The sequence below is a fragment of the Loxodonta africana genome, chromosome 19, assembly GCF_030014295.1.
Source record: "Loxodonta africana isolate mLoxAfr1 chromosome 19, mLoxAfr1.hap2, whole genome shotgun sequence".
Classification (NCBI taxonomy): Eukaryota; Metazoa; Chordata; class Mammalia; order Proboscidea; family Elephantidae; genus Loxodonta; species Loxodonta africana.
The window spans coordinates 5,941,785-6,224,430 of NC_087360.1; the positions used below are offsets into that span (position 1 = coordinate 5,941,785).

Genomic DNA, 282,646 nt, shown 5'->3' on the forward strand with positions numbered 1-282,646 from the left:
CGTATAGGATTAGAATCACCCTCCTCCAGGGTGACCTCATGTTAACTGATAACATCTGCAAAGACCCTACTTCCAAACAAGGTCATGTTCACAGGTACAGGGGTTAGGACTTCAACATGCCTTTTGCGGGGACACAATTCAGCCCGTAACACCCTTCTGCAGTGGAGGAAATGGAGGCGTAGAGAGACTGAGATCACGGGAGGGGATGCTTTGGGGGCGGGTGAGCCTCCATGCCTGCTGCCCCTGCATTGGACACCCTTCCTCACCCCCATGGCTGTGATGAGCTTGCAGTGCCTGGACAGAAGGGTGGCCTTGCGGCCCAGAGTCTGCCTGTCCACAGTGTGCTTCTGAGGAACCAGAGGGAACACAGTTGGAATTTTTCCTCGGTGCTGCTGCCAAAGCAAACCACCTGACAGGTGCAGACAGGCTCTGCTCTGTCTCCTGGCCCAGACTTATCCCCACGCCCAGCCCTGCAGGCCCCTCTCTGTGCTTAGCTGCAGGGACATCCTTCTGAAACATGACCCAGCCTGACCATAGGCCTCCTAAAACCCCTCAGGTCTTCCCAGGGCTTACAGGGAAAGTCTGGGTCCTTGTGGTAGAATTCAAGGACACTCATGTCTCAGTGGGCTAGTGGAGTTGTCTTTTTGGGTTGGGGACATCAGCCCCACACCCCCCATGGCTGCTCAGTCCCTCACTGGGGTGGCTGCCTTATCCAAGCAGCAACAATGAGAGTCGAGAGCACAGCACGTCTGCATCTCACGGACAGTTCCGGAAAGCTCCGGAGGCAGCCTGGGTTGGATTCACATGTGCTTCACTGCCCCGTGCGGCTTTGGGCTGGCGGTTTATACCTCTGAGCGAGGTTTCTCCGTCTGGAGAGCCGGAACCAAATCCATCGGGAAGCCTAGCTGCAAGGGAGGCTGGAACACACTTGCTGGCTTCTGCCATCCAGGAAGACAAACAGGAGGAGAGAGCAATGGATGTTGGGCAAGTCCAGCCATGGCTTCTCTGACACTGCTCTGTCAGAAACCAGCCCCAGGCAAGTCCTGTTCATGGCCAGGTCCTGGGCCTCACTCACTTCAACGCTCATTGATGTTTGTTGAGTGACTGAGTGAAGTGTCAGAGTTGTGAAGTTGCCAGCTCTGTCTTACTCAAAGCTGTCGATCCTTCCTGCTCTAAATTGCTTCTCCCTTCTAAATTCGTCCTTCCTGGGATTTCAGAGCCCTGTAAACTTCAGGCACAGACTGGCAGGCTTTTGATCATTTCCAAGGGTGCTCGAGACACCTGGAGGGTCCTTCTGAGATAGGTGAACCCATGGCATTGATGTTTTTTAAATGAGAATGATCACTGTCTCCTTCAGCAACCAGAGGGGACCCAGGAGTGATGCACTGCAGGCCTAGCTGCCTGAATGGGGTCTCACCTTGACGGGGGGCCTCAGCACAGGCCCTCATGCCAGGAGGTTCTGGCCAGGGCCATTCTAGTCCTGGGTGGGGTCACGGATGCAATGAGGACTCTCCACCATTTGTGTGTTTGTGCATAGCCGCTACTCCAGGAAGGAGGGCCAGTGCTTTTGTGGGCTTCCAGGCCCAGCTGGGAGGTCAGGCCACCCAGGGGGCTAATTCCTGACATTCTCAGGGAGGCTGAGAAATAGCAAATGTGGTGCAAAGATGCTGGAGAGGAGGCCTCCTTGAAACTCAAGAAAGATTCCAGAAGGCACGCAGGGATATCCAAAACCAGATGTCCGAGCCTAAAAAGAAAAAAAGAGAGAGACAGAGAAAGGACTTTGAACATCTTTAAGCACTCCACTCGGGGTACAGTCAAAGCAAGTCTCCCTCTACCTCAGTCCCCAGTTCTCAGCTCTGCCTGCCATTGGTAACCCTGGTGCCAGTTTCTGGTGTGTCCTGTGGCCGTGCTCCCTCCACCCGCTCCTCCCACATTGGCCTCCTTGATGTTTCCTGAAAATGCCAGGCATGTTTCCACCTCAGGGCCTTTGCACCGGCCGTAGCTCTGCCTCTTCCACGTTTGCCCCGGATTCCTGCATGGCTCCCTCCCTGGCCTCCATGGAGTCATTGCTTAAATGTCACTGTCTTAGTTATCTATGCTGCTGCAACAGAAGAACCACAAATGAGTGGCTGTAACAAACAGAAATTTATTCTTCCACAGTCTAGGAGGCTGCAAGTCCGAATTCAGGGCACCAGCTCCAGGGGAGGGCTTTTGTCAGCTCTGCAGGACGGTCCTTGTCTCTTTTCAGCCCCTGTTTCTCAGTTCCTTGGAGATCTCCTTGTGGCCTGGCATCTATCTTCCCCCATCTCTGCTTGCTTCTCTGCGTCTAATCTGCTTGTTTTATATCTCAAAGGTGATTGGTTTAAGACACATCCCCACACTGACATGGCCTCATTAACATAACAAAGAAAACCCTATTCCCAAATGGGGTTATAGCCACATATTTTGGGGGGACACAGTTCAATCCCTAGCAGTTACCTTCCCTGACCCCCAACCCTGCACTCTGTCTTCCTTTCCTGATAGATTTTTCTCTAAGCATTTCCCACTGTAAAACCTGTTGCTGATTCCGACCCATAGCGCCTCTACAGGACACAGTCAAACTGCCCCATAGGGTTTGCAAGGCAGAAATCCTCATAACTGGAGCAATAAGCAACATCATGATGAACAGAGAAATACTGAAGTTGTCAAGGATCTCGTTTTACTTTGAGGCACAATCAGCACCCATGGAAGCAGCAGTCAAGAATTTTTTTTATTGCATTGGGCAAATCTGCTGCAAAAGACCTCTTTAAAGTGTTAAAAAGCAAAGACGTCACTTTGAGGTACCTGACCCAAGCCATGGTGTTTTCATTCTCTTCATATGCTTGTGAAATATGGACAAGGAAAAAGGAAGACCGAAGAAGAATTGATGCCTGTGAATTACGGTGTTGGCAAAGAATATTGAATACACCGTGGTCTGCCAGAAGAATGAAAAAATCTGTCTTGGAAGAAGTACGGCCAGAATGCTCCTTGGAAACGAGGATGGTGAGACTTCATCTCACGTACCGTGGACATGTTATCAGGAGGAACCTGCCCCTGGAGGAGGACATCATGCCTGGTGAGGTACAGGGTCAGCGAAAAAGAGGAAGGCCCTCAGAGAGATGGATTGATATGGCAGCTGCAACAAAGAGTTCAAACGTAGCAGTGATTGTAAGGGTGGCGCGAGACTGGGCAGGGTCGCTATGAGACAAACGAACTTGATGGCACCTAACAACAACAGCAATTCTTTACAGAAGCAGACTGTTACATCTTTCTCCCACAGGGCTGCTGGGTGGGTTCAAACTGCCAACCTTTCTGTAAGCAGCCAAGTCCTTAACCACTGTGCCACCCAGCCTCCTTCCACCATCTTATACAGTGCATGACACATTTATTTAGTTTAGTTGTGCGTCTCCCCCTCTAGAATGTTGGCTCCGTGAGGGCAGAGACTGTCTTGTTCACTACTGTATCCCCTGTGCCTAGCACAGTGCCTAGCACACAGTAGGCCCTCAGTATCTCCTTGCTGAATTAATGACTGTCCCTCCAGAAGTATCCACACGTAGACTACAGTGCCTGTGCACATTTCTTTCCCTCCCCCTTGCTCTTCCACCAAGGCGCTGCAAGGCTTGCGGGGTTCTGCACCTGCGTTTGCAGGAAACGACGTGTCTCAGCAGTCCTCCCCCACCCGCGTGCACAGCCTGTTCCCAGGCCTGCTCACAGCTGCCGACTGGCCCACAGGAGGGACACCCGGATGGCCCCTCAGGTGGGAGGCCGCTGTGAGCCACCAGGCTGCAGGGACCATCGTCCTCGCTGGAGAGCCCCCAGCCGTGCCTGGGGGCAAAGATGCAAGCAGATGCTTGGGGAAACAATCCAGAAATTCAACTCTGGGAGAAAGTGAGTTGTTAATCTTCAGAGATAATCAGGACATGTGAGAGGGGCTTGGTCTGTTCCCGGCTTTGTTCTTTCTGAAACGCAAGCAGCGCCATAAATAAGGCACAGACTTGGGAGGAAGCCCGGTGACACTCAGTTTCTTACGGCAAGGGGGGCGAGGTGGGGACAGGGGCAGAGGGGGCAGGCCTGTGAGATTGGAAGAGGCCTCTGGGACTTCTCTGTTAGCTGGGGAGGACGAGGGTCAGGGAGAGGGTTTTGCTCTGTCCCCTGCAAATCCTCCTGTGTCCTGAAAGGAACTTCTCTTTGAATGCAGGGTCTGTTTCTTAGCCTTTAAAGGCTCCGGGGCCTGCCTTTTTCAAAGCCAGGAAGAGCCCTTGCTCAGTGTTCAGAGGTGGACAGTAACTGCATATTCTGAATGTCAGTTCCCCATTGTGTCTGCTTATGAGGGCTGGGGCTTGTTCCCTGCTCTGTCCCACAGTGCCGGGTATACAGTAAGAAAAAAAAAATACAGTAGGCGCTTAATAAATATGCACCGATTGAACAAAGCTGTGATCCATTCATTGAAACCAGGCTTCCCCTCCTCCTGCCCTTACTTTTGAGGAAGGCTCCCTTCCACTAAGGAAGTCCCCGACTTCCACTCCCACCCCTCCCCTCCATCTTGGGTGGGAGCTGTGGCCTGTGGGGTGGAAAACTGGCCCAGGGAGCTCCTGTTTTGCCCGAGTCACAAACAGGCCAGCCCTGGTTGAATGTGGCCCACAGACGCATCTGGTGTTTGGATTGGCTGCACTTGTGTTTGAAACAAAGGGTGACTGTGAATGCCTTGTTGGAGGCTTGGGCTGTGCCGCAGGCCCCACCCATCTCTATTACTCACCACTCCTCATGTCACAGAATTGCCATTCCTGCTGGGCCCTCTGGGTTTTTGTGTTTGCACCCCTGGTTTAAAAACATGTCAAATGTATGAAAAACATTATGTATGATTTCTGGTGCTCGCACAATTCTGGGGGTGTTCATCAGGGTGTCTTGAGTTGTCACTGATGAGGTGAGGCCCATCAGCATGTGCTCTTCCAGTGGCCAACCTGAGGCTTAGGGCAGTGGGGTTAAGTGTGGTTCAGGGACCCCCGGCCCCTCGACGTGAGTTCCTACCTCTTGCTCCTGTAGACCTAGTAGAGGGGCTGGAAGTTGGGCCTGACCTCTGGGTTGCCCATGTGACTTCATTAGCCTGAAGGGTTATCTCCTGGTGTCAAGCCCTGGCCTGGTGCTTGGGGGGCCCCCACCTACCTGCAGATTGAGACCAATAGATGTACAAAGGCTTGGCTCTGAGATGTGCCTGGGGGTGCTAGAAAACGGGTATGGGTCAGCCAGGGTGGGCTCCCATCTGACTTGCTTCTGATTTTCCAGGGCTCAGGCTGTATGCAGGAGCCCTGGTAGCACACGGTTAAATACTCGGCTTCTAACGGACAGGCTGGCAGTTTGAACCCACCCAGTGCCTCTGCAGGAGAAAGACCTGGCAATCTGCTCCTGTGAGATTACAGCCTAGAAAACCCCATGGAGCAGTGCTACTCTGTCAGATGGGGTCGCCAGGAGTTGAAATCGACTCGGCATCTAACAACAACAGGCTGCTGGCCAACCAGCAGCCACTCTGCCTGCATTGCATTTGTTTGTTCACTGACAACATGTGTTTATTGAGTCCCTACTACGTGCCAGGGAGTGAGCTAGACAGATGAGGTCTCTGCTGTCATGGGCTTGACATTCTGGTGATGGAAGACAATTCAAAAATGACCCATAAATGCCGAAGATAATTTCAGGTGGTGCTGCAAGGTGAAGAAAATGAAGAGTGACAAGTTAGAGATTGCAGGAGGGTTTATCCTTTAGACAGGACAATGATAGCCTCGCTAAGGAGGTGACCTTTAGCTGAGACTTAAAGATGGACGACTGGGGAAGGGCTCCCAGGCAGCACAAAAGGGCCTGAGGCAGGGATGAGCTTGACCAGTGTGCCAAGTATTTAGGAAGGAATGACTGAATAATTGGAAGGGGGACAGTGAGGACATAGCTTAAGTCCTCAGTGGGACCAGAACCTCCCGGATATGAATGATACTCCCTCACCCAGTTCCAGTGTAGCCCAGGCTACATTACTATGCCAGATGTCCTTGGGTGACTTCCATAACTTAGTCTCTGCACCTGTTAAATGGGTACATTGCAAGTCTTTCTCTCAGGAGGGCTAAATGAGATGTTTGGGAAGCTCTCAGCTGTTATTATTACTAACTGGCAATCCCAGAGTCTTGGGAGCTCCCCAGAGAGGATCTTTGGGGTAGAGCATTCTTCTGCTGGATTTCAAAGGAAGCTGCTATTCCTGTTAGTTCCATGGATCTCTGGTGGCTGTGGCTCTGCCAACAAGCAGGCAGAGTGCAAGGTGGCAGATGGAGTAGCAGACAGAGCACAGGTCTGGAGGGCTGGGTGGTGGGGAGGGGCTCATCCCTCCAAAGCTGCGGTTCAGAGCACTCATCGGGAATCACTCACTAGGTGAGTGAGTCCAACAAATTCCGTTCTTCCTCTCCCTGGTTCTCAGTTTTCCAGTCTGTAATACGAGGACTGCAGAAGTTGGTAAAAATCTTTAATTTCCTCATCTTTGGCATTAGTGGCTGGTACGTAAATTTAAATAATGGCCGTATTAACTGGTCTTCCTTATAGGTGTGTGGATAATTATTTTCTCACTGACAGTGTTGTACTTCAGGATGGACCTTGAAATGTTCTTTTTGACGATAAATGCGACATCATTCCTCTCCATTTTGTCATTCCCAGCATAGTTGACCACATGATGGTCCCATTCAAAATGGCCAACACCAGTCCATTTCAGCTCACTAATGCCTAGGATATCGATGTTTATGCGTTCCATTTCATTTTTGACTACTTCCAATTTTCCTAGATTCATACTTTGTATATTCCACGTTCCAATTATTAACGGATGTTTGCAGCTGTTTCTTCTCATTTGGAGTCATGCCACATCAGCAAACGAAGGTCCCAAAAGCTTGACTCCATCCATACCGTTAACGTTAATTCTACTTTGAGGAGGCAGCTCTTCCCCAGTCATGTTTTGAGTGCCTCCCAACCTGTGGGGGTCATCTTCTGGCACTATATCAGACAATGTTCCGCTGCTATTCATAAGGTTTGCACTGGCCAATTTTTTCAGAAGTAGACCTCCAGGTCCTTCTTCCTAGTCTGTCTTAGTCTGGCAGCGCTGCTGAAACTTGTCTACCATGGGTGACGCTGCTGGCTTGAAATACCAGTGGCTTAGCTTCCAGCATCCTCCTAAGAATGGGAGGAAGACTCATTAACAACCTGCGTTATGCAGATGACACAACCTTGCTTGGTGAAAGTGAAGACGGCTTGAAGCACTTACTGATGGAGATCAGAGACCACAGCCTTCAGTATGGGTTACACCTCAACATAAAGAAAACAAAAATCCTCACAATTGGACCTATAAGCAACATCATGATAAACGGACAAAATATTGAAGTTGTCGAGGATTTCATTTTGCTGGATCCACAATCAACACCCATGGAAGCAGCAATCGAGAAATCAAATGATGTATCGCATTGGGAAAATCTGCTGCAAAAGACTTCTTTGAAGTGTGGAAAAGCAAAGATAACACTTTGAAGGCTAAGGTGCACCTGACCCAAGTCATGGTATTTCAGTCGCCTCACATGCATACGAAATCTGGACAATGAATAAGCAAGACTGAAGAAGAATCGATGCCTTTGAATTACGGTGTTGGCAATGAATATTGAATATGCCATGAACTGCCAGAAGAACGAACAAGTCTGTCTTGGACGAAGTACAGACAGACTGTTCCTTACAAGCGAGGACGGCAAGACTTAGTTTCAAGTACTTCAGACATTTTATCAGGAGCGACCAGTCTGTGGAGAAGGACATTATGCTTGGTAAAGTACAGGGTCAATGAAAAAGAGGAAGACCCTCAACATGATGGATTGACCCAGTGGCTGCAAGAATGGACTCCAGCATAACAATAATTGTGAGGATGGTGCAGTTGGGCAGTGTTTCGTTCTGCTGTACACAGGGTCGTTGAGTTGGAACTCACTTGATGGCACCTAACATCAACAACATGGGGACACTACCAGGCCCCACCTCTGGGCGTTGCTGAGCAGAGGTAGTAACTTGATTTCTTGAGCGTGTGTACTGTGTTCATTAAATGTCCTCGTACTCCTCTGTACAGCCCAGGAGGCTGCATTCCCATGACCATCGGGCCGATTCCAACTCATAGCGGCCCTACAGGACAGAGCAGAACTGCCCCACGGGGTTTGCAAGGAGCCGCTGGTGGATTCAAACTGCAGACCTTTTGGTTAGCAGCCCAGCTCTTAACCACTGCACCACCAGGGCTCTGGAGGCCGCATTAACAACCGCCGTTTACAAGTGGGAAAATAGAGCGGCCAAAAAAAAAAGGGGGCCTATCTGGCCTCAGTGTTCTCATCTGTAAGAGGGTGGGTCCAGAGGACTTTAAGCAGCTTGAGTCTACTGGGCTCCAGGCCACAGAGCAGCCTGGAGGCCTATGAGTGTTTCCACGTGGCCCCTGACTTGAAAAGCTGCCCAACCCCCTCCCCTGCCTGCAGCCTAAGGCAAAGCCTCAAGGTAGCCCTAGGAGGTGGGCAGGAAGCTGGAATAAGGAACCCTAAAGATACCCCACCCTCCCCTCCCCCACCAAATCCCGGAGCTGAATAGCTCCTTATTGAAATGCAAATTCCCGGGAGTGTTCTCAGGTAACACTGGGGGGCAGTTTAGGAGGGCTGCTGGTCGGGTGGGGCTGGCTGAGGCCCCCTTCCCGCCTCCAGGCCCCACGGGAGGGGCAGGCCTTCTTTCTGGCTTTCTGCACAAGGATTCTCACGGTCAGGGTGGGGCTGGGCTGCAGCCCGTGGGGCCAGAATGGGAGGGTGAGGACCAATGACCTCTGACCCCATCATGTTCCAAACTGGAAACAGCCCCTACCCAGTGCCTCATCCACTTCCCCTTTTCCAGGATTTTCTCAGCCCCAGCACCCGCTGCCCCATGCAAACTAACAGCCTGAGGGGGCAGAGAGGGACTGACGCTGCAGGGGCGGGGGGAGGGCAAGCCCTGCATCCCAGCGGGAGGCGGCTGGGCCCTGGAAACCGCGCCGCCTCCCCGGCCGCCCCCCACCGCAGCCATCCCCGCCCCCCGGGGGCTCTCAGATGTTGGCAGATGGCAGAACTGAATCTGCTGAGACGTCGCTCCAAAAAAGGAAAGTTGAAGTGAAAAAAAAAAGAAAACTCTCCAACATATTAGGCGAACGCAGCCGCGGAGGAGGGAGGAAGGGAAGCTCCAGGCCTGGGGCGCCCAGTGCCCTCTGGTGTTTAGAAAGATGGCCCCTGAGTTTGGAGGGCAGGAGGAAGGGTGAGCAAGGACAGGGCTGTCCTCGGGCTGTGTGGCCACATGTGCACACGTGTGCTTGCTGTGACCCTGGGGGCGTGGTGTGTGTGCTCCTGGATGGGTGTGTGTCCATGTGTCTCCGGCCACGAGTTTGCACGTGAAGCCTGTGCATTTGTGTGCCACAATGTCCCCATATGGTACTGCCCTACTGTGATAGGGCAGTGACAGAATAGTCAGAACTCCCCACACTCATGAAACTGACAGGCTCGGGTATGTGCGGGCCTGTGTGTCCTCGTGTGTCCCAGCGTTTGCGTGTGATCTTGTATTTGGGTGCTTGTCCCAGGCTGTGCGTGTCTGTGGGGTTGTGAGTCCTACGTGACGCTCATCCATCCGGGTGAGCTCTCCAGTCCGGGTGAGGCTGTGGCCCAGTGTGTGACTGGTGGCTGGGGTGAGTTCAGGATCCCACTGTGTGCTCACAGCCAGAAGCTCCCCCAGGTGTACCTAAGGCCCTGTGTACAGGTAGCCCTCCCGTGCGCCCACCTCCCCACCCACTGGCCACTGCAGAGTTATAAAAGCTGAAACGCGATTCCAGTAAAGTATCTGGACTGGGGAGACGGGGGGCGCGCGGGCTCCAAGGAGGAGGGAGTAGGATGGGAGGTGCTTTCTCCCTCCTTCCTCTTTTTGAGAGCTGCCAAAAAGAAACTCGGCGCCGCGCTCAAGTGCGTGTGTGTGGCAGCGTGCGCGCGCGCATGGGTGCGCGCAGGGTCGGGGAGGCGGCGCGGGCCCTTTAAGGCGCCCGAGGGGGCCGGGCCGGGGCGCGTCCGTACGGGCGGGGAGCTGGAGCTGGGAGGCCGAGCCACCGCCTCCCGGGCTCGCGCCCCGCCCCCGCCTCCCCCTCCCGCCGCCGCCGCAGCCGCCGCCGGGGAGCGCGGAGCCGCGGAGCCGCGGGCAGGCCGGGCCGCACCGGAGCCCCGCGTCCGCCCGCGCCCCGCCCGAGCCCTGCGCCCGCGCCCTGCGCCCTGCCATGCGCGCCGAGTTGCGGGCCGGTGAGCCCGGGCCGGCGCCCTAGGAGGCGGCGGCGGGAGGATTTCGCCCCGGCCAGAGGCCGGGCCTGCTGCGCGCCCCCAGTCCGCGCGGCGCCGCCACTTGCCTGCGTGCCCGGGCGGCCCGAGCGCGCCCCGAGTCCGGCGCCACCGCCGCGAGGTGAGTTGGGTCGGGGTCCCAGCGGAGGCCGGGGAAGGCGCGGGGAGCGCTTCCGGGGGCGGGGGGGGGGTCGGGCTGCGCACGCGGCGGAGTTGGCGGGGTCCCGGCACTCCCGAGTTGGTGCTCCCGGGGGTGGCTTGTTGGGGAGCGCGGCGCCGCGTCTGCACTGCAGCTCGCGTGCTTGGGGGCGCTGGGGAACTTAGGGGAACTCCAGCTCCCCAGCGAGGGGGCGGGAAGAAGGGAAGTGGCGTGGGGGTAGGCGGGGGGGGGCGCCCTGAAAGCGTGCAAGGCGTCCCCCACCGTGTGTCCCAGTCTTGGGGGCATGGCCGCCATGCGCCTCCCACCCCAGGGAGCAGCCTCGGACTTGGGGGGCGACACTGCGCCTTGTTTTCCAGCGGGCATTGCGTGTTTTGGGAGCCCCTGGAGATGGCACCTCCGGCTCCCCGACCTGGCTGCTGTGGAGGGCATATAGGGGCTTTTCGCCAGCGGGGGTGAGGTAGCCACGGCCCCTCCTGGGCCAGGGGCCAGAGGGCGCTGGGCGGGGGTTCCCCCGGGAGAGGCGCCCAGTGTCCCCCCTCCCCCGCGGGCCGGTGTTCCTGGTGTCTGGGCCTGCCTCCCGCGGCTGGTGACGCCTCATTGGGCCGCCTCCTGGTCCCTCCCCCGGGCTGTGCGGATACTTGGGATGCCACTAGTTTGGGAAGTTGGAATTCGGAGCTGATCCCACTTGGGCTGGACCGGGAGGCCCCAGGCTCTGGTGTGGGGGAGCGTCCCCAGAGACCAGCGGCGAGCGGGTAACCCTTGGGCGCACCTTCCCCACCCTGGACGCTGGCAGAAAAAAGCCCGAGGAAGGGAGGGCCAGGCAGGCAGGAGGGAGAGACACAATGTACCTGTGAGCTGTTGTCGTCCGGGCCCAATTAGCGTGGGGCACCCGGCGTTATTTTTACATTGTAGGTTTATTTTTTGGGACGCTAGTGTCCTATCGCCGCCTGCCGCGCGCTCCGGCTCTCCGAAGGTCTGGTGCAGGCAGCGGGGGCGGGTCTGTTCTGTCGGCTCAGCCTCCTCCCTCCTCCTCCTCCTCCCCCCTGTTGGTGAGAGCTGGTTTTATTATGCTTATTTTTTTTTTCCTCTTTTACAGATTTGGAGGAAGGATGTGTGAGGGAGGGAGCGAGGGAGAGGGGAAGCGGGGAGAGGATCCCAGCGGGCCTGGGCCGGTTCTCCTGGGCACGTCGGGATGTATTATCGGTGGCCTTGACTTTGCCCTTTTTAAACCCGATCTGGGGCCCCGCGACTGCTTTGATAAAAGGGACTCTCGGGGCCCTGCGAGAGCAGGGAGGGCATCCCAGGGGCGCTGCTGTGTACGCTGTGGGTGGTCTTTTTTTTTTTTTTTGGAGGGGGGCCAATCAGAGAAAGGAAATATTGAAATGCTCCCTTGCTGGTGAGATGGGATAGCCAAGCCCTCGGTAGCAGACTCCACAGCTCAACTCCTTGGGTTGGGGTCTTTTATGGCCACCTTGCTAGCTGTGTGAACCTGGACGAATTACTTCACGTCCCTGGTCCTTGGGTCTCTCACCTTCCAAGTGAGGACAGTCCTAGTATCAAATGCAGAGGCTTGTTGGGAGGATTGGGTACAGCCCTACACAGAAGGTACTTGTGTGTGTTGCTGTTACTGCTGTTATTGTTTCTGGGTTCCAGAACTTGGCCTTGGATCCAGTTGCCTGGAAACCTTGCTGTCATGAAGCGGGAGTTTGAGAAGGGGGCGTCTGCCTTTTGCCTGAAGAATGGGAGGACTGGTGTATGGATGGGGTCCTGAGTCACCTGACTTTCCACTCTCTTTGGCTTTTCCCAGTGAGGATGGAGAAGAGCAGGTGCCTTCTGCCCAGCGAACAGATGGAAAGACTGAGTCCCATCCATGGGGAGTGCCTCAGGGGCCTGGAGCTGGTGGTGAGCTGGTGTGCTGGCAGAGGCAGTGAGGGCATTCCAGGTGCTGTCTGGTATCCCAGGTGCTGTCTGGCTTTCCCTCACCAGCTGCCATGTCCCTGCTTGGAAATTTACCACCGCCGCCACCACCACCCGGTGCCCAGGGAGTCTTGTGGTGCCCAGACGTGGGGGCGGGAGCCCAGAGCCCAGTCCTGGCCTCTTCCCCCTGAGCTACTATTTACGCAGGCTCGGGGGATCAATACTATTGATAAATCCATGTAAATGGTAATGTGGCTGTCAGGCCCAGGTGAGGGATGGAGACCCCTCATGGGGCTGTGCGTGCCCCTCCTCCGCTCTGCATGGGTTTGGCTATGTGGGAAGGATTTATTTGGCATAATTTGTTCTTTTCCCCCAGTTAATAACACTCATAGCTGCTGAAGATTCTGGAGAGCTCTGCACATAAGAATTGAGCTGCAGGCGAGCCCCAGCTGGAGCCGGCTGCACTGCTCGCCTGGCTTTTCAAAGGGGCTGGGTGGAGGCGGCCCCAGGAGTCCCGGCCCGCAAGCGCCCTGCCATTCAGGTGGATTGTGGAGGCTGCCTGGCCCTGCCTGCCCCCCACTGTGAGGCAGGTGTTCCTTGTTCTGCCTTCCCAGCCCCCACCTGAGGCCGTGGGTGGAGAAGTTGGTGGCTGACTCTGAGTCTTGGGATGGGGGGATGGCGCACCTCCATGTAACCCAGCTGGGGCTACTTGGGTCTTGGCACTGCTTAGGGGATGTGTCAGGCTGGGGACCTGGGTTGTACCCTTCTGAAGCTCTGAACGAAAATCCCCACATCAAATGGGCCTCTGACGATAGGGGGCTCAGAGCTGTTATTTGTGTGTGTTTTTTTCCCTCCTCTGTTTCCTTTTCAAGTCTCAGGCGACAAACATCAGCCTCCCCAGGTGACACCTCTGAGACTTGGCTCCCTACAAGGGAACTGCTTGCAGGAGCTGGGGATTCCTGCCAGAGGCGCTCGGGGGAGGAGGGGGTGGGCTGAGGCGGGGCTACTGCCTGGGAGGGCCAGGCCTCCCAGCCAGGCCAAGGGTGTCAGGTTAGAAGGCCTGTGTCCCCAAGGTGGTATGGGGGTCCCAGGAACGCCATGCTTAGGGTATCTTTTGGAGATGCTCAGGGCCCTGGTGGGGCAGTGGTTAAGTGATATGGCTGCTAGCCAAAAGGTCAGCAGTTTGAATCCATCAGCCACTCTTTGGAAACCCTGTGGTCCTGTCGGGTCACCAAGAGTTGGAATTCAGTCGATGGCAATGGGTTTGGTTTGGTTTTTTTGATTTTGGAGACAGGAAATGGACTTTACAACCTGTCCAGTGACCTTTGGTCTAGGAGTTGGAAAATATAAAACAGAATAACAAAAACACCCAACACTTACACAAAGCACTTACTCGGTGCCAGGCAGGGTCCCTGGGTGGTGCAACGGTTACCATGCTCGACTGCTAACCTGAAGGTTGGGGGTTCAAGTCCACCAGAGGCGCCTCAGAAGAAAGGCCTGGTGATCTACTTCCGAAAAATCAGCCGTGGAAAACCTTGGGGGCACAGTTGTACCCTGACACACGGGGGGTCACCGCGGATGGGAATGGGCTCCACCGCAGCTGGCTGGGTTTGGTTTGACGTGCCGGCTGCTTTGTTTGCTGTGTAGTCCCGTCATTTTTTCGTCACAACACCCTACGAGGTCAGGGCCATTATTACCCCATTTTTTAGATGGTGACGTCGAGGCACGGAGAGGTAAAATGACTTGCCCAGGGTCCCACAGCTTGCGTGTGGGGTGAAGAATTGAGACCTGGAATTACTCACTTGCATGTCTGTGCAGCAAGACTTCATTCATTGCAGGCCTGGGCTGCCGGCGCTGCCTTAGAGGACACAAACAAGGAAGCTGTGTTTCTGGTTGGGGCCCCACCCACAGACCTTTGCAGGAGGCGCCCCAGGGGGCCAGAGCCAGAGAACTTCTCCCCAGGGCTTGGGAGGGGGTAGTGGTGCCAGGGCAGGCCTGGCATTTCTTTGAAGTCTCAGATTTTATCTTAAACATTCATGCAAATTTGGCATTCCCTTGGTGACACGGCTGTGTTTATTTTGAAGTGAAAACATGGCTTTGAATTATTTAGCATGGCGTCTCCCAGGGCTCCAGGAAGCAGCATCAGATCAGTCCTGTGGCCTGCAAGGTCTGCGAGCTGGCCGGCGCCAGCCCCAGGGTGATTTGTACCTGGAGACTCACTCCCTTGAGCCTTGAGACGTAGTGGGGCAGTTGGCGGCCGTGATCCCATTTTGCAGGTGACTGCCCAGATCAGAAGGGCAAGGCTAGCTCGAGGTCTCACAGTGGTGGCATTGCACTTAAGGCTTTTGTCAGCATGATTAATATCACTGTCCCTATCAGAGCCTATAAGGAGCCCTGGCAGTACAGTGGTTAAGCACCCGACTGCTAACTGAAAGGTCAGTGGTTCAAACTTACCAGCTGCTTCCTGGGAGAAAGATTGACAGCCTTGGAAACCCAGTGGGGGCAGTTCTGTTCAACGGGGTTGCTGTGAGTCTGAATTGACTTGACGGCAACAGGTTATTAGGCCAAGTGAGGCCCCTGAGCCCCGGCATATCCACGCTGCCATGCCGGGCACAGGGCGGAATCAGGATGTTTGGGTTCACGCATCTGTGAAGAGTCATCCTACACAAATAGCGGTGGGCAGCCTGGGAGTGTTTCATCCGCCATCCCCACTTGACCGTTTCCTAGTGGCGTGACCAGGGGTGGACCTGTTCCTTGCAGAGCTTGGACACATTGCCCCTTCCCCCGCCCCACAGTGGATTGGGGAGCGGAGAAGATTAAGGGGCAGAAAGTGTGGGCGTTGGGTTTGACCCCCACATCTGTTGCTCTAAGTTTTTTGGCTCTGGGTGAGTTACTTTTCTGAGCCTCAGTTTGCTCATCTCTAGAATGGGCATGGTGGTGATGATGCTTTTGACTTAATTGTTGTGAGGATTATATGAGCTCGTGTGTCCCAGGAGCTGCTGTTAGCATTTTGCTCACTCGTTGGAGATCAGAGACTTCCCCAGTTGTGTGAACCTGGGTCTTCACCTCCTAGGTGGGCTGGACATGACTTGTTCCTTTCCTTAAAGGGCTGATGGGAAGATCCTCTAGTGGACCAGCCTCCTCACCTGAGCTGTAGGCCTTGGGCTTGTTGCCCTCCAGAGACAGTGGGCTCCTCTCCTGTCGGGCTTCACGTGGCACCTATCTTTGCCCCATTCGTGCTTGCTTGCTTCTGTGATCAGAGAAAGGTGTGACTTTGAGGGCTGCACGGTATGGACCCTAAAACCCCCCCTTCTGGCCTGGGTCACCGTTCTTGCTGAGTTATGCTGATGCTCACAGTTATAATTTTGCTGTTGTAGAACGTAGTAGGAAAGGTGGGCAGTTAAGGCGTCAGGCAGTTGTGCTGACTTTTGGCACAATTTTTGGCCTCTTATCCAATTTTTTTTTTTTTTTTTTATACCCAAGGCTATAATACCTCCTGTACAGTGCTGCATAGTTGCAGTCACACCTGGCGTCCAGTGCTACATAATTTTCACAATTTTCTTAGGGTTACTTCTAACCCATCTTGTTTCCCTCTTTGCTTTGGCTGCCAGGAAGCTCAGAGCCAAATTTGCAGCCTGCTTTCAGTAATCACTGGCCTGTATTTTGATTTTCCCTAATTTCATCCTGATTTCAGATTCATTTATTCCTGCTTTTTCCTTTGCCCTGACCTTGACTTTGATTTTGTTTTATCATCTGTGTTCTAGAATGTTGTCTTAGCTCTGGTAGATTGGTGTTCCACAGGAAAAAACCAAAGCTCACCCCCGTGGAATGTTTTCACCAAGGTCAGACCCTGGGTGAGAACCGGGGGTCTTTGGACACCCACCTTGGGTTGGACTTGTGAAGATGACAGTGAGTGACTTGGGTGAAAGATGTCCCTATTGGAGGCTCCTTGGCTTTCTAGGGTCCTTGTTTGAAGGGAACGCCCTGGCCGTGGGGCAGGCCTGTTGGTCAGTGTCTCTGATGCCCTTATAGTTCCAGGGTGGAGTGTTAAACTTCTGTCTGTCCCTGTATCTGGGAACGCAGGTGCCTGGGGGCCTTGGAGTTGCATTAGCAACACTGCGGCTGTTTCTGCAGTGAGGGACCCCTAGGGCTCCATATTTCAGCCCTGGTGGGTGCCCATGTTTTCAGGTTTTTGTCTGTGCTGGCCTTGGGGTATTTATATACAATGGGAAAGGAAGGCGGGGGGAGCGAGGGGGGAGCATGCTGGTGGGTTGTTGAAGGTGTAAACAGGAGACAGGGTGATCAGTGCCCTTGGTGTGTGGGTATGCACGTGTGCCTGTATGTGTGTGTGACTGCCTGTACGTGTGTGCATGCCTGTGCATATCCGTACGTGTGTGGGTGTGTGGATGCAGGGTGTGTGTTTGTGTGTGTGGGTATACACCTGGGGCAGGCGGCTCCTCGGTGGCCGGTTTACTGGGGGCAGTGTGGCCAAGGCTCCTTGCTGTCTGCTTGCCGTCTCCTGGGATGAGCTTGGGTCTCTGTGACCTGTGTTTGTGAGCAGAACCAGAGGGAGCTGCAGGTTCTGGGTCACAGTGCTGTCTACTTCTCACTGGTTGTATGGCCCTGGACAAGTGACAGGTCCTCTGTGCAATGCCCCTCTCAGTTTACCCACTGGCAGAATGGGGTGATGGACGACGGTGGCAACCTCACAGGATGTGGCGGAGACAAAAGGAGCTAACAGCTGGACCCATGACCCCCCTCGTCCAGACCTACTCCTGTCCCTGCGTTGGGACTCCTCCCTCCTGGCTGGCTGTGAGCTGGGTGGCCTGGGTTTGCAGCCTGCTTCTGCCACACTGGAGCTGTGTGACTGTAGGCAAGTGGCTTAACCTCTCTGAGCCTTGGTTTCCCCTCTGTGTAATGGGGATGATGCCTGTAGGGTTATTGTGAGGCTAAAATGCAATGATGTTTGTGAAGCACTTAGGACGGCATATGTCTCACGTGACCTTTAATACAAATTAATGATCATGAATATTTGTGGGTACTGAGCGCTTGGTGTGTGATTGGTGTGGGGTGGGGATGCTGCGGGCCAGGTAGGTTTGGAGGGGTGCCTGGGTGAGGGAGCCAGCTTTCCTTTGTCACCTAGGGGGCTTTCTGTGGGACATTCTAAGTCAAGTCCCAGAGACCGAGGCTGAGGGTATCTGCAACAGGCTCTGCCGCATGGTTGAGGGTGCCTCAGCATCCTCCGTTTGTCCTTACACCGAACTTGCCCTTGAGGTTCCTGCTACGAACCCTCTGGGAGCCTTGCTGAGGGCCGCAGTGGTGTCTCTGTGGCCATGGCAACCTGCGTGGCACCAGGTCCTGCTTGTTAGGCTAACTAGGCAAGCCTGCAGGCTGGGCCAGGCTTCTCAGCCAGGAGTCTTGGGGGCTCGAGCCAGGCCCAGGGCTGGACTTCCATGGGAATTATGTGTGAGGTGGCTCCTGGGTAACGTCTGCTTCCTGTGAAGTTAGGCACAGGGGCTCCGAGGGGGAATCTGGGGCCACTACCTCACCCGCGCCATACCAGCGCTGCCTTCCACCCTCCTAAGTGTTTTTGGCCATTGTCATTCTCTCCACGTTCACTGCCTGCTAGGCCACTGTCACCGCTTGCCTGGACTACTGTGGCAGCCTCCCTCTCTACCGGTCAACTGATGAGCTCCCCTGGTCAGCCATTGGGGGGGTCACCAGGGACCCCAAGGTGTATCTGCTGTTTGGTGAGTGAGGAGACCCCAACTACCTCATGGAATACCAGAGTGGCGGCCCCCTCTCCCTTCATCAGGCAGAGTCCTTGGTTTCTGCATCTGTGAAATGGGGCAGCTGTACTCCCTGCCTCGTACAGGTAGGGGTGGACTCAGTGCTTAGTGGACAGCTGCGACGGTGACGTTGTGTGGACTGGCTGCAGAGGTTGTACCGGTGTGCACACATGTGTGCCGGGGGCATCGTAGGCCATCTGGTCCATGGCGGAGGCATGGGCAGGACTGTGGTGCTGCCACCTGCTGCGTCCCTGGGCTTTGGGAGGTGTGCAGGTGTGGAAGGGTGGAATTGATCGAGCAGTCCATGGGTGTCCTGGGCATGGGGGCAGGGCGACCCCTCCCCATCCTCGGTGTTTGGTCTCTGGGCAGGTGGGGTGGGGTGAGGAGAGGCCCTGGGCTGGCAGGGGGGATACAGGCGAGGTCCTTGAGCGCTTACACTGCACTGGACAAGGGGCCTCACCTGTGGTAGCTCACTGAAGCCTCATAGTAACCCCACATGGCCAGTGCTATTGTGCCTGCTGGTCCCGTTTACAGATAAGTAAACTGAGGCGTACAGTGGTGACGTCACCTGTTCAGGGTACAGCTTTGTAGCTCCCACCTTGGCAGGGCACTCAAGCTTTCCTCGTGTCTCCCTTTCCCTTGGACGGTGGGCCCTTGGGAGTGGGTGGGAACAGCGCTGGGGCCACTGTGTGTTCGGCCCTGGGGACTGGCCCACACTTGGAGGGGTCCTCCATGTGGGCTTTCAGACCGTGGCCAGCTTTGCCGTGCAGGAAGCTGAGCTGGCCCAGTCTGGCAGCTTCTCCTGGCAGCGGCGTGACTATAAATAGCCACTGCGGTGGTGGGCAGGAAGCTATGTTTGCGGCACCTGGGCTCTGGCTGCCACCTCGAGCTGTGGTGCTTCTGGGACGATGGCGCTTTTCCTGGCGGGAGCTCCAAGACAGCGTCTGTGTGCACCCCAGAGGCTGCGATGCAGGCTTGTTGTGTGACTTTCTGGCTCTCACTACCCTTCCTGTGCTCCCAAAGGCCAAGTTGGATGCTGAGCCTGGAGCCCCCGGCCATGTATCCTGGTCACCATGTGGGAGTTTTCGGTGGCCATAGAAGAGGCACGGTGGGCACAGTGGGTGGCATGGCATTGAAAAGGGGAAGGCAGGGCTGTGGCTTTAGCATTGGAAGGGAAGTTAAGTTGGTGGCGACATGGAGGGAATTGGGGAGGGGGCTTCCCAGGAGAATTGGATCTGGTCCAGATGCCAGGGGGGAGATGGGGGAATATGAAGAGGTGGAGCTGCCCAGAGAATCCTGGATGGAGTGTGGGGAAGTTGCTGGGCACTGAAACCCCAACTTGAGCCTTGGCTCACTGTGTGGCTTCTGCACAGTCTCTCTGGGCCTTGACATCTTCATCAGTGTAATGGGTGACGTTTGTATCACATTGGCAAAGAATAATGATCGATGAGTTGTGAGTTGTTAGCCTGGGGGAGGAAGTCTCTAGTGATGGGCTGTAGGTCTCTGCCTGGATGTACGTGTTTATCCTAGCTGGGCTAAACACCTAGGGGACCTGTACTCACTGTGCAGGTGATGGAGCTGGCACGCCTGCTCACATCCTGTAGGAGAGGAGAGACTGAGTCACGGCGACTCCAAGCATCGGCTGTTGGAGTTCAGGGTCTGTGAGGTGGGCCGTATGAGCAGCTTCCTAGATACCAGAGGTTTTTGAACAGCGACTGACCCAAAGCTGTCCATGCTCTTGTCCCTGGAACCTGTGACTATGTCATGTTTTGTGGTAAAGGGGAATCCAGGCCTCAGGTGGAATTAAGGTTGCTAATCAGCTGATCTTAAAATAGGGAGGTTATCCTGGATTGAGGAGCCCTGGTGGTGCAGTGGTTAGTGATCAGTTGCTAACTGAAGCCTGTAGTTGCAGTATTGAAGGATTCTATGGGCAAAATGGAAACCCTGGTGGTGTAGTGGTTAAGAGCTATGGCTGCTAACCAAAAGGTAGGCAGTTTGAATCTACGAGGTGCTCCATGGAAACTCTGTGGGGCAGTTCTACTCTGTTCTGTGGGGTTGCTGTGAGTCGGAATCGACTTGATGGCAACGGGTTTGGTTTTTGGTTCATGGGCAAAATACTGAAAAATGCAGGGAGCATGAAAAGAAGATGGAAGGAATACACAGAGTCACTGTAGCAAAACCATTTCCAGAGGTAGCATAGGATCAAGAACTGATATTATTGAAGGAAGACGTTCAAGTTGCACTGAAGGTATTGGCAAAAAACAAGACTCTAGGAATTGACGGAGCTGAGATGTTTCAACAAACAGATGCAATGGTGGAAGCGCTCACTTGCTTATGCCAGGAAATACGGAAGACAGCTTCCTGGCCAACCGACTGGAAGAGATCCATATTTGTGCCCATTCCAAAGAAAGGTGATCCAACAGAATGTGGAAATTATCGAACAATATCATTAATATCACACACAAGTAAAACTATGCAAAAGATAATTTAGACATGGCTGTAGCAGTACATAGACAAGGAGCTGCCAGAAATTCACGCTGGATTCGGAAGAGGACATGGAAAGAGGGATATCATTGCTGATGTCAGATGGATCCTGGCTGAAAGCAGAGAATACTAGAAAGATGTTTACCCATGTGTTATTGACTCTGCAAAGGTATTTGACTGTGTGGATCATAACAAATTATGGATAACATTGCAAAGAAATGGGAATTCCAGAACACTTAATTGTGGTCATGAGGAACCTGTACATAGACCAAGAGGCAGTCGTTCCAAGAGAACAAGGGGATACTGTGTGATTTAAAGTCAGGAAAGACATGTGTTATGGTTGAATCCTTTCACCATACCTATTCAATCTATATGCTGGGCAAATAATCCGAGAAGCTGGACTGACTGTATGAAGAAGAACAGGGCATCAGGATTGGAGGAAGACTCATAAACAACCTGCGTTATGCAGATGACACAACCTTGCTTGCTGAAAGTGAAGAGGACTTGAAGCACTTACTGATGAAGATGAAAGACGGCAGTCTTCAGTATGGCTTACACTTCAACATAAAGAAAACAAAAGTCCTCACAACTGGACCAATAAGCAACTTTATGATAAATGGAGAAAATAGTGAAGTTGTCAAGGATTTCATTTTACTTGGATCCACAATCAATGCCCATAGAGGCAGCAGTCAGGAAATCAAATGATGCACGATGGGCAAAATTGCTGCAAAAGACCCCTCTGAAAGTGTTAAAAAGCAAAGATGTCACTTTAAGAGCTAAGGTGCGCCTGACCTAAGCCATGACATTTTTAATTGCCTTATATGCATGCGAAAACTGGACAGTGAATAAAGAAGACTGAAGAAGAATTGACACCTTTGGATTATGGTGTTGGCTAAGAATGTTGAATATACCATGGACTGCCTGAAGAATGAACAAATCTGTCTTGGAAGAAGTACAGCCAAAATGCTCCTTAGAATTGAGGATGACGAGACTTCGTCTTAAAAAAGGAGAAGGACATCATGCTTGATAAAGTAGAGGGTCAGTGAAAAAGAGGAAGACCCTCAACAAAATGGATTGACACAGTGGCTGCAACAGTGGGCTCACTTGTAGCAACGATTACGAGCATGGCACAGGACCAGGCAGTGTTTCATTTGGTTGTACGTAGCTGTGAGTCGGAACTGACTTGACGTCACCTAACAACAACAGTCAGCTGATTTTAAAATAGGGTATCCTGGATTGAGGAGCTCTGGTAGTGTGGTGGTTAAGTGATTGGCTGCTGAGTGAGAGGTTAGCAGCTTGAACCTACCAGTCACCCTACAGGAGAAAGATGTGGCAGGGTACTTCTATAAAACAGCATTAGAAAACCTATGGGGCAGTTCAACTTTGTCCTATAGGGTTGCTGTGGAATTGACGGCAATGGGTTTTTGGTTTGTTTGTCCTGGATTATTTGGGTACACCCTGTGTAATCACAAGGCTGTATAAAGGGGAAGAGAGGCAGGAGGGCAGAGTCAGAGATTTGAGGAGGCTGCGATGCTGGCTTTGACAATGAAAGGTGGCCATGAGCCAAGGAATGCAGGCAGCCTCGAGAACCTGGAAAAGCCAAAGGAAACTGATTCTCCCCTGGACCCGCCAGAAGGAACCAGCCCTGCCAACACCTTGACTTACCCTGGTGAGACCCATATCAGCCTTTGGCCTCAAGTACTGTGAGATAATTTATGCCATTTGAAGCACCATGCACGTGGGGCTCTGTTTCAGCAGCACTGGGAACCCAGGACCAAGCCGTGCCTCCCCCGTGAGTCACCCGCCTAGAGCCACACTGGGTAGATGTGTCATTTAGTTGGTGGTCGTGCCAGGTGACCTCGGGTATCATGTGACCTGCAGCTTCTTTGGCTTGACCTGGGGCTGTGGGCGATGGACCTGCATGTTGAAAACGGGCAGGCTGGTGAAAAACGAAATGCGAACGGTGTCCAGAAGGAGATGGGACCATTTGAAGGGTTTGGAGGAGAGACAGGTGGTGTGAGGTAGGGATGTGTGCATCTTTGTGCTTTCTTCTTTCTGTTTTATTTTTGGAGACCTGGTGGGGTTCTTAACACCAGTGGACAGTCAGAAATAAAGTATGTCCCAGCTTGTGCCCACCACGGCGGTCACCGCTGAGTCTGCCAGGCGGGGTGTCCCACGCCATGGCTCACTTCCAAAGGGGGGGCAGGTGTTGTAGATTCTCAGGGCAGGTGGCAACGCCATCCTCTGCTTCCTTAATGGTTTACTGGAAAGAGAAAGAAAGTGGCTCACACCTCCTGCCCTGAAGGCCTCTGGGCATGTCTCCAGAAACCAAAGACTGCAATTAAGTGAAACAAGAACCTTAGGTGGGGGAGGTTCTCCCGCCTGCCCCCAGGACGCTTTCCAGGTGGGGTGGGTAAGGGCGAGGGGGTCTTGGCAGGTGTGCAGGAGACCAGACTCAGGGCTGCCAGCAGAGGCAGCTGTTGTTCATTAAACAGAAAATGACAGGTGACATCCAGGTCTCCTGTGCCCCCTCCCCGGAGGCCTGCATTTCTCAGTTGGGTGTGTTGTTCTGTCATCCACACTTTCCTGTATCCCTGCACGGCCCCGGGGCCCTGCCTCCTTGAGAAATCCCCCGGGGACTGAGTCTGTCTGTCCACGCTGGCCTGCAGTTTGTTATCAGTTGAGCGTTGCGTCTGCCAAAAGTGGTCGGAATCGACCGTTGATTATATAATTCTACCTAGTAATTTCCTCCCCACGTTTAGAAAGGCTGCGGGGCCAGCACACGTTCTGCGGCCAGCATGGTCCCCCTCCCACTGCTGCCTCGAACCAGCTGTGTGTCGTCGGGCATGTCACTGGGACTCTGTCCTCAGTTTCCCTGGGTGTAAAACGTGCACATGGATAGTACCACCACCTCAGGCTGTTGTGAGGATGAAAAAGGAGCCATGCAAGGCCTTTAGGGGCCTGTCATTAGGTACAGTTGCATCTTTTAATTCTTACTGCAGTTTTGCGATCTGGGTGGGTACTGCCTTACCTTCCGGGTGGTGTTTCGTCATGGGCACATGTCACATGTGCTCAGTGTAGTAACAGCCTTACTGGGGACCTCCTCGCGAGGGTCTTCAGTGCTCACGGGATGTCGTGTCCTTTCTGTGAACACCCGGGAGTGGAATTGTGGGGTTTCAGCTTTTGCAGATGATGCTAGCAGGCACTCCGTTTGGGTGCACCGACTCTGAGTCGGGGACCTGGGTTTGAGTGTCGCTGTGCCCTGCAGTAGCCGTGTGACTTGGGGCGTGAAGCCCTGCCTGTCTGAGCCTTGTGACTTCATCTCCTTACAGGTTGTTGTGTGGCTGTGCACACAGTAGGTGCCCAGTGGATGCTCGAATGAGTGTGTACAGCAGGGTTTTTCAGCCTTGGCAGCATTGACAGTGGGACTGGATGATTCCCTATTGAGAGGCTGTTCTGTGTGTTGTAGGGTGTTGAGCAGCATCCCTGGGCTCTATCCACTTGATGCCAGTAGCCCCTACCTGCTGAGTTGGAACAGCCAGAAACGTCTCTGGGCATGGCCAAGTGTAACCTGGGGGGAGGGGACTCAGTGGCTCCCCGGCCTCCTCAACAGCCCCCACAGCCCCTGCGGTACAGGATGGAGGACGGCTATCTGGAGCGCAGAGAGCCCACGAAGGGGTTTTCCCTGGAGCCTCCTGTTCACATTAGTTATTCAAATGGTTTCATTAAGAACCTACTGTGGAGTTGCTCCATAAGGCTGCAAGAAGGTAGGTGCGAGGCCTCTTGGGCCTGGTGGGATGCCCTGCCCACTGCACCCAGGTTGGCATTGGGAAATGGTGGCGCCTCCCCCAAGGCCCCTTCCAGCCTCAGTTTCTCCCTCTGTGAAACAGGGCAGTGGTGGCCTGAGGGTTGCTGGTAATCCGGTGAGGTGCTTTATAACCTTGGGCCAGCCGTTTCCTCTCTGGGCCTCACTTGCCACGTCTGGAGATTGGGTTTCATAAAAACACCTACTCTTGGGTTGCTGGGGGTTAAATGAGTTGCTTTGCCTGGGCACATGGCACACGGTGAGTTGCAGTGATGGGGTGTGGACAGCCTCTATGAAGGCCAGTGTGGACGCTTCTGTCACTGGTGTCTCCGTAGCTGGCTGTGCTTGGGGTGCGTGGGCAGGTGCCTGGAGTACCCTCTTTACATCGGGTGGTGTGGGTGGAGGTCTCGACTGGCCAGGGCTGAGCTGCCGTCCTCCCCAGGCCTCTGAGGAGCTGGCTCTGTGGATATCCTTAAGGGGATTAAGTGGGTTCATGTGAAGAATATTGACTGTACCGTCAACTGCCAGAAGAAGGAACAAATCTGTCTTGGAAGAAGTACAGCCAGAATGTTCCTTAGAAGCAAGATGGCGAGACTCTGTCTTACGTATTTTGGACGTGTAATCAGTGGGGACCAGTCCCTGGAGAAGGACATCAAGCTTGGTAAAGTAGAAGGTCAGTGAAAAAGAGGAAGACCTTCAACAGATGAATTGACACAGTGGCTGCAACAATGGGCTCAAGCATAGCACTGATTGTGAGGATGGCGCAGGAACGGGCACTGCTTTGTTTTGCTGTGCATAGGGTCGCTGGGAGTCGGAACAGACTTGATGGCATCTAACAACAGCAGCAACATTTGATCCCGAATGTGAACTTGAGGAGCTGGCTTATCTCCTTGGAGATAAAAGCCCGGTGGGTAGTGAGCTACCTGGCCCTAGGTGGGGGGGCAGGATTGTTTCTCTGCCCCACCCCCCCGGCAGGGTCGCTGCTCTGGGGCTTTTCCCTCCTGCTTCCAGCCCCTGTGCTGCACTGGGCAGAGAGGCGGTGCTTGTTGGGGTGAGCGCTTTATGCCTGTCTCACAGTGGCAGTCACCTCCTGTATCCACTCACTCGATCCTGCCGGGAGCCTCATGAACTTGCAGCAGTGCTCACTTCCCAGCACCACACAGCGTCCAGACAGTCCCCGGCCGTCTTTGCAGCATGTGCTGAGAAAACCCGCCCTGAATACGGTCTTGGTCTGCCCAGCATTAACAGCAACAGTCAGACTCTGTGTAATCTGAAGAGAAATGAGAGGAAGGGCTGCTGGCACCCACTCACGGGTACGTTCAGAGTCGGGGGACACAAAGACGGAAGCATGTCCGTACTGGACATACATAAAAGAGGCATTAAGGAAAAGCCAGTGTTCAGATGTTCTGATTGGGACAGTCAGGTTCTTAGTGACCAGCTCGTCCTAGAACTGGGATGGGAGGGTGACGTTTCACCATGGGGACTGTTCCCTCCAGCTAAGTGACCAGTCACAGGACAACCAAAAACATCCCTGCACGTGTCCAAGACGTTCTGGGGGTTGGAACCACCATGGAGACCCAACTACCATGCCCTCGCTGAGTGACTCCCCTGCCTGGTGCTCCAGCCACACGCCTTCCCACCCCAGGGCCTTTGCACATGCTGTCACCTGGAACACTCTTCGCCTAGAGATCAGCAGGGCCATCTCCTTGCTGCTAGGCCTGAGCCCAGATGTCCCAGTGGGAGGCCCTCCCTGACCCCCCAGCCCCCACCATCCCAGTTATTGCTGAGCCGTCATAATGTGAAGTTGCTCCGTGGATTCCTTGACTCATTTCTTGTCTGCCTTCTCCCCGCTGGAATGTCAGTGCAGTGGAAGCAGAAGCCACGTCCGTCCTGGTCACCGTGGGGCCCCTGTGCCTGGAGCAGTGTTACATGTCGTAGGGCTCAGCCAGGGTCTGTTGATGACCCATGGGTTCCCTGCTGCAAGTCCAGCCCGGCCTAGCCCAGGTCTTCACTGCCTGACCTGGGAGAGGGAGAGGAGGCCCATCCTGGAACTGGTCGGACCAGCGAGCTGCCTGGGGGAGGCTTTGTGTTTGGATGGTGCCACTGAGGCTGCTGTTTCCTGTGGGGGTGGGGGGCTGGAGGCCCTTAGGCCGGGGTCGGGGTGGGGATCAGTGGCAACAGGCAGTGGCTCTCAACTGGGGGTGATTTTGCTCCGCAGTTTGGGAAATTTGGCAAGGTCTGGAGACACTTTTGGTTGCACAACTCGGTGGGGGGGCACTACTTCTAAACATCCTCCAAGCACAGGACACCCCCCACTGCCCAAACAGTCATCCAGCCCCAAATATCCCTCATGCTAAGGTGGAGAGAGCCTTAGGGTGGGGCAGGGTAGGACAAACCCAGGCCCTGAGGAGGGCCTCAGCATCCCCAGGCTGCCTGTCCTTGCTGTCACCAGCCCTGGGCGGCGGCCTGTCAGCTCTCCTCCTCGTCTGGTGTTAGGGTTTGAATTGTGTCCCCCCTCAAAATATGTGTTGTAAATCCTAACCCTTCATGATGCAAACGGTTAAGTGCTCAGCCGCTAACCGAAAGGTCGGCAATTTGAACCCACCCAGTGCTCTGCGGGAGAAAGGCCTGGTCATCTCCTCCTATAAAGATTACAGCCTAGGAAACTCTGTGGAGCAGTTCTGTTCTGTCACATGAGTTGGAATAGACTGGAGGGTGCCTAACAACAGTACCTGTGGAGGTGATCCTGTTTGGGAGTAGGATTTTCTTTGTTAGGTCAATGAGGCCATACTGCTGTAGGGTGTGTCTGAAACCCATAGCTTTTGAGATATAAAACTGGCAGATTAGGCACAGAAGCCAGCAAGCAGGAGTGGGGACAAGATAGATGCCACATGGAGATTTCCAAGGAACACTAGAGAAGCCGAGAGAAGGATTTTCCTCGGGTGGACAGAGAGAGCCTTCCCTGGAACCTAGCCTTGTAAAGTGTGAGAAAGTAAATTTCTGTCCTTAAAAACCACCCACTTGTGGAGTTTCTGTTACAGCAGCACTAGGCCACTAAGACACCCGCTCATGTGTCCTGCGCCTTCCGGGCCCCCGGAACCTCACTGCCACAACCTCTGTCCTTCCCCCAGGGCCCAGAGAGGATTAGGGGCTGTGAGAGCTGCAGATGTCGGAGGTAGAATCTCGTCCAGTGTCCTTGTTTACATATGGAGAGGCCAAGGCCCAGAGAGGGTGAGCAATTTGCCCAGGGTCACACAGCATAGTGGGGGAGTGGGAGCAGGCTGAAGCGGCCCAGCTGGACAGGAGGTCAGATGCCGACCTGCCCCAGCTCTGGGGCTCCCATGGTCCCCTTCCCGCCTGTGGGCCCCTCCCACCTACCAGATTCCACAGTGTCCTGATGATGGTGATCATGTATGTGTCGTGTGTGTTTTTTTATATACGATTTATCATGTTGTGTCTTTTCATTATTTATAACATGCTTATTTTAAAAATAAGTGATTGGGGTATACACACAATGGAGTATCATCGGCCATAAAGATGAAGTCGTGATACAGGCTACAGTTTGGGTGAACCTTGAGAACACGACGCACAGTGGAAAAAGCCAGCCACAGAAGGCCGCGTGTTGTGTGATTCCGTTTCTGTGGTGTGTCCAGCTTGGACAAATCCATGGCCAAGGTAGACTGGTGGCTGCCAGAGGCTCTCCAGGGCAGGCGGGGGCCGGCGTCAGCAGCACCGTGTGGCGGTTGCAGCGGATATTGTTTGTGAACCCCACTCAGCCCTGGGGTCTCCTCTCTGCCTCATTGCCCCCATCTTGGAAATGGGGAGGGCAGGAGCAACTCGTGCACAGGGTGGTTGTGAGAATTAAGTGAGCTGATGAGCAAAAGGGGTTTAGGATTATGCCTGGCAGGGCGAAGGTCCTCAGGCAGGTGAGCCCCGGGCCCCGTGGCCTGTCTGTACGGTGGGGGGATGCGGGGGGGCACACAGGTGGTGGGCAGATGGCAGCTCCCTGTACCCGTCTGGCCCCTCCCAGCCTGGCCTGCACTCCCGGCCCCTCTGCGCCTCGGGCCTGGCTGGGAGCCAGACTCGCGGATGCAGACTCCGCTCAGCTGAGCCCCAGTGCCCTCCCTTCCTCCTCCAGAAGCTGGTCAATACCCGCTCCTTCCTGGCCTCTAATTGCTTATGGCGGCTGCTGTCGCCACAGATGGCCCCCCACCCCGGAGCAAGGACAGGGGCCAGGAGGTTTCTGACAAGCATATTCTGGGCCAAATTGGGGGCATAGGAAGTGAAGGACGGCATGGCTGAGGACATCGGGGCCATGTGTGTGGGCACTGGGGCTGGACACCTGGGCTCCAACACCCTGCCTGTGCAGGCTTTGCTGAGCCTGTTTGGGCCTCAGTTTCCCCATCTGTGAAATGGGGCCAGGATGGCGCCTACTTGGCCAAGCTGGGAAGATGGCACAGGACTATTATTGCTGTGATGGAGACTCTTGCTTCGTTGGGTGGGTTTCTGTCTGTCAGCGTTCTTGAATCAGGCGAAGGAGCCCAAAGAGATGGACCTGGGTGCTAGGAGGGGTGCAGGCATGGCAGGGAGGAGCCTGGGGATCCAGTCACCCTTGGAGGGGCCCCAGATGTCCCCTGGCCCCATGTAGCCTAGCCCAGAGCAGGTGAGAAGGTGGGCTTGTTGGAGCCTCAGTGCTGACTGAGACAGCAGGATACGGGTGGGGTGGAGTCTGGCAATGATGCCTGCATGGCCTGACCTCTGCCTGCCTGCCTGCAACCTTGGCCCCCTCGGTGACTTGGCTCATGGGGTCCCAGTGCTTCCAGCTGTCCAAAGGGGCCAGGGGCCCAGGCCCGGACAGGCTCAGCCAAGGTGGGGAGGGGCCTGCAGGGACTTCTGTTGGGCTGCAAGCCGTTAAAACAAGGGTTTTAGAACAAGGTTGGTAAGCATGGGGAAACTGGGGCGGTTTGTATCAACGTGTGCTGTTGGGTCACATGCTCCTTGTTCCTGCTGGCATTGTAGCTGGTCCTGAGTAGGATTGTTTTCCTGGGTGGGCACGTCCCCCCGGATGGGCCCATGCTCCCCTTTGGTGGGCCGTGGGTCCCACTTAGATGGGCCGTGTGCCCCTAAGATGGGCCGCGTCCCTCCAGGTGGGTCAACGTGTGCCCCTGGAGTATGGCATGTCCCCCCCCCGCCATGGGCTACATGTCCCCTGATAGGTCTGGACCCCCTCCGCTGGCCTGCAGCCCCCTCCGTTACTGCCTTACACCGGGCCCTGTGTGCTTCCTCAGAGTCCCATTGGCCTCAACTTGGCCGCTGTGCCGGCTGTGGGGCGGGAGAGGCTCCTTCCCCGCCTCACCTTCCAGCCATGGCTGCGGCTGCCTCCTGGGCAGGGAATTGGAGACCTCATGAACCCTCGGTGATTGCCTCTTCTGCAGCTTCAGGAGAGTGGCTGCGGAGCCCTCTCAGCTGTCACTAGAGAGGAAAACAAAACGTCCCTGCGGCTTCTAAATGGAAGGGCCTGGAGTCTACCCGCCCGCCTCCCGTTCCGGCTGTCTGGGCTGTTAGCTGTCACGGTGAGGGGACCAGAGAGGGGACAGTGACACTTGCCGCAGGGACCAGAGGGGCTCCTGTTCACCCCCTGCCTTCCCCAAGCCTCGGGGCCCTGGGCCTGCCCCGCTCTTGGGCACCTGGATCCAGATGTGCCGGAAGCTCCAAACTCCAGCCTTTGGGGTGGCTCCTGGAGGTCATGCCTCCCGTGGGGCCCTTTAGTTCTGCGGGAAGGAAGAGACTCATTGTCCTGCACAGGAAGAGGCTGAGGCTGGGGAGGAGGCCCTTTCCCTCTGGCTCTGCTTATTGAGGTCTGCTGCCTCCAGGGAGCCCTCAGGGATTAATTGGAAGTTTCCCACTGGCCCTACTTGACACTGTCCTCCTGGTTATTTGTTAGGTCAGCAAGGCACCATGCCTCTCCTGTGGCCTTACCCTGGCAGCATAGCCCAACTGCTTTCTTCCTGAGATCTCTCCGCCCCAGCTCTTTATGCTCCAGCCCTGCTGGCCACCGAGCTGGCCCCCGCCTCTGGGCCTCTGCTCTTGCTGGACCTTCCACCCAGAATGCTCTTCCCCGATGTCTGCATGGCCAGCTGCCTCCTGACCTTTAGCCTTGGCTCCAGTGGGTCTTCCCTAGGGGAGACCCCTGATGCTCTGTGCCCTGACTGTTCTTCTCCTGGTCACGTGTCAGCTGGTTTTGCCTGAGCTGCTTATAGGACATGATGCAGGGGGGCTGGCCTCGGAGACTTCTGGGAGCTGGGCCGGGCAGCCGTGGAGCTGTGCCCGGGCCCTCCCTTTCTGTAGCCCTCCCGCAGGGGCTGTCTCTGGAGCTGCCGCAGATGGTACAACCGAGTGCCAAGCCCAGGGCATCTTAGTGGATAAAAACCAAAAAACCTAAAACAACTTAAAAGGGCAGGAAAGAAGTGACGCATTTGTTCCTAGTGAGCTGCCTGCAGCTGCCCCTCCAGAGGCTCTGTGGGGTCTGCGAATGCCTGCCATGGGGCTGGCGTGTAAGAGGGCAGGGCTCTGGAGCTTAGCTACCAGTCCAGAGAGGATGATAGCAGTGCCCAGGAGTTACTGAGCGCTTGCTGCTCCCGTACACTGGCTCCACAAGCACTTCACGTCCTTAGAATCCCGGTGAGGTTAGTATTGTTACCTTTGTTCCCATTTTAGAGATGTGGAAACTGAGGCTCCGAGAGGTGAAACTGCTATTTGCAGGTTGCACAGCTAGAAAGAGGTGGAGCCTAGATTTGAATCCAGGGAGCCTGGCTTCAGACACTTAGTACTTTCCACACTCCCTGCCCCCCCCACCCCCAGTCTGTGAGAGCAGGTATCCCCCATTCCTCTAGTCTCTGATCCCTGGGGTCTGGCACCAGATGCGGGGACGGGGGGGCTCCTCTAAGGTCTGCTTGAGGCTGAGATGTTAGCAAGTGGCCTGACCTTGGAGACAACTTTGGGGGAGTTGCGCCCATTTTCGAGATAGGAAAACAGCTCAGAGAGGTCTAGAGGTTTGCCCACGATCACAGTGGTCACTGGAGGAACTGGGACCATAGCTGGGACTTTCTATTTTGTCCAGTGCTCTGCCCACTGTACCGTTTTTACTTGTTCTTTGTGATGCCAAAGGTAACACAGTGAAGATGCGTATGTAGATGCATGTGCAGATTAGTGAACAATTGTAAAGGGGCACCATGTGGCCACAAAACTTCTTCCCAGAGGTGATCACCACCCTAGCTTTTGTGGAAGTCATGCTCTTTCTGTTACAGGTTGACCACGTCGTAAACCTCACTACACTTGGAAGTTGTTTTACCTTTTCTGGAATCATATAAATGGATCATAGAGGGTATAGTCTTTTAGTCTGGTTTTTTTTGACTCAGCATAGTGAGTCTGAGATTCTTCCATGTGGTTCCATGCACAGTCGTTTGTTCCTTTTTATTGGGGAGCAGTATTCCATGGTATGAACGCACTGCTGTTTATCTGTTCCCCTGTCCATGGGCATTTTGGTTGTTTCTGCTCTTTGGCTGTCATGGATAGTGCTGCTGTGAACGTTTACACGTACGAGTCTGTGTGGACGTAGGTTCTCATTTCTCTGGGGTATGTATCTGGGAGTGGGGTTCCTGGGTTATATATGTAGTAAATGTAGTTTTGACTTCAGAAGAAATTGCCAAACTGTTTTCCAGTTGCTCCATCATATTCCCGCTGGCAATGTATGAGAGTTCCAGTTGCTCCGTATTCTCGTCAGTACTTGATGTTGTCAGTGTTTTTAATTTTAGCCATTCTCCGGGGCCTGTAGTAGTATCTCATGGTTTTAATTTGCACTTTCCAGATGGCTAATTATGTTGAGCATCTTTTCCTGTGCTTATCGGCCATTTGCATATCCTCTTTTCTGAAGCGTCTATCCAGGTTTTTGCCTGTTTTCTTATTGTTTGATTAGATTTTCTTGTTTGTGGGTGTCCATTATGTGATTTTGAGTCCCTGAGTGGTGCAGATGGTGAATGTGCTCAGCTGGTAACTGAAAGGTTGGACGTTCGAGTTTGCTGAGAGGCACCTTGGAAGAAGAACCTGGCGATCTATTTCTGAAAAGTCATCCATTGAAAATCTTAGAGAGCACAGTTCTGCTCAGCACACGGGGTCACCACGAGTTGGCATTGACTCGGTGGCAACAGGTTTATTTATTTATTTATTAATAATTTTTATTGTGCTTTAAGTGAAAGTTTACAAATAAGTCAGCCTCTCACATAAAAACTTATATATTCCTTGCTACATATTCCCAGTTACTCTCCCCCCCGCCCCCCACCATGAGACAGCCTGGTCCCTCCTTCCACTGTCTTCTTTTTGTGTCCATTTTGCCAACTTCAAAGCCCCTCTACCCTCCCATCTCCCTTCCAGGCAGGAGATGCCAACATAGTCTCAAGAGTCCGCCTGATCCAAGTAGGTCATGCCTCACCAGCATCCCTCTCCAACCCGTTGTCCAGTCCAATCCATGCCTGACGAGTTGCCTTTGGGAATGGTTCCTGTCGTGGGCCAACAGAAGGTCTGAGGGCCGTGACCACCGAGGTCCTTCTAGTCTCAGTCAGACCACCAAGTCTGATCCTTTTATGAGAATTTGGGGTCTGCTTCGCACTGCTCTCCTGTTCCCTCAGGGGTCCTCTGTTGTGTTCCCTGTCAGGGCAGTCATCAGTTGTGGCCGGGCACCATCAAGTTCTTCTGGTCTTGGGATGATGTAGTCTCTGGTTCATGTAGCCCTTTTTGTCTCTTGGGCTCGTTATTACCTTGTGTCCTTGGTGTTCTTCATTCTCCTTTGATCCAGGTGGGTTGAGACTCATTGATGTATCTTAGATGGCCACTTGCTAGCGTTTAAGACCCCAGACACCACTCTTGGATGCAGAATGTTTTCTTAATAGATTTTATTATGCCAATTGACTTAGATGTCCCCTGAAACCATGGTCCCCAAGCCGCTGTGCCTGCTTCGCTGACCTTCGAAGCATTCAGTTTATTCAGGAAACTGCTTTGCTTTTGTTTAGTCCAGTTACGCTGACCTCCACTGTGTTGAGTGTTGTCCTTCCCTTCACATAAAGTAGTTCTTATCTACTATCTGTTTAGTAAATACCCCTCTCACACCCTCCCTCCCTCCCCCCTCTTGTAACCACAAGAGAGTGTGTTCTTCTCAGTTTAACTGTTTTTAAGATCTTGTAATAGTGGTCTTATACAATATTTGTCCTTTTGCAACTGACTAATTTCACTCAGCATAATGCCTTCCAGGTTCCTCCATGTTATGAAATGTTTCATAGATTCAACACTGTTCTTTATCAATGTGTAGTATTCCTTTGTGGAAATATACCATAATTTATTTATCCATTCATCCATTGATGGGCACCTTGCTTGCTTCTGTCTTTTTGCTGCTGTAAACAGTGCTGCAGTAAACATGGGTGTGCGTATATCTGTTTGTCTAAAGGCTCTTATTTCTCTAGGATATATTCCGAGGAGTGGGATTGCTGGGTCCTATGGTAGTTCTATTTCTAGCTTTTTAAAAAAAAACCTGCCAAATCAATTTCCAAAGTGGTTGTACCATTTTACATTCCCACCAGCAGTGTGTAAGTGTTCCAATTTCTCCACAGCCTCTCCAACATTTATTATTTTGTGTTTTTTGGATTAACGCCAGCCTTGTTGGAGTGAGATGGAATCTCATTGTAGTTTTGATTTGCATTTCTCTAATGGGTAATGATCGAGAGCGTTTCCTCACACACATATCTGTTAGCTGCCTGAATGTCTTCTTCAGTGAAGTGCCTGTTCATATCCATTGCCCATTTTTTAATTGGGTTGTTTGTCTTTTTGTGGTTGAGTTTTAGCAGAGTCATGTAGATTTTAGAGATCAGGCGCTGGTCGGCGATGTCATAGCTGAAAATTTTTTCCCAGTCTGTAGGTGGTCTTTTTACTCTTCTGGTGAAGTCTTTAGGTGAGCATAGGTGTTTGATTTTTAGGAGCTCCCAGTTATCTGGTTTCTCTTCGGTATTTTTAGTAATGTTTTATATTCTGTTTGTGCCTTGTATTAGGGAACGAGTTTATTTTTGAAATATGTTTTAGATACTAGTTTTCATTACATGCTTCTTAACCTTGTGCGGTGACAGTTAGACTTTCTAGATTGAGAATAGCAGATCCGCTTCCTCAGGTGTCAGCTCACTTGCTTATTTACAGGGTCCTCTGGGCAGTTATTGGGGGAATTTCATAGTGACCTTGAGATAGGGGACCCAGACCCTTGGCTGGGGTGTGGGCTGCCTTAAAAGGAAATACCCCCTGGTTTGAAATCCCAGCTTTACCACTGTCCCTGTTGGACCTTGGGTTTGAGACTTGGGCTTTCTGAGCCTTGGTTTCCCTCTCTGTCAAGTATCGCAGTGTAATTGTGGGTCATAGTGGAGAATAACTTACCTAACATGTGCAGTGTGCTGGGCGCTGTCACCCAGTCGACCTGGTCAGGCCAGGCCCCTGTGCAGAAGCCGCAGTAGTTCATGACGAGATGCATGTTTTCTCCTGCAGGTCTCCGGGAGTCTCTGAGGACACGACATTGCTGCCCACGGTTTCTGGTAGGTTCACATCTGTCGCCATGTCGCTGGCCCCTGGGGATCACATGCCCAGGCCTTTTCGTGGGAGGGGGACCGGAAGTTTCTGGGGAGCCAGGTCCCGCCTGGCAGATGCTGTGGATGCTCAGGAAGCCTGCAGGGAAGGTTTTGGCACCTCAGAGCTAGGCAGGGCAGGGATCGGCTAGGGTGTTTGAGGGGTCCCCAGGATGGAATATCTCTTGACTGAGAGAGCTTGGTGGTTTTCAGTTGGCGCCTGGAGGCAGGGGTCCCTGAGTGCACTTGCCCGGCTGGCAGTGGTCTGTATCTGGGCTTCACGGGTCTCTGTGTTCCGACGGTGGGCTTGCAGGCCGGCAGGTGACCACAGCGGGCCCAGGTGCTTGGGTAGTGGGCATTGGGGGATGATCCTGGTGCTGGAGGCCTCTGGCCACAATGGTCACCGTCCCTGGGGAGAGGAGGCCACCTGGGGTCTGCGCTGGGCTCTGGGGCAAGTGACTTCACTGCCTGTTTTCCGTATCCCCCTCTGTAATCTGTGGGGCAGTAACATCCACCTCACCTGGGGCCGTTAGGACAAGGAGTTGCTGCAGAGAAAGCACTAGAACAGCACCTGCACCTCGTAGGTGCACCACAAACTATGAGCACATTAGCACATTCCAGGAGGTGCCCCACTTCAGGACCCCCACAGCAAAGATGCCGCTTTAAGGACCAAGGTGCGTCTGACCCCAGCCATGGTGTTTTCAATTGCTTCATATGCATGTGAAAGCTGGACAATAAATAAGGAAGACCAGAGAATCGATGCCTTTGAATTATGGTGTTGGCACAGAAAGTACAGCCAGAGTACTCTCAGAAGCAAGGATGGCAAGACTTTATCTCATGTACTTTGGACATGTCAACAGGAAGGACCAGTCCCTGGAGAAGGACATCATGCTTGGTAAGGGAGAGGGTCAGCGAAAGAGAGGAAGACCCTTGGCGAGATGGACTGACGCAGTGGCTGCAACAGTGGGCTCAAACACAGCAATAGGTGTGAGGGTGGTGCAGAATTGGGCAGTGTTCTGTTCTGTTGTACACAGGGTCGCTATGAGTCGGAAGCAACTCAATGGCACCTATGGACAACAGCAACACGGCAACACTCCACGAGAGACTGCTCTTCTCCTGTCTCACAAGCGGGGAAACTGAGGCAGGGATCAGCCACCTTCCTGAAGTATCTCAGCTGGAAGCAGAGCTAGACTTGAGACCTTTCTTGACTGTCCAAGGAACCCAGCAAACTCCCCCAAAGTGCTTACTTTCTCTGTCCCCTGCCCCTGGTAAACTCGACTGCAGGGACCTCCTCAGAGGGCTCCTGCACTGGGGGGCAGGAGAGGGACCCTGTGGGGCAGCCAGGGCTTGAGATGCCAGAGAAGAGGAAGGCAGTCCCAGTGTGGGTCCTCCCGGCGGCAAAGGCTCAGAGGTGGGGTTCAGGGGCTGGCCTGGCTGGCTGCTGTGTGACATCTTTTATAGAATGTATTAACCCGGAGGGGCAGAGTGCTGCTGAACAGGGCTGCCTGAGTGTGAATGCCTGTGTGACCTCTGGCAAGCTCCCCACCCCGTGCCTCAGTCTCCCCGTCTGTAAAATGGGAACGTGATCACATGCCTCACATCGGGTTGTGTGAGGAAGCGTGGCGCAGAGTGAGTGTGTGTGTGTCGTGATGAATAGGCCATCACTGTGGTTTGGGGGTTTGGCATCTGTACCTTTAAGTAGCTGGGGGACCTTGCAGCGTGAAGTGGATCCGCGGGCCCCTAGCCCCATGACCTACATCTGTTCCTAGAGACGTGGGGACGGCCAGGCTGATTCAGGCCCGTGGCAAGCATTCACATCCCTGGAGACCCTGGTGGTGTGAGGGGGGACTCCCTTCCCCTCTCTGATTCACAGGTTTGGGATTTGGGGGCAGGGCAGCAGTGGGAGGATGCCTCCGGGGCAGGTGTGGCTGGTGGCCCTGGGACATGGGGATGGCAGGAACAGGTGCTGGCTGTGTCTGGCCCGAGGGCACTGCCTTCTGTATGGACGGCTCCTGCCCTCTCCTGTCCCAGGAGGCTCCTGACCCGGAAGAGCCAGCGTGTGGGCTCTGGGCTGTACTGAGTGCTTAGCAGGCAGTAAATGCCCGTTCAGCACCTCCCGGTACCGTTCCTTACCTCTTACTGACTGAGTTGGCCTTTCAGGCATGGGGGTGGTGTTAGCCCAGCCACGGGGGGAGACCAGCAGCTGGCAGAAGCCGTCCCTGAACTCTTGGCCTCCATGCCGGTTGGAGATCCAGCGCCTTCTGCCCCTTGGGCTGACAGATACCTGTGATGCCGCCTGTCGGGGCCACGCCAGGCTTAGCCAGGGCCTCTTGCTGCATGCAGGGATCGCAGGGGTTAACTTGTGTGCCACCCGTTCTTCAGAGGGATAAACTGACGTGGAGAGTCGGGAGTGCGAAGTGGGGCTGAGTTTTGGCCTATGCCCCTGACACTTGGCTCTGGCCCGGCCTTGGCAGCTACATTGTGTCCTGGCAGAGTCACACCTCCTCCAGACCTAGGTGCGAGCCCTTGGAATGCCAAACACTTGTGATTCCCCTTGTTGGGGCCACACCAGGCTTAGACGGGATACCTTTCGGAGCCTCGGTTTCCTTATCTGTCGAGTGGGCGTCCTATGAGGGTTACTGAGAGCAGTGGTGGGTGGGTGCATGTGGCGGGCTGTGCACGTCTGGCTTGCAGTCCTGGCTGTCTAGAGACCTCGCTCTTCTCCCAAATGCATGTGTTTATTGCACAGCAGTTATTTCTAAAAGCGCCTACTGGGGGCCAGGCCCTGCTCTGGATGCGGGAGATAGAGCTGTGAACAGCAGACAAGCATCCTGTCCTCCCTTGGGGGCACAGCCATCCAGCAACCGTAGATAAGTCCGACGGGTGGTGCTTCATTTGTGGGCAAGGAATGAAGAAGAGAAGGGGTTTGGGGAGTGGAGGGGGTTTGCAGTTGAGATAGAGGGCATCAGGCTGGGCCTCCAGAAGGTCGCAGGGGAGCAGAGGCCTGAAGAGGGGAGGGAGCAAGCCAGGCAGGGATCTGGGGAAGTGTGCCCCTGGCAGTGGGAACAGCCCATGCAAAGGCTCTAGGAGGTTCTGGATTCAGGGTGGTTTTCTGGGAGAGGCCTCTTCTCTTTTGTTCTGAGCCTTTGGGGCCCCCTAGGAGGCAGGGAGGGAAGAACAGCTCCCTGAACCTGGAGACAAGAGCGGAGGCAGGGGAGCGGAGGCAGGGGAGCGGAGGCAGGGGAGCGGAGGCAGGGGAGCGGAGGCAGGGGAGCGGAGGCAGGGGAGCGGAGGCAGGGGAGCGGAGGCAGGGGAGCGGAGGCAGGGGAGCGGAGGCAGGGGAGCGGAGGCAGGGGAGCGGAGGCAGGGGAGCGCTGGTCCCCCCCGCCATGCAGGAGATCAGCCCAGCAAGGTTTTCTACTGGCTGCCAGGCCTCCCGGTGCCTTTGAAGTTGGAAGGCAGGCAGCCTGTCTCCTGTGCTTTCCCCTTCCTTCGTTGCCTCTGCCTCTTAGTCCTCCATCAATCCGCATCAGGGCCTAATGGGGAGCCTTGCTCCCTGGCTGAGTTATCTGCTTGTCATGCCAGTGGCCCACCGGAGGACGATAAAAGGGCTTTTTGTCTGCAAGCACTTAGCTTCCTCTGCTGGGGCGATCCATCACGTCTGATGGAGGAGGGAGGCAGACAGGGGAGGGGCGTAGGAGGCATCTCCTCCCCCTCCCCAGCACCCTCAGGGAGCCTAGAGCATGCTCCCAGGAGACACTTGGCAGGACTCAAGTGGTTCCTTGGCCCAAGGACAAGGCCTGGGAGGGGCAGGGATGACCGCGGAGCAGCTGCTGGGGTGCTGAGGCCGGGATCCTGGGCTGAGCACCTCCCACCCCCTGGGAAGACACCCCAGGTCTTGACCTCCAGCCTGGCTGCCAGGCAGCTGGGGGGAGGGGTGCTTTCTGGGATTTTCCACTTGGAGAGGTCTGATGAGTCTGGAGATGGTGGGGGTGTGGGGGGCGGGGTGGGGAGCATGCGTTTCTGAGAACCGTGATAAGGGGTAGACAGGGAGATGTGTGGGGTGGGGTGGGGGGACAAGACGCTGGGTGTAATGCTAGGAAGTAGAGCAGATCCTGCAACCCTCACCTTGCAACCAGATGCTTTACGAGAATTCTTTCATTCTCCAGTGAACCCGTCATTACCCCCATTTTACAGGTGGGGAAATTGAGGCTTAGGGAGGTGATGGGATTCCCCTTGCCTGCGATGGTGCAGTGCGAGTCTGAACCCAGGGAGCCCAGCTCAGAAATCTTCTGTGCTAGTAATGACCCTCTGAAGATACGGGGTTGGGGCTGGCCCCTAGCTGGGTGTTGATTCGACCCTGGTAGTGGGGACAGGGGAGACTCTGGGCATCCCACGTTGGGGCTGTGCATGAGCCCCGAGCCCAGGGGGAAAAGGGGCTCATGCAGGACTTGATTTCTAGACTCTAGAATCTTCACGTGGGCAGTGGGGTGGGGAGGTTTGCCCTCCCAGCGAAGTGTCAAGTGTTGGGTGAGGGGTGGGGTGTAGGAGAGCTGAACTACTTCTCTGGATTCTCTGGAGAGGGAGGGGAGTCACTCCACCGGCATCTGCTGGATGTGTGTGTGTTTGCTTCAAGACTCCAGCGGCCTGGCCCAGCACTGTGGCACCTCTCCAGGTCTCTATTTGCCTCACCTGGGCAATGGCTAGACTGGTTTCGGGCCCTTGTTCTTCTACTGGGAAGACAGCAGCTGGGGTGCTTCCACCCATGGGGGCACCCTCCTCCCTCTGCCTCCCAGCCCAGGATGCTCACCAGGCCAGGCTCTTCTCCTGCTTCCCATCCCGCTCTGCCTGCACCTCCCTCTGTCTGCCTCTTCCTTCTTGCTCCTTGTTTTCTACCCCCCCACTCCTTTCCTTCATTCGCCTCCCCTCCTCTTCTTTCCCCTTCCTTTCCCTTCCCCATCCCCTTCCCCTCCTCCCTCCATCCCCCTCCTCTCCCTCCTTTTCCCCACAGGCCACCCTCAAATGACAGCAATTAATGGTGCCTCTGATGGCAGGCTGGGAGGACGAGGCTGACAGCTGAGCGTGTCTGCCTGCGGCCAGACCACTAATCGCACCCGGAGGACAAGGGGGACCCCCATCGCTGCCTGCTCTCCCCATGCCTCACAGAGTAGCAGGACTGCCTTGGAGGGGCGCTCGTGAGCCGGCCCAGAACCTCTGCATCCTTTCATTATTGTTGTCCTTTGCTTTATTGTCATCTTTTTTGTTTCATCAGTAGGTGGGCTCAGGCGGAAACTCCTTTCTGGACTCTGGTGTGACCCTTGCCCTGAACCAGTTAGTGTATGCTGACAGCTAGAGCCACCAAGACCCCATGCTCCCCCCGGATGTCCTCTCCACGGGTCAGATCCTTCTGGAAATTACCTCCAGGGCTACTTGCAAGGCCTGCCCACCTTCTCACAGGGCCCTTCTGGAAGGGGCAGTTTGGGTGGAGCTGGGAATCCCTGTCCTGTTCTGGACAACAGGCATCAGTTAAATACCTTGGCTGGAGGTCTGGGGGTCTGCCAGACCAGGTCACTTGAGTAGTCTGGTGCATGCAGGGAGACAGGAACCTTGGCCAGAGTCCTGTCCATACTGGGTCTGGCACTTGTCAGTTTACCGCTTTGCAGTAGCAACAGTGAGGCACCTGGTGTATGCCAGGGCCTGTGTGCTTTCACTTCAGCTGGTTTTACTCTCACAGGGACCCTCTGACTTGCTGTTATCAATTTGATCCCGTATGAATAGCCCTTAAAAGACCGTAATGTTCAAGGGCAGACCTTTTTTACTAGTTAAGCTGAACTATTGTTCGCTTTTAAGAATACTTCAGGGGATATTTCTGGTTTTAGGTTTAAAGATTATCTCAGGGCAACAGTTTCAGGGACTCATCTATCCTCCATGGCTCTAGAAAGTCTGGAGTCCATGAGAATTTGAAATTGTGTTCTACCTTTTCCCCGTTTTGATCATGATTTCTTCTGTGGAATCTTTGATCAAAATATTCAAGTAATGGTAGCTGGGCACCATCCAGTTCTTCTGGTCTCATGGCAAAGGAGGCAGTTGTTCACAGAGGCAATTAGCCACACATTCGATATCCTCTTCCTATTTCTGACTCTCCTTCTTCCTCTCTTGTTCCAGAAGACTAGAGACCAATCGTTGTGCCTTGGATGGCTGCTTGCAAGGTTTTAAGGCACTACACGACAAGAGACCAGAAGCACTAAACACGTTATTAGGCCAGTTGACTGGCATGTCCCATAAAACCATGACCCTAAACCTCCAAAACAAGGACCCAAATCCCACGAGGTGTTTGGTTGTACATAAGCAGCCTTAGCAGTTACTTTTATTTTTTGTCATTGTTGTAAATATATTTATCTATCCACACAGCTTTTGCCAACCCAACTTTTTACAGGTGTACAACTTAATGACAGCAGTCACAGTGATCAGCTGTGCAGTCCTGTCCTTAATCAGTGTGATTCTCCATCACCGTTAATGTCCCTTTCCCCCTGCCTCCCACCCCGGTAAACACTAATAAGCTTTGTTCTCTATGCATTTGCTTTTTTTCCGTCTTTTTATATAAGTGAGGTCATAACACTATTTGTCCTTTTGTGATTGGCTTATTCCACTCAGCATAATGTCTTCAAGCTCCATCCATGTTGTAGCATGTACCAAGACCTCATTTCTCCTATTGGCTGGGTAGTATTTCATTGTATGTATGTACCACATTTTATTTTTCCGTTCATCTGTTGGTGGGCATTTAGGTTGTTCCACCTTTTGGCTATGATGAATAGTGCTGCGGTGAAGTTTGGCGCATACGTCTCTTTTTGAGTTTCTGCTTTCAAGTCTTTTGGGTATATATACCTCAGAGTGGAATTGCTGGGTCATGTGGTAGTTCCATTTTTAGTTTTTTAAGGAACTGCCACAGTTTTTCCACAATGACTGTACCATTTTGCATTCCCACCAGCAGTGGGTAAGGGTTCCAGTTTCCCTACATCCTAGCCAGCATTTGTTATTTCCTGTTTTTTTTTTTTAATCTTAGCCATCCTAGTAGAAGTAAAATGGTACCTCATTGTGGTTTTGGTTTGCATCTTTCTGATGGCTGATGGCACCGAGCATCCTTTCATGTGTTCGGTGACCATTCACATGTCCTCTTTGGTGAAATATTTGTTCAAGTTGTTCGCATGTTTTATGATTGGGTTATTTGTCTTTTTGTTAAGTTGTTGAAGTTTTATATATATATAGCTGATTATATTCTTTTTGGATAGTATATGGTTTCCTAAGATACTCTCCCAGTTGGTAGCTTGTCTTTTCCCTTTTTTGTTAAAGTCTTTTGATGAACAAAAGGTTTTAAGATAAAGGCTTTTGATGAACAAAAGGTTTTAATTTTTATGAGGTTCTATTAATTTATTTTTTCTTTTGCTGTTCATGTCTCTGTTATCGTACTACATAATCCATTGGTGAAATCTAGGTCTGTGTGTGGGCATGGACCAGTAACCTGAAATTTGTCTCTGAAATTGGAGGGCGCCAAGAAACTGAAGAGGTGGGCAACTTCAGTGTGGCGGCGAAGGAGTTTTACTAGGGAGATTTACAGATGAGGCAAAGTGCTGGGTGGCAGCAGGACCAGAGCAGATCTCTGCACCCTGCAGTGGGAGGGCAGAGGTTTTATAGTGGTGGTGGACAGTAGTGGCTCCATGCCAGGGGTTTACTTAAGAGTGCAAACTGGTGAACTGGCAGACCACACGAGGGCGCCCACATTCAGCCTTGCAAGCCCTGTTTCCCCTGCAGTCCCCCCCTTGAGGCTGGCTCCTGTAACCTGGCATGCTCCCCCTCTGGTGCCGTAGTACGAGAGACCCCATTCCCTCCGTGCTGGGAACAGATATAGAAGTGGAGTTGGCCAGGTGCCACGTGGTGCCCGTGCTGTGCAAGAGACAGATAAAGTTACTGTGTGCCCAGAGCAGTGGGGAGGCTTCTCTGATAAGGAGAAGGAACTGGGAGAGAGAAGGTGACCCAATTCCCAGCCTCCTTATCAGAGAGTGCTCTGGGCCCAAGGCCTTTACTTAGGCAATCTGGATGGCAGGCGTAGAGGCAGACCATTCCCTTAGCAGTCTGAGAGTGTTGCCTTCTTGTTCTAAGAGTTTTATGGTTTTAATCTGCACTTTTAGGCCCTTAATCCATTTTGAATTTGTTTTGTATATAGTGTGAGGCATGGATCCAAGTTCATTTTTCTGCATGTGGAAATCCAGTTTTCCCAGCGTTCTCCTGGGTTTTCAGTGGCTGGTTTTTCAGAAACAGATTGCCAGGACTTTCTTCTGAGGTGCCTCTGGGCGGACTCGAACCACCAACCTTTCTTTTAGTTAGCAGCCACGCATGTTAACTGTTTTCACCACTAGGGACTGTTGAGGTGTAACTAACCTATTAAGGTCACCCGTTTTAATGGTTCAGTTCCATGAGTTCTGACAAATAATAAACATTTGTTTATTTACCACCGCAATCAAGGTATCGAGTGTTTCCATCACTCCGAAAAGTTCCCTCCAGCCTCTTTGCAGTAAACTCCCACTCCCCACCCCCCACCAGAAGAAACTACTGATCTGCTCTTGTATAAGTTCTAGAATATTCTAGAATTTCATTTGAAATTATCGTTTAGTATTACCGTTTGTGCTTGGCTTCTTTTATTCTGTGTAATGTCTTCTGAGATTTATCTGTGTTGTTGGATGCGTCGGTAGTTTGTTACTTTTTACCGCCGGGTAGTATTCTGCTGTGTGGATGTGCCACGTCTTGTTTATTCATTCATCTCTTGGTGGACATTTGGGTTGTTTCTACCTTTTGGCCGTTGTGGATAGTGCTGCAGTGAACATTGGTGTACAAGTGTCTTTTTGAGTCCCTGCTTTCACATCTTTTGGGAATATACCTAAGAGTGGAATTGCTAGGTCATATGGTAACTCTCTGTTTAACTTTTAGAGGACCTGCCAGACAATTTTCTAAAGTATCTGCAGCGGATGAGGGTTCCAATTTTTCCACATCCTCTCCAACACCTGTTGGTTTCTTTCTTTTTGGATTATGACCATCCTAGTGGGAATGAAGTGTGAGTGTTGTTCTTATCACTCCCATTTTACAGATATGGAAACTGAGGCTCAGAGAGGTCAGGTGACTTACTTAAAGTCCTAGGGTGAGAATTCAAGCTGTGCCTGCAGGCCAAGCACTCCTCCTCCTGCAATCCGGAAAGTACTAGCCCCACTTGTTGGAGCGATGGGTTTGGCGATGGCCACGTTGGAAATTGGTGGCTGGGCAGGGCCAGAGCCATCCCCTGTCCTGAGGGCTTCTCTGCTCTGCTGAGCGCTGTCATTTGACACAGAGCACCGGCAGTAAGTGTCTGCCCAGGGCCTGCCTTTGCCCGATCCTTTTGTCTTGGGCCCAGTCACATAGGCCTTCTGGGAGCTGTTTTGGGGTAAAGCAGGAACATGACAGAGAGAAGCTGAGAAGTGGGGGTGGGGTGGCGGAGGGGCGTCCTGTTTCCCCTCCTCCTTCCTCGCCTGAGGAGTGTCAGCTGAGATGGCTTTCCAGGGAAGGAGGCCCGTAAATTAAATAAGCAATCCCGTAAATAAATAAGTAATGAAGTTAGTGGGGTGCCTAATTACATCAAATTCATAATTATGGATGGATGCCTGCCCGATAATTGCACTTGTTCTTAATCCCCGGCTCCGACATGTGTCTCCTTCCATCCAATAGTAATCCCCTGCCCCCAGCTGCAGGGAGGAGGTGAGCCCCTTTCAGGGTCCTCAGTGAGCCTAGGTGGTCAGGGTCCTGTGGGCCTCATACCTGGCCCCCTGGCCCCGGGAGATCCGGGCTGACGAGTCTTTATACTGCTGTGGGGTTTGTTATCCTACTTGTGTTTCGAGCTCGAGCGGCAGCAAACAACAACACCGACAACAATTATAGCAACAACAGGGTTTGAAATAGCAGTTGTGTCGTACTTTGTTGTAGCTTCCGTTAACTCAGCCCTGGACTCATGGTGACCCGATGCACAAGGGAACAAAATGCTGCCTGGTTCCGAACCATCCCCACGCTCAGTAGCGGATTGAACCACTGTGATCCACAGGGTTGCTGCCTGGTTCCGAACCATCCCCACACTCAGTAGCGGATTGAACCACTGTGATCCACAGCGTTGCTGCCTGGTTCCGAACCATCCCCACGCTCAGTAGCGGATTGAACCACTGTGATCCACAGGGTTTTCATGGGCTGGTTTTCAGAAGCAGATCACCAGGCCTTTCTTCCTAGTCTTAGTCTGGAAGCTCCACTGAAGCCTGTCCAGCATCACAGCAACACGCAAGCCTCCACTGACAGGCGGGTGGTGGCTGCCCGGGTCCTCCTGTGGATGGCAAGAATTCTACCCCTGAGCCCCTGCTGCCCCTCTGTGCTTTACATGTTTTATTTAATCAAAAATCCCTGTGAAGTAGGGGTATAGAGGTCATTATTATCCCCCGTTTTATGGATGCAGAAACTGAGGCACAGAGAGGGTAAGTGACTTGCCCCAGGTCACACAGTCACATATCCAGTGAGATTTGAACCCAGGTCGCCTGTCTTTCCCTGCTGCGTTCTCCTGCGCCCAGCCCCCAGGTTGCCCTGTGTGGAAGAGCTGATGGCCGTTGTGTAAGCGCTGACTCCATTAGGTGCTCTGTTAATGGCTTACACATCTGTCCTCGACTCCTCAGCACTGTCCCTTGTGGAGTTAGCGACGCAAGGTGACTCAGAGCCTCAGGAGGCTGAAACGCTGGAAAGATCCCGTTATCCCCTTTCGTTACTGCCGTAGATGGAAATAGAAACTGTTCTGAATCATAAAATGAAATTGTGTTTCTCTTAATGACAAAGCATGCCCCTTTGCTGAAATGAAAATCGCTTCTTTCTGCTCTTTTAAGAGCTCTCTCTATGGAACCAGATTGACGACAGCAACTCAGAAGATTAGATAGGAACCTTAGGGGGCAGTATGTTAATGGGGAAGGAATAACCCGGAAAAGGAGGGTGAGGATGGTTGCACATCTCGAGGAATGAAATCAGTGACGCTGAAATGTACGTGTAGAAACTGTTGAATTGGTGGGTGTTTTGCTTTGTATATTCTCAGCAACAACAACAACAACAACAACAACAAAACTTCCTGAATCTTCACTTTCTCCTTCTGTGGCCCCGATTAACTAGCTCTTTAGGTACTCTTGTCCTGCCCAAGGTCTTATAATAATTGTCATCAGGCCCATTTTACAGATGAGGAAACTGAGGTTTAGAAAGGTGGAGGGACTGGAGTGAGGGGTTCTGACCTCCTGTTTGGGAAACAGGCCACCTCAGGTCCCAGGTGTGAGAGGGGCTGCCACCCCCTGCCCCCAGGAGAAGTGTAGGGGGGCCATGTCTGCATGGTTGGCTTCACTTGGGTCCTCATCACCCTGGGCGACTACAGCAGGCCTGACTGGTGAGCCTGGCCATCCATCTGTCCAGTGAGCACTGGAGGCCAGCTATGTCCACCCTGGGGGCATTTTGTGGAACTGTAGAATGTTGTGGGCATGGGAAGAATAAAGCTTGGGGACAGAAGGCATGGGGCCTTAGGAGGGGGGACAAACTTGTCCTCATGTGTTGTCCATGCAGATCCCAGACCTCCATCAAAGTCCACACCTGTTCTTCTCTGGGTGACCCCTGTGTCTGTGGACACTCAGACCCTGATCAGGACAGTGGAGCCTGAGCCCTTGTGCTTTCTGGGCCTCCACCAAGGAACTGCCCCTCCAGACAACAGGGAGGGGACACTGCTTGCGTTCCAGGGTGTGATCGTGGGTCCGGACAGTGTCTGCGTGTTTGGAGTTCTGGCAGAGGCTGCAGCCTGGGCTGCTGTGGGTACAACGCTCATCTTGTGCGGCCTCAGGCTTGTGGGGTGGGGGCGTTCTCCCTGCTCTGCACCACAGCCTGGGACAGAGAGGGGAGCTGAGGACGGAGCCCTGTGAAGAGTTGGTGTCTCTGTGGCACTCACTCCAGGGGTTTGGAGCAATCCAGGAAAGCTGCCTGTAAGAGATTGAACAAGCATGGAATTCCTTGTAGCAATTCACACTTCAAACACCACCTGGCATGGAGCAAGTACTGTACTTACTATAGAAGAAAGCAGTTCCTGACTGTTACTTGCCTTGGTGCTGTGTGAGAGTTCGCCATTTCAGCTGCTAGCCAGCCAAAAGGTTGGCGATTCGAACTCACCCAGTGGCTGCGTGGGAGAAAGACCTGGTGATCTGCTTCTATAGAGATTAACCCCAAACCAAGCCTGTTGTCATCGAGTCTATTCTGACTCACAGCGATCCTGGAAGACAGAGTAGGACTGTCCCTGTAGGGTTTCCAAGGATGTGATTTTTACCGGAGTAGGCTGCCACATGTTTCTCCCCAGGAGTGATGGGTGGGTTTGAACCTCCAGTCTTTTGGTTAGCAGCCAAATGCTTAACCACTGGGCCACCAGAGCTCCTCCATAAAGATTCAAAAAAAAAAGAACCTGTTGCTGTCGGGTCTCGATTCTTACGCATAGTGACTGTCTTGGGCTGGGCTCTCCAGAAAAGCAAAACCAGTAAAGCATATAAATAGACTTATATCAAGGAAATGGCTCACGTGGCTGTAGAGGCTGAAACATCCCAAGACTGTGGCCAAGATAGAGGCTTCTCCAGATTCACGTCGCCACAGGGGCTGGCCAACCCAAGATTCGCAGGTTGGACAGCACGGTCCTGGCTCACAGGCTGTGAAGACCAGCGAATCCCAAGATTAGCAGGTGAGACGGCAGGTAAGCTGCTGGCTCACGTCCCAAGAACTGGAGGTCAGACGAACAGGAGCCAGCTGCAGGATCCAGAGTGAGCAAAAGCCCCTGAGCCTTGCCAGAACGTCCACCCACATTCCATGCAGTCCACACACCCAAGGAAACTCCCTTTTCAACTGACTGGCCGCTCACAGCAGATAGCGGTGATCCCATTACATCAGATCTCATGGTGGAAGTGATCACGTCATCAAATGACTGCCAGAGCACTGAGATTCATGGCCCAGCCAAGTTGACAGACTCTTAATAATTGTGCCACCAGGGCTCCCCATAAAGATTACAGTCTAGGAAACCCTGTTGTTGTTGTTAGGTGCCTTTGAGTTGGTTCCAACTCATAGCGACCCTATGCACAACACTGCCCGGTCCTGAGCCGTCCTTACAATCCTTGTTACGCTTGAGCTCGTTGTTGCAGCTACGGTGTCAGTCCACCTCGTTGAGGGTCTTCCTCTTTTCTGCTGAGCCTGTACTTTGCCAAGTGCGATGTCCTTCTCCAGGGACTGAGCCCTCCTGACAACATGTCCAAAGTGTGTAAGACGCAGTCTCGCCATCCTTCTAAGGAGCATTCCGGTTGTACTTCTTCTAAGACAGATTTGTTCGTTCTTTTGGCAGTCCATTGTGTATTCAATATTCTTCACCAACACCGTAATTCAAAGGCGTCACCTCTTCTTCGGTCTTCCTTATTCATTGTCCAGCTTTCGCATGCATATGATGCGATTGGAAATACCATGGCTTGGGTCAGGCGCACCTTAGTCTTCAAGGTAACATCTTTGCTCTTCCACACTTTAAGGAGGTCCTTTGCAGCAGCTGTGTCCTCTAGGGTCATTATGAGTTGGATTTGACTTGGCAGCACACAACAACAGCATTGTCACTGTTAAGGATAGTTTCTAATGATTACTGAGCATTTACTTCACCACCTCATATACGGTCACTTGTGTACTCCTTGCATGAGGTAGCCTCTGTTGTTATCAGCCCTGTTTTCTAGCTGGGGAAGTGGAGGGCACAGAGAGGTTAAGTGATTCGCCCAAGGTCACATAGCGGGCAGCTGGCAGAGCTGGGATTTGAACCTAGGGGGTTGTATGAGATGCCACCTGTAGCCCTCCAGGAGACGCCAGTGTGGCAGTTGCTGTTGGGAGCTGGACCAGACCCCTTGGCAGGGCCACCCAGGCTCCATGTGCCACATATGGCCCCAGGCATGTGGCAGCTGTTCCTGGCTGGGTGGGACTGGACAGGCCATGGGGGGAGGATGTCTGCTTCCTGCCTCCCTACAGCCAGCCTGGCGTCCACATGGCCTGCGGGCTGGGGGGTAGGGATCCAGCACACAGGATGCCAAGGCCTGCCTGGTGAATCCACAGCCGATGGGGAGGACGAGTGATAGAAAACACACAAGATCCTGCAGGATGGGCAGTTGCTGGCTGTGGGATACCATGGGATGCGGTGGGGCGACTCTGATTTTAGAGAACCAATTTTAGGTAGAGGGATCGAGGGGTCTCTGAGGAGGTAGCATTTGAGCTGGGACCTGGACCAGCTAGGAATGTCATGTGGGGCCTGCATGGAGGTTCAAAAGCCCCGGGGCCGTGGCGAGCAGCTGTGTTTCAGGAACATCACGGGGGCCTGCATGGAGGTGCAAAGGCCCTGGGGCCGTGGCGAGCAGCCACAGAGGCCTGTCGGGGGAATGGCAGGGCCAGCACGGTTCCTTGATTCCCAACCTGGCCTCTAGACCTCAGGGGTTGGGCTCCTTTTTAAATTTAAGGCAGAAACCAAGTTTAATGGCTCTTGCTTCCCCCTCTTGTCCTTTTGCCCATCAGTTGTGTTTATTGGGTCACTGGGATCATTGTCCCTGCTTTTGAGGTGTTCAGTGTCCAGAGGGAGAGTGTGAATGAAGTAAGCAAGTGCCCTCAGGGAGGTGGGAAGAGTCCAGGGAGCCCCTGAGTGTGGCAGGATCTGAAACTTGGCTATGGTCAGGACAAAATTCCTGGTGTTCTTGAGGCGAGACCCGAGGGCGATGAGTCAGGACTACTGAGTTGTGACAGAGAAGCAGCTCCAGCTGGGTTAGGCTCCATGGGGGGGATTGATGGGTGTTTAGGACACATTCAGGTATGGCTGGATCCAGCCCCTCAACGCCTTGGACTCTGACAAGAGAAACTGTAACTCTGGATTTTCTAAGAAACGTCCCCATTTTTACAAACAGCGTGAGAGCCAGAAGCTTGCTTCTTGGCTACATCTGGCTGTCACCATTTTGTGTTCCCTGTTCTTAGCTGTGACTTTTATCTCAAAGTATTTTGCCTGTAGTGACCTGGGCGGAACTCTGTCTCATGGAATGTACCAGAAGGCTCTAGGGCTTGGGTGTCTTGGGAGGTCTCCAGAGGGCCTGAAACTCACTTCTCCGGGTCAGAAGGCATAAGTAATCCCCTGGAAATGCCGTTTCTGAAATCGAGACCTGAGACTAGCAGTTTTTTTGAGAACAGCGGTGCATCTCCTGTGAGGCCTGACACCTCCCTGAAGACGTGGTAAAGCCTAGTGGTGAATGATGCAGGCTTGGACACCACACTCCCTGGGTTCACATCCTGGCTCTGCCACTTACTAGCTGTGTACCCTTGGGCCAGTCACACCACCTTACTGTGTTTGAGTCTCCCCGTCTGTAAAGTGGGGATGACAATACCCCATGGGATTGTTGGGTAGAGGGACACATGGGAAGCCCATCACCCAGTTCCTGGTAGGCTGGGAGTGTGTATGACCCTTGGCTGGTGTGACTTGTCTTTCCACAGCTGGGTCCCTGTGGTCCAGCTGGTGGTGCCGGGGGTATTCCTGGATCCCCCTCCTCCTGCTGCCATGGGGTGTGGGCTCCTGGAGCCAGAGCAGAGGCTGCCTGTCCTTGCCACAGCCTCCCTGCCAGTTGCTCTGTACCCATGGTGTGGTGGGAGCCCTTTGCTGACACACGATGCCACTGCCAGAAGGCAGCCTTGGATGAGCAGTTAGTCCTGCTAGCTGCCAGCTCCCAGCTGCTGCGGGTGCAAGTGAACAGATAGCCCTTGGAGGTGGTTTGCTCCTTTAGCCAACATGGCCAAGGCTTTGACTTTGACGTGCACATGGAAGACGTCATGGGGAATAGAATACAGTTTGGCTTATGGGAGTCTCTGAGTCAGGGAAGGCTGTGGCCTGCGTGGCTTCCTTACCCTGGGGGTTCCTATGCTACAAGCTGCCCAGGAAGGGTCAGGGCTGCCTCTCCTAGGACCAGGGATCTTGGTTCCTTGGGGTCTGCTGCTCCCTGGCTCAAGAGGTGCTGCTGCTGCCCCCTGTCCTGTGTCCAGCTCTGAGTGGCTGCAGGACCTCCCAGGTGGATGGGGAAGGGAGCCAGGAGGCCGAGGACGTTCCCGGGCGTTCGATGCTGCCGAGTTGAGTCTCAGTTGCTGCAGTGCCTTCATTGATCAGCGGCCCCCAGAAGGTACGTCCGCCCAGACCTCGTGAGCGTGGTCTTATTTGGAAAAAGGGTCTTTGCAGGTGTAATTAAGAATCTGGCAGTGGTGTCACTAGTGGGGGTTGGGGGCGGGGTGCGGACTGCACCGGGTGACACTGTCAGAGAGGGGTGACATCACAATGACTGTCTCTTAAATTTTTGTGCAGTGTTTCAGCAGAATTTTATTTTTATAAAAATATTCCTGTAGTTAGTTGTAACAACAACACATTTTTCATAAGCGTAGCTTATGTGTATCTGTATACCTATGAGGCTAAAACTATGCCGAACTGACTTTTTGGACCTTCTGAGGCACTTCGTTCAGCCCCGTCATTATTACCCAATCACAGTGACACTTTGAGTCCCTTGGTTTGTTATTTTCATTGCTGCTGATGTTTTCATGGTTGCTGATTTTGTCAGATTTTCTGGTGTTTGACCTACTATACTGTGCTAATTAGCATGAGGTGGGTGACACCATGAGTTACCACACTGGGTGACACCAACCCTTGTTATGCCGCTGGGATCTGGAGGTGAGGTCATCATCCCGGATTTAGGGTGGGCGGGTCCTAAATCCCATGACAAGTGTCGTTAGGACACGCAGTAACACAGAGGGAAGGGGTCCTGTGAAGACGGAGGCAGAGATGGGACTGAGGCAGCCACGAGCCAAGGAGCTCCTGGGGCTACCAGAAGCCAGAAGAGACGAGGAAGGAATCTTCCCCTAGAGACTCCAGAGGGAGCGTGCCCCTGCTGACACCCTGATTTTAGACTTCCAGCCTCCAGAGCTATGGGAGAATACATGTTTGTTGTCTGTTGTATTAAGCCTTCCAGTTGGTAGGACTTCGTTATGGCGGCCCCAGAAAATGAATACACTTGTGAATTTTGTTTAAGTCACACTTAACATTGAAGACCGCTGTGTGACCTTCGAGGCCTGTGCTGTCTGTCCCCCGTGACATATTGGACCTCCAGCCGCTCACCCCCTTGGCTCTTGCGCTCCGGCTGCACCAGCCTCCTGCTGTTTCCCAAACACAAGTCTGCTCCATGTCAGGGCCTTTGCCCTGGCTGTCTCCTCTGCCTGGGACAGCTTCCCTGAGCCGTTTCCACGTCACCTGCCCTCCCTCTGGGCTGCGCGAGCCCCCCCCATCCGACAGAGCCAACCACACTCACCCTGGCTTTGACCCCAGCACAGCGGTCACTTCCTGCATTGGTTCCCGCCTCTCCTGACCTCCACCCCTCTTCCTGGGCCGGCTCCTGAGAGCAGGGGGCTCCATCTTGTTCACAGGGCTGAGTGCACTCGGGAGGGGCCCAGTGCATGTCTGCTGAGGCCTGGGGTCAGGGAGGGTCAGTGGACTGGGCTGGCATGGGACCCTGCTGCTGCTTGTCTGATGAGTGCCTTCTCAGATGGGGAAACCGAGGCTGTCCAGGGAGGGGCTGTCATGGAGCATGGGGTACGGAGGGGCGAGGAGGTAGAAATAGCTCCCCTCCTCCCAGCCTTGGTGCCTGGCAGGAAGTGGCAGCTCTGTGGGGAGGAAGGGAATGGGGATCCCCTCCCACCCAGCCTGGACGCTGAACTGGACCCGTGCCATAGCGTGCAGCTCCAAGCCTCCTGCTTGTGAAGCCTCTGTCGGCCTGAGAGGCAGGCAGGGGGAGCAGATGGATGCCTGGAGAGTTGGACCCAAGGCCACTCAGCCCGAGAGTCCCCTGGGCCATTTCAGAACCCCTTTGCCTCCCCGCCCATGCCCCCCATCAAAGCTTATCCTGTAGCGGCTTCACCCTCTTCCCCATCATCCAAAGCTTTGTTCAGTAGACGTATCCCCGGAAGGGGTATGGTGCTCAGTTTTGTCAGCGGACGGTTTTTCACAATACCAAGGAACTGGCACTGTTACGGATTGAATTGTAGCCCCAAAGTTAGGTTGAAGTCCTAATGCCTGGTACCTGCTAACATGACCTTGTTTTGAAATAGGGTCTTTGAAGATGTTATCAGTTACATTCACATGAGGTCATACCTGAGTGGGATGAACCACTTATAAGTGGTGCCCTTACAGAAGAAAAAAAAAAAAAAAAAGACACAGAGAGGGACGAAGGCCACGGGAAGATGCATCTACAAGCCTCGGGCTACCGGAAACTGGGAGAGACAAGGAAGGCCCTTCTCGTAGAGCCTTCAGAGAGAGCATGCCCTGCCAGCACCCTGAATTCGGACTTCTGGCCTCCAGACTGTGAGAGAATAAATGTCTGTTGTTGTAAGCCGACCGCTTTGTGGTATTGTGCTATGGGCGCCCTAGGAAGCCGGCGCGGTCACTGTCAGAGTCTGGGGTAATAAAGTCTTCTGCCGACTTCTTTTCAACATAAACTCAGTTTTGATGACTGGCCCTGAGTGGAAGGTGCCGCATACGGCTGCTTCTTACTGTCCATGATCTGGTGTCTTCAACAAGCTGCTCAACAACCAGTGTCCCGTGGGAAGGCACTGGAAGCACAGCCGCGTGACCGCAGGATGGCCCGGCCCTCCCGAGCCAGCCCGAGGCACTCTGTCTGTGGTGGGCAACTGGATGAGGCCCTCCTGTCTCCCGGCAGCCGCTGGTGCAGGTCTGGCACAGCTCTGCATTGAGCACGGACAGAAGAGAACAGAAAGCACTGCGAGGCCCGCCTGCGTCCCTCTCAGGCCTGCTTCCCGGCTGGTTCCGATGGGCTGGTGGGCCTGGTTCCTGAGTCCCGTGGTGTCCTGGCGGCTGCACTGAGAGCCGGCGGGCTGGAGAATGGTGCCCAGGTCTTTGGTGACGATATGGTGGTTAACTGACCACATCTTTCTGTGCCTTGCTTTCCCCACCTATAAATGGTAGCTTTTGGAGTAAGAAAATGCCCACTTGGTCAGGGCAGGTCTGTGGAAGCCTTTTTAAATGCTCTGGGGGGATGTTTTCTCGGGAAAGGGTGGAGCGTGAGCTGTAGGAATGACACAGCCTCCAAGGGGACTGCAGCAGCCCCTCAGGTCCCCTGACTCGTCTGGTGGCCACAGACCTGTGTCACATGCAAGTATGATCTGCCTAGAACCCTTTAATAGCTTCTCTGAGGACACTGTATGGCATGGTAGATACAAGGCAGGCTCCCCTGGTTCAAATTCCAGCTCCACAGCTTTCCGGCTCTGTGGCCTCAGGCAAGTCACTCACCCTTTCTGGGCCTGTTCCCTTCAGCTAGGATGGGCCCCAAAGCACATCTACGTGGTAGAGGCGTGAGGGCAGTGGGTCAGCTTGGCACACAGCTCAGGCTGCTGGCTCGGTCACCAGTTGCCATCAGAGCAGAGCTGTGCTCCATAGGGTTTACAGTGGCTGATTTTTCGGAAGCAGATTGCCAGGCCTTTCTTCTGAGGTGTTTCTAGGTGGACTCAAACCTCCAGCCTTTCTGTTCACAGGTGTGTTCACCGTTTTCACTGGCCAGGGACTCCTGGGCGCAGTACGTGCTCCTGTTATTGTTGACGTTGTTCTTGCTGTCCAGAGCGTCCCCAGCCCATGAGGTGAAGTGACTTGCTGGGAGTCCTCATGCCCTCCTTTCCCCTCTGCCTCTGACACCTCCTTCACCTTATCCTCTAACCCCTCACCTAACTGGCATCCACCAAGCCCAGTCACCACCGCCCTCTGCTTAGACGCACACCACACTCAGTCCATTCTCCAGACCGGTGCGTTTGCTGGTCCTTCTTTTGCCTATGGCACCATCCTGCATCTGCACCCACTGGGACCCTGAGTACCCCTCTGACGCCACCTTGGGCCTTTGTGTGTGTCCTTCTTAGCCCAGCCCACCTCCTGGGGACTGGGGGTCGGAGTGTGTCTGAGGCCATTTTAGAGGCCCCTCCACTTGCCCATGAGCCCCAGCAGCTTCCCTGTGCTCTCGCCACGGCTGCTCTGAGCACTGTGCACCGAGCCTGCCCTTCCGCGGTGACATCTGAGAAGCTCAGACTTGCCCCTGAGTCACACAGCAGGTTGTAGCTGAGGTGAAGGCCCCCGTCTGGCCAGCAGGTCACTTATCTTGGCCCGTGTATGCGTGCATGTGTGTGTACGGGCGTGTACCTCTACGTGTGCATGTGTGTGTGTCTGCATGTGTGTGCGCATGTGTGCCTGTACGTGTGTGGCGGGTCTTTTTTCATTCTCTGAGCCTGTAACCCAGGTAACCCTAAGTCAGAATATCAGTGTAAGGGGCTCAAGGTTTCTTTTCCTAAGATTAGAAGAAGGACAGAAATATCTTAAAGGTGGAGCCCACCCCCTAGCCATCTGACCCTGGAGGATTTGAAGGTGGGGAAGGGGCCGCGCAGGGATGTCAAAGCTGCACTCTGGGGAGGAGGCGTGCAGGTGTGGCTGGCTCTGGGCCGGGTCCTGGCTGGGAGGAAATGGTTAAAGGAGGAGGAAAGCAGGGCCTGGAGCATGCTCTCACCCGGGAGCGAGTGAACAGTGGAGAGGTTTTTCTAGCCGAGCTATAAAAAGGCCTCACAGTGTTTGAGCTCCTGAGTGTCGGCTGGAAGCCCGCCAGGGTTACCATGGCGATGAGGAATTATTACTTACTGCCAAGGCTGGGAGAAAAAGCTCCACTTTTGGCTTCCACACAGGAGGAGTGGACTTATGTAATTCTCTGTGTTTATGGGCCTGGAGTGGCAGGAGTTGGGGACAGAGTGCTCGCTGCTCGACGGCTCACTTTTGGCCTGCCGTGGGGCCGGGAGGCCCCGCTGGTGGTGCCTGGAGGCCCACAGCCTTCCCTGCTTTTGGGGTGTGCAGGCAGGAGGCCTGGGGGCCAGGCCTGACTGTAGGCCTGTGGGCACCGGCAGGGCCTCCCCGGCGTGGTGGGAGCTGTAGTCTCGCGGGAAGCGGAGTGGGCGGCTCTGGGGCCGTCCCTCTCCGGGTGTCAGTCCCGGAGGAAGGCTGAGTTTGGTGTTGGCCCCAGTGTGTCTTCTGGAAGCCAGCAGAACAATCTGTGTGTGTGGACTCCTCTGACCCACTGCTGGCGTGGTCCACTTTCTTTCTTTTTTTTGTGTGTGAGAGTTACTTCGAGTTGTGTTTGGAACTGGCATAAGCGAAGGCTGGTCATGTGCTCAGGTAAGACGCGTCACTGGGCCGGGTGGTGGGCAGGGAGACGCGGCAGGAGCCATGTCATCCCCAGCTGAGGGAGGGTGGACACAGGACCTGGGGGCCGCGGGGGACTAGCCTCTGAGAACTTGTGCAGGGGGCTGTTGTCGGGGGCTGATACACTTACGTGGAAGGAACCCCAGTTCTGCTGCCGGACATGGGGGCTGGAGTCCTGTGGGCATTGGTCAGCCGCCCGGAGGCAGCGAGGACACTCTGGGCAGGGCGGTGTGTGTCAGGCCTGGCTGCTGCAGGACATTGGGCTGGGCCGTCTTATCGGGCAGAGTTGCTGAAGTCACGGGAAAGAGCTGGAGGAGGTGTGGTGTGGGCCGGGGGAGAGGACTTCTTGGCACTTGGTGGTGGGAGTGGACCGGTTAGCTGGGATTGTGTTCCTTTTCCGGAGTTGGGACCAGACCCCAGCATCCCTCCGGGAGAGTGCTGGGTGAGCTGTGGGGGGTCGGTGTTCCAGGTGTGTGTTCTTGGTTTTATTGCCGGCTGTGGGGTTGGGGGCCTGGGTGGGCTTCTCCACGGCGTGGGCGGGGAGGGGGGGAGCCAGGTGCAGGCAGTGGAGCGCGCCTCGGCCCCGCGCCCGCTCCCACTGCGGCGGCACTTGGCCCTGTGCCCGAGCCTGGTGAGGGATCAGTGCCACTGGCCCAGGCTTGCCCAGGGACTTGGCAGTGAGGGGCCGGGACCAACACTGGAAAATTGGAAGGTCTTCCTGTGCGCACAAGGAGCCTTCAGTTGTGAGCGGAGCAGCTGGGGGAGGGGTGTGTCCTGAGGTCTGGGTATGCCCCAAGCAACTCCTGGTAACTCTGGCCCCGGTCAGGGTGAGCTGGGTCTCCCGGTGCCACAGACCCAGGTTTGAGGCCTGCTTCTATCCTGTCCTGCGCCTTGTGGCCTCGGGCACGTTGCCGCACCTCTTTCATCCTCAGTTTGCTCATCTGTAAGATGGGGCTATATAGGCCCACACACCATGGGGATGAGGTGAGAGGCTCCTGGTGGTTAAGTCCAGGGCTAGGTGGCCTGGGCTCACATCCTGGCGTCAACACTTCACGTCTCTGAGCTTCAGTATTCCAGTCTGGCTGATGGACACTCTCTCAGTCTCAAAGTTGTCATTGGGCTGCAGAGCACTCATAACGGGCTGCCTGGCTCACAGCCGTGTGGCCAGTATCAGCGGGTGGTGCCGTTGTTGATGTAATAACGGGGGACTGAGTGTGGAAGGGCTCCTGGGATTTGGGGCAGCTCAGAGTGGTGGTGGTTAGGCGCTTAGGAGGCTGCACTGTGATCCGAGTCCTGACCCCCCTCGCACGGACTGTGTGACCTTGGCCTGGCCAAGCAGCCTCACCCAGTCTCAATTTCCTCATCTGTCCAGCACAAGCAGCAGCAAGGCCTTAAGGGAGGGCACAGGGAAAACCAAGGTAAACCCCATGTGGAGCTGGGGACAGGGAGGGTGGGTTCAGGCTGAAGTTGGTCTCGGTCTCCATAACTTTTCCTTCTTTGCAGAAAGCCCCTGGTTTATAGTAGGGAGGGAGAGGGTGGCGTCCCTCCACAGGCCCCAGGTCCTGTCTGCTCCTGCACACATGCCTGTCCTGCGTCTTCTCCCTCTGTTCCTGGGCTGCCCCCTGCCCTGGCCCCCTCCAGCCAGCCCTGGGCCAGGTGGATCTGAGTGCCCGCGTGGTCTGTAGGGCAAGGTGGCCGTCTTGCTGAGTGTGGCAGCAGTCCTGGGTGTGTAAGCGACACCCAGATGCCGGGCCAGTGGCTGGCCTGGAGCCTGCCTCTCTCCGCCAGCAGGAACCAGTGGGGAGTCCCTGAGTGCCCAGACTGCCAGCTGCTTGATTGTTCTTGGGGCCTCTCCTGGGACCTCAGAAAGGCCTCTGCAGGGGGCCCATGTGTATCCCCTCCTGCCTTCAAGGCCTCAATGTCTGCTTGAGCCAGGCACAGAGCTGCCTGGTGGCTGCCCCGACCTGCCCTGGGGGAGGGCTGGGGTCACACTCCCAGTGACTCAGTCCCCCACCCGAGAAGGACGGTGGAGGTGCGGCATAGGTACAGGGGGGCACCTTGTGAGCAGGCTTTTCTGAATTCTGACTGTGGTGGTCACACGGGTCTACGTACACACATACACGCGTACAACACACACGCATACAATGCTCACATGTGTACAACGTGCACACATACACAACACCCATGAACACAACACACGTACAAACGCACACATACACGCACGCAACACATATACATGCATACAAGACACATACATGCACACAACATGAATATAACACACACACGTGTACAGCACACAGCACGCATATACATGCATACAACACACAAAACAATACACACATACATGACACACAAACACACAACACATACATGCAACACGTACAACACACATGCATGCATACAACACATCCCGGATACAACACACACACGTACAACACACATACAGCACACAAACACGCATATGACACACATGTACATGTATACAACACACATACACACGTACAACACAACATACACATACAGCACACACAGGCCTACACATACACAATCTACACCCATACCCACACATAGCACACACACAGTCTGCACACGTGTACACACATAGAACACAGTCTACACACATGTACACACACAACACACATCTACACACATGTGCATGATGCACATGCACACAAGTGGGTCTGCACACATGCACACACATACGCACATGAGTGCCCGTCAAACTGGTGTAATCTGAACAAGGTGTCGGCTTCCCTGGTTGTGGTAGTGACTCTAGCTTTGTAAGATGTTGCCATCGGGGAAGGCTGAGTGAAGGGTACTGGCATCTCACTGTGTCATTTCTTACCTGTTAACCTACAGTGATATCAAAAAGTTGAAAATAAAAAAGGAGCTGAGGTCCCAGGGCCAGGCTGTCCTGGGTCCGACTCTCCTTTTAGAGCTGTGTGAATTTTAGCAAGTGACCTAACCCCTTGCAATCCCAGTGTTCTCTTCTGTGAAACAGGGATACTGTTCACCTTGTAGGGGTCGTGTGATGATTACTCAAGTTAGCACCAGCTACATGCTCAGAAGGGTGCCAGCGCGCACCGAGGCTGTGTGAAGGTTGGCCGTTGTTGTGACCGTCATCGCTGACGTGGTTCTTGGTGCTTGCCCAGCACTGTCTCATTTCATGCTTGCGTTAGCCATAGAGGGGAGAGTGTTGTAGAGGAGTCCTACTTCTCAGATGAGGAAACTGAGGCTCCAGGGGTCAGGCAATCCGCTTAGACTTGAGCCCAGGCTTGTGCTGGGAGGCTTGTTGGCTGGGTGGTCCTGAGGAAACCGCCCCTTCCCTGGGCCTTCGTCCCCTCCCCCTCCTCCTCACACCAGGGGTCGGGCAGGGGCCTGGGTTGGTGACTTTTGGACTTCTCCCTCTCTCCTCCTGGCCCCCCAGAGCCCACCACCCTCAGTCTACCACTTCTGAGGGCTCCCCTAGCACCTGAAGGTGGGACTGAGTGAATTCTGTCCTGGGGCCTCTCCTGTGGGGGCTGAACCACCTCCTTGCTCTGTTCTCTTGGCTGCCTTTTTCCTTTCCTGATGTTTCTGGAGCTCCGGTTTCCCTCAACCCCCTCCCACCCCTGCAGTGGCGAGAAGGCCTTCGGGGTGTAACTAGCTCACACTGAGCGAGCTGGGCTGACCCCTTGCTGGCGCTGAAATGCATTTCGGGTCAGCCAAAGCTAATCCCTGGGTCTGCCCTTCTCCAGGGCTTCCCACAGTAGGGTCTGGGATGGCTGTCCTGTTACAGCTGGCTGGTAGCTGGACTTCGGCCCTCGGGTATCCCAGGAGGCCTGGGCAGGGCTTGCTTTATGCCCAAGGATTCTGGAGGGTTCCAGAGAGTGTCCTTGGCTGGGGGGCAGGCGGGTGCCTGCGGAGCTTGGTGAGCCCCACCACTGAGCTGCTGGATGAGGTCTCCACCACCATGTTAGAGTGAGCGAGGCTTGTGTTGGGGCTCGGTGGGGCATTACTGTATGTAACTTAGGGTCTCAGGGCCTGGAGGGGCAGGAAACGGGGCTGGGGTCTCTTGTCTGTCTCTTGACCACAATCAGGATCCTACCGGCCCCTCCTTCCAGAACACCCTCCTTCCTTTGGAGCTTTGCTCAAATACCACCTCAAGAGAGACCCCTCACCTTGCCAGTGCTGTCACACCTGGGATCTGTGGTGTGTGCAGCACACACAGCAGGGTTTTGTCCACCTCGGTGGTGCTGTGTCCCAATGCTGGGCATATAGTAGGTGCTAGGGAAACGGAGGTGCCTGATCAGTGTCCCCTGTGGGCTGTTCACTTGGTCCTGTCCTCTTCCAGTGCATGGGGCTTCTCATGGTCTCCGGCTGGGACACTCGGACCCCACAAACCGTGAGCTGGACTTGGCGTCAGGCCGGTCTTTCTGCACCCTGGAAATTCTCTGACTGGGGGTGGGGAGTCTGTTCTGGGGTGTTCCAGGGAAACTGCCCTTCCAGGCTCTGCCCCCAAAGCCCAGAACCTGAGGCCCTAATCCGAGACCCATGCCCCACTGAGCCTCCCAATACAGCCACCATCGCCGAGGTGGTGGTGGAGACCCCTTCCAGCTGCTCAGCAGGGGGACCTACCAGGCTCTGCTAGTATCTAGTTGTCCCCCAGCCCGGGATACTCTGAGACCCTCTGGAACCCTCCAGAATCCTGGGGTATAAAGCAACCTTTGAAAATATCTCTTTGAAAAATGATTCTTATGCTTTTTCTCAGAGTGTGCCACAGGGACAACTGGTGCTCCTTCTAAATGAAGTTGGAGGGGAGGGACTCAGGAGCAAGAAGAGAGTGGGGGCTGTGGGCTCCAGGGCTTGGGGCAGCATCAGCTTTGTGTTTTGAGAGCTGTGGGGCTGGACAAGCTTTCTGCACAGGTGGACACTCAGTCACTGTCTCCAGATGAGCAAGGGACTGGAGGCCCAGAGAGGGTGAGCCACGTGCCCGGAGACACACAGCAGCAGACACAGTATTAATAAGTGAGTGGCATCTGTTCTGGGGTTTTCCTGTGCCTGAATGATGCTTATGGGGATTCTCCTGTTTCATTCTCAGGAGGCCTGTTATTATCCCTCTTTGTCCTCGTACCCAGCTGCAGCAGAGGCAGGATTTGAATCCAGGTCCTGGGGAGGCCCTCCCAGGGGGCAGGTACTGTTTGGTGGGGCTCATTTCCCAGGCTGAGAGAGTAAGCCCCTTCTCTCCAGATCTGAAGCCCAGAGATGCCCAAATCCTTCTGGAAGGCTGGAGGTAGATTTCTCTGCGGCCCAGATCCAGGGGGTGGGAGGAGCACCCTGAGTCCAGGCCACCCACTTGCCCCCAGGCATTCATTTGTGTGACAGTGAGCTCTTTGTCCCCGGCTCAGCCCCCCTCCAGGCCTGTAACACATTTGGGGCCTGTGACGTCATGATGGACCCTTTCTGCTGCACTGCGTGTGCTGGGCCATGCTCGTCATAAAGGTAGTGGGGTGGTTACTAGGGCTGTGCCTGAGCGCCATCCTTCCTCCCTCTGTGTCATTCCCCAAGGGGGCTTCCTGCCGGTGAGACCTGTTCCTGAGGGGCGGTTCTGACCTGCCGTGTGTCAGCCAGTGCTGAGCCCCTGAGCCTCCTCTGGGCCTGTGAAGGAGGTGTGTCATCGCCCCCCACTCAGCCCTTTCCTTGCTTTGTGTAAACTGGAGGTACTGCAAGGTTCAAAGCGAGTTCAAACCCTGGCTCTACTGTGTTACCCTAGATGTGTGCCTCAGTCTCCTCACCTGTAAAATGGGGGTGCTGCAGGGGCGGGGCCTCAGGGTCGAGCCCTGAGTAGGTGGGAGGTGTTGCAGAAAAGTCTGGGGCTGGTGTAGTGGCCTGAATGGTGGCCCCACAGGTGTGTCTTGTCGCTGGACACTGCAAACAGGACCTTATTCACAAAAACAGCATTTGCGGATATAAATAAGGGTCTTGAGCTCATCCTGGATTACTTAGGAGGGCTCTTAAACTCCATGACAAGTGTCCTCACGAGGGACAGAAGAGGGCAGAGAGACAGACACACACAGAAGAGAAGGCCGTGTGAAGACGGAGGCAGACTGCAGGGATGCAGCCACAAGCCAAGGAACCTGGGGCCACCAGGAGCTGGGAGGGGCACGGCAGGATTTTTCTCTGGGTCATTCATAGTTAGCGCAGCCCTGCCAACACCTCGATTTTGGACTTCTGGCCCCCAAACTGTGACAGAATAAATGTCTGCATGTTAAGCCCCCCCAGTTAGCGGGACTTTGTTAAGGCAGCTCCAGGATACTCATACAGCTGGTGATATCCAGTCTCCAGGGTTGGGGGCCAGTACTGGGGAGGGGTTTCGGGTGATGCTGCCCCCCGCCCGTGGATCCAGGACGAAGTGCAGACAGTTGGGTAGCTGAGGGTACCATCTGTGCTGAGTGGTCTGCAAGCCCCTTTGAGGGGTCTGGACCCTCCAGGAGGGAGGTGGGTGTGTGAACTCAATTCCCTTGCTCAGACCCCACAGGGGCAGCTGCTGAGCCTGGACACCACCCGCCCTCCTGCCTTGGGTGGCCGTACCGAGGCAGCTGTGACCTGGGAGGCAAGAAGCCCCCTAGAGTCCACCTTGGACCCATCCGCAGGCCCCACATGTCTGGCTGGTCACCCTACACCTGGGCTGCAGCCATGTCCCAGCTGCCACCTCATTTCCCAAGCACCTTTGATGGATGGGGAAACCGAGGCACAGAGCGAGCAGTCTGCCTGGTGAAGGCCAGCAGCCCCAGTGCAGTGCTGGACTGGCCTCTGGCCATGGCTGGTGGGCTGGCTGAGCCTGTGGCTCCCAGGAGAGAGGGATGAGCCCTCAGCTACCCTGGTCACTGTGATGAAGCGGGCAGTGTAGATGGGGAGCCAGTCGTTTGGTATTTTAGGGCACACAGCTGCCTGCAGTCAACTGGGCCCTGTGTCGCTGCGCCCCGAAGCCTGGCTGTCAGCAGGCCCTGGCTGATTCCTGGCCTCAGTTCCTCTGTCTGTAAAGTGATCTTTGAGCTGCGACTCAGAGTCTGCGGTTCTGCTGTCAGCGTTCATGGATTCCACATCCATTTATTGAACACCTGCTGTGTGCCATGTGCTGTGACTCGGTGGACACAGACATGGTACTGTTCTTGCAGACCTTACGTTTGGGAAGATGGGGAGCAAGTATGCTGGGAGGGAGGATTCTGGAAGCTGAAGAGGGAAGTAATAGCCGAGGCTATAAGGTAGGCAGGGGTGACCATTCCTCCTTCGGGAGGGTGGGGCGGGGGGGGGCCTTGGTAGTAAACCCTAGGGAGCAAGGCTGCTGGTGCATATGGGGGTGACCACTGCCTATCTGTGGTGGCCTGGGGGTGCTGCCTCATGGTAGCAGGACTTGGCCTGGAGACCCTAGTGGTGACATTGGGTAAGAGGCCTGCAAGACCCTGACTCTAGCCTGGTGGGGGAGGTAAGGGTCTCCTCCCAGCCCAAGGAGAGAGAAAAGGCTGTGCTGGTGACTGGGTCCGATGGCATAATGGTTAAGGTGGACTCTGGAAAGGGCTTCTTGGATTTGCATTCAGGCTTGGCCACTTGCCTGCTGTGTGAACTTGGGCAAGTTACTTAATCTCTGTGCATGGGTCTCTCTACCTGTAAAATGGAGCCAGTGATAGAACCCCCCTCACAGGGCTGTTGTGGTGACTAAACGGAGTGATTCTAGCATTGGCTATGAAGTGCTTACCTTGGCCTGTAAACACAGCGACTGCTCAGGACCCAGGAGCTGGAAGTAGTGTTTGCTAATACGGGTGAAAAAAAAATATGGGTAGTCCCTGACTTATGATGTATTCGTGTGACTACAAACCACACTTATGACTGACTTTTTTTTTTGTATGTCTTATCGTTAGTAACATGTACTCCATACAGTGTTGCAGCATGTAATTTGCTGATGTCATCATATCTGTAAGTTTATATGTAATGTTTCCAACCCCCAAAGACAAAGATTGGATTTATAAAGATACTGATAATAAAAGGCAATAAAAATGAAAACTTAAAAAAGAAGTGTTCAACTTAACATCAGAACCGACTTACAACAGTTGTCACAGAACGCCGTTGTAAGTCGGGGAGTACCTGAGCAGCAAAACCTGTGAAAGCTGGAACCGGTGCAAGGGAGAAACCTGTCAGAGAAGGAAAACTCAAATCTTCCACTATAGCTAGCGATAGAAAAATGGTTAAGATTGCGTTCTGTCCAAGTGGAAAACTTAGCCGACCTGGAAAAACTAGACATTCCAGCTGAGTTCACTTTATTTCCTCGGCCCCATTCCTGCCTGTGGGATTTTGGGCAGGCTTCTTTGGCCCTCCCCTCAGAGCCTCAGTTTCTCCATATATGAGACAGGAGCTGCAGCAAGCATACCTGTGTGAAGGTAGGAGGTAAATGTCTGTGGGCGGGGCATGCAAGGTTTCCACCTGCTCTGGGTTGAAGCTTAGCCACCCCCAGGCTGGAGCAGCTGCCCGTTTTATAGGCCGGCAAACCAAGACCGGGCAGGGAGTCTGTCCAGGGCATGCCCCTGGGTGCAGCCAGCACTCCGCAGGTGCAGACAATGTCCCTTTCTTCTGGCCTGGCCAGGGCTTCCAGGACCTGCTCAAACCAGCCTACACTTATCAGAGCGTTCAGTCCTGGGTACTGGGCAGCAGATGTTCCTTTTGCGAGAGATCAAGACGTTCCAGAACGCTGGCCAGAGGCTCTGGTTACAGGCGGGTGGGAGGGGTGTGCCTGCTGCTGAGGGCTGACCCAGATCCGAGTTGTGCCCTGTGAGGCAGCTTCATCTGCAAAGTGGCTGCTTGCTGTGTCCCCTTGAGCACGCCTCGCGCTCAGGACCGGGGCCTCATGTTGCCCGCTTGTCTCCCGGCGTGAGAGAATGGATGGGCCTGTCCTGGAGCCTCCTTGGCCCCCTCCTTCCAGGTTGAGTCCATCTGAGCAGCTCCTGTCCCATTTCTCTGGTCTCTTCCTTCCTAGCTTTGGGCTCACCCACCTGCACAGGTGAGGGAAGTGGAGGGTGGTGGAGATCGGGCTGGGGGTGGGGAGTGGAGTTGGTGCCTTAGGGGTGGGGATGGCTCTCTTAGGTCTCTTGGTTGCAATTGGCAAGACTCCCAGCTCCTCCATGCATTTAGCACAAAAGGCATGAGTACCTGCAGATACCTGCAGACCTCAGGGGAAGCTTCAGGCACACTTGGATCTAGCGGTTTGAGTGATGAGGCCCCTCCGCATTTCTGGTCCCTGGTAGCCCCAGACTGTTCATCACAGCTCAGCACCCCCAGCGGATGGAGAGCTCTTTGTTCCTGTTGGTAATCCGCACAAGTAGGGAGTCAGATTTATTGGCTCAGCTTGAGGGTTAAGCCCCTCCCTCTCTAACCAATCACTGCAGCCAGTGACATCGCAACTGACGCTGATTGGCCAGGCCTGGGGCCGGGGCCATCTGGGGAAGTGTTCCCCTTGGGAAATTGGGGTGTGGTTTCCAAGGAATGGGTGTTCACCACAGCAGCTCTTCGGCACAGCTAGGACTGCAGGCTGTGTGAGGGGTTCGTGTCCCAGCCCCATCTTGCACAGAATGAGTGCCCTCTTGGGGTGGAGGGAGGGCTGCCACCCGTGTGACTCAGTGGGTAAGCGGGCGATGCCTCCTCTTGGGTCCCTGTAGTGAAACCTCCACTCCTTGTTGGAATCGAGGCCTCTCGGGGCCTACTTCCAAGCCTTTGCCCTCCTGTGAGAACATTGCTGCCTGCTCTCAGCCATCATCCCCTCCCTCTCCTCCAGCCTTTGCCAGTCCCTTCATGTGGCTCCCAGCTGACCACAGGTCACAGCCACAGGTCACTTCCTGACAGCCCATGGCCATGTTTGGGTGTCAGACTGATTTATTATTGAGTTTGTGTTCAGTGTTTTTTTTTTTTTTTTTTAGAGAAATTGTTAATCAAGAGATGTCTCAAAATTGAGCTTTCTGGCTTTCTCGGAAAGAATCAAATGTGGACACCCTGGCCAGGTTCCTGCAGCCGCCCCTTTTCTGTGGGGCCTGTGCCCTTTCACACAGCAGACCCTATCTGCCCCTTCCTCATGGCAGTCCCTGCGTGGCCTGGGTACTCCAGAAGTATATAACAGACCCGTCGCTGTCAAGTGAGTTCAGACTCATGGTGACCCCACGTGTCAGAGTAGAACTGCTCCATAGGATTTTCAATGACTAATTTTTTGGAATTAGATTGCCAGGCCTTTCTTCCTAGGTGCACCTGTGTGGACTTGAACCTCCAGCCTTTCAGTTACCGGCCCTGTGCGTTAATTGTTTGCACCACCTGGGGACTCCCCTTGGGAATATCCCGCTCTCCTTTCTCTTTTCTCCCCTTCCCACTCCCAGCTGGGTATCCTCTCCTGGAGCCTTATCCACCTTGTCCTACCACAGACTAAGAATCAATCCCCCGTGGACGCTTCACTTCAGCAGGGGCCCCCTCCTGGGCTTGAAGGATTTGTCTGGAACTCCTGGCTGCAGGAGCGCCAGGACCTTGGGTGGTTCTTGGTCACCTCCCCATCCTCAAACACTTACTGACCTACGCCCCGGGGTAATTGAACGATCCCATTGAGGTTGCGTTTGAGCATTTGGATGGAGCTGGTTAACAAGTGGATTCTTTTCACACCCACCTGGCATTGGGGTGGTGAATCAGGTCTCCCAGCCAGGCCTCTGGGTCTAGGGCTGTCGGGTGGTAGTGCCCCTTTGGTGGTTTTGGGGAGGGGATGCCAGTGAAGGACGTTGTGGGGTGGGTGTGCTCCCGCCCTTGGCTGCTGCCACGGGTGCAACTATTCTTAGCAACAGGAACATTTGTCCTTGTTCAGTGTGACGGGCGTCCCCAGAGAGCTGCCCTGGAATCTGAGGGACGGCCCCGCTATTTCCCAGCCCCGGTAAATTCCTCAGAAGGCCTGCCTCGAGGGCCTGCGTGCACCGAGGGGCGGGGGAGGCCTTTCCGGAGCTGTACAGCTGCAGGCGTGCTTGCCAGATGTTGGAGGTGCAGGGGAGCTGGTGGGAACCCAGGGGCCGCTGCCTTCGCACGCGGGGTGCCGCTTTGCATGTGGGACTGGGCTCTAGGCGAGTGGGGGGCAGAGAAGGGCTTGTGCCGACCTGTGTCTGCCTGGGGCTGTGGGGTCCCGGAACCCATTCGAAGGAGCAGAAGGCTTGGCTCAGCCTCCCCCTAGTGCTGGAGCCCTCCAACTGTGTCTCGGGGCTGCCTGGGTTGGAGGCTGCTGTCCTGCGGAGAGCTTGGACCATCAGGCATTTCTGTGGAGTGGGGATGTGAGGCTCGGCCTTGTCTGGGGTCCTGAGATGATGAGGTAGGGTACAGACAAGGCCTGCCTGGGTTCTCTCCAGTGCTGGCCACAGCGGTCTGCTCAGTGCGTGGGCCAGAGGATGCTCCTGGGAACCACAGTATGGCATTTGGAGCCACCACAGAGCAACCCAAGCCCAGCTGAGTGCCCTTGGCTTGCAGTCAGGGAGGACTGCCTGGAGGAGGTGTATTTGTGGCCTGCTTGCTCTTCTGTTTTTGGTTTTTTCACATCCAAGCAGGAAGTGGACACAGACCCAGGAACCTGAGCCCCTCACCTTCTAGAAGCCCAAGATCCTGATGCAGAAAGTGTCCCACCGGCCCCTGAATGCTCTTTGGGTGCTAGGCGCTCGAGCCCTCAGTAGAGCTAGTTACAACAGAGCTAGTCACCTCTGGATCCTGTAACCTGCCCGTGGGGGCCCCTTCCAGCTGCTCTTAGCCCCAGGGGCAGAGGAATTAAGCGGTCTGCCTGGGGTCACACAGCTGGTGCCAATGGCCTACTCCCCACCCCTGCTGCCGCCCCAGAAATCAGCCTCTTCTCCTGCCTCCCTCCTTCCCTCTGCAGAGAAAATTGCTGTTTGGAAGGCCAGATGGAGGAGTTGGATCTAATGGAAAACATGTCCCTCCCGGGGTGCCCAGGACTTAATGAGGAAGAGCCGGGGAAAATCAGGCGTAATGTTTGTAAAATGCCCAGGAGGGAGGGCCGCCCTGTCAGGCTCTCCAGCGGAGCCGCGAACCTGGCCTGCAGGAGGATTTGTCATGCCTGCGGTTTATTTTTCTCCCTTCTTTTTAAAATTAAAAGGAAAAAAAAAGACAGGCGAAGAGGAAGCAATGCTGAGCAGCCCTTGCTGTGGTGGGGAGGGGGGCTGGGCTGGCCACAGCCCAGTGAGCACAAATGCGCCAATTAAATTGGAAACAGGCGGCCTCCCAGGCCTGGCCAGCGCCACTTCCCTTCTGCTTGCTGGGGGAGGGGATGGGACGGACCTGAGCAGCAGGGTGCTGGGCAGGAGCCGGGTTCTGGGCCTGGGTTCTAGGCCTGGCCACTTCCTGACTGTGTGATCTTGGGCAACCTGAGCCTTGATTTATTGACCTGTTGAATGGGCATAATTGTAGCAGTTGTGAGTGTCTGGTGAGGGCAATTGAAGCCTTCCCTTGCGTCAGGATCAATAAATGTTGCCAATACTGAGGGGATGTAAGAAGCCTGAGGGGCCTGAAGAAGGATCTGGGTGTGGGAGGGTTGGTGGGGTGGTGGTGGAGGTTCTTTCTCCCTGTGGCTGGGGACTCTTCTTAGGGGAGGTGAGAGATGGAGTGAGGCGGGGCCTGTTTTGCCCTGCCTCATCTTATTCCCTGGAAGGTTGATACAGGATGTTTGGGGTCTCACCCACACTCCTCCCACCAGACTGCAGAGCAGCAGTTCTGTCACTGCCGTGGAATCTGACCACCTTTTCCCCAGTGCCCCTGGGTGTTTGTTTCCTAAGAGGTCTGAGGCCGTCTCAGGCTACTGCCACCTCCCCACATGCTTGGACCATGGGTTCGGAGTTTGTGGTCTCAAGATTCAGGGCATCAGCAATGCGTGCTTGGGAACAAACTTCTGAGAATCGTGGGCTCGGGAACTGTGTGCTCAGGAAATGTCCTCTGCCCAGGAAACATACCCTTGGGACTCGGGACTTGTGGGCGCAGATGGAGAGCACCGCGGGGCCCAACAGCGGGGGCCGGAGTCAGGGAGCTACAAGGCGTGCTGTGGAACCTTGCTTGTGTCCCTGCCCCTCTCTGGGCCTCAGTTTCCCTCTAGTAGAGGAGGGAGTTGGGCAAGATGCAGTCCAGCCGAGGTTTCGGGGCCTCAGCCCAGACTCTGTACACTCGGCCCACCCCTGTGGGAAGCCTTCTCTGTCTTTAGGGTTTGTCTCCTCATCCTGATGTACGAACTCCACCACCCACTTGGTCAGCGCACGGCTCCGAGCTTCAGTTTTCTCATCTGCAAAATGGGGGTAGCAATAGTAACTACCTCTATGGTTGTCCTTCGTCACCACCACCGTTGTCATCATCATCACTGTTGAGGTGAAATTCACATCACATGGAGTTAGCCAATGTAAAGTGAACAGTCACTGGTATTAAGTACATTCCCAGTGTCCTGCAGCCACCACTTATCTCAAGTTCCAGAACGTTCTCACCACCCTAGAAGAACTCTCTGTACCCAGCAGCAGTTACTCCCCATTCCCCTCTTCCCAGCCGCTGGCAACCACCAGCCTACTCTCTGTCTCTTGGGATTCGCCTCTTCTGGACGTTTCTTGTCAGTGAAAGTGCAGAATACGCAGCACTTTGTGTCCAGCTCTTTTCGCAGAGCATCGTGTTTTCAAGGTTCATCCATGTCATAGCATGTGCCAGGACTTCAAGACTTCGTGTCTCCTTATGGCTGAGTAATAGTCCATTGTGTGGACGGAGCGCAATTTGTTTATCCATCGTCTGCTGATGGACACTTGGGTGGTTTCCACTTTTCGGCTGTGGTGAATATTGCTCCTTTAAGCATTTGCGCAGGAGTTTCTGTGTGGACTCGTGTCTTCCTGTGTCCTGGGTGTACATGTGGAGTGGATGCCGCCATTATCATCTGTATTGTCACTGTTGTCAACACGCCTCCCCTCCCCCCCAGCACCCACTGTAGCGTTGGCTACTTCATGGCCATTGGTCCCATTCTGGGGGCTTTTCAATGAGTCGGGAACGGTGTTGAGCTTTCCGTGGGTCTGTTTCCAGAGATCCCAGAGAGTCCTCTCACCGATCTTCTGAGGAAGGTTCTACAGATGGCCTGAGTGGAACCCAGGGAAGCCGATGCTGTGACCACGGTCGCAGTTACACAAGGAACGGAGCCAGGATTGGAACCTGGGTCAGCCCTCCTCTGGCAGCAAGGCGGGGTACCAGTGCGTGGCAGGAGGTGGCTTGGTTTGAGAGGGTAGCTGCCGGAGGTGAGTGGACTAAGGTCGTGATTCACAGCATCCATCACACCTCTTGTGTACCTGATCTGCTGCGGGAGCACAGTCTGGTGGGGAGATAGCCCACAGACAGGCGGTCGTAGTGTGTGGGGTCAGGCCCACAGAGGTGGGGGAAGAGAGCCCTCAGGAGGCTGGCAGGGTGGGGGGAAGCAGTGATGGAGGTGGTGCTTGGGGGTCCAGCAGGGCTCAACTCAGCTGAGCAGGAGGGAAAAGGTGAACTGGACCTTCGAGTCACATTAGCCAGGTGCTTCCTGCGACCAGACAGGACACGTAAACAAAGGTAGCTGACCAGGAGGGTATGTGCCTGTGTAGCAGTGGCAGCCCTGCCCACTGCCAGTGGGTGGTGGCTGTGGGGACACAGGTCCCAGTCTTCAGAGCAGCCGGAAATTGGGGTTATTGTGGGGACTCCTTTTATATTACCTCCTGCTAAGCTGGTGTCTGGGGAGAAGGAAGTAAGTCCCAGGGAAAACCACCCAGCTCGAAGCAGAGATGGGACGTCACCTGACGTTCTGGGCTGAGAGAAAACCCCGTTTCTCTGGCTGTTGCCTGGCTGATGCTGCGTGGCATGATGGATGGGGAGGGATCGGATGCTCTGCCCTGAGGCTGTAAATCCTCAGGCTGGAGTCAGCTCTCTGCTGCTTGGCCTTGCTCCCGCCCCTCAAACGGAGGACTGCTGGCTTTGCTGGAGGAGGAGAGGTGGTGCTGGGGTCGGGGGTGGGCGCCAGAGCCCTGCTCTGATTTTGGAGGTGGGAAATGGAGCCAGTTTTCCCCTGGGTCCTCCACGTCGGCCTGCTGGGCCTTGGGGAACAGTCGTGCTGGCCTAGGGGTTCATGGAATGGTGGTGCCCATCTGTGTCCCTCATGGAGGCTGACGGGGAGCCTGGCACGTGGAGGGACTAGGAAAGTTAGTGTGAGGAAGACATGTAGGGCACTGGGGGGCGGTGGAAAAAGTGAGGCCCCCCAGGTCCTAGAAAATGAAACAGTTAAAGTGATAGGATCTATCCGTCTATCCTGCCTTCTTCCTTCCTCTCTATCTCCCTCTGTCCAGGCATCTCAGCATACATCATCTGTCCATCCAATATCTTCCTTCCTTCTTTCTTCCCTTCTATCTGTCCCACCATCCGTCCATCCGTCCATCCATCCATCCACCCATCCGTCTATCCATCCCATGTTTTCCTTTCTTGCACTTGTTTATCCATTTTCCGTTTATACTTTGTCCGTTTGTATATGCATGCATCTATCTGTCCTTTCTCTACCCATTCATATATTCATCCATTCATCTCTTTTTGTCCGCTAATCCATCTGTGTTCTAGCCTGTCTGTATCGGTCATTGTCTCCCCTTATCAATCATCCATGCATCTATCCAGCCGTCCATCCAACCACCCACCCATCCATCCATCCATCCACCCAGCCACCCATCCACTTGTCCGTCCAGCCAGCCAGTTAGCCAGCCAGCCAGTGTCCATCCTTCCATCCATCCTCCATCCACCCGTTCCCTGTTGAGTACCTGAGTGGGCGCTTTACCTTTGGGATAGGCTTGTCACTGGACGTCAGCTCTGGCCAGACAGGCCTTTTTGTCTGACACACTTGCTGCTGTAGCTACAGTGCTTGGGAGAGTGCCCGCATGTAGTAGGTGCTTTTGTCATTTTCTGATTGCCTGAGAATAAGACAGAGACCAGGTCTTGGGTGAGTTTACCTTTCCTGGGCCCAGCTTATTGTGGGGGTGGTGGTGCAGATCTCACCCCTGCGGGCAGCTCCTTGGGCTGAGCTCCGAGTACGGGGACACTCGTCTACTCTGGGCTACTCCTCGGCAGAGTGAAGAGCAGAATGGGGTTGGGTAGACCTTTCTTAGTGACCTTTCTCCCGGGTGAGGGCCAAAGAGCCAGTCTCACTCCTGCCGGGCCTGCCTATATGTGGGGGTGGAGGCACGCTTATCTAGGACCCTAGTGACTGGTGGGACACCCTGATGGCATAGTGGTTAAGTGCTATGGCCGCTAACCAAAAGGTCGGCAGTTTGAATCCACCAGGTGCTCCTTGGAAACTCTATGGGGCAGTTCTACTCTGTCCTATAGGGTCGCTACGAGTTGGAATCGACTCGACGGCACTGGGTTTTTTTTTAGTGACTGGTGGCCTCAAAAGTCTTAGGGTTACGGCGGGCCCTTTCCCCACGCCCAAGCACGAAGGCCTGTGCGATCACTCCGGACAGAGGATGCAGCTGGAGTTTCCCTCGAAGACAAAGGCGCCCGGGGAGGCTTGAAACGGGAGACTGTGCGCGTCACTCCTGCTCAGAGCACTCCACAGCATCCTTAGGTCTCACGCAGAGTCAAAGCCGGAGTCCTTGCAAGGACCCATGATTTCACCCTGGCCCGTCCCCACTGCCCTCTTCTCCACACCCTCCCTCTTGCTCGCTGACTCCTGATCTCCTGCTGCTCCTGCTCACCAGGCACCCTGCCCTACTGCAGTGCCTTTGCACATGCCATTCTGTGGGCCTGGAGCGCCCTTCCCCAGACATCCCTGCAGGGCTCCCATCCTCGCCTCCTTCATGTCTTTGCTTAAATGACACCTAGTGAGGTCTTCTCTGACCACCCATGTAAGCTCACAGCCCACTTCCACATTCTCTGCTCCCCTCCTTCCTGATTTTACTTTTCTCCCTTGCACAGCTACTGCCTAACATTCTCTAACTACTTCTGGCTCCCCCACTAGAATGCTGGCCCCACGAGGATGTGTTTGTGGTCTGTTAGTTGGTGCTGTTGTTATTGGGTGCAGCCAGGTTGGTCCCGACCCATGATGACCCCATGTGACAGAGCAGAACTGCCTCGTAGGGTTTTCTTGGCGGTAGTCTTTACGGAAGCAACTACCACACCTTTCTCCGCGCAGCAGCTGGTGGGTTCAAACCACCAGCCTTTCAGGTTAGCAGCCAAGGACTTCAGCACTGTGCCACCACCGGGAGTGCCTTCCTCAGCAGGTGCGTGTAAATCGTGGTGGGTGAGCGACCAGCCCCTGGGGCAGGCAGCAGGAATTCTCTCCTCTTCCCTGGCGCGTCTGCTGGGAAGCTACCTCTGGGCCAGGCTGGCAAAAGCTTCTTCTGGTCTTGTCTCATGGGGCTTTTTTTTCTTTTTTTATTGTGGTTAAAAAAAAATGCTTATGTATGTGTGTGTATATATATACATATATATAAAACAAAAAGTTTGCTATTTTAACCATTGCCAAGTGTACAACTCAGAGACACTAATTGCCCTCACCGTTGTTATGCCACGATCCCCGTCATCCCTGTCCTAATTTGTCATCACCCCAGACGGACTCAGAACCCCTGAAGTGGTCACTCCACATTTGCCCTCCCCCAGCCCCTGTAACCACTAATCTGCTTTCTGTCTCTGTGCATTTCCTGTTGTCCGTATTTCATGTAAGTGAGGTAATACAGTCTTTTTCCTTTTGTGTCTGACTGACTTCACCCAGTATAACGTTTTCAAGGTTCATCCGTGTCGGAGCGTGCCTTAGGACATCGTTTGTCGTCGTGGCTGAGTAGAATTTCCTGGTGTGGATAGACCACATTTTGTTTCTCCAGGCATCTCTTGGTGGACGCTTGGGTTGTTCCCACTGTCTGGTCGCTGTGAGTGGTGCTCCTGTGAACACGGATACACCCCACAGGGCCTTTTCTGTGTCAGGACTCACTGTAGTGCCAGGTCCCTGGGTATCCGCTCTGTGCTGGAACTTTTCCGCTGAAGGTGCCCGCTGAACACCTGGCTACTCCCCAACTTTCACGGCATGCCGGGACTAGAGACGCAAGGTGTAGGCAGATGAGTTCCCGCTGGCGTTTCTGCAGCGGTTTAACCTCATAGCCATGATCTCTTCAGCCCAGGTTCTCCCTGTGCTGCTTCCAGGTCTGCGTGCTCCTCAGGCCAGGCTGGCAAAGGGTGTTCTCGTTTAGGAAATTGTTATGTGACTCCAGCGTGTGCCAGGCTCAGGATATAGCAGTGACCAGAGCAGGTATTCACTGAGCAACTAGTCTATCGGGGTGAATGGGTGGCCCTCAAAACTCACGTTCGCCCAGAACCTCGGAGTGTGGCCTCACTTGGAAATAGGGGCTCTGCAGATATGATGAAGTTAAGATGATGTCACATTGGATTAGGATGGACCCTAAATCCAGTGACTGGTGTCCTTGTGAGAGGAGGAGGGGACACGCAGGGATAAAGGCCAGGCGACAACGGAGGCAGAGATTGGAGTGATACAGCTGCAAGTAAAGATCACCAAGGATCGCTGGCAACTACTGGAAGCAAGGACTCCCTGGGTGGTGCGAACAGTTAACACACTTGGCTGCTAACTGAAAGGTTGGTGGATCAAGTCTACTCAGAGATGTCTCGGAGTGAAGGCCCGGTGACCTGTTTGCAAAAAGTCAGCCATTGAAAACCCTGCGGAGCCATTGAAGTCAGCCATTGAAAACCCTGACACACATGAGGCCACCAGGAGTCGGAGTTGACTCACCCGCAACTGGTGTTTTACTGGAAGCAAAGGGGCAAGGAAACGATTCTCCCTTGGTGCCTCTTAAGGGGGCATGGCCCTGCTGATGCCTTGATTTTGGACTTCTAGCCTCCAGAACTGTCAGACAATGAATTTTTGTTGTTTGAAGTCCCCCAGTTTGCGTAGTTTGTTGCAGAAGCCCTAAGAAATGAATACCCCTCCTATGTGCCAAGGAGCCCTGGTGGCACAGTGGTTAAGTGCTCAGCTGCTAACAGAAGGGTTGTGGTTCAAACCCAACAGTGGGTCCTTGGGAGAAAACACCTGGCAATCTGTTCCCGTAACAATTACAGCCTAGGAAGCCCTATGGGGCAGTTCCCTGTTACACAGTGTCGCTGTGAGTCGGAAATCGACTTGACAGCATCCAGCAACACAGCCCATGTGCCAGGTACCACCCAGTTGTAGAGGACTCAGCCAGGAATAGAGACCCATCTTTGTAGAGCAGCGACTAGATGTCAGACTGTGTTCTGGGCCCTGGGGAAGGCAGCAGTGGACATGACAGCAATGGCCTTGTTCGTGTGTGGCCTGGGGCACGTCGAGGGGGGTAGCTGACCCCTTTCCCATGCTGGCCCCAGCCCAGCATGGCTCTGCCGTGGATGCTGTGAGCCCTGGAGGGCTGTGGAGGCCTCTGTGTCAGTGCTCCATTGCAGGCAGGCCGATTTGTAATTCTGAGGCTCCCCAACCTGCCACAAGTCCAATGTCAGGGCCCATTAGTTCCAAGAAAATTTCAGGCACGTGTGGTGCAGACAGCTCAGCTTGCCTTTCATCTTCCCCACGGCGGGCAGCACAGCCGATCCAGCATCTTCTCAGCCCCCCAAGACAATCCCGCCGGCTGTAATTCCACCCTCCCCAGAGCTGGGCCAGGATGCTGGTGACACGGAAACCAATGGAATGTGTCTCGGCGGGGCCTTGGCTGGCCCGTGGGAGCAGAGAGGGCTGTGAGGCCAGGAGGCTCCGTGGCAGCTTCTGGGCCCCAGGAAAGGTCATCTGCTGGGTCGGGGGTACAGGTGTTGCTGGTGCCGCTTTTGCTGGATAGACTCATTCATTATTTCATTCAACACGTGTTTACTGAGCACCTACTATGTGCCAAGCACAGTTATTGGCGACAGCAGGGAGCAAGGCAGATGGAAACGGTCAGAGTCCCTGCTGTTGGAGCAGTCTTGTGGGCTTACGAGCCTTCAGTAAAGCCATACAGCAGACGGGAGCCAGGGTGTGTGGGTGAGAGGATTGTAATGCTGCCGAATCAGGCCTGCAGCCCATGGGGTGGCCGTGGGCAGCCGAGCAGCTGATGCTGTGTGTGTCCCTCCCAGGCAGGCCTGGTGAAGGGCTGTGCATGGGGCCCCTGCTGTGAGCTGTTCACGGGGGACCTTTGCTGTGGTTGCATGAGGAGCCCCCAGTGCGGCTGTTTATGGGGGTCCCCACTGTGGGCCTCGCGTGAGGAGCCCCCAGTGTGGCTGTTCGTGGGGATTCCCACCGTGGGCCGTGAGTGTGCGTCCCACCGTGGGCCATGCGCGAGGAGCCCCCAGTGCGGCTGTTCACAGGGGTCCCCACTGTGGGCCGTGCGTGAGGAGCCCCACTATGGCCTTGCGGGAAGAGCTCTCTCACCCTGTCTAAAGCAGAGGAAACTGAGGCTCAGAGCACGAGGCCCCCTTCCTTGCCCGAGGAGGTGATCCAAAGGCCTCAGACACCCCAAGGAGCTCCAGGATAGAGCCTCCCTCCCCATGACATGGCACTAGCCCACGTTCCTCTCTACCCTCGTTGCCCCAATTCCACCAGTGCCCTCCTTGCTTGGAATGTTAGTGCTTTCCAGGTGCACCTACTCACCCTTGCTCTCCCCATAGTGCGTGGTTGGAGAACACTCCAGCCCTTGACTCACCTCTTCAGCAGCCTTCCATGGCTCCCCCCAGTGTCCATGGAACAGAAGCTGTCCTTGCCATGGCCCAGCGGGCCACAGTGGTCCAGCCTCCTCCTCCTTCTCCTCCTGCTCCAGGTGTGACTCTGCCCCACCCCTTGTGCTCACCCCTGGCCTCACACCTGCACATCTCATCTCCAGGCTCTTGCCCATGCACTGTCACCCTTCCTGTCCCTCCTCCACACCCAGGAAGATTTCCTTGCCTCCCCCTTTCTCTCCCCCGGGCTGGGTGAGGTGGGGGCATCCAGAGCCCCTGTTCTTCTCTCCGCCGTCACTGCTGCTCCCTATCCCCTCCCACCTGGCCAGTGCTGAGACCCGAGGCCAGGACTCACCTCGTCACGCTGAGGCCCCAGCCCTAGCTCAGGGATCAGCACACAGTGGGTGCCCCACCGAGTGTCAATAATGGAAGGCCGCTGCCCTCCTCTGGCCCCAAAGCAGGCAGAACCCCGGGATAGTACTGGGGGCTGCATGTGACTGGGACCCTGAGGGGCCAAGAACAGACGCAGCGACTCTCAGGGGCCCAGTGGTCTCCCTTGCCCCTTGCCCACATCTTTGACTAAGTCATGCCATCTTTCTTGGCAGCTTCCTCCAAATCTCTCCAGTCAAAAGTCAAAGCTGAGTTTTCTTCCCCGTTCATAGTGTTGTACACCCACCACCTCAGTCTACTGGAGAACGTTCCCATCACGCCAAGTAAAACGTCGTCATACCCGTTAAGAAATTTCTTCCCATTTTCCCTCCCCCAGGCCCCCGGCCCCACTGGTCTGTATTCTGACTGTGCATTTGTCTCTTCTGAGTATTTCATGTAAGTGAGTCATAAAATACGTGGCCTTTTGTATCTGGCTTTTTTTCACTCAGCATCATGTTTCTGTGGTTCATTCAAGTTTAGCATGTATCAGAAGTTTATTTCTCTCTATGACTGAATTATATTCCACTGTATGGACAGACTACTTTTTTTTTTTTAATTATACTTTAGATGAAGGTTTACAGAACAAACTAGCTTCTTACTGAACAGTTAGTACACATACTGTTTTATGGCATTGGTTAACAACCCCACGATACGTCAACATTCTCCCTTCTCGACCCTGGGTTCCTTATTACCAGCTTCCTGTTCTCTCCTGCCTTCTAGCCCTTGCCCCTGGGTGGTGTGCCCCTTTAGTCTCGTTTTGTTTTATGGGCCTGTCAATGGCTGAATGGTGAACCTCAGGAGAGACTTCGTTACTGAGCTGAAATGGTGTCTGGGAGCCATACTCTTGGGGTTTTTCTAGTCTCTGTCAGGCCAGAAAGTCTGTTCTTTTTTTGTGTGTGTGAGTTAGAGTTTTGTTCTACATTTTTCTCTCGCTCTGTCTGGGACTCTCTATTGTGATCCCTTTCAAAGCAGTCAGTGATGGCGGCTGGGCACCGTCTAGTTGTACTGGACTCAGTCTGGTGGAGGCCATGGTAGTTGTGGCCCATTAGTTCTTTGGACTAACCTTTCCTTTGTATCTCTAGTTTTCTTCATTCTCACTTGCTCCCGAAGGGGTGAGATCAGTGGAGTATCTTAGATCGCCACTCACAGACTTCTAAGACCCCAGACGCTACTCACCAAAGTAGAATGTTTTTTCTTTATAAACTGTGTTATGCCAGTTGAGCTAGATGTTCCCCAGGATCATGGTCCCCACAGTCCTCAGCCTAGCAGTTTGGTTCCTCAGGGAGTTTGGATGTGTGGACAAACCACATTTTGTTTATCTGTTCATCTGTTGGTGGACACTTGGTTGTTTCCACCTTTAGGCCGTGGTGAATAGTGCTGCAGTGAACACTGGTGTAGAGGTATCTGAGCCCCTGCTTTCAAGTCTCTTGGTTCCATAACTAGGAGTGGAATTGCTGGACCATTTGGTGATTTTATGTGTAACTTTTTGAGGAACCATGAAACTTGTTTTTGTTTTTGAGCTGGCCACAAAGGTGGCTGAGGTTGGGAGGGGCACACTGGGTTCATTCAGTGTGTGGTGAATGGGGGTGGAACAGGGCCACCAGGGCCCACCTGGGTGTGAGGACCCTGGTCCCGGCACTGGGTAGGGCGATGCCTTGCTGGTGGGCAGCAGTGGCCACAGCACTCTGTGCTCAGGGTGGACGCCCCGGAGTCTCCAGCGAGAGGAAAGCCAGGCAGGCCCCATGGAGAGGAGGTGCGGGGGTGGCTGGGGCTCTCCAGTGGGGTGAGAAGGTGTAAACCCCACTGGCTTCCGGTCGGTGTGCACACATGGTAAGTGTCGGGCCCAGTGGCATCTTGTTAGGCAAAGGAGCATAGAAAAGCTGTGAGGTAAAGGAGACTTCTTCTCCAGCTGCCTGGCCTAACTCAGAATTCAGTAATCATTTGAAAATTGCCTGTGATGCTCTCAAGAGTTGCGGGCTTGAGCCCCTCCCTCTGGAGTGCTGGCCTCTTATCTCCTTGGAGGGACGGAGAGTGTTTCAGATCTGGAGGGGATAGGTAGGGTTTGCTGAGCTGCCAGAGGTGGCTAGAGTCCACAGGGCTTAGGATCAGGCTGGAGCAAGTGCTCCTCCCCCAGGGCCAGTATCTTGTCTCTGGGCTGCAGGATGGATACCATGCTGCCCTTGTGGGCTGGACAGGGGTGGCTCTCTCTGCCTCCTACTTAATAGCATGTAACTGCTTCATTGGTGGCATGGGTAATAGTGATAATAGTAGCTCCTGTCTGCTGAGCACTTAACATGTGCCAGGTACCTGTTGACTGCCTGTGTGATCCCCCAGCCTCCCCTGGGATGCAGAGTGATTTTAGATGGTGTATGTTATTGTTGCTGTTAGTCGCATTGAGTTGGCTCTGATGTGTGGCAACCCCACGTACAACAGAGTGGATCGTTGCCTGGTTCTGCTCCGTCTGCACGATCGTTGGTATATTCAGGTCCATTGTTGTATCTACTGTGTATTTTGAGTGCCTTGCAACCTAGGGGGCTTGTCTTCCAGCACTGTATTGGATAATATTCTGTTGTGATCCATGGGGTTTTCTTTGGCTAATTTTTGAAAGTAGATCTCTAAGCCTTTCTTTTTAGACTGTCTTAGTCTGGGAGCTCTGCTGAAACCTGTCCACCATGGGTAACCCTGCTGGTATTTGAAATACCGGTGGCATATCATCTAGCATAAAGTAGCATGTGAGCCACCACAGTACAACAGACTGACAGAGTAGACGGGTGGGGATGCTATATTGACGTATGTTTTCATGTGCATGGTTGTAAATGTGTTTTTCTGGTTCTTTTCTTTTTATTCCATGCTGTACCAGGTTTCTGTATGTGGTGGTAATAAGTTTCTCTTTTAAATAAAGCTACACCCAACTAAATGTAAGTAACTGGCTTTGAAGAAAAGCGTTAAGTAAATGACAGGACTCTCAGGACTGTGGCCCCAGTAGTGAGGGTGATGCTTGGATGTCCGGTGTTTGTGGAATACCATGTGTGTTCGTGTCATCTACATGTTGACTCTGAGGTGAAGGGAGTATTATTGCCTCCGTTTTACAGATGATGACACTCAGGTTCAAAGAAGGGCAGTGATTTGCCCGAGGCCACATGGCTTAAAGACCTAGGAGCCAGGACTCAGTCCCGTTCATAAGAATTACATGGTGTACCCTGCTCAGCGGCTGGGAAAAGTCCACGTGGGCAGCATCCTGAGGTTGTTGTAGGCTCATCAGTCTTAGTTTTGGAATCCCTCGGCTTTTCAGTGTTGGAAGGATTGGATAGCACCCAGTTGAAGTGTTGCCTCTTCTGTGATTCTTCCTTCCCCATGTGAGTCAGAATTCTTGGTGGCAAGCGACAGAAAGCTAGCTTGGCTGGTGAAGGTGAAACACATGGAAGGAGCGTCTCGGCTTCCCTAAATGAACGATTATGCTTCAGGTACAGCTGTCATCAGGACACCTCCGGCTCTGCCTTCCTGTCGGTTGGCTGCTTTCTCAGGCAGCCTCCTGCCACGGGGTGGCTATGAGAGCTGCATGCTTTCTTCTTAGTGAACTTGATGCCTGGATCCCATAGCAGAGTGCCCTTTTCCTAGTTCTTCCAGCAAAAGTCACAAGCCAGACGCTCATTGGCTAAGGTGAGGTCACGTGCTTATCCCTGAGCCAATTTTTATCTCAGGGGTAATGCAGGAATCTGATTGGCCACCCTGGATCACATGGCCATTCCTGGAGCATTGGTTATCCAAAGGAAAGTCAGGTGGGGGTGGGAGGACACAGTCAGAGCCCCCAGACACCCCTAACCTTAATCTCCTCTCCCAACGCTTCTCTGCATTAGATGGCCAGGGGCAGATTCCCAGTGGAGGCTCCCAGGCGTCCACCACGTTGGAGAAGGATGCCGCCCCCCTCAGAGTAGCAGGATGAGGGTCGTCATGAGGAAATTGCAGGGGGCTGGAGGCACCTTCTGTTTGCCCCTCTTCCCCCATAACCACATGAGGCACACACTCAGCCCTCCCATTGGATGGAGACATTTGGACGCTGGCCTCTGCGCCATCTTGGAATCTCCCCAGCTCAGGAGTATGGGGTGGGGGAGGGGCTTCACGGGGCTGGTTTGAGCCTGTGGAGGCAGCATGGAATGTGCTGGACAGAGGGCTACATGAGACCCTCACTCCAGGGATGGGCGGAGGAGCCAGTTGTAAAGATGGCCAGGTGGAATGGGCAATGACTGGCAAAGGGGAGGATTCTGAGGAGGGTAGGGGTTGCCAGAAGCTTCATGGGGAAGAACTGGGATTTCTCTAGGCTCAGGACTGGGAGTCGTGTCCTTCTTTCCGTGTTTCAGTTTCCCCATCTGTAATACCGACTGTGGGCATTCCTTGAGATTCTTTCTAGCAAGGTCATGGGTGGTTCCATTCCGGTCCTGCCTAGGACTTATGGCCTATGGGCGTGTCCTTAATATTTCCCCTGTGTGGTCCTCAGCTTCCTCATCTGCTACCTCCCGTTTTCGACTGCCCTCCTCCCATGTTACAGCGTCTCTTCCTGCACGGGGAAGTAGGCAGGCCTGGCCTTGCCCCGGGTCACCCCTGACCCACATCCCTGCCTCGTCTGACCTTGTTTGCCTCCCCTACTGGTTGTCTTCTCCAGAGAGGTCTGGCGGCTGGGTGCCAGAGGTGCCAAGCGGCTGCCTGGTGCTTCTGGAGAACTTTGTCCTGGTAACTGGAAATTCGCAGAGGTTGTGGAGTGAGGCTAGAGGCTGAGCAGAGATTGGGGAACACTGGGCATGGTGAGGGCCGTGGCCGTGGAGGTTGGGGTTCTGTGGAAAGAGGTTGGGGTGCTGAGCCGGGATTGGGGAACAATGGGCATGGTGAGGGCCATGCCAGGGGATTTTGAGGTTCCTGTGCATGCTGGGTAAGGGGCTTGGCAGTGGGGCGGGGGCTCGTCCTTGATGGTCTGGCCGGACTGGCTTGTGTGTTGGAGGATCCTGGGTGCACAGGTGTCTCCTGCCTGACAGTGGGTGAGGGAGTGTGCCAGTGTCAGGGAGTAAGGCAGGACGGGGAGGGAGACCCCGTCCCAAGGAGCCATTGTGCCCTGTGGCTCACCTCATCTCCTTTCCGGTTTTCTCACAGGTACCTGTGAACAGCAGCCGTGAGCAGATGATGACAGTTGACCTTTAACCCCGTGGCAGCTGCAAGAGAGCCCCCAGACACCCCTGCCATGTCGGGGTCCACGCAGCCCGTGGCGCAGACGTGGAGGGCTGCGGAGGCCCGGTACCCGCCCCACGGCATTTCCTACCCCGTGCAGATTGCCCGGCCCCACACGGTAAGAGGACCCATCTGGGGCTACTACTGTGGGAGTCCTCACCTTCTCCGGATTTGTCCTGGGAGCCCCCTGGTGTGGCCTCTAGGGCAGGTGGGCTGTCTAATGGAGGCCCTCCCCCACCCGCATCTTAGGACTTTTTCCGAACTGGGGCATCTGGTAAAATCCTTTGATCTCATTTCAAAGCTGGGAAGGTGGAGGCGTATGCCAGCCCAGCTGAGATCTCTGCCACTCAAGAGTCAGTTAAATGGTTCTACTTTTTCTTGATCACCAGTGGAATTTGCATGCAAACATGGAGGGCCTGCTGTATGTACTTTCCTTGCAACCCAGCCTTGTTTCAGCTCCCTCCTTGCCATGGAAATTTGAGTTGCTTCCTGGAGGCTGTTGCTCTCAGTACCCCCACCCCCATCCCCACCCTGATGCTCACCGCCTGACTGACTGGAGGAGGCCCAGTGCATCCCCATCTGTGAATTCCAGAACTCGGGTGCCAGGGTGGTGGTTTGGCTCATGGGGGGCCCACCCAGGGGGAAGCAGGCTGGGCCTCAGTCGTGTGCACCCGTCTCAGCCCTCCTGAGTCTTATCCCTCTCCGCCTCCCCACGTGACCCGGTTCTGAGCCAGGCACATTTCCCATCTTCACCACTCAGTCCGTGGTGGGGCCATGAGGAGGGGCCTGCACACCTTTGGTCCCACTCCCTTGGTGTCTATTGTAGAAAAACCAAAATGTTTCTAGAAAACACTGTGCCAAGTATATTTGCTCATTCATTCTTTCATTTAGTCATTCATTCACTGTGGTAGGGGACAACACTCACACGGACCCTGGCCTTCCAGAGTGTTCAAACAAATAATAGCCATAGAGAAATAAACGTAATAGTGAAGGAGCCCTGGTGGCACAGTGGTTAAGTGCTTGGCGCTCACTGCAAAGTCAGCAATTTGAACCCACCAGTTGCTCCACAGGAAAAAGGACCTGGTTATCTGCTCCCGTAAAGATTAAAAACACCAAACCAAACCGTTTCACATCGAGTCAATTCTGACTCAGAGCGACCCTATAGGACAGAGTAGACCTGCGTCATAAGGTTACCAAGGAGCGGCTGGTGGATTTGAACTGCTGGCCTTTTGATTGACAGCCGAGTGGTTAACTACTGTGCCACCAGGGTTCCCCATAAAGATTACAGCCCAGGAGACCCTATGGGGCAGTTCTGCTCTGTCTTATAGGGTCGCTGTGGGTGGAATCAACTCAATGGCACCCAGCAACAACACTGAATACCATGGCCCTAGGTCATGCCGCAGGACTGTCAGGCCTGTGCCCCCGCCTCCCCTCACCATGTGCCCTCCTAGCTGCTGGGGGAGGAGACACGGTGGGGCTGAGAGAGGGCCTGCAGTCACCACTGGAGTGGACGCTGGCCCCACCGGGTTCTGTGTGTGTCTGTCCTGCTCGGCCAGCGCTGGTCCCTCCTGTAAGACCCAGAGAGGAAGTGGCCTTAGAGGGCGTTTCCATAAGTGAGTGGGACGCTTTTGCATGTGAACTCACTGGCCCAGTGTGGGGAAGTCCCTGGACCTATGGCCTCAGGGCCTCTTCTGGCTGGGTTCCCCCGTCCCACCCAGCCCCTGTGCCTGGCCTCTGGGGCCGTTGGAGCTCTTACAGCCCCTGCTCTCCTGCCTCCTTCTCGCCCTTTGCCTGAGCTGGGCTGTCTCCTGGGTGCTAGGGTCACTGTGACTGGCTGACCTTGGATATCTCACGCTGTCCTCCTGCTGCGCTGTCTGTGATACAGGATGTGGTTGGACGGGACCCAGTTGTCACCACAGGCTCAGGCAGAAGGCTGAGGTCAGGGGGCGTAGCCAGTTGGCCCAGGCCTGGGCAGCTGTGGCAGGAGCATTTTCTGTACTTGGGGGTTGCTGGCCACAGGGTCTACCCATGTGAATCCCTCTCCATAGGAGTCGCTGCGTGCTGACTGTTCCTCCTCCCGCCTCGTTGGCAGTTGTAGACGCCATCTTGGCAAGGACCGCTCCTGGGGGATTGGCCTGTCTGCCTCTTTTCTCATTTTGCTTTTGTGCAAAAGAGCAGAGTGGAGAGAATTTCCTCCTGGCAGCCTGTGAGGCATGCTGACCTCTCCTTACACCTCTGTGTGTCCGTGTGTGCACGCATGTGTGTCTGTGTGTACATGTGCAGTGTGTTTATGTGCTTGTGTGTGCACGTGCATGTCTGTGCACATGCGTGTGTCAGTGCGTATGTCTCCGTGTGCAAGTCTGCATGAGCATGTGTGTGCGGATGTGCATATACCTGCATGCACGTGTCTGCGTGTCTCTGAGCACGTGTCTGCATGTATGCACGTTTGCATGTGTCTGCATTTGTGTGTATGTGCATGTGTGTGAATGTATCTGCATGTGTGCATACACATGTGTGCACATAGACGTGTCTGCGTGTGCGTGTATGTCTCCGTGCACATGCCTGTGAATGCACATATATATCTGCGTGTGTGCATGCACAGGTGTATGTGCACATCTCTGTGAACATGTGTGTCTGTGAACATGTGTGTCTATATGTATCTGTGTGTGGGCACTTGTGCGTGTCATTGCATGCACGTGTGTGTGCACGTGTTTGTACACGTGTGTCTTACATGTGCATGTCTGTGTGTGTGCATGCATGTCTTTGTGCTTGCGTGTGTGTCTGTGTGTACGCACACGTGTCTGCCTGTGCATGTGAAGGATCTCTGTGTGGCAGCCTGGCAGCAGGAGCTCTAAGGCCTCCATGCTCCCCGCAGTTCCTCCCTCAAGCTGTCCCTCCTGCTGTTTGCCTGACCTGTGCCTTGGACCATGGGGTGTGTGGGAAGACCCAGCCCTTCCCTGCTTTCTCGGAGCTGCCTCCAGCCTCAGCCTCGGGAAATCTGTGGTGGGAGGGGGGATGGTTAGTGCTAGGAGGGGGCTAGGGCTTGGAGGGGGCTATGGTTAGGGGGCTAAGGCTAGGAGGTGAGTTAGGGCTAGGAGGGGGTTGGTGCTAGGAGGGGAGTTAGTGCTAGGAGGGGATAGATGGTAGGAGGGGGGTTAGGGCTAGGAGGGGGCTAGGGCTAGGAGGGAGGTTGGTGCTAGGAGGAGGTTGGTGTTAGGAGGGGGTTGGTGCTAGGAGGGGGCTAGGGCTAGGAGGGAGGTTGGTGCTAGGAGGGGGGTTAGTGCTAGGAGGGAAGTTAGCGCTAGGAGGGGATTGGTGCTAGGAGGGGGGTTCGTGCTGTAAGGAGGTCAGTGCTAGGAGGGGGTCAGTGCTAGGAGGGGATCAGTGCTAGGAGGGGGTTCGTGCTGTAAGGAGGTCAGGGCTAGGAGGGGATCAGTGCTGGGGGGGTTAGCGCTAGGATTGGGGGCTAGTGCTAAGAAGGAGTTAGTGTTAGGAGGTGCGAAGGCCTCCATCCATCTCGGTTAGGCACCCATTTCAAAGATGAGGAACCTGAGGCTCAGAGGGTTTGAGTGGCTGGCCTAAAGACATGCCTCCAGCTAGATGGAGGCCTTGCAACTTTCTCTTTCCCCATCAGGTTGGCAGCCTCCCTGCTGTTCCCAGTTAGAAGAAGCTCCTTTTCTAGCCTTTGGACTCTGAGCCTTTGGCATGCTTGTTGTGTAGGATCTGCAACGAATGCATTCTTAATGTATCTACCTGGTATCATCTCTGATTTCCTACAAAAATAACTGTATTAGAAATAGAAAGAGCCACACAGCAAAAGAAATACTGGATTTTTATAGGAAATGGAAGAAATTAAGAAAAGGCATCAAGAAAATAATCCATCCCCATCAATCCTACCTCTCTCCTCAGTCTTACCCGTGTCAGACATCACTAATCGATTGCCACACACAGTGTCGCTGAGTGTTCCAGGCAGATGGAACTAATTGATTGGGGTTGGTACATGTGTGAAACCTGACTTGTTTTCTTGTGTGAAAGGTTTGGTTCAATCTCTCTCTCTCCTTTTTTTTTAATGTAACATTTTAATATTTCTGAAATCAGGGTGTAGCTGGTAAACAGGACACATTCGTTAGTGCTCAGTGTGCCCCTGGATGACAGTGGATGGCACTTTATTAAAGAAGCGAAGTTTTGCCTGAGGTTTATCCTGACTTTTGACTTTGTTTATGTCTGTGACGCCTTGCAAAAGAAGTCTGCCCCCGCCCCCCGCCCCCGACACGTATCATAGTTGGACGCCTTGCTTTGAAACCCATCCGTGGCCTCATTGCCCTCCCTCCTCTGATGTGGGTTATGGGCCCTGATCTCCAGTGTGGAAGCCTTGCTCACACACCCACGCCCCTATAGTGGTTGTTTAGGTGGTGCCTCTTTCTGGTTTTCCCTGTTGACCCTGATGTGTTTTCACGAATGGTATCACCCCCCGTGCATTTACTATCTGATCTTCGTCCTGCTCAGTTTCCACCTTGATCTCTGTGGGCAGAAAGGACCCTCTCTCCTTCCCAGGTTACCTGCCTGGCAGGGGTGCCGGGAGGGCAGTGGGTGGGGGCCGGGCTCCTGCTGAGCTGGGCCCCTTCATCGGAAGTGAGCACTGCTTACAAAACGAACACTGCAGGCAGCTGGGCCTGCCCTCACCAGCCTCATGGCCCTGCATGGGCAGGGCGCTCTCCCAGGCTCACTTGTTCCATCTGGAAAGTGGACGTGATCTACGGAGCTGCAGGTCTGAGTGAGATGCACACCTCTGTGCTTACCCATGCCCCCCCGCCTCGCTCCCTCTCCTCTGCCTTGAGGTGGCCTCGGACATTCCAGCTTACAAGTGACCCTTGATGCCAGCCCTCCAGACTGGCTGCTCGCTCTTTCTCAGGGAAATGTGCTCTGTGTGTTGCCAGTTTCTCTTCTCAGACCACAAGCCCTTAAGCACTCTGTGCCTCAGTTTCCCCCAGGCAGCTGAGCCTACCATGTTGGGATGTGGTGAACGTTGGCTAAGTTGGTATGTGCGAAGCCCTGGGAGCATTGTCTGGCCTCGGCAGGACTGTGTAAATGTGCTAGTGATGACTCACAGATGTCCACACATGGCTGGGGGTACCAGGAGCCAGGGCACGTTTGTCACATTTGATGTGAAAAGCTTAACATCTGCCCAGCATGTCCCCCACTCCCTGCTCCAGGCCAGGGCTTTTGTATGTGATCTTGGGATCATCGTGCCCATTTTGCAGCTGGGAAAACCAAGGCTCAGAGAGGTTAAGCGGCTGGTTGGACCTCACATATTGAGGACATGGTGGAGCTGGGACCGGCTGAGTGTGGTGGGTGGGGCACGGTGCGGCGGGCCGTGGTCCTGTTACAGCTGCAGAGTGCTGGTGTGGGCGGGTGGTCACAGGCTGAGGCTCACATGCTCCCACCCTCTCCCTTCAGGATGTCGGGCTGCTGGAGTATCAGCACCACCCCCGGGACTATGCCTCCCACTTGTCTCCCAGCTCCATCATCCAGCCCCAGCGGAGGCGGCCGTCCCTGCTGTCGGAGTTCCAGCCTGGGGGCGAAAGGTGAGAGGGCTGGCCAGCTGTGACCACGGCCACGGCACTGCGTGTTTGCCTCTGTCCTGCTGTGGCCGTGACTCAGGGCCTGGGTAGGCCAGGCAGGGAAGGGCCTCGTGACCCTCGCATGGACACCCGTGGGCCTTTGGCAGCCTCTGCAGGTGTCAGCAAGATGTGGGGTGATGGGGACAGGTGGCTGGATGGAAGGTGTATCAGGGTTCTCCCAGGAAACAGAACCAATAAGAGATGTGTGTATATATTTATATGTGCACATGTGTGTACGTACATGTATGTATGTGTGTGTGGATTGTGTATATGTGTGTATATATGTGTATGGGTGTGTATATATTATATATGTGATAAATGGAGAAAAGATTGAAGTTGTCAAGGATCTCATTTTACTTGGATCCACAATCAACAGCCATGGAAGCAGCAGTCAAGAAATCAAAAGACGCATTGCATCGGGCAAATCTGCTGCAAAGGACCTCCTTAAAGTGTTGAAGAGCAAAGATGTCACCCTGAAGACTAAGGTGCACCTGACCCAAGCCGTGGTATTTTCAATCACATCATATGCATGTAAAGCTGGACAATGAATAAGGAAGACCGAAGAAGAATTGACACCTTTGAATTGTGGTGTTGGCGAAGAATATTGAATATACCATGGACTGCCAAAAGAACGAACAAATCTTTCTCAGAAGAAGTGCGGCCAGAATGCTCCTTAGAGGCAAGAATGGCGAGGCTGCGGCTTACATACTTTGGACATGTTGTCAGGAGGGATCAGTCCCTGGAGAAGGACATCATGCTTGGCAGAGTACAGGGTCAGCAGAAAAGAGGAAGACCCTCAACAAGGTGGATTGACACAGTGGCTGCAACAATGAGCTCAAGCATAACAACGATTGTAAGGATGGCGCAGGACCGGGCAGTGTTTCGTTCTGTTGCACATAGGGTCGCTATGAGTTGGAACTGACTTGATGGCACCTAATAGCAACGACATACGTATGTGTACAGATGTGTGTGTAAGTGTACGTATGTGTATACTTGTATAGCCATGTGTTTATATACGTAGGCGTATCTTTTTGTGCATATATATATATGTATTTGTACCCAAAAAAACCTCAAACCCGTTACCTTCAAGTTGATTCCGACTCATGGTGACCCTGTGTGTGTGTAGATGTGTGTGTATATGTATGTGTACGTGTACAGATGTGCGCGTGTATATATATGTATACATGTATGTGTATAAGGTGTCTTGGTAGTGCTGTGGTTAAGAGCTCAGCTGCTAACCAAAAGGTTGGCAGTTCGAATCCACCAACTACTCCTTGAAACCCCTATAGGGCTGTTCTGTTCTGTCCTATAGAGTTGCTATGAGTCAGAATAGACTCAACGCGATGGAGTTTGGTTTATTTTTTGGTACGTGTGTGTGTGTGTGTGTGTCGAGGTGTGTGTATTATATGTGTGTATGTATATACACGTATGTGTATATATGTACATGAGCATATGCCACTCTGAGGACTAAGGTGCTCCTGACCTAAGCCATGGTGTTTTCAGTCACATCATACACGTGTGAAAGCTGGACCATGAATAAGGAAGACTGAAGAACTGATACCTTTGGACTATGGTGTTGGCAGAGAATATTGAGTATACCGTGGACTGCTAGAAGAGCAAACAAATCCGTCTTGGAAGAAATACAGCCAGAATGTTCCTTAGAAGTGAGGATGGTGAGAATTTGTCTCACGTACTTTGGACATGTTATGAGGAGGAACCAGTCCCTGGAGAAGGACATCATGCTTGGTAAAGTAGAGAGGGTCAGCGAGAAAGAGAAAGACTGTCAATGACATGGATTAACAGTGGGTTCAAACATAACGATTGTGAGAATGGCACGGGACCAGGCAGTGTTTTGTTTTGTTGTGCATCGGGTTACTATGAGTCGGAACCAACTCAGTGGCACCTAACAACAACACGAAGGCTGTGTGTGTGTCCGTGCGTGCGTGCGCGTGTGTGTGTGCGTGGACAGATCGCTGGGGTGGCCAGGATAGGCCCCTCAGACGAGAGACTGTTGGCTGACCACTGCTCAGAGAGCTAGGAAAAGGCATTTCAACAGAGGGAACAGCAGATGCAAAGGCTTTGAGGTGGGAACGAGCGTGGAGGGTTCACGCAAACCACCTAGGATACAGTCTGACTCTGTCAGTCTTGGGTAGGCCTGAGATTTGGCATCTCCAACCAGCTCCAGTTGGGCTGAGGCTGCTGGTCCTTTGGCTGTGCCGAGTAGTGAGGGTGGAGAACCCCTGAAGGGTGTCCAGGTGCCAACCCCGATGAGTACTCTTCCTACAAACGCTGTTGGTGAATGCTGACTCGCAGGCTGGCACAGCAGGGATAAGGGTTCTGCCTCACTGTGACTGTGGGCAGATGCTCACATGGGAACTTGTCTCACTCAGCTGGGGCGGGCTACAGTGCTGGGGCCTTGCGAGTCCTGGGAGTCATAGAGCCTCGTTCTTCCCACCTGATGTTGTGTGGCTTGCCCCCCGCAGGTCCCAGGAGCTGCACCTGCGACCTGAGGCCCACTCGTACCTGCCTGAGCTGGGCAAGCCGGAGCTGGAGTTCATTGAGAGCAAGCGTCCGCGCCTGGAGCTGCTGCCCGAGCCTCTGCCACGGCCCTCAGCCCTGCTGGCCACAGCCCAGCCTGGTGGCTCCGAGGACCTGGCCAAGGTAGGCTTGTCCCCCAACCTGGGAGCTCTGTTTCTGAGAGGTAGGTGGGAGGGTAGAAGCCGGCAGGACAGGCTGAGAGACAGCTTGGGCAAAGGATGGAGATGGGACCAAGGATGGGGCAGCCAGAGGCGTGTTGGGGTGAGGTGGCTCTGCCATTGGCCTGGGGTTTGGCCTTGCCCTAGGGAGCCACCCCGGCTCCTGAGTGGCGCTGTGGAGGTGCTGCTGGGGCTCGGGGGGTGGTGGGAGCCCACCACAGCTTCTCTCTGTGGTCTGCTGGTGGGTCTGGGCAGGAATTTACTCACAGCAGTGGGATGTGCGACCCGTGTCTTCCCCTCCTGGAACCCTCTCTTGGTGGCCTCCTCTGACTTGACTGGTGAACGCTGGATTTTGTGATATGGGAGAGTAGACAGCACCCTGGGGGGTCTCCGTGCACTCAGAGATGCTCAGCCTGGGTGACACTGAGGCTCCTGTCTGTCTCCACATTCCTTCGCTTGTCCTGTCTGGGCCTGGGGCTTCCTGGGCTGAAGGGTCCAGGCCAGGGAGGAAGATGATCGCACCCGGGCCTGTGGGGTCCTCTTCTCCACCTGACTCCTGATGGGTTTGAATGATGGAATTTCAGGCGGAGACAAGTCTTTACTGGGGGTGGGGGCAGCACAAGAGAGTGGTCCACAGGGTGGTCACGAATATGTTGACAGCCACTCACATTAATTGAGCACTTACTGTGTGCCAGATGTTGTACCAGGCATGGCAAGCGTTACTCTCTCGTATCTTCCCAGCTCGGTGAGGTCTGGGCTGTGATCCCTGTTTTAGAAAGGGGTCCTCGGGCTGTACAGGCGGGAAGGATGCACCCACATCAGAAAGCTGGGAGGTGTGGGGCAGAGTTCCGGGCCCAGATGACTGCTCCATAGCCCACCTGACTACAGGGTGTTGCCCGCTCTGGGTCTCCCGGGTGCTGCCCTGTTTCTGTGCCTGCGATGCCCCCACAAGCACCTCAGCCAGCTGCCTCCTCTCTGGTCCTCTGTGGGACTGTGGAGGGAGGGGGAGTGGTATTCAGCCTCCCCCAGGATGGTTCCCCTCGAAAAGCCCTCCCTTGGAGTGGGTCTTGGATGGGTGCTGGGTAAGGTGGTGTGGGGCACATTGAGGCTGTTTCCTCCTTGTCACTGACACCCTAACGATGGTTCTCACGTGCCCCAGCTTGGGGTCACAGCCCAGAGAAGGAGCGTTTCTGCTGCCTAGCCTGCCCTCAGTGGCTGCTCTTCACCCCAATGGCTCAGAGCCTCAGCCTCAGCCTCCTCGGAGGGGCTCCCTGACCACCCCACAGCCCCGTTGGCTCTGCTTGTTCCTCTTCCTGGTTGGCTCATTCCCGCCTTGTTGGGGCTCCCTCTCCCGGGGGCACCCTCTCCTTGGTGGAACTCTGTCTTTGTCTCTGTGTCTGTCTTTGCCTGGGTATGTGTGTGTGTGTGTGTGTGTGTGTGTGTGTGCGTGCACGTGTGTGTGCCCGCGTGCGCACCTGCCTCTGTCTCTGTCTCTCTTTGCCTGGGGGTGTGTGTGCGCTTGAGTGTTTTGTGCCTGCCTCCCTCTGTCTCTCTGTCTCCCTTGTCTTTATTTCTTTGTCTTTCTCTGTCTCTCTGTTTCAGTCTCGTTCTCTGTCTCAGCCTCTTTCTTTATCTGTCTGTCTCTCTTCTCTCTTCCTGGACCTGGCGAGGGAAGCCGTGGGCCCAGAGCTGGGGCCTGGCTGGAGGACTGCTGTAATTGCTTCGGGCTGTCTAAGAGCATTTGGAAAGTTTGAGCAAACTCTGGGCAAGGGAAGAAGCTTGGGGAGAAACACGACTCTGAGAGCGTTCAGATGTGTCTTGCATCTGCTTCATGGAATTCAGCTAGACGCATGAGACAGGAATTTGATGGGTCCCTGGAAGGGATCTTGCTCCGGCCCTTCTCCCCAGCCATGGCGGCTCTGTGGGGTGGATGAACGTGTGACAGAGATCCCGTTTCTGCCATGGGGGCCCCTGCACCCTGGCCACGTGCTCCACCTGCCGCTGAGAGTCAGGACTGAGGCCCGGCCTCTGCCCTCCTGCACCGGGTGAGGCAGTGACTCCATCTCTTCATGGCTGGTTGACCCGGGGCACATCATTGAGCTGTTCTGGACCTCAGTTTCCTCATCTATAAAATTGAAATAACGGTATTCTTACCTCCCAGGGTAGTTGCAAAGATCACATGAGGTAAGATTTATGAATTGTTTAGAGCAGGAGTTGGCAGACTATAGTCACAGTCCAAATCCGGCACCCAGCCTGCTTTTGTAAAATAAAGTTTTATTGAAACATGGCCTCAGCCATTTGTTTATGTATCGTCTGTGACTGATCTCTTGCTACAAGTCAGAGTCATTGCGGCAGAGACTGTCTGGTCGGCAAAACTAAAATATCTACCATCTGGCCTTTTGCTGATGAAATTTGCCAACTACTGGGCATAGGCCTCTGAGTTCTCCGTGTTTTCATCTCTAAAATGGGAATGAAATAGCAACCCTCCGCCCCCCCCACCCCCATAAGGCCATGTGAGGACCTGGTGACGGGGTGTGGAATGCTGAGGAGTGGGGTGGGCTGAGCAATGAGTGGTGCCTGGTGGAGGGTGTCCCAGGATAGCAGCAAGGGCCATGTGGGGTGCTTGCAGCTTTGAGGTCTTTTCTGTATTCCCAAGGAAATTCTGGGTATAGGAGCTCAGGGGTCCAGACTCCAGCTCTCCACATTTCTCAGGTGGACATGATGAGGCCAGGAGGCAAACCCAGTGTGACCCCGAAACCCCCAGCCCTGTGCAGGCCTTGGTAGAGCCTGTGGGGTTGGGGCAGAGACCCTGGGAGGGAAGACCTAAGATGGCGTGGCCTCTGCTTGTCCTGGGGCTGAGGTAGGGGGTACTTGGCAGGCCTCGTGGCTGCAGTTGTCCCAGGGAATAATGTGGCCTGTGTCCTGTGGGTGGCAGCTGCTGTGGGGGCAGGGAGGCAGTGGCCTGGCGCTCCTCCCAGGTCGCCTCCGCCAGCAGCTGCCGGCTTGGCCCTGACGGATGGCACAGGGCGGGGGCTTGGGTTACACACAGGCTGCCAGGCCTGGAGCCCGGGTATTGAGATGGGACAATCACAGCCAGCGCTTATTGAGTGCTTACAGTGTACCAGGCTCTGAGCCCAGCCCTTTGCCTGTTCCAGCTCAACCTTGCAGCAGCCTGGGAAGTGGGAGCTGTTTCTGTCCCCATTGTGTGGGTGAGGGGGCTGAGGCAGGGAACTGGTGAGCCGTTTGCTTGCAGTCCCAGAGCAGGGAGGTGGCGGGATTTGAACCCAGGCAGCCAAGCTCCAGAAATGAGTGCTCCTGTGTCCCCGCCCCAGCCGCCCCCCCGCCCGCCAGCACTGCTGGGTGCCCAGCAGCTTGGTCTGGGGAGGAAGGAGACAGTGAGTCACTGACTTGAGGGTTCCCTTGTTTGTTTAACACTTAAAAAAAAAAAAACACAACTTTGTTACACAAAGAGTAACCCTTAAAAAAGGGAAAAATCGGAAAAAGACTCGTAAATAAAAAGAAGAAAGTGAAAACACGTCTTCTGCTCAGATAACCACTGTAAACGCCTGCCTGCGTTTCCTGTGCTCATGGTTTTTCTGCATGTTTGTGTACGTATGCTGGCTTTTTACAAAACCGGGTTGTGCTGTTGTTGTTCTTAGGTGCCATCGAGTCCATTCTGACTCAGAGAGGCCCCTGTGACAGAGTAGAACTGCCCCATAGGGTTTTCTAGGCTGTACCTTTACAGGAAGAGGTCATCAGGTCTTTCTCCCGTGGAGCTGCTGGGTGGGTTGAAACCACCAGCCTTTTTAGTTCAGCAGCTGAGCGTTTAACTATTTGCATCACCACGCTCCTTGTGCTGTATATAATCCGCCCTGTCCATTGCCGTTGTTTCCGATTCATGGTGACCGTATAGGACAGAGTAGAACTGCCCCATATGGTTTCCAGGGAGTGGCTGGTGTATTCAAACCGCCAACCTTTAGGTTAGCAGCTGAGCTCTTAGCCACTGCTCCACCAGGGCTCCTACATACAGTGCTTTACACAGTATTTCTTAATTGCTTTTTGTTGGGATTGAGCATCGTGAATAAATGTTTGTGGACAGTCTGCTAAGGGCTAGGCCCCAGGCGACCAAGGTTGTGGGGTCCTGGATCCCGTTCTTGGGGAGTTTGGTCTGGTGGGGAGGACACAGGTGGGGTAGGAGGAGGAAGGGAGACGTGTTAATGGCAAGAGGGAGTGAGGAGGGTGTCACGTCTTCAGGGGAGGTTGGGGGAAGCTTTCGTGTAAAAGGAGGTGTTTGCACAGAATCTTGAAGGATGTAAAGGGTTCTGTCCTTCAAAGAATGGGCTGAAGGGCTGGAAAGGGTGCACTTGGCAGGAGGATTGGCAGCAGCCAAGGCAGGGAGGTAGGACAGGTACATGACCTCCAGTGTGCTGGGAGCCAGAGGTCAGGGCCAGAAACTGGGAGTATATTTGAAGGGTGTTGCTGGCCAGTGTGCCCCCTTCCCTGACCCCATGCCTGTCTTCTCTCTGCCACAGGACCGCAGCCTGGCGGGCAAACTGGAGCCGGTGTCACCGCCCAGCCCCCCGCACACCGACCCTGATCTGGAGCTGGTCCCTCCACGACTCTCCAAGGAGGAGCTGATCCAGAACATGGACCGTGTGGACCGCGAGATCACCATGGTGGAGCAGCAGATCTCCAAACTGAAGAAGAAACAGGTGCAGGCGGGTGGATGGGTCGGAGCTCGGAACCTCTGCTCCAACAGCAGTGAGGACGGTGAAGATAAATAGTGCTGAGGCCAGTGGGAGCAAACACGTGTGAGCACTGCTCACGTGCTGGCTCGGTTTGGTGCCGTTGCCATTTATTAGACAAGAGCAGTGTATGCAGCAGTACCACCGGATAGACCTGTGAATGGTTCCAGGTCCCCCCTTTCCCCATGACCTTCAAGGTTAGAGCTTTCCCATCTGTGGGTGGAGTGAGCCCTGGGAAGATACCGTATCAGAAGCCCAGTGCCCTGGAAGTCTGAGCCCCAAGTTTCTAGAAACATCCAGGGTGCCTGCCTGGTCCACCTTTTTTTCCGCAGACTTGGCCCGAATTGACTTTTCCTACCAGCCTCCCTGCCTGCATGCCTCTTCCCAGTTATTCCCATGGCTCCCTTCTTGGGATCATCCAGGTCTCTGCTCAAATGTTCCCTCCCCAGAGAGCCCCTCTGTGGATCTTTAAACATTCTTTCGCCATACTTGTTTCCAAAAAAGCCAAACCCATTGCCTTGAGTCGATTCTGACTCATAGTGACCCTGTAGGACAGAGCAGAACTGCCCCACAGGGTTTCCAAGGCTGTAAATCTTTGTGGAAGCAGACTGCCACATCTTTCTTCCACGGAGCAGCTGGCGGCCTCGAATCACCAACCTTTTGGTTAGCAGCCGAGCGCTTTAACCGCTGTACCTCCGTGGCTCCTTGTACTCTTTCCCAAACAAACAAAAAGGCATACCCATTGCCGTTGAGTCAATTCCGACTCATCGCAGCCCTGTAGTATAGGGTAGAACTGCCCCATAGGGTTCCGAGGAACAGGTGGTGAGTTCAAACTGCCGACCTTTTGGTTGGCAGCCAAGATCTTCAGGCACCGCACCACCAGGGCTCCGTACCCCGTCCCAGGGGCCGTCAAATCCAGCCAAATCCAGCTGGCTGCCTGTTTTTGTAAATAAAGTTTTATTGGAACATAGCCATACCCACTCCTTTACACATCACCTGTGGCTGCTTTCCCCAGTAACAGCCCATTGGCCTGCAGAGGTGAAAATATTTACCCTCTGACCCTTTACAGAGAAACCTTGGTGACCCCTGGTCTGTGTTATTGCCGTGCTTCAGTGGCGCCCTCACCCGAATCACTGCATCTGGCTTTGTGACAGACTGGTTTTGTCCCCGTTAGGATATAAAGCAGGGCCTGTCTCCCTGTTAACTGTGGTGCCGCTAACACAGGGCCTGGCGCGTAGTAGGTACTCATTAAAACTGCTAACTCTGGTGCAGCTAGGCTACTGGAAGACTCAGGGTCATACCTGGCCCCCCTGCAAGCAGGTGTGGGCTCCGTGTGGGATCAAGAGCCCACTGTTGCCACCGTGGGCGGTGAAGGCTGTGAGAAAGGGCTTCCTGGAAGGAGGAGCCCCATGTGTTGGGTTGGGAGCATGTACGGGGAAGGGGGCATTGATTTCAAGGGGATCATTAGGCCGTCACTAGCAGCTGGGATTCACGGATAGTCCACCAGCTGGGCCTGGTCAGTGAGGCCAGACTAGCTGACCTAGACCTCACGGGACCGTTGGCGGGTTTCCAAGATGGTGGCTCAGGCCTTGGAGCTAGTGGCCGAGCCCTGGGCAGGCCCACATGACGTTGGTGTGGTCCACTCTTACGGGCCTGGCTGTGGGCAAGGCTGAGGTCACGCGCTCATGTTTGTGGCTGGGCCGGAAGTGAGGTGGCTTGGGCAGCCCTGATGAGGCCTTTTTTTTTTTTTTTTTCAACTCCACTTTGGCATTTTTTTTAAAAATTGACGTTGATAGAAAACTTTAACCATTTTAAAGTGGACAGTTTAGTGGCATTTAGTACATTTACAATGTTGCACAGGCATTACCTCTGTGTAGTTGCCGAATATTCTCATCACCGCAGAAAGAAACCTTGTGCCCATTAGCAGTTCCTTCCTACGCTGTACCCGCATTTTCCCCAACCCCTGGCAACCACCAATCTGCATTCTACCTCTGTGGGTTTGCCTGTCCCGGACATTTTGTATCAGTGGAATCCTACAACGTGCAGTTTGTTCAAACTGATTTCTTTCATGTTGGCATCTTGTTTTCGCGGTTCATCCACGTCGCGGCTTCTGTCAGTACTTCGTTCCTTTTATGACCAAGTAACATCCCATTGTATGGGCAAACCACATTTTCTTCATCCACTCATCAGTTAGTGGACATTTCGGTAGCTTCTCCCTTTTTGCTCCTGTGAATAGTGCTGCTATGAGCATTTGGGTACAGGTAAAAAAAAAAAAAAAAAAAAATTTTTTTTTTTTTTTTTTTTTTTTTTAGTTGGAACACCTGTTTTCAATTCTTTGGGTACACACGTGGGAGTGGAATTGCTGGGCCACATGGCAGTTCCATATTTAACTTTTTAAGGACTTGCCAGACTTGTGTTTCACAGCGGTGGTGGCATCATTTCACATTACCCCCCAGCAGTGGATGAGGGTTCAGATCTCTCTCCATTCTCACCAACATTTTCCATTTTTTTGATCAGAGCCTTCCTAGTGGGTGTGAAGTGAATATCTCATTGTCGTTTTGATTTGTATCAGATACCAGTTTTTTTCCCTTCTTTTTAAATGATAATATTTTATTGTGTTTTCGGTGAAAGTTTACGTAACAGTTTAGGTTCCCATCCAACAATTTCTATACAGGTTGTTAAGTGATCTTGGTTACGTTCTTAGCAACACACGAACATTCTCTATTTTCATTCTGGTTGTTCCGTTTCCGTTAGTCTAGTTTCCCTAGCCCCTTACATTCTGATCTTTGTTTTAAAGTAATTGACCCTTTGGTCTCATATAGGTGAATTTTTAAAGGAGCAGTCTACTTCACAGGCGATATTACTTTTTTGAGTCAGCCTGTTAAGGTGACCACAGGGTTTAGTTTCAGTTCAAGGTTCGAAGAATACCTCAGGGCAGTAGTTTTGGGGAGTCCTCCAGTCTCAGCTAGCCCAGTAGATTTTTATTTTTGGGGGGATTTGAGGTTCTGTTTCACGTATTTTCTTCCATTCTGTCAGCGTCCATCTGTTGTTGCCCTGGTCAGAACGATCGGTAGTGGTAGTTGGCACCACCTAGTTCTTCTGACTTCAGGGTAGATGAGGTCTATGCGTTACCTCCTTTACTCCTCAAAGCAGCCTTATGTGGTAGGCACTGTTAACTCCCCTGGTTTCACAGAGGAAGCACTGGGCCTCAGACAGGTGAAGTGACCTGCCTGAGGTCGCAAAGCTGTTGAATAATGGTTCGAATGAGAACCCTGGGTAGTACAAGTAGCTTGTGACTGGCTGCTAAGCTAAAGGTTGGCAGTTTGAAGTTACCTAGTGGCTTTGCATAAGGAAGGCCTGGTGATCTTCTGTAAAGATTACAGCCAAGAAAGCCCCTTGGAGCAGTTCTACTCTGCACACGGAGTTGCTAAATCGACTTGATGGTTGCGGGTTTGGTTTTTTTTTTTTTAGAGCTTGAAATTGCCTTCTTAGCTGAGTATGTGTCCCGTGTAATATTTTCTCTGGTGCCTGAGGGAGGGCCACCTTCACTGTTTGGGGAGGCGTCCCCTCTGCACACACCCTTTATGGCTGTGTGCTTCTCCCATTTCTCTGGCTTTACTTGATGTGCACTTTTGGGGGTTTGCAGTATTTTGCCAAGGAGCCCTGGTGGTGTAATGGTTAAGTACTTGGCTGCTCACAGAAAGGCTGGAGGTTTGAACCCACCCAGTAGCTATAAGAGAGGAGGACCTGGCAATCTGCTCCTGTAAAGATTACAGCCTGGGAATTCCTATGGGGTAGCTCTGCTCTGTCATATAGGGTCGCTATGAGTCAGAATCTACTTGAGGGCAACAGCATTGTGCCTCGTGCTAACTGTCCTTCTGAAAGCCACCACCAGGGGTCTCTGTGGGACTGTGGCAGCTCAGCTAAACCAGCCAGACTTTTCCTAGGCCTGGGTGACAGGAGTGGCTCTAAAAACCAGCCAGGTCTTTGTGACAACAGAACCCAGGACTCTGAATTTTCTGGCTCTTTTTGCATTGCCCTCCTCTGGCTGTCTTTTTTCAGTTAATAATGATCTGCCCTTTGGTCACATGCAGGCCGCGAGAGCATTGTGAGCCGAGAACAGTGTTCCAGTCTCACTTGTGATGCCCTGTCAGAGTGTAGACGTGGACATCGATTGGCCCCCTTTGTGACTTTGGATCAGGGTCTTAACCTCTCTGGCCTTCAGTTTTCCTCTTGGGCATAAAATAGTCAGTGCACTAAGTAATATCCTTTACGAAAGTGTTTAGAAGAAGAGAGTCCAGTGTGAAGACGAAGGTAGACAGTGAGAATAAAATAATGAAAAGCTGGTTGCCGAGTGCTCACTGTGTGCCAAGCATCGAGCTCTGTGCATGCACTAGCCCACTTCATCCTCCACCAGTTCTGTAGGGTAGGGACTTTAATTGTTCCCATTTTCCAGATGAGCAAAGCGAGGCTCAGAGAAGTTCAGCAGCTTCTTGTAGACGAAGTAGGGTTCTAATCTGGACAGTTTGGCCCCTGAGTCTATACTGCCTGTCCTGATGATGATGATACTTGTAGTAATGACAATGGCTGGCTTTTATCGACCCCTGCTCTGCTATGCCTGGGTTAACTCATTGAATCCTCACCACCATGCTAAGAGGGAGGCACAATGATTGGCCCCATTTTACAGAGGAGAAGACTGAAGCACAGAGAGGTTAAGCTGCTTATTTAAACTCACCTAGCTGGAAAGTCACAGAAGCGGGATTTGGACCCCGGAAGGCTGGCACCAGAGCCTGGAGGCTAGAGTCGGCCGCTGGGCTGGGTCCTTCCTCGAGGGAGCGGGGACTGCTCCAGGGCACGGGGTCCCCGTGGCTGACTCAGAGGAAATGGTTAGTAGCCTGACTTCCTGTGCATGGCCACCAGGCTGGGCTACAAGGGGCCGCCTGCTGCAGCTGGGGAGCCTGCATCTCCTTCCGCCTGCCACCGTCCTCACAGCTCATACTCTCTGTGCTTCCCACAGCAACAGCTGGAGGAGGAGGCCGCCAAGCCACCTGAGCCTGAGAAGCCCGTGTCGCCACCGCCCATCGAATCGAAGCATCGCAGCCTGGTACAGATCATCTACGACGAAAACCGGGTATGCCCGCCCACCCCACCTGACCCCACCGAGTCCCTACCCCCCCCCCCCCCAGTTAGCTACCTTCTCCTGCGGCCGTCACCTTGAATGCTGTGGTTTCTGCTCCGGGCCTCAGTGTTTCCATCTGCAAAATGGGACCTCAGCACCCCTCCTGCCCCGAGACCAGTTTGTGAGTGGATGGGGGAAGGGTGGCTAGTGTAGACTGTCCTGTTGTGGCTGCTGGGCACAGAGCTGCTGAGCCCGGGGACTGGTGTGGACCAAGCCCTGGTCTGTGGGGTGCATCGGGTCCTAGGAGAGCATTAGGGACCAGGCAATCAGCTTGAGGAAGGGGGTTAGAAGAAAGTCCTGTACTATTATTATCACCAGTGACGTTGAATGAACAGTCTCCCTGCTAGGTGGTGGGCCAAGTCCTTTGCACAGCAGTGCTTGGAGGGCAGATAGGGTGATTGTTTCCATTTCACACATGGAAACTGAGTGAAACTGAGGCCCAGAGACATTAACGTCATGAAGCTCTGGAGGGCTGGGCCTGGGATTTGAACCGGTGGCTGTCAGATTCCAGGGCCTGGTTCTTTAGCATCAGCCTGCATTGACACTTGGCCTGGAAGGGCCCTGTGAATGGTTGAAACACAGCATCTGGAACAGGCTGGGGGCCCCAGGGGATCCTGAGAGGGGCAGCTGCTTGGTGTCTGGAGGGGCTCGGGCTGCCCCAAGGTGGAAGCTGGTGTCTGGTGGGGTCCTCCCAGTCAGGCTGGTTTGAGCTCAGAATGACCTCAGGACCTGTGGATGTTGAGCCCCCCGCCCCACCCCCCATTTCATGGATGAGGATACTGAGCCAAGAGCAGGAGGTTCTTGTCTGAGGTGACACAGCGAAGTGTAATGGATGGGGGACCTCCCCTCCCTGTCTTGACTCCTATATTCCCCCCTCCTGCCTGGGGTGCCTGGGCTCCCTTCCTGCTGTCTCTGCTGTGGAATCTGCCCCTGGCTGGCTCAGTGCCAGAGTCAGAGCAAGAGGTGCAGCCCAGTCCCTGGGGCCTGGAGGGCTGCTGTGGCATCTGTGACAGGATCCCCAGGCAGGGAACTGTGGGGTCATCTGGTATGGCTACTCTTCTGCCTCTGGAGGCAGCCATATGATACAGGGTGAGCCTGGACCGCCAAGACCTAGGAGGTGTGTGCTTGGCCTTGCAGGGTGGGGCAGCCAGACTCACACGCCGTCCCCACCCTGAGCAACACTGATACCAGTGAAAATGGTAGGAGAGTCCGTATGCTCCCCAGACTGGAAGCACAGAGGGCTCAGGGCTGGACGTCCTGGTGGAGTCTCACCTCAGTCACTTCCTGGCTCTGTGACCTTGAGCAGTTTACTTAGCCTGCTGTGACTCATATTCCTCACTTGTCGAGAGATGGTAATTACAGCACCTGCCTTGTACGGTTGGTGGCATTAGGAGTTCATCATGTTTGTACAGTTGGTGGCATTAGGAGTTCATCACGTAGTGCTTTGAGAACAATGCCTGGCACTGAGCAAGCCTTAGCTGCCGCTGTTACTGTTGCTGTTGTCATCGTTGTTTTCTCCTTTTTGTTATTGTTTACATTTTGCGTGAGTTCGTGTGATGTTCACCAGACCTATATGGAATAGGTAGTGTTGTTTTCTCGATTTTACTCGTGGAGAAACTGAGGCCCAGAGAGGAAAGTGACCTGCCTGAGATTACACAGCAAGTGAGTTTTGAGGCTGGAACTCGGACCCAGGATTGAGCTGGCTCCAGGAGCCTTTGGTGGAGAGGAGAAGGGCAGGCATCCTGGGAGTCTTACCCCAGTTGGCACCTCTCTTGGTCCAACCTCCCTGATCCTGGGGCGGAGATCAGGCACAGTTCTCTCCAGCAGCTGTGGAGGCAGTGGGAGCTTTGCTCAGGATGTCGCTGCAGTCCCCTGGACTCTCACTGCGAGCTCAGCCAGTTGGGGGTCAGGAGGCTGGGGTCCCAGACCCCCCAGCCAGGTGGACTCAAAGGCATGGGCCTTTGGTGCCCCCTCAGGGAAGCTCATTCCACCTCCCCTCAGCAGTTGGCCCCCATTTCCTTGGGGTTCATCTGAACAATAATGTCGCTACCCCCAGGTTTTCCCGGGGCACTGTGGCTACAGATTTGACTGGTCTCTGGCTCCTTGGCCACCTCAGTACCCTCAATACCAGTTAAGATACCCTCTTCCTGGTTCTCACCTGGGTATCTCCTGTGAGTATTACTCGCTCCACCTATTAGGCCGCCAGTTTTTGGCAGCTCTGGGGGGGTGGGGGACTGGGGGTTTGGGTTCCAGTCCAGCCTGTGCCCTGATGAGCTGTGTGGCTTAGAGCCAGTTCTTCAGCTGCTCTGGGGCCCTGGCCACTTTCTTGAGGTTGTGGAGTTGATATGGCTGAGGCGGTGGCTTGAGGGGTTTTGTAAACTGTAAAAAGCTGCCTTAAGAAGGATTTGGTAGTCAGGACTCTTGGATACAAGAGACGAAAACTCAGCTTAAACTGGTTGAGGCTAAAGAGGAGTTTATTGCGCCTTGTAATGAAAAGTTGTTGCTAGGTTGCTGCAGGTATGGGTAGATCCAGCTGCTCAAAAGAATATGTCCAGGAGCTCTCTCTCCTCTCTCCTCTCTGTTTTCTTGGTACTAGTGTCATTCTCAGCTACCTGGCTCACCTCCTGCCAGCTGGGTTCCTGGGGCAGATAGGAAACCCCTTTTTCCCAGTTGTCTTGACAGCAGTCCCAGAGTTGACTCTCATTGGCTGGTTGCTCTCATATGCTCATTTCTGAGCCAATACCAAGGCCAGGGAGTTTGTTTGAATGCACTGATTGGTCAGACCTGGGTCTTGGGCCCACCCCTGGGGTGAGGTATAGTCAGCCCTAGTCCTACTCTCTAGTCCTTACCCCCATGGACAAGACTAGAGGAGGGGCTTCTCCCTGAGGGAGAGCAGAGGCAGGGGGAGCCCAAAGCCATGCTCATGTCCTCCTTCTCCCTGACAAGATACGACCCTCTCTCCCCCAGCTCCTCAGCCTGGGCCTCTATGCCTATTATGCCTAATTTATCCCGATGGTGGCCTGATGTTTATGGGAGGGCTGACCCCACTAACTTTCAGAAAGGAAGCTGAGGCCCCTGAGGCATCACAGCTAGTAAGTACATGGCAGAACTGGGTCTCGAACTTGGCTCCTGCGAGTCTAAGAGCAGACCCTGCCTGGTAAGTTTAGGTCCACTGAGGCACCTACACGTACTGTTTGTTCTTTCATTCATTCTCTTATTCATTCAACTGTGTATTGAACCCCTGCTCTGAGCCTGTCCCTCTTACAAGCACTGGGACGCAGTGGTGACCTTGGCCTAGCCCACTCCTGTTTGCTCTCTGGTGGGGGATGTATTGACATTCACAAGTCACCGTATGTGGACACACCCTTGGTCTCTGGCCCTCTGTCCCCTTTCTCTCGTTTACCCCTCCCTCTACCCCACCCCCTGGTGGCGTAGTGGTTAAGTGCGATGGCTGCTACCCAAAAGGTCGGTAGTTCATATCTACCAGGTGCTCCTTGGAAACTCTATGGTGCAGTTTTACTCTGTGCTATAGGGTCGTTATGAGTCAGAATCGACTCAACAGGAGTGGGTTTGGTTTGGGTTTTCTGCCCCACCCCACAGACCTCCTTGCTCGCCGTCAAGCACCCATGGTGCACCAGTCTCAGGGCCTTTGCACTGCCTTTCCCTACATGCCTACGGCTCCCTCTTATCACCTTTCCCTACTCAAAATGGAGGATGGCTACATCATTACATAACTGCCAAGTCACAGCATTACGTAACTGCTGCCAAATTGCGTGATTACATAACAGCCAGGTTACGTAACAGCCAAGCTATATCATTACATAACAAGCTGGTTACGTCATTAACATAACTGCCAAATTACATCATTGCATATCTGCCAAACCACTGAGAGTCATGGCCCAGCCAAGTTGACACACAACCTTAACCATCACAGCCAGCTTTACTCTCACCTCGAACCTCAGCATTCGTTACTACCAGAGTTTCATCGTTATGTGCAAATTAGTCAGATAGTAGGTTTTTTACTGTTGTCATAAACGGGAAACGTCAGATAAAAAGATAGTCGATAAGTGAGGACAAGGTGTGTAGCGGATATGAGCTGGCGTGGGGTATATGTGTGGTTATCTGCATTTGTTTTTGGGCTTGTGTCCTCGTGGGTACTTATGTGGGTGTGTGGGCGTGTGTGTGTGCCGTGGATGTGAGCCGGCACGGGGGCACATGTGTGGATACGTGTGTCCACAGATCTAGGCATATGTAGGTGGCCTGTGTAGGTGACTCAGGCCCTTGTCGCCCTGGGCCCAGCCCCCTGAGCTCTGGCCCTCAGAGGCTGGCTCCACGGGCCCTGGGGTCCCCTGTAGGAGTGCTGTCTTTTGAATGAGACCCCACCCAATGCCTGCTTCCCCAGAGGGCAGCAGATCTGTTGCCCCGAGCCGCCAGCTCGTGTCCCCTTCTCCACTCCCATTGGCTTGGGCTCCAGGCTGGTCCTCTGGGAGCTGAACTGGTTGATCCCCGGCATGTGGCTTCCCCTCTGGCCACCTCTTCTGCAGATCCAGGCCCTTGGACCCTGGCCTGTGCCCTGACACAGCAGAGACCTCGGCCCCCGATGGTTAGGGTGCAGTGGTGCCTGTCTCTCCTCCTCCTTCCCCAGGATGGGTGCTGGGGCCCCTCGACCACTGCCTCCCTGCCAGCAGGTGTCTGCCCAGTTGAAATTTCCTCCAGCGGGAATGTCCCCAGAGTCCTTCTGGCCCTTCCCAAAGAGGTGGGGATGGGAGGCGGGGGCATGGTGGTTCAGCCCACTGGGTCCCATGCCCTCCTGGCCACATGAGAGGTGCACTTTGGGCCAGTTGCAAAATCCACAGCTCAGCTTCCTCATCTGTCAACAGGGCTGATGACGGAACCCTCTGTAGTAGGTTCTTGCAAGATAAAGTACACAGAGCACCCAGAGCATCTGATGTAGGGTATGGCACGCTAGGGTCAGCCACTGTGAGCCATGGCCATGTCACTGTTGTCAACGATGACACCACCAGCCCTTGCACGATGCCGACCGTGTCCCAGACACTGGCTTTAAAGTATTACATGTATTGGCTTGTTTAATTCTTGTTACAGCTGCGTGAGGTGGTGGAGTTATTATCCCCATTTTACAGATGAAGAAAGTAAGGCTCAGGGAGGTGAAGGAATCTGCCTGAGACCACAGAGCCAGTCAGTGGATTTGAACCCAGGCCGCTGGCCTCAGAGCCCAGGCCCTTGGCCACTGTGCTGACCTGACTCTCCAGTGTCATGGTATCTTTAGGCTAGTACATAATGGGGTTCTCCTGGGTAAATTGTAGGTGCAACACCTTTTAGAAATTGAGTCATGTCTTAAAAGGCCCCAGGGGAACTTGGGGTGTTGAAGGGGAGCCTGTGGAAGGTCTGTTAGGGAACAAAGAGGCTCTCATAGCAGGATGGAGAGCTAGCTACATGGAGCAGGAAGGAGCTTCTCCCCACTCCATTCTTGAGGGCTGCGGGAAGCCCTCATTCTGTGCTCCTGCATTCCTGATAACAGTGAGGATATTGATGAAGATGGAATCCACTGTAATTCATTTGACACAGACTTCTTGAGCCAGCATCATATGCCCGGGGCCTCGATCCGAGACTCGGCCCGGCTGTGCCTGGGAGGGGCTCAGCTAGGAGAAAAGTGCCATGTGACAGGGTAATTTCCAGTGGCCCAGCTGCTCAAGTCTTGCCTTTCCTATGTTTGGCATCACGATTTTATCTAGAAGGGCAGCTGCCAGGGATCAGGACTGGTCCCCACAGATCCTCATGATGAACACACAGCAAACTCCTATTCATCCCTCAAAACCTGGCTTGTGTAACCCTCCTGTTCACGTCTGTTACGGGAGAGAGAGACTCGTGTTCCTGCCTTGTGCATCCCCCACACACCACTTGTATTTTCTCTGCCTGTGTGTACAAAGCTGCCATTACTGCTCTTGACCAACCATCCACTATCCTGAGCTCAGTGCAGGCCAGACCAGATATGATTCATTCCGTGTCTCTCCCTGATCTCCAGTGCAGAGCGGGTGCTCAGGAAACGGTGGGCGGGAGAGCTGCTCTGTCCCCACCTACCCCACACCAAGCCCTTTGCTTGGCCTGGCTTGGGGGTTCTCCTATCTTTGGGGCCCCAGAGCTGACACTTGTCTGCTTCAAGGTACGCTGGGCAGAGGTGGTCTGTGGTGGCCGTCAGGTGATACCTGCTCTCTGCCCCCCTCCTGAGCCTAGAAGATGCCCTGGAGGGGACCCAGCCCTTGACTTTCTCCCTTCTTGAAACCTGGATATCAGAAGGGCTTCTTCCTCCCATCACCTTTCTGCGCCTCAGTTCCTCATCTGTAAAATGGGGATATCTGCCTCACATGGTGTTTATGTGAGCTTTACATTTTGATAAGATAAGCTGTGTGCCCAGTGCCTGGCCCACAGTTAAGTGCTCAGTCAGACGGCAGCCGTTATGTTGATAATTCCCCTGATGGTCCGGCCCCAGCCACACTCTGAGGCTGCTGGTCTCGGGGTTTCGGCTCTTCACAGGGGCCGAGAGCATGGCTTCTGGCCTCGGGTGGGCTGGGCCCTGGGCTCTAGGCAGAGCATGTTCTGGGTGCCAGCTTGAGCCCACCTACATACCCTCTGTCACAAGGGCAGGGGGGGGAAGGGAGTGAGGTTAGCCCCTGTATCCCATGAGGCACCCTGGGAAGGTCTGAGTTTGGGGGCCATTGAGGGATGGTTTCAATTTGACTTGCTTGGTCTGTCCTACAAGCCCCCCACCACATACCGAAAGGTCTCCTCAAGTCCCCTGAGTCAGGGGGTGTCCAGTCATTCCAGGGTCACAGGGGGACTTCACTCTCTCTGCTTGCGCCGTAGCGTCAGATTTCCATTTGTAGCGCATGCAGCCGGAGCCTCTCTGGACCACTCGGCCATCAGTGCCTGAACCTGCCCTACAAAGCCTCCAGTGATACCCCTTCACAGCCTTTCTGTCTGCCCGCCCCAACCCCCCACAGCTCTGACAGACCCTGGTGGTCCCAGGCTGGAGCCTGCATGGCACAATGCCTCCTTCACGGTGGTGCCGGGTGGGTCCCTGAGGTCCAGCGGATGGGCTGGCGGCCAGCGAGCCCCTGCCACATGGCCCTGCTTTTCTGATAAGTCCTGTTGTTCCTGGGGCGGGAGGCGGAGGCCAGGCAGCCCCGAATCCTAGAAAGGTATCTCTGAGTGTCTCCCTCACACCCTCCCTCCTCCTCTGCACGCCCTCGCTGGCTGCACCAGCTCTGAGGTAATCACAGACGACCCAACCAGCTTCCCAGGCGCAGGCGGATATCGAGGGCCTGGCAATCCCGGCCACGGGCTGGCGGGAGCTCTGCCCAAATCATCACGCCTGAGGAGCTGGCCCAGGGAGCGGGGAGGGGGCCGCCCAGAGCACGCGGTGCGTTTGTTAAACCAAGATCCGGCAGCCCTGCAGGGGTCCGAGGCCCCTCCGTGCTCTCCTCAGCCTGGGGGGAGGGCTCGGAGTGGCCCAGGCCTCCCGGTCCCCCAGGCTGTGGCTCTGGGAGCCAGGGCTGGGCAGCTGCCTGCCATTCTGGGAGGCCTCTATTTATAATCCATTCTGTGTTCTGTTCTGTTTTTTTTCTCCTCCTCTCTCCGTCGCCCTGCAGAAGAAGGCAGAAGCTGCACATCGGATCCTGGAAGGCCTGGGGCCCCAGGTGGAGCTGGTGAGCTGGGGTGCAGGGTGGGGATCTCTGGGGTGGGATAGTGCTGGGGATGCGGGCAGGGTGGCAGGTGGGTGTGGAGAGGAAGAAGGAAGTCGCCTATTGCCAAGAGCTGCCCGGGGTAGCTTGTGTCTACGGAGACAGGAAACGCACTCTGATAAGAGGGGTGGACAGATAGCAGGGGTGGGTGGTAGGGAGAGCTGGTAGCCTGAGCAGTCCTGGCTGCACCCAACAAATCCTGCCAGCGAGGCTATGAAAAGACTCACTAAGTGCAGTCCACCGTTTTGTTCCAGCTCAACTCCCAGATCTGCCCCTTGATTGCTATGGACCCCAAGAGGGTGTCTTAACCTCCCTGTGCCTCGGTTTGCTCATCTGTGAAATGGGGATGATAGTAACACCTATCCCATTGGGTTGTAGTGAGGATTAACTGTGTTAATCTTTGTCACGCACTAAGAGCAGTGCCCGGTCCACAGTAAGTGCCGCGTGCCAGCAGCTGTTATTGTCACTGTTACCGTTGTCATTTCACCGACAAGGAGACACCATGGTAGTGGCGGAGCTGGGGAGCAGACCCCGGCCTCTCTCTCTCTCTCAGGGAGCATGGGCACTCCTAGCTGGTGGCTTTGGAGTCCCCGGTCGGGGGTGGGCGAAAGCAGAATATATAAGGAAAACGTATTTAGAGCCAGCTTAAATTAGGATTTGGTACAACCTTTGGTCAGAGTGGTAGCTGGACTTCTAAATAGGTTGTTTAAAATTGGGCTCAGTGCTTGTTAGCATGTCATTCTCACGCCGGATGCTGTGATACACCGTGGCAAATCAAAAAGTGGCAGAGGAACGGTTCTGTATTGTCGGACTTTTGTAAATTCTGTACAACATTAAGCTCAGTGCAACTGATGGAACGTATCGAAAGATAGACTGCGCCGTATTTGTTTTCTGTCTTGCCTCACGTTTGCTTTTACTGTTTTCAACGTTAAATACTAAATTATTTTCATTTAGATGATTCGTTTAATTGAATGTTATCAATTAATAATATTTAATAATAACTTTAAATACAATTTTAAGTTGACTGTAAACATAAAAAAAAGTGACACCCTCAAGAGAACCAGAGAGTGCCCCAGCTGCCCAGGACCAGGCAGTGACTTACCTGAGCTGTAGCGTGCAGGGATGTTGCTGACACGTATGCACACAGGAGGGCTGAACATGCCTTTGTGGGGGGTGGAATTTGGGGGCACATGGGGTGGAAATAGAAGGGTCATATCCGGAGCCTAACATTAAACCCAGCTGCACCACGTGTTTGCTGAGTGGCCTTGGAAGCCTCAGTTTTCTCATCTGTGAAATGGGAGGATGGCTAGGACCTTTGTGAGAGCTCCAAGACATTACACATTTGAAAGTTCCCTGGGGCCAACCCTGGTCCCCGAGACAGAACTCGGGATTGGGAGCAGCTGGCCTTGTGACTCCTTCCTGAGTGAGGGCAGTAACCGTACTCTGGGGCTTTCTGCAGATGCTTGGTTTTCTGTAGCGGGTAGTGCTTCCCAGCCTAGGGTCCCTCTGCTCAGGCTCTTTGGGAACAGTGGGTAGCTGGCTCATCACTGCCTCCCAGGGACAGACAGACAGTGGCCTGGCTCCTGCAGCTCTTGGGCAGGGCCCAGTGACCCCCAGGGTGGGCTCCGTAACCCTGCCTGGGTCCTCTCTGCCCTGGCAGGCTCTCTGCCCTGGCAGGCTCTCATCCTTCCTTGAGGTGCTGCCTCAGGGCCTGGGCATGGAGCACAGGGTCCCAGCCTGGGGTCTCACTTCCCCCTTTTGAGAAGTCTCTGACAAGCGTCTTCATTAAAAAAAAAAAAAAAAGTTTTATTGCGATTTCATTCATGTATCATCCAGATGATACATTTAAAGTGTACAATTCAGTGGTTTGAGTCTATTCACAGATCTGTGTAACCATCACCACAGCCAATTTTAGAACATTTTCATCACCCTGAAAAGGAAACCTCGTCCGTACCCTTTAGCTATCACTTCCCATTTCTCTCCTCCTCCCCCCAGCCCCTGGCAACCCGATACATTCTTTGTCTCTGTAGATTGGCCTGTTCTGGACATTTCACATAACAGAAATCAGTCCTTAAGTGGTCTTTTGTGACTGGCTTCTTTGACTCAGCATAATGATTTCAGGGTTCATCCATGTTGTGGCATGTGTCAGAACTTTGCTCCTTTTTACAGCCAAATGGTGTTCCACAGTATGGATAGACCGTTCATCCATTGATGGACACTTGGGTTCTTTCCACTTTTGGGTTGTTGGGAATAGGGCTGCTGTGAGTATTCGCGTATATATATCTGTATAGACACGTTTTCATGTCTCGGGTATATACCTAGAAGATATACTTGGAAATTACTGGTTTTACGGTAACTCCGTGTTTCATCTTTTGAGGAACTGCCATTATTTTCAAAGTGGCTGCACAGTTTTACATTCCCACCAGCGAGCTGCTCCTTGCCTCCGTTTCCCCTTTTTGCAAACGGGGATGGCAGGATTAGATGTGGTATACAACTGTTTCAGGACCCCGAGATTCCCTTCCCCTCTCTAGTCACCTCGTTAGTGCTGGAATTTCTGCCAGGTGAATGAGTGGAGGCCCCGAGGGCACAGGTAGGAGAGCAGGGCCTGGGACCAGCATGAGCCAGGCAGGACACTGTGGGTCCCTGAGGCCTTGGGGCTGGGGTATCTGAGCGTGTCTTCTTTAGTCTCTAGGGGCGAGGAGGTCGCCCTGTTCAGGGCCTCAGAGCAGAGCCTCCGTCAAGGCCTGTGTCTCAGTTATCTAGTGCTGGTGTAATAGAAATACACAAGTGGATGGCTTTAACAAACAGAAATTTATTCTCTTACAGTCTAGGAGGCTAGATGTCTGAATTCAGGTCACCAGCTCCTATGGAAGCCTTTCTCTCTCTGTCGGCTCTGGGGGAAGGTCCTTGTCATCACTCTTGTCCTGGTCTGGGAGCTTCTCAGCACAGAAACCCTGGGTCCAAAGGATGCGTTCTGCTCCTGGAGCTTCTTTCTTGGTGGTATGAGGTCCCTCTCTTCTGCTGGATTCTCCCTTACCTCTCAAAAGAGATTGATTTAAGGTACAGCCTAATCCTGTACGTTGAATCCTGCCTCATAACTGCCTCTAATTCTGCCTCATTAACGTCATAGAGGTTGGGGTTTACAACATATAGGATAATCACATCAGGTCACTGAACGGTGGACAACCACACAGTACTGGGAATCATGGCCTAACCAAGTTGACACATTTTTGAGGGACACAATTCAGTCCATAACAGCTAATGACACAGGGCCTAGGGCTGGAGTGTTGGGTGTGCTGCCTATCACAGAATCGTTGAGAAATTAGTAGGCCATTTGCTTGGTAGTTTTGGATGGGGAGGGGACGGGCCCATCTGCGTCATGTTTTCTGCATGAGGCTTAGAGAGGGCAGAGCCCAGAACCACACAGTGAGGGATGGGGTGCTCAGCCCACAGGCGGGCAGCTGACCATTCCGCACAGGCCAGCCCTCTGTCATGGCCACCCCAAGACCCGAGTGGCCAGAGGTGTCCTGCAGGTGGGGGTGGCCCAGAACATTGTTTAGGTCAGCTTCTGCAGGTCCTACTGAGAACCCCCAGGTGCCGGACGCTGCCAGCTCCCTGGGCTGCAGGTCACCAGGCTGAGCCACTGGGAGTCCACTCCCCAGCACCTCCCAGCCACAGCTTTAGGGCATGACCAGGCGCTGGACCAGGACGCGGCCGCCTTGAGGACGTGCTGGTGGCTGCCTATCCTTACCGGGAGAAAGGCCTGGCCTGGGGAGGAAGGAGGAAATGACTCTGGAGTTTCCAACCGGGGCTCCTGGGCTTGTGAGACTGCACCCCCCCCAACCCCCCACTGGATCCCAGGCTGCCTGGGGGTGCCAGGCAGAGCAGGAGCTGGGAGGAGGGAGGGTGTGCGCGCCACAGCTCCAGCCTTTCTGCCGCCTTGAGTCACTTAGTTTCCTTCCTGTGCAGAGTGGTTATTTTAAGAGCATGGTGTCACCAGAGGGTTGAGGGCTGGGTGACATGTTATCTACTGATAGCTCAGTCCACCTGGGATTCTGGCTGGTCTTGGTCACCTGACCGGCTGGCCTGAAGTCAGGCCCCAAGGGGACCCCTCTGCTTTCTCCCCGAGACCCCCCTCTTCTCTCTTAGTCACACTGAGATCTCGTTTCTGCCCAGGGCTTGGCAGTCTGGCATGTCCTGTCCCTGTTGTGCGCTGTCAGTCCCTGGATTTACTGCGTCTCCATGTTTGGAGGAGGAAATACAGGCCTAGAGGGGGCAGGAGGCTGTCCGAGGTGACCCTGCCAGGTGGGGCCTTTTTGGTGTCACGCCCCAGCTCCTCCCAGCCCAGCTCTCTGGGGCTCTGTGGGAGGGAACTTTCCCTCTCAAGAGCTGGGTTCCACGGGTGGGAGGTGAAACCTGTGAGGTAGCGAGAGGTAGGCTGAGCCCTGCAGGCCCGTCATGGTGTGAAGTGTGGAACCTGCCTCATGGCCACCATATTGGGGCTCACTTCCTGGGGCAGAGGCAGGCCTGGGCGGAAGGAGCTGCCTGGCCTTTGTGCAGTCCCTCGGTGGGCATGGGGGAGGGGTGCTAGGAGAGATTCCCCCAGGCCCTATGCTCGCCTCGGAGGGCCCTACCCCAAGATGCATTTCTCTGGGTCCAACGCACAGGCCTTCCAGATGGCTGCCCAAGGGGTTTGTTGCCATGGTAATGTTGAGTGTCCCCAGGTTTCTCTGGGCCCTGAGTTTTCCCTTCTCCTCCAGGCCTCAGTTTACCTCAAGGAATACTTCATGAGTGCTTCCTGGGGCACAGCTCTTCTATTTAGAGGTGGCTTCCCAACCGTGTGTTCATTACTTTGTTCCTTCTGGGCCTTTTCTTGGGAACCTATCCCTCAGGGCTACTCCCAGGGGGTACCTGCTGTATGAACCTAGTGAGGAGCCCAGGAACTGATGGGGACTGCCCTCCCCCCTGGGCTTAGGGAGTCAGGGCCCCTCACTGCCCTCCCAAAGTCAGTTTCACCTTTCCTGGCCCATTCCACCCCCTCTGCCTATCCACTGCTCCCTAAGGTCATGTGTTGTGGTCCTGGCCCCTGAGGCTCTGAAAACATGGCATCTTTAAAACAAAAGAAAGAAAATAAATCACTGAATCTTGACATTTTCTGGGCTATTCACCATAGCCCTGTGAGGCCGATTAGGTCTGTTTGCTCTATGCCCATTGTACAGATGAGAAAACTGAGGCCCAGAGTGTTGCAGTCACTTGTCTTAGGTCACACGGGCCAGTGAGGGAGGAGCCAGCATTTAAATCAAGGGCCGTCAATTCCTGGAACCTGAACCTGCAAGCCATGCCCATTGCTGCTTGGCCTATAGTTTGTTGGCACATGAGGCGTGGAGAGGGCCTACCACGGGATTAAGTCCAGAGTAGTAGACACAGGGACAGTGTGAGCGCCTTTAACACCACATAGGCATCTTTTCAGGGCCTCTCACCATTCCTGAGAAGAGGATTCTCAGCCCTTTGTGGGGAATATCTTAGCTCTTCCCTCTACCAGGAAGTTCTGCAGTGAGTCTGACTGCTAGTTCTCTAGCTGCCCTGTTCTTCCCTCTTGTTCAAGCCCCCAGGATGAGGGTGGGGAAAATGCCCCATCTCTGGCTTGAGCACCTTGGGAGGCAGCCTGACCCCGTGTGGAGAGAAACGGCCTGTGTCAGCCAAGGGGCGATACCTCTGTCCAAGGGAGTGTTGCTGAGCTTGGAGCTGGAATCCCCTGAAGTCGATGGTGAATTACCACAGCGGGGTGTGGGGGCATCTGGAGAAGGTGACTGCCCCGCCTTCAACCTTGCCCTGTCCATGGAGGGCAGGTGGCCTGCCCCTGGAAAGGGGGCTACTGGGGGGTCCCCATCAGCAAGGAATATCAGGATGTTGGTGGGTGGCAGGAGTTGTGTTTAGCTCCATCCCCAGGGAGAAGTTCTGGGCCAGCCCCCTGTGGCCATTCCTTGCCCGCAGCCCTGCCCAAGGCCCAGCACTCCAGGCTCCTTTGTCTCCCTGGTCTGTCCTGCCTGATCAGAGCTCACACGCTGTACCTGGCTTTCCTACCAGGTTTACACCTGGCTGTGCTCAGAGCCTCCTGCTGTGTGTGTGGGTGTGCTTGAGAGAGAGAGAGAGAGAGAGACCTACATACATAGGAGATACATGGAGAGAGAGAAGGGGAGTGAGGGCAGACCCCTCCTCTCAGTGCTGGAGCTGAGAGACGGGGTTCTAGCTCAAGTCCGTCTCTTCCCAGCTGTGTGTTTGTGTTGTCCAAAATTTTTTCTTTTTTTTTTTTCATCGTGCTTTAGGTGAAAGTTCACAGCTCAAGTTAGTTTCTCATTCAAAAATTTATACACAAATTGTTTTGTGATATTGGCTGCAAACCCCACAATGTGTCAGCAGTTTCCCTTTCGTCCCACTCTGGGTTCCCCGTGTCCATTCATCCGGTTTTCCTGTCCCTTCCTGCTTTCTTGTCTTTTCTTTTGGGCAGGTGTTGCCCATTTGGTCTGGTACTTGATTGCACTAAGAAGCACGTTCCTCATGTGTGTTATTTGTTTTATAGGCAGGCCTATCTGATCTTTGGCTGAAAGGTGGACTTCAGGAGTGGCTTCAATTCTGAGTTAGCAGGTGTCCAGGGCCCTAGTCTCGGGGGCTCCTCCAGTCTCTGTCAGTGTGGGCAAATGTTTTAACCTCTCAGGGAGGCAGAGGTTACAGTGTGTCTGAAAGTTCTGAGAGGGGGAACAAGCTTAGTGTCTTAAAGGAATAGAAAGGACAATGAGTGTGGCTGGAGCTTGGTGGTGAGAGAAAGTGTGAGAAGAGCTGGGGTCAGAGAGGAGCTCCCCATCTGTAAAGTGGGGGTCATAATTGTATCAGCTACTACTTCTTAATGAACCAGCTTCCAATTAGTGGCTGAAACAGCAGCCGTTGACTGTTTCTCATGTCCAGGAGCGATCTGGGCACATGCACTGAGGTGTCTCTGGTCGGCAGGGAGTAGGCTGGCGGCTCTGGCTGGGCCTGAAGGCGGTACGCTCTGCTCTGCCTCCTCCAGCAGGCCAGCCTAGGCTGGTTCTCCGGACGCGGAGACGCAGGCACACATTTCCAAGCCTCTGATTTCATCAGGTTTGTTGCTGTTCTTTTGGCCAACGCAAGAGCATGGGTGCAGGGGGGCATGAAAAATGAGAGCCACGTACACAGCCAGAGAACGCTGCTGACACAGCTCGGTGGCTTCAGTATGCCAGGTGCTGGGCTACGGTGTTACAGGCACGACCTCATTGGATGCTCACAATGACCCCTTGAGTCCACCCCCATCTCACAGATAAGCAAACTGAGGTACCAGTGCCCAGGGACACACAGCTAGAAAGCAGCAGAAAGGCCATGCCCTTCGTCCCAAACCGTGGCGTAGCTATCAGGAAAGAGACCACAGCACATCGCCCTTCTTCGAACCGTGCACGCTTTGAAGCCTTGTGCTTGCTGACACGCATGGGTGCGGTGTACTCGTTTTCCACCGCCATATGGTATTTGTGGTGTAGAACGAGTCCTGACCTCTGGGCTCATGGCTTCTGTTGGTGGTGTTTAGCTAGTTTCCGGTTCTTGCTGGTGTGGACAGTGCTTTTCAGCTACCCAGCATCCACCCCCTGGGAGAGCACGTCTGTGCATTTCTGAGGTGTCTTCAGGGGCGCTGTGCGGGGTTGCGGAGCATGTAAACCCTCAGTCCCTAACACGGGTTGCCTGAGTGTTCTCCAGAGTTGGGCGTACGCTGGACGTCCCCATCAGCTGCGTACGGGTTCCCCACGGCCCCACGCCCTCACCAGCACTTGGCATTATTCAACTTCCTTATCCTTTGCTGGTTGGTGGGTGTGGAATGGCTCCCTGCAGTGGTTTGGATGTAGGTTTCCATGGTGTTCTTTCCATGATCAGTGGCCATGGCTGACCTTGGCTCCCAGGGTTATGTGGCATGTCCCAGGGGTCCCATCCAGGCTGGCCCTCCCCAGTACCCACAGAGCTACCGCAGTGTCCTTGGCAGGGGTGATGTCCCCATCACAGCATCTGGAAGGTGACAGCCTGTTCCTGGCCAGGACACGTGCTGGGTGCCTGTGTCCCATTCGCGCCCACTAGAGACGGGTCACTCACACTGGTTGTGTGGCTCCTTGAAGGCAGGGAGTTGGGTGCTGGGCTCTGCAGCAGATGGTGGCTGCTTGGCCCCGGGGAGGCGCCTCTGACCTGCTCTGTCTTCTTCCCTTGCAGCCGTTGTACAACCAGCCCTCCGACACCCGGCAATATCATGAGAACATCAAAATGTGAGTACTCATGGGCGCTGAGCAGACCTGGGGTGGGTGGGCAAGCTGGGGTCCACAGCTCACGGCCTCAGGGGCCTGGGTGGGCCGTTGTCCTCTGGTTTCATCAGGGCCCTCAGGAGGTGCGGGGGTGGGGCAGGGGCTGCAGGGTGGCTAGGACCGGGTCCGAGGCAGGACACAGTTCAGTATACAGGCGTGGGGGACCTTATCACAGCTCAGGGCCTTATCACAGCTGGTTTAGGGGACAGGGTGGAGTGTTCCTGTCTGAGTCAGGGCTGCTGGAGCCTTCATTCATTCAGGCATTCATTCATTCTGCACATACCTGTTGAGCACCTACTATGTGCCAGGCCGGTTCTGTGCCCTGGGGATTCAGCCATGAACCCAGCAAAGACCCTTGCCCCAATGGAGTGTTTCATGTAGCGCGACAGACAGAAAATAAGTGAGTTCAGTTAACAGGGAAACATCACCTAATGCAGAGTGCTATGAAGACAGCAAACGGAGTGATGGGAGCGAAACCGGGATGAGAGAAACCAGGGAGGTCAGGGAAGGCCCTGGCAGGTCAAGGGGTGCTCAGAGGCTGAGCAGCAGGCAGCAAGCCATGGGGCCTCCTGGGCAGGAGTGTCCTGGCTGATGGAACAGCTTGTGCGGAGGCCTCAGGCTGCCTGAGCTGGACAGGGATCACAGAGACGCCGGTGTGACTGGAGGGGAGAGCGGGGAAGAGGAGGGTGGATGCCTGGTCACCTGGCCTGGAGGGGTGCACCGGGGTTTGTCATCTGTGTGAAGGGCAGCCAGGTATGGGCTCAATCTGAGAAGCGATGTTATCAGATGTTTGTTTTCAAAGCTCATTCTGGTGATCACAGGGAGAGAGGACGGGGTGGGAGATGGGAGGCCACTGTGGCCAGGTGGCAGTGGTGTAGGTGGACCCTGTGGGACTCTGACGCCACCAGCGTCAGGCACTGCCGACCGACCACACAGGGTAGCACATGGGAAGGAGGCCCCTTGTGAGCCCACCCCCGCGTGGCCAGACATCTGGGCTCAGGCCTGTCCACTGCTCCCCTGAGCGGCTGACCAGATGTGGGCCCTCAGGCAAGTCATTTACTCTCAGGGCTCTGTTTCCCTATCCATGAGAAAAAACAAACCAAACCCACTGCTGTCAAGTCAATCCTGACTAACAGCAACCCTACAGGACTTCCCCATAGAGTATCAGAGCAGCTGGTGGGTTCGAACCACCGACCTTTCAGTTAGCAGCTGAGTGTTTAACCACTGTGCCCCCAGGGCTCCGTCCATCTGTGAGAGAGAATGATAATAGCAGTGGTCTCAGGGTTGCTGAGGCTTCAGCGTGTTACTACCCAGTAGAGGCTGCTGAGCTCAGTGCTAGATTGTAGTACAGGCTCTCTGTTGCTTTCTCCTCCCCCTCTTCCTCCTTGGCCTACGGACATCGTGTTAGTATTCATTCATTCACTCATTCAACATATGTTTATCGAGCACCTGCTATGTGCCACGCTGTTCTGGGCCCTGGGGAGACAGCAGTGAATGAGACCTGACATTCTAATGTGGAAACCAGTGACCGTCAAGTCAACCTCAACTCTTGGCGACTTCATGTGCGTCAGAGTAGAACTGTGTCCCGTAGGGTTCTCAATGGCTGGTTTTTTGGAAGTAGATTGCCAGGCCTTTCTTCCAAGGCGCCTCTGGGACTCAAGCCTCCACCCTTTCAGGTAGCAGTGAGCTTGTTAACTGTTTGCACCACTCAGGGAAGCGTCCAGTAGTGGAGAAGATCCCAAGTAAACACCCTGGCAGCAATGAGAATCGTATGAGATAAATGAAGCTGGGCCGGGTGCAGGGCCCTGCCTCTCAGGGTCACCCTGGCTGCTCCGACCGCCTGGCAAGGGGCTCCTCCTGCCTGCCTCCCTCCCTCCTCTGCTGCAATCGCGGCGAGGTGCAAGGTCAGCCCCTGTCCGCCCCAAGGACCTTGCCACTGTCACTTTGATTTCTCCACATCTGAATGCAGGGCTATGGAGTTACAGGTAATTTCATGCTTGGCTTCATGCTGTGCTGGCAATTTGGGATGCGTTGAAGTCACCTGTACCCACCTTGACTGCCCTTTCTCCACCACCTGCCTCAGGGATGGTGTTGGGGATGACTGCCCATGCTCCGAGGGGGTCCCTGGCTGTGGGGCCTTAGCTCCAGGCCTCGGTAGTGACTCACAGAGCTCTTGGGAAGGGGCCAGGCCTCCCCAGCTTGGGTGCCCCTGAGTGGGATGACATGGATGCTCCCTCGAGGAACAGCCCAGCCTCTACAGGGCCTGCCGGGAATGTTCACCAAGCCTAGCACGACATGGGGAAAAAAGCAGAAAGGCATCAGGGCCCATGGTGACATCACCACGTGGGTGGTCTTGCCAAGGCCACGCCCACCAGTGCCTTGGCTCCCAGGCCTTGTCCTCTCATCCCCCCAGGGTCTGAACGCCTGCTAGTTCTCTGGGTCCTCGGAGGATGCCTCTCGGGGCTGTCTCTTCTCATCTTGCAGTCTGATTTCTTTTTGCTCATTTGGGGTTGCTCATCAGGACTGTTAGTCTTGGGGCAGCGCAGATATAAAGGGTAGCTGGAACCCAGCTTCCTGTTCAGAGGTCTCTGTGGACTCACTCTGGGGCCTCAGAGATGGCAGGTGACTCCTGCAAGGTCACACAGCCTAATGTCTTCCCTGCCCCTCCCCAGGCTTTCCCCCTGGCTAGCTGGGTGACCTTGGGCAAGTCCATCACCTATTAAGTCTCGGGTTGGTGCTCAGTATAGTGGCCTCCTCAGACTGCCTTTACCAGGCCTGTGAGAGGACCCCAGAGAGAGAATGGAGGAAGGGTGCTGGGATCCCAGGAAGCAGGATGAGTTGGGCTCCCATCCCAGGCTGGATTGGGGGACACTGCATTCAGGGTCTTGCATGGGCTGACATCCTCTTCCTGTTCCCTGCAGTTGGGGGTCTGGCTGTCCCTGAGCACCCTTTCTTATCACCTCATCTCCTCTGCTCCTCCCAAACAAGCCTCAGTTCAAACCCCTTTCCTCCAGGAAGCCTTCCCTGACTGCCCCAAGCTTTCCTTTTTTGAAACGCATAGATCCCAGGGCCAGCCCTGCTCAGGCGCCTGCCAGACCCTCCCTGGAACTTTCCACAGTTTCTGTCTCCTTTGCGCTCCCTCCTGGTTCTGCTTCCCCTCTTCGGTCAGGCAAGGAGCCCTGTGTTTTCTTTTATAGGTTGTGTTTTTATTTAAACCCTGACTCCTCTGGTAGACTGTCAGTGCCTTTAGCACCCCACAAAAGCAGTAAACTCATTGTGTTGGCTGGTTGTTCGTCCCTCCAGTGCCCTTGAGGCCATGTTTCTCATTTCTGCTGGACAAAAGCTCAGCAGGAAGATGGGTCTGAGGTAATCCATTTGCATCTCCAATCCAAACACTGCTTAGAACAAAACAAACAGTCAAAAAAGGTTTACTGGAAGAACGTAGAGCATGTAGACATCTAAACAGGCATCTAGGGGTTGCAGACTCAGATGCCTACCTCAGGTGGGAAGGTACACTAAATGAGTGAGGAGGGCTGGGGTAAGGCATTAGGGAGCGGTGGGGTCTGTGGCAGTTGGAGAGCTCGTAGCCCTTTTTAAAGGGCAGCCAGGTCTCAGGTCCCAGTTTGTGCTCTTAAGGGAATACGGGCACATGGCCTCATTTTTCAAGAGAAGCTTTAAATTCAGTTTTCTATGCAACAGCTTCTTATTTTTAACGCTGGCAAGGAACTCAGGGTTTTTAGAAAGCGCTGCAGTCCAAACACAAACTCTCGTGGGCTGGCCGTAGCCTGTGGACTCTACCTAGTTTGCAACCTGCAGACTTGATCTTTGGCCTCTTTGGCAGGAAGTGGATGCCTCCAGGTGCGAAGCACAGTGCTTGCTTTGGAAGGAAACCTAGATCAGCCAGAGAATCCGCGCCCTCGGGGTGCTTCCGGGGAATGGAGATGGGTGCAGAGATCACTTCCACCCCCGGGATACTTGCTGTGGCCCGCGTGGCTGTCAGCCTGCAGTGGTGCACTGGAGTCTGTTGAAAGCCTGTCGTACGCCAAGCCTCCTGTGAGCTCCAAAGTCAGTTAGAGCTGATCCTCACTGTGGCTTTCAAGAAAGATCATGTCTCTCTCGTGTTTTTTTAACTTTTAATTTTGAAGGAACTTTAGACTTACAGAAGAGTTGCGAAGACAGTACATATAGTTCCCCTAGGCCCTTCACCCAGCTTCCCCTCATGTTAACATCTTATATAACTGTGGTATGTTTATCAAAACTAAGACGTTAACATCAGTAAAGCCTTATTAGCTAAAAAAAAAAGAAAGAAACCAGTTGTAATGGAGCCGACTCTGACTCGTGGCGACCTCACATGTGTCAGAGTAGCACTGTGCTCCGTAGGGTTTTCAGTGGCTCGGTTTGCAGATTGCCAGGCCTGCCTTCTGAGGCTCCCCTGGGTGAACTCGAACCTTCGACTGTTCGGTTAGCAGCCGAGTGCGTTGACTGCAGTTCTTAAACGATAGACTTAATTTGGATATTCCCCTGAGTTCCCGTTTCTTTTCCAGGATGTAGTCCAGGATCCCACATTGCCTTTATTCAGCCTGTCTCCTTAGTCTCTGCCAGCCTGTGGCAGTTCCTTAGTCTTGTTTTCCGTGACCTTGTCTTTTGAAGTGTACCGGTCAGGTATTTTGTAGAATGTCCCTCAGATTAGACTGGGGTTATGGGTTTTGGGGGAGAACCTCAGAGTTGAAGTGCCCTTTTCACCTCATGATATGGGGGTACATGTCATCAGCTCCACTCAGCACAGGTGGTGTTGACCTTGATCCTGTGGAAAGGTGGAGTCTGCCACATTTCCCCGCTGTCACATTGCCGGCTTTCCCTTTCCGTCCTCTGTTCTTTAGAAGCCAGTCGCCAAGTCCAGCTGACTCACGGGAGGGAGGTCAAGTGTCCCTCTCAAGCGTCTGTGAACACATCAAAGAGTGCGTGAACAGATGTTAAAACCAGCAGTCAATAATAAATACGAGGGCTGAGGGGGAATACCCTGAGGCCATGCGAATTTCCTGTTTCTCCTTAAAGTTTTGCCAGTTCCTTTAGCCTTTGTCTGCAGCCCTGGCCTGCAGCCACAGTGACCCTGGTGTTTAATGGTGGTGCTCACTCTGCGTCATTCCATCTGTGTTTATTCATTGGAGTTCTCTGTAAGGAAGACAAGTCTCCTTATTTGTTTACTCATTCACTCATTTACTTCGATCAGTGTGGACTCATGAATATTTATTTTATTCTTTGCGTTATGATCTGTTGTTGCTGTTAGCTGTTGTCAGGTTGGCTCCAACTCATGGTGACCCCGTGCATGGTAGAAAAAAACATCGTGCCATCTTTATGATTGTTGGTGTGCTTGAGTCCATCGTTGCAGCCCCTGTATATCTTGAGTGCCTTCCTACCTAGGGGGCTCGTCTCCCAGCACTTTATCAGACTATCAAACGCTATTTTCTGTTGTAATCCGTAGGGTTTTCATGGCTAATTTTTAGAAGTAGATTGCCAGGTCTTTCTTTCTAGTCTGTCCGAGTCTGGCCTAGGGCCAAGTACCTGTGCTATTTATTTTGTTGGTCAGATGGCTCTAGCTTTGCCTATCGGGAGCACTTTCACGTTGGCTCTGGTATCCTTTGGAAATTTTTTCTTTTGCCGTCTCCTTACTTTCTGGCACCTAGAGACACGCCAGACTCACTGTTGGTGTTTCCTGCCCCAGCCCTGCAATCGGCCGTTTCTCCAGGGAGCCCTGCTTTCTTTTATTGGAAAATGACATTAGGAACCAAGATCTTGGGGCTGGTGTGCTCATTGCTACTGAGTTGTCTTTGCTTCTGAGCCCCTGTCTGTCTTCTTTGTGCAAGTTCAAATCCGTTCCTGTGTCCGGACCCACAGCCAAGCACAAGCGGCCCCTGCCGGCCCTGCTCCTCCCCTCTTCCTCCCCCGTGCACACTGGCCACATGGAGCCTCTCTGTCTGTCTACGTTTTCTGAGTCTGCTGCCACCCCACGGCCTTTGCATTTGCTGTGCCTGCTGCCTGGAGCGTCCTCCCCGAGCAGGGCCTTTCTGACAGCGTGCATCTCAGCTCCAGGCCATCTCCAAATCTAAAGTAGCCACACCCCCCCCCCCCAACCCCGCTGACCCTCCCAGATGCAGAGTGGTGTAGCGTCCTGTCTGTGTGACCCCGTAGAGCTCCACCTCAGTGAGCAATAGTAAGTGCTTAGTAGACATGGTGAATGACTGGGGAGATGCATGCATGATGCTGGTGCTCCCATTTTTTGGATGAAGAAACTGAGGCTCGGAGAGATTGGCTCAGAGTCACCCTGTTGGGGTGGGGAATGGAGCTCGGCTCCCACCCGTGTGGCTGAGGACCCCCAGTGGCAGGGCTGAAGGCCCTGGTCGAGGCAGTGCAGAGTGGCCCAGGGAACCTGAGGTGCCCCCTCCCACCCTGACTGGCTGTAAGTGGGCGTGGCATTTCCGTGTTGGGAGGTGGGGTGGGGTCCATGGGGTCTCGGCAGAGGGACGATGCTCTTGTGCCCACAGCGGCCTGCATTCCCAGCTGAGACAGATCCTGGTCTGCTCGTTACTTTTCTGAGACTCTAGGCCAGGGGATGAGATGCCCCCCATCCTGCTGGGACTCAGTGTAGGGCCCCACACTATCGTTGTGGAGGCGGTGGGTCCCTAGGTACCTGAAGAGGTGACCCCAAGAGTGGCTGGGCCTGCCGCTGGCTCCTGGCGCCTCCTAGGACCCCCTGTGTGTGTCTGCTGGGAGTGGGGGGCAGAGAGGGTGTCTCCAGGACCCCTGTGTTGGGCGCACGGGCCTTCAACCTTGTGAGATGCGTATTGGGTGAGCTTCATTGACCATCAGTGCCCGGGGGGTCTTCCCCAGTGTCCTTGGTTGGGTCAGGTGAGGGTCCCTCCCACGTGCATGATGCAGGTCTCTGAGCATTGGTGGTGCCGGTGGCATTCCTGGCACGATCCCCTTGTTGTCAAGGCTGGACTGTTTCTCTGCGGCCAGTGGCAGGTGTGGCTGTCAGGGGACCTGGTGTGTATGGGGGGTGATGGTAGCTCAAGGCGGGGGTCCCATACGCCTCAGCCCTCGGGACCCCTTCAGCTGCAGACCACTCCCACCCTGGGTCTGGTGGGGCCAGTTAGCTGGTTGCCCCAGGGCTGTGGCATGTCTGTCCCAGCAGGGAGCTTCCTGGGCACACCCAGGAGCCCTCACAAAGGAGGAGACAGTGCTGGGGATGCTGCCTCCCTGACATGCCCCCTTGCACCCCCTCCTGCACAGAAACCAGGCAATGCGGAAAAAGCTGATCTTGTACTTCAAGAGGAGGAACCACGCTCGGAAACAATGGGTGAGTCACCCAGCTGCTCCACCCTGGACACTCACTGGCCCCCCACAGCTGGGGTCCAAAGAGAGCTGGGACCATACCGGGCCGTGCCCCTCCGGGTCTACAGCTGTCTCACTATAAGCACTCAGGCTTTGGGAGAAAAGAAATAGCTGCTTCCACGAAGCTGGGCTCCTTCGACTTGGGGGGCTCTCAGGCAGGCACCCCTGAGGGTGGCTAGATAGAGACCCATTAAAGACAGGCTGGGAAGAAAGCGAAATGGCCTGAGGGCATCCACAGTACACTGCCTTGTCCATGTGGGCTGTTACCTGTCACTGGGACCAGCTCTTGATCCTCCGTGAGTCCTCTGAGCACCCCACTTCTGTGTGGGTACCCCGGAGCTGGGGTCGAGTTCTGCTCCACCTGAGTGCCGGCAGAGCTGCTCCATGGGACCTGCTGGATTGGTTGAGGACAAGGTCACGGGGTGCCCTGGGTTGATGCTGAAACGCAGGATGGGGCAGGGTTCTGGGCACAAGGACCAGAGAGGGAGTTTCTGATGGCACCAGAGCACTGAGAGGGCGTTCAGGCGAGACTCCTGGAGCACGCCATCTGTTCACCAGCAGCTGCTCAGGGTGGGAAATAGGCTCTTGTGGCCAGCCAGACAGCCCCCCGCCTGCGTGAGGCCCACATTACCTTGCAGACATGGAGGCCAGGCCCTGCTGGGCTGGGCAGGGTCTCTTCTCTAAGGATATGGGTGCAGGCTGCAGCAGGCGGCACTGCAGTTAGACGTGGAGACTTTGGGGTGTATGACCTGAGTGTGTGTATGAGTGTGAGAGTGTATGTGTGTGTGTATGTATGTACGTGTGTGTTGTGTGACTGTGTGTATATGTATGTGTGTGAGCCTGTGTGTGTGACTGTGAGTGTGTACATGTGTGTGTCTGCCCAGTGGGCAGTGGGCCATCGGCGGGGCAGCCGTGTCCGGGGAGTGGCTGGCTCAGGCGCCCTGCCCGCACCCCCAGGAGCAGAAGTTCTGCCAGCGCTATGACCAGCTCATGGAGGCCTGGGAGAAGAAGGTGGAGCGCATTGAGAACAACCCCCGGCGGCGGGCCAAGGAGAGCAAGGTGCGCGAGTACTACGAGAAGCAGTTCCCCGAGATCCGCAAGCAGCGCGAGCTGCAGGAGCGTATGCAGAGGTGAGCAGGGGCCTGGACCGCCCCCACCCCACCGCCGCCTGCGCCCCCTCCCCTCCTGTCTGCCTTCTTTCACTCAGCCGAGACGCGTCCCGGGCCGGGTCAGCTTTCAGAATTGCCGGCAGAGCAGTGACGGAAAAGCACAGCAGGGCCTCAAACTGGTGGCCCGGGGGCTGCGTCAGGCCCTCGGGTGTGTCATTTAGGATGTGCTTGGCCTTAACACATTTGGAACTTGAATACGCTTAGGTGGTACAAGCGCTCCTTCTGGGGTGCCACAGACTTGTCCTTGCCCACTTCACTAATGTGGCCCACCCAGCCCTTGAAGGCCTGTGAGTCTGAGGTCCCTGTCGTGGCCACAAAGGGGAGAGGCTGCCATGTTGGGGAACTGGGCCCATGAGGTTGGGCTCACCAGTGGCTGAGGGCTAAGGGAAATGCTATGCGGAGAGAGCCCAGCGCATACAATAGGTGTTTGGTGTGGTAACTGTGGTTCCTGCCGTCTTTTCGTTCTTTTCTTTGTTACACAGATGAGATGAGAGCTCTCTAGTAATAACAAAATATTACACAATAGCCCTAGGAGTTGGGTGCCCAGATTACAAGGGAGGAAATTGAGTCACAGAGAGGAACTTTGCCACAGGTCCGAAGAGGCAAAGCTGGGATTTGGACCCAGATCTGTGTGGCTGGGCTGTTTTAGGGTCTGTCCTCTGAGGACTGGAGGTTCTGGTGTTCCTGGGTCAACATGGGGTCCTGCCCCGGCCGCTCTGCTTCCCCTCGCCGGCACCCGGCTTCTGGGGCTTGAGGTGGGTTGGGTGTGGGTGGCCGTCTTGGCCGATCCTGAGTGTGTCCCTCTCACTCTCCAGCAGGGTGGGTCAGCGGGGCGGTGGGCTGTCCATGTCAGCCGCCCGCAGCGAGCACGAGGTGTCTGAGATCATCGATGGCCTCTCCGAGCAGGAGGTGAGTCCCTGCTGCGGCCCCGCCCCACGGCCACCGCTGCCCGTGACAGGCCGACACGCAGGAGGAAGGCGGTCCCCTCCCGGGATTTCCTGGCTAGACAGCCAAGGGCAGGTGGCGTCTGTGCTGAGTGGTGCCACCCGCCTCTCTATCCTACATCCCAGAGGCCCACTTCTCCAGGTCCCAGCCACAGGAAAACATGCCACCCTGGGCCTTGGGGAGGTTGAGGGAGCCGTACTTTGTGGGGAGGGCGAGTTGGAAAGGAAACTGGGACAGAAACTTGACCTTAGCCAGCAGGAGGCTGACCTGAATCCCCCAGGAGGGTGTGAGACAAGAGTTGGGCAGGAGCCTTCAGCCCTCAGAGAGCTTGCGGTCGTGGTAAAGACAGAGAGGTATACCTGGGAGGGCAGAGCCAGGGTCCTGCTGGGAAAAACCTGCCTGGAACCATGTCTGTGGCTCTGCTGTTACTGCGTCTCTGGAGGCCGCCAGGCTGGGCAGGGAGTGCCTGGGTTTCGAGGGCTTCTTCCAAGGTGCTGGGGAGACTTGGTCTCCTCTTTCAGCTGGGGCCAGAGTTGTGGCTTCTCTTGCTCCCAGGTGGGAGTCCTGAACACGGACGGCCAGGCTGGGCCTGGGAGGTGGCGGCTGAGCATTAGAGCTGGCTGAACGTGGCTGGGTGGGCCTGGGAGGTGGCAGCCGAGGGTTGGAGCTGGCTGAACGTGGCTGGGTCCTGGCCTGCCTCTGGAGATGGGTAATTAATCGGCCGTAATGGGCCACTCCAGAGATTTGGGGAAATGAGCCTCGTAGTGACGGCGTTTTGCTGTGCACCAGAAGCAGGAGGAAGGTGGTCCTCTCCTGGGGGTTCCTGGCCAGACAGCCAAGGGCAGGTGACGTCTGGGCTAAGTGGTGCCACCCGCCTCTCCTCTAGCTCCATCCCCAAGGGCCAGAGCCTCTTAATGGCCCTCAGGATGCATTAGGAGGGAGCCTGCCTGGCCCTGGCAGCGCATGGCAGGGAAGGCGGGGGTCTCCAGTGGGCAGCTTCTGGGAGCAGGACATCAGCGTCGGGGCAGGCAGGGGTCTGTGGTCCCCATCCCCCCCGTCCTGGGACCAGGCAGCCGCCCCCTCTCTGTGCCCCTGCATGCCAGCCAGGCGGCTGCTCCCTGAGGCCTGCCCACTTGCCCTCTGACTCCAGATATGGAGGGTGCCATCCCCAAGTGAGCGTGGCCCAGCTGGGCAGAGGTCTTGCCTGCGGTGTTTTATGGTGCTTGATTTCCAGGGGAAGATTCACGGCTCCCTTCCTGCTACAGATAAGGTGGCCCTGCTCTCAGAGTTTAATTTACAGCCGGCCCACTATAAAGCTGTCTGGGCAGGAGCTGTTGTTATTTTTCAGTCCTCATTCCTGTTCTCTGAGGTCTTGCACCCCCTTCTCATGCTCAGAACCCACGTGCCCTCTATGCGTCCCCTGGGCACCACCCCTCCCCTGCCTTGTCCTCCCCCCCGACGCCCCACCCTTGCTCTCCCCCGCAGAACCTGGAGAAGCAGATGCGCCAGCTGGCCGTGATCCCGCCCATGCTGTACGACGCTGACCAGCAGCGCATCAAGTTCATCAACATGAACGGGCTCATGGGCGACCCCATGAAAGTGTACAAGGACCGCCAAGTCATGAACATGTGGAGTGAGCAGGAGAAGGAGACCTTCCGTGAGAAGTGAGTCCTGCTCCAGACGCCGGCTTGTGGAGGCCATGGTGGTGGTCTCGTTAGCTCCCGTGGAGTCAGCCTTGGCTGTGGCAGCCCCATGCACGGTGGAACGAGACACTGCCCGGCCCTGCACCATCCCCGTGATGGGTTCTGGCCCATAGGCTTTCTTTGGCTGATTTTCAGATGTAGATCGCCAGGCCTTTCTTCCTAGTCTCTCTTAGTCTGGAAGCTCTGCTGAAACCTGTTCAGCATCACAGCAACACACAAGCCTCCACTGACAGACAGGTGGCGGCTGTGCCTGAGGTACACTGGCTGGGAATTGAACCCAGGTCTCCCACGTGGAAGACCAGAATTCTACCTCTGAGCCCCCACTGCCTCCTTGGTCGAGGTATAAAGGCAGCTTTTTACAAAGCCGAGTAGTCGTTGTTGTAAGGAGGCAGGCGACCTTGGTGCCTGGGCCAGTCCTCGGGCAGGAGTGCGGGCACGGATACCTTTGGTGCCCATTTTACTCTGAAAGCGCTGCCAGCTGAGCATGGCCTGTGTCCCAGGCCCACTGTGCAGTGCTGCCTGTGCCCTGTGTTCCTCTCGTCCCTTGCAACAGCCAGTCAGGTTGTCCCTATCTCTCACAGGTGGGAAAACAGAGGCCCAGAGAGGCGGAAAGACTTCACAAAGGCCGTACAGCTTACCATTGGTGGAGGCGGATTCAAATCCCCCAGTGCTGGGTTAGGGTGAATGCATGGCCGGAGTAGAGAGGGTGTTTGGGCGGGGGCAGGAGGGAACCAGGGAGCAGGGGCTTTGAGGAGCAGAGATAGGAGTTGGGTCCTAAAAGGCAAAGCCGTGGCGGGCTCCTCGATGAAAAAGTAGGATGATTGGCCTGTTGGAGAGACGAGTGGGAAGCTGTGGGGCGGAGAAGGGTCCCCTCTCCTCCCACCAAACCTGGGATATGATGTCCAGGCAAAAGAGGACCCTCCCTACCTAACTGGGGGTCCCCAGGGGAGACGTGTTGTTGGTTGCCATCGAGTTGGCTCTGACAGCAGTCGCATGTACAACAGGCCTGAACATTGCCTGGTCCTGCGCCATCTTCAAAATGGTAGGTGTGCTTGTGTCCATTGTTGTGGCCACTGTGTATATTCTGAGTGCCTTCAACCCAGGGGCTTGTCTTCAAGCACTACATCAGTGTTCTGTGGTGATTCATAGGGTTTCCATTGGCCAATTTTTGGAAAGAGATCTAGTTATCCTAGTCTGTCTTAGTCCGGAAGCTCTGCTGGTATTTGAAATACCAGGGCTTAACGTCCTGCATCGCAGCCACCTGCACACCAGGTAGGTCCTGAATGGCGGTTCTGCCAGGTCACCCCTCTGTGGACAGGTATGTTGTCCTTACTGCCACCTGATGTTTGGCCAGCCCTCCCCTGGCTCAGAGAACCTGTGCTGGGGGAAGGTGGGCAACTGAGATCTAGATACCTCTGGGCCTGGCTTGAAGGGCGTGCTGAGGGGCAGACTCCTCTCCCCATGTGACAGCCCATCCACCTTAGCCTCAGAGGAAGGCCTTGTTGCCAGGAGATTTTTCTCAGAATGGAGTGACTGTCATTCTCCAAGCACCGCCTATGGGGGCCAAAGCCTCAGGGTCGAGGGCTTTCTCTGCACTTCTCTGGGGTGGGGGTGGCCCAGAAGGTGTAGAAGCAGAGGTGGGACAGATGGAGGCATTCTTAGTCTCCTAGGCTGTCTTGTGGAGCCCTGGTGGCAAAATGCTTAAGAACTTGGCTGCTAACCCAAAGGTCGGCACTCCGAATCTACCAGCCACTCCTCGGAAACCCTATCGGGCAGTTCTGCTCTGTCCTGTAGGGTCGCTATGAGTTGGAATCAACTGAACAGCATTGGGTTAGGGTTTTTTCTGGAAGGGGGCTTATAAGAACAGAAATGTATTCTCTTAGCTCTGGAGGCTGGAAGTCCAAGATAAGGGGTTGGCAAGCCCATATTCTCTCTGAAGGCTCCAGGGGAAGGTCCTTCTTGTCTCTCCCAGCTGGTGGCCCCTGGTGTTCCTTGGCTTGTGGTGCATCTTCATGTGGCCATCCCCTGTCTGTGTGTCTATCTGTCTCTTTTCCCCTTTTAGAAGGACACCACTCCTGGGTTGGCTTCCCCCTACTCCAGCAAAGCTCACGTTAACTGAGAACATTTTCAAAGATGCTATTTCCAAATGAAGTCATGCTCACAGAGGCACTGGGGTTAGGACTTGAACTTAAATTTTAGGGGAGCACAATTCAGTCCGCAGTAGAGGTGCTTCTGGGTTATGGACGAGGCTGGGGTGAGCCCAGCAGTGCAGGACCCCAGGTCTCGGGGTCAGTACGCGGGGCAGTGGGCCCTTCATGAGGGAGGGTCTGTAGTTCGTACTCCTTTAGAACGGCTTTTTTACTATGAAAACCTTGAAATCTTGAGGGACGGTACAGCGTGTCCTTGAGGGCCCCTCAAACCGACTCAGTGATCAGGCATTTCAGAGCGAGTCCCAGGACAGGTGTGGGTTTTATCGCCTGGAAAAACAGCAAACCCAGTTTTCCCGTAGCTTCTGCCCGTGTCTTCATGTGAGCAGACATGGTTGTCTTACAATTGTCTTACAGTCACTGAGGCTAAGAATTATTGTCGCATTAGATGGTTCTTAAACCCCCCTCGCATTTTTGATATTTTTATTTATGTTTTGTGAAAAAAAGATTTTTCCAGGATGCTTTCTGTGGCTCCTGTTTTTCTGGAGATTTCACGTTCAGACGTAACGATTTCACGCTCTGTGGATTTGGTTGCTGGAAGCTGATGTCCTGGACTGGGCTGCTGCCCTGGCTTCGGCCCTGTGTGAGGTGGGGCTGGGCACTGTGTATCTTTCAAGGGGGTGGTCTTGGTTGGGGTCTCATTGGCAGAGGGAGCAGTAGCACACAGTGCTATTGAAAGTCATGAGACAATGGCTTAGAGCGCCCCCACTTAGCTGTGTTACCTTGAGCTGGCCACTTCTCCTCTCTGAGCCTCCATTTTCCTGTCTGTAAAATGGGTATCACAGTAGCGCCTCCCTCTTTTGGCTGTAATGAGTTGTCAAGTGCATGGTAAATTTTTAGTAAAGGTTGTAGGAAGGGGGTGTACAGGTGAGAGTTGAGGGCAGTGATACAGGTGACCCCCAGCTTTTGATGCCTGGGCTCTCCGGGGCCCATCTCTGCCTGGGGCAAGGAGAGGGTGGGTGGAAGGGGAAGGGAATTTCTGTTTCTGGGAAAGAAGGCTTTCCCATGGCCCGAGCTTTGCAAGTTGCCGGAGCGGAATCCCTGGCTGGGGAAGCCATCCGCCCCGCGCCTTCCCACTTCCTCCAGGGAAGAGACTGTTCCGGATTCGCCGTCGTCTCGTTGGGGAGCAGGGGAGGGGCCCGCTGGCCTCCCGCCCAGCCATCTGGAGGTCCGGACAGGGCTGGACACGGGCGCATGCCCAGTCTCCCCAAGGTGGGAGCCCGGCCGTGGAGTAGTAGGGTAGCGTTGGGCAGCTGGCTGAGACTGGACAATGGCCAGTGACTTAGCCAGCACCCCGGTCAGGCAGGCTGTGGCCCACTTCTCTGCCCCTGCCAGCTCCCCGGCCCCTGACATTTCAGCCCAACTCGCAGTTTCCCGGTAACTCTGCTTCCCAGGAAGCCAGTTGGCATGGCTCCAGCTCCTGCCACCACCCTCCAGCGTAAGTCCATTCTCGCTGCTGCCCGGGCTGGCCAGCCCCTCCGCCTCCTGTGGGCACGGAATGCCTCTCTCCCATCTCTGGGGAGGCAGGCAGCCTCATGGGCCCTGACCCCATTGGCTGCCTGGCTGCATCCCCAAGCAGACCCCGGGGGACAGGCGAGGCCTGGCTTCCCAGGCCCAGCCTGAGGCAGAAAGAAATCGAGCTGACCCTATAAGGGGGGGACCCACTGAAGAGCTCCCCGGAATGTCCTCATTTTTCCTGGAAGCCGCCTCCAGCAGGACAAACAAATCCATTTTCAAAGGCGCTGCAGCCAGTGACTCACTCACAGGAACGCCCTCCCTGCCCTCCACCCCACCCGCCCGCCTCCCACACCCCCTGCTTTAATTGCTCTGATGGGCGGTGCCCGCCTGGGCAGCAATGGCAGGCACCCGTGAGTGCGGCCGACAAGCAGGGGTGCCCCCCTCAGCCTGGCTTCACACCCGCCCCCCTCTCCCCACAGGTTTATGCAGCACCCCAAGAACTTTGGCCTGATTGCGTCATTCCTGGAACGAAAGGTGAGTGGGCACCCTGCTCAGTGGCCCCTGCCGGGCCCCTCTTCTGCCCGCACCCTTAGGCAGTTGGGCCTGAGACCATCCATCTCCTCCTCCCTGCTCACAGGCCTCTGCCTGGGCCCTGCTCTGGCTCTTCTCCTTCCTGCCTGCCTTCCTCCTTCTTCCTTCCTCCTTTCTTCCTTCCTTCCTGCGTCCCTTCTTCCTTCCCCTTTCCCTACTGGGAGCAGCACGGCAGGCCCCTCCTTGGCGCACGTGCACATGGGGGGTGGAGCGCCAGGCTTCAAACGTCTGTGAAACCCGAGTTGTGTGGGCAGGTTCCCCAGTCTGTGTGCCAGGCTCCCCTGCCAGCTCCTCAAATGTGGCGTCCTTATGAATTTGGGATGGCTCGTGGAAGTGATGCACTGCTCTGCGTCCCAGTTAAGGCTTTACAGGCCAGGGTGGTGCTCCTTCAGGGAACTGGATAAGTGACCTGCCAGGAGACTGGGCAAATGACCTGTCTAGGTCCCTGTGATTGTCACGGTGTAGTCTCTAACACCCCCGATGTCAGGCCAGGTGTGTGACTGACAAGTCCCTGTCCCTTTAGATAAGCCTTCATTGTAGAGCTGATGCCTGAAATGCATCTTGCCCCAAGCCCGAGGCTGGGTGGGGCAGTCTCCTTTCTGCCCTAGTCCTCACCCACCAGACCAACACAAAGCTGTCCCCAGAGTGGGAAGCCTCCTCTTTGGTCCCCAACAAGGCTGCATCAGGTGGTACCCGGAGGTGAGAGGTGGGGGAGGGCGGCGTGGGCTGGAACGGAGTCACAGGTGTGGAGTTGGTGCATGAAGCCTTCTGGAACCAGCAGGCAAAGCAAGAAGGGCTTGCTGCACCTGTGTTACCTTTTGGGGGTTGCATTTGCAAGTGTTGGAAACCCTGGTACAGCTGTAGCTGCTAACCAAAAGGTTGGCAGTTCGAATCCACCGGGCGCTCCTCGGGAACTCTGTGGGGCAGCTCTACTCCGTCCTGTAGGGTTGCAGTGAGTCAGAGTCGGCTCAACGGCAGCGGGGTTTTGTGAGCATTTGAATGAGATTTCTGAGATGGGGTGTTGTCCTGGATGCAGCCGTCTGGCTGCCCCCAGCCTGCGAGTGTCCTGGTCCTCCTCCTTCACTGTGAGAGCGATGGGAAGGCTGGGAGCAGGATCCAGGGGACCCTTCCCAACATCTGCTCTTAGTGTGCTATAGCTATAGAAGGGGGACGGGACAGTAGGGGGACATCTCACCATGTTGGAAAGCCACAGTGGAGAAACAAGCTGGAGTGGCCTGTCTTCTTTCTGAGCGAGCGCCGTCCCACAGGGGCGTGGGCAGTGCATAGACTCTGGTGCGGGCTCCCGGGCAGGAAGGGGGTGCTGTAGGAACTGGCCATTGGGAGGTACTGTTGAGGAGTGAAGGATTAGAACTCTGTACGAAGAGTGAACTTGGTGTGCTCTCTGGCCAAGAGGAGGCCCAGGGTGTAACTTAGGTAGCGCTTCCAGAAGATTTTGCAGCAAGGGGCTGCTGGCTGAGAGGTGTGTCCGGATGAGGGAACCCCACAATGGGCTGGGAATGGGGTGACTGGCAAGCCCGTGTCCCGTTGGAAGGGAATGGCTGCTACTCAGGGCCAGCCTATCGTTACCCTGCAGAAGGAGATTTCTACAGAACTGTTCAGCAAGAAGCCAGACAGCCTTGTTGTCTGATCTGTAAATATTGGCATCTGGTTACGACATTTTCTTTTCGACAACTGTGTGTCTCACCTGCAGGCCAGGTTTAGCTTGGGGACCACCTGAGCACAGCCTTGGTCCATGGTGCGTTCTAGAAGGTTCCAGCCAGTGGCTTTTGTTCAGGACAGTTGGGCGCTGAGGCAAAGCCACCTTCATTTTTGTCTCTTTGTATTGGTGAAAGTTGATACTGCAGGTGAGGTTCCTTCTGACAATTTCCACACAAATTAATTAGTGATATTAGTTAGGTTTTTCACAGTGTGTCAGCATTCTCGTTAATGGTGTTCTGTTGTCCCATTTCCAGTACTCTAGTTTCCCTGCCCCTTCTCATCTTTGCCTTGGATTCAGTATTGGCCTTTTGGTCTCGTACAGTGTTGTTTTAATGGTGCACTGATCTAACGGTGAATATTCTTTGTTTGTCACCCTGCTTTTGTGTAAAAAGGTGGTCTTGGGATAGTTTTGGTTCAAGATTTAAAGAGCGTCTCAGGGCAATAGTCTCAGGGAGTCCTCAGTTCTTAGATGGTCTAGTTAGTCTGGGACAAGACCACCTTTACTCCCAGCAGACCACATGGAACCCCCCAGAGATGAGCCCTGGCTTGGCACCAGCTCTAGGAGCCACAGAGATGTTTTACATCGTATCAGCATTGTTGTGGAGCTGTCACCGTGAGCCTGCTCCCAGCCTGTGAGTGGTGGCCTCGCTGTCTTAAATCCTGCTAGTTTTGGGGTGTCATCCAGCTTGTCCCATGTGGATGACGAGGCAGCCAGGGATCAGAGAGGGCTGGTCACTTGCCTAGCAGGCTGCAGTGCCGTGATTCAAGCCCAGATCCCTGTTGAGAAGACCAGAGCAGAGCAAAGAAATGTTCCAAGAGACGAAGAGTGGGATGGGTCAGTTCTGATGACCAAAGCTTACAGGAGCTTGTTTTTGAGATCTTATATTAGGGAAGAGGCAGGTAGAGTGAGAGAAAGAGATACCAGACCTCAGGGTCTGAGGTGGCAGGCAATGGCAACACCATCATTGACAACAGCAAGGACAGTAATAATAACAGGCCGCCCTTCTCCAGTGTTAACTCTGCAGGTTACTGTTCTCAGTACTTCGCGTTTGTGTTAACTGATTAGATCTTCCTAACAGACTCCTGAAGTGTGTGCTACTAGTGTCCCATTTCACAGATGAGAACACTGAGGCCAGACCGCCCAGGTGGCACGTGAGGGAGCCGGCCGCCACCCTGGACCTGTCAGCACTCTTCTTTCTCTCTCCGGCAGACGGTGGCTGAGTGTGTCCTCTATTACTACCTGACCAAGAAGAATGAGAACTACAAGAGCCTGGTGAGGCGGAGCTATCGGCGCCGTGGCAAGAGCCAGGTGAGAGCTGGGAGCTGAGGCTGGGTGTGGTTGTCCTGGGGCACATGGTTCCCCTCGATTCCCTGTGTGTCCTGCGCCTGCCAGCTCCCAGCGTACTCTTCTTCACTCGGGGCTAGGTGCTCTAGGGCCATCGTCTCTGGGGCTCCTCTCCCCGCCCAGCCTCCACAAGGTGACCCCAGCAGTGAAGAAGAGAGCTGGGGAGAAATGGCCACTTCCATTCTCAACCTGGAAAATTTGGGAGACTCCCAGTTTGGAGACCTGTGGTCTCTGTGACCAAATGGGCCCACATTCCCAAAGCAAGGGCTGGGTTCCCAGGGTGACCTGAGGTGATGCACACACTGATTTTTTAAAAATTTTAAAAATGATTTTGAATGTTTATTTTAATACATTTTTGAAAAAACGTAGCCAGCATGTCAACCTGCAATTTTTCAGGCATTACTGGTTAAGATGAGACCGAAGGATTATCTCTGTTAGAACAAGAATCCGCAGACTAAATCTGGCCCCCTGCCCGTTTTTGTGAATAAAGTTTTATTGGCACGCAGCCATGCCCATTCATTTACGTATTGTCTGCGGCTGCTTTCAAGCTACAGTGGCAGAGTTGAGTGGTTGCCACAGAGACTGTATGGTTTGAGAAACCTAAAATATTTACTCTTTGGCCGTTTACAGAGACATTTTGCCAACCCCTGAATTGGAGAAAAAAGGAGTTGGTTAAAAAAAAAAATTAAGTAAATAAAATGGTAAAGGTGAAGGAGACAGTGGCACATTTTAAAGGCGGTTCTTGAGTGCCTGGAGAGTGGGCGGCAGAGAGCGAGAACAGGTCCGTTTTGTTTCTGGGCTGTTGAGAATCAACTCAGAGCAGGCACTAGGGCATCCTGGGAGGAGGTGGGCACATGCTGCGGTAGGTGGGATTCAGGCTGGACCTGGAGAAGGTGCTGGGGCACTGCTGTAAGATGTTGGGCGGGAGGGGCTTGAGGCATTTCCTTTCCTGGGGGTCTCTGTGGTGTGGAGAGCGCAGGGGACAGTGATGAAGGCCAGGAATAGCATGGGCTAGGTTGCTAGGACCCCAAGCTTCTTTCTTAGGTGAGTGCTCCCTGGCATTGGTGTCCTCCAGCCCCCCCCCCCACCCGCTACCACCCCCAATTTGCTGGCCTTCCCTTCCCAGGATCCGCTGTGAAGTAGTCCCTAGAAGATGAAGTCCTGCCTACACTCGGCTGCTCCACGTGGCTCCCTAAGTGAATTGCATGTCTCCTCCTCCTGCCTCCCAGGCAGCATGCTACAGAGCACGAGCCCTCTCCCATGGGCCTGGGGACAGAGAAATAAACATCCCCTGGCTGGGTTCTGAGTCCCGGGCTGAAATGAACGTGGCCTCAAGCATCCCACCCTGTAGCAGGGATCCTCTAAGGGTGGCAGTGTTTGGTCTGTGAGTCAGGTGTCCTGTCCAGGTCTGTGTGGATACAGTTGGCCAGCCTGCTCTCCCATTCACCAGATGTGTAGAACTGAGTTTTAGTGGTGTGTTGTTTTTAGGCAGTTGAGTTGGCTCCGACTCAAGGGATCCTATGTACAGCAGAAAGGAACACTGCCTGGTCCTGCGCCGTCCTCACAGTTCTTGCTGTGTGTAAGCCTGTGGTCGCATTCACTGTGTCATTCCATCTCGTTGAGGGTCCTCCTCTTTTTTGCTGACCTTCTACCTTACCGAACGTGATGTTCTTCAGGAACTGGTCCCTCCTGATAACGCGTCCAAAATATGTGAGACAAGTCTCACCGTCCTTGCTTTTTAGGCACATTCTGTCTGTCCTCCTTCCAAGACAGATTTGTTCATTCTTCTGACAGTCCATGGTATAGTCAGTATTTTTCGCCAACAGCATAATTCGAAGGCTTCCCTATTCACTGTCCTGGCATAGTGCTTTTTAATTCCAGCGAACTAGCTGTGGCATTTTAGACATCGAAGTGCATTCAGGTATTTTCAAGACTGAAAGGCAAAAATTCAAATAAACGGTGAGTCAGGGAGCACAGATATGGTGAAGTTAGAGGCAGGAGAGAGTGGTAGGGACTGTGGCAAAATAGCTGGCTCCATACTTGCTAGTTCGGGGTCCACGGGGACTTTGTAGACCGTAACTACCTTGAGTGATGAGACTTTGGCTGCATGATTTCCCTTTTGGCAGAGTGACCGTTACCTGTCCGAATTCTGAATCGGAGCAAGCGCAGTGACACCCCCATCTGTTCACGGGGCACCTACCTCTGTAGACGTGCGCTGGGACCTGTGGACCTCCATGCGTGGCCCTTCCCTCCCTCACTGTGCCTCCTGTGCGAGCGGTCTGTCCAACATTCCAGTGGTTGGGCGTAGCCCCCCGACAGCTCTCCCAGGCTCACCCCAGTACTGCCTGTGCCAAGGCCATCCAGAGTGCCCTGATCATTTTGTTTGGCTTTTCACCTTCCGGATGCTTCTCTGCATGGTGATGGAGACACAGATCCAGCCAGAGACTTTGGGAATGGCAGTCCCTTTGTGCCTACCTGCGGGGATTCCACCCCCATCCTGGACCCTGGCCGTATGCGTCTGGTTGCTTTTGGGCTTGGCCTCTGGCCAGGCCTCCTGGCCTGCCCCCTGGCCCTGTGCCTGCCTTGTCGTGACTCACAGCTTGGGGCACTGGGTTTACAGCTCATGACTCACGGATGAGGGCTGCACTGGGCCAGAGGATTGTGAAGCTGGAGCTCAGGAACACTGTGGTCAGTTGAGGGCCCGGCTGCTGGGTGTTAGGGTGGCCAAGCATGTAAAGCCGCCGTGGTGACTGTGGGGTGGCCACGAGGTCCCTGGCAGGAATGAAGGGGCCGTGCTGCAGTGGGGGCGCGTCCCTGAGTGTGAGTGTGAGTGCTGCCAGGGCATCTATTCCCTGTGGTGCCCATGAGCGCCATCCATCCCAGGGTGGTTGTGGCCTCCAAGGAGAGGAGTCTGGGGAGCTGGGATATGGGACAGGAAGAGCCTGCCCTCCGTCCTGGTCCCCTGGGCTGCTGCTTAAGGGCAGAAGTCCAGGGAGGTGGAGCCGCTCCTCCCTGGCTTGCTGGGCCGCGTCCTGCTCCTCACCTCCCCACTGCCCCTTCTGTCTCATAGATCCTCCCCGCTGCCCCTTCTCTCTCATAGATCCTTCCTCAGTTCTTGCATTTTCCTAGATGGGTCTCTCTGTGTCTCCTCTCTACTTCTGTCTCTGTGTCTCTTGTCTGTCTGCCTCTCTCTTTCTATGTCTCTCCCTCTCTGTTTCTTTTCTTTATCTGTATGTCTCTTCTTTGTCTTGTGCTTCTGGGTCCCCGTCTCCTGCCCTCCCTCCTTCCCCATCTGTCTGACCCCAATCTCCCTTCCCTCCCCAGCTTCCTCTCCAGCTCCCCGCTGAGGGACAGGTGACCTTGTCTCGGTTGCCGTGGCACTCTGAGGTCCTGTGCTGTGGCAGCTCCAACAGGAGCCGTGTGATATCGGGGGCAATGCCCAGGCAGGGCACACAGATGCATGTTACCCCTCCCCCCATTTGGTGACGTCTTGTGACAGCTCCCCTGGTGAAGCTGATGGGGACGTCTGGCTGGCTGGAGGGGCTCCATGGCCTCTAGGCTGCACGGCGCCTTCCCAGTCCCACCGAGTTCGAGAGAGCTGGCTTTGTCCCAGCAGTGCTGGGTTGGGCCAGGGTTATCTGCTCTCTGGGCACCCAGGCCTGTAGAAGGCGCTGCTTTCTGCTCTTAAGGGCAGGCTGGGGTGGGCTGGATCGTGTCCAGATGTGGGGCCATGGTGAGCAGATGTCCCTGATCCTGCCCAGCTATGTACTCACCAGGGACATCAGATAGGGCACCTCCAGGCCCCCAGTCCACCAGACGTCACCCTGGAGGGCGCTTTTGGGGGTGGTGGCTTGGCTCAGGGGTGGGTGGGCCACCAGGAGACAGAAGAGGACATGCCAGGCTGCCGTTTGGGGAGAAGTCAAGCATGGCCTTCCTGCAGGCCAGAGCGTGGGGTAGGGGAAAACTGGCCCCCACCCCCCAGGTCGGCCACATCAAAGGGACAGGCTGGGGATGAGAGGCGGGGCAGGCTTTGGCTGGGGGGTGTGTCTAGCTGGGCCATCAAGAGTCAGGAAGACTTCCCAGAAGAACAGTGCTAACGTGGGCTGCTCCAGCCAGGGTTGGGTGGGCGGGGGCGGGGAAGGGGAGTGGAAGATGCTTGTTAGCGTTGTCACGTGTCATCCTTCTAGATGATTCCACAGAGCTTGAGACATAGGAGATTCCTGAAGTGATGTGCCCGTGTGGGAGATGGATGTGCTGGAGTGATTGGCATGGTCCTTGAGGTGGTGTCAGATGGACAGACAGGTCGATCATTTCAGGTGGTTTAGATAGGTAGGTAGATAGATAGCTGCCTGCCATTGAGTGGACTTCAGCTTGCGGCGGCCTTACGTACAACAGGACATTGTCCGGCCCCACGTCATCCTCAACATCAGCGCCCTCACTGGCCCTCTGCTTCGTCTAACACAATGTCTTCCTCCAAAGACTGAGCCCTCCTGGTGATGGGTCCAAAGCAAGCAGGTCGGACAGTGTTCTGTCACGATCCACAGGGTTTTCATTGACTGATTGTAGGAAGTTGATTGCCAGGCCTTTCTTTCTAGTCTGTCTTAGTCTGGAAACTCTGCTGAAGCCTGTCCACCATGCGTAACCCTGCTGGTATTTGAAATCCCAGGGGCAGAGCTTCCAGCATCGTAGCATCACGCGAGCCACCACAGTGCAACACGCTGACACATGGGCAGTGGTGTCAAGGGTAAGAATAAGCCTGAGTCAGGAGGCAGCTGACATGATGGAGAGCTGCTCAGTGGAGGTGTCATTTTGGCTCAGACCTGGACGATGAGAAGGAACTGACCAGGCAGAGATGCAGGAGCATCCCAGGCAAGGAGGTGTACTGGGCAGGAGGCCCCAGCCAGTGCAAAGGCCCAGGGGCAGGAGGCCCAGCCAGTGCAAAGGCCCTGGGGCAGGAGGCCCAGCCAGTGCAAAGGCCCTGAGGCAGAAGCCAGGGTGGCAGACTCCAGGAGGCAAGTAGTGAGCCAGGGAGAGTGGCCCTGGGGGAGGTGCGAGCGGTGGGCAGGGCTAGGTTCCCCACCAGGTGGGGGGCCTGCCGATGTTATCCAAGGGGAGGGTCGGGATGTGAGTCACGATTTATGATGGAGCCTCTGATGTCACAGCCCCACTCTCCCTCCTGTATGGGCAGGACATGCTGCTTGTGTTCTGTTGACACACCGGCTGTGGGGTGTGCTGGCACGTGTTTAACAGCTAGCATCCCGGGGTAGTGGGGAGCCCAGATGTGTAGTAAGTGCTGATTCCCGTGGTGTAGCACCCCCACGGATCTGGGCTCCAAGCTGCCAATGTGATGCCGCCGACCGTAGTAGGATTGGGAAGAAACTTGCTTAGCACGCTATTGGTGTTTCCGCCTTGCAGGTAGAGCTGGCCTAAATAACCCCAAAAGCCTAGATAACCGACAGATAATTAGGAAAGGATAAGTTTTCAGTGTTTGTTACCTTTGTCTTTATTATATATAACGTGTTTAAGGGTAAAACAGTGTGCTTCAGTTTTTAGTAATGACTGTATTTAACAACCGGCCTGCTGAATTCCTGAAAATTTGAGCTGGGATGAACCAGCTTCAGCACACCTCTGTTCATGTGTCCTGTAAAGAGGTGCCCCTCATAGACAAGGGAGTATCCTTTGCTTTCCCCAGGGGGACAGATGGGCTGGTGTATAGGCATAGGGGCAGGAGTCACAGGTCGGGGAGGGGGCTGCTGGCCAAGGACGCTGAGCAAACAAAAACTGGGTTTGACCTTGGCAGTGACCTCTTAACCTGGACCCCACTTCTCCCACCAACCCTGGACTCCTGTGTGGCAGCAGATGGTCCCCACTGGGGCTGGAGGTGGCTCTCCTGCTGGAAAAGACTGGAAGCCCAGGGCTGACCTGGTATCTCTCCCTTTGATCTGCCTCCAGCTCAGGGCACTTGTTTGGGATGCTGGGATGCGTCCTCACGTAGGAGCATGGCTGTGGGGCGCAGGGCGTGCCACGTCCCAACTCAGGGAGGGTAAGAGGCGGGCACTGGTGGCGCAACACCCCAACTTGGGGAGGGTGGGAAGTGGGCACTGGAGGTGGCCACATCCAAACTCAGGGAGGGTGGGAGGTGGACACTGGGGGTGCCACACCCCAACTTGAGGAGGGTGGGAGGTGGGTGCTGGCGGTGCCATACCCCTCCTTGGGGAGGGTGGGAGGTGGGCCCATCTCTGCCTTGGGTCTGCTAATGTGTTAGGAAGGAGGCAGGCCTGGTGACTGATTGCTCACCTCATTGGGAAGTGGCAGAAATAATGACCAGGTTCCAGTGCTGATGGGGGCTAGGTACCTGAGGGCTTGGTGATGGGGGCAGGGCCTGGTGGGGTGGTGAGGCTAGGCCAGGTGAGGGCAGTGGGTGGGTGGAGATGGCAGAGAGGACCTGGCGTAACTGGGGTGGGCACAGAACTCAGGCTCCAGTTTTGAATCCTGGCACTGATGTTTCACTTACCATCCCGTGCCTCAGTTTCCTTTTCTGTAGAACGGAAGGGCGACGGGGGATGGTTTAGTTAGTTAGGTGCTGTCGAGTCAGTTCTGACTCATAGCAACCCTGTGTACCACAGAGCGAAACACTACCTGGTACTGTACCATCCTCACAGTCGTTATGCTTGAGTCCACTGTAGCCACTGTGTCAGTCCATCTCATTGAGGGTCTTCCTCTTTTTCCCTGACCCTGTACTGTACCAAGCATGATGTCTTTCTCCAGGACTGGTCCCTCCTGATAACATGTCCAAAGTACGTGAGACAAAGTCTGACCGTCCTTGTTTCTGAGAAGCATTGTGTTGTACTTCTTCCAAGACAGATTTATTTGTTCTTCTGGTTGTCCATGGTATATTCACTATTCTTTGCCAACACCATAATTCAAAGGCATCAATTCTTCTTCAAATGAAGTACAAAGAACAGTACGCAGTGTGAAGCCCTTTGATGTTAGCTGTCATTGCTCCCATCCCTGGGTGGCTCAGACTGCTTGCTCTTGGCTGCCAACCTAAAGCTTGTCAGTTAAACACACCCAGCCGCTCTGTGGAAGAAAAGCCTGGTGATCTGCTTCTGTAAAGATTGACAGCGCAGAAAACCCCACGGCACAGTTCTACCCTGTAACACGTGGGGTCGCCATGAGTCGGAATCAACTTGACGGCAGCTAACGGCAACGTGCCCAGAGGAGACCTTGGGTGGTACAAACAGTTAACGCGGTCCTAGCTCCTGGGAGGTTAAGTCTTATGCTTTTAAGTTTAGAAGCTTGTAGCCAGGAAGAAAGACCAGGCTGAGGCTGGGATGCCAGCGATGGCAGCCGTGGAAGGCGGGAGGCTGGTAGGGCTCGTCACCCTGCCTTTCACCCCCTGCCCTTATGGAATAGAGAGGCACTTCTGGAAAGAGAGGCAAGCAAGTCCGAGCCAGGAGGTTCTGGGTGGACACAGTGCAGCCTCGTAGAGCCCATAGTTACCTTCGCCTGCACACGGACCCCTGCCCTGTGTCCAGCTTCGGTTGAGCACTAGGGCTGGCCCGGGTACTGTCCTTGTCCTTGTGATAAACCAGAGCCCTTGTTGGTGGGGAGTGTGTTGGGTGGCACATGCTGTGGGCGCGAAAGAAAGATGGAGAGAGAGAACTCTCCCCCACCTGCCTTGTCTCATCTGCCTGGACTTCTTTCTCCCTGGTTTGAAAATTGGTCAGACTATGCGTGGGTCCACATTGAAAGCCTTCTGGAGGGTTTATTTTTATTTGGGATGGAAACATGGTCTGGTTTGTCAGCTGCCTGCAGGGAGAACCTTGGGGCGGCAGAGAAGACGAATGTGTGCCTTAGAGAACCCAGGTGGAACAGAAAGGAAGTCAGGAGGTGGTGCTGAGGGCCCTGGCCCCTAGTCCTGCCTGCCCTGTCTGGGCGGGGGTGGGTGCTGGTGAGGGCAGGAGGGAGGCTCACGGGCTCAGTGTGGGCCACACCGAGGTCCGGGCCAGGGAAGAAGCTGAACAGAGAGGTCTGGGCGAGGAGGCTGGCGGTGCTGCAAGCCTTTCTGACCCCCTGTGAAATGGGTTCATTCTGCCTCCCCTGGGTGCCACTGCTTGAGGGCCATCGTCATAGCAACAAGCACCCGCCTACAGCTCTGGGAAATTGGGGTCGCCCCCTCACCTCCCTTTTTTACAGATTTGGAGACTGAGGCTCAGAGAGGTGGCCTGAGCTTTATGGGGGCAGGCAGGCTGGGGCCTCGGGGTGTCTCCAGACCCCTGCTCCCCTCTCTCCTGCGTGGGGCTGGCAGGGCACCTCCCTCTCCCCTGACTCCAGGGGCCTGGTGTCAGTCGCTTCCGCTCCACTGAGTATCCAGGGAGGACTTTGTTCTCAGCATGCAGTAAGGGGTCTCTCATCTCTCAGCGCCTCACTGAGCTGTAGGCAGCTACACGTCCCTGTTTCCAGGGCGAGGAAAGCAGAGCGCGGGGAAGCCGAGACCCTCCCCACAGTCAGTGGAGGGAGTGGGAGAGGGCCCAGGGGTCGGGCACAGGCGCTTTCTGTGCCTCATCCCCTGACAGTGGCCTCCCCGGGCCCTGGGGGCTGTAGTCCCCAGGCCGAGGCCCCTCCCTGGCCCGTGCCAGTCGGGCCCTGGGTTCGGGCCCATGCCCCCACGGTGCCCTTACCACTGGCTTCTCCCCCGGCTCACGCCCAGCCCAGGTGCAGAGCTGCACCTGCCTCACTTCCCTCCCTCCCTCCCTCCCCCGCCCTCCCCTGGGCCCCGCAGCAGCAGCAGCAGCAGCAGCAGCAACACCAGCAGCAGCAGCAACAACAGCAGCAGCAGCAACAACAGCAGCAGCAGCAGCAAATGCCCCGGAGCAGCCAGGAGGAGAAGGAGGAGAAGGAGGCCGAGAAGGAGGAGGACAAGCCTGACGTGGACAACGACAAGGAAGAGCTTGTCAAGTAAGACCAGCCCGCCACCACGAAGGGTCGCCTGCCAGGACGGGAGGCCTCTCCTGCCTCGTCCATCCCTGCAGCCCCCTCCCGGAAGCCCACTCCCCGCCCTCCCCCGCCTGCTTTCCCTTCTCTCTCTCGTCCCTCTGGAGACTCCGGAGAGTGATAGCTCATCTGAGCTCTCCTCCTGAGCTAATAAATCCTGGCAGTGACTTTGGAGCTCTCTGCCTCCGAGCCCACCCTCCCTCGGCGGAGGCTCTTGAGATGTGGGGAGGGGACGTCAGAGGAGCAAGGCACACAGGCAGGCGCCCCTCACCTTTAGAGTTATCGTTGTCGGTGTGAGTTCTTGCAGATCAAGGCACAGCCTTGCCCGGGGCTGACAACCCCCGCCTGCAGCAGGCGGCCGGGGAGCGTGGCCAGCTGGAGGCTCACTGTGAGGGGGAGGGCATGCCTGAGTGCCAGGTACCTGTAATGAGCCCAGGAGCGCGGCCTCAGAACATCTGGCACCGTCACCTCTCCCCGATGAGCCAGAAGATGAATGGGAAGGCAGGGTGATAAATCCTGGTGGCCCCTCAGTAAACTCTCCCAAGCTGGCTTCTGCAAAAGCCCCAGGCCCAGGTATTCAAACCACATGGACCCCCACACCTCGACTTGGCTGCCTAGACCCAGGAGGAGAGTCCCTCTTGAGTATTCCTCAGGGCCCAGTGGCCCGTGGTAATACCAAGAGCAAAGGTTTTGCCATTAGTTCGGCCCCTCTGGGTATACCTCCTCTTTGGGGAATAAAGTAGCCTTGGAGATTGCTCTCAGTCCGCACCCCCTCAGTTAATCAGCGTCTTGCAGTAGGTGCAGATTGCAGTTCTCTATTTGGCGTATAAAATGGCCTTGCAGGCAGCTGCCAACCTACACCCCACTGGGTGAATAAAGCAGAAAAGCTTCCAGTACCACCAGTTGGTGAATAGCTTCCTAGTGGCCACCTGCCCACATACCCTTATTTGGCAAATAAAGTAGTTGACGCTTACCAACTCGCACCTCATTTTGGTGCATAAAATGGCCTTATAGGTACTAGGTACCTACCAACATGATGAGCAAGGAAGCTTGCGGGTTACAACAAGCCAGCCTTTGCCCCCAGTTTTCCTCCCCTGTTCTGGCATCTGATCATGACAAAATAGCTGGCAACCGAGCTAAAGGAAATTGTTCCCAGCTGCATCTGGCGTCCTGGCTCAGGGGACCCACTCTGTGTCCCTCAGGGAGAAGACGGACGACACCTCTGGAGAGGACAATGATGAGAAGGAGGCCGTGGCCTCCAGAGGCCGTAAAACCGCCAACAGCCAGGGGAGACGCAAAGGCCGCATCACGCGCTCCATGGCCAACGAGGCCAACAGTGAGGAGGCCGTCACCCCTCAGCAGAGCGCCGAGCTGGGTGAGTCAGAGGCTGGGAGGGAGGGGCTTGGTGTGAGTCCTGGACCCCGACTGGCCTCGTCTCTAGGTGGGGGTCAGGTTTCTGCCCTGCACAAGTGATAGAAAGTTCCAGTAACAGTGGCTCTCCCGCCTTTCGCTCCTTGTGACTTGCTTTGGCATCGGCCCCTCTGGGCCTTGTCTGTAGCATGTGATGGTCTTTGACTTGTACTCTCTCCAGGGGCACTGAGAGCCGAGTGCCAGGCGAGGGTGGGCCGTGAGCAGAGGCGTGGTGAGTGGAATGGACACCGTGTCCAGGTGGTCAGGGCTACAGGTCCTCTCTGGAGAAGGGAGGAAGCCTGGGCTGGTCATAGTGACCTCGGGGCGCTGGCTCTATGGGGAGCAGGGCCAGATCCAGGTGCTCACCCCTGCAGGCCCCCATGCCCAGGGTGGTGCCAGGCACAGAGAAGTGCTCACGTAGTATGATTGGATGATTGGATGGATGGATGGATGGGTGGGTGGATATGTAGGTGGGTGGGTAGACGGGTAGTTGGGTGGATGGATACGTAGAAAACCAAGGCCTCTTGAGAGTGATGGCTTGGCGTGCTTCGGCAGGGCTGGGGCCCCTGGCCTGCATCGCTGTGTGCTGACCCCTTTACCCTGCAGACTTTTCCAGAATGCCTACCCGGGGGCCTCTCTGCTGCCCAGAGCTAGCCCTGCGCTTTGAGACCCTTGAGGGAAATCCCTACCTTATCAGATACCCCCATCCACCTGGGAGGGCGGAGCCTGGGTCCCAGGCAACTTTGCCATACCTTATGACCACTTCTGGGAGAAGACAGGTGACTCTGCAGGATGAGAGGCAGCCCCTACCCATCTCACCTCAGGCCTGATTGGAAGCCATGCTGGGCTTTGCCCAGTCCTCTGCACACGAGCCGGGGCCTCTCTGGGAAGCAGGCACTTCCTGATCCCCTGGTTCTCCACCCCTGCAGTGCTGACTGGGAGCTGTCCCCAGGGAACTTGCATATTTGGGGGAGGGGCTTCTGTGCGCCCACTGGACTCTAACTGCACACCTGGTGGGGCCTTGTACAGGGAGGGCCTCCCACACATGGCCTTGTGGTCAGGACGTCCTGGGTCCAGCCCTCAGCTATACCATGCCCTGTGCCCGGAGCCCCACATAGGGTAATACCAGCACTCTGGCCCAGTCTAGCCATTGCCCATATTTTGTTTTGCTCTCACTTTAAGTTTTATGAATTTGAATTTGTAGCCCACAGTAAGGGGCTGAGCCGCCTAGTGGTTAAAAGCGTGGATTCTGAAGTTAGACCCTGGGGTTCAAATCCCAGCTTTGGCTGCTGAACTTGCTGTGTAGCCAGGGGCGAGTTCCTTGACCTCTCTGCGCCTCAGTGCCCAGCTCTGTACAGTGGGTGTTGTCACAGCAATCACCTTGGCTGGGGAACGTTTGCGTGTGTCTTTGTGTGGAAAGGCTAGAATGTGCTGGGGCATGGGAAGGGCCCTATGACCGGGAGCTGCTGTTAGTTCAGGGCTGAGAGGTTGCCTGTAAAGATCCAGATGACGTGCTTTATTTTAGTTTTTGTTTTGAAATCAGAAGATCATACCACCCTTGGCCAGCATATCCACGGGACAGCTATGGCTGGGGCTGAGCTTCAGCAACCCTTTATAGGAGGGGTGTGGCTTTAACTGTCCCCACCCTGGCCCTGGCCCTGGCCCTGGCAGGTGTCCAGGTCATACCTTCACTGCTCTGGGCCTCAGTTTCTCCTTCTCTTCAGTGGGGTGTTCCATCTCCAGGTTCTCTGAGCCTCACTCCCATACCCCAAAAAAGTTAGCTGCCATCAAGTCACTTCTGACTCACGTGACCCCATGTGCTCCACGGGGTTTTCAGTGGCTGAGCTTTCAGAAGTAGGTTGCCAGATCTTTCTCCCTAGGCAGACTCAAACCTCCAGCCTTTCAGTTAGCAGCCTACGGATTTAACAGTTTGCACTGCCCAGGACCTCCCCCCACCCCAAAGCAGGGGAAAGGTAGGAGATTGAGTAGTAGTTCTCTAGTTCTGCCACCAGAGGGCAGCCGATGTGTGTCTGTCATCTCGGTACCTGTCTGGCTGTCTGGGGCAGTCCTCCCACCTTGGCCCTTGAGGTTCCTGTGCCAGAGCTTCCCAGGATGGGGTTTGACAGAGGTGCTGCTTCATACCCCTGCGTCCTTCAGGGTCTCTTCCCTCCTCCAATGAGAGGTGGTTCCCACCCATTTCATAGATGGGCCACTTGAGGCTTAGAGAAGGGACGTGGCCTCCTTGAAGTCTCAGGGTTAGTGGGGATTTGAACCTAGCCTCTCAGCCACAAATCCTGAGCAGCTCCTGGAGGTTTATCGGTTGCCCCTGGGTGTTGGCATGCCTGGAGCCCCAGGCAGAGGGCTCCTTCAGACACTCACCGGCGGGCCTGGTCTTTGTAGATCTTCCTTTTCATCCCTCCAGCTGATGTGGGGGCTGGGCCACCAGGTGGAAAACAGAACCCCCAGCTCCTCTAACGGGCCTTCCTCTGGGAGTCCCATGGTGGTGAGAGACAGTCAGGAGATGTGGAATGGATGAAGCCTTGGCAGCAGGGAGTGGGGGCAGCTGGAGGCCTCCGCCTGTTGGGGTGCTGCCAGAGGGGGCGGAACCCCCTCCCTTCTCCTGGCGTGAGCTCCTGGGCCACCTCCCCTCCTGCCACAACCTTCCCCACTCACCACCACTCCATGGAGCGCACACTCTGCCTGGTGCTGTTCCAGGAAGCTCGCCCTGGCTTCCACCTCCCTCACGCAGTCTGAAGTGCCCAGAAGGGCAGAACTAGGGCTCACATCTAGGGGGTCTCGGGAGAGGCTCCAGCACAGTGCTGCACCCCCCTGCCCACCTCCAGCCTGGCACAGCCCGTCTAAGCCACGAGGCCCCCATTCTCACATTGGAGACCTTGGGGGAGGGCATAATAACTACCCTCCAGAGCAGTGGCCTCAACCTGGGTGATTCTGCCCTCCCCCAGGGGACGTTACAGTTGCCTGGGGACATTTGGATTGTCACAGCTGGGAGGGGCACTGGTGGACTCTAGTGGATAGAGCCCAGGGATAACACCCCGCAACACACAAGACAGCCCCTAGTCAAGGCCCTCTGCCGTCAGGAGCCTCAGCTTCCCCGTCTATAGAATGGGTACCTGCAGACTCCCTAGGGCTCAGCCCAGTCCCCAGTATGGCATAAGGGCTCAAGAAGGGGCACCGGGGAACATGGCCACCCCATGAAGCTCGAAGCCCCTCACCAAGGAGATGCCAGTGAGGCCTTGTCCACCTCCTCCCTGGCTGCCACCAACCCACCCGTATCTTTTTCCAGCTTCCATGGAGATGAACGAGAGTTCCCGCTGGACCGAGGAGGAGATGGAGACGGCCAAGAAAGGTGAGGGCTGTGAGCTTACACCTTGAACTCTGGAGGCGTCTGGCCTCGAACTGGGCGTGGTATGGCCTAGCAGGGGTCACTCCATGCGTAGCATCCACGTTACCCTCCGAAAAGTGGAACTCTGCTGGCTGCTGAGTTGGGCCCTGGGTCGTGTCCTCAGGCGACCTCAGGCTGAAGTTTGTGCTATGCACATGGCTGGTGGACCGGCGTTCACAGTCACTTCCGTGCCCAGCATGCGTGGCTCCAGAGACAGGGCAGCAGGGGTGGGCTGGGCACTGCGGGGGCAGCTAGTTGTGGCCTCCGCCAGGGAGCGGAGGGGTCACAGGGTCAGCAAGACCTGCTGGGGTCTCCAGTCCTCACAGGGCAGAACCCCAGAGGCCCCTCCATTTGGGGCTGGAATGTTCCTTTACAGGGCTGCAGGAATCCGTGTCATGTGTCAGTGTGTCGATGGGGACCACAAGGTCTGGGGTGGTCTGGGGGCATTGAGCCTTCGGGGGCCACTGTGGGAGTTGTGGAGTTAGGGTCCCGAGCTGACGTGTACAGCTGGCAGGCACAAGATTGGAAGCAGAAGCCCTGTCCTGCAGGCTTGCTCGCAGGTGACCTTGTGAGGTCCAGAGAGGGCGTCAGCACCTCCCCAGATGGACTGTCTCTCGGCTGCACTGTCTGCCAGGGAGGCAGGGCTGGGGTGGGTGCCGTGCCCCCTGGTGGAGACCCCACGGCCGTCCTCTCAGGCTGCACCTGTGGCTTCTGTGCAGGGCCGGAGGAGAGGGACCCTGCAGAGTCACATGTGTGGTCACTGAAGCCAGACAGCGGGGTCCTTGCCTGCCTAGCTCGGTGACGCTCCAGGCCTCCTCTCCACCTCTCTGTAAAGTGGGAGGGTGTCCAGTATGCTGTGGGGAATAGAGACCTCTGGCCAGCTGAGGGTCCCAGGACAGTCCCTGGCAATCAGCCCCACCCCCATCCCGCCGACTCCGGGAGACGCCCAGCGTGGCCCGCCCTCCCTTCTGCTGGTGCAGGGGTGTCAGATGAGAGCGGTAGTGGAGGGATGCTGACGCCAGGCTGACGGCTGACTCCGATTTTCTGTGCCCACCCCCTTTTGCTTTGATCCGACTCTGAGAGGCAGCTTCCGGTCCTGTCTCTGTGTTCGGTGAGGACCCGGGTGCAGAGAGGCCGCATTTGCCTGAGGTGGTAGCTGGTATTTGGAACTTCGGCTAGGAAGCCTGGCTGCCTGCTGACATGTGGGTTCATTTGTGCCTAGAGCCCCAGGTGGTGACTTGCAGGAACACTTCTGTAGACACAGGGTGGGGGTATGAGAACAGCCCTGTGGCCTTGGACCATGGGTGGTCTGGGCCCCACCCCCACTTCCACTCTGGGTGTGGGCTGAGGGCCTGAGTGTGAGGTCCAAGAATCAGACTCAGCAGTGGCCCCCAGACCTGAGGAGACCCTCCACGGCCCTCCCTCAGCTTCCTGGGACCCCTGCCCCTTCCCCTCTGCCCAGCCAGCCCTGAGGCCAAAGTGGGCCCGGGGAAAGCCGATGAGCCTCAGCATCACCCAGAAGAGAGAGGGGCCTCCAGCTTCCTGCAGCGTGAGGCGGCACTGGCAGTGTCTGTGCAGTCAGGGGTGATGATGGGGAGCCTGCAGGCGCCGTCCCCAGCTGGCAGGGCACAGAGGCAGTGGCCGGCCCCCCGAGGGGCCACTCAGTGGCTGTCTCTGTCCTTCATGTCCACTATCTAGCGTGGATTTCGCTGTAGGGAGTGAAAGAGGCTTTGTTGAAGTTGCATGAGGTCCCTTCCCCCATTTTATTGTAGTAAAATATGTATAATGTAAAATATTTCAGTCATTCTAATGTGTACTATTGAGTGGCATTTAAGTATATTTGCCGTGTTGTACAGCCATCACAACTGTCTAATACCAGAACATTCTAATCTCCCTGAAAGGAGACCCCACACCCATTAGCAGTCACTTCCCTTTTCCCCACCCCGACCCCGTGGCAGCCCCTGGTCTGATTTTCTGCTTCTGTATATTTGCCTATTCTGGACATTTCTCATAAATAGGATCATACGATATCGGTCACTTCGTGTCTGGCTTCTTTCAGTCAGAGCACTGTTGTGAAGGTTCACCTGTGTGGTAGCGTGTGTCAAAGCTTCGTTTCTCTTTATGGCTGAATAATACTCCATTGTATGTATAAACCGCATTGTGTTTATCGTTCATCTGCTGGGCTGTGTCCACCATTTAGCTGTTGTGAGAAGTGCCGCTGTGATCATTTGTGTAGAATGGCGAGTCTTTTTAACCACCTGCCAGACCTCGGGCTAGGCGAGGCCTGTTGGCAGTGCTGCTGCCCAGGGGCAGGGGGTGGCTCACATAGATGTCTCAGGAGCAGCAGCCCCAGTGCCACACTCCGTCTCCACTCTCGGGGAGCCGTCGTCATCGCCATGGCCCAGCCCTGGTGCCCTCCCTGTTGCCTGGGGACTAGGAGTTGGTGGCAGCCCCCTCCTTCCGGAAGGGCAGCTAGAGGTGGGGAGGATGAGGCGGATGACTCACCAGCTGAGATGGAGTACCCCCTGTGGCTCAGGGTTGGATCTTCTCGACAGCAGTGAGCTCACCCTGGGCCCTGCTGCCTCTGCTGACCTGCCCCGAGGGACGGCCCCAGAGATGGCAGGAGAAGCCCTCGTGGTTGCAGTGCCGGGGGCACGCTGGGGACTGTGTGCGTCGAGACCTGCTCAGTGACATTTGTGATAATGTGGTGAGCCCTGGCGTGCCATCTGCGTGGATTACAGCAATCTGGACAATTACCGTGCAGGGTGGCTGCTAATGGCTGTGCGTTCTAGGCGGCGAGGATTCGGCAGACTTGGGGAGGCAGGTGCTAGCGGCCCCTAGCAACTCCGTCTCCACAGCCAGTGGGGGTGGGGAGCCTAGGAAGGTTCCAGAACCTCTGCCTGAACCTCAAAAACTCAGAGATATGACAGAACCCCAGAGCCAGCTGTGTCCAAGGCAGATGGTATCAGTTCATTCCCCCCCATCACTTGAATTGGCTTGGTGACTCACCCTGTGCAGGCAGGGGCTTCCCGAGATGAGCTGGCCCCCCCATTAGGGGGCACGGGCGGGTGAGCATAGCGATGTCCCTAGAGTCTCAGGCCCACAGATCCCGCCTGGAGTATCTAGGAAGGCTGCCTTGAGGGACGAGCTCTCTGACCTCTAGCCACCTCTCTGTGCCTCAGTGTCCTCCTAGATAGCATGGGAATTAGAGAGTCACCCACTTTTAGGTGGTCGGGATAGAGTAAACAGAGGGAAAGCTTCAGGCAGTGATGTTCTAGGTGTACTGAGTTCCCAGTCACGTGTCACACTGTGTTTTAGTAATCTAGTGTCACTGTAATAGAAATACCACAAGCGGCTGGCTTTAACAAAGAGAATTTTACCCTGTGTCAGAGTCTAGGAGCCTAGAAGTCCTAATTCAGAATGTCAGCTTCAGGGAAAGGCTTTCTCTCTGTTTGCTCTGGGGGAAGGCCCCTATCATCAATGTCCCCCTTGTCTAGGAGCTTCTTAGCACAGGGACCCTGGGTCCAAAGGACAAGCTTTACTCTTGCCTGGCTCTACTTTCTTGGTGGTATGTGGTCCCCCTGTCTCTCTGCTCCCTTCTCTCTTTTGTATCTCAAAGAGATTGGTTTAGGCATAACCTAATCTTGTAGATTGAGTCCTGCCTCATTAATATGACTGCCTCTAATCCTGTCTCATTAACATCATAGAGGTAGGATTTATAACACAAAGGAAAATCACATCAGATGACAAAGTGGTGGGCAATCACACAACATGGGGGAATCGTGGCCTAGCCAAGTTGACACACATTTTGGGGGGGACACAATTTAATCCATGAGCTGCAGACAGCTCTTTGGCCTGTGACCTTGGCTGGGCTCTTCCCTATCCTGACCTCAGTTTCCCCCGTACTTTAGAATGTGACTAGGGATGTTACCACCCAGAGACGTCATCAAGGTGGAACAGGCCAACATAGGTAAAGTACTGCAGTTCAACTGGGGTCTTCCTGGGTTTGAATTTGGGCTCAGCCTCTTATGGGTGTGCGCGTGGCGCTGAGCAGGGGCCTGCCCTTCTAGGGGCCGCTGCCCTCTCGTGCAGGCTGGCAAGGGGTCAGAGGGCAATAATCTAAGCACGTCTCCAGGGTGCCAAGGGTCCACCTGGTCAGACAGGGGTCCTCAGGCTGGCACCCAAAGCACAAATTCATGGTGATTAGCACAAAATAGCATATTGAGCACTGGCCAGGTGCCAGGCACTGCTAATGTCTATGTTAAGTCACCTTCTCTCCACCAGCCTTTATTCAGATGAGCAAACTAGCCCAGGGAGGTTGAGTGAGCTGCCCAAGGGTCACACAGCTCTTATGTGGTGGAGCTGGGATTTGAACCCAGGCACTCTAGTGGCAGAGCTGGAAGAAGGCTGCATGAGGACTAAGTGAGGTCATCCACATAAAGGATTTAGCCTGGGGCTGGGCACCAGCCTGGCTGTTAATGTTAACCTGATGAAGAGGACAGCAGTGGCACATGCAAAGGCCTTGTGGCAGGGGGAGTGTGGTCGAAACCTAGAGAGAGGAGAAGAGAGTGGCGGGGGGTACAATGGAGAAACCAGTGGGACTCTGGCCCTGCCACTGAGGGGGATAGAGTCTGGCTGTTATTCTGAGAGCACAGGGGCTCATCGGAGAGGGGTCCTGGGTGGGCAGCTGGCCTCTTCCCTCTTAGGGGCACACTGGGTGCAGATTGAGCACGAGCAGGAAGCAGCCTCCCAGGAATCTGGCAGCCCTAGGGAGCTGGCCGCCTGCCTCCTGGCCCCTTGCCACGCTGGGCAGGAGGGGCAGGTCTGGTGCTGGGCTGGGATATGTGACTCTCCCTCCCCTGGGAAAGGTCAGCCTGGCCCACTCAGTGTCCTGACCCAGCTGTGCTGGAGGTCCCCACAGCCTTCCCTGCTTCTCTGCTTCCCTGGTGGCAGGGAGCCAGCTGTGGAGGGGGTGGGAAAGCTATTCCAAACCAGTGGGCTACAGCCAGCTCCAGGGCCTCCAGCCCACCCTACACAGTGGCCTGCCCAGAGAGGGGACAGATGAATGCCCACGGGGGGAGGGGGCAAACCCCAAAGGGCTGGGTGAGCCCAGGCTGACCCCAGAGTCTCCCCCTGCAGCCCCCTGGCCTGGTGTGTCTGGCAGAGTCACTTCCTTTCCATAGAAGCACACCTATGGAGTGCTTATATACACTGGCTGGTTTCAGTAGTTTTCACAGATAAGAGTCCAAGGCTGGGGGGCATGGGAGGTGGGAGGTCCCTCCCCCACTCCCCCAAGTATCGAGCCTTGGCTGCCCCACCACAGGAGCTCCAGGGTGGAGCAGCTGTATACTGGGCCTGGTGGCATTGTAGGTATCCTCCCAGGCTCCTGGTGGGCCGAGGGTCCAGTGGTCAGCTCATGCAGTGGGTGGCTGATGAGCCTGGCTAGGCTCAGGTCTGTCGGGGCCACTTCCTGGCTGAGATCATCAATCGGGGCCTGGAGGAGACGGGCCAGCACTCGGTTGCAGGTGAGTAATTGAGGAGGGCTGACTTAACCCTTGGGCCCCAGATCTAGCGGCTCCCCAGTGGGATGCTTCTCTCACGTTCTAGAACAGTCTCTGCTATGATGGATCAGGAGGAGAGAGTTAGGGTTCTGTATGAACTTGGGGTGCAGCCAGACGCAGGGCAGGATCTAGACTCATGTGTTCCTTGTCAACACCCTTGAAGGTCAGGCATTTACCAGCCCACCTAATTCAGCTCCCGGGCAGGAATCCACAAAGGAACTTTCAAGGCGTACAGCTTGGGGCACCTGTGGCTGTTTATGGGCATATTGTTGTCATGTAGACCTGCTCATTGAGTGGCGTGCTCTTTGTGATTATCCTGCTTAATCCAGGGCTTTGAAACGGTTTGTTCCACCTCAGATATACTGAATCAATCCGCATGTTAATAAGAGCTCTAGGTGATTCTTAGGTATAATAAATTTCAAGAACCACTGCTCTGCTAGTGGTTCTCGGAACTGGTCCCTAACCAGCAGCATTAGCATCACCTGGGAACTTGTTATTACAAATTCTCAACAAGGGTTTGAATCAGAAGGAACCTGGTTCGAAGTCCAAGAAGCCAGTGCCCCACCTGCACGTGTGTGCATACACACACACCCTATTAGGAGGCCAGTGCGCTACCTGCCATGTATACACACACACCGTTAGGAGGCCAGTGCCCCACTTACACACACACCCCCCATTAGGCCAGTGGCCACCTACACACACACGCGCGCGCGCGCACGCACACACACACCCTCTCTCCGTTTACAGACAGGAAAACCGAGACTCAGAGGGATGAAGTGGTGGGACTGGGAAGCGGAGCTAGGATATGGGTGGCTCTGTAGGAAAACAGATATTTGGCATGTAACGCAGCATTTTCCCCAAGTGATAAGCCAGGAGACAATGGTCATACGTGGTGGATTTTTTCCCATGTCAGCTAGTGTATAGTTTATCGTGTATCGGGAAATGACGAAGCCATTTCGCTTCAGGTGTATGATTTCTCAGATGACAGTTGGCTGCTTCAGTGGAGGCTGGAGTAGGCACTAGGCTTATTCTTTGGAGAGTAGATACGGTGAGAAAGGTGGGTAAGGGAAAGTCCCCTTGTGATTCTCAGCCTGGGTGATGTCGATGCCATCCACATCCCAGTGTCCTTTCCGGGACGGTGAACACTCTGGAAGCGGCTTTGACATGAGGCAGTCAGTGCACAGCAAGGCTGCCAGCCCAACGGTGGCTCTATCCAACCCACCCAGCCCTCAGGTTTTCCGAAATCAGGAAGTGGGATGATTCAGGCCAAGTGCGCTGGGCTTCCCCTCCTCTGCCTGTGTTTTGGGCAGAAAATGCTGTCTTGCAAACTGGACTTCGGGAAATAGCTGTCGTGGGTGATTTTAGCTGTGCTGCTTCTCGAAGACAGTCTGTGTACTGAACGGGAGCCTCAGGGCTGACTGCGTCTGGTTTTCAGGGAGGGGTGATGTGTGACATGCCCCGTACGGAGTGAAGAAAGTGGTGGTGATGTGGGTGCCTGCTTGCAAAGCCCCCCTCCAGTTTTATCTTGGCTGTCCGTGGGTGGAGGGTTGGTGGTGGTAGAGGTTTGAAGACCCTTGAGAGAGAGAGCAGTGGAGACCCCGAGCATGGGAGAGGACACACTGGGGGTGTAGCCTCTCTGGGGGCCAGTGCACTTGAGCTGAGGGGCTGAGTCACTGCCCCCAGGAAAGCACTCTATCCCTGCCCTGAGTGATGTGTGGGAAGCTCCCCCGAGGGGGGCCAGAGTGGCTGCCCCCAGTCCCCCACGTCCCACACTCCCTGCTGAGAGAAGCCCTTCTCACACTCCTCCCCCCCCGCCCCCCCCCCCCCCGCCTCCCATGCCCCTTGGCCTCTTTCCGCGCCACGTCTGTGACTCAGACTCCTGGCCTGACTTCCTGTCTTGGCCAATTTCACTTCCTAGTTGCAGCCTCCTGACTCTTAAGAACGAAACTCCTTCCTTAGAAATTAGAAGTAGAGTCGGGGAACCCAGACCACAGGGAGTGCTGGCAGACTGTGCCACCACGGGTGCAGTCAGAGCGTGTGTGGGGGGTGCACTCAGGGGCCAGAGGCAGGCAACCCAGCCTTTCCCCAGTGGCGGGGCGGGGGCGGGGGCAAGCCCTCTTCCTTTGAGGAACTCCTTCCCTGGAGCCAGTGAAGTGTCAGAGATGCCCATGGGACAGCCAACAGACCCCAGACCCAGCCCCGCCAGGTGTCTGAAGTCTTGTTCATTTGCTGAGTGCCTGCTGCATGCCAGGCCCCGTGGGGGCCTGGGGACACAAGAGTGGACTTCAGGGCAGACACAGATCAGTGGTAGGGAGATGGTAGAATTGAGCTGGCAAAGTGACTGGGAGGACAAGCTTTGGAGAGGGTGGTCAAGGAATGCTTCTCAGGTCTGCGGGCAGGATGGGTTGGCTGAGGGTTAAGGGGACAAGCAGGTTAGTGACCCCCGAGTTAGGGAAATCGGTCATGACCTGGATCTAACTCCAAAGTTCAGCTGAGTTAACTTTCAACCTCCTGGGCGCTGCCTGGTACATCCGCAGCAGGTGTGTGGGGGGTGGGGGGGCGGTGGGGGGGGCTGAAGGATCACTTAGGGAGAAAAGAGGGCCAGTACCTCCAGACCTGGGTGGCAGAGAGCCCTTTGGGGACCCCACGCTCTTCCCTGCATCCTAAGTGGTCCGCTCGCACTGGGAGAAGACCCTCAAGTCCTCACCTTTCCCCCAATGCTAACCAAGCCCTGCCTGCCCTCTCCCCTCCATGGACCACACGTCGGCGCGGGGGCGGTGGGGGGGGGGTGCAAACCGCAGGTGGAACTGGCTTGGGAACGAGGCGGAAAGAGCTGTTTGCGCCCTGGCTGCCGGGGGTGGAGAAGCTCTGTTTTTCTGGAACCCTCATCTGTTCTTACCGCTGCTGACGCCGCCATGGGGAGAGAGGGAGGGGGAGTCAGTGCCGGCTTGGCCCGCCCCTCTGAACCTGGGCCGCTGCCACGCTCCCCGCCGCCGCCCGCCCGCGTCTGGAGGTCACATTCGTGCCGCCGCGCGCTGGGCGCAAAGGAGCGCGGCTGCGGTGGGCGCTGCTGCCGGGCGGCGGGGTCGGCGGGTTCTGGGCCGCTGGCCAGCACCCCTCGCTGAGCGTCCGTGCGGCTCGTGGGCGCTCAGGGCCCTGGTGACGCCTGGCACGGTTCCGCCCCCCCTCCCCGCCGCATCCCGACAACTGCCCGCCCCCGTGGAGGCGGGCACCTCGCGCGAGCGAGCGCGCGCGCGGCCGCGGAGAGAACGGCGCCCGGGGTGGCCGCGCGCTCTCGGAGCTGCGCCCCTCCGCTCCCGCCCGCCGGCCGCGGAGGAGCCGGGAGCCGCGCGCGGAGCCCCAGACGCCTCCAGCGCTCGGCAGAGCCGTCAGCCGCCGCCTCCCGCCGCTCCCGCCGCTCCGGGAGCATCCTCCAGCCGTATGTTTCCGGAAAACTTAGCCGAGGGGGATACGCGGATGAAAGGATGTGAGTGCGTGGTCCGCAGGGGCTAAGGGCGGCTGGAGCTGGTGACGGGGGCGCGGAGCGAACGCTGCCTGGCAGCGAGGACAGGACCCTGGGAGGCAGCCTCCTGTTCTGTGCTTGCCACCCACCCTGCGTTATTGGAAGGAGGGGGACCTTTCTGCCCTTCGGCGCGGTGTGTATTTGGGAATCGTGAGGGTCTCGGTGGAGCGCTCTTAAGGTCAGGAGGCTCAGTCGCGGTGGGGTGTCAGGTGCTCCTCCCTGTGCCTCAGGCTCTAGCGTGGGGTCCACAGTGCAAGACCCAGGGGGAAGACCTCGACTACCCGCTCAGCCCTTCCTAACAGTTGAGTAAACTGAGGCCCACATGGCAGAGGAGGGAGCAGCCTGGAACGTGGGCGGGCAGCTTGACCCCTCAGCCAAGTGCTCCCTGCAGAGTCCCACACTTCAGGAAGGGCTGGGTGACCCCCACTTGTCAGTCCAGCTGCTTCCACAGGGGAGTTAATGAGCCGCCCTGCTCCAAGCCGCTTCCTTATTTGTTTATGTAGTTTGGAAATGTCACCCTCCCCTGGGGTAGGCCACCCCAGATGGGAGAACCATGGCTGAGGCCCAGCTCGCCAGGCTCTTTTGGCTCTAGCTGGGGAAATATAAATAAACGCGTGTCCCTGTCCTCCACGGTGGCCTGGCTCCCTGGAAGTGGCAGCTGCTGCTGGCACTGCGGAGGGAAAGATCAGGGGGCCGGGTTACACTTCGTCCCGCGCCGTCCCTCCCCTTCTGCGCCTGTCCTTGAGGAACCCTGAAGAGCTGGCCGCCAAGCCACGTGGCCTTGGGCACCACAGGCGAGCAGGTGGCTTAGTGGTCCACCCCCACTGCCAGGGCGGAGGGCAGGCAAACTGGCATCTACCCACTGGGCGCCTCCCTGAGTGCGTTGTTGTGACCCTCTGAGCCTTGCTTTTCCATCCTGCCGACGGGAAAATTCCCAGCACGGGCAGCAAAGATGAAACGGAATCACGTCTTTGAAGGGGGTTTGAAAACTCCATGTCATTTGTTATGACGTGGTGGTCTGTCGGTTAGTTTTTGCTGCCGTTATTTTTGTCCAGAGCTTTGTGCCCAGCAAGTTGTCGGCAGATGTATGAATGGATGGGTGGATGGGTGGAACGGATGAATGGAAATGCCAAAACACAGACTGCTGCCTCTCAGGCCCCCTCCCCTGCAAAATTTCAGTTCTTTGTGGCGCTTTATTTGATTCAAGGAAAATGCCCTGAAACTTCCTCATGGGAAATCTTCCATTAAAGTCACGGGAAGCTCAGCTCTGGTGCTCAGGACCCCTCTCCCTCACGACGAGCTTGTGGATGCTCTGGTCCACAACCCCTTCCCTTCCCCCAGTGGGCTGGCCCTGCCTGCTCGGCCACACGGGGCCAGACAAGGTCACACCTCTGGGGAGACAGCCTGTGTGTGTGTGTGCGCGTGCACGTGTGTCTGTGTGCGTAAGTGCGTGCCATGTGTGGGTGTGCATGTGTACACGTGTGAGTATGCACACACTTGGGTATCTCTGGTGTGTGTGTGTGTGTGTTTGTGTGTCTGCACGCCGGGAGTTGTATGGGCAGATGGGTTGAGACCCAGCCTTGCAGGCGCTGCCTGGAGATGTGGCTCAGGCTGCCTTTCTGCTGAGCCCGGGATTTATGGCTTTGAAAATAGAACCCTGGGGAGGGGGGTGCAGCTCAGGCCCGAACTGAGGGGGAAGGGGGAACTTTTTCTGGTCCAAGACAGGGGTCTGTCTGTCCTCAAGGTTTCTCTTCATGTCAGGTGGTCTGAGAGGCTCAGAGAATGTCATGAGACTGTGTTGGGGGGGGCGGGGGTGGAAGAGGACAGGATTCAGGGGCAGGTCCACTTCCAGACCTCAAGCCAGCCCACATGGGCCCACTGGGGGCCCCTGTTAACCTGGGTGCAGACTTCTGGCCCCAGCTCACCCCAGCTCTCCTCGCCCTATCACGCTCTTTTCTCTCAGCCAGTATGGCCGGAAAATAGCCCTGTCTCCCAAGGCCTCATCTGCAGCTGTGAGCGCCTGTCAGTGCCAGCTCACCCGCCTGGCCAGGGGAGGCAGAAAGTGGGCCTAGGCGGGGTCTATGTCCTGGACACGGAGTGTGGGATGCTGGCTTTGGGGGGATGCACCCAGAGACGAACCTGCCTATCATCATTGTTCTCCAAGCCCAGGCCTTGCCTGCACACTCCAGCCTAGAACGTAGGGGACCCAGAACCGGGCCTGGGGTCCAGGCCTGGGCTCGTCCCCACCCAGGGCATGTGGCCCAATGATGACTGCCCCTCCATCCCTGCAGGTCTCCTGGAGCACAGCGGGAACTGATCGGCCATCACCCACGTGGTGGGCTTGCCCCCACCCTGGGCGTATGGCCCACCGATGACTGCTCCTCCATCCCCACAGGTCTCCTGGAGCACGGCCGGAACTGGTCGGCCATTGCCCGCATGGTGGGCTCCAAGACCGTGTCGCAGTGTAAGAATTTCTACTTCAACTACAAGAAGAGGCAAAACCTGGATGACATCCTGCAGCAGCACAAACTGAAGATGGTGAGTCCCCCAGACCGGGTTCACGGTGGGGCTGCTGGTGGAGGGTGTCTGTGCCCAAATGCCCTGGGCCTGGGGTCAGCGGTGCCCTTGGTAGGGCGGTAGGAATGGGTCAGTGCTGTGGACATGCCTGCTGGTACCTGCTGGGCTGGGGCGCCCCCTCTTCCTGCCCTCCAAACCTGCTTTTCCGCCTCCCCACACTCGCGCCTGCCGGGGACACCTCTGGGGGCCTTGGGGCTCACTCAGGGCCTGGGGAAGAAGCCTCAGAGCCGGCTGCCGCCACTGACTCAGCTGGAATCTGCAGCTGTCAGCGCGTTGGAATGAAGGGCCTGAGGCAGATGGACCACGTGCTCTGTCTTCCCTTCCCGCGTGACCTCGTAGCTTTGGGGCCTGGGGCCGACATGGGAGTGAGGGCAGGACTGGGAGACTGAGCTGCGTGAGGGGAGTCAGCCAGGACCCCCGTCCCGGAGCGCAGAAGGGGAGGGAACGGCCTCTTCGGAGCAGCCACTTCCTCACAGCTGTGCCTGGGAACCCCAGCCCTTTGGGGGTGGCCTGGTGTTTTCTGTCATTCTTGGAGTACTTGCAACATGCCCGGTATTGCCACCATTTTTTAGGTGGGGAAACTGAGACTCGGCCAGGTGATGGCACTCTGAGGCCTACAGCCTTATGCACTGCCGTGGGGCCTGAACCCACAGGGACGCATGCTCCCCACTGTGGGCTGTGTTTCTCTCGGATTCTGAGGCCCCACGGGGGCGCACAGCCCCCTGCCCCGTGCAGCCATCTGCTGCTGGGTCCCCCTGTGGGCAGCCTGTCCCAAGTATCCTGTGTCAGCTCATGTCCCCCACAGCCTGCTGGGTCACACAGTATGTGTCGACATGCATCAGGGATAGGGCTGCTTCTCTGAGCTCTCTAAACATGGAGCAGACCTTAAAGCATGACTACAGCCCGTCAGTGGTTCTCACTGACATGTGTCTGTGGGTGCTGGGTGTCGTAGACTGTGGACAGGGAGCCCCTCCACACCGCACTGTCTCCCTGTGGTCCCAGCGCCTCTGGGCTGAGTTGGCCCCCTGCCCTGACCCCACCACTTCCAGTCACATAGCCCCCCCTGCTGTTCACACGGGGCCCTCGGGGCTCTCCCTGGCGCCTGTGGGCCCCAGCAGTACGTACCTGTGCCCAGGAACTCTGTCCTCCTGGATTGTCCAGGGCTCTGAGGTCAGGGCTGCTCAGAGGAGGCTCAGAGGGGCAGAGTGGGAACCCTACCTTTGACGACCCCTGCTGTAATCCTTTCTGGCAGAGGCCCCCCAGCTTGAGCAGCTCCAGGGTCAGACTCTGAGCTGGCAACTCTGCGGCCAGGGCAGCTGCTGGGCTGAGCATCCCCCAGACTCAGGGGTCGTCTTTCTCCCTCCCTTCCCTTTCCCCCCTTCCTCTTCCCCCTTTTCTCCTTCCTTCGCCCACTCTCCATTTTCTCTTTCCCACTCGCCCTAGCCTCTCCCTCTCCCCTCTCCTTTCTTCCTCCCCTTTCTCCCCATCCCACCTGCCTACTCCTCTTCCCTCCCCCCTCCTTCCCTTCCCTGCTCCTCCCAGGCCCCAGCCTCAGTGGCCCAGGCCTCCTCCTCTTCCAGCAGGCCCCCTCCTGGGAGGCTCTCCCACTGCGTCCCCTTGGCTACTTGGAAAACTCCAGTAAGACTGTTAGTGTGGCTCATGGAGTCCTAGCCTGGCTGTGTAGCCCCTGTGTGGCCTTGGGCAGTGGCTTCACTGCCCCAGCCTCAGTTTCTTCATCTGTAAAATGAAGAAATTAATGCACTTGTTGCAGGAGTTGTTGTGAGAGCTGAACAGTTGATGGGAACTTGGTGCCTGACTGGGGGTGTTAAGCCAGGTGCCCCGATACTCCTACTGCTGCTACAGCTACTGTTACTGTAGCTACTACTTCTGTTATTAGGGCTGCTATACTTGCTGTTACAGCAGCCGCCACCGCTGCTGCATCTCTTACTGCCGTGTCCGCTACTACGACGTCTGTCACTGCTGCTCTCTCTCTGCTACTGCCGTGTCCGCTACTACTACATCTGTTACTGCTGCTCTCTCTCTGCTACTACCACTGTCCGCTACTACTACGTCTGTTACTGCTGCTCTCTCTCTGCTACTACCACTGTCCGTTACTACTACATCTGTTACTGCTGCTCTCTCTCTGCTACTGCCACTGTCCGTTACTACTACATCTGTTATTGCTGCTCTCTGCTACTACCACTGTCCGTTACTACTACGTCTGTTACTGCTGCTCTCTCTCTGCTACTACTACTGTCTGTTACTACTACGTCTGTTACTGCTGCTCTCTCTCTGCTACTACCACTGTCCGCTACTACTACATCTGTTACTGCTGCTCTCCCTCTGCTACTGCTGTGTCCGTTCCTACTACGTCTGTTACTACTGCTCTCTCTCTGCTACTACCACTGTCCGTTACTACTACGTCTGTTACTGCTGCTCTCTCTCTGCTACTACTACTGTCCGTTACTGCTACGTCTGTTACTGCTGCTCTCTCTCTGCTACTGCCGTGTCCGTTACTACTACGTCTGTTACTGCTGATCTCTCTCTGCTACTGCCGTGTCCGTTACTACTACGTCTGTTACTGCTGCTGTCTCTCTGCTACTGCCGTGTCTGTTACTACTACGTCTGTTACTGCTGCTCTCTCTCTGCTACTACCACTGTCCGTTACTACTACGTCTGTTACTGCTGCTCTCTCTCTGCTACTACTACTGTCCGTTACTGCTACGTCTGTTACTGCTGCTCTCTCTCTGCTACTGCCGTGTCCGTTACTACTACGTCTGTTACTGCTGCTCTCTCTCTGCTACTGCCGTGTCCGTTACTACTACGTCTGTTACTGCTGCTCTCTCTCTGCTACTACCACTGCCTGTTACTACTACGTCTGTTACTGCTGTGCTCTCTCTCTGCTACTACCACTGTCCGTTACTACTACGTCTGTTACTACTGCTCTCTCCCTGCTACTACCACTGTCTGTTACTACTACATCTGTTACTACCGCTCTCTCTCTGCTACTACCGTGTCCGTTACTACTACGTCTGTTACTACCGCTCTCTCTCTGCTACTACCGTGTCCGTTACTACGTCTGTTACTGCTGCTCTCTCTCTGCTACTGCCGTGTCCGTTACTACTACGTCTGTTACTGCTGCTCTCTCTCTGCTACTGCCGTGTCCGTTACTACTACGTCTGTTACTGCTGCTCTCTCTCTGCTACTGCCGTGTCCGTTACTACTACGTCTGTTACTGCTGCTCTCTCTCTGCTACTACCACTGTCTGTTAACTACTACATCTGTTACTACTGCTCTCTCTCTGCTACTACCACTGTCTGTTACTACTGCTCTCTCTCTGCTACTGCCGTGTCTGTTACTACTACGTCTGTTGCTGCTGCTCTCTCTACTACCACTGTCTGTTACTACTGCTCTCTCTTCTACTACCACTGCCAGTTATTACTACATGTTACTACTGCTCTCTCTCTGCTACTTCCACTGTCTGTTACTACTACATCTGTTACAACTGCTCTCTCTGCTACTACCACTGTTACTACTACGTCTGGTACTACTGCTTTCTCTCTGGTACTACCACTGTCTGTTACTACTACAACACTGTTATAGCAGCAACCACTGCCACTGTGACTACATCTATTACCATTGTTCCTTCTATCTCTACTACTGTTACTGCTGTTGCTGTTACTGCTGCAACACTGTTATAGCAAAAACCCCTACCACTGTTATTACTACCTCTATTACTACTATTTCTTTTATCTCTACTACTGTTACTGCTGTTACTGTTAGTACTGCAACACTGTTATAGCAACAACCACCACCATTATTACTATCTCTATTACTGCCGTTCGTTCTATCTCTACTACTACTATTACTGTCGTTAGTACTACAGTACTGTTATAGCAAGGACCATTACTATTGTTATTACTACATTTACTACTGCCATTCCTTCTATCTCTACTGCTACTATTACTGCTGTTACTGTTACTGCTCCCACTACTATTACAGCAACTATTGCTGCTCCTGCTACATCTGTTAGTACTGCTATGTCTATTACTACTATTTGTATTTTTACTACTACTGTTGTTTGTGTTACTGGTACAACTAGTATCACAGCAACAGCCACTGCTCCTGTTATTACTACACCTATTATTACTCCTACTTCTGCGGTTACTACCTACTGTTTATACTGCTGTTACTACGAGTACTGTTGCTGCTGCTGCTGCTACTGCTACTGCCATCTCTGTTACAATACTATGTCTGGTACTTCTACGTTTATTGCTGTTACTACTTGTAGCTCTACTAGTATTACAGCAACTGCTACTGTCACTCCTACTACATCTGCCACTGCTACTGAGTCAGAATCGATTTGATGGCAACGAGGTTTTTTTTTTTAACTGTCACTATCGTGTCGTTTCTACTACGTTTATTACTGCCACATCTATCACTATTACTACTACTCGTTTTACCTCTGTACTACTACTGTTACTACCGTCAATACTACGACTGCCGGTACAGCAACTACCGTTGCTGCGGTTAGGTGCCGTAGAGTCGGCGACCCTAGGTACACGAGAACGAAACCCTGCTGGGTCCTGTGCCATCCTGGCTGTTACATCTATTGCTGCTGCTGCCTCCAGTACCAGTACTATTACCACAGCTGCTACCAACTAATGCACTTGCTGTTGTTACCGTCATTTGGGAGGCACCCACCCCTCTTCTCAGGGCTATCTGAGGCGTCCTCTTGAATGGTCAGAGGTAGCAGCCATGCCGTATTAGGGTTAAGAGCAGGAATCTAGGCCCAGGAGACCTGGATTCAAGTCCAGGCTCTGTCACCTCACAGTTGTGTGGTCTCAGGCAGGTGATTGTCTTCTCTGTGCCTCAGAGTCCCCCACTGTAAGGTGAGGATGCTGACAGTGCCACGTCAGGGCTGTCGTGGGATGGACTGAGGAGGGCAGGTAACGCACATAGACGGGCCCGGCACCCCATGAGGCTCCGGAAGGGAAAGGCATAGTGGTGGTGACAGTGACATCCCAGGGGCCAGAGTGAAGCTCCCTGGGTCATTGGGCCCAATACGTCTGCCCCTGGATCAGTTCGTCAACGGACTGATTGATTCACTCATTCAAAGAGGCAGCCTGGTGGGGCGGAACACAGCAGACCTCTAGCACTGATAGGTTCGTACCCCAGCTTTGCCTCTTACTAATGGCTGTGGGGCACAGGGCCGTACTACTCCAGGCCTCAGTTTTCTGCTCTGTGGAATGGGGATAAGACTAGGACCTACCTCCCAGGACTATTGTGAGGAACAGGTAAGGTCATGTTTGTAGAGGACCATGCCTGACCCTCAGAGGGCCACATTCAACAAGCCAGGGCAGTAGCTCAGGCATCCTCAGCAGGGAGGGTTTTCCTGCCAGCCTGGAGCTGGGATTTTTTTAGGGGATAGTGGGTACCACTGAGGGTCTCTGAGCTGAGGAACAGCCCCCGGGGCTGGGCACTGAGAAGATGGTCTTCAGGTAGACCTGGGAGGTAACAGGCCATGTGGACAGGGCAGCAGGTGGGGCCAGGTGAGGGACGGCCAGGCAGGATCAGTCATCCAGGCTAACCAAGGAAATCAGTTTAGGCACAAGAAGAGCCCCAGGAGGGGAAGGCGGGCACCAGGCTGGGTTCCCCGGGCCAGCTTTGTGTGGAGGACTTGCTCTCCCCTGGGGGTGCATGTTGGCTGCAGGGGACAGCGTCCTCTCTCTGAGTGGAATAGGCCAAAACTCACAGAGAAGCCCCTCAGCCCCCAGCTCAGAACATTCTGGAGGGTGGGGAGCACCTCTGGCAGTCCAGGGAAGAGGCATGGACAGGAGGGGAACCCTGGGGTCACCCCCCCTTGGCCTTCTTCCTCAGGTGAGGATGAGAAAGCCAGGTCAGGGTGAGTGCTAGAGAGAACCTGGGGCTGCGGGAGGCTCTGGCTCCTTCGGTAGGCACCTTCCCTGTGTTAATAGACCTGGTCTTGCAGAGTGGAGAGGGGACCCCGGGCAGGCAAGGCAGGGCTTGTGAACCACATCCTGGGACAGACAGGCAGGGAAACTGTGCTAAGTGAGAGCCGGCGACCTCAAAGGAGCAGGTGTGTGTCGAGTGGCTGTCGGGGCTCAGTCTGCGCCTGGTGTTAACAGTGGCCACCCTCGGGGCAGGGGTGAGCTCTCCGGCACTGGAGTATTCAAGCAGATGCGTGAGGTGCCACTGCACCCTGTGACCTCCGTGTTCCGCTCTCCCTGCACTCAGCAGCTCTGTCTGGAGCGCGGGGAGACAAGTCGCCCTTGGCCAGCGCGGGAGAGAGTGGAGAAGCCGGGGCCGGCAACCTCTTCTCCCGCCTCCCACCGGCCTGGGCTGACTGACGTCAGCAGGAGGCAGCAGGGCAGGCAGAGTGTGTTCTGTCCCGGGCCTTACGTAACATTTGGCATCAGTGTCTTTTTCGAGGTTTCCTCCCCTCCACGTGGCCGAAAGTTACCCTCTACTACGCGCTGTGAGTCCAGACCCTGGGCTCAGCTTCTGTGTCCTCCAGGCTCTGCCCAGGCCCAGCCCAGCTTTGTGTGACTCCCTATCTCTTCCATCTGAGGCCACGCAGGCCTGCAGGAAGATGGTCCAGTCAAGGACTAGTCTGAACCTGCCCTGTGTTCAAATCTTGACCTGTGAGCTGTGTGGCTTTGGGCAACTGTCTTTGCCTCTCTGAGCCGTGTCCTTGTCTAGCAGGTTCATTCTTCCAAAGCAGTGGTTCCTGAGCACTTATTTCGTGCCAGGCACTGTTCCAGGTACACAAGGAATATGGCTGTGAACACAAGAAAGGCATAGCATCCCTGCTCTTAAGCTGCTAACCTTCTAGTGCATGAGACAAGTCAGCACACAGATAACTTAGATGGCGGCATGACGCTGATAACACCAGGCAGGGCAGAAGTCATGATGGTGATGGGGGTGGGACTAGGGGGGTGGCTGATTTAGAAGAGGTAATCAAGGAAGAAGGGAGCCCTGGTGGCACAGTGGTTAGGCGCTTGGCTGCTAACCGAAAGGTCAGTGGTTCAAACCCACCAGCAGCTCTTGGGAGAAAGATGTGGCCGTCTGCTTTGGTAAAGATTGTAGCCTTGGAAACCCTGCTTTAGGGTTGCTGTGAGTCAGAATCGACCTGATGGCAATGGATAGGTAATCAAGGAAGAAGGAGCCCTGGTGGCACAGTGGTTTAGTGCTGAGCTGCTGACTGAAAGGTTGGCAGTTCAAATCCACTAGCTGCTCCTTAGGAGAACTATGTGGCAATTTGTGTCTGTAGAGATTATAGCCTTGGAAACCCTGTGGGAGTTCTCCTCTGTCCTATACAGGCGCTATGAGTCAGAATCCATTCAATGGTAAGGGGTAATCAAGGAAGGCCTCTGTGAGGAAGTGACATTTGAGCAGAGCACTGAGGGAAGTAAGGAAAGGATCCACGCAGATACCTCGGAGAAGGGTGTCCAGGCAGAAGAAATAGCCAGTGCAAAGGCCGTGTGACTGACCATGCTTAGCATGTTTGCAGAAGGAGGCCAGTAGGGGAGCACATCAGAGGTGAGGTCTAGCTCTAGATCCCGCCAGGGCCGTGTGGGTAGGCTGAGGACCTGGGGTTTGTTCCAGGGTGCTGGGAAACCCCTGGAGACTTGGAAGCAGCAGAGGTGTCAGTCCTGGTTTGCACAGATCCCGTGAATTAATACCTGGGCCAGGTGGGCACGCATCGTTGCTGTTAAGTGTCACCAAGTCGATGCCAGCTGTAGCGACCCCACATAATAGAGGAGAATTGCCCCATAGGATTTTCTAGGTGTAATTGTTACAGGAGCAGATCGCCTGGTCTTTTCTCCTGAGGAGCCAGTGGGCAGCTGAGCTCTTAACCACTGTGCCACCAAACCAAAAAACCCATTGCCGTCGAGTGGATTCCGACTCATAGTGACCCTATGTAGAGGACAGGTTAGAACTGCCCCAGAGGGCTTCTGAGGCTGTAAAGCTTTATGGAAGCAGACAGTTGCATCTTTCTCCCACGGAGCTGGAGCCGCTGGTGGGTTCTAACCACCAGCTTTTCGGTTGGCAGCTGAGCGCTTAACCATTGCACCATCAGGGCCCCTACACTGGAAGGTGCTTCGTCAGGACCTGCTGCAGTTATTAGCGTTGCAGGTCTCCCTTCTTGTGAACAAAGCCTGATGCAGAGTTGCTGGACCCCCTGTAGAGGGTTTGGTGTCATTCCAGAGACAGTAGGGCTCAGCCTTGGTGGGCAGGGGGCAGCTCTGGGTGTTGGCCTTGGCTGTGGGTCTCAGAGGCTCTACCAGAGAGACCTCGTGTCTCGGGGGCCCTCATGTCTCAGAAAGGGCCTTCTATCTTGAGGGTGTGGGGTTTCCCAAGCCCATGGAGCCGCCTGTTTGCGCTGCAGCTCCAAAGGTCCCCCTGCGCCCCCCCGCTCCCCCGGCTCACCTTGCAGCCAGGAGGGGTCTTGTGCAGCCCTGAGTGCTCACAGTCCCTGTCTGCTAAAAATAGATTGGGGAAGAAAGGGGAACCCTTGGCCACACCCACAGAAGCCACACGCCACACCACTTTCTCGTGTCTCTGTGGGCTTGAGCTGGGGGCCTCCCAGAGGAAGCTTGGGGTTTGGGGCAGGACTGGGGTGCTCTAGGGGCGTGCTCTGAGCATCCTCATTTGCCTGAGAAGTAACCCCACCCTGGGCTGCTCAGGAGCTGGGAGAGGGCGCGTTTTCAGCCTGGCCAGGTAAAGGGCCGGGTGATGGGGCCTGCCTGGTACATGGGTGGAGGTGGCAAAGACTTTGCCCCAGAGGTGGGCTGTGCTGCGACGTGGGGACCTGAGAGGTTGGGGGAGGGGTGCCACTGAGAGCTGGTGGCGCCTCAGGAATGCTTCCGGTGTCATCTCCATCCTTGGGACCCCAGAGCCCAGCCTGCGGTCCCGCCCCCCATCACACCTGTTGTATTTGTGCGGGTGCCCTCTTAGGGACCTTGATCACCCCAGGACCCACAGCCAACTCACCCCAACTACCTTCAGCAACTGTTCAAGCCCAAGAAGACCACCTGTTCTTAGTCACTCTGCAAGTCAGTCAGCAAGTGTTTTCTGAGCCTCTGTCTGCCAAGCTTGGCACAGGGGGTAAAGAGGCACCCAAGATGCCTTTCCAGCTCTGCTGGATTGCATGGTCCTGAGAGGTGGACACACAGCCATTATACAAAGACAGTTTGGTGTTTGTGCCACGCTGGGCACATGTGTGCTGGCCGTGTGCCAGGTAGAGCAGGGGATCGGTGTGGGGAGTGGCAGGGAAGTGAAAGCTGCTTTCTGTTCCTCAAGCACACCCTGTGAGCTCTCGCCTCAGGGCCTTTGCACTCACTACCCTTCTACCTGGAGCACCTCGTCCAGAGCCTGATTGAGCTGGTGCCTTCATGCAATACAGGGCGGCCTTTCCTGACCCTTCCGCTTGCAGGAGCCCTGTTCCACAGCCCCTCTGTCCTTGATCCCTTTTACAGCCTGTCACCTCCATAGTTGTTCTTTCTGTTAACAGATCTGTTGCCATTTTCCCTGACTAGAAAACTCTTGAGGGCAGGAACCTTGTACGCGGTCCCTAGCTGCATAGTAGATGCTCTATAAAGACTCATGGAATGAAATGACAGACTTTCCAAACTAACTTGTCCCCCATGGGGTAGATGAACAGGGCAAGAAAAAGGCTCATTCATTCACTCCTCACCTCACGTACTGATGCCCAGCAGGGTGTCCCCACCCCGAGGTATGGGAATGCTGCTCTGTTAGGAGGGCTGCCATGGTGGCCTGCAGGCAGAGGTAGGCTCCCACCTGCCCTGTAAGGATGTTAGCGCCACAGACGGGCCGGGCTGCGCCCAGGGTGTATCTGGGATGTGATGGAAGACTAAAATCCTTGGTAAAAACAGCCACTGGTGTGTTTGGCCACTGCAGCAGGGTGGGAGGGGGGAAGGTCAGCCACGTGGCCGGGATCGCTGCCCTTTGCAGCCATGGTGAGGCCTCGGGCACAGGGAGTCCCTGGGCTGACAGCCCAGACACTGACCCAATGTTGTCCCTGTGCCGTAGGAGAAGGAGAGGAACGCCCGGAGGAAGAAGAAGAAAGCCCCAGCTGTGGCCAGTGAGGAAGCCGCCTTCCCGCCCGTGGTGGAAGATGAGGAGATGGAGGCGTCGGGCGTGAGCGGGAACGAGGAGGAGATGGCAGAGGAGGCAGAAGGTGAGGGCTGAGGGAGCGAGGATGTGGCAGGAACTGACCTCAGCAGCCTCCCTCCCCGAAAACCCCCGCGCGCGTACATGGGCCTCGGCTTGGAGGGGCAAGCGCCACTAGCCAGATCCTACCCTTAACGATGATGATGACAACAAAAATACCAAGAATAATTAGCTTCTCTGCGCCGGGCACTCTTTGAAGCCCTGTTAGTCCTCCTGGCCCTGCAATGATTTCGGTCTTGGCCTTCTATCCAGTGTCACGTTTTAGAAAGCTTTATTTTCCAAAACAGTTTTTTGACCAGAATAATTGTGTCAGTCAATTGATACACATAGAACCAGTCTCTCGGTCAATGGTTATTTCTGAAGTTATGTAAGTGCTTTTAGTTTCTCCTCTTCCTCCCAAGCATCCCAGTTTGGGCAATAAGTTACACATTCACCTTGCCTACTGTCTGTTTTAAATATGGGGAAACCGAGGATTCCAGCAGCTGAGTGTCTTGGCCCAGGACTTCTGGCATCACGGAGTTGCACCGTCTGCCCTGCCTTGGCTGGAATCTCCTGCTGTGGGAGTGCTGAGTATTTCACACTAGCAGCTCACCTCCGTGAGCAAACACATGAGCCGAGACAAGAGGAATTTGACCACATGAGACTGTCGCCACCTTAGCTGTAGAGTCCAGCGCCCCATATAACCCAAGAGGTCACTGTATAATAAGTGTTTGTAGGCCCAAGAATTAAGTCCAGACCCCGCCCTCCTAACCACTGGTTAGTCCCCGTGGGGCCCTCTTCTCTCTCTCAGAGACAAGCTGGCTTTCTACCTGTCCCTGCAGCATGACACCCTGGAAGACCCCAAGCTCTTTGTAGCTGACTGTCTCTGCCCCTCCTTCCTCCACCTCCTCAGCAGAGCAACCCTGGCCGAGCCTCCTGCTGTTGGTAAAGGAACCTTACTTGCTCCCATCCCCTGTCTGGGGCGTCTTTCTGCTGCCCTGGCGGTCTCTGCCACCATGTGGGTGACTTCCCAGCTTCCGCCATTGTGGTGAAGGGAAGTAATTTCGTAACCCAGGCCTGCAAGTAAGCTCAGGCTCTTCCAGCCCGCGGTGTGTCTGCCAGCCTGGACCCTGCTTACTGGGTGAAAGGTGGAAAATCAGGCCACTAGGTTATTGTTGTCTCAAGTTGGGATGGCTCTGGGGTGCTGAGCCCTGCTTCCTCATCACCTCTGGGTTTCTCCCACCCATGTCTGCCAGGGGCCTGGGCAGCATCCAGGAAGACTGGGCCTGCTAATCCCTCTGCTTGTGCCATTCGGGCCCGGGTCTATAGCCTGGGACAGAAAAGACATAGGGAGAGGAAACCCACTCCCCTCTTGAAGTACTCACCAGGCTGTCTGTGTGGGCAGGATGCTGGGGAGTTAAGTGGAAGGCAGCCAGTCCTTGGCTCAGTATTAAAACAAGAGCAGATGCTGGCCAGCAAGAGAACTGTGTGGTAGTGAGCTCCCCATCACTCACAAGGATGGGGCAGGGCTGGCTTGGTCAGAGGCAGCAGCTTCTGTGGTTCCCTGGGGGTCTTTCATGCAGCTCCGAGCAGCTTGAGGACAGCGGTCTAGAAGGTCCTACACATGTCTCCTAGCACCCAGTAGTGGTGCAGGGCGTTATACCCACATTACGGATGAGGACGCTGAGGCTTGGGGAGGAGAGTGTCTTCCCCGGAGTGTCAGTGGTGCGTAACTGGCAGACTCGGGAAACCCCCAGCCCAGCCAGTGTTCGCTGTGTATCCCCACCTGGATGACCTCTCCGGGTTCATTTCCTGCCTGTAGAATGAGCCTGCCTTTGTCTGCACCCCCATGTACACGAGGTCAGGGTACCAGCTATAGGGACCTCATCCTCCCTTGGGCGGAGGCCAGGTGGGTCGTCCAGAATCTCTGGGAATTGCGAGAAGGCTGCCTGGAAGAGGGGAGGTCGGGCAGAGATGTCCTCAGGGCGGGGTGGGGCGGGGAGGGTTGGGGCCCAAGGCTACCCCGAGGGAAGCTTTCAGGGGACCTGGCTATGGGGACACCTTGCTGCTCCAGGCATGGTGAGAGGAGGGAGATATCCATTTGGCCAGGCAAGCCCGGGAAGGAAGCCCGCGGAGCCCGGTAGTAATAGTCATAAAAATGATCTACAGTTAATTCCCTTCATTTTCACGACAGTTCTGTGGGATAGCTGCTTCCGTTTATACACATTTTACAAATGAGGAAACTGAGGGCCGGAGAGTTGCCCAAGGTTACACAGCAGGTGTGTTGGGCCTCAGGATTCCTGCCCTGGCAGTCTGGCTCTGGAACTGGCTTCTCCATCCCTCTGCTCCATGGCCTCTTTGGGCCATAGTTTTAGAAGCACCTATTATATGCCCGGTGCCATGCAAAGCCACTAACCCTGCTCTGGGGCAGCATTTGTCAAAGTGTGCACCCCTACCCAGCAGCATCAGCATCCCACCCGCTTGTGAGAAATGCAGATTCTTGGGCCCCATCTGAGTTCACAGCCCTCTGGGCACATCTGGCAATCGGGGAAGCTTGAGAGCCCTCGGGGCAGACAGGCACGCTGATAACCATGAGAGCCTGTGCTGGCCGCCCATTTTGTGAATAGAAAAATGGAGACGGGGAGGTAAAATTGCTGGTGCAAGGGTTCTCGGTGCAGGTCTCCTGGGTGGTGTGGTCTCATCGGATAAGGGGAAGAGGGTAGCATGGCCCAGGTGCTGTGCAGGTCCTCTCAGTGGTAGGAATAGGGGTGCTGGGTTCACGGCCCGCTCTCCTGGCTGCCTCAGTGCAGCCTGGGGTGTTGCTGAACCCCTCAGTGTCGTCTGCACACAGGGTGGCGATGGTCCTGCCCTAAGAGGCCGGCCAGGGGTAAGGGAGCATGCCTGTGAGGAGCCGAGCACCGGGTGCGGCACGCACAAAGCCACCTGGGTGATTTCTGGAAGGAAGTGAGCACTGGGGCAGTGAAGGCTGAGGGAAGCCTTTGTGGGGGCCACAGGGGCCCCTGGGGCCTGGCTCTGCATCTGAGGAATGAGCGTGGTGGGCAGCCGCAAGCAAGGACCTCTCCCTCCAGCCTCACTCCCCCGTAAGGTGAGCACCACCCCCAGGGGCCCTGGAAGCCTAGAATTAGAGAACGCGAATGACTTGGCCGCAGTCACCAAGAGTGGCTGAGGCTTGCCTCATGTCCCCCACCCCCAGTAGTCCCAAGGTGGGCTGGCCTTGGGCAGGCCCGATCACCTGCCTGCTGGGTACCTGCGGCTCACCTGGGAGTCTGCAGGGCGAGGCCATGCCTGTCCCAGGATTTGGGCTGCCAGGCAGGGGAACAGCCAGTGGAAGCTACCGTAGGTCCCGTGCTGCCTATGGACCCCAGGCCTCTGCCATCCCTACCGCCCCCTCCCAACCCTGCTACCTGCCACCAGCTGGCTTCTAACTCTTTTCTAACTTCCTTCCAGCCTTACATGCCTCTGGGAGTGAGGTGCCCAGAGGGGATTGCAGTGCCCCAGGTATGGATGTGGCCACTGGCCTGGTGGGGGGAGTGGGGCTGGGCCAGGGAGGGGACATGTTGAGACCACCTGTCCTCTGCGAGGAAGGGGTCCCATCTCTGTGCCTCTGTCACTGTTTGTGCTGCCACTGCCACTGTCCCCCGTTTTCAGCTCAGTGTCTGTTCCCCATGCTGTTCCCTGCCTCACTCCCAGCGCTGCAATTTCATGGCCTACTCTCACCATGACTCTCGCCTAGTTTGATCTCCCAACAGCAAGTGGTGTGGGGGCATGGTTCAAATGTCCCCATTTTACAGGAAATGGATTGAGACCCAAAAAAGTCACGAGGTGGTTTTTAAGACTCAAGAGCCAGAACTGGGCCCAGGACCTTCCAACTGTGCGCATACTCAGCACTTATTGCGTACCTACTGTGTACCAGGCTCTGTGGGAGGAGAACGCAGATGCCAGGGTTCTCCAGAGAAGCAGGTCCAACGGGGGGGGAGGTTGGAGAGAGAACGTGGAGAGATTTGTTTTACGAAGTCGGTGGATGCGCTTGCGGCGGCTGGCAAGTGTGAAACATGTAGGGCAGGCTGGCAGGCTGGAAGCTCGGGCAGGATGTCTGTGTTACGGTCTCGAGGCAGAATTCCTTCTCCAGAAAACAACCTTTTTGTCTTTAAGGCCCATCCGTATTACGGAGGGTGATCTGGATTGCTTAGAGTCAACTGTGAACGTTAACCACGTCTATAGAGTACTTCCATGGCAACGCCTAGATTGGTGTTTGAATAACTGGGGCCAAAAGCCTGGACATGCTGACACACAAAACTGACCCTCACGTGGGCTGTGCCAGTTCCCCAGGGCCTCCTCCCTGGTCACCACCCCGTGGCACATCCTCACTGCACAGTGACAGTTGACGGTGTTGGCAGTGATTGGTCCTCAGGTTTTCACCCCGTGCCATCACTCCCACTGGCGTAATCAACCTGTGAGAAAGAATGGCTATTCTCCCTATTCTACAGGTGGGAAAACTGAGGCTTGAGAGATAAGCTAAGTTTCCCAAGGCCTCATAGCCAGTGCGGGGCAGAGGCAGGGTGGGAGGTCAGACAGGAGCGTGCAGACTTCAGAGTGAGGGCTGTGCCCAGAGCCCCTGCGCCTTTGGCTCTGTAGGGGGAGAGGACACCAGGCATCAGGGCCTGTGGGGAGAAGGAAGCCAGCCAGGCGTGGGCCCTGCTCGGGATGGGGTGCCAGGCGGGGCTACAAGTATGTGGGAGCCTCAGGGCTGTGGCTGTATTGGTGTCAGGTGATGGAGCCAGCACCACCGGAGAGCCTGCCCAGGAACCTGGGGAGCATGGGTGGGGGTGTTCCAGAAGGTCCGTGCCTGCCTCCCTATGGCCCCTGCCCCGTCTCTCACCCCCATCTGCTCTCTCCACAGTCGCCATCAACAATAGCTCCGACACCGAGAGCATCCCGTCACCCCGCACCGAGGCAGCCAAGGACACTGGGCAGAATGGGCCCAAGCCCCCACCCACCCCGGGCACGGATGGACCACTCCCTGCACCGCCCACCCCGCCTCCAGAGGACACCTTGGCCCCCACTGAGCCCACCCCGGCCCCCGAGGCTGCTGGGCCGCCCACACCCCCATTGGCTCCCCCATCGCCCGCGGCCCCTGTGGCTCCCAAGGTGGAGGAGGACGAGGCCTCCGGCACCCCACCTGAGGAGGGGGAGGAGCAGAAACCCTCCGTGGCAGAGGAGCTGGTGGTGGACGTGGGGAAGACCGAGGACCCTGAGGAGGCGCCCATGGAGGAGCCAGTCAAGTGCAAAGTCGAGCACAAGGAGGAGGCAGAGGAGGACACCCCCGACAGGGCCAGGGGCATGGAGGGAGGTGGCGAGGCCATGCCCGAGGGACCCGTGAAGAACGAGAAGAAGGAGGGCAGTGCAGGTAGTGGCCCTGGCAGCAAACCCAGCGCGGCCAAGAGTGCAGGCGCCCCCCAGGACAGCGACTCCAGCGCCACATGCAGCGCGGACGAAGTGGATGAGACCGAAGCGGGTGACAAGAACAGGTGAGCGGGAAGGAGCCCTGTGTGATTTGGTCCGTGGCAGGGCCAGGTCTCACGGGGCCCACCAGGCCACAGTGGGCAGCTGTGTTTTGTTCTTGGTGTGACAGGGAGGGCTCGAGGGCTTTCTGCCCAAGAGGAACGAGATGTGTACTCGCCGAGGTGGTGGCTGGGATGCGGGTGGGAGCAGTAGAGGGAGCCCAGCAGGGAGGTGCCTACTTGGGGTGGCAGTGTCAGTAAATTCCCATAGCTCCTCTCTCCTCCACCAAGGGCCCTATCCCGGTCATCCAGGCTGCAGGGACGGGGAAGGCCGTCTCGTGCCATCCTGCTTGGGTACTCAAGTCCCCAGTGTGTCCCTCCTTTGCTGGGTTCTGTCTCTGCTCTCCCTGTGGGGCCTGCTCAGGCAGCCCTGGGAACGCTGGATTTTAACCATGTTTGGGCGTCAGCGTTCGCTGGGGCCTTGGCCCAGATCAAAGTCCTTCCTGAGTCAGGGCCAATCTGGGCGGCGGAGGGCGGTGCGTGGAGGTGCTGGACCACCCGCTCCCATCTGGACGGCTCCGAATTGTTTGCTGGTGAAGCAAGCGCGTCGTTTGTATTTTGACTAAAAACAGTGTGATCTGTTTTCTCCTCTGACGTGTCTCGGAAAAGTTCAGGGCAGAGCAAGGGAGGAAAATCTGACCTTCACGTCTGATGGTTCTTTTGCCCCATGATTCACCCTTGGGACTCTTAAAACGGCGGGTTCTAGAACATTCCATATGAAAATCAGAGTCATTCAGATACTTTTGGGCCAGCCTCTGCATCTGGGGCTCCCTGGGCCCCGCTGCCAGGGACCGCACCCTGTTTGTGTGCAGGCACAAACGGCCTGGGGGACCCTGTGATGTGCCAAGGCCCGGCCCACAATCTCCTGGGGGCAGAGAGTTATGAGCTCCCTGCTGACGGGCGCAGCTCAGAAAACTGTGCTCACGGCACATTCGGCCGCCAGGGTGGGCGGGCAGCCAGGCTGATCTGCTCTGCTTATTCCTGGGTAATGGGGCCAGGGCAGGCGGGCTCCTGCTGGCACTGGGTACTGTGTCACAGAAGCATGTCACTGTCCGAGCTTGGCGAGCACTGAGCTTATGGGCGACCACTCTGATAAACCTGTGTTTAGGAGACACACACATGGTCCTGGCTGGGGAGGCGGGATGGGGGCATCCTGATCCTGCCGTCCCCCCAGCCCTGTGGGCCAGGTCTGGGGCCCCACAGCACCTTTTTACTCCCACTGTCCCTCCTCCTCCCCAATAGTCCTGCCTAGGGTTGTGCCCCACCCACAGCTAGGCCTGGCGGTTGACCACCCCCTGCCTGAGTGTCCCCCATTCAGCCCCTAGGGAGCGGGAGCCCTGGGCTGCGAATCAGGACACCTGGTCCGTCACGCCTTGTGTGACCGGACAGTTCCCTACCCTCGGGGCTGCTTGGCCCTCTTTGTGAGCATATGGACTCCGGCCAGCCTGCTGACCTCTTCCTGCTGGCAGCCTGCCACCCCCTCCCCAGGGCCATGGCTGCGCAGGCGCGGCGGGCACCGGGGATACAGGAGATGCGTCAGTGCACACCCTGGCAGCCAAGGCCCTGGAATGGGCTGCCTGATGGGTGGGCCTGGGTCACCCTCACCCTGGCCACCCACCCACCTCACCCCCGCCCAACAGCTCCAGTGCTGCAGACGCCGCGCTCTGGACGGAGACAGATTAGTCTCGCTCTGGCCCCTGCCAGCTCCAGAAGACTCTGAGAGGGAAAATCGTATTCCAGTCTTTCTCCGGCACTTTCTGCCAGGCGGCTCTGCCCAGGAGTGTTCTTGGCAGATGGCCAAGATAGTGGTTTCGTTCAGAAAGCCCCAGGCCAGTTGCATTCCCCCATTCCATTTGCCAGAGGAGGTGCCTGGTGCTTTCTGGCAGAGTCAGGCCTTCATAAAGTCCCTTCTCCCAGCCTCGGTTTTCTCATCTGTAAAAAGGGCACGGACATTCCCTTTTGGTGGGCTTGTGAGAACAGGAGAGTTAATAACCAGGCTCAGACATACCTTAAGTGCGCAGTGAAGGGTATGTTCCCTCCTTGGGTCTGCTTCAGGACCCCATCCATGGTGGGCTCTAGCTGACGGGGCTGGGGCTTGGGTTTTTGCGCCTTGCCCCTGGGACGGTGAAGGAACTGTAAAACTGTTTCTCTTTTGCCCTTTTGTTCAACAAATGACAGGTTGGGCTGTAGTGTGACCAGGCCCCGTTCTAGACTCTGGCTCACAGCAGGGGATGGGACAGGCAAGAGCCCTGGCTCCTGGGCACTTATGCTCTAGTGCAGGTAGCAAATAGAGTAAAGCTTTCGCTAGTGTGGAAAGATGGGGTCAAGGAGCGTGAAGAGTGGGCAGCCCACTCAGAGAGGCACCCCTTCTTGGGAGGTGACGTTGAAGGTCATGTGAGACACAGGAGGGAAAGCAAGAGGCAGAGGGTTGGCCAGCGCAAAGGCCCTGTGGTCGCATGAGCTTATGTTCCATGGGCAGAAGAGGCCCATGGGGTAAAGCCACGTGTGCAAGGAGGCCAGAGAAGCAACAGGGACCCAAGCCCCCAGGCCTTGTGGGCCAGGGTGAGGCATTGGGGTTTTATCCTGGAGTTCTAGGGAGCCAGGGGGGAGACACTCCCATGTCCGTAGGCACCCTGTTCACAAACCAGCCCCACCATCCGTTCCCAGCCCCCAGGATAGAGGCAAGGATTGTCCCAGGCTCATGATACTGGGGAAGCTGAGGCATGGGCTCAGTGGGGTGGGCAACGGGACATACCTGCTCGCTCCTGACTCCTGCCCTTGACCGCTACCACCCTCGCCCAGCCAGGCCTTACAGAGTGTGAAGGAGAACCCCAACAGTACTAGGCTTGCCTGACCTGCTCGGCTCTAGTCATCTCCCCGTCTACCCACACAGCAGCCCTGAGAGGGAGTGGCCCTTCCTATCTGCACAGTACAGATGAGGAATCTGAGGCACGGTTGGCTCTGTCACAGGGCCAGAGGTGGGGTTAGAGTCTGAGCTCAGTGGCGGGGGAAGGGGGAGCGTCTGGACAGCTTCCCTGGCCTGTCTGGGCCACACACTCGTGCCAGGCCCCGCAGGCCCCCAGGCCGCCCAGGAGAAGAAAGCCGTAGTCTTCCACAGACAAAGGAGAGGGGAGGGAGGATGGGAGGGTTGGCAGCGTGCACCCCAGGGCTGCAGGGACCGGCAGGCTGGAGGCCACACTGGGGAGCTCCCTGCCTTCCTCCCCTCTCCAAGGGCTCAGGACCCTCAGGCTTCTCGTTGATTGAGGCCAGACCCTCATCCTCCTCGGATGCAGCTTGCCTTACCTGTGAGGGATCTAGCTGGGATCAGACTCCTTCCCCCAGCCGCTGGCAACCACTAATCCATTCTGTCTCTGGCTTTCCTTATTCAGGACATTTCACAGAAGTGGGGTCTTAGAACGTGATGGTATAGTAGGTGTTTTGTGACTGGCTTTTTTCACCCAGCCTGATGTTTTCAGGGTCCATCCATGTTGTAGCGTGAGTCAGTACTTCATTACTTTTTATGGTCCAATAACATTATGTTAAAGGAGCCCCCATGGTGCAGCGGTTAAAGCGCTTGGCTGCTAACTGTGAAAGGTTGGCAGTTCAAACCCACGAGCGGCTCCACAGGAGAAAAGACCTGGTGATCTGCTTCCATAAAAATGACAGCCTTGGAAACCCTAAGGGGGCAGAACTGTGAGTCAAAATTGACTCGACAGCGCCAACAACGCGTATATACCACGTTTTGTCTATTCCCTCGTCCACTGATGGTCACTTGGTTTGTTGGCTGTTGTGATCAGGGCTTCTGTAAACACTCAAGTACAGGTTTCCATGTGGATGCAGGTTTTCAGTTCTCTTGGCTAGACACCTAGGAGTGGATTTACTGGGTCAAAGTGTAACTCTCTGGTCAGCTTTTGAGGAGCTTCAGGGAGGGGTGAAGGTGAGGTTGTGAGGTTCTCGGAGACTGCAGTGGCTGGTTGGATAGCAGGGGTCAGTGTGCCCTTGTGCTGTCCGTCCTCACCTACAGCCACAGGCACTTAGCAGATGTCCCCACGTCGGTCTCCCTCCGCCCGCCGAGCTGAGCGTGCTATGGGTGCGAGCTAGGACCAGTGCCCGCAGGCCTGGGCCTGCCTGTCTTGTGCCCATGGTCCTCGGGCCCCAGTGGAGGGCAGCAAGGGGCTGGAGGCAGGGAGTCGAGCAAGGAGCTGCAGGCAGGGAGTTGGTGCTTTGACCCACTCCATGTGCCTGAGGGAGGCTTGTTCCCATTGCCACAGGGTGGCGAGCCTGCCTGCGAGGTGGACATGGGTCTAAGCAGCCCCCTTACAGGCAGTCATGACACCAGCCAGCAGGGTCACGGCATACAGCTGAGACTGTGGCTACAGAATCCGCTGCCCCTGGCAGGTTCTGGGCACATGGTTGATGCCCACACACCCATTGCAGTCGTGAGCTGGCTCTAAGCCTGCATGCTGTTGACAGCTGAGCCACCCCCAGCAGGGCTGCAGGGGTGAGAAGATTTCCAGGGTGCGGTTTCTGGTTTACAGGCTGGTACCCCACTCCTGTCTCTAGGAAATGGGGTTGACTCGGCTGTATCACAGGCCTGCCTTGGGGCCCGGGCCTCCTGAATTTGAGTGAGAAATAATCTCTCCAGATCCCTTGGACTCAGGGTGGCTTGATCTGGGTGGCTGCTGGTTTTCTGGCAGCTCCTGAGGCCGCCAGTGGGATAGGCCCTGGGTTCTCTGGCTTTTCCTCCTGGGACATCTCAGGAGTGTTTGATCCTGGCCTTGGCCAGGTGGGTAGGCCTCTGTGGGCCCCAGGAGCGAGGAGTAGCCACCCCCTCCTCTGCCCGTCCCTTATCCCCATGGCGGACGCTGGCTGTGTGATCCTTGGCACTACCTCCCATCACATGGCTGCCCGGGCTGGCCCTTCTGGCACTTTCCAGATCTGTCCAGGGCGTGAGGCTGGAGAGGCGGGCAAGGCAGGACCCCTGTCCCCCAAGACCCTGCCATGAGCTGCGGCTGCCACGTTCTCACTCTCATGTCCCTCACAGGCTGATGTCCCCGAGGCCTAGCCTGCTCACCCCTGCCAGTGACGCCAGGGCCCATACCTCGTCCCAGAAGCCTCTGGACCTGAAGCAGCTGAAGCAGCGGGCGGCCATCATCCCCCCCATCGTAAGTGCTGCCAGCTCCCCTCCAGGACTCACCTCCAACAATTCCGCCCTCCCCCGTCATAAGTGCGGGCCTGCCTGGGGGCTCCCCACAGAGTGAGGAAGCAGCCCAACACCCCGACTTCTGTCCACCAGCTGGGCACACAGCCAGGGTGCCGGGAGCTGCACCTGTGGCACTCCTGTCTCCCTCCCTCCCTCCTGCTCACTTTCTGAGAAATCCCAGGGAGATGAGGCTGAGGGAGCTGGCTGCACAGCCAGGGCGGGGTCTGGATGAGCACCAGTGCCCCGTGGCCTGCAGCTCCCCTTCCTGCCCCCTCCACTGTCAGCACCCTGTAGCTGGCATAGCTACCTCCCAAGGATTTTGTGATCCCCCAGCCCAGGTCCTGGGCCATGCAGAGGCAAGAAATCCCCTTGGCTGTACACAGCTGCTCGGCAAGAGGAGGGTGGGGGCCCTCAGGCCTCACCTCTGCCCTGTGACGGGCTCTCTGGAAGGTTTGGGGGCCATGAGGTGGGGCTGGGCCTCTCAAGTGCAGCCGGGGACGCTGGGCTAAAAGTGCAAGCTCGGTGTCAGCTGGGGCTGTTAGGCAATGGACACCACGCGTGCTGTGCCAGGCCAGGCTGCCAGCTCCCAAGGCTGACCCAGGCCTGTTTCTCTGAGGGATTTTGGGTGTGGAGGAGGGGGGTTGGTGGAGAGGTGGCAGTGGTTCCAGCCTACCCCCTGCCCAGCAGCTGGGACCTAGCCACCTTCCAGAAGCTGGCATGCCCCAGCCCTGAGCTGTGTGATCCCAGACCAGTTGCTGCCCCTTCTGGCCTCTATCTCCAGGCTAGTCAACAGGAGGGCGGGAGCCCACCTTGGCTTCTGTGACCTGCTTCTCCCCACTTCCCTCAGCAGGTCACCAAGGCGAACGAGACCCCTCGGGAGGACGCAGTGCTCCCAAAGCCGGCTCTCCCAGCCCCGCCACCCCCACAGCACCTGCAGCCAGAGAGCGACGCCCCCCAGCAGCCCAGCAGCAGCCCTCGGGGCAAAAGCAGGAGCCCTGTGCCTCCCGCTGAGAAGGAGGGTAAGCATCTCCCAGTGGCTGAGGAGGTCTGGGGGTATGAGGGGCTGACAGGAAAGGTGACCTTTGTGTGTCTGGAGTGGCTATGGCAAACTCAAAGTCAACAGTGGCGAGGTAGGTAAAGTAAGTGAGCAAACCAGGGGTGGGGGGTAGTGTGAGGCAGTAGGGAGTGGTGGGGCCTGTGGCAAACTGAAAAACTCATGTTCTTTCTAAAGTGGGCAGCATGTTGACCTCAGCCAAGAGTTGCCATGTGGGACTGTAGGCCTGGGGGGCTTTCTTGAGAGAAATCTGTCTCTTCATGGGTAATCTCCCATTTGTTCAACATTGACAAGTTTGTTAAAATTGTCGAAAGCATTGCATATATGCGAAAGCGTGTCTGCAGCCCAGCCTCAGGTGTGATGTGATTCAGTCCACATGTGAGCTTCTGGAACCAGGGGTGAGGCACAGTGCCTGTTTCTCCCCACTCTGGCTCTTATCTTGATGTTGTTCCAGGTTGAGGTCGCTGGGTTTGCCAGGGAGCCAGCCGGTGGGGCCATCCCGCAGGCAGCTGTGTGACCGTAGCTACTCAGGGCATATTTTATTGTTACTGCATGAGGCTAAAGGTCAGGAGACAGGCAGGGCCTGCCTTCCTGTTCTCTGGATCTCTTCTGTCAACCCAGTTTCCACTGGGCCCAGGAAACTCCTAGCCTGTTGTTCCCAAGAGGCACCCTCCCCGGACCAGCCTAACACACAGTGGGTGTTGCTGGCAGTTTGCAGGTGGGCCAGTCCTGCCATGGGGGCAGGCCAGGCTACCCTGCATGGAGTTGGCCTAGGCCCGTGCTGGCGGTCCTTCGGCAGCAGGACCTAGGCCACCTCCCTAACCAGTGGTTCTAGCTCCCCAGGGACAAGCCCAGGTGCAGGTGCTGCCACAGCTTCCCCTGCTTTGGTTACCGACCTGCTTCCACTAGGAAAACCAGGCTGGCCTGCAGCCAGGGCCACGCCTACCCGAGGACAAAGGGCAGAGTGGGCCCTGAGAAGGAGGTCCACACTTCCCAGAGTGCCCCACCCCACTCCCAGTTGCCCTTCACCTGCTGCAGGAAGTCTGCACTCCACCCACAGGGCTGGGCTACCTGGCCAACACTGGTGACAGCCAAGCTCTGTTGCAGGTAGTGGGGCTGCCGCAGTGAGCCTGTGAGGCCCTGGCCCAGGGAGCTGCTCCTTTCACATGTGAGGGGGACACTCAGCAAGTAAAGGAGGAGCTAAGCATGAAGATTTTAAAGTAGTTCCTGTAATAGTAGGAGCAGAGCAGGGGAGCGGTGAGGCTGGTGCAGGGAGGTCTCTGCATTGCTGGGAAGAAGCCAGCCATGGGGAAATGTGGGGTCAGCATTCCAGGCAGAGGCAACAGCAAGTGCAGAGGCCCTGGGGCAGGAGCTGACTTGGTGTGTTTGAGAAACAGGCAGGAGGCCGTTGGGGCTGGGGGCCAGGAGCGAGGGGGAGGGTAGGAGGCCAGAGGAAGAAATCGGGACAAGATCGTATAGGGCTTTGTAGGCCTCGGTGGCGTGGATTTTGTCTTAGGTGCAGCGGAAGCCTTGAAGGATTTTAGGTGCATGTGTGTGTGTGGTGGGATGATCTGATTTCCAGTTTGGAAAGCTCTCTGTCTGGACATCATTAAGGGAGACTATAGGGGTCAAGGGCAGGAGCCAGCAGGACCTGTTGGTGGTCGGGTATGGGGAGAGGCCGGGGGGTGGGGCTGCCCTCTCCAGGCCCAGCCGGCCACCCACCCACACTGGGGCCCCAGCACCCCAGGGTGGGGCAGGGCGAGAATGAGATGTAGGGCCTGGCGCTGGCAGGATGGTACAGGCTTGGGGAATTGGGTGGCAATGCCAGGAGGCCAAACAGCTTTGGCCGTGTCGATTCTGAACAGGTCTGAGCCACACCCAGGGAGCCGGGCACCAGCCAGGGCCTGCTGGGATGGGTTGCGGGGCCCGTCCTGGAAAGCCAGCCGCTGGCTGGCGAGTTCCCAGGCCCAGAGCCACATGACTTCTGGACCTCCTGCACACAGGAGTGTGCCTGGCCTGTCTTGCTCCTGCTGTCTGGGCTTCCGCTTAGCTGCTGTAGCAGGGGGCTGGGCCACACGGTGTGACCTCGCTGGGCCCACAGGATGCTGGGCCGTGGTGCAGAGCCAGCTCACCAGGCTGATCCCCAAGCTCCCCCGGGCCCAACTTAGCAACAGGCAGTCTCTCCTGGCTTTCAGCTGCCCGCCAGGCTGGCCCGACTCCGCTGTTTCCTCCAGCTCCAGGTGCTACCCTCACCCGCGCCACAGCTAGGGCATACAGGGCTAGTGGGTGGCACGGTCCAGGGTGTTGGTGGAGTGTTCCAGGCTGGACAGGTCTAGAAGGGTTTCTCCACCAGGGATGGGTGGAACATGAGAATAGAGTTATTCCTTGTGTGTATGACATCTCCTTGTGTCCTACCAACCTCACCAGGTGGCCATTGAGTGTGGGGGCCACAGTCTCTCTGGGAGAGGACAGTGTGTGCAGCACTTGGCCCCTGTCCCCGCCTCCTGTGCCCACGGCGGGCATCACTTATCGATCCTCGATCTCCTGCCACGCCCTGACAACCCTGAGAATCTTTGCCCATCATCTGGAGGTGACAACACCTTGGCCATTCCTGTCCCCAGACCAGAAGACGCTCGTTCCCAAGTACAGCCAGACCACACTGTCCCTCCTGCCCAACTTCTTGGTCAGTTAGGGCCTCTGGGATCAGAACACATGCCTCACACCAAGTCTTAAGACAGGGTGTGGAGCTTTTAGGACATGTTCCAGCAGAGGGCGAGACGCTGGTGGGAGGGCAGACCTGACCCTCTGGCCACTGGCGGTGCCTACAGGGTGCCCCAGGCCCAAGAGCATGAGGCTGATGCCACATTTCTTCCTGTGGGCAGTGTGGTACAGTGATTAGGGTCACAGTCTGCAGCCCAACTGCCTAGGGTCAGATCTCACCTCTGCCACTCAATAGCTCAGGGCCTTTGGCCAGGTGATGTAGCTTCTCAGAGCCTCGGTTTTCCCACCTGTAGAGTGGGGACGATTCTAGTCATTTCTTCACAGGGTGCTCTGAGATAAATGAGTTAATACACATACAGCCTTTAGATCACCTGTAAAGCAGGTAGGACGAGGCTCTTATATCGTCATGCTGCTACTTGCATGCTGTTACGGGCCAGGAGGTTGAGGGTTCAAATCCTGCCTTAGACAGATACTTGCTGGTGGCCGTGGATGAGCCCATTGGTATATCTGGGCCTGTTTTTCCTGCTATGAATTGGGTCAGGTAACAGCCACTTCCTTACGAGCTTGCTGGTGAGATGCTTCACTCGGTGGTGGAAGACTTGGCACAGAGCCTGGCATGTAGTTTGTGCTTACCAAACACCTGCCACCCCCGGGGTTGCTGGGACCCAGGCGTGTCTGGGCCCTGGGCGTCCCTGTCTGGGGCTAGGGCTGAGTAGGGTACAGGGAGGACCTGGGCTCTTAGCCACCCATCCCAGCCCCCACCTGCACGCTGCTAGTAAAGCATTTCTGAGTGAGGGTCCACAAGCTTGTCCTGTAAAGGGTTCAGGAGCCTGTTTCCTCAGCTTTGCTGGCCAGATAGCTCCCTGTGGTGCCTCTCCCCTCTGACATGGACGGTAAATGAACAGATGGGTGTGATGTCCAATAAAATGACATTTACAAACGTAGGCAAGGCCCCGCAGGGCTGTTTCAGGGGTGTGGTGAGGGCCCCTTGCTTGCTGGGTACTGGGTTGGGGGACTGTGAGGCCCCCTGTGACCTCAGGGCTACAAGAGCCTCAGACCACCCTGGGAGACACCTGTGTGCTGAGTGGGGATTGCAGGGTGCTCAGCCGGACCTCAGCTGGTGTAAACCCAAGTCCTGATGGCTGGGACCCTGCCCTGCCAGAGGCCACCACTGTAGGCTAGGGAGGGCCTCTCATTGGAACAAGTTGGCTGGGCTATGGGGTCCCCGAGGGGCAACTGAGCACACCCTGACCACCTTGCCCCTGCCCTCAGCAGAGAAGCCCGTGTTCTTCACAGGCGAGGGCCAGAAGCTGCCCGCGGAGACCCCCTGCTGGACGCAGGGGCTACCCTTCCCTGTGCCCCCCCGTGAAGTGATCAAGGCCTCCCCGCATGCACCGGACCCCTCGGCTTTCTCCTATGCCCCGCCCGGTGAGTAGCCTTGACCTGAGCTTGGGCTTCTGGGGACAGCTGCCACACTGAGTCAGCCAGTGCACGTTCACTGGGCATCGACTGCCCTGGCTTGGTATTGCACGTGTCTTAGTGTCTGATGCGGCCCTGTGGGAGGGTAGCCTGGGCAGTGGAGGAAATGTGGGGACTGTTGAGATTTGGGAAGCCTGCAGGATTGGGATTGAAGCAGTGGGCATTAGGGAGCCACAGATAGAGCGTGCGCTGGCGAGGGGCTTACCGTTGGAGAAAGGGGCAGCTGGAGAGAGAGGTTTGGGGGGCAGGGCAGTGGGCAGGAGAACGGCTGTTCTGGTTTAGAGATGCTGTGAGGCTGGGTATACAGTCTGTTCTGGGGTTCTCCAGTCCTGCTGGGCTCTCCAGTGATAGACGTGGCTCAGCCAGGGGACCAGTGTGGACTGAGGTGTCGGCAAAAGAGTTCCTAAGCAGAGAGGATCCTGAGGGACGAGTGGAAGAGCATGCTAAATAGTGGGAACAATCTGTGCAAAGGTCCAGGGGCAGGAAAGAGCAGGCAAAGTTTGAGAAACTGCACCTGCTGCCAGGAGGAGGCTTGGTGGCCAGACCAGGTGACCCCGAACACTGTGTCTTGAGGGCAGTAGGAAGCCGTGGAAGGTTAGGAGCAGGGGAGGGCATGAACCAGTGGACTGTTTTAAAAGATCCCATTGGTTCCTGTGAAGGGAGTGGGCTGTTGGGTGAGCAGATGGGAGCGGGAAGGCCAGTTAGGGATCCAGGCGACAGGGGCTTGGCCCAGGCTGCTGGGCAGTGGGGTAGGTGGAGGGTGGCTTGTGTGCTAAAGCACTGTGTGAGCTGAGGAAGCAGCAGCTGACCCGGACAGAGACCCTAGGGACGTGAGGGATGCAGGTGGTCGTGAGCAGGCAGAGAGCGGTGCCGGGTCCAGCAGGAAGGGCCCTGCCTGCTCTGGGCCCTCTGATGGACAGATGTGTGCCCACAGGTCACCCGCTGTCCCTGGGCCTCCACGACAGTGCCCGGCCTGTGCTGCCACGCCCACCTGCCATCTCTAACCCACCACCCCTCATCTCCTCTACCAAGCACCCCAGCGTCCTCGAGAGGCCCCTGGGGGCCATCTCCCAGGTGAGGCGAAGCAGCTGTGCGGCCAGCACCTAGAAAGCAGCCGCTTCCCCTCTCGGGCCTTTAGTCTTCCCATCTGTAAAGGGGGCACATTGAGATGCGGGACTAGCAAGATCTGGGTGGGGGCCGGGCTCTCGGGAGGCCTGACTCATCCCTGTTCACAGCGGTGCTAGGGTCTGAGCTGGCTGGAGCCCACCCTGGGCACTTGGAGCCATAGGAGCTTCCCCTGCACACAACAGACTATGTTGTGTGCCTGTGAGTCGATTCTGACTCATAGTGCCCCCATGTGACAGAGTGGAACTGCCCCAAAGGGTTTTCCAGACTGTGTGGCTTGAGCAAATTGCTGAGGCTCTCTGTGCCTCAGTTTCCTCATCTGTGAAATGGGAGATTGAATGCAGTGCCAGTGAGATGCTCAGCAGGGAGTACCTGGCTGTCTGGTCCCCTCCCCCCGCCCCCCCGCCCCCCCCCGGCACCAGTCCTCTCCTGTGCACCTTTCCACTTAAACCACACAGGTGGGGGACCTGAGGCCCCGAGAGGAGCTGACTTATCCAAGGTCACACCCTGGGAGCTGGGGCGCTATCCAGGGTTCTCTCCCCTCTGGGGGCGCCCTGGTGACCCCACGGCCTCGGCCCCTGCAGGGCGTGTCTGTTCAGCTCCATGTGCCGTACTCAGAGCATGCCAAGGCGCCCGTGGGCCCCGTCACCATGGGGCTGCCCCTGGCCGTGGACCCTAAGAAGCTAGGTAAGGGCCTGGGCCCCCTGGGTACCCAGGCTGTTCTCTGCTGTCCTGTGGGGCGGGCCGAGGGAAGGGCATCCCGCCCCGTGGGACTCTGGGTGGATTTGGGGAGGGCAGGATGCTGGTGTGAAGGGACAACCCTGCCACATCCCACACCAGTGGCATGTGGCTCACCCTCTCGCCCTCCCCAGCGCCCTTCAGTGGCGTGAAGCAGGAACAGCTGTCCCCACGTGGCCAGGCCGGGCCCCCGGAGAGCCTGGGGGTGCCCACAGCCCCAGAGACGTCCGTGCTAAGAGGTGAGGCCACGGTCTGGACCGCCTGTCTGCCCCTGCCCCAGCCTCTGCTCCTCCATTCCCAGGGGATCCAGCCAGAAGGGGGCCCTACCAGGGCCCTTTACCCCCAGACTCCCGAGACATGATGGCTCCCGAGACACGATGGCTCCCAAGAGCCCAGAAAGCCTCTCCTCACGGTTGTCTGCCTTGTTACCTGGGGGCGGGGCCTCTCCAGGGTACAGTCGGGGTGGCTCTCAGCATGGGGCCTCGTGTCTTCCAGGGACGGCTCTGGGCTCGGTCCCGGGAGGAGGTATCGGTCAAGGCATGTCCAGCACACGGGCGCCGGCGGAAAGTGCCATCACGTATCGCGGCTCCATCACCCACGTAGGTGCCCTGGGCACGGCGGGCCAGTGTTGGCCGACAACGTAGCAGCACCTTTCCTGGTCGCTGTTAGGATCCTCTGCCTGTGCTTTGCTGATGAGAAGGGCGGCTGCCCCTGGGGTGGGGTGGGGTCTCCTGTATTAACTCCTATTTATACCCTATTGTGTGCAGAAGGAGGAGCCCTGGTAGTGCAGTAACTAAGCGCTCGGCTGTTAATTGAAAGGTTGGCAGTTTGAATCCACCAGCCATTCTGCAGGAGTGGCAGTCTGCTTCCGTAAAGACGACAGCCTTAGACACCCTATGGGGCAGTTCTCTGTCCTGCAGGGTCGCTGTGAATCAGAATCAACTCGACAGCAGTGGGTTTGCATGCAGAAGTGTTTTCAAATGCAGCAGAGATCCTATCTCAGAGGCTTGCTTCAAAAAGTTTGGGGAGACCTCTGGATTCAGGGCGACGACTTTCTTCCCCTCCTTGGAGAGCAGGACCCAAGATAAGTCCCAGGGGGTGCCATTGCTCCCTGCCCCGTAGGGAGTATTTCTTAGCTTAGTGGCTCCATCTTGGAGACTTCGAGTTCCCTGGGCTTCTCACACAGTAGGACCCCCAGATTGGATGGGTTCTTGGATCACAGAGAACGGGAAAGTCGGGGCCTGGGGGCACCTGTCTGTGCCAGGTGCCTTTGAGAACATTTGGCTCGGAGCCCTCACCCTTGAGTGCGAGGTGGTGTCTCCATTGTGCAGACTGAGGCCCAGAGAGGCCGGGGTGGGTGCAAGGTCATGCAGCAGTTGGGTGAGGCTGCTCTTTGACACCTGGAGGTCTGGTTCGAGTCACTTTCTTACCCCACACACTCAAGTTCTTGGAAGATGTTCAAGGCAGGAAGCCGCTACCCCTTGTAGCCTTTTTTTTTCTCTGCTTTGCTTAGATATGCCACCTAAGAGAGAGCTCACTCCCTGTAAGGCAGTGGTTCCCAGCCAGGGGCAACTGCCCCCCAGAAGACATTGGGCAGTGCTTGGACCATTTCAGGTTGTCACAACTTGGGGGGCACGATGCATCCAGTGGGAAGAGGCAGGGATGCAGACTGCAAAGGCACAGTGCACAGGACGGCCCTGCAGCAAAGAACACCTGCCCCCAAATGTCATTACTGCCGAGATTGAGAGACTCTAGAACTCAAATTCCTGGGGTCCTGCCCTGAACTGACTCCTCATCCTGGTTTTGGGCCACCCAGCACGGGGCCAAAATCCCAGGGTCTCTGGCAGCTTTTGTTGATAAGTGGATGCTGAAGCTCTGAGAAGGAAAAGCCCAGATAGGATAGAGGTTAGGGCACAGATTCTGAGGCTGGCCTGCCCAGGTTCAAATCCCAGCTTCATCACACAGTAGCTAGGGAACCCTAGGCAAAGTCACTTAACCTCACTGGGCCTCAGTTTCCCCATCTGTGCGATAGAAACAGGCCTGGTATTAGTATCTACTTCATGTTCTTGTTCAGTGCCATTGAGTCGATTCTGATTCAGCAACCCCATATGACAAAGTAGAACTGCCGCATAGCTTCCTAGGGTGTGATCTTTACGGAAGCAGATCACCGGGTCTATTCACCTATAGAGCTGCTGGGGGATTTGAACCAGTGGCAGCCTTTCAGTTAGGAGCCGAGTGCTTAACTGTTGCGCCACTAGGGCTTCTTTATCTATCTCATGAGGGCTATTTTAAGATTGAACGAGTTAATACATATCAAGTGCTGAGAACAGTGTCCGTTACCTAGAGCGCTTGGGAGGTGACCCTGCTTAGGACGATTGCTGTTTGTTCTCTGTGCTTATGTCCTGGGCCTCTGCTCCCACTGTTGAGACACCACGTGTGTGCACACGTGTGTGTTGGTGGACACGGGTCCTTGTAAACACGTGTGTGTGTACTTGGAGGGATGCACGTGCACAAACTGGTTTGACCCCTGTGTCTGGCGAGCGTGTGGCATCCTCTGCCGCAGCCATCCGACAGGCGCTCACCCACTGCACACCCACAGGGTACTCCAGCTGACGTTCTGTACAAGGGCACCATCACCAGGATCATCGGCGAGGACAGCCCCAGCCGCCTGGACCGCAGCCGAGAGGATGGCCTGCCCAAGGGCCACGTCATCTATGAGGGCAAGAAGGGCCACGTCCTCTCCTATGAGGGTGAGTTGCCGGGGCATTCGTGTTTTAACAGCTGCACGGGCTGGCAGGGCAGGCGGGCCAGGGAGCTCTCGCCCTGCTACCCTACCCATTCTCAGATGCCCCGGCCTGATGCCCGGGTGAGGGGACTAGGGGAAAACCGGGCAGTCAGCATTGCTGGACACGTCAGTCCCAGTGTGTGGGGGTTGGGGGCCCCAGGAGGGGCCGAGGCAGCTGAAGTCCAGCCCTGGGAGCTCCTGACTGAGTACACCCACAGACGAGGTGTTTGCACTGCAGACAGGAAGGCCCTTGTTAACACTGAGTCTGGAACCTACCCCGTTCAGCTTGGTTTGCCCATGAGATCACCATGGTGCTCTGGGGTCAAGAGAGAAGCGTCCAGAAAAAAGTGGCAGGCAGTTTTCCTTGATTTTTGGTGTGGGTCCAAGGTGGAGCCACACGTCCTTGAAAGATAAGTCTGAGAGGTTTGTGTCCCTCCCATCGGCCTTGTGTGGCTGGCAGCTAGGGTGATGGGTTTTATTTCCATTTTGCAAATGAGGAAATTGAGGTACAGCAATGTCCAGTGGTCTTTCTGTGTGGCCACCCTCCCAGCCCTTCAAGGAAAGGAGGCCCAGGGAGGCGGAGGGGGGTGACACCAGGAAACAGAGAGGTGGTGATCTACCCGTTCCTGGAGATATGCAAACCAGAGAGTGGGGCTCCAGCAGGAGGTCGCGTCAGCCTTTGCGCCCTCTGCCTAATTCTTCACAATTTAGGAGGCACGTTTGTGGACGGCCTCACAGGGAGCATGGTAGGTTTCCAGGTGCGGGAACTGAGGCCCAGGCCCACACTGCCAGGCCTCCACTGGGTGACCACAGGGGGTGATGGCTAGGGTGATCCTCTGAGCCCTGCTTCAGTGCCCATCACCCTTCTCTCCTCTTCCGGACTCTGGGTCCCCTAGCCTGGGAACCCTGTGAGGAAGGAGTTAAGGAGGCGAAGTGCTGAGGAAGCGAGCTTCCTGGCAGCCTGCAGCACCCGGGGGGTGTGGAGATAAGAGCTGCTAATGTGCCCCTCGAGGCAGCTGGCAGCTGCACGCCCTAAATTGCTTCTCCTTCACGGAGACTGGCTGACGTCTCGGAGCGGCTTGCTCAAGTACCCGGTGAAGCTTTTGCCTCCCCGCCCAGGCCTCTACTGGGGAATGGAGGCTGGACCGTGTGACAGGCACGTGCTTCTCTCTGCTGCCACGTGGAGACAGTCTTGGGGATAGGCCATCAGCTGCATCTCTGGGTGCCAGCCCCGTCTGGGAGCTCATGCTTGGTCCCCAGCTGAATGCACTGGCTTGTGGCCCAGGAGACCCCGAGGGAGGGTCCTAGCAATCAAGTCTGCAGGATCGAGGACAGACAGCAGTAGACTGGAATCACAACTCTGGACCAGTTCACAGGACTTTACTTTGTCATTAAAATGGGTTGAAATCAAGGCTTTAAATTCTCATGCTCTTGGGGCTGGGTGGCTGTGAGGGAACCAGGCCAGGTGTAGGCTGTAGGGAGTGGTGAGGACTGTGGCACACAAGCTAGCAGTCACCTTGTGCTCCTGTGAGATCTCACCATTTGCAGCCGAAGTTTCCCACCATTTAGACATCAGCAGTTAATGTGAAAAAGTCCAGACAGCAACGTGCTATGTCCGTAGGCTGCACTTGGCCATAGGCCACCAGCGTGAAGGCTCTGGGGTAGCGACTGCTGGAGGGCCAGATGAGGAAGTAGATCCCCAAGGAGCAAGAGAGCCACTGGCTTAGCCATACCTGCAGAGGGGCAGGGCCAGCCTCTCAGGAGCTGATTTCCGATGCTCCCAGACTCAGCCCGTTTAAAAAGGAGGGTCACCTTCGAGGAGCCCAACCTGATGGGGGAGACCAAGCCTTGGCCTTCATTGGACCTAGGCTTGTCACGGGCCTGGAGCCCAGCCTGAGGCGCCACCCCTGCCCCTGCCACCCCCACCCCGTCCCTTTGGGCTCACCCTGGCTTGGTAAGGCCTCCTTTTGCCATGGGGACTCCTTTGCTCTGACCTCCCGCCCCCAGACACAGCCCCTCCTCACATAGGCTTGTATGTACGTGCTAGTATACATGTGCACAGGACCCAGGCAGCATGCTGGGTGTGAGGACACCTGTGTACCTCCTGGCACGCTGGGACACGCATGTTCATAGTCACCTTGCGCTCAGCAGCCAGGTGTATGCATGTCCACACACACAGACCCACACTGACACACATGTGGCCCTGTATGTCCACGTGTTCACAGCCAGCTGATACATGTTTGCTCATTCCCAGTCCTGTCATGCTGGGACTGTGTGTGTGGATAGATTTGTGCACACATGCTCGTGGGGGCCAAAGACAAACTTATGTGCTGACAGGACCACGTGGTGACTCAGGACGTGGGCAGCAGGAAGCTCGCCTGCCTGTCCGTGTGAATCTCCTAGGAAAGCTGAGAGGCTGGTTGCTGGAGTCCTGCCGGCTAGCCCTGGGCTGGACCACAGGCCCTAGACTCCTGTGGCCTTGGGGCCCTGTGTGTCAGTGCTGACATCTGCCCTGGCAGCCTGGCTCTGTGCACCCATCCACCCGTCGCTGGGCCCTCACCCCCATGCTTGTCTGTTGTCCAGGTGGCATTGCTGGGCCCTCACCTCACCACCATGCTTGTCTGCTGTCCAGGTCAGTGCTAGGCCCTCACCTTGCCACCATGCTTATCTGTTGTCCAGGTGGCATGTCTGTGTCCCAGTGCTCCAAGGAGGACGGTAGAAGCAGCTCCGGCCCTCCGCACGAGACAGCTGCCCCCAAGCGCACGTATGACATGATGGAAGGCCGCGTCAGCAGGGCCATCTCCTCCACCAGCATCGAAGGTGGGTGCCCTGTCCAGCCCCTCTGGCAGTGGACACAGATGTGCAGGGGGACCCAGGACCCACCCTGGGGGTTTCCCTGCTGACTGGGTTATAGCAACAGAGAGAAGTCATCTCTCAGAGCCTTTTGAGAGATGGGGTAGCTGGCCCTATTTTACAGATAGGAAAACTGAAGCTGCATTTTCTGAGGTTCAGTCTGGGGGCAGTGCAGGGTATGACATACAGATGCCTGGAAGATGGAGCACCTGGTTGCTGAGTCCCAGTCAGCCATCATCATCAGGGAGATGGCCTTTAGTCACAAGAGGGACCCCCTGCTGGGAGGTGTGGTTATAAGCCCTGGGCCCTGATCAAGGTCGGCCAGCTCAGGGACCCAGAGAATGATGGCCTTGCCCTTCTCCAGGTCTCATGGGCCGCGCCATCCCACCTGAACGGCACAGCCCCCACCATCTCAAAGAGCAGCATCATATCCGCGGCTCTATCACACAAGGTACCATCCAGCTCGGGGGTCCCCACTACAACCCACCGTCCAGGGGTTTATGGTTGGACTGGGGAGGGGAAGGGAGATTTGTCCAGAGTGCTCAAAGGGAACTCGAAGGGTGGGGAGGTGAGCGTAACACAGGTACATGGAAGGGAGTGGGACACACGTACACGTGAGCATAACACACAGATATGAGCAGGAGCACTGTGTGTGTTTACACGAGTGTGACACGTGGAGAGGAATGTAACGTGCACAAGTGTAACGTAGGTACACAGAAAGGAGGGTAGCACGTGTGTACGAGTATAACACACACACTTGGAAAGCAGTGTAACATGTACATGACAAGTATGTGTGCAGATCAAAATATGAAGCAAGAGTGTTTTTTATTTACTTGAATACAGAAAGAGAAAGCAAAACATCACCCACCGTCTGACAGCTACCGCTTTCTAGGTATTATTTATGGGGCATCCACTGTGTGCTTGGTGCTAACCCAAGCACGCTTACGTGTCATCCGATGGAGCCATCTTAGTGAGGAAGATACAAGTGGTAGGCCCATTTTATAGATGAGAAAACAGAGGCTCCGAGGCCAGGTTCTCTTTGCCAGTCAGTGGCAGAGCCAGTTCTTGTGTTCCTGGGTCCTGGTTCTTGATCTGTGTTATTTGATGTTCACGACTTTCTGAGGTGGTTACAGTAAACATTCCTATTTTATATATGAAGAAAATGAGGCTGGAAAGAGGTAAAGGCATGTGGTTGGGGTCACGTAGCAGGCGAACGTTGGAACCCAGGCAGCCTGGCTCCAGAGCTGGCCAGTGTGGAGGTCCCGGACGGGGCAAGGCGGGTCTGGTGCTCAGCAGGATCAGCGCCCCTCCCGCCCCACAGGGATCCCACGCTCCTACGTGGAGGCCCAGGAAGATTACCTGCGACGGGAGGCCAAGCTGCTAAAGAGGGAGGGCACACCCCCGCCTCCTCCGCCGCCTCCACGTGACCTGACCGAGGCCTACAAGGCCCGGCCCATGGAGACACTGGGCCCACTGAAGCTGAAGGCAGCCCATGAGGGCCTGGTGGCAACAGTGAAGGAGGCTGGCCGGTCCATCCACGAGATACCCCGTGAGGAGCTGCGGCGCACGCCTGAGCTGCCCCTGGCCCCACGACCCCTCAAGGAGGGCTCCATCACCCAGGTACAGGCTCCGGGGTAGGGCCACCCTGCTGAGATCTGGGAGGGGCAGTGGGAGCTGTAGAGGTTCGGAGCCACACAGCTGCCTTTTATTGAGTGTGGCCTCATTTAATCATGTCCTCAGCCCTATAGGGTAGCTATGAGTCGGAATCGACTCAACGGTAGTGGGTTGTTTTTTTTTTTTTTTTTCAGCCCTCTGAGGTTCGTGCCCATTATCTCTGTTTTTTCAGGTAGGAAAACTGAGACACAGAGAGTCAGGCAGCCTGCCCAAAGCTAAATGTAACAATAAATGGCTGCTGTCAGTTGAGCCCTTATCTTGGGCCAGGTGCTGCCAGAGGGCGTTCTGTGCATGACTTGTTCACCTCTCGCAGTGCTCTGAGGTGATCTCTTCACTATCCCCATTTTATTGGTGAGTGAACTGAGGTCCAGAGAGGTCCAGTGACTTGCCTAGGGTCACACAGCAAGTAGGTGGCAGTTGTGAAACTCAAATCCAGATGTATCTCGGTCTGCAACGTTTGTGCTTCTCAGCACCCACCTCCCCCACTGGTGGTATGTACCCCGTGTGGCCGCAGCTCCCCCGAGGCCCCAGCCCCGTAGGGAAGGTCAGCTGTCACTGCGTGAGAAGCTTGGTGGTGGGAACCACCTAAGAGCCACTCTCCCTTCAGGTGCTCAGAGGTGGCGCGATGGGAACGAGGCAGGAGGGTGGGTGCAGAGGGGTCAGGCAGCGTCCTGGGAGGGGTCAGCCTGTGGAACCACACCGAAGTGCCCACGGGGAAGGTGGATGTCATAGGAGACAGTCTCAGCCAGTGCCAGCAGGAGAGTTTGGCTCAGTCTCTAGGCAACTATGGAGCCATTGGCAAGCGTCCATCATGGGGTGGGGGGGCAGTCTGATTCTAGAATATTCTCTCTCATTAGAGCGTTTCCCCCTTCTGATTCATTCCTGAATGAATGCAGAGTGTTGTTACGTGAAGGACACGGGCTCTGCTGTGTCCAGTGTTTCCCAAACCTGCTGAAACGAGTGGCAGTTCCAAGTCCATCCACAGCCTCCCATTTCTGCAGCTGCCCTTTCTGACCAGAGAGCAGATACGGGCCTCAGCCCTGATCTCGGCACTCTAGGCCTTAAGCCCCAGGGTGTGTGGAACTGAGTTTTGCTGCTGAACATCTCTGCTCAGCATTAGGGGCATTGGGTGTGGGGCACGGAGGGTTCCAACCTGAAAGAAGGAAGGTTTCTGTCAGCCTGGGAGTGTTGAGTGCCTTTCCAGTCTACCCAGGGGGTCAGCAGAGGGTCTACCACTTACTCCAGGAAGAGCTGACCCCCAACTTTTGCCCTCTCTGCAGCTGACCCTGGGTGGCTTTGGGGGCCAGGCTAAGGCCAGGATGGGGGTGAGCAGGGCAGCAAGAAACACTGACCTCGGGGCTGGCAACACCCTTCCTGTCTCTCCCTGCCCAATTTGATGGATGGGAGGCTGAAGCTCAAGAGAGGTTATGCAGTGGTCCGGGCCCACCGCCTGTGGCCACAGCTTTGCTCACACCTCCTGTCCCCCAGGGCACGCCGCTCAAGTACGACACAAGTGTATCCTCTGCCAGCTCCAAGAAGCACGATGTCCGCTCCATTATTGGCAGCCCTGGGCGGACTTTCCCGCCCGTGCACCCGCTAGATGTGATGGTTGACACCCGGGCGCTGGAGCGAGCCTGCTACGAGGAGAGCCTAAAGGGCCGGCCAGGGGCTGTTGGCAGCTCAGGGGGCTCCATCACACGTGGTGCCCCTGTCATCGTGCCTGAGCTGGGCAAGCCGCGGCAGAGCCCCCTGGCCTACGAGGATCACGGGGCGCCCTTTTCTGGCCACCTGCCCCGTGGCTCACCTGTGACCACGCGGGAGCCCACACCGCGCCTCCAAGAGGGTGAGTGGGCTCGGGTATGGGTTAGTCTTCCTGTCCCAGGACATGGCCTCATTATCTGCCCTTAGCTCAGGCCAGATGGGTGTGGGCATAGCTCCCTAGCTCGGGACACTACCTCACCATCCATCATTAGCTCAGGTCAGATGGGTGTGGGAGAGGCTCCCTGTCTCGGGACACAGCCTCAACGCCCGATAGATCAGACGGGTGTGGGAGAGGTTCCCCATCTCAGGATGCTGCCGTGCCATCTGCTGTTAGCTCAGGTCAAAAACCTGGGAGTCCTCGGGGCCACCATTCTGCCTCAGCCAGCCTTCGACAAGACCTGCAGATTCTATCTTCAGCTCGTATTTAGAGTGGAGTCACTTCTCCCTGCGTTTCTGCCACCAGCCAGGCCACTGCAGTTCCTCACCTGTTCTTGTTCTGCTACAATCTGCCTTCCAATTTTTTGAATTTCTTGAGAATTTAAATTATGCCACTGCCTAGCTTAAATCTTCCCGTAACTTCTCATACTTAGAAAAAAAGTCCAGATTGCCTCCCATGATTTTGGGGACCCTGCCTGCCCCGGATCTGCATACCTTTCTGCTCGCATGTCCCCTTTTTATCCCTTAGGCCCAGCTGTACTGGCTCCTTGAACATGCCCAGCTTGCTCCCACCCAGGGTCTTTGCATGCACCATTCCTGCTGCCCAAAGTACCCCCGCCCCTTCGAGTCTACCTGACTGATCCTTTCCATCCTCCACGTCTCTGTACAAATGTCACCACCTCAGAGGCTTTTTATGACCGAACCCCCATGCTTGTCATGCTCACCACATTTTAAAATGGCCTTCAGAGCACATACCACTCAGAAATACTCGTCCATTTACTAGTCAGCTGTTTGCCGCAGTGAGTGTCAGTTCCACAAGGGCCTGGGCTTTTGTCTGCTTTGCTCACTGGGGCAGCCCCGGCTATGGTAACAGCACTGAGCACATGGAAAGGACTCTGTAAATCCTTCCTGGTTGACTGAACGAACAAATGACCACTTAGAAGAAAGGAAGAGTGAATTAAAAAGCAAGTGACTTGATGAATAAGTGAAAGAGCAGATGAAGTAAGAGGCAAGTGAGGAACTGAACGGCTGAGGGGAACGGGCAGGGCCACGGCCCCCAGAGACCCCGCCCCAAGTCCCTTCCCGTAACGCTAGCCACAGCAGCCCCTGCACTGAAGGGGCTGGGACGGCAGTGGTGCAGAGCTCTAATGCCGCGCCCCCTCCTGCCCCCACAGGCAGCCTCCCGTCGAGCAAGGCGTCCCAGGACCGGAAGCTGACGTCCACACCACGAGAGATCGCCAAGTCCCCGCACAGCACTGTGCCCGAGCACCATCCCCACCCCCTGTCGTCCTACGAGCACCTGCTGCGGGGTGTGAGCGGTGTGGACCTGTACCGTGGCCACATCCCGCTGGCCTTCGACCCCACCTCCATACCCCGCGGCATCCCTCTGGATGCAGGTGACTGCCCAGCCCACAGACCCTGCATGAAGAGGGACAGTGCAGGGAGCGCTAGCCCTTGTGTGGGCAGCCACAGCTAGGCTCCTCTGAAGGGGAACCTGAGGCCCAGAGGTGGGAGAACCACTGGTGCGATCATGTGAACAGTTGAGGTTAAAACAGCATTTCTCTAGGTAGCTCGAGGGCTGTGCTGGGGTGTACGTTTTCAGTGGCTTTCTTTCTGTGGGACTTAGCAGACCCTTTAAAATCCCACATGGTCTTCGGAGTGCTTTGAAAGAGGGCACAAGTTTAAGCATTTCCCAAAATGACATGATTTTCTGATCTTCTTTTTAAAAAGAAGCACCCCTTAGGGGTATGAGTAGTCTCCATTTTGGATGCCCAAGGTTTGGGAGAACTTCATCTAGTGAGCATTAGCAATATGAGGGACTCCAGTGTTTTGGGGAGCAAGTATTTTCTTCCCTGGAGGCAAGGGAAGGCCCTTTTAGGCCCTCATTCTGTTTTGTGCAGGGCATCTTAGGGATCCTGGGTTGTAAGTAGGAGAGGCTGCCAGGGCTCAGGAGGGCGGGGGCATTAAGGTGGGTAGGGGCTATGTCCTCTGACCAAGGTGTGGGCCAGCCTGATCCCTGCTCTCCTCCCCTGGCAGCTGCCGCCTATTACCTGCCCCGGCACCTGGCCCCCAACCCCACCTACCCGCATCTCTACCCGCCGTACCTCATCCGCGGCTACCCAGACACGGCGGCCCTGGAGAACCGTCAGACCATCATCAATGACTACATCACCTCGCAGCAGATGCACCACAATGCAGCCACCGCCATGGCTCAGCGCGCCGACATGCTGCGGGGTCTGTCACCCCGCGAGTCCTCACTGGCACTCAACTACGCCACTGGCCCACGAGGTAGGTGTGGTAGACAGGCCGTCTCCATTGGAATGGACCTTATTCCTGGTTTGCCCAGGTCTGCTTGAGTGGGCAGAGGACACGGTGTCCCAGAGTGCACAGCTGTGTTCTTACCCAGGCGGCTCGCATGTGGTCCCTTCAGAAGCCTGGGTGTGTGGGTGTCCTGTGAGCACATGTGGGTCCCCTCAGGTGGGTCTGGAATGGTGCATGCTCTAAGCATAGATTGGTGTGTGCACTGTGGGCACCGTGTTACGCACGTTCTGTGTGCATCCATGGGATGTACATGTACTTATGTGTGTTCTTGGGCTACAGGGTCCTTGGGAATTTATATGAAAAAAAAAAAGAACATGAAGAGGTTTGAGTTGTGGGTTCTCTTGGCTGGTAAACAGCCTGTGGTTGCTTTGCATGTGCACATAAAGGAATGTTTTCTAGAAACACTTCTGGAATGTTCTGGAGTGACCCAGTATGAGTCAGGGGCCCATGGGAAAAATTAAAGTCATATTAGGCATATTTGAACAGAGAGGGTTGAATAGAGGAAAATGATTACGTAGGTGTCAAAGGCTAGAAGAGTACTGGATGTTTAAGGTCACCCAGAGATGCCTGTCTCAGGAAGTGCCCACTTCCAGGGCTTGGGAACAAGATGAGGAGGTGGGATTACCAGACCTGAGCATTCAGAAGAAGAGTACCCTGGGGCAGGGGCGTAGCAGCAGCAGCCTGGTACTCTCTTCTCTGTAGCTACAGCCCCCGGCCCTCTCTTCCCTAGGAATCATCGACTTGTCCCAAGTGCCACACCTGCCCGTGCTGGTGCCGCCAACCCCAGGCACTCCCGCTACCACCATAGACCGCCTCGCCTACCTCCCACCCGCTCCCCAGGCCTTCAGCAGCCGGCACAGCAGTTCCCCGCTCTCCCCAGGTAGGGCACTCCCCTGTCTTCTGTCACAACCCCAGGCCTGGGAGAGAGGGTGGTATGACCCCCAGCAGGTAGTGCCCCATCCCCCTCACGAACCCAGGTCTGAGAAAGAGGGTAGTGTGGTCCCTAGCAGGTAGGACACTTCTCCATCACCCGTCACGACCCCAGGCCTGGGAGAGAAGGTGGTGTGGCCCCCAGCAGATGCTTTGCTGTTGCGCCCCACCCCCAGAAGACAAGTCAGGCCCCCCCCAGACACTGGACTAAGTCGCGGGTTTTTGGTGTTCCAGGAGGTCCTACGCATTTGACAAAGCCGACCGCGACGTCCTCATCCGAGAGGGAGCGAGACCGGGAGCGGGAGCGTGAGAAGTCCATCCTCACATCCACCACGACGGTGGAGCACGCACCCATCTGGAGGCCCGGTGGGCAACAGAGACCCCGTCCCCACGCTGGGGATACTTGCGGGCTGCGGGAGGCCCACCTCGCACTGCTGACCCAGTGCCTATCCCCAGGTACAGAGCAGAGCAGCAGCGGCAGCAGTGCTGGGGGTGGTGACAGCAGCAGCCGCCCCGCCTCCCACCCCCATAGCCACCAGCACTCGCCCATCTCCCCACGGACCCAGGATGCCATCCAGCAACGGCCCAGCGTGCTGCACAACACAGGCATGAAGGGCATCATCACTGCCATGGAGCCTAGCACACCCACGGTCCTGAGGTGGGCCAGGTTGGCACGTGGGAGGGGACCGGCAGGGTGGGGGAGTATGGGTTGGTGGCAGAGGAGCAGGTGCATTGTAGTATGTGAATGCACTGTGGATGGGTGGGTAGGTGGGTTGGGAGATGCACAGTAGTTGGATGGGTGGTTGGTAGATGATACAGTTGGCAAGCTGATGGGCGGCTGAGTTGAAAGATAGACTGGGAGGGTGGGTGGTGGATGGTAAGTAGGTAGGTGCATAGACAGTAGGGTGAATAGGTGATGGGATGAATAGATGAGAGGCTAAATGGATGGATAGGTAGGTAGTAGATGAGTGATTGGGTTAGGTGGGTTTGGTGGATGGATGAATCGATGGGTATGTGGTGGATGGATGGATGGATGGGTGGGTGGGAGGATGAATGGATGGATGAGTAGGTGGGTGGATGGATGGGTAGGTGGGTGGTAGATGAATGGATGGACGGGGTAGATGGTAGGTGGATGGATGGGTATGTAGTAGATGAATGGATGGATGGGTGGGTGGTAGATGCATGGATCAATGGGTGGGTGGGAGGATGAATGGATGGATGGATGGGGGAGATGGATGGATGGGTAGACGGTAGATGGATGGATGGGTAGGTGGGTGGGTAGATGAACGGATGGATGGGTGCAGGGGAGATGAATGGGTGGACATGTAGGTGGTAGATGAATGAATGGGTGGGTGGGTGGGTAGATGAGCAGATGATGAGTGGGTAGGTGGATGGAGCCTCAGTTTCCTTATCTGCGCAAGTGGGGATAATTGTTATCCTGAGCAGTCACGCGAGGATCAAAGGTGGTGTGTTTGTATGTTCCTTCTTTGGGGTGGGCCTGCTGCCATGGGTCACCCCCCTGAACTGGGTGTGGGAACACAGTGATCGCGAGGCAGGTAGCAGTCAGGGAAGGCTGTCTGGAGGAGGGGGCATGTGAAGCTCAAAAGTGGCTGAGTGAGTCCTGCAGGACTGGGGAGAGTGCTCTAGGCGGAGGCTGTGGTGGCATCCAGGGAACTGGTGCAACAGCTGCCTCGGCCTTTGCACATGCTCCTTCAGGCCGTCACCAGGCTCACGTCCTCCTGCCTCCTGAGCGGCTCCCAGCTCAAATGCCAGCCCCTAGGAAAGCCTCCCCTGCCACCTGCCTGAGAGTCTCCTTGCCGTTCTCTCTCCCATCAAGCGACTGAGTTTGGTTCCTGCCCTCTGATAGGTTTCTTATCGATTACGAACATGGTTATAGTCTGTCTCCTTACCTGGGTTGTAAGTTCCATGAGGGCAGGAACTTTGGTTTGGCTCATTTGCAGTCGTCTAATTGTTTAAAGCAGTGTCTGGCACATAGTAAGTGCTCAGTAAACGTTTTTAGAATGAATGAACGAGGTGGGCGAGGCCATGCCCCAGAGGCTTGCAGGTCGAAGTCAGAGGGCGATTAACTCGGGGAACAGCGGAGAGTATGGCTGTTACCCAGGGATGTCGAGACTCACTGAGGGTGCTGGAGTGAAGGAGTGACTGCGCCCGGGTGCACATGAACCCCTGAGTGTGGCTCCCTCAGCCGCCTGACCCGTTTTCTCCCTCCCAGGTCCACCTCCACCTCCTCTCCTGTCCGCCCGGCCGCCACATTCCCACCCGCCACGCACTGCCCGCTGGGTGGCACCCTCGATGGGGTCTACCCCACCCTCATGGAGCCTGTTCTGCTGCCCAAAGAGACCCCGAGGGCAGCCCGGCCCGAGCGGCTCCGCACTGACGCCAGCCACGCCTTCCTCGCCAAGCCCCCTGCCCGCGCCGCACTCGAACCCGCCTCCTCCCCCAGCAAGGCCTCCGAGCCCCGGCCTCTGCCACCCCCCGGCCCCAGCCACGCGGCCATCGCCCGCGCCCCGGCGAAGAGCCTCGCTGCCCACCACGCCAGCCTGGACCAGCCGGCGCTGCCCGCCTCGGCCACAGACCCGCCCCGGGAAAAGACTCAAAGTAAACCCTTTTCCATCCAGGAATTGGAACTCCGTTCTCTGGGTAAGACCACCCTGACAGCGGCCACCTTCATAGACGCGATAATCATGCGTCAAATTGCCCACGATAAGGGGCCGCGAGAAGGAGGTTCGCTGGCCATCGTCTCCCCTCGCGATGGTAAGACTTCCGGCCCGCCGCCCGCCCGCCCGCCCGCCCGCCGCGTCTTGTGGTCTAAAGATCCTGCCAGATCTCTGCTTTTTATTTTTCCCCGTTTTTTGTTGGTTTCGGTATTTTGTTTTTCAACCTGCCGCCGCTGCTGCCGACTGCACGCTCTGACAGTCCCTCCAGCCGCCGCCGCCCCGACGGAGGGCGACCCGTCATTCGCACGTTGTTTGACCATGATTATTGTTGTTTTTTTTTGGATTTTCATTTTTTTCCGTTAATGAGTGGATCTGTGATTTTAACGCCGACCGCGCCTCCACCTGCCCCTCTGCGCCTTCGTTTGGGGAGCGGGAGTGGGCTGCTGAGGGCGAGGGTTCTGCCTGCTGCTGTGTGTCAGTCGAGCTCGATGTGGAGAAGCTGAAGCAGACGGTGCCAGGGGTTGGGGAGGGAGCCCCCATCCTTCAGGGAGGGGCTGGGAGTCCCTTGCCGCAGGTGGGTCTCTGGGCTGCTCCGGCCCCGGCCTTTGGCCCCTGGGAGGAGGGAGGACCCCACGCTCGGCCTCCCCTTCCTGACGCCCCTCTTGTCGGGCCAGGGGCTGCCAAGGCTGTGGCCCCAGGAGGACTGTCGGGGCCCGAGCCTCACCTGACCAGCCCACCTGGCCTTCACCCTGCCAGCTACCTGCTACCCTGCCCCTGCCTTCCCTCTCTCTCCCTCTCCCTGGTGCACTGTCTGTCCCTCTCGGCTCCTCCTTTCCTGCCTCTCTCAGTTCCTCTACCTTGGTCTTTCTCTCTCTCTTTCGACCACTCCTCTGTCACTCCTCTCTGGCTGCCTACCCACCCTGGTCTGGTCCCCTCCATCTGCCCACCCCACCTCAGCTTGGGTCTCCCCTTTCCTGACCAGCCAGTGTGGGGGCTGGGAGAGGTCAGCAGCCCCGGGACACCAGCCTGGTCCTGACTGCCCCCGCCCTGTGCAGGTTACCATGGCGGCAGCAGCGGCGGCAGCTACAGCCCCGATGGGGTGGAGCCTGTCAGTCCCGTGAGCCCACCTGGCCTGGCACACGACAAAGGGCTCCCCAAGCACCCCGAGGGGGCTGACAAGAGCCACCTGGAGGGCGAGCTGCGGCACAAGCAGCCAGGTGCGGCCCACCCACATCCCCAGCAAACCAGCACCTGGGGGTGGGATAGCAGTCGTTGTCCACTGACACAGAGGGGAGGCTGAGGTGCAGAGGGGAGGCTGAGGGATAGAGGGAAAGCTGAGGAACAGAGGAGAGGCTGAGGTGTAGAGAGGAGGTTGAGGCAGGGAGGGGAGGCTGAGGCAGGGAGGGGAAGCTGAGGAACAGAGGAGAGGCTGGGGCGTAGAGAGGAGGTTGAGGCAGGGAGGGGAGGCTGAGGCGCAGAGGGGAGGCATTTCCGGGCCACACAGAAGAGGGGGCGCTTGGGTTGACAGCAGGCCCAGGCAGGTGGCCCCCGTCTCCGCTATCCTGGCCCGCTGATCTGCTCATTGTGCCCACAGGCCCCATGAAGCTCAGCGGTGAGGTGGCCCACCTCCCACACCTGCGGCAACTGCCTGAGAGCCAGCCCTCGTCCAGCCCACTGCCCCCGGCCGCCCCAGGGGTCAAAGGTCACCAGCGGGTAGTCACCCTGGCCCAGCACATCAGTGTAACTACCCCTTCTCTGCCCTCCTTGTTGTCTTTGCACCTCGGGCAGGACCAGGCTTGGGGGTGGGGGGGTGTTAGGTCCAGGGGGTAGCTGAGTCCCTGTGGGGAGACCTGAGGAACAAGCTGGGGCAGGGGACATTCCAGGGATCCCAGGGTCTCAGTCTTCAGTGGTGTGGCTGCTTCTCCCCCAGCTGGGGGCTTGACAGTCCTGAGTACAGGTCTTCAGGATACTGTGGCCTTGTTGGTCTCAGATTTTTTATTTTGTGTATTGTTAATTTTAACACTGGCCAGTCAAATCTGATCCCTCTGGGACCACCAGATTGAGACCTCTGGCCACAGGGACATGGAGGCTGGAGGGTAGGCCAGTGGAGAAGGTGCAGCCCCCTGACCCCCACCCCTTGCCTGCAGGAGGTCATCACCCAGGACTACACACGGCACCACCCACAGCAGCTCAGCACCCCGCTCCCCGCCCCGCTCTACTCCTTCCCTGGAGCCAGCTGTCCTGTCCTGGACCTCCGCCGTGCCCCCAGTGACCTCTACCTCCCGCCTCCCGACCATAGCGCCCCGGCACGGGGCTCCCCACACAGTGAAGGGGGAAAGAGGTGAGCTTGGTGGGGTGGGGGTCACCTCGCAGGCTGGCAGTCAGGTGCCTCGGCCAGATGAGGAACGAGGCTCGGTGTGAGGGAGCCTGGCCACAGTCACACCTGGGCAATTGTACCTTGCAAGTGTGCCACACTCCCAGGCTCCAGGTTCAGGTCTGCATACCTGACATATACGGACTCGGGTTCTCACCACCCAGGAGCATGGGTGACACACAAGTCCCCATTTTACAGATAAGGAAATAGAGGCCTGGAGAAGTGCGTTAGCACACTCACATGGGTGCATCCACAGGGGTAGGACTGGGGCTCGAGCCAGAGCTGTGAGCTGTGGAGAGCAGCCTGCACTCGTGTGTACGTATACTCACACACACGTGTATATACACCCACATGTGCACACACTCACGTACACATTCTCATATGCACACACGCACACTCGTATACACCCAAGTAGGCACATGTTCATGTGGACTCACACCTGTGTGTATGTACACTCACCCACATGTACACAGTCACACATATACACCCACATTTGTATGTATACTCACTGATACATACTCCCGCTCAAGTGCACACTCACACCTATTGTATATATATTTACACAGAAATGTACACATGCTCACGTGGACACTCACAGGTAACTGTACTCAACCACATGCATACGTGCTCACACGTACACCCATGCTCACATATACATGCTTATACACTCACACCTGTTGTACATACGCACAGCCATACGTACACACACACATGCAGAAACACATACATCAGGCTTAGACACACACCCAGATACACCCACACCCACGTGTACATACATACACTCATGCTTCGTGCACACACATATGCTCACCCATATCTATACACATTCTCACACTTATCCACACATTCACATACACAGTCCCACCACAGGGTTACCGGCACAGTGGGGAGAGGCAGGCGTTCTAGGCAGTGGGCACACCACGAGTGGGGCGTGGAATGGGAGCCAGCAGGGCACTCCGGGAGCAGCGGGACCCTGGCTTGGGGGATGCTGAAGGGCCTAAAGCAGGGCTCGGTGTGCTGTAGCTGCCAGCTTTTCTAGGGTCCGTGGGTAAAAACAGAAGAACTTGCTATAGAAACGACATTTTTACAACATGGTGCCTTAGAGAACACGTGGGCCAGTGCTGGCTCTAAGTGCCGCAGGGCTGGGTGGGAACGCCCCTTTGGGACAGAGCGCTGACCCAGCCGGGACCCTCCTTTCTACCCAGGTCTCCAGAGCCCAGCAAGACCTCAGCCCTGGGCAGTGGCAAGGATGGCATCGAGCCCGTGTCCCCGCCAGAGGGCATGGCCGAGCCTGGGCACCCTCGGGGTGCCGTGTACCCGCTGCTGTACCGGGATGGGGAGCAGACGGAGCCCAGGTACCACAGGGCACTCCTTCCTCCCGGGGGCTCTGGTCTCAGCTCTGACCCACCATGGGGAGGTCAGCAAGGGCCTCAGGGCAAGTGGGGTGACTCCAGGCCTGCTTGGCAAGCTCTTCCAACCTGGTGGCGCAGCCCTCTGAGGCATAGGCTGGGGTATCTGCACAGACTGACCCCTCACGCTAGCATCTGTTGACGGCCTGGGAAATAACGAGTTAACTGCTGGTCCCAACTAGGGTCAGGCATTGTGGAGACAGAGAAAGAAGCCAGGCTGCCAGCCTTGGGGCAGGGTGTGATCGTAGCCTCATCAGAGGGTTGGACTGGAGCAGACACACAGGGATGGCTCTCCAGGGCAGCTGGGTGTTTCCAGAGATATCTCAAGCTTAAGGCGTGTGACCTATAGAGAAAGTTTCAAGAGACCTGGTTTACTGAGAGATAACGGGGTGCAGGGATGGGTGGGAGATGTCGAATTCCAAACAGCTAAGCAATCAGGTGGTGAGCTCCCCATCACCAAGGGCATGCAAGCTCAGCACTGAATGAGCTGACCTGGGGTATCTGCTCCTTGCCACAGGATGGGCTCCAAGTCTCCAGGCAACACCAGCCAGCCACCGGCCTTCTTCAGCAAGCTGACCGAGAGCAACTCCGCCATGGTCAGATCCAAGAATCAAGAGATCAACAAGAAGCTCAACACCCATAGCCGGAATGACCCAGAATATAGTAAGGGCCGCCTGTCCCCTGAGAGCATGGCCATGCCAGGCCGGGCCTGCCTTGGGGTGCAGAAGCCACAAACACCCCAAGGGCACACTACCTATTCCCTGGCCTTGGCCTTGCATTCGAGGGTCCCCGGGAGGGCTGTGGGTATTTGCCACTCCTTCTAGGCACTCGCTGGCACAGAATGTGGTGTCTAGAATAGTGCCTGGCGTAAGGCAGGTGCTCGGTAGGGCCCAGTGGAGGGCACAGGTCTGTGCTGAGTCCCGGGCGGGCCTTGTCAAGGCTTCGTGTACACACGGCATCATGCTGCACTCGGTTCCCGGGCCCGAGCCTGGCGCATAGTAGGTCCTCAGAAGTACAAATGAGAGGGTGGGGAGTGGGTGAACACTCTCGCAGTCCGTACCCTCGGGAAGCATCGTTACTGGGGTGCTGGGGGTTGCAGTCGAGCAGGTGGGCACTGGGCAGGCTCCTGGCCTCCAGGGCCTTGCTGAGCATGGGCAGTGGGCAGCAGTGTCCACCACCCCAAGCCAGTTAGCAGTGCTGAACTGCAGGCCCTGGGCCAGACCTCCTGCGGGAACAAGAACCCAGGTGATGGGGTACCTGGCCTAGACCTCACGGGGCAGGAGAGTTCCCAGGACCCATGGGTCTCACTCACCTTGTTGTCCTCTCTAGATATGGGCCAGCCAGGCACGGAGATCTTCAACATGCCAGCCATCAGCGGATCAGGTAACCTGCCCACCCCTGTGCCCACCCCCACTCCGGCGCTGCCACTCGGGGGACTGGGTTGGGTGCTCGGGACCTAGGAGAAGGCCCAGGGTATGTGGCCTCTGCCACTTGGAGGACCAGGCGGGGTACTTGGGACCTAGGAGGAGGCTCAGGGCGTGTGGCCTCTGCCACATGGGGGACTGGGCTGGGAGCACGGGAACTAGGAGGCGGCTCACGGTGTGTGGCCTCTGCCACTTGGAGGACTGGGCTGGGTGCGCGGGACCTAGGAGGAGGCTCAGGGTGTGTGGCCCTGGGAGTTCCCAGAAGAGCCACGGGGACAGGAGTGTCTGTTGTTCATACCCTCGTTCTCATTTAGCTCACCCCCCACTCTCCTCTGGTCCCCCTCCCCCTCCCCGTTCTTACGTGGTCCCCCTCGTTCTCACCTAGCTCACCTCCCATTCTTGTCGTTCGCACCCCCATTCTGCTCTGGTTCCCCCCCCGTTCTGATGTGGTCCCCTCGTTCTCCTCTGGTCCCCCCATTCTTGTGTTGTTTGCCCCCCCATTCTCGTGTGGTCCTCCATTCTCCTCTGGTTCCCCCGTTCTCATATGGTCCCCTCATCTGGTCTCCCCCATTTTCCTCTGGTCCCCCCCATTCTCGTCTGGTCCCCCATTGTTATCTGAATAGGCTTGCAGTGGGCAGGCAGTCACAGAGGCTGCTCACTGGACAGGAAGGTTGCACGGTAGACGTCTCTGGAGAGAAATCACGAGGCCCCCCGCGCCTGTGATCCAGAGCTAATCACATGACTCTGAAAATGTCTTCTGCTGCGTTTGCTCAGCCACTCTGATGAGGGTTGAGCATCTGGGCAGGGAGCCCCAGGATCCACAAGGCCTGTTATCGTAGATGAAGTGCCCTTGTCCTTGGGAATCCAGACCCAGATACTGGGGGAAGCTTACTTTTCCCCAGATGAACTGCAGGAGTGTTACAGAGGCAGGTGTAAAACCACGTGCGTTTTTTTAAGTGAAAACCAGACTTGTAGGTATTTTGGACTTGGGGGACTGTAGGGTTGGACCCCCACTAAACTTCTGTTGCCTCTAGGAGAGCAATGGGGGTGGGGTGTTGAAGAAGCGTCTTGTTGCGTCTGACTGAGGGGGCCTGGTGGGCTGAGGGGCCGGATTGTTTACAGAGCTGTTGGACCTCTGTGGTGAGAGTGAGCATGGGGTCTTGCTGGCCTGCCCCGGGAACTGGGTGATCACAGGACACCAGGGTGATCCAGTTAGATGTTATTCAAGGCCATCAGTGCCTCCAGTGAGGGTCCTTGCTCTAGGCAGGGGTGCATGGGGCCCAGACTGGGCGGCGTCAGTCTTCTGGAGTCTCTAGATGCAGCCCAGGCAATGGGCAGGAGACAGCTTGGTTGAAACAACCAGATAAGTGAAAGTGAATGTTTCTAGAACGTTCTAAATTTTGACCTAGGTAGTAGACACACAGGTGTGTGTGTACACAGAACATTGCGGAAGGGTGGGGTTAGGTGTGTGCTATAACTTGTAAGCTACAGTTTTTTTCTTTCTAGCAGTTTAGGCAGCAGATTTTTTTCCAGACTCTGGTCCTTGTTTCAGGTTTTGTCTTTTACAAATGGAGATGTTTGAGTTTACTGCCCAGCTTTGTGATGACCCCAGTGATTGCTACAACTTTCCTCCAATGAGAACAACCAGGCCCTGGACTCCTTGCCTCATTATTTCCACTTTCTAGTGTTTTCTTGGGAGTCCCTGTGTGCTGCGGACAGTTAATGTTCTCACTGCTAACTGAAAGGTTGGAGGTTCAAGCCCACCTAGAGGCACCTTGGAAGAAAAGCCTGGCAATCTACTTCCAAAATATCGACCTATATATGGAACGCAGTTCTGTGACACACACGGGGTCGCCACGAGTTGGGGTTGACTCAACGGGAGCTGGTAGTAGTGGTGTTTTCTTAATGCGTAGGACCGGAAATACGTTTTCCTCGTGCTTACCAGCCCCTTCTGGAAATTTTACTGTTTCTTGATGAACGGGCTTTTTTTCTTTACAAGCTAGCTAATGAAACGTGGCACAAACACAGCTAGGAAGGTAGACCGAGCATCTGTGGCTGCAGATGAGTTTGGAACTAAAAAGAGGAAAATCTAGACGGCAAACAATCACCATAGAAACGTGCTTTTAGAACTTCTGGAGTTGCTTTTAGCCGTCAGCTCAAGCTTGCGGTCAGAAGTACTCGGTTTTGACCAGTTTGTATTTGTACAAGTCACTCAGAGCAGAAATGTCACAAAAAACATTGCTAATCTGCAGGCAGAAATGGCTTGAGCTTCGTCGCAGTCTTTGACAGCAAAGTCTGGTTTCCCAAAAATGCTGACATTTAAAGAGATGCCCATCTGGGGTTTGCCACAGTCCCCCAGCACGGTCCTCCAGCCCCAAGAAACAAGAAAATCTGGTAAACAGACAAGGCTTAAAAATGATTGAGTCGTGGTTTCTGGAAGGACCCGTTGGCGACCAGTCTGTTGCTTCGACCACTTTGTCCTGGGCGGTGTGGGCGGGCTGGGTCGTCTCTGAGCTCCGCCCTGTCCTCGCACGCACGCACGCACGCACGCACGCACGGTAACTGCATGGCTGTGCCCTCCCCACGTCTTTGCACCGCTCTCTCTCTGTGGGTCGCTGGGAGGGGAGAGGCAGGCGGGTGGAGTGTGAGGCCCGGCTGGGGTGGTAGGCAGGGGGCTGAGGGCCTCAGGTGTGGGAGCACAGACCTATGGTCACATCCCCTCCCTGAGCCCCTGCCAGCCCTGAGGAACCAAGGTGGACCCCCAGCACCTACCTCTGGCATAAGCCAATTCCCAGCAACCCCTTCTTTCCCCAGACAGGACAGCCTGCCCTGCAGCATCCCCAGCACATCTTCCCCACCCCGCCACCCCTCTCCGTTTCTAAGGCCACTTAGAATTTCAACAAAATCAGTCTCAGCTGGGGTTGGGGGCAAGGAGGCTTCTGACTCCCCAGAGGGCAGAGCTGGAATGAGGCTGGGGGGCCCATGTAACCTCCCCAACCCCCCTCCCAGGGGCTTCCCAAGTCAGAGGGGACCCTCCACTCATGCCCCCTCCCTCCCACAGGAAGCCATAAAGGGGCTGGGGAGAGGACAGAGACGGGACGCTGTGCCGAAATGTGCTCACGTGTATTTCTCTCCCCCCTTCCCGTGTCTCCCCCTCCTCCTTGGTCTGCCCTCGGCCCTGTGTGTCTGTCTGTCTGTCCGTCTCTCTCCCAGGCCTAATGACCTGTAGAAGCCAGGCGGTGCAGGAGCACGCCAGCACCAACATGGGGCTGGAGGCAATAATTAGGAAGGCTCTCATGGGTAAATACGAGCAGTGGGAAGACCACCCGCCGCTCAGTGCCAACGCTTTTAACCCTCTGACTGCCAGTGCCAGCCTGCCCGCTGCTCTCCCCATAACCACTGCTGACGGACGGAGTGACCACTCGCTCGCCTCGCCAGGTCTGCAGACTGCGCCGCACCCCTCCAGGGTCCTTAATCCGTGCTCCCGCGTCTGCCTCTCACCCTCTCACCCCAGCTATGGAGCTTGTGACTTTGTGGTTGTGCGTCTCTGCCTTCTGGAGTTTGCTAATCCAAAGCTGCCCCCCACTGGGCTCCAAAGTGCTGCTGCTTTTCTAAAACCACTAGCCTGCTGCTGAGCCCCCCTCCCTGCTGGACAGAGGTGCCTGAGACGCCCCAACGTCCCAGCCTGCCTGCCATCTCCTCGCGGGACGACCCACTGGTCCCTGTGGACACCCCTGGGCCTAGTGATAGACTTAGGCCAGGAGTCCCTCGAAGGAGCCTGTGCTGAGGAGCCAGCTCCCTTCCTCTCTGCCCCAGGGCACCTGTCCATGCTCCACGTCTGAGTAGGGTACCTGGATGTGGAGGCTCTAGGAAGTTTCTAGACTCTTAATTGGCACCCAGGCTTCCCGGCAGAGGGCCTACAACCTCCCAGCCCCACTGCAGTCTGGCCACCAGTGAGGACCGTGGCTTCCCTCATTGGGGCAGCCCTAGGTGGCTGGCAGCCTCAGGAACTCTGAACAGTCCAGCCCCCTCTCCCCACTAGTTTGCTTCCTATGGAAACTCTCCTCCAAACTGTAGGCTCGCAGCTGGGTCTGGCCATCTGGTTGACCTCCTTCATGTCCTAAGCCTAGCCTGTCTGGGGTGGGGATACACCGAGCCACTCAGAGAGTCACCCTGCTGTTCTCCCTCTGTGGAGGCGCTCCCACCCCAATCCCAACCCTGTGCTGTCTTCTTGGTCCAATGCGGCCCTCCCACTTGTCCTCCTGCAGGTGGTGCTGGTGGGAAGACCAAGACCTCCGGCAGACCCAGCAGTCGGAAAGCCAAGTCCCCGGCCCCGGGGCTGGCATCTGGGGACCGGCCCCCCTCCGTCTCATCTGTGCACTCGGAGGGGGACTGCAACCGCCGGACGCCACTCACCAACCGGGTGTGGGAGGACCGGCCCTCATCTGCAGGTGGGCATCCACAGGGGTGGGGAGGGGGCAGTATAGTGTGTGATCGGAGCTGTTCCAGGAAGCCAGTCTCTGGCCCCTCACGTTAGAGGTTAGAAGATCCTGGAAGTGATGAGGGCCAAGATGAAGGATGGGGGATAGGGAATCCTGGGTTTCTTACAAGCAGTGAGGAGCCCCTGAGGGATTAAAGCAGAGAAGCTCATGAGCCAAGGTCAGTTTGAAAGATCCCTTGGCTGCTGGGAAATAGCCCCAAGAGCAGAACAGTGAGGCGGGTTACTGCTACCGTCCAGGCAAAGGATGTGGGGGCTTGATTAGGGGTGGGGGTGGTGGAGGTACAGAGACTCCAAATGGAATAGCCCATTTCTGGGGGCTGCCTGGCTTACAGGGCCTCTGGCCATTTCCCCTACAGGCTCCACGCCGTTTCCCTACAACCCCCTGATCATGAGGCTGCAGGCAGGTGTCATGGCCTCTCCACCACCACCTGGCCTCCCCGTGGGCAGCGGGTCCCTGGCCGGCCCCCATCATGCCTGGGACGAGGAGCCCAAGCCTCTGCTCTGCTCACAGTATGAGACGCTCTCCGACAGCGAGTGACTCCAGGGAGCAGTGCCAGGGTCCAGCAAGCAGCAGGGTGAGGAGCCAGGCGGATGCCAACTCCCCTTGCTAAGGAAGGAGCCCCTGAGTCTGTTCGTCTGTCCAGAGCCAGCATCCTTGCCTGTCTAAAGCCTTAACTAAGACTCCCGCCCCGGGCTAGCCCTGTGCAGACCTTACTCAGGGGATGTTTACCTGGTGCTCGGGAGGGGAGGGGAGGGCACAGCAGGCAGGTGGTGGCCACACCCCACGGCCAGGGACCCAAAGCAGGACGACCACGCACCTCCCAGGCCACACCGCCTCCCCCCCTAATGCATTTGGAACCAAAGTCTAAACTGAGCTAGCAGCCCCTGCGTCCCCCCATCCTGCTTAGTGCTCTGGACAGACACAGGCCCTGTCCAGCCCCCAGCACACTCGTCCTGCCACATGGGCTGCCCTGGCCATGGGACTGCTGGAAACCAAGGCAGGCGTAAGGGCCGGGTGTGGCCTGGGGCAGCAGCCGCTCTGAGCAACTGGACTGTTTTTCACACATCGTCGCTGCAGCGGTGGGAAGGAAAGGCAGATGTCTTGGTTTACAGGGTATATTTTTGATACCTTCAATGAATGAATTCAGATGTTCTACGCGAGGAAGGACTTACCCAGTATTATTGCTGCTGACCGTTCAAGAGCCGTGTGCAGGCGGTCCGGCGGCGACCGTCGCCACAGGACGGAGGGGCGGGGGCACCAACCACAGCCCCGTCCTGCCTGCCTCCCTCCCTCCCTCGGGCACAAAGAACTTGATGCGCGTTCTGTGGCCACCATCTGCACACGGTGGTGGTGTTCTGTCATTTACACACGTTCTGATTAAAAAGCGAATTATACTCAAGTTACAAAGATTTCCTCTCTGCCTGGGAGTGGTGGGCCAGGAGGGCAGGTGACGGGGGCTTGGGAGTGTAATCCTCCCCCCTCCCTCACAACTGAGGGAAGCAGAAAGTGAACAGGGCAGGGGTAGGGAGGGGGATAGATAGAGGTGGTTGTACCGAGAGGTAGACAGGGAGAGAAGTGGCTCGATGCACAGAGACAGAAAGAGAGAGAAGAATGGACAGAGATACAGATGAATGGACGGAGAGACAGATGGACAGCCTGGGGGGGTCCAAACCCAGCTCCTTCCGCTCCTGTGACTGAAGCTGTCTGCAGCACCCCCTCCCACCAACTTGTTTGTCCGCAGCCTGTTTCAGTGTGCTCGCGATTCAGCATCTCAGAGGCCCCTGCAGTGAGGGCTGCTCCCCAGCGCTGATAATGGGCACGTGGGGTGCAGAGCCACACACGTCACTATGCAGACTCCTGGCTCCACACAGACCCCATCTGTGTCCCTGGGTGAGGGCTGGGCCTGGCCTACAGCCATTAACTCGCTCCCCAGCGGCAGTGGTCACACAGGCAGTCTCAGGGTGGGCTCTAAGCTCTGGGAGGTCACCCCCACGCTCTCATTGGAGGAGAGTGGGCGGCAGCGTCCCTCCAGGAACTCTCCTCAGGCAGGAGCAAAGGGGGTGGCCACGGAGTAAAACGGCAGGGTCTGAGGGTCTGAGGGTCAAAGAAACAGCAGAGGCGGCCACTTCAGGTTTGTGCATTTTATTAAGATAATCAACTGACTTAAGTTACTTGTAAATCACAAAGCACCTCGGTGGAGAGAAATTCACCTGCTGAGTCAACGTAAGGTCCATCTGTCATCTTGCCTCTTCTGGACGTGAACACCAGGCTGCCCTGCCTCCACAGCACAGCCATGCAGAGCCCTTCCGTCTCGGGGGCAACCAGGGTAGTGGCAGGGACAGCTCGACCCGAGTCCATGCGGATCTGCGGGTTCCGTCAGCTCCTCCCACTCGAGCCTGCATGCGTTCCAGGGAGCACAAAGCCCCCTGCCCTGCTGTTCACATGCCTCTGTTCTACATTCTCCCACCTTCAGGGGTGACCCTAAAACCTCCAGGAAGGACCTGAGTCTGTCACGTCCCAGCACAGGAGGCCCAGAGGAGCCAATGGCTGAGCTCAGGGCCACCACACTCCAGAGTTCTGCCCTGCAGGCATCGTGTGGAGCGGGGAGCCTGACGGTGAAGTGCTGGGTGCTGTGCCCAGAGGCCTCCCTTTAGGTGGGCTCAGCCCTGTCCATCCATACCACAGACCTCGGGCACCACCGCCGCCCCCCACACCACCACCGTGGGCTCAGAGCCCAGGCTTAATGGCCAGGGGGCTGCTCAGCCATGCTCCCGACCTGGGCGCACCCCTCAGACACTGGTGCTGGAAAGGCCTGTGTGGACGCAGCCCTCTCCTCTCCAGGAATGAGGGGCACACCTGGACAGCACCCTTTCCCTCACACAGCCTCAAACCAGGGTCACCAGCCCTGGAGACACCAACTGCGGCCAACTCCGCGACCAAGGGAGGCACTCCATCCTTCCAGCACCCTCCTCAGCCACTCTCTGCCTCCTGGGCACACCCCAGACACACTGCAGGGGGTGGGTGGCCCCCCCACCTCCACAGTGCCTGTCTCCAGCCAGAGCTCGCCAGAGGCCATGTCCACGGGGCCTTAAGGTGCTCACAGAACAGCTGCTTCAACTACTTTCTGCGCACGGGGGGGTCAGACAGCAGCATAGTGGGCCTGGGGCCGCCTCCCTCCCCACTGTCCAGCCCACGGCCCCACCTCCCTCCCACGGGGCACTGGGCCGAGCCCGCCCTCCGGCCCTCCCAAGGGCTCCCGCCCTGTCCACTGCGGGCCAGGCCACTTCCCGCTAGAGCCCCTCGGGGCTGGGCAGGGGGGTGCCGGACGCCCTGCGCTGTGCCAGCAGGACGCTGGCAGCGAACCTGCGGCTGGGCCGGCCCAGGCTGCAGTGCAGGGTGGTGCGGAAGGAGCTGCGCGCGTGCTTGGGGAAGATGATGGTGGTGCTCTCGAAGTGCAGGGCGCGCGGGCGCGGCTCCAGGGTCAGCTGACTGCGGTAGTTCCGCCACGTGCAGTTGGGCGCGGCCATGATGGTCTCGCTGTAGGCCGTGACGGTGGGCACAGGTGCGTAGAAGACATTGTCCCGGAAGTGCTTTTCTGAGGCGTACTTGACCTCAGAGTTGCAGCTGGGAGGGAAGAAGGGAACAGAGAGGCTGCAGGGTGAGGCCGGACGGGGGGCAGTCAGTTCATTGCCCAGGGCTCGGGCGGTGGCCGAAACCCGAAAAACCTATGTCTGGGCTCTTCAAAATGTCAAAGTCTTGTTGGCCACTGTTGAGTCAGCCCCCAGCTGAAGGTGAACCCACGCACAAAGGGATCAGGCCATTGCAATCCCCAGAGTTTTCATCGGCTGATTTTTCAGAAGTAGACTGCCAGGCCTTTCTTCCTAGTCGTCCTAGTCTGGGAGCTCCGCTGAAACCTGTCCACCATGGGTGACCCTGCTGGTATTTGAAATACTGGTGGCAGAGCTTCCAGCATCACAGCACCATGCCAGTCCCCACTGACAGACAGCTGGTGCCCACGCATGAGGTGCAGTGGCCAGGAACTGAACTCAATGTCTCCCGCACGGAAGGTGAGAATTCTACCACTGAACCACTGCTGCCCTGCATGCCAGCTTAGAGGAGACTAAAGAGACATAACAGCTGAATGCAATAGGTGGTCCCAGATGAGATCTGGACGGGAAAAAATAATGCCATGAAGGACATTATTGGGACAATTGGTAAAATTTGCATAGGAAGTGTGAAACGGACAGTGGTGGTGTTTCACCAGAGTCCCCGATGTTGGCAGCTGTGCTGTTGTTGCGTAAGGGAATGTCCCTGTTCTTAGGGAGTACACGCTCAAGTACTAGGGCCACAGGGGCAGGATGTCCTCAACCTCAGATGGCTCCAAAAAAGAACCACCTATATGTAAACAGAGCGTGTGCAAAGGCTGAAACCAGCGGGCTAAGCGCAGGTGATGGCTAGGAGTTCCTCTACTCTTCCTGCAGCTTTCCCACAATTTTCAGATTCTATCAAAATCACTTTCCCAAAACAGTTCAACACCCCTTGGAGAAGCACTCTCTCCAGGTTCTGCCTCCTGTCCCCCAGGTCTGCTCCCAAAGTTCCAGAAGATAAAACCGGAAACAAAGGTTCCAGGAGGGGTAGTCTTGGCTGGCCTGCTTCCCGCTCTGTCCCCAGAGGTGATTGGTAGGCGTGTGTGGAGGGAATGAAATGCCCCGCAAGAGAGCCAGGCAACCCTCACGCACCCTCGCAGGGGCCTCTGACAATCCAACTTGCACTGGCATTTGAAAGATTAAAAACGAGAACGGTTGTAGGAGAAAAACATTTGAAGTAGACCCATTTGTCTCCTGGGGCCATGTCGAGGGGTGACGGGGCATGGCTGCCCCAGGCTGACATGGATGGGTCAGTCTGGAGAACCCTGTGGAACATAGGCGAAACCTACAGACTAGAAAGCTCACCCTCTGGGCCTGGGCCCAGCCTCTACCCACCAAGGATGGCACATCCCCACAGGCAGGCTTCTGGCGGGCCACCTTAACTCAGGAAAACCCGAAATCCAGATACCACTAAGGTGTCTCATGAACAGGGCACCACCACCACATAAAGGGCACCGTGATGGTCATGCTGACCACGTGACACTGGGAAAACACTGAGGGGAAGACCCCAAGTTGCTGGAGGTTTGCCTAGTACCGTGACACCTAGCGGTCTGACAGGACCCGAGGGGGAGGGCGCTGCCGAGGGGTGGAGGGTGGTCGTGGGGAGCATTTCCCAAACTTGCTGGGACTGGGAGGTTGGACTGCACATAAAAACCAACAACGGAATATTATGCAGCCATAAACATGGATGCTACAACATGGACGGACCTTGAAAACATCACGCCAGACAGAAGGACAAATGTTATGTGATTCCACTTAAATGAAATATCTAGAATATGCAAATGATTAGAGACAGAAAGAAGAACAGGGGTTACCAGGGGCTGGGGAGGACAGGGTACTGAGGAGTTATTGCTTACTGGGTATTAAGTTTCTGTTTGAGATGATAAAGATCTGGAACGAGATATACTTAACACTCAGAATTGTACCTTCAAAATTAGTTAAAATGGTAAATTCTGTGCTATACATATGTCACCCCCTCCAGAAAAAACAGTTGGTGTTGAGTCAATTCCGACTCATGGTGCCCCGTGTGTGTCAGAGTAGAACTGTGCTCCATAGGGTTTTCTGTGACTGATTTTTCAGAAGTAGCTAGCCAGGCCTTTCTTCCAAGGTACCTCTGGGTGGACTCGAACCTCCGACCTTTTGGTTAGCAGCTGAGCATGTTAATCCTTTGTACCACCCAGGGATATTTCACAACAATAAAAACAGAACCAGCCAAACAGGTGGAGAAGGGAAGGGAGAAAATGGCCCAGCGCAGGCCAGGCGGGCCACAGAAGGCCCCTGGAGTCAGAGTCTCCTAGAATTGGCCTCTTCTCTGCTAGGAACCTGCCACCTTTTCTCAGTAAACTGGGCCCAGAGGGGCAGCCTACAGAAGGGAGCCTGTTCAGCCAGGAAGTCAGGACCAGGGCCCCCCACTCACCGGATCTCATGTGTAGGTTCGGGGTTCACCTCGATGCTCTCCCCAAAGAACACGGGCAGCATCCTGGGCCTCGTCTCTAGTGCCGGCGGACTTCGGAGGAGGGAGGGGGGCTGTGGGGAGAACCATAGACACACGATGTGCAGCTATTTGGGGCCATGCCCCCCACGCCCTTCCAGGCCGGGTCTAGGGGACAGCTTTGCAGGAACCACCCCCACAGTCGCCCTCTGTGGCATCCAGACACCCTTGTGCCTATACCCCAGCATGCCTGCCTGGGTCCACGGCTCCTACCCCTCAGCCGGTCCCCAAATCCCTACACCTTGAGAAGGGTACAGACTAACAGCCTAGGCCCTGGCCCAGGGTCCTGGAGAACCAGGGTCCCTGTCTGGGAGCCCCTGAGCCCAAGCAAACTGACCTCCTGGTGAAAGGGGCTGGCCCTCTGAGCGGCTCAGCCTACAGAAAGGGTTGGCTATTGCGGGTGTCGACTGAGGCAAGGACAACCCCCAAAGGGGTACAGCAGTCCTGTGACTCCCTGCTGGGGTGAGGGGCCCGCACTGGGGCGCAGAAAGCCGGGCGGGAACACCTGGCTTTGCCTACCCAGCATGCACCTCTCCCTGATGACAATGATTGGTCCAGGTGTAAGCATGTGACCCGGGTTGGGCCAATGAGAGCCCACCCGGGTTTTCTGCAGGAGCTACAGGTAAGGCCACCCTGAGGTGCCTCACAGCGTAGGGGCTATTGATCTACCGGTTCTCCTCACTGCTTGAGGAGAACCTATCTGGAAATGAAGCAACACCCAGGAGAGCAGGGCCAACAGAAGGCGAACGACTGAGTCTTGCCAACATTGTTTGAACTCCTGGAATGAGACTTGCCTGAAGCTAACACAGAATTGGGTGAGACCAGCGAATTCCGTATGTGGCTTAAGACCATTTGAGGTACCTTTCTGTCACTCGCACCTGTGAGAATCTTGAGACCCACCCCCCTTCCAAACCCATCCTACAGCTCAACTGCTACGAAGTTCCTTCTCCAGTCTGTTTCAATGTCTGTCCTCCAGTTCCAACCCATGTGGGAGCAAAAACAGTCAGGAACCACTGCGCCCAGCTCTACTCTCGGGGCAGTGGCCTAAGGCCCCCATCCCACCCTGCAGTCCGCCTCCCCACAGCCCTGCCCAGCCCATCACATGGTCTCCAGCTGTCCAAACATGCACGGATGCCCCCTCCTGCCCCGCCCTGCTCCCTTTCCTTCACCCACCCACCACTCGCCCCTCAAGGCGTAACCCTCCCAGGAAAATGTCCATCCATCCATTACTGAGAGTCCAGAAATTGGATGCACGTAAAAAGGAATGAAGCTCTGATACACACTATGGCGCAGATGAACCTTGAAAATAAGATGCTGAGTGAAAGGAGCTAGACCCAGGAGGACAAGCGTTACATGACTCCATTCCTGTGAGATGTCTACAACAGGCAAACGCACAGAGACAGAAGGCAGATGAGAGGTTACCAGGTGCTGGGGGAGGGAGAGATGGGGAGCTACTGTTTAAGGGGTGCTGAGTCACTGGGTGCAATGACAAGGCTCTGGAAACAAACACTGGCAATGGTCCCTGACTGGCAGGTCACGAGTCCTCCCCCCTTTGCTGGGGCTGTTGGTCTACCTGTGTCAGTGGTGGGGAGGGTTGGGGGCGCTGCAGTAGGGGGCAGAGGGGCCGAGGGGCCCCGTGTGGATGGAGGCACAGGGTCTCACCTCCCCAGAGGCCCCTCCCTGGGATGGTGAAAGGAGGGGACTAAGGGGTTGCACTACCAGGGCTCCTCTCATTAGCGATTCGACCAACAAACCTACTGCCGTCGAGTCGATTCTGACACAAGTGACCCTATGGGACAGAATCGATTCTGACTCAAGTGACCCTACGGGACAGGGCAGAACTGCCCCCACAGGATTTCCGAGGAGCGACTGGTGGATCTGAACTGCTGACCAAAAAGTCAGCCAAAGGCTTAAGCACTGTGCCACTAGGGCTCCCATTAGCCATTAGGGAGAGGCCAATCAAAACCACAACGAGCTACCACCTCAGCCCCATTAGAATGGCAATGATCAAAAAAACGGAGAAGGCAGAGGCAACGTGGCACCTTAGACACTTCATGTCATCCCTCTGCAGCAAAGATTCAGAACACAAAATAAAACAGACACAAACATCAGTCCTGGAATCCTAAGCATCAAATGAAGGAATAAAGAACTAGATCGAACACCAAATGGAAGAAAAAAACCGACGGAAACGGAGAACAAGGAGCGATACGGAGTGTAGGTTCCCTGCCAACTAACGCAGCACAGTGTTGCCATCTTGGAACACAGCCAGCAACAACTCTGGACAGGGAGTATGGGAAGGCAACTTCATGCAGCTTCCAGCAGGAGACAAAGCACCCCAGTAAGCAGAGAAACACTTTCCCAACCCTTACCCTTCTGCCCTATATGTCACCACCATTCCTTCCTTGGGCCACAGCACACAGCCTTGGGTACAGAGCCACTGGCCTGCCCCAGCCCTAGGTCCACCCTGCCCCCATCCGTTAGCCCTCGCCGCAAAAATTCTTTTCTCTCTTTCTTCCTTTTCTTTCTTCTTCCCTCCTAGCCCCCATATACCACTTCTACGCCCCTCACTGGGTCATGCCACACCACCAAAAGTAGAGAGCCACCAGCCCACTGCCACCCCCAAGTCCTGCCCGCTACCACCCCAGGTCCTACCCACCCTCACCCACTGTACCATTCCCCCCCATTCTTCCTTTTCTTCCTGCCTCCCACCTAGCCCATATACCACCTCTATCTCTTCCCACTGGGCCACGCCACACCACCATGGTAGAGAGTCACTGGCCCACCGCCACCCCAGGTCCACCTGCCCCCTGCCAGCTCCTATCATGGTGCCACTTTTTCTGTTTTTTCTTTCTCTTCTTTCTCCTTTCCACCTAGCCTCGTATATCACATCCCCTCCCTTCCCACTGGCCCTTGTGCTCACCCCCGCCTCCGCTTGCCAGCCCCCAATGTGTGGCCAGTTTTCTTGTTTATTCTTTTTTTTTCTTCCTTATCTTTCTCCCTCCCATCTAGCCCTGTATGCCACCTCCCTGCTTCCTACCAGCCCATCGCTGCACTCAGGGTCTGCCCTGCCCTCACTTGCAGCCTCCACTATGCCATTTTTTTTTCTTTTCTTTCTCCCCCACCAAGTCTAGTATATCACTTCCCCTCCCTTCCCACCACCCTCTGAGTATGCCCCACCCACATCTGCCAGCCCCCAGCATATCACCACTGTTTTTTCTTTTTTCCTTTCTTACTTTTCTTTCTCCCTCTCACCAAGCCCCGTATGCCAGCTCTCCACCTTTCTGCTGGCTCCTGACATACCACTGCAGGTAGAGCCGCTGGCACACCAGCCTGCCACTGCCCCAGGTCCTCCCTCTTCCCATCCGCCGACCTCCACCACACCGTTTATTTTATTGTTTTTTCTTTAACTTTCTTTCTCTAAATTCCACCTAACCCCATATGCCACCTCCTCCCCCTTCCCACCGGGCCCCAGGTGTGCCCTGCCCCTGTCCATCCTTTTTTTCCCTCTCTTTTCCTTCTCCTCCCCCAGCCCTGTATACCACCCCCCCTTCTACTGGTTGGTCCCCGCCATGCCACCCCAGCTAGAGTGTCCCCAGTGCTCAGGCCTGCTACTGCACCAAGCTCACACTGCCCCTCCGCACCCTCCAATCGACCAGCTGCTGAATGGTGAAAAGTGAGCCTGTACCATTTTCCATCTGACACCCCTGCCTATCTGGCAAGGGGCTGTGAATGCTCCCATACCACTGGACCAACATCAGGAGGCAGACAGCACCCACCTAGTCTGCCCTCAGCCACCTTGCCAAACCAGGGCTTGTTGAAGATTTGCTGGCAGAAAACTTCTCAAATATTGCAAAAGACAAAAAGCTCACCATCCAAGAAGCTAAATGAACCCCATATAGGGTAGACTCCAAAAGAAATTTACCAAGACACACCATAATCACACTTACAAAACCAAAGACAGAGAATCCTGGGAATAAAACTCCGAAAGAAATTTACCAAGACATACCATAATCACACTTACCAAAACCAAAGAATCCTGAGAATAGCTCTAGAAAAACAAAAAAAATCACTTACAAAAGGAAAACAGTAAGACCAAGACTCGGCAGAAACTATGTAGGCAAGAAGGCAATGGAGTGACATACATAAAACCTTGCAAGAAAAAAACTGCCACCAAGAATAATATGTCTTGCAAAACTCTCAAATACAATGGTGAAATTAGGACATTTCCAGATAAATGAAATTATGGGAATTCGTAAAATCCAAACCAAACTTAAAAAATATTAAAGAGAGCCCTTCAGTTAGAGAACCAGCAACATCAGATAACAGCTAGAGTCTAGGACACAGGACAAGATCAGCTGGAGACCAAACTAGGTAAAGAACTCAATAATAAAGCTAAAAGACATAAAACAGGGAAATAGAGATGTCCATCTGTAAATGACAGCAACACCAAAACAATAAAAAGGGGAATGAACATATAGGTATAGAACTTTCAAATGGAGAGGAACTCAAGGTAATATCAAGTAATAAAAGGCTGGTTCAAACTTAGGAGAATAGGGAACCATTTCAAGAAAACTACAGAGAAAGTTAACAAACATACTCATCAGAATAAAAAAGAAAAACAGTCTCAGTAAACATAAAATTTATACTAACAAAAGAAAAGAATACCCACAAAGAAACTCAGCATAGGAAAGAGGAACAAAGAAAACATCAGCAGCACACACACACACACACGAAACAGCAATATGACAGCATTAAATTCATATCTATCAAAAATCACACTGAACGTAAATGGCTTAAATGCACCTGGAAAGAGACAGTGGCAGAATGGATAAAAAAAAAAAAAAAAAAAAACACAACCCATCAATATGCTGTCTACAAGAAACAAAGGATGGAAAAAAATACATCAAGCAAACAGTGACCAAAAAAGGGCAGGAGTGGCAATACGAATCTCAGATAAAATAGACTTTAGGGCAAAAATTAACCATAAAAGACAAGGAAGGACATTATAAAATGATTAAAGGAACAATCCACCAAGAAGACATAACCTTAATAAATATCTACATACTCAATGACAGGGCTTTAAAGTACATAAAACAAACTCTAACAGCACTTAAAAGACAAATTGACAGTTCAACAATAAAAGGAGACTTCAATGCAACACTCTTGGTAAAGGATAGAACATCTAGAAAGAAACTCAACAAAGATACAGAGACTGAAAGGCCAAAATCAACCAACTTGACCTCACAGATATACATAGAACACTCTACCCAACAGCAGCAAAGTATGCATTCTTTTTCAATGTACTTGGAACGTTCTCCAGAATAGACATATTAGGCCACAAAGCAACTCTCAAAAACATGCAAAACATGGAAATAATACAATGCATTCTCTCTGATCACAATGCCATAAAGGTAGAAATCATAACAGGAAAAGCAAGGAAAAAAAAGTCAAATACATGGAAACTGAATAACACCTTGCTTAGAAACAACTGGGTAGTAGACGGAATCAAAGAGGGAATAAAATAATTCCTAGAATCAAATCAGAATGAAAACACATCATATCAAAACCTTTCGGACACAGCAAAGGCAGCGCTCAGAGGTCAATTTATAGCAATAAATGCACACATCAAAAAAGAAGGGCCAAAATCAAAGTTAGCCCTACAACTTGAACAAACATAGAACAGTAAAAGAAGTCCACAGGCACCAGAAGAAAGGAAATAATAAAGATTAGAGCAGAAATAAATGAAAAAGACAACAGAAAAACAATACAAAGAATCACAAAGACCGAAAGTTGATTCTTTGAAAAGATCAACAGAACTGACAGACCACTGACCGAACTGACAAAAGAAAAACAAGAGAGGAAAAAAATAACCCAAGTAAGAAATGAGATGGGGGACATTACAACAAACCTAACTAAAATAAAAAGGATCATAACAGAATACTATGAAAAATTGTATTCTAACCAATTTTAATACCTAGAGGAAATGGACAAATTTCTAGAAACATGCTACCTATCTAAACTAACACAAATTGAGAAAATCTGAACAGACCAAGAGAAGAGGTTGAAGAAGTAATTAAAAAAAAAAAAAAAACTTCCAGTGACAGCAACAAAAAGCCTTAGCCTGCATGGCTTCACTGGAAAATTCTACCAAACGTTCAGAGAAGAGCTCACACTAGTACTACTAAAACTATTTCAGAGCACAGAAAAGGAAGGAATACTCCTGAATCCATTCTATCAAGCCAGCATAACCCTGATACCAAAGTCAGGTAACAACACCACAAAAAAAGAAAAATTTTTAGACCAGTATCTCTCACGAATATAGATGCAAAAATCCTCAAAAATCTAGCCAATAGAATTCAGCATCATATAAAAAAAAAAAAAAGATAATACAGCACGACCAAGTAGGATTCATACCAGGTATGCAAGGATGGTTCAATATTATAAAATTAATCAATGTAATCCACGATATAAACAGAACAAAAGAAAAGAATCACATGATCATCACGATCGATGCAGAAAAGGCATTTGATAATGTTCAACACCCACTCTTGATAAAAACTCTCAATAAAATAGGAATAATACAAGGGGAATTCCTCAACATAATAAAGGCATGTAGCCCTGGTGGCACAATAGTTAAGAGCTATAGCAAGCTATGGCTATTATCCAAAAGGTCAGCAGTTTGAATCCATCAGCTGCTCCTTGGAAACCCTATAGGGCAGTTCTACTCTTGTCCTATAGGGTCACTATTAGTTGCAATTGACTCAATGGCAAAGGGTTTTTTGTTAACAGGTTATACAAAACCAACAGCCAACATCATTCTCAATAGAGAGAGGCTGAAAGCATTCCCCCTGAGAATGGGAACGAGACAAGGATACCCTTTATCACTACTCCTATTTAACATTATGCTGGAAGTTCTAGCTAGAGCAATAAGGTAAGAAAAAGAAATAAAGAGGATCCAGATTGGAAAGGAAGAAGTAAAACTATCCCTGTTCACAGATGGTATAACCCTATACATAACAGAACCCCAAAGATTCCACAAAAACACTATAGTAGTCCCCTTTTATCTGCGGGGGATACGTTCCAAGACCTCCAAAGGATGCCTGAAAGCACGGATAGTGCTGAATCCTATACATAGTATATTTTGTCCTATACATGCTTTTTTTTTTTTTTATGCATACCTATGATGTTTAATCTATAGATTAGGTACAGTGAGAGATTAACAACAATAATTAAAAATAAAATAGAGCAATTATAACAATATACTGTAATAAAAATTATGTGAATCTGGTCCCTGGGTGAGATGGAGCAGGACGGTACGAGATTTCATACGCTACTCATTTTACATTTTTGGACCACAGTTGACCAGGGTATCTGAAACCATGGAAAAGTGAATCCGCAGATGGTGGGGGGAGGCTGCTGTACTGGAACTAACAGAAAGATTTAGCAAAGCAGCAGGATACGAGATCAACGTAAAAAGTCAGTTGGATTCCTATACACCAACAAAGAGAACTTTGAAAAGGAAGTCAGGAAAACGAAAAGTCCCTAAAGAGATAAAATATTTAGAAATAAATCTAATCAGGGACATAAAAGACCTACAGAAGGAAAGCTGCAAAAGAGTATTGCAAGAAACCAAAAGAGACCGACATAAATGGAAAAACATACCATGCTCATGGCTGGGAAGACTCAATATTGTAAAAAGTCAATTCTACCCAAAGCGAGCTACAGATATAAAGCCATTCTGATCCAAATACCAACAGCGTTCTTTAACTAGACAGAAAAACTAATCAACTTTATATGGAATGAGGACCCAGATAAGCAAAGCATTATTGAAGAAAAGGAAAAAAGTAGGAAGCCTCGCACTACTTGACCTCAGAACCTACTATACAGCCATGGTAGTCAAAACAGCCTGGTGCTGGTACAACGACAGACACATAGACCAATAGAACAGAATCAAGAAGCCCGATGTAAATCCACCCACCTATGGTCAGCTGATCTTTGACAAAGGACCAAAGCCAATTAAATGGGGGAAGCCAGTCTTTTAACAAATGGTGCTGGCAAAACTGGATATCCATCCATAAAAAAATGAAAGAGGACCCATACCTCACACCATACACAAAAACTAACTCAAAAAGTATTCACAGACCTAAATAAAAAACCTAAAATGATAAAAATCATGGGAGAAAAAGTAGGGACTACACTAGCGGCCGTAATACCAAAACCAAACCCACTGCTGTCAAGTCGATCCCGACTCATAGCAAGTAGAACGGCCCCATAGAGTTTCCAAGGAGCACCTGGTGGATTCAAACTGCCGACCTCTTGGTTAGCAGCTGTAGCACTTAACCACTATGCCACCAGGGTTTCCAGAGGCCCTAATACATGGCATAAATTCAATACAAACCATAACAATGCACAAACATCAGAAGACAAACGAGATAACTGGGAGCAACGCTTAAGCTCATCAAAAGGCTTCACCAAAAAAGAGAACTTACAGACTGGGAAAAAAATATTGGTTATGACATACCTGAAAAAAAGGGTCTAATTCCTAAAATCTATACAATAACTCCTCAATAACAAAAAGACAAATAATCCAATGAAAAAATGGGCAAACGATATGAACAGACACTTCACCAAAGACAACATTCAGACACCTAACAGACACATGAGGAAACACTTGGGATCGTTAGCCATTAGAGAAATGCAAATCAAAACTACATTTAGATACCAACTCACCCTGCCATTACTACCACTAATAAATAAAACTGAAAATAACAAATGTTGGAGAGATTAGGGGAGATTGGAAATCTTATGCACTGCTGGCAGGAATGTAAAATGGTACAACCATTATGGAGAACAATATGGCTTCTCCTTAAAAAGCTAGAAGTAGAAACACCACATGATCCAGCAATCCCACCCTGAGGAATATATTCTAGAGAAATAAAAGCCATCACAGGAATAGACATATGCACACCCACGTTTACTGCAGCACTATTCACAACAGCAAAACGATGGAAACAACCTAGGTGCCCATCAACAGATGAAGGAATAAACAAATTATGGTATGTACACACAATAGAACACTACACAACAATAAAGAACAATGATGAATCTGTGAAACATCTCACAACATGGATCAATCTAGACAGCATTATGCTGAGTGAAATAAGTCAATCACAAATGGACAAATATTATATAAGGTTTACATACAGAAAAAAAAACCATCTTTGATAGTTATGAGGGAGAGAAAGGGTGGGGAGGGGAAATCACTAACTAGATGGCAGGCAAGTGTTAACTTTGGTGAAGGGAAAGACAACACACAATACAGAGGGACTCAACACATCTTGACCAAGGCAAAGTCATAGATGCTTCCTAGACACGTCCAAACACCTTGAGGGAGCGAGTTACTAGGGCTGAGGCTGAAGACCATGGTCTTGGGGGACATCTAGGTCAACTGTCGTAACACAGTTCATATAGAAAATGTTCTACGTCCTACTTTGGTGAACAGTGTCTGGAGTGTTAAAAGCTTGTGAGCAGCTATCAAAGATACATTTATTAGTCCCTCACATTCGGAACAAAGGAGAAAGAAGAAAACCAAAGACAAAAGGAAAAGACTAATCCAAAGGACTAATGGACCACAGGAATCACGGCCTCCACAAGCCTGAGCCCAGAAGAACTAGATGGTGCCCGGCTACCACCACCAACCTCTCTGGGATCATAATACAGGGCCCCAGACAGAGTGGGAGAAAAATGCAGAACAAAATTCAAATTCACAAAAAAAGACTGGCGGAATCCCCGAGACTGGCCCCTGGACACCCTGCTGACTCAGAACTGAAGCCAATCTTGAAGCCCAGCTTTCAGCCGAAGATTAGACAGGCCTATAAAACAAACAATAACACCTGTGAGGAACGTGCTTCTTACTTCAATCAAGCATATGAGACCAAATGGGCAACACCTGCCCAAAAGGAAAGGTGAGAAGGCAGGAAGGGGCACGAAAGCTGGACGAATGGACATGGGGCACCTAGGGTAGAAAAGGAAAGGGGAAGAGTGCTGACACATTGCAGGGATTGCAGCCAATGTCACAAAACAATCTGTGTATATATTTTTGAATGAGAAACTAATTTGCACTGTAAACTTTCACCTAAAACACATTAAAAAAAAAAAAAAAAGGTAAGAGTCAGGCCAGAAGCTGGTCTGATTTAAAAAAAAAAAAAAACGAGAATTGTTGACAAGGTTGTGGAGAAACTGGAACCCTCATCCATTGCTGGTGGGAATGCAAAATGGTGCAGCCACTGTGGAAAACCGTTTGGAGGTTCCACAAAAAGCTGAACCTGGAGCTACCATATTACCCAACGCTAGGTACGTACCAGAGCCAGTGAGGGTGGGAATGCAAACAGAAACCTGTACACCAGCGTTCACTGCAGCACTTTCCACAAGAGCCAAAAGGTGGAAACAACCAAACAGTCCATCAACAGATGAATGGATAAATAAAATGTACATACACACAATGGGATATTACTCAGCCAAAAAGAGAAATGAAGTCCCGATGCGGGCCACAACATGGATGCACCTTGCAAACATGCTGAGTGAAATGAGTCACGAAAGAAGAAATAGTGTATGATTTCGCTTACATGAAAATGGCAAATATATAGAAAGCAAAGCTCATTAGTGGTTACCAGGGGTGGGAGGGAGGAGGGAAGGAAGTTTCTGCCTAAGGTCACAGTGAGTTCATGTCAATGGTGGTGAAGTAATTTGGAAAGGGATAGCAAGAATGGGGAAACCCTGGTGGCGTAGTGGTAAAGTGCTATGGCTGCTAACCAAAGGGTTGGCAGTTCAAATCTGCCAGGCGGTCCCTGGAAACTCTATGGGGCAGTTCTACTCTGTCCTGTAGGGTCGCTATGAGTTGGAATCGACTCGAGGGCACTGGGTCTGGGAGCAAGAATGGCTGCACAACTAGAAGAATGTCACTGACTGATACACATAGGAACTGTTGAACTGGTGTATGGTTTGTTGTGTATATTTCCACCACAATTAAAAAAAAAAAAGGAGGAAGGGAGGAAAGAAGGAAGGATGCAGGGAAGGAAGAGGGAGCGGAGGAGAGGGAGGAAACAGGGAGGGAAGGGAGAGGGAGGAGGCAGGAAAGAGAGTAGGGAGGAAGGGAAGGAGGGGGCCAGCAGGTAAGGTCCTGCAGCATGTGCCTCCCTGGCCCCATTAACACACCCAGATCTGAATGGGCCACCCCTGTGGTCTCTGGCCTGGCCTCCTCCCATCCCTCTGGCCATCAGGGTCTTGGTCACTCTGAGGATAAGAATGGTATGAAGTTAGGAAGCCCTAGATGTCCTTCGTTTTCTAAGGTGCATGTAACCCTCCACTTCCCGTCTTCGTCACCCCACACGGATGGCTTAGAGCCCTCACCTGCCTTCCCCGCACATACATGCATGTACATATGTGCACACAAGCATGCGTACACACGCACGACGTCCTCCACCCTGAACACTCCTTCCCTCTATCTGCCTTGGCCAAATCCCTCTTACTATTTTGGTCTAGCAGTCCATAGGTGCTGCCAGTGGTCAATGTGCTTGGCTGCTAACCAAAAGGTTGGGGATTCAAGTCCACCCAGAGGCACATCGCAAGAAAGTCCCGGCAATCTAGTCCAAAAAATCAGCCATTGAAAACCCCACGGAGCACAGTTCTACTCTCACACACATGGGCCACCGTGGGTCAGGGCTGACTCGATGGCACCTGGCACTCTGGCCTGAGCTCTGGAAGCTGCCCCTCAGACAGCCTCCGTCTCAGACAGGTCCTGACTGGGGCTCAGGAAAGTCACTCATGGGGGATTCTCGTGGGGGCCGGTGTGAGGAGATGAGCCAGGGAGACCAGAAGCCATGGAGCCCGGCCTCAGCCTGACCCCAGGGGCACTCGGGAACGTGGGCGGCATGCTGACTAGGGGGCCTCTGGCTGCCCCCTAGGGTGGGAGTGACCTGCGAAAGCAGTCTGCCTTCTCACTGCGGGAGGACAGTTCTCCAGAAGGGAGGAGCAGCATGAGCCCGTAGCAGCTGGCACTCGGGGTGGCGCTCGTGAGGGAGGGGTGCACCTTTGTTATGGACTGTAAATCCTAACCCCTATACTGTGGAGAGGGAGCCCTGGTGGTACAGTGGTTAAGCATTTGCTGGTTAACCAAAAGGTGGGCAGTTCGAATCCACCAGCCACTCCTTGGCAATCCTATGGGACAGTTCTACTTTGTCCTACCGGGTCACTGTGAGTGGGAATTGACTCAACAGCAACAGTTTTAGTTTTATACCTGTGTAGAAGGAATCCTGGTGGTACAGTGGTTGAACACTTGGCTGCTTACCAAAAGGTTGGTGGTTCAAACCCACCAGCTGCTCTGCAGGAGAAAGACCTGGCAATCTGCTCCTGTGAGATTTCAGCCTTGGAAGCCCCATGGGGCAGTTCTACTCTGTCCTTTGGGGTCACCAGGAGTCAGAATCAACTCGAGGGGATCAGCTAGTTATACCCGTGGATAATCCCATTTGGGAACAGGGTTTTTCTTTGCTATGTTTATCAGGCCATACCAGTATAGTGTGTGTCTTAAATGTAACCACTGTTTAGGATATAAAAAGAGCAGATTGGACACAAAGAAGCAAGCACACATGGGAGAAAGACAGATGCCACGTGGAGATCACCAAGGAACCTCGGATGCCAGGGCTAGAAGCTGAGACAAGGACCTTCCCCCAGAGCTTTCAGAGAAAGCCTTCCCCTAGAGCTGGTGCCCTGAATTCAGACTTCTAGTTTCCTGAACTGTGAAAAAATGAATTTGTTTGTTAAAGCCGCCCACTTATGGTGTTTCTGTTACAGCAGGACTAGATTGCTAAGACACTTACCAACAAGCAGCACCACCCCGGCCCTGACCCTGCTCTAAAACAGCCCCCAGGTTCACGCTCATAGCACCCATGCCCCTAACGGGGCTGACATTCCCTTATCTGTCCCTGCCCCCGGCCCTCCTCTTGCCATCCTGGCCCCATGCTGAGCACTCGCCACTCACCACCCCCGCCCCCGCATTTGTCCTCACAATGAGCCTATGAGGGAGCTGCACTCCCATCCTTCAGATGCTGAAACTGAGGCCCGTAGTGGCTACCTAACTTGCCCAAAGCCACCCAACTAGGAAGAGGCAGAGCTGGGATTTGAACCCTGGCAGTCTGGCCCAGATGCTATGCCCGGGGGGTCCATGTCCCTCTGCTCCTCTCAGCCATTACCTGCCCACCACTGCCCCCCGTATCCAGGCTCCCTCGATACCAGGGCTCAGGGCACTTCCCCCATCAGGGCTCGGCCCATTTCTCTCCCTTGCCCCTCCAGCTGGGACCCCAGGTCGCCTCTGTGCCTGGGCCCCTGCTGTCCCAGGATGGCATTCTAGCTCTTTCTCGCACTTGGCCAATTTAAGTGCCACCTTCCTGCATCCCTGCCACCCTCAGCAGGGCCCCTGGGGCTCCCGCCTGCCGGTCCCCACTGCTGTGACGCCTTTGTGTGTGTGTCATCCTAGAACTTTAGCTCCTATGGCCCGGGACTTGTTCCCTCTTTAACCCCAGGGCCGGTGCACAGGGTGCTTAGGAAAGACACAGACACGGGCAGATGGCACGTTCCTGTCTCCACAGGATGATGGCCCAGCTGCAAAACCCCTCTCTCCCCAACCACGGGGGCCTCAAGGCCAGGCCGGGCGTCAGCCTGTGGACAAGCAGCAGCCCCTCCTGGCCAGCACTGTGCTGCCTCCAGAACAGGGCAGGGACCACACAGAGGAAGGATGCGAGGCTTGGAGAAGGGGAGGAAGAGGCTCCTGGAAAGCCCCAGGCAGCAGCCCTCTGCCCTCAAGGTGGCCCCGCTTCTCCCCGGTAAAGAGGTGACGGCTGTATCCTTTGGCCTGTGTAGTCGGCAAACAATGGCCTCCAAGACTTGTGTCCTAATTCTCAGGTCACCTCACGTGGCAGAAGGGACCGTGCAGATGCGATTTTGCTAAAGACTTGGGTTGGGGAGATGGATGGATGGTCCAGATGGGCCCAGCGTCACTTCGGCGTCAGTGCCAGGGGACAAGAGATCAGAGTCACAGAAGGAGATGTGACCACAGAAGCAGAGGTCGGAGGCGGACAGTGACCAGAAGATGCTATGCTACTGGCACTGGAGACAGAGGAGGGGGCCACAAGCCAAGGAACGTGGGGGCCTCTGGAAGCTGGAAAAGGCAAGGAAGCGGATTCTCCCCCAGAGCTTCCAGAAGGCCCAGCCCTGCCGACACCTGACGCAAGGACCTCTGACCTGCAGCACTGTGGGAAAGTACGTCTGTGTGGTTTTAGACTTGTTACAGCAGCAACAGGAGGCTCATACACTGACCCCCTTGGCCTGCAGCCTCCTCTGCTCTGTCGAAGAAAACCCACAACACTGCCTGGCACAGAGCAAGCATTACGTCAATGGCAGCTTGTGTGTGAGTCCTCCTTTTTAACCAAGACCCAGTGGGCCACCCAGGATAGGGGGACAAACTGACACTTCTGGGGCCTCCAGTCTACACTGCTCCTGCTTTCCAGAAGCAAGCACGTATCATTTCAGGGCATTCAATTAAAAAAAAAAAAAAACAGGCAGCCACAGATTGATGCTTGTCCGGTGTCCTCTGTGGCTCACGGGTAAGTCCACACTGACCCAGCTGGGAAACTCACGATTTTGTGTCTACACAAACAGTATTCTTCCCCAGAGACAGTATCTGAAGCTTGGGTGAAGCATGAAGGGCAAACCCTACCGTGTGCCACGCCCCAGATGGGGGTGACGAGCCTCGGCACTCCCGGGATAGTTCTGGTTGCAGGGGGTGTGACATATGGCCACAGACGGGGAGGCAGGAAGACGCAGGCATGGGTGGGGGTGTCACACGGTGCTAAGGTACTCTGGAGACCTTTCTCTGCCAACGGAGAGGGAAGGGCTGCAGGAGCAGGAGCCAGCTGCGGTAGCCCCTCCACACCCTCCCTACAAACAACACGCAGAGAGGATTTCTTTGAGACGCAAGGGGCTCTGGGCTACTGCAGAGCCACGCACCGCGACCCCTCTGGGGCCCGTCCAGAATAGCCAGTTACCGGTTGCTGTTGGGTCCCCTCTGACCCGTGGCGACCCCAGGTGTGTCAGGGCAGGACTGCGCTTGGGGGGGGTTTTCAGTGTCTGGTTTTTCAGAAGTAGATCTCCAGGACTTTCTTCCGAGGCGCCTCTGGGTAGGCTCCAACTGCTAATTTTTCAGTTAGCAGCCAAGCACATTATCTGTTTGCACCACACCCCCAGGGATTCTACCCACAATTAAAGAGACCACCAAGCCCCCCAGAGGTCTCCTGACACGTGGTAACAGACCTCCGGCCCCTCTCGCCCCCCAGTGCTGCCGGGCAAGGAGACAGCGCTCAGCTCATGGCGGGGCCAGGAAGTCAGAGCTGTGGGCACTGGCTTCCAGTGACCCCACTGGAAAAACACCTATAATTCCAGTGCAGTCAGAAGCACAAACGAGACACGAGAAGCCGGAGGAGCCCACGACGCAGGCTGGCATAGGGCAGGCCGGGAAAGACAAGGGTCCAGAAGGGTCCACAAGGCTGCGGGTGACCCCCAGGGCTCCCGGGTGGGAGTGAAGAGATATGGAAGGCCCAGAGAACTCAGGAACAAGCCTCTCTGGCTGCAGGTTATTATAACGTGGCCCCGGCCAGTGCAGAGTAGGCAAGGAGATGGCCACTCACAGCCAAGAAAGCAAGCCACAGCCTGGACGACGCCATTCCAGCCACACTGGAACAAAACACTTCACTGAGATGGGGTCACTTTCCAACAGGACCTTCCTGGGTGGGGAGGGTTGGGGCAGGGCCTGGGCACTCAGGGTGGAGGCACCCACACCCAAGGACTAGCTGCTGTCAGTCAGGTCATTGGTCACCAGGCCCATCACATCCCTGTTGGCCAGTGCCCCCGCCCCACCTGAGGCGGCCTCACACCCTCATTTCCCACAGGCCCAGCTCTTATTCTGATGAGGATCCACTGTAAGACCCTAAGCCGCTTGTGCACTGGGCCTCAGTTTGCTCATCTGTACAACGGGGCTGTATCCCATTTAAGCAGCCCATACCGCAGGGTCTGGGGACAGTCAGTGATGCCAGAGGTATCAATTCTGGGGTAGGGGAAAGATTCAGTATCCCCTCCCAGCTCTGGGTCACAGAGGAAGGGGACCAGCAAAGGATCCCAGGCGCAGATAAGCTGAGAGCCAAAGGCTGAACCCCATCTCCCAGACCCCACCCTCCCGTCTCCTGGGCTGGACCCACACAGCTGATGAAGGATGCTGGAGAGCCCCATTCCAGCCTGGGGAGGGGGCATGGGGACCAGTGGTAGGCACAGGACAGCCAGCCACGGCCACCCTGTGCTCCCCAGCCCCAGTGACTCATGGGCATCCCTGGCGGCCACGGGGCGAGGACTCGTGCCCACTGGCTGGAAGTAAAAGTACACAGGGCATTTGGGGGTGCTCCCTTCCTGGCTGCTGCATGGGGCCCAATCCACGCTGGCAGAGATGATGCTGTCTGTAGACAGCTTGGTGCCATGTGATGACCACCGCCCAGCACCCTGGGGGAAGACCCGTAGTGTGTGTGCACTGTCCAGTGGGACAGGCAGTAGGGCCTAGGTTGGGCCCTGAACTCCCAGGAAGGGGGTACGGGTGGCAGGGGAGGGGCCCAGAGCCCCCATGGCTGCACCTGGAGAGAGCAGGACAGCAGGGGACACCTATGCTGGCACAGGGATAGACGTCCACGCCAAAGTTTCTCGGATCCCTGTGCTCACCGGCCGCAGGGCCTTTTTTGCTACTTGGGCCAAACTCCACTGTGGCTGGCACTGGGATTGGGACCCCAGGTTCACACGCTGGGCTACGGTGGGAGACACAGTTTGATTTCCAGCCAAAACACTTCAAGTGCAACCACCACCTGTCTGTCATGGAGGCTTGTGTGTTGCTGTGACACTGAACAGGCTTCAGGGGAGCTTCCAGGTAAGAAAGACTAGGAAGAAAGGCCTGGTGATCTTCTTTCAAACATCACCCGATGACAATCCTACAGATCACAATGGTCCAACCTGCAACTGACCGTGGGGATGGTACAGGACCCAGCGGCTCGTTTCATTGTGCATGAGGTCCCCATGAGTTGGCTCGACTGGACAGCAACTCACACCAAGATTCTGGAAACAATTACAGGACTACAGACCTTCATTTAGTCTGATGCTTGATTATACGTTAGCAGCTGTCATTACCTGTTATCTTAGAACACGCTGACCTTCCGATTTCCACTTTAGACATTGTATTCCAGCTCATCCCATGACCCTCAGCCACAGGGAAAAGGAACCAAGGAGGGGGCATTTAAGTGCTAACAATTCTTATCCTTCTTATGAAAGGCTCAGCCATTTGGGGCAAACCCTGGGGTGCTGGGGAGGGGACTCCTTAGGGCACGTTGCCTTCCCCCAATATGGACAGTACACACCTGGTTGGTGGGGCCCAGGAGACCCTCAGGACTGAGCCATTCCCTGGAGAACCACAAGCATTGTGGGCTCAGCATAGGCCCTGGCCTAGCGTCTGATGCCCAAAGCAGCAAAGCTGTGCACAAACCCAAGCAACCCAGGCACAGAGCAGGGATCCTCAGGCACCGGCCACGTACCCGAGTGAGCGTGGGCTGGCAGAATCACGAAGAAGCAGGAGGGAGCCACCTGCCCTGGGCCTGAGATCTCCTGGCAGGGGCTGCGGGCCGGAGGCAGGGTTTCCCACTATCCTGAAGACACATGGCACTGGCACTGCAGCCAGCCCCCAACCCACCTGGCATGACCAAGCAGCCTCTCAGCTCAATCTGCCCCGAGGGAAAGGCCGGCGAGGTGGACCAGTACGCAGTACCCCTGCATCTTGTGTGCACCTTGAGGTTCGCACGTCACGGGAGAAGGCATCGGGAGTCTATGTGCCATCCCGCCAGCTGTGAGGGCTGGAGCTGCGTGCGGCAAAAAAAGACAGATCCTGACCCGAAAGGTGTCCTGCCAGAGCACCTGCAAGGGACAGAGTCTAGCTGTCTCCTTTGCACAGGGAAGCTACAGAGACCTGAGGCCTCAGAGACCTTCCTGAATCTCCACTGCGGGAGAATCCATCCAGGGTGAAGCAGACACGGCTGAAAGGCTGAAAGGAGCGGCTGGTGTCTCTGGCTCATCCTCCCCTCCTTCCTCCCAGCCCCCAGCTCCAGGTCAGCCAATGGACTCCTCCACCTGGGCCCGACACACCGGGCTCCCTCCCACCTGGGCCTGCCTGACACACTTGGCTCCCTCCCACCTGGGCCTGCCTGACACACTTGGCTCCCTCCCACCTGAGCCTGTTCAGACACCCAGGAGCCCAAGAGGGGGGTGGGGGCTGACTCTTGTCTCCTTACTCCATCCACCCATCTTCCCAACTCCAGGCACTAACCCCCCAGCTCCCTCTTTCCCCTTCTTCCCTGTCAACTTTATTATCGTAAACCAGAAGCACAGAACTCAGAAAATCCAGAAGCCCTGGGGGCGACAGCCACAATCCTAAGAGGTGGCTGGGACCACGGGCGGGCAGGTCTTGGAGCGTTGGGCAGCCCCAGGGGATTTTCAAAGAGTGGGCAAAGACAGCCCTCCCCCATTCTACTGAGAGCCAGCCCACCAGGGTCCAGAGAACAGCGTCTCTTCCCACAGGAATTCTCAAACGTGCCAGTCAGAACATACACCACCGGGAGAGAGGGTATGAGATCCCAAATGCCATCTGTGATGTCCCCAAAACCAGGAGCATGGACAGGGCTATTTCTCCACACTGTCCCATCAACTTGGGAGCTGGGCATCTGCCACCTACCCCACTCATCCCACAGGCGGCACGACCCCGACTCCCCACAGCTCAGCAGAGCAGGAGGGGAGGAGGGACCCTGGCAATCTTCCTTGTCACCCTTGGGTCAATGGTCCAGGCCCCAGAGCTTCAAGGCAGCAGAGACCCCATCTGTCTCCATCACAGCTACTCCACAGCCCCAATGTGGCTTAACTGTGGGGTGAAGGTAGCTGACAGGTACTCCCCGGGCAGCCTTGCTGAACACCTGGATCATCCAGGGGTCAGGGTCCCCCTGCATGGACAGACCCCAAAGGCCACTGCCTGCCTCTCAGCCAAGCCTCCAATTTGGGTTTCTAAGTTTGGGTTGGTGGGGGCTCAAGATGCCTTTTAAGAAATAAAAGTCATAAGTACATTTTTAAAAGACCAAAGGGACTTTTACTTTCGGGCCTCAGCTTGGCCTGCAGGTCTCTTTTCCAGCCGCCCCTACCTCCCCCACCTCCCTCTCTAGGCTCCAGCTAAAGTGGCTCCTGGCTATTCCTTGGACACGCCCTTCTTGTTCCCACCTCAGGACCTTTGCACATACCCTGGACCTGGTGCATGCTTCCTCTGGTAACTGTAAAGCTCACTCCCGGTTTTTTTCCTTTTTAAGGTTTTTTTTTTTAATTAACACCACGCCCCTGACCAGCCTGTCTTAAGCAGCTGTGCCCCTTATCAGCGTCTGGTCACAATGACGCCAATCAATGCCTGATACTGCATTGCGTGTTTAAGTTGGTCAGCGTGCTGGAATGTCAGGTCAAAGAGGGCTGGGACCTTGAGCTTCGCGTTCTATCTCCCGCAGTGCAGAACAGTGCATGGCACACAGCAGGTGCTCACTAAGTGCTAGCCCGATTAGTGATGGGCTCCCACCCAGGTAGTCACTGGGTTTGGGACTAACCAGGGATGTCTCACCTCTGCTCCAAGGAGGGAGCAAGAAACACACCCACAGTCAAGGGGGTTCATTTGCATGCAGCCTGGTCCCCAATGCCTCCTATGTCCTAGAAGAGCCCCCAGCCAAGCTCTGCCCCGATGCCCCCACCAAAGGAGCGTCGTCTAGACGGCAAGTCCAGTGTCTTATGGCAATGTGCGGGGGTGGGGGGGTCTCTGATGAAGTGTAACCTGAGAAAACTGAACATGCTCCTCAGCTCAGGGGGGTGAGGAAGACCCTGAGGGGGCTGGTGAGGACCTCAGCTGCCAGGGTTTGGGGACAGTGCTGCAGCCCGTCCCCTGGGCTGAGATGCATGCCAGTGGGTCACTATCAGCTGACACGCGGCGCTAAGGAGATGCCACAGAAACCTGGTCCCTGGACACTTGAAACCAGCACCTCCAAGATGCCTGGCAGCCCCTGCCCCTGCCCCGAGACTTGCAGGATGGCAGCCAATACTCTGCCTACACCTGCCCCTGGAAGGTGGCTGGTGAGCAGACACAGAACTGGGTGCGGCTGAACACCAGATTAGCAAAGTCAACAGGAGTCACCAGGGAGGTGGGGCACCCAGCGGCTGGGTGACCAGTTAGATGGCAGAGTGCGGCTACGGGCCCCAAGGAGGCGGTAAGGTTGCCCTTGGTAACCACTTCCTCCTTTTTGATTAAAAGCAGCATCTTAAATATCCTCCCCCTCCAAGCAGGTACACACGGGTTTTGTTTTTTAATTTTAAAAAAGCTAGTTAAGTAGCCACCCTGTGAGAAACCAGTTGCCACTGAGTCAATTCCAACTCACGGTGACCCCACGTGTGTCAGGGCAGAGCTGTGTGCTCCATCGAGTTTTCAAGGGTGGTTTTTCAGAAGTAGACAGCCAGGCCTTTTTTCCGAGGTACCTCTGGTTGGACTTGAGCCTCCCAAATTTTCAGTTAGCAGCTGAGCACTTTAACTGCACCACCCAAGGGCTCAGACCATGAAAAATGGGATAAAACAGAGCTTGAGATAATACTCAAGCTGGGCTACCTGGGTTCTATCCTAGCTCCACCACTTACTAGCTGGGTGTCCTTAGACAAGTTACCAAACCTCTCTCCCTTCCCCATCTGTAAAATGGGAGCAATCACAGCACATACTTGGAATGGACCTGGTGAAAATTAAGGGAGTCAGGGCAGGTGAAGGACCTAATGCAGTTCCAGGCTTGGGAAAGGACTCTCTGAATGTCAGCTGTCACCACCTGGGGGGAAGCGGCCCCAGGCTTTCCTTTCCAGCCGAATTCAAAGATCAGGGGCAGCTCATCTAGTTAGCAAGGAAGGAGGAAAATTAAAACCAGAGAAAAGAGCCAAGACAAGCAAAGCGAGCTGGGCACATCTTCTTGTGGCTGGCACCGGCTGGCCCCAACGGAGAGAAAGGATCTAGAAAACCTGCCTTCAGGAGCCTCCTGGGTCAGCCAAGAATAAAGGGGGGGCTGGCTCCCTGTCCCTTTTCTCTGAGCTTAGGCAACCTGAAGGAATTCCCAACGTGTGCCGGTGCATTGCCCTCCAAGCGGTGGGGCCAAGTCGGAGACACCCCTGCAGGGAAGCCAGGAGTTCAGATAGCAAGATCAACTTCAGTGCAAACAACCTCTGGCCCTAGGGTGGCTCGACACCCCTCCCACCTCCAGTGCCCAAAAGACAGACCGACGTTTAAATTCACAGCAAGATTCTGGATAAGGCAGTGTTCCCTAACTCTGCTGCACGGGAAGAGTCACCTGGGGAAGCTTTAAAAACCCTGAAACCCAGGTGAGATCCTTCACCGCTTTTAATTCCAAGGTCTAGGGTGGGAGGCAGGCCACCAGAGTGTTTACAACTCGCCAGGTGGTTCCAATGAGCAGCCAAGGGCCACGGGTAAAAGCTGAGCAAGCGAGACTCCTGTCATTCGCATTGAGTCAGGCAGAGGCCTCTGACTCCCTGCGCGGCCCCAGGAGAGCTTGCCCCGGGCCCTGGAAATGTGGAGTCGTGCTGGAGTTTGCCGGCACAGCCCCGCAGAGGAGATGTTAGGGTGCGCAGGAGCGCTGAAGCCCGCCCAGAACGGGCAGGAGCGGGTAAATGCCACTCGGGCTGCGGCCAGTCTCGCTCTTTTCGGCTGGCCATTCCCTAATGTCGCGAAGGCGCCGGCCGGCCGGCCGGGGCATCCAGTCTCTACCCGAGTGCATCCCACCGCAGCACCAAGTCCGTTGGGAGACGAAACTCCCCGACCTGGGGCTCCAGCCCTCCCTAGGCACCGCCTCAGCTCCACGTCAACATCCCTCTCCATCTCGGGAAGGAAGGTTCCTGTCTGGGTCTGGTTTTAGAAAAAAAAAAAAAGAGGCTTTCACGTTGGCAGCGCTCGGGACAGTAAACAGGGAACCGAGTAGGGAGCGGCCGGGGCTGGGCACACTTGTCCGCGGGCTTCGGCCGCCTGGCTCTAGCCCACCCAGCCAGTGGCCAACTTCTTTGGGAACTTCAGACACTATTCGTCCCCTCCTGTGCCCCCAAGCCCACTCTCAATGATGACCATCAGTCCGTAGAGAGGTCCCCGGCAAGGGAGAGGGTCCCAGGGCCAGGCTGGACCACCTCTAGGCGCCCTTACCCCTACATACATGCCCTGGTCCCCACCTGAGGAGCGTGGCTGTCACCGGGCCACCTTCTTGTTTGGCGTGGAGGGACGAAGGAGACCAGTCCTGGCGTCTTAGGCCCCGCGTCTGGGCGCGCGGCAGGCAGACCCTCACCCGCGGCCCCCCGACCCCTGGCTGCGCGCAGGCGCGTCCTTACCGCTCTGGCCTCGCCAGCTCCAGGCGGCTCCGAGGAGAGGCCGGGCGCCGGGGAGTAGAAGGGCGGGCTGGGGCTGGGGGGCAGCCCGGAGTCGGGGCTGTCCAGCAGGCCCTCGCGGCTCTGCTCCCGGAGACTCTCGTCCATGTCTTGCAGATGCAGTTGGCCCACCATGTCTGGGCGCGGGGCGCGCTCCGGCCGGGAAGGCGGCGGGCGACCTGCAGGCTGCGCGGCGGCGTCAGGCCTCAGCCCGCACCGCCCCCTGCGTGCGCCTCGCCCCTGCGGGCCGCAGCCGGGCGCCCTCGGGCTCTGCGCCCCAGCCCCCGGCGACTCCGCGCGGCCTCCCCGCACCTTCCCGCCCGCGCCTCCTTTTCTAGGCACCGCCCCGCCCCGCCCCACCCCACCCCTTCCCCGGCCTCCCCGCCCCCGGCTCCGCCGGGAAACTGCACGACCCACCCGCCGCCGTGTAGAAAAGGGTTCTTTTGTGGACCACCCTCCACCCCCTCTCGGTGGACACCCCTGCAGCGGCGCCAAGGGGTGACCTGCGGGGCCCCCAAGCCATCTCAAGCAACAGCGGTAGCAATAATAAAATAATGCTTTTCGCAGTTTTTCTTAAAAGTCCTAATACAAGCATCATTAGAAAACTTATGTATTTCAGAGCTTCTGGAACTTACAACCGAGGGACAGGCACGCTGTTTAAGTGCCCAGGAGGCTTCCCGACCGGCTCCTTAGCGCCGCCTTCACCCCAAGGCCTTGCCCGCCTTGTTTATGTTCCAGAGCCCAGCGGTTATGGGTCAACGTGTCGGGCTGTGGGGTGGAAGAGAATCGCCGTTGGTGGGAACCTGGGGGAAGGGGGGCAGGAGAAGATTGGAAACAGTTTTAGGAATCCACCAGGTATCTCTCACTTTCCCCTCGTCTTACACGCGGGCTCTTTCTTGCAGACAAGATTCTGGCGGGTCTTTTCTTTCCTCCCAAGAGAAGGCCACTTGCTTCACCTCCTTCCTGCTTTCCAATCAGGTGATTGACAAGGGGGTCCTTGCATTCCAATCCCCATCTGTGCACCCACCTACAAGTACACCCCCAGCCCCTCCCCGATGGGAGTGAATGAAGACCCCCCTGGCAGCAACCTCTCCCAAGGGCCAGGTGATGATTAGGGTGAGGCAGGTGGGACATCGATATACAGAGTTCATCCTGCCTTTATTTAAAAAGTTTTATCGTTTGTTCATCTTAAATTCTTTTTTGCATTAATTTTTATTTTTAGAATCTTGTAAAGACAGGATTATCTTGATGTCTGTGTTTTTGGAGTTTCCTGTACTGGTGCTGGAGGCGAGTCCCAGCCCCCTGGTGCTGTGCAGGCCCACGCTCACTGTGGGGAGGACCTTCACAGACACCTCTGCTTGGGGTCTGGACAGAAAGAAGTTTCCCAGTGCCCCCATGCGATGGCCCCTTGAAATGGACATCCCATGCGGAATAACATCAGAAAGGTTATTTCCACCAAGTGGCAGGAAAAACATGAGCATGCTACAAATGCCCACTTAGCCCACACAGAGACCCCAGTAACTGTGACCTCTGACCTATTTGGATCTACTGACGCAGGGGTGCGGGTTGCCCATCGGCCCAGTGCTGTGGAAGCCTCTAATTCTCGCATACAGTGCCAAATGGTCTGCAAATGTCAAAGAGGGAAGGAAAGGCCAATATTTCCATAAACCGCTCCAGCCAGGGACTAGAGGACGGCCTGAAGCTCTCTCTGCTGATCTAGGTGGAAAGGGGGCTTGAACCTTTGCAATGTGAAGCCTGCCCTGGGCCAGGCGCTGCAGCCGAGGCAGGGGCAGGAGGAACCCTAGGTGGCTTTATGGAGACCCCTAGATTGTGGCAAGGGATTGAGACTTTATCTGCCAGGTAGTGGGAGTCGCAGGGATTTGCGGACAGGCTTTAGGAGTGCAGCCATCCAAACTGCTTCCAAAAAGTTGGATTATAGAGAGGAGGGATTGCACACAGAGAGAAAGTGGGCAGAGAGGAGGAGTTTAATGGGAAGGGGCATTAGGGTCGCCCTGATAAGGGGTCCTCAGGTGCATTCCTGTGCTGAAGAAAAGGGGAAAGGGTATCCCTGCACTGCCCCTCTCTGTACGGGAGATGTGATCTTTGAACTTACGAGGTCACCTGCTTCGTGCATGGTGGGAAGAAAGAAAGACGACCTATAGTGACCCCAAGCCCTTGGTGGCTTGCCCAGCGCCCTGGCATGGGGGCTAGGGAGTTCCCAGGCCGCTCTGAGAGGGGGAAACCTCGATACTGGCAGAGAGAAAGGCAAGAGGATCCAAGGCAAGGGCGTGCAGAAACACAAGGCTTCTCACTAGGAGCGTGGAAGCAGTGCTCCGACAGTGGCTCTGGGCACTCACAGATGCCGTAAGGCCTCGGCATGTGCCTTTTCTCCAACGGGAGCCTGCAAACCATCCTGGCACCCAGGACGGATGTATATTATTTCCATCTAAAAATAAATCAAGCCAAGGAGGCGCAGAGAGGTTAAGTGACTTGCCCAGGTCCACACAGCTACTAAGTGGAAAGCCACGCTGGATGCTCTCGACAGGTCTTTTGTATCATGAATTGGGTGAGGCAGACAGCTGAGTCCCCGTGCCTGACAACGAAGCATTTCTGAGGTCTGCACTGAACCTCCCGAAGCAAGCGGGCCCACCTGGGGTGGGCATGGGAAGACTCTATAGGATCAGCCTGAGCGGAGAGCAAAGATGGTGCCTATGGTGATTGTTCACAGATCACTTCCCACTCTCACAACTGGACCTGGAAGCTCTCTGAAGCTGGGCTTGGCACCCTGGTGGGCAGTGCACATCATATTTACTCAGCACACCCAGAAGGTCTGTGTCATTCATGTAGCAGTCCCTGGGATGGTGTCAGCTGGCTGCTTTATTTAATCAGAATTGTATCTCTCCCCATAGCTCCTCAGCGGTTGATGTCATAATCTGGAAAGATTGGCAGAATAGGGAGGGTTACATCTCCTTTAGAAATGGGGAAAACAGAGGCACAGAGAGGGTGAGCATTCTGCCGAAAGTCACACAGCAGGGCTGGCTCTTAGAACACTCAGCCGTGGCCCTATCTGGAACAAGGAGTTGCCCCTTCCTGTAAAAACCCATTGCTGTCGAGTCAATTCCGACTCATAGTGACCATATAGGACAGAGTAGAATCGCCTCATTGGGTACAGTCTTAGTTACTTAGTGCTGCTGTAACAGAAATACCTCAAGTGGGTGGCTTTAACAAACAGAAGTTTATTCACTCACAGTTTACAAGGTTGGAAGTCTAAATTCAGGGTGCCATCTCCAGGGGAATGAATGCTCCTCTCTCTGTCAGCTCTGGGGGAAGGCCCTTGTCATAAATCTTCCTCTGGTCTAGGAGCTTCTCAGCACAGGGACCCTGGGCCCAAAGGACGTGCTTTGCTCCTGGCTCCTCTTGCTTGGTGGTATGAGGTCCCTCTCCTTTCTGCTTGCTTCTCTTTTATATCTCATTAGAGATTGATTCAAGATACAGCCTAATCCTATAGATTGAATCCTGCCTCATTAACATAATTGCTTCTAATCCTGCCTCATTAACATCACTAAAAAAGAAAAAAAAAAACAAAACAAACCCTTGCCATGCAGTCGATCTTGACTCGTAGTGACTCTATAGGACAGAGTAGAACTGCCTCATAGGGTTTCCAAGGAGTGGCTGGTGGACTTGAACTGCCAACCTTTTTTTTTTTTTTGGTTAGCATCTGAGCTGTTAACTACTGCACCACCACGAGTTCCCGTTCCTATGGGCCAAGGAATAACCCACAGAAAAGCACCCCCCTTACCCAGTGAGAACACGGGGCCATCTGCCCATGTCATAGGAGTTGTGTACATTTCTCTTCTGTCAGTTTCCATACGGGAGTGGGATGCGCCCCTGGATAGGGCGATAGGGCCCACGGAGGGGCATGACGCAGCTGTCAACACTGCCCACCCCCAGGCGAGCAAAGTCAAAGGAAAGGGGCCAGCCTCCTCACTGTCAGCACTCTCTGGCGGCCCAGGTCTGAATCCTGGCTCTGCCATGTGGCAGCTGTGCAATTTGGGCAAGTTGCACACCCTCTCTGTGCCTCATCGCCCTCATCCCGAAAGCAGGGATGATAATGAAGGGATTAAGCGGGGACAGAATATGCTAGGATTAAAGAGCAGGATAACTAGGGCATGCTTCTGGGCGTGCCAGGCACAGGGTGAGCACTAGTACAACGTCTGTGAGAATTCCCCGAGGTCTGTGGCCCTGCTCTTAATCACTGCACTGCTCTGCTTCTCCACATAGCGAATAAAAAAAAAAAAAAAAAAAAATTTTTTTTTTTTTTTTAGAATCCCCCAAACTCACATACACCCAGAACCTTAAAACAGGAACCCTAATCCAATACTGGTGCCCTTATAAAACCAACACCTGTTTCAGCCAAGTCAGCTCTGACTCTTAATGACCCTATATGACAGAGTAGAACTGTCCCATAGGGTTTCCACCTGCCGACCTTTTGGTTAGCAGTCATAGTTCTTAAGCACTGCACCACTAGGGCCCTAGTGGCCTTATAAAAAGAGGTAAATTTGGAAGGAGACGCACGGGGGAGAACTCTGTGGGGGACTGGAGTGATGTATCTACAAGCCAAGGATTGCCAGCAACCATCAGAAGTTGGAAGAGACAAGGAAGGATCTTCCCCTAGATGGAGCATGGCCCTACTGACACCCTGATTTCAGACTCTGGCCTCTGGAACTGTGAGGGAATACATGTCTGTTATTGTAAGCCTCCCCCCCGCCCCAGTTAGTAGGACTTTGTCACAGTGGCCCTAGGATACTTATACAGAAGGTGATATTAAAAACATACATAAACATCAAAGCCACAAATTGGAGTGGTTAGCAACACAGAAGGTAATCAATATTACAAACAAATAAAGATCAAAGCCACAAATTGGAGAGGTTAGGAGATAAATAGAAGGAGGAGGTAAAGTGTGAGCAAAATTCTTACCTTTTATGCAATGTCCATGGACATTGTCTATATTTAGGGAACCCAGAAATCACGATAAAGAGACATTATTTAGAGTTTGGAAGTAGCCGCCAGAAGAACTTAGAGTGGAAAGACTTAAGAGGTGGAGAGAGGAGAGTCTTGCTTTTTATCACAAACTCTTCACAACTCCTCTTTGATTTGTTCCTAAGGCACCTAATAAAAAGAAGGCTGTTTCGAGTTAAGGGCCCCGTGTCCACACACCTTGATTTTGGGGGCTGTGTGGCCTTAGTTGGTCCAGCGCTGGTGCCCAGCAGGTGGGTGCCTTCTCAGGCTCAGTGAATGGGGATTTCCCTGTTAGCTGGCCTCACTCGGGGGACTTTTCTGTCCCTGCTCTGTCCCTGCTGGGAACCTGGACACGAGTCCAACCACTCACCTCTTGTCCTTAGCACGTCCTCTCTGAGCCTGCAGCCCAGCTCTGCGGGGCAGCTGTGTGTCAGGGTCGGGGTCTGCTCTCCAGCCTCACTACCCTCGGGCACAGGCCCACAGAGGGCAGGGCCCAGCTGGCCACTCCGCTCTTGATCTCCTACTCTGCCAAGAGGGAAAGGGGACCATGTGAATTCTCAGTGCATTTTGACCTGAGATCTATTCTTCCACTGACATTGGGACCCTTGCTGCTTTGGGCAGAATCATTGGAGCCCCACTCTAAGGGTCTGCTGGCCCACCTTCCTGGCTTGGGGTTCCTGTCCTCATTCCAGAACAAGCTTGGGGGCACCACTTCACAGCTGTGAGCAAAGGCAGCCACAGCCGAAAGGGTTCTAGGGCTGCAGACTTGCCGGTTCGCACCTTCCAGGTTTAAGGACCTTTTAGCTGAAAAGGCCTTTTCTGCCAGCTTCTCCCAAGCTTGAGTAAACAAAAAAACCTATTTATGTCCTCCGAGCACTTCATTAAGCCCGGGCGGGAATGAAATCGGTGACAGAGTGCAGTAAAAACGCAGAATCCCTGAAGTCAGGAGAAGGCCACGCCAGGCCAGGGGCAGCCACCAGCCAGCTGTGTGTTCTCGGCTATGCCAGGTCTCCAGTTTTTGAAAGAATTACTAATGAAAACTGAAACAACCCTCACTTTGCTACACCGATTGTTAACATGTTGACACACACGCCCTCTCTTTCAATCTTTCTTTCTCTTACGTATATATTTATATACAAATATAAATAAGAGATACTTTGTGGCCTGTTTGTTTTGCTGAACCATTTAAAAGTTAGCAGCAGACATCATGACCCTGACCTCCCAAATACTTGAGCAGCCTCTTCTCAGAATAAAGACATCTCCTGTGTAGCCACAATACTGTGAGTAACTGACACAACGCTATTATGTAACCAATACCCCTGTATCAACATTTCCCTAGTTACCCCAGTAATGTCCTTTGAAGCTGCTTTTTCAGTCCAGGACCCAATCACTCACTGCATTTAGTTGTTGGAGACGGTTTTCCACGAGGCTCTTGTGTTTCTGCAGCTCTTAGGACAGAGGCTTGAACGGCCTTTGTTCTGAAATAACTTTGCAAGGAGTTTGCACAGAGAGCTGCCTTGGAAGGTGAGAGAGAGTATCTCCCTCTAAAGCAAAGGGCAGTCACGCTGACCGTCCGGTACAATAAAGATGATGTCTCCCAAGCAAATAAAGGAGCCCTGGTGATGCAGCGGTTAAAGCACTTGACTGCTGGCTGAAAGGTCAGCAGTTCAAAACCACTTGCAGCTCTGCGGGAGAAAGATGTGGCAGTGTGCGTCCGTAAAGATCACAGCCTTGGAAACCCTACGGGACAGTTCTACTCTGTCGTACAGGGACGCTATGAGTCAGAATTGACTAAATAGTTCAGGCCAGCTTTGTAGAATGCTCCACAATCTGGACACAGGGTCACTGTGAGTCGGAACCAACTTGGCGGCACCTAACAACAACAACTACAGCCTGGGTTTGTCTGATCACTGCCTCACGACTGGGTTTAGGATGAACATGTCTGCAAGAATTTTACTTGGTAGGCAGTGTGTCATCTACATCGGGTGGCGTGTTGTGGCAGCTTGTCTCATTGTTGCTCGTGCTATCTGATCGCTTGGTTGAGGTGGCATCCACCAGATTTACCTTGCCCTTAGTAATCCCTAAGTAATCTATGGGGAGATATTTGAGGACCACCAGAATATCCTGTTCCAACAAGCCTGAACCTCTGTGAACCCCTGTTGACTCACCCATGAAGGACACAGTGCTAGATGAGGCCCAGATGCCATCGTCAGTATGCTTTCCTCTTGCGGCAGAGAAAGTAGATTCTACAGAGCCTGAAATATTTACTGTCCAGCCCTTTATAGAAAATGTTGGCAATGGTGGGTGGGAGAAGAGGAAAGTGAGGGGCCAACATGCTGATGAATCCGTGAGTTACCTTCCATAAATCCCCTTCAATAAATTCCTCCTTCTATGCCATCTTCTTGACCATTTTTCAGATGTTAGGAGTTTATAGTTATCTTGTTTTTGAACTGCACTTGAAGTTAAACTCGGATAAACACCTCTAGAGCTAACACCACAGAGCTTTGAATCCTGTGGAAATGGGGCCCAGTAAGCAGACTACCAAGTACCAATGATCACTCGTGAGGATGGTGCAGGACCGAGCAACATTGTGTTGTGTTACACATAATGTCGCCATGAATCAGCGCTGACTTCACGACAACAAGAGTTGTGGGCAATGCCCCCTCTTCGTGCCTCTTACATAGCGAATCTACACAAAGCAAATCACTTTGAGTTCTTTCAAACATGGGTCACCATCCAAACTGGTTTCAAGTTATTTTCTCTGACCAGAAACTATGGTGTCCTGCTAACTGGTGAGTGTGTCTGCCTAAATCCATAGTGCCAAAATATCACTTCATATAGCACATTGATTTAGTGGGTTTAGGATGAAAAAATTGTTCTCTCTCCATCAAAAACATTGGAGTGCTCCAAAAACTGAGATGACTTTTCAAGAGCCATCACACCAAAAACTTATTAACTGAATGGTTGTTTTTGCTAAATCCGAATAAGCAGGCAGAAATGACATGTTGTTTTTGTTTGGTGCCATCGAGTCGGTTCCAACTCATAGCGACCCTATGTACAACTGAACGAAATACTGCCTGGTCCTGTGCCATCCTCACAATTGTTGCTATGTTTGAGCCCACTGTTGCAGCCTCTGTGTCAACCCATCTCATTGAGGGTCTTCCTCTTTTTCGCAAACTTTCTAGTCTACCAAGCATGATGTTCCTCTCCAGGGACTGGTCCTTCCTGATAACATGTCCAAAGTATGTGAGACTAAGTCTTCCCACCTTCACTTCTAATGAGAATTCTCGCTGTGCTTCTTCCAAGACAGGTTTGTTCATTCTCCTGGTAGTCAATATTCAATATTCTTTGGCAACACCATAATTCAAAGGCGTCAATTCTTCTTCCATCTTCCTTATGCATTGTCCAGCTTATGCAGGCATATGAGGCAACTGAAAACACCAGGTCAGGTGCACCTTAGTCCTTAAAGTGACATATTCACACGTTAAAAATGAGACATAATCTAGTCCAGGGAAGACCAGAGGGGCTGACGGGCATTCAGAAGTGATAGCAGATCCTTCCCCAGCTTATGCCAAACACAGAGCCACCCTTCTGCCCCTCAGAGAGACTAGGGGAGGAAGCCCAGTTTCTAGGGGCCCGCTGTCCCTGCTCAGTGCCCCAGGGTGAGCTTGGAGCTGCCCGCCCACCAGAGAAGAGGGCAGACAAACACTATTTCTATTCATTCCTCAAGGAAGATGCAAGTCCAGGCAAATATTCTGGTTGTGCGGTTTTTAGCTGAATGCGAAGACAAAGAGATCGAGGGAAAAGCAAAGGGAAGGCCTGTGGGCTCTTGGTGTGATGCCAGAGCTCCCCAGAAGGGCAGCATCTGGGTACCAGGCTCAAGAGCAAGCACAGTTCCGGGCCAGCGAGGGCTCAGGCATGCTCTAACCATCCTGAGATGCCTCAGGAAGGGAGAAGGGCTTCTTGGAGCAGCCGTGGCCAGTCATCCTGTCAAACCGCAGTCACTAATTGAGCACCTACTGTACACACAAGTCAAACTGGGTCCCAGTCTCGTGGAATTTCCAGTGAGGGTTGGAGGGAAAAAATAATTAAATCATTTCAAAGAGTTATAGATACTATGGAGTCCTTGGGTGGTGCATATGGTTAACTGCTCAGCTGCTAACTGAAAGGTTAGAAGTTCAAGTCTACCCAGAAGCACCTCAGAAGAAAGGCCTGGCAACCTACTTCCGCAAAATCAGTCACTGAAAACCCTACGGAGCACAACTTTATTCTGATACACGTGGTGTCTCCACAAGCTGGAGTTGACTCGATGGCAACTGGTTGATTATAAATATTATAAAAATGAAATAGGGTGATAGGATAAAGAAAACCAGGATGCAGCTACCTTATATCAGGGGATCCAGGAAGCCCCTCAAGAAGTGACTTTTAAACAGAAATCCAAATACTGAAAATGGGTCGGCTCTGAGAAGAGCCTGAGGAATAGCATTCCTGGCAGAAGGAATGGAAGTGTCAAAGGTCCTGAGGCTGGGACAAACTGGAGGTGCTCTTTATAAAGGGAAAAAAATGTGAAAAGAGGCACAGAAGGAAGAGTTAGAGACAAAGAGAGAGAAAGAAAGGCAAGAAAAAAGAATACAGAGGGAGAAGGCGAAAGAACCAAGTGTTAAGAACTGGAGAGAAAGGAAAAATTTCATGGAGGGGCTCGAGAAGAAAGCTGTTGTCTACAAAAAAGAGGTTGATGCATCGTGTGCCCATCCAGGCAGGGAGAGAGAGCTACTTGTGAGGTAGCGACACCCCGTCTGTTCCTGAATGGGTCCCTCCTGTCTCCACATGCATGGGCCTAGCATCTGTGCTATCTGTGTGTGCAGGTAGTTCTTATTTCCTTAGCTGGATTATACTCTCTTCAAAGGGTGAGACATCATGCCTTATACACTTTTTTCTGCACAAATCTTCCCACAATGCGTTGTATAAGGTGGTCTCAATAACTCTTCTTTGAATACATAGGTTGGTGGACAGATGGACAGATGGACGGATGGACGGATGGATGGATTGGTGGGTGGGTGGATGGATGGATGGATGGATGGATGGATGGATGGATGGATGGATGGATGGATGGATGGATGGATGGATGGGTGGGTGGGAGGGTGGATGGGTAATGGATAACAGAAAAAAAGGCATCGAAAGTCAAACCACTTGATACAGGGTCAAAAATTTCATATTAAAAAGGAGACTGAAAAAGGAAGACTTGAATGGAATTTCATCTTTAAAAATAAATCCAAAATGATAAAAATTTTAAAATAAGCTAATTTCATCTTAACAAGGTTTAACAACTACCCTGCCTTCTCACAATGGCAAAGAACTGATTATTTTGCTTTACTTTAATGTGGTGACAGGTGGGAACACATTTGCCTACCAACATTTTCTAACTCTCAGGTTCCTTGGGAAATGGCTATCCCACTTTTAGTGTGTGCTGCTATCTGGCAGGGGCCTGTATAACTGTGCGAATCTGAAGAAACAGACCTCATATCACCAACCCCAGTGCCAGAGTCCACTCAGGACATGTGTCCCACTAACTGTACCAGAAATCCCTATTAACAACAACAAAAAAAGTTTTTCCAATGCTATCAGAATACCTTCCATTACTGAAAACACCTGGTTTCAATAAAAAATTCACAGTGGAAAATAATTAGGTCTTGAAAGGGTTAAATATTTTTTCCCAACAAAATTGTCCAAAAGCACAGTTTGACATCTTTTCCTTCCTACTGACTTGCCAGCTCTATGGCTGAGGAGAGCCTGGGGGCGTTGTGGTTAAGAGCTACGCCTGCTGACCAAAAGGTCCGCAGTTCGAATCCACCAGGTGCTCCTTGGAAACCCTACGGGGCAGTTGTACTCTGTCTTCTAGGGTTGGCTGTGAGTCAGAATTGGCTTGGTGGCAGTGGTTTTTTTCAGGGGATATGGGCTGAGAGACTATGTTTGCAAAACATCCAAGGGCTTAATCACCATTTCCGTGGGCTTTTCTTAATCCTGTGAAATTCAAATTGAAATTCAAAACTCATGAGTTCAGGCCAGGTTTCATCTTTGCTGCGTTGAGTCTTGGCTCAGCCAATGTTCCTCAAGGACTTGTAGGTGCAAGATGCTCTATTGCCAAATTCACACAACAAATGGACTCCAAAGTGCGTCTCTTTCTGCATTCCCACAAGGACATGCCACGTGAGACCTCTGAAATCCCAGGTTGCCACATCCCACCCTGAGGGACTTAAAAAATGGTATCTTGCAAGGAGGTCCTTGGGAGACACAAACAGGTTGAGCTCAACTACTAACAGAAAGGCTGATGGTTCAAACTCAATTAGGGGTGCCACGTGAGAAAGACCTGGTGACTTGCTTCCGAAAAGAGAACAGCCAAGAAAAAAACAGTGTAGCTCAGTTCTACTCTGACACACATGTGTTCATCATGAGTTGGAATCAACTCAAAGGCAATGGGTTTGGTTTGGTTTTTATCTTGCAAGGGGGATACCCTTTGTGGAATTTACCTGGCCAGTCTGGCTTAGGGGCAATTTGCCGACGTGATTCAAGGTTGGAGTAGCTGACGCTGATCCTTCTGGGAGACTCCAGGCTGCTGTTTACTCTGATTCCTGGCCATCTGCCCTGTTTCCTACTGCTGTTTTTCTAGCCTACTTAGATTGGTGACATTCATGGGAAAATATCACAGTGGGTCAGAAGCTTTTGCCCAAAATCCAAACAAAGAGAAGGGAAACAAGAGCAAAGGGAAAGAAGGTAAAAAAAAAAAAAAAAAAAAAAAAAAGATCTCGAGAAGGGCGAAATGCCCTTGTTAAGCAAATAATTTCCCAGGGTTTCTTGACATACAAAGAAACCTGATAGCTGTAAAAATCATCGAAGCTAAAGAAACAGCCCCGTTTCAGATTTACGTCTGTACGTTCTCTGAACTCTGCCCTGGAATCCACAGGTGTCGAGGGCCTGGTAGAGCCTATGCTTGGAATTCAGGGGGATACAATGCTTAGCATCTGTGAATTTCTCTTAATCTCTCCTCTTGCCCGGGCTTGGGAAGCAGTCCCTCCTCAAGCCTCTAATCAATGCGGAAGTTTAAGGGTGAGCAAATGTTTTTCTTGGAAACGATGGCTGGATTCTTCTCACCTTTCAGGGCTCAGCTCAGATGTCACCTCCTCAGGGATGCCTTTCCTGATTACCCTGGCTAATTGCCCTTCCTCCTTACCCAGTCACTCTGTACCCATCACCCTGCGTTACAGCCTTCAAGGAACCTACAGCCACCTGCACTTTTCTGGTTCACAGTTTTTGTGTCTCCACAGCAGCAGGTGGGGACAATGGTGGTTCAGCGGTGGAATGCTTACCCTTCCACGTGGGCGACCAGGGCTCCAGCCAGTCACCTCATGTGCAGCCCCCCCTCCCGACTGTCAGTGGAGGCTTGAGTGTTGCTACGATGCTGAACAGGCTTCAGTCGAGCTTCCAGAGTAAGATGGACTAGGAAGAAGGGCCCGGTGATCTACTTCCAAAAATAAGACAATGAAAACCCTATCGATCACAGTGGTCAGGTCCACAAGAAACCACGGGGATGGCACAGGACCAGACGGTGCTTCGTTCTATTGTGCACGCGGTTGCCGTGAGTCGGGGCTTGGCTTGACGGCAGCTAATGACAACATTAGAAGGCGAGCTTCACGGGGAAAGAGGTTTTACCTGTGTCATTCCCCAATCAATAACCACCATCTGGAAGAGCACCAGGCACACAGTAGGTGCTTAATAAATACTTGTTTGATAAAAGCATTTATGGAGAAATGATAGAAAACACCATTGCATTCTGGAAGAACGGGAGCTTACCTCCCAGTTTCTTTACAGAAAAAGACACGCTTTTTGTTGTTGTTGTGGGTGATCCAGTGAATGCAATGTTTGCGCAAACATACATGAAATAACCAGGGTTTTTTCTTTTTTTTCGTTGTGAGGAATATGATAACTGTGTAAAGTACTTAGCATAGCATCTGGCAGGTTGTGAGTGCTTGGTAAATATTGGCTAATAATAAATAACTCCTACTGAGCTGACGGTCAACTCAATCCTGTCTTGTACACACGTGCTGCTGTAAGTCCATGTCTCCCATTTCCACTCCTGGTTTTTTAAGATGTTGTTTGATCCCTGTTACAATTCATCTTGTTACGCTCTGCCAAAAATATTTTGTCATTTGTCAGACTCTTCTTCCCAGCTTTGTATCACTTTGGAATATGGTCAGAATTCAAAAGCAATCCTTGTGAAAATCATTAATAAAAATGTTGAGCAGAATGGAACAAGGGCAGAGACCTGTGGCACACCACTAGAGACCTTCCCACAGGTTGGCATCAGCCACATTAAATCAGTGCCCTTTGGTTCATCACTAATCATTACAAAACCATTTAATCACAGTCTCTTGAGCTCACACTTCTGCATCTTGTTTACGAGAAACACCTGGAAATTTGTTGTCCATGCCTCGTTGAAATTTAGATACACTTATAGCTGCAGAATTCCTCGGTTCTTTCATTCTCATAGTTTTATTAAATAAGTAAAAAGTGTTTGTCGGGTATGACTTGTCCTAAGTGAACCCTTACTGGCTTCCAGAGCTCACCCTTTTGTTTTCTAAGTTCAAAGATGATCTTGTTAGTAACTGTATCAGTCAGCGTCAGCTGAGTTATCTGCAGTAACGCATGGCCCCAGCTCTCGGTAGCTTATTCTACGAGTCCATCAAAGGCTGGCTGAGGTTTTGCTCCACATTGATCTTCATTCCAGGGGCCCAGGCTGAAGGAGCAGCCCCTCTAAAAGATATGCCCATCTTGTGGCACAGAGAAAAGTAGAGGACTTCACAGGGGCTTTTAAACCTTCTGCCCAGAAGCGTTTCTTTCAGTCATACTCCATCAGTCGGAACAAGTCGCGTGGCTGGGCCTGCTTTCAATGGGCAGGATACACAGGGACACAGGACGGGGCCCCCTAGGGATGGGCAGTGGCTATTGTGAACCATAATACAACCCACCACTAGATCAAGAACAGAATCCACCTTCTGCTTCTTGAGAAAATGCGAGTATTTTCCCAATTCCAGCATTCTGAGTTATGAAAAGACCAGAATAGACACAGAGGCATACACAAGGGGAAAGACACATGCCATGTGAGGATCACCTACAAGCCAAGGAAAGCCAAGGAACCAAGGAACGACCAGGGCTACCAACAAGAAAGGATTCGACATGGCCGAGGCCCTGATTTCGACCTTTAGCCCCAGAACTGGGAGGAAATGAGTTTCTGTTCTTTAAAGCCACCCACTTGTAGTGCTTGTGTTACAGCAGCGCCAGGTAACTAAGACAATCACACACACACACACACACACACACACACACACCCCGTATCGTGTCCCCATCAGCCTCAAAACACAAATCAAGCCACAGCCACAGGGAAAGCATTGTCTGGTGACAGTCACCGTGGTTCAAATGAAGTAGACGTTTTCTCCTCGGGAAAAACGTCAAATCTGCTGTCGGCTGTCCTCAACACCTGAAGAACAGCTGAGGTGGTCGGTGTATCATCAGCTGAGACACGGAAGTTTCTGGAAGGCAGGGAGGGCCGAGGTCTGGCTGAGGAGCCATGGACGTGCGACCCCAAATGACAATATTTTCCGTCTCGTGGGGGGATGAATGCCACCTCAGACAGATGCTGCCCCGCAGTCATTTGTGGCGGCCTGTGGCAGGCCAGAGACTTTGAAACGGGGGACTGGAACAGGCTCTGACAAAGGAGCCACTGTCTTGGAAGGAACCCGGCAGGGCCCCGCAGAGCTGAGCCGCGGGAGTTTGCACAGCTGTGGCTGGAAGCAAACATGTACTTTTAGCTGACCTGGGCCCGCGGCGTTGGGCATTAAACCTGACACTTTCCAGATGTACGCCGCCCGCCCTTTGGCATGGCAGCAAATATTTTGTCCCCAGGTACACATACACACACGCACACACGCACACACATGCACACTCAGCAGGTCTGTAAATGCTGCACTGTGCCGAGGCCCTGGGCCTCTCTGCAAACACCATGCAAGGAACCTCCAGGTACAGTGTACCCAGGCTGGAATGCATGACCTGGATTTCAGACTAGCTCAGGTTCAAAGCTGGCTCCACCGCCGTCATTCTTTGCACCTGGTGGCAGGTCGGGTGTGGGGGGGGGCGGTGGGTGCTGGCTGTGGTTGCCAGAGGTTCTTTCACCCCGTGGTCTAGGAGAACACCCAAGATCTCTGCTACCAAAAGAAGGAGGGAGGCTCAGTAGGAGTTGGTGACATGGGAGGGTGTCACTGGCTGCCCATGCCCTCTCAGTACCTGTGGCCCTGGAGAGATGGCCAAAGGCAGGCATATGTAGGCCGCAGCAGCTTTGGGGAGCCCTGGGGTGTTCTGGCTTGGGGGCCCTGCTGTAGCATGAGCCTTTGCCAGCAGCACTCGCTGGGAAAGCTGCTCACTCAGTAGTCCTGACTGGAGGGTGAAGAGAACAGATGTGCTGGGACCCCGTGCAGCAGGCCAGGGTACTCAGAGGGCCCGTGGACACAGCATTCTCCTCCTTCTCCTCCAAGGGGCAGGGAGAGGGAGGGAGATGGGACGAGGGGAGGGGAAGAAGGAGGGAGAGGAGGGGGAGAAGCAAGAGAAGGAGAGAGGAGAAGGAGGAGGGGGAAGGAGGAAGGAGGAGGAGGGAGGAGAAAGAGGGAGGGAGGAACATGAGGAGGGAGGGGGAAGAAGGAGGGAGAGGAGGGAGGAGAAGGAAGAGGGAAGCAGGAAGGAGGAGGAGGGAGGAGAAAGAGGGAGGGAGGAACATGAGGAGGAGAGAGGGAAGCAGGAGAGGAGGAGGAGGGAGGAAGGAGAAGGGAAGGAGGAGGAGGAGGAAGGAGGAGGAAGGAGGGAGGAGCATGAGGAGTTGGGGAGGAGGAGGGAGAGAAGCAGAAGGAGAGAAGAGGAAGGAGGAGGGAGGAGCATGAGGAGGAGGGAGGGAAGCAGGAGGAGGAGGAGGGAGGAGCATGAGGAGGTAGGGAGGAGGAGGGAGAGAAGCAGGAGGAGAGAAGAAGGGAGGGGGAAGGCTGGGGAGACAGCAGGAACAGATGGACAGGAAGCGGCTGGCCTGGCCAGGTGACTCCCAGTGGGGTCTTCCTCTCTGAGCTTAAACAGCAGGAGAAAATGGGGTCCCAGGTCCACGGAGGCACGGCTTCTCTGCCAGACCCAGATGCAAAAGTCGCTGCTTCCTCACCTGGCTTTCTGGTTCCCGAAGGGTAGATGAGGTGACACTGGGTGATCCCATCAGAAACACTGACTCACGGGGTGTTTTTCCACCAGGACAAACCTGAGAAGACTGGAATCCCTGCCGCTGGGACATCTGGAGCCAGGGCTCAGAGACACCAGCACTCACGCCTGGGCAGCCTCCAGCCGGGGCAGGACCTTTACACCAACAAAGTACTGCAAGTTCAGTGTAATCGTTTTCCACAGCTGGGTGACAAATCACAAACTGACCGGCTTAAAAAGCCCACAACTTTATTCTCGGACAGTTCCAGAGGTCAGGAGTTCTACAAGGGTCACGCTGGGCTGAAATCAAGGTGCCGGCAGGGTAGCGTCCTTTGTGGGAGCTCCAGAGGAAAACTCATTTCCTCACCTTTCCAAACTCCTAGTGGCCACCTGCTTTCCTTGGCTGCTGGCCCCTTCCTCCCTCTCCAAAGCTAGCAACTTCAGACGAATCTGTCTCTCACTGTCGCCTCTCTGGTTCTGTCGTCTGTGGTCACGTCTTCTCTGACTCCCTCCTTCCACCTTCCACTTCCACTTCCACTTTTAGGAATTCTTGTGATTCCTTGGGAGTCCCATGGGGGTATAAATGCTGCTAACCGAAAGATTGGTGGTTCGAGTCCACTCAAAGGCACCTCAAAAGAAAGGCCTCGAATCTACTTCGGAAAACTCAGCCATTGAAAACCCCATGGAGCACAGTTCGACTCTGACACATACCGGGTTGCCATGAGTCTGAGCTGATTCCACGGAAACTGGAAAGAGTGGCCGCCCTGGAGCGAGAGGACAGTTCTGGGGCTTTGGTTTGAGAGCTTTTTAATTGGGGCGGGGGGGGGGGATACCACCAGCTTTGGCCCTGGAACCATCAGAAGCTGGTTAGGCTGACAGGAGCAGGATCTCTGAATAGGAAGCAACTGGAGACTCAAATGGAGAAAAACAAAGGTCCCGGTGATTTATTTTCTCTCTCCTCTTAACACGTTAGCAAAACAAACAAGAGAGAAAAAAAGCTTCAACGAGCTACTGAGAAACTAAAACTAGACTGCATCTAAGAATCCCTGCGCATCACTGACCCCTCCCCGGAGGCCTGAGAATTCTGCGTTGGAGTCGGCAGGGCAAGAGGCCTGGAAGCCAAGATGAGGAGACCGGGGGCCCCTAAGACTGGGGACAACATCCACAGTCCGCATGGGGACTTGAGATGTCTCAGTAAACGTCAGGGGGCTCGCTCCTCAAAATCTGGAGCACCGCCAGCCTGCTAGATCTCAGACCCAACCTCGTTAAGGAATGGAAAGAGGGAAACCCTGATTTACTCAAGAGCATTTTGATTTTAACAAACTGACCCTAAACTGACTAAGATTATGTTCTGACACTAGGCAGACTGGGGGCTTGATTTAGAAATTGAGTTAAAGAAAAATAGATATTTTAGGAGTGGCATGCATGCATGCTCCTTAGAAGTGAGAATGGCGAGACTTCAGCTCATGTACCTTGGATACGTCATCAGGAAAGCTCAGTCACTAGGAAAGGGCATCACGGTTGGTACAGGGTCAGTGAAAATAAGCGAAGGCCTTCATGAGATGGATTGACACCATAGTCACAACAATGGACTCAAACATACCAATGATCATGAAGACGGTGCAGGACTGGGCAACATTTTGTTCTGTTGTACATAAGGTCACCATGACTTGGAGCTGACTCCATGGCACCTAACAACGTGCGTGAGTTCGTGAACTAAACATTCTTGCCTGCTTCAGATGACACAGGATTCATTGCATATGTAAGTACTGAGCAGACTTGGAGTTGGGGGTAATTGAGGGAGATGGTTGTATAAATGGCCCCAATTCATTGTACCTTTGGTTTGTAACTCTGTAGTGCTTTCCCACTCTGACGCCGGGCTCACCCACGTGGAAATGAAGCAGATGCGATGCTGTAGGAGTTCCAAGGTTAGGCCTCCGCCATCATCATGAGAATGTGCCCAGGCTAGCTCTGTGTGATGGTTAATCTCGTGTGTCAGCTTGCGCAGGCTATGGTATCCAGTTGTTTGGCCAAACAGTAGTCTAGTTGCTGTTATGGAGGGATTGAACCAGCTGTTCTTCAGTAAAGGAGATTACCTTCCATGACACAGGTGGGTCTCAATGAGTTGAAGGCCTTAAGAGCAAAAGGAGAGCTTCCCTAAGGTGTGTTCTGTGTCCAGACTGTAAAGGGACATCTTAGCAAAAAACTCTCACTTCACTCTTCTCATCGCCTGACCTATGGATCTTGGGACACAAGCCTGCAAGAGTCTCCAGCCTGTTGCCTGACCTATGGATTTGGGACTTGGCAGCATCCCACAACTGTGTGAGGCAATTCCTAAAAGTAAATCAGTATCTCTCTTTATCTATCTGTCCACCCATCCCCCCATCCATCTGTCCATCCATCCATCCATCCATCCACCCACCCACCCACCCATATATATATATATATATATATATATATATATAACTGGTTATATTTCTCTACAGAATGCTAAGACACTCCACCACCTCAGCTGAGGTCAGCCTAGATCAGCCAACAGCCAGCTCACCACCAGGCATGTGAGTGAGTCCTGCCAAGACTGGCCAAGCCACTCAGCAACCCCCAGCTGACTCCATCTGCATGAGCAACAAACTGAGGTTTTGTGGCTGCCTGTTATGTGGCGTGATTGTGGCAGCAGATAACTGCCACATGGGAAGCTTCTTGTAGGATGGGATGGGGTGTCCCTGAATTAAGTCTGGGGCAAGACTTGGCCCAAGAAATTAATAACCAAAATTTTGAACGTTAAAGCGATTTGCCCTTATTTAGTTCTCTGACTTCCCCTTCCTCAAAACATCCCATTTGGATTCAAAATATCTTTGATAAATAATCCGTCCTGACTGTAAAAGCAAACAGAGGACCACTATTCCATTCCTAGAAGAGAGGAGCTTGAGAGAGGATCCTGTTAGCTAGTCCTATTATAATTTCAGAGCCAAGCTTCTTGCTTAACCAACACTAGCAGTGGGGGCAGCATCTTTGTGCAAATAGGGTTAGGCTGCAGGCATCAGGAACTCACTATTTACCTGACTCGCTTACCTGTCAGCAGGTGAGCCCACAAGATAGCGAGCCCAACACAGTCTACCCCTTCCCCGCCTACTACACCCATCATTGTATTAGAGATGGGAAGGAAGAAGACAGAGGCAAAAGAAAGGGGGAGACATAAATAAAACATATTAATGGCTAACCAAGATGGCCCTACATTTCCCCATTTTGATCCACCTCTGATCCAAGTCCTTCGGGGTCTGTAAATACTGTAACAGTAACATTACCACGTTTGCAATGTGCCAGGCAACATTAGAAGCACTTGAGAAATGTTACTCCATTTAACCCTCACAGAAACCCTACAAGGTCAGTGCTATTATTACTCCATTTTACAGGGAAAAAAGTAAGTAACATGTCCAGGCTCATTCCGCTAGTAGATGGCAGAACCGAGATCAAAACTGAGGTTTCTGCAGGCGCACATATACTATAGCGCATCTCAAGACACCGCTAGTAATATGCACCACACCTCATCTGCCCTTGGCACTTCCTGCAAGCTTCCCCCACCCACATCAGCGGAGGACGGGGTTCTCTGTCTCTGTGATCCAAGTCTAGACCTGGACAGGCATCCCTTACATTTTGGACACATCTAGATAAGAGCTCCACATTTTTATCTGGTCATAGTGCAAGGAAGTGCCTGCAACCAAAAAAAAAAAAAAAACCATTGCCGTCGAGTCGATTCCAAATCATGGTGACCCTATAGGACAGAGTAGAACTGCCCCATAGTGTTTCTAAGGAGCAGCTGGTGGATTCAAGCTGCTGACTTTTTGGTTAGCAGCTGTAGATCTTAATCGCTGCACCACCAGGGCTCTGAGAACGCTTTGCATGATTATTTTGAGGTATCCAAACACACACACACAAGGGGGTGTCTGGATGCCTCAAAATAATCACACAAAGGGTTCTTTACTTAATTGAGGGTGTTTAACCATTTCATAGAGGGCAGTAGCGGTTCCATGGAAGGATTTTCACGTTCCATATGGGAGACTAGAGTTCAATCCCCAGCCACTTCACCTCACGCGCAGCCACCACCCATCCGCAACGGAGGCTTGTGTTGCTATGACGCGGGACAGGTTTCAGTGGAGCTTCCAGAATAAGACGAACAAGGAAGAAAGGCCTGATCATCTACTTGAGAAAACCAGCCAACGAAAACTCTGTGGATTACTATGTCTGATCCCACCGTGCATGGAGGCACCATGAGTCAGGGGCCAAACTGAGACAGCAGCTAAGACAACCACCCTTCCCTCCATGCTGACTGCTAGTATAAAATGAGAGGAGAACGCTCAGAACTCACCTCAGGGTTCCTGAGAGTTCCCCATTAGTGAGGGCCCTAAAGGTGGGACACCAGGTTGTGAAGGCCCCTGTGTTTGAGTCCTGGACCACTGTCCACTCTTGTACAGGGAGCTTTGGTCTGTGCTGGTTCATCTCCGCCCACAAGAGATGGTGTTACGAGTCCCTCCTGCGACCCACTCACCCAGCCCCTACTCCTCTGGGCTATTCTCAGGGTCTGGCTGTCTCCACTGGCCCTGGCTCGCCCACAGACTGTGTGATGAACTGCCCCAGTCTCCTCCTCAGCAGACAGCCCTGTCTCACACTCCACCTGTACAGTCATCTCCAGAGCTCCAAGTCCCCAATGTGTTGAGCTGGTGGGAAATGAGGTATTTGGGGCACTTGAAAGGCACTCTCTGAGCTCTGCCTGGAGATAAGGGTGCCCAAGAGTATGGACGTAGTGCCTCCTGGGGAAGAACGAGCACAAAGGATCCCGAGGCTTGGCTTGCAGACTCAGGCTGCTGCCCTCACATTTTCACGGCAGGAGGCTCTAGTGAAGGGTTTTGTGATGTCCCTGCGGCCTAGACATTATCAGTGAGTGTGAGCTTTTGTGGCTGCTGTGTTTGAGAAAATGAAGCCCAATTAAATGGTGAGGTACTTTTTTTTTTCTTTTCTCTTCTTTTTTGTTGTTGAGAATATACACAGCGGGACATACACCAATTCAACATGAGTTTCTGCGTATACAATTCAGTGACTGATTACATTCTTCAGATTGTGCAGTCATTCTCAGCCTCCTTTTCCTGATTGTTCCTCCCTCATTAATATGAACTCACTGCCCCCTAAGGTTCCTATCTAACCTTCCCTGTTGCTGTTGTCATTTTGATCCCTTACAGGTAGTTCTTTAAAAGAGCACAACACTCAAGGTAGACGTTCTTTACCAGTTCAGTTAAACTATTGTTTGGTCTAAAGATGACTTCAGGGTATATTTTTGGTTTAAGGTTTAAAGATTATGTCAGGGCAATATTTCAGGGTTCATCCAGCCTCTATGGCTCCAGAAAGTCCGGATTCCAGGAGAATTTGAAATTCTCTTCCACATTTCCCCCCTTTTAACCAGGAATGATGAAATACTTTAAAATGTAAACCTGTGAGATTGGCTCCCGTGAGTAATACGTGTTCACACACGTGTACATGTATACACACACACACACATACACACACACGCACACAGTTGATACACCCATTTCAGAGCCCAAGCTGTTGAAAGAGTGAGAAAAAGCACTGATACTTTGGAAAAGCAGTGGCCTGTTCCTCAGTGTCTATTATCCAGCCATTTCCTCTGTTTTGATTCCTGAGATAACTGACTCTGGTAATAATAGGAGTGAACACAAAAACCCAAACCAGCTGCTGTCCAGTTGCCTCTGACCCATGGCAACCTCATGTGTTGCAGAGTAAAGCTGTGCTCCATGAGGTTTTCAAGGCTGTGACCTTCCAGAAGCATTGCGAGACCCTTCTTCCGAGGCGCCTCCAGGTGGGTTTGAACTGCCAACTTTCAGTTAGTAGTCAAGCACTTAACTATTTGTGCCACCCAGGGTCCCACAAATCTACCAAAAAAACCTAAAACTTAACCTGCATTCTAAAGCCAAAATACGTGCCTTTCAGGCTAGACATCAGCGTAGATAGCAGAGGGCTGAACTTCCTTTCAAAGGCAAACATATCGCAAGTGGACATAGTGGTTTCATTTGTAGGTATTTACCCAGGAAAAAATCAGTGTGTATGTTCACACACTCGACGGCAGTGGTTTTGGGATGTTCACACAAAGACTTGTATGTGAATTCTCATAAAAATAAAAAAAATAGCAGCCTTATTTGTAACAGCTCCAATCTAGAAACAAACTAATTATCCATGTCAGGTGAATGGATAAACACATGGAGGGTCAGTGAAAAAGAGGAAGGCTCTCCCTGAGATGGACTGAGACAGTGGCTGCAACCATAGCCTCAAATATAACAATGATTGTGAGGATGGCACAGGATAAGGCAGTGTTTTGTTCTGTTGTACACAGGGTCATTGAGAATCAGAACCAACTGGACAGACCCTAACAACAAATACACAACATAAAATTTACCATTTTAACTTTTTTGGAGTGTTGGTGAACAGGTCTCAGCAAAGCTTCCAGACTAACACAGACTAGGAAGAAAGACCTGGTCATCACCTTCTGAAAATCAGCCAATAAAAACTCTATGGATTGTAATGGTGCAATCATGGGGATGGCACAGGACTGGGCCACTTTTAATTCCATTGTACACGGAGTTGCCATGAGTTGGGGTCAACTCGATGGCAGCTATCAACAACAGCAACTCATGTGGTGGTTGTGGGGTGAAATGTGTTAATTGTGCCATGCTCAGCACAGTGTCCAGCGCACCGGAATGTTCTACAGAGGCTCGCCATGATCGCTGTTGGGGTTGTCGTTATCATGTCCGCCTTTTGTTTTCTCCTTTAGATATTTCTGTAGATTTTATATTTTCTCAAATGATTATGTGTTGTTTTTACATATATTAAAAAAAACATATTAGAAGGAAGGAAGGGAGGGCCAGAGGTGGGAGGAAAGGAGGGAGGGGAGACAGAGAAGAAGGAAGGAGGGAGGAACGGAGGGAGAAACAGGCCCTCCTCATACAGAAGACAAGAAGGGTAGGTCGAGTTCACTCAAACAATCATGGCGGTGATGGGAGATAGGGGTGTGGGTGGGGGCTGTCTGCTACTGAGGCTGTCAGGCTCCTGGGGTCCACCCCCAGTCCTGGGATGATGGCTGACCCTCCCATGCAGCCTGGAACAGTGTCAATCTGAGCACACCCCCACGAGGCTGCAGGCGCTTCGGGTGGCCCGTGGGAGAGTGGAGGCAGACATCCACGCAGGCAGCATGGGTCCGCAGCAGAAGAGGAAAATTTTCTTACTGGAAGAAGTCGAACCTGAAGAGATTCTGAGCCAAGGGGAAGATCCACAGAAAGGAAAACAAGGAGTCACCAATGGTTTCCAAACGAGATCGAAGAAAAGACCAAGGAGGAAGCCAGCCTAACACTCTGGATGGCCCTTCTCCAGCCACCAGGCGACAGCGTGAAGGGAGCAAAAATGGGCACCAGATGACCCAAAGTTAAATACGAGGGGGAGAGAAATCCACCCTGTGTGGTGACCGGTGACTTCCACGTTCCCGTCTGCACTGTTGGAGCAGCTCCTCAGGGCTGGGCTGGGCAGGGGAGGTCTGCAACTACGAGAGAGAGACAGAGACAGACACACAGAAAGACAGAGAGACAGAGAAAGACACAGAGTGAGAGACAGACAGAGAGACAGAAATAGAGACAGAGGGGGAGAGAGCTCAGAGAGCCAGACTTCTCTCTCCTCAGCCATGAGCTCCACAAGGGCCAGCTGGCAGCCCTGGTCATCTGTGTCTTTATCACCTGTTGTTGTTTTTCGTTGCATTGGGGCCAACTCAGACTCGGGGCAACCTCTGTGTGCAGGGTACGACGGCTCCATGGGCTTCAAGGCTGTGGCCTTTCGGAAGCAGATCGCCAGGCCTGTTTTCCAAGGCGCCTCTGGGCTAGCAGTTGAGAACTTCATCATCTGTGCTACCCAGGGACTCCTAGCACATGCCAAATGCTCAATGAATGTTTGTTAAATGAACAAATGAAGAACGATGGAATAGGTTACTGACAGAGCTGGGGAGGAGGAGCGCGGAGGGTGCAAGGCCAATAAGGAGCAAACCCTCTCAGAGCACCTCCTCGTGGTGGGCACTTATTACCTTGTCCAGTCCTTCTGACTCCCCTTGGCGATGGCGTTATTATCTCCACTTTCAAACAAAAATAATCAGGCCCAGTGTCGCTGAGTTGATTCCGACTCATAGTGACCCTATAGGACAGAGTAGAACTGTCCCATAGAGTTCCCAAGGAGCGCCTGGCAGATCTGAACTGCCGACCCTTGCGTTAGCAGCCGTAGCACTTAACCACGACACCACCAGGGTTTCCATCTGCACTTTACAGATGGTGAAACCGAGGCTCAGAGAGGTCAGACTTGTAGCTCAAGTTCACACAGCCAGTTAGAAGAGAGCCAATAATTGTCTGTGCTCCTAACTACTAAGCCTTTCAAGAATGGCCTGGGGTGGGGGTATTTGGAAGCCAGACAGTCTGAAATGGGAGAGAGTGCCGGGGTGGCCACAGCTGTCTTACCAGTCTAGCAGGAAGTAGTGACTTGTGCAGAGAGGGCTGAGGAGAGCTAGGCTTGGCTCTTGGTGTGGGTCAGCTGAGGTGACCGGGCCAGGGTCACAGCGTGTGGCAAGGGTGCCTGAATACTCCAGTGTTTTCTCTGAGCCCTAAGCCAGGTAGGGAGGAAGTTGGGTCCATGGGAACATCTGAGCCAGGTACAGTGGACACAACCCAATCTTGTGCAAATCGGCAGAATAGCTGCCAGGGGTACAGGCCCTTGTCTGGGCATCTCACTAGGGACTGGGTTCTGCCTGGCCTCTGGGCCATCGTGAGGGGGTGTGAGCGCCTGAGGCTGTGAAGAAAGGGGATGGGGGTGCGTGTGTGAGGCCTGGTGGGCCTGGTGGCCTAGCCTCAGCTAACCACATTCACCCGTGCTTCCACCCCAGGGCCGCTGACACCTGGGAGAGAAAAGACGGCTGGGGACATCCCCTGGTACCCATCCCCTCGGCCAGCTCAATTCCTGATCAAACACCACGAGGAAAGAGCCAGCCCCAGAAAATTCATGCCTTTGAGGGGAACAAGGGCTCCCAAGAAACCGGATACAGAACTTGTGTGCACGGATGGAATTCAACTAAACCCACTTCTCCAGAAAGCACCTGTGACACCTCATGACACACTGTCACCTAGAGAGCTAGAGGTGACCATGGAAAACCATTACCACACCCCCCAAAAAAGCAAAATGCAGGGCAAACTGCTCATTGATTCCTGCCCAGTGTAAAACCCTGAATAACTTCACCTGCATCTAAGGAGGCCTGGCCCCTCAGAGGGATAATTCCACATGCCACGGGCAGGAAGGCTTTTCTGCCTCAGTCTCCCCTGTCTCCCAAGGGTCGGGGGGGTGGGGGTATGTAGGTGGGCTTGGAACAGGAAAAACGAGGGTGAATGAGTTCCTTGTCCCCAGAGGAAGCTGTCTCTTCACGAGTAAGCATGGCACGCTGGAGACAGGAGACAGGAAACCACTTGCAGAGGGCAAGACTGAAAAATGTCCACCCAAGCCAGAAAACCCACTGCCTTAGAGTTGGTTCTAGTTTATAGCAACCCTTTAGGACAGAGTAGAACTTCCCTCATAGGGTTTCCACAGCTGTAATCTTTACAGAAGCAGACTGCCACATTTTTCTCCCATGGAGTGCCTGGGCATTTAAACCGCTGACCTTTAGGTTAGCAGCTGAGCACTTAAACACTGTGCTACCAGGGCTCATTGTCAGGCAGACATCTGGGAGGCCTAGGGCTGCCTCCGAGATTTCTTCATTTTGAATTCCAAACGCCTGGGAGGGACTCTAAACTTGTTTACTGGACAGACAGAAGGGAGGTCTTGGAGCTGTAGACTCTTAGAAAGCATTCAGCTCTTTTCTAGAACTGAGGCGTCGGGAAGTGATGGATCAGGGGAGGGGGATGGAGCTCGGGCTTCGGCTTTATCTTGTCCAGATCTGTAGTGTAACCACCACCCCTCTGTCAGTGTGTTGTGCTGTGGGGCTTGTGTGTGCTGGAAGCTGCACCACCGTATTTAGGTCACACAGCTAATAAGTAGGGGAGCCCAGGGTCAAACAGGCTTGTCTGACGGCCAAATTCATGCTACTAGTCTTATCCCCAAATTATCCCCATTCCCAAATTTGGGAATGAAGGCAGGATTAAAGGATGGCACTTGGAGGCCTGTGCCAGCGAGACCATATGACCTGGTACGGAAATTGTAGCATTCTGGCCGTAATCTTGCCAGCCACAAGAAAGCAATCTAGATTTAGGAGGCGGGGCTAAGATGGCGGACTAGGTGGACGCTACCGCGGATCCCTCTTACAACAAAAAAGACTCGGAAAAACAAGTGAATCGATCACACACATAACAATCTACGAACTCTGAACAACAAACACAGACTTAGAGACGGAGAACAAACAAATACGGGCAGACAGCGATCGTTTTCAGAACCAGGAGCCAGCGTACCAGGCAGGTGACCTTCGGAGCCTGATCTGGGGCAGAGCCCAGGGGGGCAGACGGCACAGACAAGGGGCCCAGCCCTACCCCCCGAACTCATCCCGGGAGGGAGCCTAGCTGGTTGGCGCGGGCCGTGTAGCGGCGCAGCCGGTGGGAGAAGCACCCGGGAGGCAGTGACTGATCTTGGAGCGGGGAGAGCAGCGTCCCAGCCGGGGAGCCGTCCCGCCGGGAGTTTGGTGGGAAGCGGGCGTGGCGCGAGTGTGGGGATCAGCTATATTTCCCTAAAGTGACCCCGGGGGCGGGCCCAGCCATTCGTGTGGGTGACGCCCACCCAGTTCGCGCGAGCGGTGTGGCGCACCGGAGGGAGAAGTCCCCGGGAGGAAGTGACTGATCTCGGAGCGGGGAGAGCAGCGTCCCAGCCGGGGAGCCGTCCCGCCGGGATTTTGGCAGGCACGGGCGGAGCGTGAACACGGGAATCAGCTCTATATTCTGAGGTGCTACACTCCTAGCTCTCTGATCCCTCCCCTACCCTCCCCAGGTGGCTCCATTAACATCCGAATACCCTGAGCCAGAGGGAGAATTCAGATAGGGATCTGACTGCATTTTTTTTTAGCTGATTACCTGGAAAAACTAGTTTCCCAGTGATGGCTCTGAGACAGCAGTCCATATCAAACCACATAAAGAAACAGACCATGACAGCTTCTCCAACCCCCCCAAACAAAAGAATCAAAATCTTTCCCAAATGAAGATATAATCCTGGAATTATCAGATACAGAATATAAAAAACTAATTTACAGAATGCTTAAAGACATCACAAATGAAATTAGGCTAACTGCAGAAAAAGCCAAGGAACACACTGATAAGACGGTTGAAGAACTCAAAAAGATTATTCAAGAACATAGTGGAAAAATTAATAAGTTGCAAGAATCCATAGAGAGACAGCATGTAGAAATCCAAAAGATTAACAGTAAAATTACAGAATTAGACAATGCAATAGGAAGTCAGAGGAGCAGACTCGAGCAATTAGAATGTAGACTGGGACATCTGGAGGACCAGGGAATCAACACCAACATAGCTGAAAAAAAATCAGATAAAAGAATTTAAAAAAATGAAGAAACCCTAAGAATCATGTGGGACTCTATGAAGAAGGATAACTTGCGAGTGATTGGAGTCCCAGAACAGGGAGGGGGGATAGAAAACACAGAGAAAATAGTTGAAGAACTCCTGACACAAAACTTCCCTGACATCATGAAAGACGAAAGGATACCTATCCAAGATGCTCATCGAACCCCATTTAAGATTGATCCAAAAAGAAAAACACCAAGACATATTATCATCAAACTTGCCAAAACCAAAGACAAACAGAAAATTTTAAAAGCAGCCAGGGAGAAAAGAAATGTTTCCTTCAAGGGAGAATCAATAAGAATAAGTTCAGACTACTCAGCAGAAACCATGCAGGCAAGAAGGGAATGGGACGACGTATACAGAGCACTGAAGGAGAAAAACTGCCAACCAAGGATCATAAATCCAGCAAAACTCTCTCTGAAATATGAAGGCGAAATTAAGATATTTACAGATAAACACAAGTTTAGAGAATTTGCAAAAACTAAACCAAGACTGCAAGAAATGCTAAAGGAGATTGTTTGGCCTGATGACCAATAATATCAGGTACCAGCACAATACAAGGTCACAAAACAGAACATCATGATATCAACGCAACTCAAATAGGGAAAGCACAAAAACAAACAAATTAAGATTAATTCTAAAAAATAAATAAATAAACAAAATAATACACATAACAGGGAATCATGGAAATCAATAGACAAATGATCACAATAATCAAAAAGAGGGACTAAATATAGGAGGCATTGAACTGCCAGATGGAGAGTGATACAAGGCGATATAGAATGATACAAGTTAGGTTTTTACTTAGAAAAATACGGGTAAATAATAAGGTAACCACAAAAAGGAATATCAATTCCATAACTCAAGAAAAAAGCCAAGAAAAACGTAACGACTCAACTAACATAAAGTTAAACATTATGAAAATGAGGATCTCACAATCTACTAAGAAAACCGTCTCAGCACAAAAAGTATGTGGAAAAATGAAATGGCCAACAACCCAGATGAAAAGGCATCAAAATGACAGCACTAAAAACTTATTTATCTATAATTACGCTGAATGTAAATGGACTAAATGCACCAATAAAGAGACAGAGAGTCACGGACTGGATAAAGAAACACGATCCATTTATATGCTGCCTACAAGAGACACACCTTAGACTTAGAGACACAAACAAACTAAAACTCAAAGGATGGAAAAAAATATATCAAGCAAATAATAAGCAAAAAAGAAGAGGAGTAGCAATATTAATTTCTGACAAAATAGACTTTAGACTTAAATCCACCACAAAGGATAAAGAAGGACACTATATAATGATAAAAGGGACAATTGATCAGGAAGACATAACCATATTAAATATTTATGCACCCAATGACAGGGCTGCAAGATACATAAATCAAACTTTAACAGAATTGAAAAGTGAGATAGACACCTTCACATTTATAGTAGGAGACTTCAACACACCACTTTCGGAGAAGGACAGGACATCCAGTAAGAAGCTCAATAGAGACACGGAAGACCTACTTACAACAATCAACCAACTTGACCTCATTGACTTATACAGAACTCTCCACCCAACTGCTGCAAAATATACTTTTTTTTCTAGTGCACATGGAACATTCTCTAGAATAGACCACATATTAGGTCATAAAACAAATCTTTGCAGAATTCAAAACATCGAAATATTACAAAGCATCTTCTCAGACCACAAGGCAATGAAGCTAGAAATCAATAACAGAAAAACTAGGGAAAAGAAATCAAATACTTGGAAAATGAACAATACCCTCCTGAAAAAAGACTGGGTTATAGAAGACATCAAGGAGGGAATAAGGAAATTCTTAGAAAGCAACGAGAATGAAAATACTTCCTATCAAAACCTCTGGGACACAGCAAAAGCAGTGCTCAGAGGCCAATTTATATCGATAAATGCACACATACAAAAAGAAGAAAGAGCCAAAATCAGAGAACTGTCCCGACAACTTGAACAAATAGAAAGTGAGCAACAAAAGAACCCATCAGGCACCAGAAGAAAACAAATAATAAAAATTAGAGAGGAACTAAATGAATTAGAGAACAGAAAAACAATTGAAAGAATTAACAAGGCCAAAAGCTGGTTCTTTGAAAAAATTAACAAAATTGATAAACCATTGGCTAGACTGACTAAAGAAAAACAGGAAAGGAAACAAATAACCCGAATAAGAAATGAGAAGGACCACATCACAACAGAGCCAAATGAAATTAAAAGAATCATTTCAGATTACTATGAAAAATTGTACTCTAACAAATTTGAAAACCTAGAAGAAATGGATAAATTCTTGGAAAAATACTACCTACCTAAACTAACACATTCAGAAGTAGAACAACTAAATAGACCCATAACAAAAAAAGAGATTGAAACGGTAATCAAAAAACTTCCAACAAAAAAAAGTCCTGGCCCAGACGGCTTCACTGCAGAGTTCTACCAAACCTTCAGAGAAGACTTAACACCACTACTACTGAAGGTATTTCAAAGCATAGAAAAGGACGGAATACTACCCAACTCATTCTATGAAGCTACCATCTCCCTGATACCAAAACCAGGTAAAGACATTACAAAAAAAGAAAATTATAGACCTATATCCCTCATGAACATAGATGCAAAAATCCTCAACAAAATTCTAGCCAATAGAATCCAACAACACATCAAAAAAATAATTCACCCTAATCAAGTGGGATTTATACCAGGTATGCAAGGCTGGTTTAATATCAGAAAAACCATTAATGTAATCTATCACATAAATAAAACAAAAGATAAAAACCACATGATCTTATCAATTGATGCAGAAAAGGCATTTGACAAAGTTCAACACCCATTTATGATAAAAACTCTTACCAAAATAGGAATTGAAGGAAAATTCCTCAACATAATAAAGGGCATCTATGCAAAGCCAACAGCCAATATCACTCTAAATGGAGAGAATCTGAAAGCATTTTCCTTGAGAACGGGAACCAGACAAGGATGCCCTTTATCACCGCTCTTATTCAACATCGTACTTGAAGTCCTAGCCAGGGCAATTAGGCTAGACAAAGAAATAAAGGGTATCCAGATTGGCAAGGAGGAAGTAAAGCTATATATAAATCCATCCATGTATGAGCAGCTAGCTGATATTTGACAAAGGACCAGTGTCAGTCAATTGGGGAACCATCTCACACCAACTAGACTGGCATTAATCCAAAAAACACAAAATAATAAATGTTGGAGAGGCTGCGGAGAGATTGGAACTCTCAAACACTGCTGGTGGGATTGTAAAATGGTACAACCACTTTGGAAATCCATCTGGCGTTATCTTAAACAGTTAGAACTACCATACAACCCAGAAATCCCACTCCTCGGAATATACCCTAGAGATACAAGAGTCTTCACACAAACAGATATATGCACACCCATGTTTATTGCAGCTCTGTTTACAATAGCAAAAAGATGGAAGCAACCAAGGTGTCCATCAACGGATGAATGGGTAAATAAATTGTGGTATATTCACACAATGGAATACTACGCATCGATAAAGAAGAGTGACGAATCTCTGAAACATTTCATAACATGGAGGAATCTGGAAGGCATTATGCTGAGCGAAATGAGTCAGAGGCAAAAGGACAAATATTGTATAAGAGCACTATTATAAGATCTTGAGAAATAGAAAAAACGGAGAAGAACACATACTTTTGTGGTTACAAAGCGGGGAGGAAGGGAGGGAGGGAGAGGTTTTTTTTATTGATCAATCAGTAGATAAGAACTGCTTTGGGTGAAGGGAAAGACGACACTCAATACAAGGAAGGTCAGTCTAATTGGACTGGACTAAAAGCAAAGAGGTTTCCGGGATAAAATGAAAGCTTCAAAGGTCAGTGGAGCAGGGGCTGGGGTCTGGGGAACATGGTTTGAGGGGACTTCTAAGTCAATCGGCAAAACAATTCTATCATGAAAACATTCTGCATCCCACTTTGAAATGTGGCGTCTGGTGTCCTAAATGCCAACAAGCGGCCATCTAAGATACATCAATTGGTCTCAACCCACCTGGAGCAAAGGCAAAGGAAGAACACCAAGGTCACACGACAACTAAGAACCCAAGAGACAGAAAGGGCCACATGAACCAGAGACCTACATTATCCTGAGACCAGAAGAACTAGTTGGTGCCCGGCCACAATCGATGTCTGCCCTGTCAGGGAGCACAAAAGACAACTCCTGAGGGAGCAGGAGACCAATGGGATATAGACCCCAAATTCTCATAAAAAGACCATACTTAATGGTATGACTGCGACTAGAGGAATCCCGGAGACAATGCTCCCCAGACCTTCTGATGGCACAGGACAGGAACCATGCCCGAAGACAACTCATCAGGCATGAAAAGGACTGGTCAGCGGTGGGGAGAGAGATGCTGATGAAGAGTGAGCTAATTAAATTAGGTGGACACTGGAGAGTGTGTTGGCAACTCTTGACTGGAGGGGGGATGGGAAGATAGAGAGAGAGGGAAGACGGCAAAATTGGCACGAAACGAGAGACTGAAAGGGCTGACTCAATAGGGGGAGAGCAAGTGGGAGAAGGGAGTAAGATGTATGTAAACCTACATGTGACAGACTGATTGGAATGGTAAATGTTCACCTGAAGCTTAATAAAAATTAATTAAAAAAAAAAAAGAAAGAAAGCAATCTAGAGGTAAGACCAAAAGGCAGATGGGGCCCACTAAGTGCCAGGTGATTCCTAGCTAAACTCCCTCTCTGCTGAGGAGAATCTGCACCCCCGTCCTGTGACCCTCTAGTTGCCTTTATGTACATTCAAACCAAACCCGTTGCCTTTGAGTTGACTCCGACGTGTAACCACCCCATAGGACATGGTGGAACTGCCCCAGAGGGTTTCCAAGGCTGTAATCTTTATGGAAGCAGACTGCCATGCCTTCCTCCCATGGAATGGCTGGTTGGTTCGAACCGTTAACCTTTTGGTTAGCATCCAAGTTCTTAACCACTGTGCTCCCCAGGCTCCTAGTGGGGACCGTACTTTCTGTTCTTGGAAAGGTTCTGGACTCTTCCAAAGCTGGGTCATTAAGTAACCAGACACGTCCTACCTTAATTTGCCCTTCAGTGAGGCCCAATTACACACACACACACACACACACACACACCCCACACCCCCCCACACACCCCCCACATCCCCCCCCCACAGGTTCTTTTCCCCCCTCCCTCAGGTGCCTTTGCTGCAAAGCCAATAATTTATTCCACGGTAGCCTGGTTTTGTTGTTTTTAACGGCTGGCCTGCCATGGGGTCTTATTCATGGGTTCACCATGAAGTTTTTTAAAAGAGAACTGGAAAGAATGTGTTGGAGGGAAAAGGCTGGGGGCAGAGACATAGTAAATGGTTGAGCTCCCTCCTGCCCACCTTTCTTCACTACTTGGGCCATTAAACATACAAAAGCCCTAAAGAGCGTGTGTTTCTGAGCAATCGTTCTTAGTTATGGGCCCAGGGCCAAGGAGTAGTCACAGATTTTTCTCATAAATTAATACGTTATAATGTACAACATGAAACGAACAGGGGGTAGCTGCTGGGCTCTTGCTGGTTCCTCTATGCAGCATTTGTATTTAGGATTGTACAAACGGCTCGAGCAAACCATTCCTTAAAAAGGGCTGCCTGTAGCGGGAACCACTCAATCACAGGCAAACAGTAGACAGTATTGGCAGCTGGGTCATCGGACATGGAAGTAGATGCCGGGGTCTCTATCCTATTATCTTTCATTAGATTTACTTTTTTAAATAAAACTTTACATGAGCAAAAAGATATAAAGACTAATACAACAAAAACCCATACATACAGTCTCCATTGGGTTAAGAACGACAACATCTCCAAAGAATACAATGGAAGCTCTTGTGTCTCAGCAGAGTAAGGGTTTTCCTAAATTTGGTATTAATTATTCCTATGCATTTCTTCATCTCACATACACTGGACATGTTGTCAGGAGGGATCAGTCCCTGGAGAAGGACCTTACGCTTGGTAAAGTAGAGGGTCAGTGAGAAAGAAGAAGACCCTTGACGTGATGGATTGACACAGTGGGTACAACCATGGGCCTGAGCATAACAATGATCGATTAGGATGGTGCAGGACCGGGCAGTGTTTGGTTCTGTTGTACATCGGGTCACTATGAGTCAGAACGGACTTGATGGCACCTCACAACAACAACATGCATTCCTTTAAATACGCATTTCTGCATATGTCTGAAAATCTCCCTGAACACTGTGTATTGTATATTTTTAAGCTGTATATCAATGATATCTGACTGTACCTACTCAACAACTTGCTTCCTTCATGCTTTTCTTTTGTAAGTCCATCCATGTTGGCACATGTTACACTTGTTTATTCATTTTCACGACTATACAATATTCCTTTGTATTGTATGAATACAGAGTCCCTCAGTGGTACAAATGGTCAAGGCACTCAGCTGCTAACCGAAAAGTTAGCAGTTCTAGTCCACCTAGAAACACCTGGGAAGAAAGGTCTAGTGATCTACTTCTGAAAATCAGCCATTGAAAACCCTGTGGAGCACAGTTCTGCTCTGACACACAAGAGCGCCATGAGCTGGAATCAACTTGATGGCAGTCGTTTCGCATGAATGTACTACAATGTAATTATCCACGGTCCTGCTGATGGGCACTCAGGTTGTTTCCTGTTGTTTTCTACCATGAACAACGCTGCTCTTGTCCCCGGTCTCCTTGTGTCTCTAGGGTAGTATTTTTCAAACTGGGGAATCATGTCCATTAATGAGTATTGAAATCGACTGACTGGACTGAGCCATGAACAGAATTAAAAAAAATAAATAGAAAACAAAGTATAAGAATGCATTGCACATAGTAACAGCAAGTACTATTTCATGAATCTTTGTTTCAGAGATGTGTGTGTGTGTGCGCGTGTGTGTGTGCTGACTGGGCAGAGACATAAATTATTCCTTACTGTGCGTTCTGGTCTGAAAAGTTTGAGAGACACCGCTCCGGGGAATATATACAGGAGTGGAACTGCAGGGTTACAAGGTGTTCACAGCTTAAACTTTGTTGGATGTTGCCGGAATGCTCTTCAAATGGGTCTACCAATTTACAATCCACTTTTGTTAGATTTTCACATCTTCTCCCCACGGCTCTAAAGCGCACTGGGGAACTTGCTAATGAGAGCTACCGCAGATCTTGTTCCACAGAATGTTAGAAATTAAAGCCACAGCGTCCTAAGCAGCTTCATAGATGACGTTTTTACACCATATTTCTGATCACATTCTATTTGTTTATAGGGCAGAGACTCTTATCTACCTTTGTATTCCAACACCTAGGACATGACAGGAATGGCTTTTTGTTATTCCCCAGTGTAAATAAACAACGTCATAACTCCACTTCACTGCAGAATGACCTAGTGGCAACTTTTTCATTTTTCCAACTCCTCCTCGTTGAGGGCCAGTGGGTGGAGGGAATTGAGATTAATTCATCATCCGTAATTCTTCTATGTTCAGTGCTTAGTTCCCATATTCCTGGTCTCCATACTGTTGTTGTTGTTGTTGTTGTTGTTAGGTGCTGTTGAGTCAGTTCTGACTCACTGAGACTCTATGCACAACAGAACGAAACACTGCCTGGTCCTGCACCATCATCACAATGGTCGTTATGCTTGAGCCCACTGTTGCAGTCACCGTGTCAAGCCATCTCACTGAGGGTCTCCCTCTTTTCCGCTGACCCTGTACTTTGCCAAGCATGATGTCCTTCTCCAGGGACTGATCCCTCTTGACATGTCCGAGGTATGTGAGACGTAGTCTCACCATCCTTGCTTCTAAGAAGAGAAGTTTTCTGGTTGTACTTCTTCCAGGACAGATTTGTGCATTCTTTTGGCAGTCTGTGGTATATTTAATATTCTTCGCCAACACCACAGTTCAAAGGTGTCAATTCTTCTTCAGTCTTCCTTATTCATTGTCCAGCTTTCACATGCATATGACACGACTGAAAACACTATGGCTTGAGTCAAGCGCACCTTAGTCCTCAAGGCGACGTCTTTGCTTTTCAACACTTTAAAGAGGTCTTTTGCAGCAGATCTGCCCAATGCAATGTTTTTCCTTTTTAATTTTTATTGTGCCTTAAGTGAAAGTTTACAAATCAAGTCAGTCTCTCACACAAAAACTTATATACACCTTGCTATATACTCCCAATTGCTCTCCCCCTAATGAGACAGCCTGCTTCCTCCCTCCACTCTCTCTTTTCATGTCCATTCTACCAGCTTCTAACGCCTTCTACCCTCTCATCTCCCCTCCAGGCAGGAGATGCCAACATAGTCTCAAGTGTCCACCTGATCCAAGAAGCTCACTCCTCACCAGCATCCCTCTCCACCCCATTGTCCAGTCCAATCCCTGTCTGAAGAGTTGGCTTTGGGAATGGTTCCTGTCCTGGGCCAACAGAAGATCTGGGGGCCATGACCACTGGGGTCCTTCTAGTCTCAGTCAGACCATGAAGTCTGGTCTTTTTATGAGAATTTAGGGTCTGCATCCCACTACTCTCCTGTTCCCTCAGGGGTTCTCTGTTGTGTTCCCTGTCAGAGCAGTCATCGGTTGTAGCCGGGCACCATCTAGTTCTTCTGGTCTCAGGCTGATGTAGTCTCTGGTTTATGTGGCCCTTTCTGTCTCTTGGGTTCATAATTACCTTGTGTCTTTTGATTTCTTGACTGCTGATTCTGTGGATGTTGATTGTGGATCCAAGTAAAATGAAATCTTTGACAACTTCAATCTTTTCTCTGTTTATCGTGATGCTGCTTATTGGTACAGTTGTGAGGATTTTTGTTTTCTTTATGTTGAGGTACAATCCATTCTAAAGGCTGTGGTCTTTGATCTTCATCAGTAAGTGCTTCAAGTTCTCTTCACTTTCAGCAAGCAAGTTGTGTTATCTGCATAATGAAGATTGTTAATGAGTTTTCCTGCAATCCTGATGCCCCGTTCTTCTTCGTACAGTCCAGCTTCTCGTATTATTTGCTCAGCATACAGATTGAATAGGTATGGTGAAAGGATACAACCCTGACGCACACCTTTCCTGACTTTAAATCAATCAATATTCCCTTGTTCTGTTCAAATGACTGCCTCTTGATTCACGTTCAGATTCCTCATGAGCACAATTAAGTGTTCTGGAATTCCCATTCTTCGCAGTGTTATCCATAATTTGTTATGATTCACACAGTCAAATGCCTTTGCATAATCAATAAGACACAGGTAAACATCTTTCTGGTATTCTCGGCTTTCAGCCAGGATCCATCTGACATCAGCAATGACATCCCTGGTTCCACGTCCTCTTCTAAATCTGGCTTGAATTCCTGGAAGTTTTCTGTTGACACACTGCTGCAGCCGCTTTTGAATGATCTTTAGCAAAATTTTGCTTGCATATGATATTAATGATATTGTTTGATAATTTCTGCATTTGGTTGGATCACCTTTTTTGGGAGTAGGTATAAATATGGATCTCTTCCAGTCAGTTGGCATAGGCCACAGTGCTGCATCCATTTGTTGAAACATCTCAATCGGTATTCCGTCAATTCCTGGAGCCTTATTTTTCGCCAATGCCTTCAGGGCAGCTTGGACTTCTTCCTTCAGTACCATCGGTTCCTGGTCATATATTAACTCTTGAAATGGCTGAATGTTGACCAATTTTTTTTAGTATAGTGACTCTGTGTATTCCTTCCATCTTCTTTTGATGCTTCCTGCATCGTTTAATATTTTCCCCATAGACTCCTTCAGTATTGCAACTCGAGGCTTGAATTTTTTCTTCAGTTCTTTCAGCTTGAAAAATGCTGAGCATGTTCTTCCCTCTTGGTTTTCCATCTCCAAGTCTTTGCACACGTCATCGTAATAGTTCACTTTGAAATCTTTAGTTCTTTTACTTCATCATTTTTTTCTTTTGCTTTAGCAAGTTTCACAGTCTCTTCCGTTTAGGTCTTTCCTTTCTCTCCTGTCTTTTTAATGACCTCTTGCTTTCTTCATTACGATGTCCTTGATGTCTTTCCACAGCTCGTCTGGTCTTCGGTCATTAGTGTTCAATGAGTCAAATCTGTTCTTCAGATGATCTCTAAATTCAGGTGGGATATACTCAAGGTCATATTTCAGCTCTCATGGGCTTGCTCTGATTTTCTTCAGTGTCAGCTTGAACTCGCATATGAGCAATTGATGATCCATTCTGCAGTCAGACCCTGGCCTTGTTCTAACTGATGATATGGAGCTTTTCCATCGTCTCTTTCCACAGGTGTATTCGATTTGATTCCTGTGTATTCCCTCTGGCAAGGTCTATGTGTATAGTTGCTGTTTATGTTGCTGAAAAAAGGTATTTGCAATGAAGAAGTCATTGGTCTTGCAAAATTCTATCATGCGATCTCTGGCATTGTTTCTATCACCAAGGCCGTATTTTCCAACTACCGATCCTTCTTCTTTGTTTTCAACTTTCACATTCCAATCACCAGTAATTATCAATGCATCTTGATTGCATGTTTGATCAATTTCAGACTGTAGCAGCTGATAAAAATCTTCTATTTCTTCAACTTTGGCCCTAGTGGTTGGTGCGTAAATTTGAATAACAGTCATATTAACTGGTCTTCCTGATCGGCTTATGGATATTATCCTATCACTGACAGCGTTGTACTTCAGGATAGCTCTTGAAATGTTCTTTTTGATGACGAATAACACCATTCCTCTTCAAGTTGTTGTTCCCGGCATAGTAGACCATATGATTGTCTGATTCAAAATGACCAATACCAGTCCATTTCAGCTCACTAATGCCTAGGATATTGATCTTTATGTATTGTATTTCATTTTGACAATATCCAGTTTTCCTAGATTCACACTTTGTACATTTCAGGTTCCGATTATTAATGGGTGTTTGCAGCTATTTCTTCTCATTTTGAGTCGTGCCACATCAGCAAATGAAGGTCCTGAAAACTCAACTCCATCCATGTCATTACGGTCAAATCTACTTTGAGGAGGCAGCTCTTCCCCAGTGGTATCTTGAGTACCTTCCTACTCTGTCCTATAGGGTCGCTATGAGTCAGAATCGACTCGATGGCACTGGGTTTGGTTTGGTTTTTTGGTTTTCCAACCTGAGGGGCTCGTCTTCCAGCATCATATCAGACAATGTTCTGCGGCTCTTCGTAAAGTTTTCACTGGCTAATTCTTTTCAGAAGTAGACCACCGGGGTCCTTCTTTCTAGTCTGTCTTAGTCTGGAAACTCAGCTGAAACCCGTCTGCCATGGGTGACCCTGCTGGTATCTGAATACCGATGGCACAGCTTCAGCATCACAACACCGCACAAGTCACCACAGACGCATGGGGGCTTTCCATATTACTCCCCCATAATACATGTATGCAAACACACTCATACATGCACACGTATGTGTACACACACACACACATATGTATAAGCACATGCACACAAGTATACATTGTGTACATATGTGTACTCACACACTTACACACACATGCCCAAGCAAAGGTTAAATTTCCAATAGGGTTAAACTGAGGGGAAAAAACAGAACTTGGAAAAACTGACTTTGGGTTTTAACCAATCCTCCAATGTTTGAAAAATAGTCTAAGGGTTTCAGGGAGCCCCGAGCCGGGCTGGCTCCCAGCCCTCTCAGCGGCCCCAGAGGCTTGGGGCCCGCCTTTCA

At 54.2% G+C, this 282,646-nt stretch overlaps 2 protein-coding genes across 35 annotated transcripts; one reads left to right on the forward strand and one right to left on the reverse strand.

The window, feature by feature from the left end:
• The first annotated feature begins 10,386 nt into the window (after positions 1–10,386).
• On the forward strand, positions 10,387–215,677 carry NCOR2 (nuclear receptor corepressor 2). 34 transcript variants are annotated; one of them, XM_064272063.1, is made up of 51 exons: positions 10,463–10,503; positions 35,113–35,159; positions 54,885–54,986; positions 82,885–83,077; positions 88,417–88,544; positions 91,064–91,241; positions 95,809–95,988; positions 101,039–101,152; positions 108,868–108,924; positions 117,223–117,275; positions 124,602–124,668; positions 125,661–125,833; positions 126,688–126,781; positions 128,303–128,481; positions 131,175–131,315; positions 132,665–132,719; positions 135,706–135,803; positions 144,622–144,801; positions 146,040–146,212; positions 149,552–149,614; positions 161,130–161,272; positions 171,389–171,536; positions 174,977–175,027; positions 176,430–177,057; positions 182,135–182,255; positions 183,141–183,312; positions 187,341–187,496; positions 188,482–188,621; positions 189,131–189,359; positions 189,545–189,649; positions 189,906–190,009; positions 192,010–192,160; positions 194,875–195,015; positions 195,413–195,499; positions 196,370–196,668; positions 198,211–198,565; positions 199,815–200,036; positions 200,677–200,928; positions 201,692–201,841; positions 202,126–202,257; positions 202,348–202,549; positions 204,125–204,666; positions 205,625–205,786; positions 206,164–206,309; positions 206,717–206,910; positions 208,149–208,298; positions 208,870–209,015; positions 209,682–209,735; positions 212,990–213,214; positions 214,045–214,227; positions 214,634–215,677. In XM_064272063.1, exons 4-51 carry the CDS (start codon positions 82,973–82,975, stop codon positions 214,813–214,815), a joined length of 8,010 nt encoding a protein of 2,669 aa, XP_064128133.1. In that variant the 5' UTR covers positions 10,463–10,503; positions 35,113–35,159; positions 54,885–54,986; positions 82,885–82,972; the 3' UTR covers positions 214,816–215,677. The 34 variants fall into 34 exon arrangements, with proteins under 34 accessions (XP_064128131.1, XP_064128127.1, XP_064128133.1 ...); XM_064272060.1 differs by lacking the exon at positions 10,463–10,503 and adding an exon at positions 10,766–11,294; XM_064272057.1 differs by lacking the exon at positions 54,885–54,986 and having other exon boundaries at positions 10,422–10,503.
• A 735-nt stretch (positions 215,678–216,412) lies between these two features.
• On the reverse strand, positions 216,413–243,199 carry RFLNA (refilin A). Its single transcript, XM_064272091.1, has 3 exons — positions 242,989–243,199; positions 220,342–220,451; positions 216,413–217,902 (listed from the first exon to the last, which is right to left on the reverse strand). Exons 1-3 carry the CDS (start codon positions 243,157–243,159, stop codon positions 217,569–217,571), a joined length of 615 nt encoding a protein of 204 aa, XP_064128161.1. The 5' UTR covers positions 243,160–243,199; the 3' UTR covers positions 216,413–217,568.
• Between the last annotated feature and the right edge of the window lie 39,447 nt (positions 243,200–282,646).

What these genes read in the sequence shown, in the direction of transcription:
- NCOR2 (XM_064272061.1), top strand. Translation starts at nt 82,973, where the DNA reads ATGTCGGGGTCCACGCAGCCCGTGGCGCAGACGTGGAGGGCTGCGGAG. An exon ending in GACAAGGAAGAGCTTGTCAA is followed by an intron (nt 144,802 to 146,039) that starts GTAAGACCAGCC and finishes TGTGTCCCTCAG; the next exon opens with GGAGAAGACGGACGACACCT. An exon ending in CACAGTGAAGGGGGAAAGAG is followed by an intron (nt 206,911 to 208,148) that starts GTGAGCTTGGTG and finishes CTTTCTACCCAG; the next exon opens with GTCTCCAGAGCCCAGCAAGA.
- RFLNA (XM_064272091.1), bottom strand. Translation starts at nt 243,159, where the DNA reads ATGGTGGGCCAACTGCATCTGCAAGACATGGACGAGAGTCTCCGGGAG. An exon ending in GAGCTGGCGAGGCCAGAGCG is followed by an intron (nt 220,452 to 242,988) that starts GTAAGGACGCGC and finishes TTCTCCCCACAG; the next exon opens with CCCCCCTCCCTCCTCCGAAG. An exon ending in GAACCTACACATGAGATCCG is followed by an intron (nt 217,903 to 220,341) that starts GTGAGTGGGGGG and finishes CTTCCCTCCCAG; the next exon opens with CTGCAACTCTGAGGTCAAGT.